Here is a 288,358-nt window from a genome sequence, read left to right as displayed (position 1 = left end):
CGGACGAGCTGCACAGCGGGTTTATCAACAACAATATCCTAATCGCCGTATCCCGCATCATGCGACCTTAGCTGCTGTGTACCAACGTCTGCGTAAGACCGGGTCATTTAGCAGATTACCTGGACAGGGACGCCGTCGCACGGTAAGAACGCTGCAATTTGAGGAAGCTGTCTTGCGGCATGTGGAGCGGGATCCTTCAATCAGCACTCGTGCAACTGCACGTAACATGAGGACGAATCAGACGAATGTAAGAACAGTCCTTCGAGAGCAATTGTTACGTCCATTTCACTTACAGCGTGTCCACAACCTGGAACCAGTTAATTATCCACCCAGAGAACAGTTTTTGCAGTGGTTCCTCGAACAGTGTGAAATGCATCCTACATTTGCATCCTTTGTGTTGTTTAAGAGTTTGCATGTTTGGAGTGAGGATAACCCACATGCCACAGTTACTAGCGCTCATCAAGTGCGGTTCTTCGTTAATGTGTGGGTCGGTGTTGTTGGGAACCGTTTAATTGGCCGTATCTGCTACCTAAGCCATTAAATGACAGGCACTATTACAATTTTCTCGCCAGAGCATTGCCAGAATTGCTGGAAGACGTCCCGCTCCCTACAAGACAACGCATGTGGTTCCAACATGACGAGGCGCCAGCACATTTCAGTCGTCGTGTGTGTCGATTCATGATGTCCCGGAAACGTGGATTGTCAGAGGTGGTCCTGTACCATGGCCTGCTCGATCCCCAGATACGTCCCCTCTGGACTTTTTTGTGTGGGGAGAGATGCGCAACCTTGTTTACGCAACTCCTGTTGCATCAGAAGAGGATCTGGTTGCCCAGACAGTAGCAGCAGCAGGAACAATTCAGGATACTCCTGGGGTTCTTTCCCGTGTCAGACAGAACATGATCCGACAGTATAACCGTTGCTTACGTGTCAATGGAGGCATTTTTGAAAATCTACTGTAATTGAAATTGGGTTGTGTTAATATGTTGTCTCTTGGTCATAAAAAAATGGAGAAGTGTTTGTTGGCTTAATTAGTTTGCCGGCAGAGAAATCTTTCTCTTCCGGTTTAAATACTCCTCATAGGGAAAAATGACATTAGAGAAAAATATTTGTTTTTATGTCCCCTACAACTTCCCATAGTTTGTCGGTTTAAATACTTTTCACCCTGTATGTCACATTCAGGGCCGACTATGTGGAGACGAACCAACACCATCACAAAGTTTCATGGTGGCAGCTGGGTTTTTCGACGTTATAATACAACAACTAGTTATGTCGTAGGCAATCTTGTCACTTAAAACTAAGGGATAAGGGATATTCCCGTAGGACATTACATTACGTGGTGTCCTCAGTTCGCGACAGACAACTGATCGTCGCCCTCCCAGCACTTCTCTTCAGGTCTGTTGAATACTAAAATACAAACAACTGAAAACACAATTCTGGAATACTTGGAAGATAAAAGTGCGCAAGTAAAGAAGAGAAAGAGTAGGGAAGAATGGTTTAAATTAAGTGTGTTGGGTAATATACACTCCTGGAAATTGAAATAAGAACACCGTGAATTCATTGTCCCAGGAAGGGGAAACTTTATTGACACATTCCTGGGGTCAGATACATCACATGATCACACTGACAGAACCACAGGCACATAGACACAGGCAACAGAGCATGCACAATGTCGGCACTAGTACAGTGTATATCCACCTTTCGCAACAATGCAGGCTGCTATTCTCCCATGGAGACGATCGTAGAGATGCTGGATGTAGTCCTGTGGAACGGCTTGCCATGCCATTTCCACCTGGCGCCTCAGTTGGACCAGCGTTCGTGCTGGACGTGCAGACCGCGTGAGACGACGCTTCATCCAGTCCCAAACATGCTCAATGGGGGACAGATCCGGAGATCTTGCTGGCCAGGGTAGTTGACTTACACCTTCTAGAGCACGTTGGGTGGCACGGGATACATGCGGACGTGCATTGTCCTGCTGGAAGAGCAAGTTCCCTTGCCGGTCTAGGAATGGTAGAACGATGGGTTCGATGACGGTTTGGATGTACCGTGCACTATTCAGTGTCCCCTCGACGATCACCAGTGGTGTACGGCCAGTGTAGGAGATCGCTCCCCACACCATGATGCCGGGTGTTGGCCCTGTGTGCCTCGGTCGTATGCAGTCCTGATTGTGGCGCTCACCTGCACGGCGCCAAACGCGCATACGACCATCATTGGCACCAAGGCAGAAGCGACTCTCATCGTTGAAGACGACACGTCTCCATTCGTCCCTCCATTCACGCCTGTCGCGACACCACTGGAGGCGGGCTGCACGATGTTGGGGCGTGAGCGGAAGACGGCCTAACGGTGTGCGGGACCGTAGCCCAGCTTCATGGAGACGGTTGCGAATGGTCCTCGCCGATACCCCAGGAGCAACAGTGTCCCTAATTTGCTGGGAAATGGCGGTGCGGTCCCCTACGGCACTGCGTAGGATCCTACGGTCTTGGCGTGCATCCGTGCGTCGCTGCGGTCCGGTCCCAGGTCGACGGGCACGTGCACCTTCCGCCGACCACTGGCGACAACATCGATGTACTGTGGAGACCTCACGCCCCACGTGTTGAGCAATTCGGCGGTACGTCCACCCGGCCTCCCGCATGCCCACTATACGCCCTCGCTCAAAGTCCGTCAACTGCACATACGGTTCACGTCCACGCTGTCGCGGCATGCTACCAGTGTTAAAGAGTGCGATGGAGCTCCGTATGCCACGGCTAACTGGCTGACACTGACGGCGGCGGTGCACAAATGCTGCGCAGCTAGCGCCATTCGACGGCCAACACCTCGGTTCCTGGTGTGTCCGCTGTGCCGTGCGTGTGATCATTGCTTGTACAGCCCTCTCGCAGTGTCCGGAGCAAGTATGGTGGGTCTGACACACCGGTGTCAATGTGTTCTTTTTTCCATTTCCAGGAGTGTAGTTCAAGTGCAAGAATTATCATTCTATCGAAGGTAAAAAACAATAGGCAATATGGTAAGATCAGTAGTGAACTAATTAACTAATCAGGCCAGAGAGCTATGGATGAAAAGTCACTCTCCAGAGACTGAAGAACTGGAAAAACAAAGTAGATTAGTAGAAATGTACAGAATAGTTAAGAATCTGATGACCAACGATTCAAGAAAATTTTGCAAACAGCGTGTACTGAATGAAAATGGAAATATGGCAGGAAGCGTAGAAGAAAAACATAAAGGTATGGAAGCAGTACGTCGATTAATTGTTACACTCCCACTATAAAAAAGGACACGCAAATGTCGACAGGCACACGTTTATAGAAACTCGTGCGTATGTAAAAAAATCAATGCGCGAAGCATACGACTTCCACCGTCTTACCGTAGCAAAAGATTTTGCCGAGAACCCGAGAAAATTCTGATCCTAAGTAAAATTGCTTAAGCTTCTATCCAGTCACTCGTTGACCAGTTTGGTGTGGCAATAGAAGACAGCAAATGGAAAGCTGAGGTTTTAAATTTCGCCTTGAAGAAATCATTCATGAAGGAGGATCGAATCGTACAAATATACTGTCTTGTGACCGTTGCGCTGACTCCCATATGGAGGATATAGTAAGAAATGGTTCAAATGGCTCTGAGCACTATGGGACTTAACTTCTGAGGTCATCAGTCCCCTAGAACTTAGAACTACTTAAACCTAACTAACCTAAGGACATCACACACATCCATGCCCGACGCAAGATTCGAACCTGCGACCGTAGCGGTCGCGCGTTTCCAGACTGAAGCGCCTGGAACCACTCGGAACATAGTAAGAGGCATTCCTGAAGTAGAGAAGCAGCTGAAAGAGTTGAAAACAAATAAGACCTCAGGAATCTCAGTTCGGTTTTACTAAGAGTACTCTAAGGCATTGATCCTTTACATTATCTGGATTTATCGCGAATCTCTCGAACAGTGCCAAATCCCAAGCGACTGCAAGAGAGCGCATTTGCTCCTGTTTATAAGAAAGGCAAAAGAATGGACCAGGAAAATTACAGACTAATATCCTGCAGTTTGCTGCAGAATTCTTGGACAAATTTTCAGTTGGAAGTCAATAAATATTGTTCTTACAGAAATGCTTCTGTACACAAATCAGCACGGTTTTACAAAGCATGAACGCGAAGAGCAGTAAACGGATTCCATATTTTCAGATTTGCGGAAAGCGTTTGACACAGTGCCCCGCGGCACAGTTTTAACGAAGATACTAACATAAGGAGTAGATTATTAAGTAAGTAAGACTTCTTAAGTAATATAACCCAGTACGTTGTCATCCACGGCCAGTGTTCATCAGAGACAAGAGTACCATCAGTAGTGCTCTAAGGGAGTACAATGGTCCTTGCTTCCATAGCATTTTTTGAATTTTTTTAGCAAATAACGATGGGTCTTTTCCGTCCTTAATCCACTTACTCTGCATTGACTCTTCCATTTACAATTCTTTTAAACTTAGTCCGTAAATCCTCTACGTGCATGGTGCAGCAGCAGCACTCCGTCTTCAGACCACAAGTGGCCCATAGGGACCATCCGACCGCCGTATCATCCTCACGGAGGATGCGGATAGGAGGGGCGTGTGGTCAGCACACCTCTCTCCCGGTCGTTATGATGGTTTTCTGTGACCAGAGCCGCTACTATTCGGTACATGCATCGTACTGGAACTAAACGATGTCTATTTGTTGTGTTCTTCTGCATCTATATGATTATTCTGCAATTTATAGTTAAGTGCCTGTCAGAGCGGTCATCGAACCACCTGCAAGCTATTTCTCTATCGTTCCACTCTCGAACAGCGCGCGGGAAAAGCGAACACACAAATCTTTCTATGAGAGCTCTGGTTTCCCTTATTTTATTATGATGATCATTCCTCCCTGTGTAAGTGGGCGCCAATAAAATATTTTCACACTCCAAGGAGAAAGTTGGTGATTGAAATTTCATGAGAAGCTCCTGCCAGAACGAAGATCGCCTCTGTTTTAATGACTGGCACCCCAAATCGCGTTTCATATCCGTGGTGCTCTCTCCTCTATTTCGCAAAAGTACAAAACTAGCGGCAGTCCTCTGAACTTTTTTCGATGTCCTCTGCTGATCCTAACTGGTGAGGATCGAACACTGCACAGCATTATTCCAAAAGAGGACGTACAAGGTTAGTGTAGGCAGTCTCTTTAATAGACCTGTTGCATTTTCTCAGTGTTCTTTGCCCACAACATTAGATTACTTAGTACTTAGCTGAATTTACAACCTTTAGACTTTTCTGATTTATCGTGTAACCTAAATTTATCGGCCTCCTTTTGGTACTCATGTGGATGACTTCACAATTTTCATTTTTTTAGAGTCAACTGTCACTTTTCGCAGCATACAGATATCTTTTCTAAATCGTTTTTCAGTTTTTTTATCATCTGATGACTTCATAAAAAGATTAATGACAGTATCAGCTGCAATCAATATAAGAGCGCCACTCAGATTGCCTCCTAAATCGGTTACGTAGATAACACTTCCTTGGAGGACGCCAGATATTACTTCTGTTTTACTCGATGAATTCCCTACAGTTAGTACGAACTGTGATCCTTCGGACAGGAAGTGACGAATCTAGTCACACATCTGAGACAACAGTCCATAGGCATACAATTTGATTAGAAGTCGCTTGTGAGGTACGATGTCAAAAGCTTTCTTAAAATCTAAAAATATGTAGTCAAACTGACAACCCGTGAGAATAAAGAGCTACTTGTGTTTCCGTGTTGGCTGTTTGTCAATAAATCGTTTTCTTTTAGATAACACAGTATTTGTTCCAAAATTCTGCCACAGGTCGACGTTAGCGGTATGAGTCTGTAATTCAACACATACTCCCATTTCGTTTCATCGGTATTGGTATGACCTGTGCAACTTTCCAGTCTTTAGGTATAGATCGGTTGTATAAGATTGCTAAATATGGAGCATTTGTATCAGCATACTCTGGCAGGAAGCTGACTGGTATACCACCAGAACCGAAGGTCTTGCCTTTATTAACTGGTTTAAGCCGCTTTGCTACACCAAGGGTATCTACATGTAAGTTACTCATGTTGGCAGTTGTGCTTGGTTCGAATTCTGGAATATTTACTTCGCCTCGTTTTGTGAAGGAATTTGGTAAAACCGAGTCTAGTAACACTACTTTAGTGGCACTGTCAAAAGTAACATTACCATTGTTATCGTGCAATGAAGATACTGACTGTGTCTTTCCGCTGGTGTACTTTACATACAACCACAATGTATTTGCATTTCCTGCAGATTTCGAAACAGAGTTTCGTTGTGAAAGGTGTTAAAAGCATCTCGCATTGAAGTTTGCTCTACATTCCGAGCTTCTGTAAAATTTCGCCAGTCTTGAAGGTTTTGCATTCTTTTAAATTTGGCGTGGTTTTGTCGTTGCTTCTGCAACAGTGTTCTGTTAAGTGTACCATGGGGGACCAGCACCATTTCTTATTAATTTGTCTGGTATATGTCTCTCAACAGCCGACGATATTCTTTCTTGAATTTAAACCACTCATGTTCTACGCTTACGTATGCAGATTGGAAGGAATGGAGACTTTCTCTTAGGAAAGTTTCAAGTGAATTTTTATCTGTTTATATATATATATATATATATATATATATATATATATATATATATATATATTATTCACGTTTGGGCCCTATTGGACCACGCGAAGTACAATCACGGGGCATTCAGTTATTTTCTTTTAGACTTTCTCTCTGCCCAAATTGTTTTCATTCTCTCGGAATGAGCTCTTTTCCTTTCATCAGACCATGTGGTTCCAGTTTTCTTTGGTTTTTCAGCTTGACCAACTACCCAGTCATGAATTTTTTGCCTAAATAATTTTCTGTCTTGAATTTCATCTTGTTTTATATCTGCCTCTTTCATGTCCTCTTTTATAGCAGCAATCCATTTTATTGTCTCAAATTTAGCTTTACTTCGATTTTCGTAGAATTCCACTACTTGTTTAGTTAGTCTGGTAGCATCCATTCTTTTAATATGCCCATAAAATTTTAATCTGCGTTTTTTCATATCCGAATATATGCTGGTGTATTGTTGAATTTCACTATTTGCTCTTAGCCTGTATGTTCCTTCTTCAGTATATTTTGGACCTAGAATTTTTCTGATTACTTTTCTTTCTCTTTTTTGGGTTTCTTGAATGTCCTTTTTTCTGTTTAAAATTAGTGTTTCAGCCCCATAAAGGCACTCTGGTTTTATGACCGTGTTGTAATGTCTCAATTTAGAGTACCTCGAGAGACATTTTTTGTTGTAGATGTCTTTTGTAAGTCTAAAAGCTGTCTCCATCTTTTGACAACGAATTTCATTTCCAATTTTTTCTAGACCAGTCTCTGAGATTGTTTCACCTAAATATTTGAATTGCGAAACTCTTTTGATTTTTCCATACTTAGTTTCCAAAAGTTTGGGTGCCAGTTTGTTGCTAGTCATATACTGTGTTTTTTCAAATGAGATTTGGAGACCTACTCTTTCTGCTGTTTCTTTAAGAATTTCTATTTCTTTCGGAGCAATTTGGATGTCCTGGGTTAGAATAACCAAGTCGTCTGCAAAGGTCAAACAGTCTATTCGAATATTTGTTCGTCCTAATTTCACTGGTTGGTCAATTTTGAACTCCAATTTTCGTTCGCGCCACTCTTGTATTACTTTTTCTAGAACGCAGTTAAATAGCAACGGAGAGAGTCCATCACCTTGCCTCACGCCTGTTTTTATTTCAAAGGATTCTGAAATTACTCCTCTGAACTTTACTTTTGATTTTGTACCAGTTAGCGTGTCTCTGATAATTGCCGTGGTTTTAGGATCCAGGCCTTGTTCTTTCACAATTTGGAAAAGAGATTCACGATCCACTGAGTCATAAGCCTTTCTAAAATCTACAAAGGTACAAACTAGTTTTTTATTGTAAATTTTTTGATGTCTGAGAATTAGTTTGAGGACTAAAATCTGTTCTGGGCAAGATCTATTTGGCCTGAAACCTGCATGATACTCGCCAATTTTCCATTCAAGTTGTTGTTGTGCTCGGTTCAGAAGACATTGAGAGAGGATTTTGTATGTGACTGGAAGAAGAGAAATTCCTCTGTAATTATTAACATCAGTTTTGTCTCCCTTCTTATGAAGTGGGTGAATCAAGGCGGTTTTCCATTCATCAGGAATTTTTTCAGTTTGCCAAATGTTTTGGATGATTGAAGTAATTTCTTTAACGGTTTTTGGACCAGCTGCCTTTAAAAGTTCTGCAACAATTCCATCTTCACCAGATGCTTTGTTGTTTTTCAACCTATGAATTTCTTTAATGATTTCCTCTTCATTTGGTGCAAGTGAAACTGGATTGCATTGTTGGGGAATTTTTGGTGGAAATCTTTCTGTGGGCTCGGGGCAATTTAGAAGATTCTTAAAATATTTAGAAAGTTATTTGCAATTTTCTTGGTTGTTAAGAGCCAACTGTCCATTTTCCTTCTTGAAGCAAAGATTCTGGGGTTGGTACCCCTTTATTTTGGTTTTAAAAGTTTTATAAAAATTTCTGGTATTGTATTTCTGAAAATCTTCTTCTATTTCTAAGAGTTGACTATTCTCATATTGTCTTTTTGTTTGTCTAATTAGTTTTGAAGTGTCTTTTCTAGTTGTCAGGAATGTATCATATGTGTCTTCTGTCTTGTTGCTATTCCATGCTTTAAATGTCTCTTGTCTGGCTTTGATTGCATGATCACAGTTTTCATTCCACCAAGCATGTTTCTTGTGTTTTCGTAAAGGAATTTGATGTTGAGCTGTTTTGATAATCTTGTGTTTGAGTTGTCCCCCAATTTTGTGCACTTGTTTTGTCAAATTCGTCTGCTAATAATGATGGTTGGATTTTACTGGTGTCAAATTTGGGGATTAATGGTGTCCTTTTGTTGAAATTTTGGGGTTTTAGCTTTAGTTTCACACGGGTTAAGTAATGGTCTGAGTCAATATTGGCGCCTTTACGAACTTGAACATTTAAAATTTCTTTGTGACATGGATACGAGATTGCAATATGGTCAATTTGGAATTCACCTATGTCCTTGTTAGGTGATCGCCATGTCTTTTGTTTTGAAGGTTTTTTCTTAAAATGACTTGACATAATTTTGAGATTGAAATGTCTGCAAAATTCTACCAGCCTCTTTCCATTTTGATTGGTCCATTTATGTGCAGGGAATTCACCGACCGTTTTTCTAAATTTTCTCTCTTTCCCTAACTGTGCATTAAAATCACCCATTAAAATCTTTACATAATTTTGAGGAATTTTGGAGACTGTATTCTCTAACACTTCCCATGACTTATTTACTTTTTCTGGATTTGTTTTATTCTCCTGGTTGATAGGCATGTGTGCGTTAATTAAACAGTACATTTTATTTGCACATTTCATGGAAATTGTCATTAGTCTGTTGTTTACTGGATTTACTTCGATTACGGAGCCAAGAATGTCTTGCGAAATTGCGAATGCAACACCCAGATGCGGAGTGTTTTTAAGAATTCTTTTGTCTGTTTTACTTTTAAACAATCGGTAGTTTCCAAAATCCATGGTATTCTCATCAGGCAACCTTGTTTCTTGCAGGGCTAAAATTTTGATATTTTGTTCTTTTAGTGTGTCTCCTAATTTATAGAGTTTTCCTGGTGTCAAGAGAGAGTTAATATTGATAGTTCCAAAAAATGTTTCGACCTTGGGCATGATATATAGTGCGTTTACTGTGGTGGGCTGTTCGGTCTCGCTACAACAACTTGTGATCGCTAATCCCTGTGTTCGTCACGATGCTCCCTGCTTGCTCAGGATTATTTCTTGCTAAGAGATCAAGTATGTTTTCGCAATCATTTACGTTTCGAGTGGATTCCTGAACTAAGTGTTCAAAATAATTCTCTGAGAACGCATTCAGAGCGATTTCAGACGTTTTACGCCTACCTCCGACTTCATACACGTGTTGTCGTCAACATCTAGATGGTACATTGAAATCATCACCAATTATAACTGTGTAAGTGTAGTACCTATTTGAAATGAAACTCGAACTGTTCAGCAACGGTATCATCAGAGTCGGAGTGGGAGGGGGGGGGGTCAAGTATAATCTCGACTCATACTAGCTCGCAGGAACTCTCCGATTTCACTACAAGGTAAGCGGAACGCAAACAAATGTTTATCCGGTCTTTCTAGCAAAAGCGCTCTCCTAGCCTTCTGGATTCATTTATTAACTTCAGCAACCATCGTCGCTACGAAAGCATCACAATCAGTATTCCCTGTATCTATATTGACACTGTAGGCTTGATTGTAGCTACTATGTCTAAAATATGGCCGTATCCGCTCCAATGAATGCACAGACGTCCCACGTTCAAACTTCTGACAGTCCACGCTCCGACTCGTAGAATGTTACCTTTTCGTTGATTATTCAGTCTTTTATCTCATGCTTACCTCCTACTTGGCAGTTCCCTCGCAAAGATCCGAATGGGGGAATAATCTGAAACACTTTGCCAATAGAGAGAAGAAAAAAATACATAAATTATCGTGTATGTAAAGTTGTAGTAAATTGCTTGTTTTCAATCTGAAACTCCAGCCACAAGATACTATTCTCTCTCTCTCTCTTTCTTATCGGTTATTGTTAGTAGTGTTATACTGAGTGCGGCCCAGAAATACTCGTCATCTTCCAATGAGAAGCGGGTAAGCTAAAAGGTTTGGCGCATCTATCGGTCCAAACTGAGTCCAATTTATTACAATATTCTTTGTGTGGACAAAGGAGATAGGTCAAATTTTAGTGTCCAGCATCTCACAAGTAATTCGCGAAAAAAAAAATTAGCACAAGAAACACTCAGTGATTGCACCAGTGTTTCCAGAAGGGCATATGAGAACCGCTTGTAAATATCATAAGTAAACTGATGAGCCCTCTACCATTGTAACTACACGTAGAAATCACAGAACTTAACCTTGCCCTCACAACACGCCTATCGACCGCTAACAGCTCTCGTTCCCCGTTTGCCAGTGCTGCGAGTTCTCGCCATAATTTACTGGTATGTGCTGCAGAGTAGGGTGCGTGAGTGGCGTGGTCGGTTCCCCACTGCTGCACGTCAGCCGCTCGATGTTTCAGGCGCTGAAGCCCAAGTGCTCTGTTGCCAGCAGCCGAAACCTAAGCGTCCTCTCACGAAGCCGGAAGCTACGTGTTTTTCAGACGAGACTGTTCTCTCCCATGTCAGAAGCCTAAGTGCCTTCCATACCAAACTGTTCTCTCTCGATTCTCCTGAAGTCCGTGAAAAGTCAACTCCGCTAATCAGACTCCTCTCCTAGCAGAAGTTTTACATGGTAGCCAATCGTCTCTTTTCCTGCATAAACAATTTCTTAAGAGATTAAGTGTCAAATCTGCAGTCATGGAGATTGTCGCTCCTTCGGCCAGTCTGTTGTAACATATGCCTCAAATTGTCCGAAGCTCACAGTGACAGAATCTGCTAGCAGTCTCAGAGGCGGAAGTCATCTTGGCGGATGGTAGCAACACATCACAGGCACAGTCTCGTAGCTTGTGTACTGTAACGTAAAGATCTTTGTAGGGAAGCAGCCTACTCACGCTGTAGTAAATGCACATCAGTCTTTCCATCGTGTGCCAGCCAGTCCGCTGTAACTAGCTCTGACGTCATAAATGTTGTGCAATACTTTAAAAATCAAGCAAATAACCTAAAACATTTCTAGCATGTCAGGAGTAATACTAAAACAACATGTGTTGAATATCAGTTCGATAACTTTAGCCATTTTCGAAATTTGGACGTTTTTCTGTAAAAATCATTGGCGCAACAGAAAAGAGCTAGAAAATTAAAAATTTATAATTAGATTCATCTTTCATAATAATTTAATAAAAACAGTACTTTAGGTTTCACAAATTAAAATTTTAGTGGAAATTCATGATTTTCTGGTTTTTGGAAGCAAGATAGATTAAGTAGGCTAATAAATAAGGCTAGGATGTTTATATTTAAGTAGGTTGGAGATCCGCTATAGCTATGAAGATGTGAAAAGTTTCATTTGAATACCTATAAAACTATAGCGATAGCGTATCTCCAAAGGGCCAGTTCAGAGCTCGTCTACTGCGTGCAGTGTAATAAAATTAATTCTCTCGCTCAAAATATTTAACTTAGCCACATAAAAATTTTATTATGATTACTTACCTGTGTGCTGAATGCACATTTAAATTAAGAGCTTCATCGGCCATCAGCAAAAGAAGCTATGATTTATTCGGTAACTTTATGTGGTGCATTACTAGCCCAGCGGCTAGTCGGGAGAGCCGATTTGATCAGGCGTTCCCTTAGCCGTCCGCACCGCGACTTTATATATAAGAACGCTGCGTGAGGAAGAAAAGGCCCCAGTTCTCTCCAGACGCTGAATAGCAAGCCATCTGTGTCGGGAGTCGCGTCGCGTCGCGTTGGTATCATTGCTACAAACAGCCTCGGATGCCGTATTAAGTTACTAGAGATACGCGTAACCATGAAATCATTTGCAAGTGAAGTGTTAATTCTGGGTTGACTTTAATTATCGATCTTCAGTTTGCGTATTGTCGTATTTTCACGTGCCGTCGCGGGACAAACATTCTACTTTTATTTAGCGTGGCGTTTGATGAAACTAATCATCAAATTATGGCGAGCATTCATTTAAATATTCAATTTGGACAATTATAGTTGCATCAGCGCATTAGACTCTGAACTGCTCTGTTAGTTAGGTTGTGTGGATTCTTTTGTTTTTCATCTGTGACTTTCAGAATATACTCAACTATTTTAGAAAATCGTTTTTGATTATAAATCCCGGACAATCTCCTAATTCCTCAGAGCTATAAGTTGTAACTATAAGTGTAATCTCAGATGAAGTGGGCACTAGAAATTCTAATTACAGGCTTCACGTTTTACTAATCACTTTCTGGTTGCCAATATTGTAGTTAGAGAGCCAGTGTTGAGAACGGCGAAGACAGCATAAATAACATTCTAAATAATAGGAACATTTAACAACAATAATTCCACCCACCGCCGCACATATGGTTAATCGGCCGGGAAATGCAGTGTTTCTACATACAAATATATTTATATAACCAACAATAATTCCACCCGCCGCCCCACATCCTCTCTATAATAAACCACTAAAAAAGAAATATACATAACGAAAGAAACAAGATATTAAATCCAGAAGTAAGTTTTCACAACCATAGAACCATTTAAATTGAAAAGTTCGTACAAAGGATTCGAAGCCTGATTATCTATTGCTGCGGTTTCAGTCAGTGGTGTTATTTGGGCTAGTGATGAGGGAATGTGGTCTACTTCTCCAGGTCCATCAGCAGTCTTCCTCACTCTCTGTTTCGCCAGAAGATCTTTCAGGGCTACAGCTTGTTGTTTTTCCACCATATCAGCAGGCTGATAAGTGTTCATCTGAAACTTTTACTCTCTCTTACGAAATTAAGCTCTACCGCTACAATGACGTGACGACTTCCACTCGCTGAGGTCATGTTGCTGAGTTTACAAATCAAGCTTCCCGCTCGTGCGAGGCGAGGCAGTCTCTTGGGGGTATTTCCATTTTCAGTAAAGTCAGCTTTGTGCTTGTTTGGCAATTTGTTTGCGACATGAGGCATTGGCCTGGCTTGGTGCTGGCTGGAGAAGACTTTGAGAAAATGTTACATTTGTCTCTAATACATTTCTGCTGTGTAACAACACTCTAAACTTAGACAAAACAAATCCAATATGAAAGTATATTCAGAGGTAACCAATCCATGCATTGCTGATCGTCACACAAGCCATTTTATTTCCAGAAAGAAAATGACGAACACAAAACACAAAATTATTATTTTTAATAGTCCACCACTGGACTAAGAGGACTACCCAAGGCGATGCCTTCCAGCTGTTCGTAGAAACGCATTCCTGGTGAAATAGCTCGTGGTGTGACATGCATGAAAGAGCTTTGTGATATCTTGCGGGAGAGTGGAACCGATGTTCTCCAGAGAGTCATTAAGTGGCACTTTCGTAAACAAAGAAATAGTATCAAAGCTGCCCTGGATGTCGTTTGGTGCAAGTTTTCGTTTTTTCAGCTTCTCAGTGATATGTCCTGAGTTTTTTATGTATGTGTCAGTCTTGCCCTAGTGGGGCTCGAGCAAAGAGGCCAAGTGTTTTGCCAGTTTGTACGTCGGTGAGCCAGGGGCGCTAACAATCGGTCTTAGTAGAACGTTGTTCTTCTGGAGTTTAGGTAATCCATAAAGCCGAGGTAGTATGTCCACCGGACATTTTTGGATATTCTAAAACTTGTGACACAGATTTTTGTACACAAACTATTCCTTCTACCATTAAATCTGGTCCCAATGGTAGAAATTATTCCATATTCAAAGCGCACCTTCTTACAGATCATGTCTCATTTTCCCTCGCGTCTCCCTTTGTATCACTGAATCACAGCGTCAACCTACAACATATTTTTAAGGAGTTTGCTAACTATAAGACCTGCAAAACGATTATTTATTAAAAATATCAGTTTTAATTCAATTCAACAAATACACAAAGGACTACAGAAAATATCAAAAATATCGAGATTTCTTGCTTGATAGTTCATTTGTACATCTGCGTCAGATTATTTCCTGGTTCCTTCTTTTGATCACGTCCCCTTTTGTATGCCTCTTACCTTATCATTTTCTCCTCAGTGCGTCATTTTGCCTTCGTAATTTGTTCTTTGGTGGCCTCATTGTCATCGGCAAAGTGGTTTCTCTTACAAAGCTACGTAACAAAAAATATAAACAGGAAATTTCACGTTTAATTCAGTTCGGATCACCGCCTCATCTGCTCTAAGGTATCTCCATAGGACAATAGTCAAATTATTCCTAGGTCCAGTTCAACATCCCTCGCTTCTGATCGCCCCTTCTAATCCTTGTAAGACAATAAAACTTGTATTACTACTGATGATAATTTCCATCGACCTGAGTTCTTAACAAAAACACGAGCAAAAATTGCCAGCTATCCTCAATAGGGCCCACGCATACTACCGAGATATGACAATACACCAATAACTTGCTCCACTTCCTTCGATGACATGGACCAGATGCTCATCTGGTGTGGACATTAATGCTACAACTTCACTTCTTCCCATATAACTGAAGTCTTTCTGCCATCTAAGGACGCCACAAACTGAAAAATCAAGTATCAGTACTCTATTGCGAAAAACAGGAGAAAGCTCTTCTCATCCACATGACTTGACTGACCTAACCCTCTGTCTCTATTGTACCCTGCACTCGAGTCAACAAACTTGTTTCAGAGCTTCACCTCTCTTTCGAAGTTCATGAAGAAATACATTCACATTTGGCTCCAAGACTGTCAAAATAAACATCAATGCCATGTGACTCTTCCGGTCCTACTCGATCTGTATTTCACCTACCACTAATGAAGAAATTAAAAGGAGAATGTACTTCTTCCTCAGGCATTACAGGCTTCCAAGTTATTGGATACAGGATGCACAAAAATTATCTAGAGAAACACTACACAATATAATAGGACACGAATATGGCAAAACAAAATCTAACTCATATCAGATTGCACACATTTATTTTCTTAACTGGGGACTAGAAGTTCAAAGCACTAAAGTTTGGGCCCTACTTATGCTACAAATTTTGTTCTTGTTATCCTCTGCTCTCAGGGCCCGCTCCGTTATAAAAAGTTTAATGTTACTTATGCGGTGTACAGAGTTGTACAGAGTGAAGTGATTTCGCCTAGTCTTTCGTTTCTGCCTCCAATGCGTTCACATGTATAATCCTTTGAATCCACAGTGGTCCATTGCATAAAGAGAAGTACTTATGGTGCAACGTCTTTTGTTTGTTTGAAAGTTCGTGTGACTTCACCAACACTTTTTGTCCCACTCTGTATTCTTACACAGTAGCCTTCCAAACGGTGCATTCCTTCCGATCTCTTGCAGCTCGCTTAATCTGATGGGGTGCCATAGCTATAATATCCTTATGTCTTAGTGGGAGAAAGTCTATGAGCTCCCTGACTCTGTCACTGGATGCCTGGTTCTTCAAAACTATGATCAGTAGAAAAGACAGAACCAGTATGGGGAAATGCATTCAGAACATCTTGAAAATTAGCCAAAAATACATTCCATTATGCATGCTAATTGCCACAGTACAACCTGCACAGGCTACCGTTCTTGCGTAATCCTCTCCGCAGGGTTTAGCGATGGGCTCCAGGTTGACATGAATATGGGCTATATTCCGTGCTACTTCGCCTTACATTGTCGCCTGTGAAAGTGTGGGTCATTGTTTGAGATTACCTTCTAGGCATGTCTGAATTTTTTCACGAATTCCTTCTGAAATGTGTTCGACACAGTTTTAGCGGTAGCCTGCCACAGTGCATTCAAAGTTCCACTGCAACCAAAACGCAGCAAAACTCACGTCTTGTCCTTGGAAAAGCCCTCAGAAGAACGTTGCTTCCAAATTTTGCAGTTTCTCCGGTATAATGAGAAATAGGGGAGCTGAGTGTCAAATTGTAGAAGGCTTCACCATTTCCCAACCTTTGTAATTGGACAACGCCTTGCAAATCCCCCATTCCATATTGTTAAGGTAGCAGGTTGTTAGTAAGTTCAGGTAACCCAAAGTGAACATCACTCAGGTGTGTGTATCATATGACTTTATTCACCAATTCGTCTAGCATACACAACAAATAGATGAATTAATCACATTCCAGCAATGAATCAGAACTCCTTTTTTCAGTAAATAATGCAGTCTAACCACAGTCCACCCCTTGCCACTACACTAGCTTTTCAAATCTAGAAGAGTCCTTGCTCTGTTCCTTTGTAATGTCAGTCAAGAAGGTGGCTACATAATTTTCATATGCTATACCTCGAGGTTGCACAGAGTGAAGTGATTTTCTTCCAAGTCTCCTTCTGTTCTTTCAACTAATCCAGTCGGTGAGTGTGACAGTGCATCAGCTGTTATTAGTATTCATGATTGAAAAATCATATTCTCTAAGCCATAATATCCACTGAGGAAGCAGTCCATGCGTTAGGTTTGCTGCTAGAAAAAATTGAAACACCTTATGACTGATTTAGACTCTACTTTTGCGCATGAATAAGAAGTATTGGAACATCTGGACGCCCGTACAATCGCTAGGGCTTCTCATTCTGTGATGGAGTAATTCTTTTCGTGTTTATATAATACCCTGCTACCTAAAGCAATTGCCTTTCTCGACATGTTTACCCCTTCTTCAGATTCTTGTATAAAGACCGATTCTGGTCTGATCTTGTTGCTGTCCATGATCATATAGAAATCATGCGATAAACACAGGTGTGCTAGTACTGGTGCAGTCGCAAGTGCATATTTAGCAGCTGAAGTTCACGTTCTACTTCAGTACACTATGTCTAAGGTATCTTCTTCCCTGTCAGTTCATCCAAATGGACTGTTGAACAGTTCTCATCTTAATAAAACGTTTATATAAGCTAACTATCCTCAACTATCCCTGAAAACTGGATACCGTTCAGCGCTTTCAGTTTTGGGTGGCCAGGCGAAATTCCTACTGTTATGATTGTACAACCAAGAATTAGGTTTGGGTGGATCCTAAACGGTGTTTATCAATAGTTCCTGTAACACCATGTATTTTGCAGAGCAATGTACTTAATATATGGCTATGCTCTTCCCAGGAATTCTCTGCCACCAGTATGTTATCACTTGCTGCTATAATAAACACCAAGAACACTATCTAAAGTGCAAATGAACGGCATGGAAGAAATTCTGAGCTAATAGGGGATGTGCTTGAACTGATAGTTCCAGCCAAAAGCAAGTAGAGCAGCATACCCACTGCACATAGGGTCCACGTCGATCTGACAGTAACTCTAGAGTAGATCAACTGGTAAAAAGTCTTGTACTCGTTGAAATTTTTGTAATATCTCTTCCAAGTGTTCATACGTATTGGTTTCTGCCTCAGTGATGGTGTTGACTTAGCATGAATCAAGCACTAAAAAAAACATATCATCCCTTTTGCCCACTATCAGTAATGGACTGTTGTAGTATGAGAGTGCATGTTCAATCACTCCTTGGTAGAGCATTGCCCAGATTTTCTCAAATACTTTACAATTATATGCCAGAGAAATCACATAACGGTGCACAAAAAACATCAAATGTTCCTTCACCTTATATTTGTACTTTAAAGTTCTTTATCGCGTCAAGTTTTGGTGTACTGTACTCCAGAATTTTAGGAAAGTTCTTTTGCAGTGAGCAAGTGTTTTAGATGCCCCCACCTTTCCCCCCCTTATAAAGCTGATTTTGTGTTCCACGCATGAGTAGTCACATGCGAGATGTGCCTGATGACTCACTTCAGATCTCCCTGGTCTTTCATTATTGTCTTCACAACTTTAGACAGTTTTCCAGTGTCTATTTCTGGTCAGCTTGCTCCTGAAACCGGCTGCACACAAGCCTGGCCTTCTGAAAAACTATTTAACCACGTGCGAGGTCCAATATTGCCTCATTTTCTCTCAGAAAGTCAATCCCAATAATTAGATTTATTGACAGATTCTGCATTACAAAGGACTTCCAGTCGAAGTTGTGTTGTTGATATATGAACCCCAGCCACATTTGCTCGCTTACCTCAGTATTCTTGGCTGCTATGGCTCCTTTAATTTTGGTTTTCTGTAGACCTAGGAGTTGGTCAATTATTATTTTAGGCATATCTCTGAAATGCTACATCTGAAATGACATAAATTCGGCTTCCTCTGTCCAGAACGGCCACTAGTCTAATCCCTACTATTAAAACAGTGGTTACTGGGTGGAGGTTGTGTATACTTGTACTCTCTTTTTCTTCTAACAACAGCTCCCTCACATCATCATATTCCAGCATGACTACTATATTTGTTCTGAGGTCTGTCATGAGTTAACCAATGGCCTTTTTACAGTGGTAACACCAGTTTCCCTCAGATCACTAAAGTGCTATTGGGCTTGATGAGTGACTATCCAGGTCTTCTGATAGCTGTTGGCAAGTGAAAAGCACTAAGCCCTTGTGAGTCCAGTTGAGGAACTACTGACTGAGAAGTAGGAACTCCAGTCTTTTTTTTTTTTGGTCATCAGTCTACTGACTGGTTTGATGCGGCCCGCCACGAATTCCTTTCCTGCGCTAACCTCTTCATCTCAGAGTAGCACTTCCAACCTACGTCCTCAATTATTTGCTTCACGTATTCCAATCTCTGTCTTCCTCTACAATTTTTTCCCTCTACAGCTCCCTCTAGTAGCATGGAAGTCATTCCCTCATGTCGTAGCAGATGTCCTGTCATCCTGTCCCTTCTCCTTATCAGTGTTTTCCACATATTCCTTTCCTCTCTGATTCTGCGTAGAACCTCCTCATTCCTTAACTTATCAGTCCACCTAATTTTCAACATTCGTCTATAGCACCACATCTCAACTGCTTCGATTCTCTTCTGTTCCGGTTTTCCCACATTCCATGTTTCACTACCATACAATGCTGTACTCCAGACGTACATTCTCAGATATTTCTTTCTCAAATTAAGGCCTATGTTTGATATTAGTAGACTTCTCTTGGCCAGAAATGCCTTTTTTGCCATAGCGAGTCTGCTTTTGATGTCCTCCTTGCTCCGTCCGTCATTGGTTATTTTACTGCCTGTTGTTGTTGTGGTCTTCAGTCCTGAGACTGGTTTGATGCAGCTCTCCATGCTACTCTATCCTGTGCAAGCTTCTTCATCTCCCAGTACTTACTGCAACCTACATCCTTCTGAATCTGCTTAGTTTATTCATCTCTTGGTCTCCCTCTACGATTTTTACCCTTCACGCTGCCCTCCAATGCTAAATTTGTGATCCCTTGATGCCTCAAAACATGTCCTACCAACCGATCCCTTCTTCTAGTCAAGTTGTGCCACAAACTTCTCTTCTCCCCAATCCTAATCAATACCTCCTCATTAGTTACGTGATCTACCCACCTTATCTTCAGCATTCTTCTGCACCACCACATTTCGAAAGCTTCTATTCTCTTCTTGTCCAAACTAGTTATCGTCCATGTTTCACTTCCATACATGGCTACACTCCATACAAATACTTTCAGAAACGACTTCCTGACACTTAAATCTTTACTCTATGTTAACAAATTTCTCTTCTTCAGAAACGATTTCCTTGCCATTACCAGTCTACATTTTATATCCTCTCTACTTCGACCATCATCAGTTATTTTACTCCCTAAATAGCAAAACTCCTTTACTACTTTAAGTGTCTCATTTCCTAATCTAATTCCCTCAGGATCACCCGACTTAATTTGACTACATTCCATTATCCTCGTTTTGCTTTTGTTGATGTTCATCTTATATCCTCCTTTCAAGACACTGTCCATTCCGTTCAACTACTCATCCAAGTCCTTTGCTGTCTCTGACAGAATTACAATGTCATCGGCGAACTTCAAAGTTTTTATTTCTTCTCCATGGATTTTAATACCTACTCCGAATTTTTCTTTTGTTTCCTTTACTGCTTGCTCAATATACAGATTGAATAACATCGGGGAGAGGCTACAATCCTGTCTCACTCCTTTCCCAACCACTGCCTCCCTTTCATGCCCCTCGACTCTTATAACTGCCATCTGGTTTCTGTACAAATTGTAAATAGCCTTTCGCTCCCTGTATTTTACCCCTGCCACCTTTAGAATTTGAAAGAGAGTATTCCAGTTAACATTGTCAAAAGCTTTCTCTAAGTCTACAAATGCTAGAAACGTAGGTTTGGCTTTTCTTAATCTTTCTTCTAAGATAAGTCGTAAGGTTAGTATTGCCTCACGTGTTCCAACATTTCTACGGAATCCAAACTGATCTTCCCCGAGGTCCGCTTCTACCAGTTTTTCCATTCGTCTGTAAAGAATTCGCGTTAGTATTTTGCAGCTGTGACTTATTAAACTGATAGTTCGGTAATTTTCACATCTGTCAACACCTGCTTTCTTTGGGATTGGAATTATTATATTCTTCTTGAAGTCTGAGGGTATTTCGCTGTCTCATACATCGTGCTCACCAGATGGTAGAGTTTTGTCATGACTGGCTCTCCCACTGCCTAGGTAGCAGAATTCCTTAACTTCATTGACTTCGTGACCATCAATCCTGATGTTAAGTTTCTCGCTGTTCTCATTTCTACTACTTCTCATTACCTTCGTCTTTCTCCGGTTTACTCTCAAACCATACTGTGTACTCATTAGACTGTTCATTCCGTTCAGCAGATCATTTAATTCTTCTTCACTTTCACTCAGGATAGCAATGTCATCAGCGAATCGTATCATTGATATCCTTTCACCTTGTATTTTAATTCCACTCCTGAACCTTTCTTTTATTTCCATCATTGCTTCCTCGATGTACAGATTGAAGAGTAGGGGCGAAAGGCTGCAGCTTTGTCTTCACCCTTCTTAATACGAGCACTTCGTTCTTGATCGTCCACCCTTATTGTTGTTGTACATATTGTATATGACCCGTCTCTCCCTATAGCTTACCCCTACTTTTTTCAGAATCTCGAACAGCTTGCACCATTTTATATTGTCGAACGCTTTTTCCAGGTCGACAAATCCTATGAAAGTGTCTTGATTTTTCTTTAGCCTTCCTTCCATTACTAGCCGTAACGTCAGAATTGCCTCTCTCGTCCCTTTACTTTTCCTAAAGCCAAACTGATCGTCACCTAGCGCATTCTCAATTTTCCATTCTTCTGTATATTATTCTTCTAAGCAGCTTCGATGCATGAGCTGTTAAGCTGATTGTGCGATAATTCTCGTACTTGTCAGCTCTTGCCGTCTTCCGAATTGTGTGGATGATGCTTTTCCGAAAGTCAGATGGTATGTCGCCAGACTCATATATTCTACACACCAACGTGAATAGTCGTTTTGTTGCCACTTCCCCCAATGATTTTAGAAATTCTGATGGAATGTTATCTATCCCTTCTGCCTTATTTGACCGTAAGTCCTCCAAAGCTCTTTTAAATTCCGATTCTAATACTGGATCCCCTATCTCTTCTAAATCGACTCCTGTTTCTTCTTCTATCACATCAGACAAATCTTCGCCCTCATAGAGGCTTTCAATGTATTCTTTCCACCTATCTGCTCTCTTCTCTGCATTTAACAGTGGAATTCCCGTTGCACTCTTAATGTTACCACCGTTGCTGAGTCTGTCCTTCCGACAATCATATCTTTCTCGATATGAAAACACAATACACACAATAAATGGGAGAGTGGTGTATCGACCACACACCCCTCAATATCCACAAGCACTGATGCCTGTTGGCTGGGTATGACATAGTGACTGGTCGGTTCAATTGGGCCTGAGGTCCTCTCAGATGGAGTTTAGCTTTACAGTTCCATCGTGAGTACTTGCATTTCTTTTTTCATGTCAGCCTATTCTCACTGTACTGACAAACTTCCTGCATTATTGTTTCCCCTCGGGAGAACAAATTTCAATAACCTCACGCTGACCCTTTGCTGCGCCTCACTCATGCTTTTCTCGCCTAAATCTGTGGCCGTTTTTACTCTGCAATTATTCCAGCTATCTCTGTAGTGGGTGCTGTTGAAAATGTCCCCTTCCTTGCAGTTGGAAACGATTGTTCTGGAGCTCAATGCGACTGCAGTGTGGCCCAGTGAAGTTGTGCTCTGCTTCACGTTGCCTTTCTCAAACGTTGTCGGGCAAATTTAACTCTTGAAGTAAAATTGTAAAGGCTTCAACGCCCTCTTCGCAGTAACTGGCCAGAATCTAACACAAAGTTATTTTTAGATAAAAGATCTCTAATGAGTTGAATGGAGCATCAGGCAATTGGTTCTTCTTAAGCACGCCCTCGAAAAAATTTTCTGGGCTATAGGAGCCAGACCCTTCCACATTGTGACTCATTATTACATCCTGTCTGATTGTTTCCTGGGCTGCCCTGGGCCAACAGTTCGTCAGGAATGCAGCCTTGAATTCTTTGTATGAAGTGCACTGTAGTGGTATCGGTCACATTCTCATCGCTTTTTTATCTTCATAAATCCGAAGATAAATTCTAAGTGATTCTAAGTGGCCAAGAGGGTGACAAAGAGACTTCAAATTGCTCATTCAAAGCTCTCAGGTGAATGCACCGGCACTGTTCCTTGAGACCTGTACCATATGTATGGAACAGGATTGCTTATAGTGAAAATGTTCTTCTTCCCGTGACCTAACCCAACTTCTACATGGCAAATGGAGAGCATTTCCGTTCACTGCTTAATTTCAAAACAGTCTGTCCTATCTCACTTACATAATTTTGCACCAGAGGTGTGCAGTTATGTGCAGTGTCATCTTCATTTTGCCAGCCAAATACTTCCGCGGTCTTGAAGCGTCCATAATCACGTTCATTCTTCAGCCTCAGCAGGGGACTCTTCAATCTTGTGGAGGCTCTGTAATGGTGTGGGGCGTGTGCAGTTGGATTGATATGCGACCCCTCATACTCCAGATACGACTCTGACAAGCACGTACGTAAGCATCCTGTCTGGTCACCTGCAGCCATTTATGTCCATTGTACATTCCGACGGCCTTGGGCAATTCCAGCAGCGCAATGCGACACCCCACACTTGGCGAATTCCTAGAAAGTGGCTAGAGGAACACTCTTCTGAGTTTAAACATTCCTATGGCCACCAAACTCCTCAGACATGAAGATTATTGAGCATATCTGTAATGCCTTGCAACGTGCTGTTTAGAAGACATCTCCAGCCCCTTGTACTCTTACGGATTCATGGACAGTCCTACAGGATTCTTGGTGTCAGTTCCTTCCAGCACTACCTCAGACATTATTCGAGTCCATTCCACGTCGTGTTGCAGCACTTTTGCGTGCTCGAGGGGGGCGTACACAATATTAGGCAGGTGTACCAATTTCTTTCGCTTTTCAGTGTATCTTACATGTTTAACAACTTATTACTGATCGCTATACTTAGGATGCAAGTACTTAGAATTTTGCATTTATTTTAATAACTGTTTGTATTAGGCGTTCAATAAGAAAGATTATAAAATATTAATGAAGGTAAATAAAGTATATATTACCACCACAGGGCGCATACTGTGGCACAATTTTGGTCTCACCATCTTTGAATTTTAACCTCACCACTACCGTCCCAGTTGGAATTTTTTATTGCTTTTTCTATTTTTCATTCTCTGCTCGAAATCGTAGAGCGAGACCATTGTACAGCATCAGTCTTTTCAGCCAAAAAATAAGTTAGCTGGCAGTGGAGCAGAAAAGGATCATAACTGAAATTTTTTTGTAAACATTTCATTCCCTACCTCTAGAGGTAGAGCAGGCTCTTCGAGTAATGGCCCAGTGGGGAGACAGAAACTCAGGACAGAATTGGATAACAACGCTTGATTATCTAGTGGGTGGCAAAGCGTACATTGTTCCCAGTGTGCCTCTCTGTTAGACTAAAATTTTGCAGCTGATTTTAGCTAACCATCCTATGACTATAGATATGAAACTTTCGACATAGTTCAGAAATAGATGGCAATGCAATATTAACCAGCCTTCTTATCTACTGTTTCGCGGAGAGTGCTTAGTAAAACACTATTATTCCGTCTTTTCCCTGTTCCTGTCGCGAATGTTTGGCAGGAAGTGTCGTTGCTCTTAAGCCTCTATTCGTGCTAGAATCTTTCTAATTTTTACTATCACAGTCTTTTCGCTAGATATACGTAGGAAGAAGCAACAAAAAATGGTTCAAATGGCTCTGAGCACTATAGGACTTAACATCTGCGGTCATCAGTCCCCTAGAACTTAGAACTACTTAAACCTAACTAACCTAAGGACATCACACACATCCATGCCCGAGGCAGAATTCGAACCTGCGACCGTAGCAGTCGCGCTGTTCCGGACTGAGCGCCTAGAACCGCTAGACTACCGCGGCCGGCGAAGAAGCAACATATTGTTCAAATAACTTACGGGTTTGCTGCCGGGTGACGCCGTTGAACACCGCCGATATTTCGACAGGAGCACACCCTGCCATTCTCAAGGCACAAATGCAAGGAAGAAAAAATGTGCAAGCAAATTTAATACCTCGGTGCACAGAGGAGAAACAAGGAAGATACCACGCACAGAACATGTGTCAACCCAAGCAAAGATAACCAACGTAAGAAATATCGACAGTTACTATTTATTAATCAATAGGTGAGGTAGCACAAATTCTGTCCCTCTGTTTTTTGATGAGAGACAGAGCCGGATTCCAAGCAGCATTTAAACAAAATCCACCATCTCTGTTAATAAGGTTGTTTGATAGTCTGATTTCAACAGCTTCCTTAATAACACTATCCCAATAGCTGGACGTGCAAGCCAGAATCTCTGTGTTGTTGTATTCCATAGGATGACCGGTGTCAAGGCAATGTTCTGCAATAGTGGATTTGCTCGGCTGTTGTAAGCGTGTGTGACGCTTATGTTCAATACACCGGTCTTCCAAAGTCCTGATTGTCTGACCAATATATGACATGCCACAACTGCAAGAATTACGATAGACAACAGCCTTACGCAAACCAAGATCATCTTTTACGGACGCCAACAGGGCCTTAATCTTAGAAGGTGGTCGAAAAACACATTTCACATCACATTTCCGCAAAATACGGCCAATCCTGTTGGAAACGCTTCCTGCGTAAGGCAAAAAGGCCGTAGACTTAGGTGCCACTTCGTTGCTGTCGTCACTCACCCGTTGCACAGAAGGCTGATGGCGCAACGCACGTTTGACCTGCCTCTCACTATAACCATTCTGAGGAAAGGTGACTTCGAGATGTGCTAGCTCAGCTGCCAAACTTTCAGGGTCTTAGATAACGTGGGCCCTGTGAACCAAGGTGCGAAGTACTCCTTCACGCAGAGCTGAATGGTGACAACTACCAGCTCGCAGATGCAAGTCAGTGTGCGTGGGCTTCCTACAAACAGAATGTCCCAACGTACCATCACTCTTCCTTTTGACCAACACATCAAGGAAGGGAAGGCATCCATTCTTTTCCACCTCCATAGTGAACTGAATATTCGGGTGGATTGAATTCATATGTTCCAAAAACTGTTTTAAATTCTCACTACCATGAGGCCACACAACAAAAGTATCGTCTACATATCTGAAAAAACACGCAGGTTTCAAGGTCATTGACGCCAATGCACGTTTCTCAAAGTCCTCCACAAACAAATTGGCCACAATAGGTGACAACGGGCTTCCCGTTGCAACTCCATCAGTCTGTTCGTAGTACTGACCATTGAATAAAAAGTAAGTGGAAGTCAGCACATGTCGAAACAAATTTGTTAACTCGACACCAAACGTAACCTCAATTAGTTGCAACGAATCAGAGAGACAGGAACGCGAGTGAAAAGAGAAACCACATCAAAACTGAATAAAATATCAGAGTCATTCAAACGCAATCCCTGTAATCGACGTAAGAAATCTGCAGAGTTCTTAATGAGGTGTCAACACCTACCTACTAGTGGGCTCAACAAACTAGCAAGATGTTTAGCTACACGATATGTCGGAGCACCAATATTAGAAACAATAGGCCTCAACGGGACAGACTCTTTATGGACCTTAGGGAGGCCATATAATCTAGGTGGTACAGCACAGTAAGAATTAAGACTCTTGATAGTCTCCTGTGACAAAGAACTTTTCTTCAGGAAGTTATTTGTCTTTCTCTCAACACTCTTAGTAGGGTCAGCACCGACTTTGCGATACGCCGAATCAGAAAGTAGACACTGCTTCTTTTGAATGTAATCGTGCTTGTTCAACAAAACGGTGGCGTTACCCTTGTCCGCAGGTAAAATAACAATATCAGGATCCATTCTAAGTGAACGTAAAGCAGCCGCCTCAGCTGCTGTAATGTTACACTTGGCTGGACGGGCTCCAGTCAACACACGACAAACTTCCCTCCTAACCTCTTCCGCAGCCTTGGAAGGCAGTTTATAAACAGCCTGTTCGATAGAACTAATAAAATCAACGACTGGCAAACTCTTAGGCGTCGGTGCGAAGTTCAAACCTTTCCCGAGCACAGACAAAGCTGCGTCGTCAAACGTTTTCTCCGTGAGATTGATCACAGAACGTCGAGAATTAGAATTAGTCGCTGAGCCAAGGAAACGTTCAAACTTCGCCGAATGACGAGCAGTTACAGATTGAAATTCTCAGTCAGACTGCGACCAAGAGGCACCGTCCACCCAATCCCAAGAAAATTCAGAAACATTAGACGCCATCATTAAATAAAGCTGAAATAATTCCTTAGAAACAAAATCTAATTGACGGCGAGTATAGTGGATCCTTTCACGAACAAGAGCTAAACCAGCACGTTGCTTGATGTTATTGGCGGCAGGAGAATTAATACACTCCTGGAAATTGAAATAAGAACACCGTGAATTCATTGTCCCAGGAAGGGGAAACTTTATTGACACATTCCTGGGGTCAGATACATCACATGATCACACTGACAGAACCACAGGCACATAGACACAGGCAACAGAGCATGCACAATGTCGGCACTAGTACAGTGAATATCCACCTTTCGCAGCAATGCAGGCTGCTATTCTCCCATGGAGACGATCGTAGAGATGCTGGATGTAGTCCTATGGAACGGCTTGCCATGCCATTTCCACCTGGCGCCTCAGTTGGACCAGCGTTCGTGCTGGACGTGCAGACCGCGTGAGACGACGCTTCATCCAGTCCCAAACATGCTCAATGGGGGACAGATCCGGAGATCTTGATGGCCAGGGTAGTTGACTTACACCTTCTAGAGCACGTTCGGTAGCACGGGATACATGCGGACGTGCATTGTCCTGCTGGAACAGCAAGTTCCCTTGCCGGTCTAGGAATGGTAGAACGATGGGTTCGATGACGGTTTGGATGTACCGTGCACTATTCAGTGTCCCCTCGACGATCACCAGTGGTGTACGGCCAGTGTAGGAGATCGCTCCCCACACCATGATGCCGGGTGTTGGCCCTGTGTGCCTCGGTCGTATGCAGTCCTGATTGTGGCGCTCACCTGCACGGCGCCAAACACGCATACGACCATCATTGGCACCAAGGCAGAAGCGAGTCTCATCGCTGAAGACGACACGTCTCCATTCGTCCCTCCATTCACGCCTGTCGCGACACCACTGGAGGCGGGCTGCACGATGTTGGGGCGTGAGCGGAAGACGGCCTAACGGTGTGCGGGACCGTAGCCCAGCTTCATGGAGACGGTTGCGAATGGTCCTCGCCGATACCCCAGGAGCAACAGTGTCCCTAATTTGCTGGGAAGTGGCGGTGCGGTCCCCTACGGCACTGCGTAGGATCCTACGGTCTTGGCGTGCATCCGTGCGTCGCTGCAGTCCGGTCCCAGGTCGACGGGCACGTGCACCTTCCGCCGACCACTGGCGACAACATCGATGTACTGTGGAGACCTCTCGCCCCATGTGTTGAGCAATTCGGCGGTACGTCCACCCGGCCTCCCGCATGCCCACTATACGCCCTCGCTCAAAGTCCGTCAACTGCACATACAGTTCACGTCCACGCTGTCGCGGCATGCTACCAGTGTTAAAGACTGCGATGGAGCTCCGTATGCCACGGCAAACTGGCTGACACTGACGGCGGCGGTGCACAAATGCTGCGCAGCTAGCGCCATTCGACGGCCAACACCGCGGTTCCTGGTGTGTCCGCTGTGCCGTGCGTGTGATCATTGCTTGTACAGCCCTCTCGCAGTGTCCGGAGCAAGTATGGTGGGTCTGACACACCGGTGTCAATGTGTTCTTTTTTCCATTTCCAGGAGTGTATGATGCACAACCTTAGCAGACGTTGGAATCACACTATGATTTCGACACTTCAATAAAAACGATAATGCACATTCCAACCTTACTCTACTGCTGCGAAGTTTGTCCAACCTCCGCAGACAGAGATGGTGGATTTTGTTTAAATGCTGCTTGGAATCCGGTTCCGTCTCTCAGCAAAAAAACAGAGGGACAGAATTAGTGCTACCTCACTTATTGATTAATAGTAACTATCGATATTTCTGATGTTGGTTATCTGTGGTTGGGTTGACACCTGTTCTGTGTGTTGTGTCTTCCTTGTTTCTCCTCTGTGAACCGAGGTATTAAATTTGCTTGCACATTTTTTCTTCCTTGCATTTGTGCCTTGAGAATGGCAGGGTGTGCTAAGCAACATATTGCTTGATTCAGGTGGAGAGAAATACAATAAACCTGAAACTTATCACATGTCTCTGTTGTAATCTCATCAAAATGTTTGAAATCGACTGAAAATTTTGACCTGCACAAGGCTATAAAGCAAAAAGTAATTGTTAAACGAATTTTTTTAAATAAAGCACGTTTTTACAACGGGATAAAAGTAATAAAATTAATTTCTTCTAGCCCTACACTGATTCCTAACCCCATACCGATAGTCCAGAAAATTTTTGCTTATGATTTTTAATAACATGGCAATATTTATAAAATTTAAAACGAAAGCCGTGGGCCGGATGCATTAGATGATAGTAAGTCGCGTAGCGAAATGCTATCATTGAGAAAAGTCAAACAGTTCATGTCACTGTTGTGCAGCACAGTGACTTAGGCCAGGCATTCACGAATGCATTATCTGCTATGCAAGTATTGTCATACTTGTATAAAATTCACAAAGCACGAATGTTCAGGACTATTGGAATGGGCGGGCTTAGGAATCTGTATCGTGCTGGAATACAGTAACATTTTCTAGTTCGCTTTAAAAACGTGTTATATTACGAGGTTTTTTATTTAAATAACTACTTTATTTTACTCTGGGACAGTATGCCCTAGATTTGTACAGTTGTATTTGTCTGCGTATAATCAATAATTGCGCAAAATGTGCCGCATATTTTAGAATTCAAGTACGCATTTTAAAACTTGAAGTACGTCCTTTCAACTGTAAGAAATGTTTTAACTGTACTAAAAGCAATACAGAATTGTAAAACAAATAATAGTTACAATAAAAGCTTTCAAAATCTTCAAAACACTGAAACCAGTCTCCTCGGATGAAATATACGTATCCCAGTCTGTAGACTTACTACCAAAGCTTGGCCAGACAGCGCCAGGTCAGTTTTTAAAAAAGCTACAGGGCGCAGCGCTAATGCAGGGCGTACAACATGGAATACCATTTTAGTACCGTCATGCCCAGTTTGTGTTACTTCCTGCGTAACTTAACATTGAAGTCACTGATCCAGACCGGAGAAATAACAGAAGAGAAAACGACCTGGCGTGAAACTGAAACTTATATCCTTTCTTCCAATAGTGCTAGTCCTGCAAGTTCCGCAGGAGAACTTCTGTGAAGTTTGGAAGGTAGGAGACGAGGCACTGGCAGAAGTACAATTGTGACGACGGGTCGTGAGTCGTGCTTGGGTAGCTCAGTTGGTAGAGCCCCTGCCCGCAAAAGGCGAAGATAACGAGTTCGAATCTCGGTCTGGCACACAGTTTTAATCTCCAGGAAGTTTCAAATCAACGCACACTCCGCTGCAGAGTGAAAATTTCATTCTGGACCGGGCGTCCTTTTGGTACACAGAACAGATTTTACAAACTAACGTTCTTATATGCCTGACGAGGAAGGTTGGTCAACAAATAGCTGTCGAAGGCATCTTAGTAATCACCAGTAGAGGGAGGAAAGAGAACAAATAGATCATGGAGCAGAATATGACGGAAGACATAGTTATGACTATAATTAAAATGAAGAGGACTTAGGGTGGAGATGTATTGAAGCGATTCTGGGCGCTACAGTCTGAAGCCGAGCGACCGCTACGGTCGCAGGTTCGTATCCTGCCTCGGGCATGGATGTGTGTGATGTCCTTAGGTTAGGTTTAATTAGTTTTAAGTTCTAGGCGACTGATGACCTCAGAAGTTAAGTCGCATAGTGCTCAGAGACATTTGAACCATTTTTTGTATTGAAGCGAAAGGGTGATGGCTGTTTCCAGAGTTTCGAGAGACTCGCGACGTTATGTATAAATCCAGTAAATCTCCACCAGCCAACGGCCTTGCCGCAGAGGTAACACAGGTTCCTGTCAGATCAACGAAGTTAAGCGCGGTTGGGCTGGGCTAGCACTTGGATGGGTGACCATCCGGTCTGCCGAGCGCTGTTGGCAAGCGGGATGCACTCAGCACTTGTGAGGCAAACTGAGGACCTACTTGATTGAGAAGTAGCGGCTCCGGTCTCGTAAACTGACATACGGCCGGGAGAGCGATGTGCTGACCATATGCCCCTCCATATACGCATCCAATGATGCCTGGGGGCTAAGGATGACACGGCGGCCGGTCGGTACTGCTGGACCTTCCAAGGCCTGTTCGGATGGAGAAATCCTACCACTGATTTTTTAAAGAATCGAACTCCCATGTCTAAATCGTCATATAACCCGAACTTCATGTCCCATAATGGTACAATTTCGGAAGTGCTCTCAATGGTATACGTGAATACTGTCTGTAAAATATGTTGTGATTACAGTAAATAGTAAAGTAATAACAGGCAAAAACGTCATGGCCGATGCTGCAGTTTTGCAGCATGAAAAGCGGAAACGTAGTAAGCGATACACATTTTTACATTCATCATTTTCCGGGAGTTGTCAACAAGAAAACTTTTCGTAAACATTTGGAATTATGCTTAAAGTTTATTGAAAGTTGCTGAGTTCTCTCATTGTCAAATACTTGATAAATATAGTCTGGGTAATGTGAGCACTGTAAGTTACACTACCTCCAGACATATACAAACTTCCTAGCTGTAATACTTCAGCTTTAGCTTTTAATGAGCAAATTACGACAGCATTTTTAATTTTTAAATTCGATCGCCGGCTGTATGAAATATTGAGAATCCAATTATTGTTGCCCCGCCTGATGATATAATCGTTTCTAATGAAGGTCACTGTCTCAAAGTAAAGTGCTGGATGCAGAGTGCTGCACGTCATCCGTTCCGCTGTAGAGGAGCCGGAATCCAAGTGTGGGCCTGGGGTGGACTGGTGTCGTGAGGCTATCTGTACGCCGCGTAAGCAGGGAGACGCAACTCCCAGCCGTTTTCCACAAAATTGAGTTTCCAAAAATTTTGACCAACTTACATACTTTGCATGGCCACTTGAATTCAAGGAGTCCGCAACCAAGCCAGTAAGAACTTTGTTTCATAAGCGTGAGGTCTATAGATCGAATTTCGCTGCTGGTATATCTTTCTTCATATCCAAGTAATCTTAACAACGGATTGACTGTGCAAAACATCAGTATTTAATTATTTATTCATTATTTTAATAATCTTTATCCCTAAATAAGGAGAAATGTGTTTGTTGTTCTTTTTCCTTAAGGGGAGTAGGACGTCAAACGGGCCGTCTTGGAGCAGGAGAGACACCACAGGGCATTTTAATTTCCTCTGTCTATAGTTCGACGAATAAATTCATAAAGCTTTGTCAGCATGACCCGGAAGGATTCAGGATTGACAATGAGCAGTGAAAGTTCAAAAAAATAACAAAATATTTTTTTTACATGTGAAAATTCATCATTTTTTCACTTCTATTGGCTGCGTTTGTTGCTATAGGTACACGTTTCTTCATAAGTAAGAGTGATTCTTCGATGAATTTTGCACAGCATACAAACCATACTTACAGGTGTCTGAAACTCTAGAAATTATTTAATTTATGAAAAAATGAATGTGCTGTTACATTTTAAACTTCATGTTTAGAAAAAAACTCAAATTTTATAGTTAATTATCTCAGTTTTTATCACAGTTTTTATCACAGTTTTTATTAGATTTGCAAAATTCTAGAGTTTCATACACCTGTAAGTACGGTTTGTATGCTGTGCAAAATTCATCGAAAAATCTCCCTTACTTATGAAGAAAAGTGTACCTATAGCAACAAATGCAGCCAATGGTAAGTGAACAAAAGGTGAAATACAAAAGTAAAAAAATTAATTATTTTCTTATATTTTTGAACTTCCACTACTATAAGTGTAAATCGTGAATCCTTTCTGGTCATTCTGACAAAGTTTTATGAATTTATTTTTATAAGTATAGACAGTGCAAATTAAAAATTCCTGTGGTGTCTCTCCTGCTCCAAGTCGTCCCGTTTGACGTCCTACCCCCCTTAAGGAGAGTGGAAAAAACCTTCATAAGAACTTAAAAAAAATGGTTTAAAAGGCTCTGAGCACTATGGGACTTAACGTCTGAGGTCATCAGTTCCCTAGAGCTTAGAACTACTTAAACCTAACTAACCTAAGGACATCACACACATCCATGCCCGAGGCAGGATTCGAACCTGCGACCGTAGCAGTCTCGCGGTTCCGGACTACAGCGCCTAGAACCCCTTGGCTACCACGGCCGGCAAGAACTTTCAATCAGATCAGTAGAGTCATTTTATTTATATTATTCTATTTACCGTAGTCACGAGTATGGAGGACTGCACGAAACAGGACGCTTTTGATCGTAGAAACATGGAAAATATTAATTATTATTACGATATACAGCGCATATAATGAAAGTCGAAGTTTTACAATTTGAGTGGTTTTCTCAATGTGTCTATTGCGAAACAAACTTGGTTTGTTATAAACGGTTGTCAGTCACCTTACGGTTTCGTGGCTTACTATGCATATTTGTCGTTAGAACTATGTGGAAATGAAGAAAAGTACCGCAAGCGAGAATCGATCCAGAGAACTCGCGCTTATCAAACTAAACTACTTAATCGCTGGGAGGACTCCTTGAAGCCTAGCGACCATACTAAGTACATAGGCACGCCTGAAGTTTTCAAGCTCGATTTTCTCGAAAACGTTTAAGAGTTGCATCCTCCTGTTTATAATTGTTGAATTCCTGCTCGTGTCATACACATCCCGGCAATAAGAATGAAATCGGTGAGAAGTAGTTCTCACGGTCCCTTTGTCAGCTCCAGACGTAGCGTTATGGAGCCGAGTCGCTGTTACCGCGACATCCCCCCGTGGTCACGCCCCACTAGTGGCAGGCCATTGAAATTGAGGCCATCCTCCCCTCCTCGGGTCCATCGCAGCTGCAGCCGCGCTATCTCCGTAGCATGGTTATCAATAACAGTCAGGGTGCTGCCTAACCAAATATGTTCGCCTTTAAAGAGAAATAAGAGAAAAATTTAAAACTTTGTACAACGGTGCTGGAAAAGCTCCTTGGTAAAGTACGTTTGTGATCTAAATGTGAGGACAAATAAGATTGTTTACGTCGCAGACTTCTTCCATTAACGTCTGTGGACCATTGTTTATCGAATGTTTGTAATCTAAATTATTTCGTCCCTTATCAGCGCCGCTCTTATATTACTGCAATTAGTTAACAAAGGCGAATGCTATCAATGACATAAAATAATGTATGGTAGCAACGTACTTTCACATAGCACTATAACTATATTTGCTATTAACCATTAATTACGCTTATACCTATATTTACTTAATTTCAATTTCTTTGACAATTTGTGGCCTCCATAGCCATTAAACTTTTTTCATTACATCGTAAACAGTGCAGACTCTATTAATGCTGCTGGTCATTATATTGTTCTAAACGCTTGTTCCAGTTTTTGTAATCTGAATACTTCTAATTATTTAGAATCTGACACTATTACTTTGCCCGCCGGAGTGGCCGAGCGGTTCTAGGCGCTACAGTCTGGAACTACGCGACCGCTACGGTCGCAGGTTCGAATCCTGCCTCGGGCATGGATGTGTGTGAAGTCCTTAGGTTAGTTAGGTTTAAGTAGTTCTAACTTCTAGGGGACTGATGACCTCAGATGTTAAGTCCCATAGTGCTCAGAGCCATTTGAACCATTTTGAAATTTATTACTTTGAAATTATCATTTCAGTAGCAGTAACACATCCAATAAACCTAGCAGAAGTTGTACTTTAAGCAATGCGCCAAGTATACAACGGTGTACTTTTATGGAAGGTAGGATCACGCTCAAGCTTTTATCAATGCTATTTGATTAAGGATGTCTATCGTAAAAGAGCTCCTAGTGAAACGTTTTACAAAGAGGTTTTTCTAAAAGATTTTTGTGGAAAACTGCTCGATATCCACTATCTCCTGTATTAATGCAATCTGTAAGGATTCCAGATTGATGAGCAGTACTCAAGAGTCGGTCCTATGACTATTTTCTAAGCTATAGCTTTAATAGATTAGATATGTTTCCTGAAGACACTACGAATGATTCTCAGCCTGGCATCTAATTTTCATACAGCTGCTTTATGGTTGTCAGTGATTTATAAGTGATTTATTGCCAATAGCGTAATCGAGCAGCTAGTACTAAATGTCTACAATATTCCTACAGTGTACACATTTACCGCCGGCGTTTACCTCAGTTAAAACTTGCCAGCTGAGTTGCCTTGTACGATATTTAAAACGATTCATTGACGTTTCGTTCTGAGAAAGAAATCTCTATAGATCAGCCGCCAACTGCATCGAAAGGAGCTCTGAATATACAGCACTGTGTAGAGGGCACCACCGTTTGCCACATAATGCGGAATGTATGATTATCTTTGGCAGATTATTTCATTCTCAATTAAAAGTAATCTGTGGTTGCTCTCTTGGCGCAAGGTTAGCATCTATATTTTATTTTACTCAACGCCCTGCTATGGTGTTTATAAACGTCTGTTAATACAGCTTAACATGATAACGCGCCGTCTTGGCTAAAACACTACTCTCACTAAATTTTGTTTCATGCTCTCTATTTTGAACAGCATGTTTCGCTACAATAACCTGTTGGCTCATCACGTAGAATACACTCTTACGGACCCCACACACGAGCAAAGAATCGCTTTCAATACCGGCTGCTACCGGTTGCTCGCTTCAAACCCTCCACACACGAGCAACGTACCAAGCAGCTTCAATCAGTATTTCAAAAGCCACTTCCGTGAAGTTCTACTGGGGAAAATTAACTGCTATTTTTTGCAGCAGAGGTGCTTGATCTCCGTTTTTCCGCTAATAAGTGAAAAATAATAAATGTAAAAATTGTAATTTATTAACCTGTCTGGCCATGCTCTTTTCTTGCGAACTGTAGGCTGTGTTACATAATGTGGTATATATTTCATTTACACCAAGTGTACGGTGTGCATCTTTCCTATCTGTATTTTGTAAATATTTCTTTTGATTGCCAATCGTTTTTTATTAGTCTTGCAGCTTAAGTGCAAGTATTTGCACGGTGGTTTTCAAATCTCGATGTATCTAGAGAAATGTTAATAAATACGGCAGTACTGGTTTCCGTAACTCTTGTTGAAAATTGTCTGAGGAAAGTTAGATTATATGAAATAAAAAGGGACTTCAGTTCATTTTTAGAATAGGTATGCCATAGAAACTGGAATTAAAATCTCCTTATTTTGCACAGAGCTTAAAAACTTTTATAATGCATCTAATTGTTTCATAAATAATTAAAAATTGTGAAATGGAGTCCTGTGTGTTGTGACTGTTATTATGATCTTTCCACGAGGTTTACATCTACAACACGAGCTTCAAAATGCTTATTTCTGCAAATTCTGAGGGTGTCTTACACTTGTATTCTTTCTTAACGTAAGTGGCAACTACGGCTTCGAATTCACTTTCCATTGCTATTCGAGCTCCCTGAATACCTATAAATTTTAATATGAAGCTCTTACTCTTGATTAAAAACTGGATTTCAGGTCAACCTGTTGTGCAAACGATTCTTTTTCATATATAATCTCAAACATAAAATGTTTCAGTATGTTTTTTGCCATTATCAGTGGGTACTCTTTATTCAGTTGTGTAAAATGTCAACATGTCTTAAATAATAACTATTCTAACGAAATTGGGCTTAGAAACAATTTTTGTCTGTTGCTGTCATCACCTTATTTTTTTCTGCGTTGCTGGTTAATTAGGATCCTCTGCACATTACTGTGTATTCTTATATTGTCAACTGCAATTGAATGATGTTACCGTGAGTTCGGTTGGCGAGTTCACAAATAACTTCATCTATAAACGTAATTTTGTTCTGCTAAAATATTTCGCAACTACACTCCTGGAAATGGAAAAAAGAACACATTGACACCGGTGTGTCAGACCCACCATACTTGCTCCGGACACTGCGAGAGGGCTGTACAGGCAATGATCACACGCACGGCACAGCGGACACACCAGGAACCGCGGTGTTGGCCGTCGAATGGCGCTAGCTGCGCAGCATTTGTGCACCGCCGCCGTCAGTGTCAGCCAGTTTGTCGTGGCATACGGAGCCCCATCGCAGTCTTTAACACTGGTAGCATGCCGCGACAGCGTGGACGTGAACTGTATGTGCAGTTGACGGACTTTGAGCGAGGGCGTATAGTGGGCATGCGGGAGGCCGGGTGGACGTACCGCCGAATTGCTCAACACGTGCGGCGTGAGATCTCCACAGTACATCGATGTTGTCGCCAGTGGTCGGCGGAAGGTGCACGTGCCCGTCGACCTGGGACCGGACCACAGCGACGCACGGATGCACGCCAAGACCGTAGGATCCTACGCAGTGCCGTAGGGGACCGCACCGCCGCTTCCCAGCAAATTAGGGACACTGTTGCTCCTGGGGTATCGGCGAGGACCATTCGCAACCGTCTCCATGAAGCTGGGCTACGGTCCCGCACACCGTTAGGCCGTCTTCCGCTCACGCCCCAACATCGTGCAGCCCGCCTCCAGTGGTGTCGCGACAGGCGTGAATGGAGGGACGAATGGAGACGTGTCGTCTTCAGCGATGAGAGTCGCTTCTGCCTTGGTGCCAATGATGGTCGTATGCGTGTTTGGCGCCGTGCAGGTGAGCGCCACAATCAGGACTGCATACGACCGAGACACACAGGGCCAACACCCGGCATCATGGTGTGGGGAGCGATCTCCTACACTGGCCGTACACCACTGGTGATCGTCGAGGGGACACTGAATAGTGCACGGTACATCCAAACCGTCATCGAACCCATCGTTCTACCATTCCTAGACCGGCAAGGGAACTTGCTGTTCCAACAGGACAATGCACGTCCGCATGTATCCCGTGCCACCCAACGTGCTCTAGAAGGTGTAAGTCAACTACCCTGGCCAGCAAGATCTCCGGATCTGTCCCCCATTGAGCATGTTTGGGACTGGATGAAGCGTCGTCTCACGCGGTCTGCACGTCCAGCACGAACGCTGGTCCAACTGAGGCGCCAGGTGGAAATGGCATGGCAAGCCGTTCCACAGGACTACATCCAGCATCTCTACGATCGTCTCCATGGGAGAATAGCAGCCTGCATTGCTGCGAAAGGTGGATATACACTGTACTAGTGCCGACATTGAGCATGCTCTGTTGCCTGTGTCTATGTGCCTGTGGTTCTGTTAGTGTGATCATGTGATGTATCTCACCCCAGGAATGTGTCAACAAAGTTTCCCCTTCCTGGGACAATGAATTCACGGTGTTCTTATTTCAATTTCCAGGAGTGTATATACGAGATTAATCACTTTTAGGCCTACTTTAGAGATATCGGTTCTCATCTGCCGTCCCTTATGTTGTGAAGCACACATAAACGCATTTTTTTGCGGAACTTCACTCGCAAGTAATATTTTTTCACTGACGATGGTAAAATGATGCTGAAACATGGCCGAGTTTACACTGAGGTGACAAAAGTCATGGGATATCTATTAATATCGTGGCGAACCTCATTTTTCCCGGCATAGTGCAGCAGCTCGACGTAGCAAGGATTCAAAAAACCGTTGGATATCCCTTGCAGAAATATAGAGCCATGCAGCCTCTATCGGTGTCCATAATTCCGAAAGTGTTGCCGCTACAGCCGGCCGAAGTGGCCGTGCGGTTAAAGGCGCTGCAGTTTGGAACCGCAAGATCGCTACGGTCGCAGGTTCGAATCCTGCCTCGGGCATGGATGTTTGTGATGTCCTTAGGTTAGTTAGGTTTAACTAGTTCTAAGTTCTAAGGGACTAATGACCTCAGCAGTTGAGTCCCATAGTGGTCAGAGCCATTTGAGCCATTTGTTGCCGCTACAGGATGTTGTGCAAGGACTGTCCCCTCGATTATGTCCCAAAAATGTTCGACGGCTTCCATATCGGGTGATCTGGGTCGGCATATCACTCTCCCGAACTGACCAGAGTGATCTTCAAAGCAATTGCGAACAGTTGTGGCCGCGTGACTTTACATCATTGTTTGGGATCAAGAAGTTCAAGAATGGCTGCAATTAGTCTCCGAGCAGCCAAAAACAATCAGTTCCAGTCACTGATCGGTTCAGTAGGACCAGAGGACCCAGTCCATTCCATATAAACACAGCCCACACCATTAAGGAGCCACGACCAGCCTGTTGACAAATTGGGTCCATGGCTTCGTTGAGTCGGAGCCGCAGTCAAACCCTACCACATCTCTTACCAACTGAAATTAGGACTCATCTGACCAAAGCACAGTTTTAAAGTCGTCTAAAGTTCAACCGATACCGTCACGAGTCGAGGAGAGGCTCTGTAGGCGATGTAGTGCTGATAGCAAAGGCACTCGCGTCGGTTATCCGCTGCCGTAGCCCATTAAAGGCAAATTTCACCGGACTGTCCTAACGTCTACGTCCGTCGTAAGTCTGTTGCTTGTCTGTTAGCACTGACAACCCCCCCCCCTCCCCCTGCTCTCACTCGTTGAGTGAAGGCCGTCGGCCACTTGTTGTCCGTGGTGAAAGGTAACGCCTGAATATTGGTATTCTCAACACACTTTTAACACTGTCGATCTCGGAATATTGACTTCCCAAACGATTTCCGAAATGGAATGTACCATACGTCTATCTCCAAACAGCATTCCGCTTTCAGAGGCTGGTAATTTTCGTCGTGTTTATAATCATTTCGTAACCGTTATCACACGAATCGGCTGAGTATTAATGAGAGCTCCTCCAATGCACTGCTCCTGTTATATCTTGTGTAGTCAACGCTACGGCCATCTGCATATGTGGATATCGCTGTCCCATGACTTTTGTATATCAAAAACTATTGTTTACGTGACAGGTAATTCCAAATGTATATATGTACTAAGATGGTATCTGTTCTTTCGGACATGTCCGAAAGAACAGATAGCACCTTAGTAAATATATATATATATATATATATATATATATATATATATATATATATATATATAATTAAGGCTCACCGGCCACTTGACCATCTTCTTCTTCTGTGCGAATGCACAAACAGTGCCCGAACTCTTACGGGAATCGGCAACGCGCCGCGAGTAATGAGTGTAATGGGCGGGGGCACTACGAATGTAGTGCGGGACAATACGTTGAGAATGTGGGTTTCGCGGGAGGTGTGCCAGAGATAAATCCCTGCAGTCGCGCTATCCTCTGTCTCCTCGGTGGCTCAGATGGATAGAGCATCGGCCATGCAAGCAGGAGGTCCCGGGTTCGAGTCCCGGTCGGGGCACACATTTTCATCTGTCCCCGTTGACGTATGTCAACGCCTGTAAGCAGCTAAGGGTGTTCATTTCATTGTAATTTAATTCTACATGTCACTCATAATATCTAGGCAAACGGGCTGCAGCCAGGTAGCCAAAATGTCACATATCGCATACGACTGATCAGATTGCATGGGAATTCCAAGTGATCACAGACCGGTCGCTGCAGTCTGCGGACAGATTGCGTGACCTGGGGACGTGTTGTTGCTATCCGCAGCTCGTGTGTGGGAGTCGTTACAACTTGTCTTGCGATTTCTGCCCAGATATCTGCCTGCGCAGGCGGTCCGCGTGTGTCGGTCTCCGCCAGACGTTCGCGAAGCGTAACACGTGGCAAGGGTCTGGTCCTTAGGTGATGATTTATGCCGCCCAGGGAGGATCAGACACATCTCGGGGAGCGTGTGTGCGTGTGTGTGTCTGGACGCGAAACGCCGGGCGGCCGGGCAGGCCCCACGCTCGCCCATTAGGGCGGCCGGCTGCCTGGCGACCCTCCACGGCTAAGTGGGTTGATGTCGCCGCCCCAGCAGCGCCAACCGCCTGGGCCGATGTCGCCGCCCCCGCAGAGCCCACCGCCCCCGCGACGCTCCGTTAGCTGCCCCGCGCGGCGATAATTTGTTACGGCTCTAATGAGGCCGGTTCCCAGCACACGTCTTCAGCCGGCTGGCAGTTCACGGCCGCGTTCCAGAGCCACTCGAACGAGACGAGTTATTAGTCAACGACTTTGCGTCGTACGCTGTTCCACGGAGACGACTTAACTTCCCTCTCGGATCCGTAGGTAGCTTTCGTTAACTGTGTTGGTTTCTCTATTTCAATATTGTGATTCATATAATACAAAGTGCCGCGTAATTTTTTCGCCAATTTTATGGACTGTGTAATCTATATTATGGCCGCAGCTCGTGGTCTCGCGGTAGCGTTCTCGCATCTAGAGCACGGGGTCCCCGCTTCGATTCCCGACGTGTTCACGGATTTTCACCTGCCCCGAGATAACTGGGTGTTGTTGTGTCGTCTTCACCATCATCATTCATCCCCATTACAGTCGGAGGAAGGCAACGGCAAATCACCTCCATTAGGACCTTGCCTAGTACGGCGGTGCGGGTCTCCCGCATCGTCCCCTACCCTCTGTCAAGCAGCATGGGACTTGGTTTCCATTCCAGTCGATATTATGTGAAACTGCAACAGTTTTCGCTTTATCTGCATTGTAAGAATGTCTATTGTAAAATTATTGATATCAAACACTGTAATGATACTGGGTAGTCGCCAATGATTAAAGAAGTGAGTGGGACGTGACGTCAGAGAGCGAGCGAGGAGAGAATGTTCATTCGGAGCGGAGTGATGGAAGTGGTTGGAAGCGCAAGTAGCGTGCTCTGTGTGGCTGCGCTTATGAGAAGCCACTCAATATATCCGGGGAGGCACCGTTCCATGGCATCTGTGAGCAGATAAAGGAAACACGTATTACATTAAGGGGGGCTAGGATGTCAAACGGGACGACTTGGAGCAGGAGAGGCACCACAGGACATTTCAATTTCCAGTGTGTATACTTTTACAAATAAATTCATAAAACTTTGTCAGCATGATCAGGAAGGATTCAGAATTCACACTCATAGCAGTAGAAGTTCTAAAACATAACAAAATAATTTTTTTCTACGTGTGAAATTTCATCATCTTTTTCACTTACTAATGGCAGCATTTGTTGCTATAGGTACACTTTTCTTCAAAAGCAAGAGAGATTCTTCGATGAATTTTGCACGGCATACAAACCATACTTAAAGGTGTATGAAACTCTAGAATTTTCCAAATCTATTAAAAACTGCGGTAAAAATTGAGGTAATTAACTATAAAATTTGTGTTTTTTTCTAAACGTGAAGTTTAAAATATAACAGTTCATTCATTTTCTCATAAATTAAATAAATTCTGGAGTTTCATACACCTGTGAGTATGGTATGTATGCTGTGCAAAATTCATCGAAAAATCTCTCTAACTTATGAAGAAAAGTGTACCTATAGCAACAAATGCAGCCATTAGTAAGTGAAAAAATGATGAAATTTCACACGTAAAAAGAATTATTTTGTTATGTTTTCGAACTTCCACTGCAGTGAGTGTGAATCCCGAATCCTTCCTGGGGGGGCTGACAAAGTTTTATGAATTTATTTGTAGAAGTATAGACACTGGAAATTAAAATGTCCTGTGATGACTCTCCTGCTCCAAGTCGGCCCGTTTGACGTCCTACCCCCCTCAAGATCCTTCCCTTAATTTTCTGCTGTGGTTAACGCTAGCGTGCTCGCCACAGTCGAAGTTGTTAGAATATTGTCGCCTAGGCCGACTCAGCATCTCGACGACTACAAAAAAATTGTAAGTTCGTATAAAATCATTCACGTTGGGTAAAAGCTGTCAGGCAATACCCAGTGAACTGATTCCGATCCTTTTTCAAATAATAAGCGACACAATACCACTTAAGTTAAAATCTACTGGGTTACTAGGCCGCGTCATGTTTCTTCTAAAATGATCGACGTTTCGGCCCCTCTTCTGGGATCTTCCTCAGGATCTTCTGGTGGTGTCCACTACTACACATTAGCCTATGGCTATGGTCCACCAATGGTAGCCATATAAATTTTAACCAATACTATCACTTCTCCAGCACGAACGCGTGAAATACTCCCCCTTTATAAGAGGACGCAACACTCGTCTCCGACAGTGTTCTAGCGGTATTGGACACCAGAAGATCCTGAGGAAGATCCCAGCAGAGGGCTCGAAACGTCGATCATTTCAGAAGAAACATGACGCGGCCTAATAACCCAGAAGATTTTAACTTCAGTGACAACGGCCACGAAAGCCTGCAGAGTTACACAATAACACTTTCCTATCACCTTCTTTATCGTAAATCATTCTAACCTAGACAGGGTCCAAACCTTTTGGGTGTGCTAATCCGACTGTGAAACGTCCCCTTTGAACAATTATACATGACTGTGCTTAAACTGACACACAGTATTTTTAGCGCAACGCAATCTGACTTTCAAAAATCCCTACAAAAGAATGGCCCTGACTAACATTAACCTATACCTTTCACAAATCACTTACCTCACAAAAATCTTCGTTACTCGAACTACTGCAATACAGCGAGCGCAACTACTGCCAGCTAAATAAAAGATTCAAACTACGGAAGGCGCTAACTACTGATAGGCATAGTTAGCAAATGAAAGATTTTAATAGAGAACAAACAATGTATTTACCTTAATAGTCATAATATATATAGCAGTTCATGACATCCAATCTTACAAATTTCAAAACTCCGTCATATCTCTCCCCACATCCACCACTGCTGGCGGCTCACCTCCAACTGCGCAACGCTACGCGCTGTTCACATCCAGCTGCCCAACACTACAATGGCAGACAACAATGCAAACTAGCCACAGACTGCACACAGCACAGCCAGTGATTTTCATACAGAGCGCTACGTAACGTTGCCAATAAGAAAACATAAACAGCCTACTTACAACTGTTGTGTGTGAATGAAAAAACTGAATAAGTAAATTAAAAGGCTTCCAGCTCGTTCTGCTATTTAAAAATTAATTGACTATAACTGCTAGAAACGCCTCATGTAGTTCACTGTTTGTCTTGCGTAACATTCAGAAGCACTGTTCACTTTGAGTTTGAGAATGCAAGTAAATTTAAATTATTGGCAAATTTAAATAGCGATTATACATAAAATTTTTGAACATCTTTATCTTTAAGTGTATTGGATTGGTTCAAAGTTCATTATCAGTAATGTGTTACAATTTTCATAATCAAGCGCATGACTAGGCTCCAATCAAATTAACTATCAAAACTGATAAAGAAAAACTATTTCATTAAACCCCAATAAACTTATATTATCTCAAAAACTGCTAGTCTCGAGCAGTCAGTAGCGTGAGGTTAAGTGATTTTTCTCGTAACAGTAGTGAACTTGAGTTCCACTAAATTCAGCCTCGTGGATTTCAAAGCATTTCCAAATTATTTCACTTACCCGCACTATATTATAAAAATTTCTGTATTACAGTATTCACTTATTCTAATTTTTTGCTTGTAGTTACAAATACATGTGTACGCCTTCTACTGCCACGCGAGTATTTCAATATTATTTCCAACAACTACTGTTTAGATCATTACTAATTCAGCTAGCAGTGATTGCCCTTCTGGTTCAAAGTGGTTCAAATGGCTCTGAGCACTATGGGACTCAACTGCTGAGGTCATTAGTCCCCTAGAACTTAGAACTAGTTAAACCTAACTAACCTAAGGACATCACAAACATCCATGCCCAAGGCAGGATTCGAACCTGCGACCGTAGCGGTCTTGCGGCTCCAGACTGCAGCGCCTTTAACCGCACGGCCACTTCGGGGATGACGACCGTAATTATTAGTGGTCTTAAATCATTTCACCTGAGTTGTTGTAGCCTAGTCGAGTCTTGTGGTGCCCCTTTTCTTTCAGTAATTTACGTAAGCGGTTGCACTAATTATAGGCTAAGACAACATAAAGTGTAATAGCAGTAGAGTAGTAGGAGAGGGGTAAGTTATTTTTGGGAGTAGACTGTTGTAGACACCTTCGCTCTAATCGGTGTCACATTTCTTCGGAAACGGTAGCCTTATTCAAAATTTTTACGCTTCTGTTGGGCACACGCGGAACACCGTCGAATTTCCACAACGACCGATTAGTGAAGGGGGAACGTTACGATCTGTTCCTCGACAACGTGCAGTAACGTCAATCTCATACGACGTAGAAATAGTCCAGCGTTTAAATCTCAAGTCCTTTTCATTGATTTAATAAATTTATGCGACTTTGCAAGAATGTATGTTCTACATGAATAAAGATAGAAACTGGGGGTGTATTTCACCTTACGAACAAGACTACAAAGTAGTTTGAAAGGGTACAGTACCGCCCGACATTGAAAATAGGTACAACATACTTCATTATTTTTGTCAGAACAACACATTTTTTTTTTTTTTTTTTGTAAAATTACTCAATTTCAATTAATACAGCGAAGCCGGATACCAGTGTGGGAAAGAATGACAATTTATTTATTTAATTGATCCCATGTGCACTCCCACAAAATACACTCCTGGAAATGGAAAAAAGAACACATTGACACCGGTGTGTCAGACCCACCATACTTGCTCCCGACACTGCGAGAGGGCTGTACAAGCAATGATCACACGCACGGCACAGCGGACACACCAGGAACCGCAGTGTTGGCCGTCGAATGGCGCTAGCTGCGCAGCATTTGTGCACCGCCGCCGTCAGTGTCACCCAGTTTGCCGTGGCATACGGAGCTCCATCGCAGTCTTTAACACTGGTAGCATGCCGCGACAGCGTGGACGTGAACCGTATGTGCAGTTGACGGACCTTGAGCGAGGGCGTATAGTGGGCATGCGGGAGGCCGGGTGGACGTACCGCCGAATTGCTCAACACGTGGGGCGTGAGGTCTCCACAGTACATCGGTGTTGTCGCCAGTGGTCGGCGGAAGGTGCACGTGCCCGTCGACCTGGGACCGGACCGCAGCGACGCACGGATGCACGTCAAGACCGTAGGATCCTACGCAGTGCCGTAGGGGACCGCACCGCCACTTCCCAGCAAATTAGGGACACTGTTGCTCCTGGGGTATCGGCGAGGACCATTCGCAACCGTCTCCATGAAGCTGGGCTACGGTCCCGCACACCGTTAGGCCGTCTTCCGCTCACGCCCCAACATCGTGCAGCCCGCCTCCAGTGGTGTCGCGACAGGCGTGAATGGAGGGACGAATGGAGACGTGTCGTCTTCAGCGATGAGAGTCGCTTCTGCCTTGGTGCCAATGATGGTCGTATGCGTGTTTGGCGCCGTGCAGGTGAGCGCCACAATCAGGACTGCATACGACCGAGGCACACAGGGCCAACACCCGGCATCATGGTGTGGGGAGCGATCTCCTACACTGGCCGTACACCACAGGTGATCGTCGAGGGGACACTGAATAGTGCACGGTACATCCAAACCGTCATCGAACCCATCGTTCTACCATTCCTCTAGAAGGTGTAAGTCAACTACCCTGGCCAGCAAGATCTCCGGATCTGTCCCCCATTGAGCATGTTTGGGACTGGATGAAGCGTCGTCTCACGCGGTCTGCACGTCCAGCACGAACGCTGGTCCAACTGAGGCGCCAGGTGGAAATGGCATGGCAAGCCGTTCCACAGGACTACATCCAGCATCTCTACGATCGTCTCCATGGGAGAATAGCAGCCTGCATTGCTGCGAAAGGTGGATATACACTGTACTAGTGCCGATATTGTGCATGCCCTGTTGCCTGTGTCTATGTGCCTGTGGTTCTGTCAGTGTGATCATGTGATGTATCTGACCCCAGGAATGTGTCAATAAAGTTTCCCCTTCCTGGGACAATGAATTCACGGTGTTCTTATTTCAATTTCCAGGAGTGTAAATCCCTACATCCAGTTTGGTGAGATCTGTGAAATGAATGAATGTATGGTCGTCTGCTAACCGCAGATAGTGAATGTGAATATATGATCATCTTTGAGACGATCCATTGGCCACCTTTGATTGGACCAAAGAGATGAAATTTACCTGAGCTTTGAGCGCCTGAAATGTGGCTGACCAATACGGTAGCAAGGTGCTACCCCACTTCAGCAGAGGTGCGAGAGGACCTGAAGAATGGCCATGTTTCGGCACTCTGCCGCTGGATCTTGTGCTGTTATGACCTGTCTTAGTTGTGCTCCGTAAAGACAAAAGAGTGGAGACATGGTATGCATGTGGAATATTTAAGAGTAGTTTGAAATAATAATTTCCCTATTTCAGGAACTTTTGTGGGGAGAATTAAATGTCAGGCAGGTAATATTAATGGGATCGTAGTAATCTTCAGAAGTGACCAACGGTCACAATGAAACCATGTGTAGCAATAAGTTGAAGTATTTAAGAAATAGCGTGTGTACCATAAGTTGAAATATTTAAGAAATGGCGTGTGCAGGACTTGAAATTAGAGACAAGTACTTCCACATGGTGAGTACTGTGTGAGTCTCAATCTGTATATGAGACAAACGATAAGAGAAGTACTCGTCCATGGTATCAGTTGAGGACTCGCGTGTGTGATGAATATGTTCTTAATATTACTTTGCGTGATATGATTCCGTGTGACGCTAGATTCAAACTCTGAGAGAGAAGCAAGGTGAGTCAGCCGTCTATCCAGCAACGCCACTTGGCTTGCATTGCACAGGAAGACGTGCATATATCTCCAGAGTTCATAGTAGGAAAGTAGAATTACAAAGTGGGGCAGTGTCGTGTGAAACTGGGATAAATACTAATTGAAGTGGGAAAGCTGAAAGTGATAGTGTTGTGACTATTTATTGTATTGTATTCCATGTTGTAGTGTGGTGTATGTCATGTAATTTTGGTATGTGTGGTTTGCATGGGAGAGTAGCAAGGTAGTTTCAAAAGATTAGTGGCTTATGCTTGTTCCTTCTGTACCGCTCGATCTGGAGGAAAGTTGCGTGATGATGATTGTGAGAGTCTAAGTGTGAGATATAATAAAAGATCCACCATCCTATCCAGAAAGTGCACTCTAGCGTTAAATAATTACGAGACCATAAGATAATCACCAATGTAAAGCCATGCCCACTGGGCTGAATTTCTCATGTGTTATTGTTGTAGGTTATAGAATTTGTGTGTTTAGGTTATGGAATTTATCGGAATAAATAAGATAGTGAAAAGAAAAATATTGGTGGCCTTTTCCTTCGAACTGTATGTTGTCATGATGTCCCGAATTTATAATGTGTGCGCCATTCATATTCAGTGCGGTGGCCGCGTGTTGATAAAAGCCGTTAAATAAAAGACAAAAAGAAAATGTGGTATTGCCAGTGCGTAGTGAACAGTCAGAGTTCTGCAAATTACTGATAGACAGATGTGCGTTTCCGTTGCGTATTATTCATACAGGAGGATAATTTGTAACTTAATTGAGAGTACGAGAGCTCATATTACTCGATAAATAAGAATGAATCCACTCGCTTGGCAGACCACTCATCTTGCAGGTCTGACTGCTTGATGCCACAGTATGAGCAAGGCATGTGGGTGCTTCTCAAGTTATTCTAAAAATCCCGACCTGGTTTTACAGATTATACCTTTTAAATGCATGAATTTCGGGCAGCGATCTAAGGCGGCGGAGGAGGGGGTTGGGTCATGGTCTACGATATCAGTCCCAGGATACGCCTGTCGGCTAGAAGAGGTCACTATTGTGAGCACCATTGCCGGTTTCCAGGGACAAGACTACCCCTCCAGCCTACAGATGGATCGGCGTCCCTTAATTCAGTTACATGGTGGTGGTCTGGGCCGACACTGCTGTTTTCAAAAAGAGTGATTTCCACAGTATAGGTGTTGTTTCCTAATACCCTCTAGAAATGAAATTTACAATAGTCGTGCCAGGAAGCAACACCATAGATAGACGCTTTATGTGGGGGCGGGAAATGGCTAATGAAAATATCTACACACTTTTTTTGATCCCGACAGGCTCGAAAACCTGTTTCCCTGTCATTACAGCCAGACTATCAAGACGTTGGTTCCTGTCACTTTCTTATCTTCCCTATATTTCAAAAGTGTGACACGAAACTTTTGTTATACTCGTGACATAGGGTGAAAGACAACCTTTGGTAGTTAACGCTTTGTTGTGTGCCACAAGATGAAATTATATTACTCCGAAACGGATCGTATACAATAAAATATTTCTTGTTCAACAAGTGCTACGGTTCCTTTATTTTGTAAAAATGGAAAGGACCTAAATGTTAAATACGTTCGTGGAGCGATTCGTATACTCCTGAAATCGGAGTGAGCCGGCAGCCCTCGCGAGGATACGACGGGACTTGCGGGTCCCATGTGAGGGCAGTAATGAGTGAGTATTTGCTTGGTGGACATCGGTCTCATATTAGAACTCGCGGACACCGCTAGCTGAAGGAAGTGTTTGATAACGAGACGCTCTTGGAGAGGTCTTACAGGAGACAATGAATTCCATTTGATCTAGAGGAAACATGTGGTTTATTTGTGTGTATACTTGCCCCTTTCAACTTTTGACTGTTATCCAAGTTTGTAGGTGGAGGAGGTGCTCCGAACGGATTGTAATGCTGTGGTGACAGTTCCCAGTCTTCGATTTCAAATCCAGTAGTCGAAGAGTTTCTTTGAAAGTAGTTGACTGCTACAGGGCATCGATTAGTGGTATATAAGAAGTGTCCATTTTAACCCTATCTCATAGGTCGAAGCGAGAGTGAAGACCCGTATTCAGCACGCTAGTATATGTGTAGTTGTGCGTGTAAATACTCCGTATTTGCCAACAAACGTTTCGCAGGATGCCTACATCTACATATACGTGATTACTCTGCTGTTCACAATAAACTGTCTGGCAGAGGGTTCCATGAACCACCTTCAAGCTGTCCCACTACCGTTCTACTCTCGAACGGCACGCGGGAAAAAACAAACACTTAAATTTATCTGTGCGAGGCCTGATTTCTCTTATTTTATCGCAATGATCATTTCTCACTATGTAGGTGGCTGCCAACAGAATGTTTTCGCAATGGAGGAGAAAATTGAAATTTTATCAGAATATCCCATCTCAACGAAAAACGCCTTGCCACTCAAATACACTTATCATGTCTGTGGCTCTATCTCTCCTATTTCGCGATAATACAAAACGAGCTGCCCTTCTTTAAACTTTTTCGATGTCATCCGTCAGTCCTACCTGATGCGGATCCCACACCGCACAGCAATACTCCAGAATAGGTCGGACAAGCGTGGTGTAAGCAGTCTCGTTAGTAGACCTGTTGCAACTTATAAGTGTTATGCCAATGAATAGCAGTCTTTGGTTTGCTCTACCCACAACACTACCTATGTGATCGTTCCAATTTATGTTATTTGTAATAGTAATCCCTAAGTATTTAGTTTACAGCCTTCAGGTTTGTGTGACTTACCGTGTAATCGAAATTTAGCGGATTTCTTTTAGTACTCATGTGAATAACTTCACACTTTTCTTTATTCGAAGTCAATTGCCACTTTTCGCGCCATACAGATACCTTATCTAAATCATTTTGCAATTTGTTTAGGTTATCTGATGACTTTAGAAGACGATAAATGACAGCATCATCTGCGAACAACCTAAGGGGGCTACTCAGATTGTCTCCTATGTCGTTAATATAGATCAGGAACAATAGAGGGCCTATAACACTTCCTTGGGGAACACCGGATATTACTTCCGTTTTATTCGATGACTTTCCGTCTGTTACTACGGACTGTGAGCTTTCCGACAGGAAATCACGAATCCAGTCGCACAACTGTGGTGATATTCCATACGCACGCAGTTTGGTTAGAAGACACTTGCGAGGAACGGTGTCGAAAGCCTTCTGGAAATCTAAAAATATGGAATCAATATGACATCCCCTGTCAGCAATAAATACTCCTCCACCAACTGTATTTAATCTATCCTTTCTGAACACTGTTAGGTCGTTTGAAAAAATTTCGGCTGAACTTTTTTCTGGCTTTAATTAGCTTTCCGTACTTATAACTATTTGAGCTTTGAAACTTCCTGGCAGATTAAAACTGTATGCCCGAGCGAGACTCGAACTCGGGACCTTTGCCTTTCGCGGGCAAGTGCTCTACCATCTGAGCTACCGAAGCACGACTCACGGCCGGTCCTCACAGCTTTACTTCTGCCAGTATCTCGTCTCCTACCTTCCAAACTTTACAGAAGCTCTCCTGCGAACCTTGCAGAACTATCACTCCTGAAAGAAAGGATATTGCGGAGACATGGCTTAGCCACAGCCTGGGGGATGTTTCCAGAATAAGATTTTCACTCTGCAGCGGAGTGAGCGCTGATATGAAACTTCCTGGCAGATTAAAACTGTGTGCCCGACCGAGACTCGAACTCGGGACCTTTGCCTTTCTTTCAGGAGTGCAAAGGTCCCGAGTTTCAAGCGACAGCTGTAAAATGCCGTTATTTATACTGAGAAAAAAGAATGGAATATTTTACTAAAATAAGAATATAACAAATGTCCACACATAATCATACCAATTTTTATTTCTGTCACATTTCTAAAAAGCTATTGCAAAGTAAAAATGTAGTTACTAAATATACAAATATATTTTAAAGATATTGTGGCGTGCCGTTTATTGCGTGTGTTGAACAAGTTCAGCAAGGCTACAACAAAACCAGTTACTTATTATTAATGTAACTTAAGATTTTATTTAATCACTGCTTTTTCCGGCTAATGATCGTTATTTTATTAAAGAAATCTCCACCTTGGAACGTGTCGCAATGTTGTCTGTCAAGCAGTGTAAATGGCACTAGGTTCATTCACATGAGAAATCGTATATAACCAGCAAACGAACTGAATGTATGATAAGTAATCTGAACAAAACAAGAGTAACGATTTTTAGTAATTTTCAATGCTGTTGCATAATAATCTCTTTACTAGTTGCAGATCCTCTATTGAATTTAACGCTACTGTTATTCGAGTAGGAAACACCTTTCTTTAAGCAAAATGAACTGTTTTGTCACACAATACCACACGCACACAACACTAATGTATTGTTTTCTGTCAAAATATTTCATAAATATTGTTACGAAATAACCAGACTTCATACATCAACAAATAATTTATTTCAGTAAGATGCTGTCTGCATTCTTAGAAGTTCACTACATTTAAAGATTATTCACAGTCTAACTGGAATTTATTACCTCTGAGTGGGTTCTGGGCCACCAATACACAATTATTATCGCAATTATGACCAACAACATTTATGTCTGTATTAAATTCAATTTAAAACTGCCGCTGTAATATTTCACTAAGATGGTGGCTAACATAAGACAATCACTAAACGAGTCTCCTTCAGGCACTGTTTAACTACTAACAAATGATATATATTAAATCTTTTATGAACCTTTACTATATGCATTAACATTTAAAAATATTTCTCAATGTTAATCGCTTATTATACAACATTTACCAATAAGACGTGATTTAGATCAATAGCGCTAATGGTTGCGCTCCATTTTAGTTGATCAGAAAATTTAACATTTATATAGGACGACAATCATACTGAAATAAAACTCCAAACAAATAAGATTCATTTCGATGACACACAAACTCTATTTTTCAAGTATTAATTAACAACTTAATACAGTGTTTTACAGGCCTCTGTGTTACGAGACGTCAATCACATCCGAACATTACAACATTTCGAACAAGAATAAGGATTATTCTACAACAATCATAGGTAAGAAAAGATGGAGATTTTCATTATCTTTTCCATGCGTATTGTCTGAGATGTAATTTCTTACAGAATAATGAATTATGTCATTGACAATCATTATTTATTATTGTATTGACGATGAAGTCGTTTTTTTATTAATATCACGAGAATGTTCATTCATATTCACACACAACGCTGTCACGAATATTATTCTGAATAAAATATAGGCGTGGATATTAAAATATTAAAAATGTAAAAAGTATTATTTACAAATTAATTATATTATTTCACATCCATAAGCCTTTCCTTCACAAATTTAATTTTATTAAATTATATTTTACTCTAAGGTATTTTGTCTTTGCGGTATATGGTTAAGCGTCGGAAGCTGTTGCCCTCTCGGTACTTTCTACAGAGGATTACGAGGAATCTGATGCTGAGGATGATGAAGAGAATACAAATGACGCTGAGAATGGAGATGAAGAAATAAATTAAGAAAAACAAGAGTCACAAGAGGAAAATAGTTAAAAGACTTATAAAAATTCCAATTCTTATTACAAATATATAGTTACTGTAATCAAGACAGTAATAGAGTCTGTTTTTTAATAAAGTTTACCTTTAACATTATAAATATTCAACGAAAACATTTTTGTCCACTTCATTAATGTTTTCCTGCTTCTTTTCGCCACCTTGAATGTTTCAATTTTGATATAAAAATCTTTATCAGAAGGTTGAGAAACCCTTTGATATATACTTGTGGCCGTATTGGAACAGATTTTGCCGTTTCGGCGAGGATTCCAGCCAGGGAAGACTGACCATAATCCACTGCAGACATCGAATCCGACATGCGCTGTTGCTGCCAATATGCACTTCACTTCGAAAGGTAAATTATCACAGCTCAATTGGTGACAGTCTCATCGCGATGGTAAAAGCCTTGTCAGGAAAACACTACTGGCTATGTCACTTTGCGTAGGAGTTTTCTTGGAAGATTCTCCGACACGCCCATTGTCCTTCCAGAGTTTCACACTCGATGACCCCCATCTCCTTTTTCTCTTTCCAACAAAATTCAAGAACATTACGTTTACTAACAACATTTTCTTGAAATTTACACTACCGCTTTTTTTTTAAATCTCCGATCTAGCTAATGACATGAGACGAAATAATTAGAAAAAAAGCAGAAAGAATGTTTATGTTGGCAGTTATTGTCAATCAGACGTGACATGTTCAGTGTTCGTTTGTACCTGCCTGTATCTAAGATGTAACGTGGAAAAGATTCGATTTCTTCTGCCTTCTGGTCCTTAAGAGTATCTACGTAAAAATCAGTCCACTGTTTTAGGAAGGGTCTAGCTCCTTTTTCATCTGTCTTAAATTCACTTCTCAGAGGGTAAGGGAATGAAAGCGTAAATGGGTTCTGCCTATACAAAGTTGAACAAGCCGAAGCAAGTGGTAAGAGCCAAGACGACAAGTAGTGCTATGCAGTGTTGATGGAAATCATCGCTGACAAGCTTTTAAGCGCTCCGTTCTTGTTTATAAAGGAAGGGAAGTAGAACTCTGTTGCCCGATCATAGAGACATCTGCAGCTAACGTGTTTACACTTCGCCGGCAAGCACGGATACCAGTTTTTTTATTGTTTTTCTCACATGCTGCCGGCTCGTACCTTTTCATAGTCTGTCACCACGTAATGAAAAATCTGTTAGGCGAGCTACTGACAGCAGGCATTAAGAGCCGAGCGGGATGGGAACCCTATGTTAAACAGATGGCGCTGGCTGTTTCCGTCAACGTGCAGCTGCGGACTGAACCAGAGGCCTCCTAACATCTCTGAGAAGGGACAAATACTGGCCGAATAATATTGTCACAAAAGAATACGAGAATCGCTGTCAGAGCTGAGTTCTACTATCCAAACCATATCATAATACAGTACACAAACAAACACCGTCTGAACAGTCTCTGAAGGCCCAACGGTACCGACCGTCCGCCGTGTCATCCTCAGACCTTAGGCGTCACCGGATGCGGATACAGACGGGCTAGTGGTCAACAAATCGCTCTCCTTGCCAGTGTTAGTTTTCGTGACCGATGCCGCTTCTTCTCAATCAGATAGTTCCTTAATTGGCCTCACAAGGGCTGAGTGCTCTCCTCTTGCCAATAGCAATCGCCAGACTCGGATGGTGACCCACACATGTGCAAACCAAGCCCGACATAACTTGGGTGATCTGACGGGAACCGGTGTTACCACTGCAGCAAGGCCTTTGGCATAAGATAGTATAGATGTAATAAAAAAATAATAATATATCTAGTGACTTATTGACTGTTGCTTTCGATCATTAAGCGTCCACGCAACAAGTCAATTCTTTTACAAATTGAGTCCGCCTTGATGCAAAACACCATGTTATTCGTTTATTTCTTTATTATCCAAAACTAGTTTCGGCGACAAATATCACCATCATCAGTGCGGTTTTTTTTTTTAATCTAAAACATGAAGAAAATGGTATGGTTGTACAAGCACAGTAAAACATTATTATATTTTTACAAATCTTTTTTTGAAATATAGTTTTATATTTCTACTTTCATACTACCTTATCTATTTTATTGTATGCTACAGCATGTTTTAAGTAATTATTGGCGCTGTTTGTGACAACTTTTCTGTGCTCTTTTTTTCTGTTGCCGTCTTTTTACTTAGCGAACATCATGTCATCTGCAACCATGTGAGCGGCTGTTAGTAAACAAATACTCAAAGGTGATCTTCATATGTCAGCAGTATATACTTGGGGCTGTAGTAGTGTTGTGGAAACCAGTTATTTTGGTGTGTATTTAGCTGTTGCTTAGCTATTCGTGTACTCACGGTCGTTGGATGGTGTGTGGCTGCTTTTTACACAGAAAAACAAAACTTTTGCACTTTGTTTCTGTTCCAGAATATTACGCCATCTTGCTGTTCGCGTGTGTCGCGAGAGGCGTATCGCAAGTGGCGGGAAAGGCTATGAAAAACTGTAGCGCGAATTACGACGACTTCTGTTCATTATTTATGTCTCTGTGTGTGATGGGGAAGTGGTCCTTTTGCGTGTGTGTGCTTTCTGTTCTGTGGCCTTGGTCAGTTCTCTCAGAGCGGTAAAGAGCGTGTTGTTGCAGAGTGTCGTGTTTCCTCAATTTGTGATATTACAGTTTTTCTATGCAAACACGGACCAAATGGAAGAGTTCCAAGATAATATAATTAAGTCAATTCTTTATTTAGTTCAACAGTTCCAGGGGCTCGATCAGAGATACGTCTTGTCATTTTGTTTCACAGCCTGTCCCTCTCAACTAGTAAAACTGATTACAAAATGGATGAGGACCGGGACAATTCCTCCAAACTGGATAGATGCTGTAGTCGTTCTATTTAAGAAAAAAGAAGGCAGAGAACACTTCAAAAAATATGCAGACTTATGAGCTGCCTCTATGGCACGAACAAAGAATTTATTAAAATTACGAGCAACGATATAAAAGAAAAATCAGAAAATAATACGGAGGCGAAAGAAGCTGGCTCTTTTCGAAAAAAAAAACCATTGCACGTCAGACGTTTCCAGTTTGCAAATTAATGCCACTTTCTCAACTGTATGCACTATTCTCTAGAATCCTAGCGATTCATCTATCGCCATCTCAGCCCCCTATAATAAAGAGAGATAAGGCGAAAAGTATAGAAAAAACTGTTCCTTACCTTCCGGAATCATGACTTCTATTTCTCCATTTGCATCCGCCTTATGCACATTAAAGTGCCTCGTATTAACCCTCGAGTGCAAACTAAAACGGAAACCTCACTTAAAGATGCAATATACAGTTCACAATAGAGTAAAATTGCTAATCGACTAAGCATCTCCATCGGAACCCTCATCAACAATCACACCTGCAAAGCCTTGCTCCTATTCCTTATGCCAGTGACGGCTAGATTCCTGAATCGCCAAAATTCTATCACTTCCTCGGAATACTAACATCATGCATTCTGCCTCACTTTCATCAGTCTTTCATCACCTACGTGACTTCTACAACAGATCGCCAGATTCATTTCCCACTTCTTTCTGAACACACGCTTATATCCGCACAGCCCCAAAAATTAGACATCAACGACAATATAGCTTCCACCTTAATTACAGTTATTACTCTTGCGCGTCTATCAACCTCTATTCAAATATTAGACCTACACGTTCTTTACATTCTCTCTTATAGACTTACAAACGCAGAACATTAAATCTGGATGGACTTCTAACTCTCTTAACATCTACATCTACATCTTTCTGTACATGGATAGTCTGCGGATCACATCTAAGTGCTTGGCAGAGGGTTCATCGAACCACCTTCACAGTTCTCTATTATTCCAATCTCGTATAGCGCGCGGAAAGAATGAATACCTATATCTTTCCGTACAAGCTCTGATTTCCCTTATTTTATCTTGGTGATCGTTCCTCCCTTTGTAAGTCGGTTTCAACAAAATATTTTCGCGTTCGGAGGAGAAAGCTGGTGATTGGAATTTCGTGAGAAGATTCCGTCGCAACGAAAAACGCCTTTCTTTTAATGATGTCCATCCCAAACCCTGTATCATTTCTGTAACACTCTCTCCCATATTTCGCGATAATACAAAACGTGCTGCCTTTCTTTCAACTTTTACGGCGTACTCCGTCAGTCCTATCTGGTAAGGATCCCACACCGCACAACAGTATTCTAAAAGAGGACAGACAAGCGTAGTGTAGGCAGTCTCCTTAGTAGGTATGTTACACTTTGTAAGTGTCCTGCCAATAAAACGCAGTCTTTAGTTAGCCTTCTCCACAACATTTTCTATGTGTTCCTTCCAATTTAAGTTTTTCGTAATTGTAATACCTAGGTCTTTAGTTGAATTTATGGCTTTTAGATTGGACTGATTTATCATGTAACCGAAGTTTAACGAGTTCCTTTTAGCACTCATGTGGATGACCTCACACTTTTCGTTATTTAAGGTCAACTGCCACTTTTCGCACCATACTAATATTTCTTCTAAATCGTTTTGCAGTTTGTTTTGATCTTCTTGATCGACTTTATTAGTCGATAAACGACAGCGTCATCAGCAAACAACCGAAGATGGCTGCTCAGATTGTCTCTCAAATCGTTTATACAGATAAGGAACAGTAAAGGGCCTATAACAGTACCTTGGGGAACACCAGAAATCACTTTTGTTTTACTCGATGACTTTCCGTCAATTACTACGAACTGTGACCTCTCTGACAGGAAATCACAGATCTAGTCACATAACTGAGACGATATCCCATAAGCACGCAATTTCACTACGAGCCGCTTGTGTGGTACAGTGTAAAGCAACCCTCCCCGTCCTTACTCATATCAGCACTCCATTCATTCACTCCTTAAATGTCCATAATCATATTTTCCGTCTTATACATACCACAACTCCTATGTCACATTACAAACGTTTGCATATTACACCCATCGCACATCGAAAGCCACCTGGAGCACTGGTAGCCCACACTCTGACAACCAACCAATTGCCTCTCACCCAGTTAATCATTTCCCACTGCACTTTGTGAAGTGCTGTGTCTCTTTCGCACAGTCTCCTCTAGAAAATGACAAAATCGATTCTGTGCAGTTATCGTTTCAAAGAATTAAAAGATGTTTTTTTATGATCAGAAAACGGTTCTGAAAATTTCATCGTTGTTATATTTTTCAGTTTTCATATTTTAAAAATAGTATTGACGAATTATATACAGTCCAATAGTCACTCTTCCATACTCATCCTGTAGGAGCCAAGAAATGAAATAACAATAAATAAAACAAGAATCTCAACATCCTGCTGAGATGAGAACTTGCAATTACCTTTTTTCTGTGTTTGCGAATTAAATTTGGTTCTTAGAACACTAAGTTTTGCAATGCATTATATTATCTTTTCTTATTATTTATACAAACAAGTGTCGATACCTATGTATTATCTTCTGTGGCTCTCGCTTCGTAAGTAAATTATTACAGAAATAAAACGAGACGTACTTGACGAAACATGACTGGATACAAATAAAAAATGCAAATAACATTGAGTATCGCGAAAGGAAGAGTTTTAGAAACGAAATTTAGATACTCAGGATATAGATATCTTCCACTTGCATCAGGTTGCAAAGAACACTTAACAAGAAAAAAATAAAATAAAATAAAAAGAAATGTTGAGTAACAAGAAAACATATTATTGTAAAGATTTATGTATCATAAGTGCAAAAAAGGGCAGCTCGTTTCGTGTTATCGCGCAATAGGGGTGAGAGTGTCACTGATATGATACGCGAGTTGGGGTACCAGTCACTGAAACAAAGGTGGTTTTCCCTGAGGCGAGATCTATTTATGTAATTTCAATCACAAACTTTCCCTTCCGAATACGAAAATAATTTGTTGACACCCACCTATGTAGGGAGAAATGATCATCATAATAAAATAAGAGAAATCAGAGCTTGAACGGAAAGACTTATATGTTCCTTTTTTCCACGCGCCATTCGAGAGTAGAACGGTAGAGAAGTAGTATGAAAATAGTTCGATAAACCCTCTGCCAGGCACTTAAATGTGAACAGCAGAGTAACCATGCAGATGTAGATGTAGATGTATTGGAAGATAGTAAATCAGACAAACGTGAACACAAGTAATTTTCGCTTCTATATTTTGTCAGCTGGTTGACTTGCATCCGAAGGTTGAGGGTAAGTGGGGTGAAGAAGAGCTAAAAACAGAAAAGGTGAGCAATTTCTCTTACAGGCAGATAGGAGTTTGCTACAAACCAAAATTTTGCTGCCTCTATGGGTACGGGATGAGTCATGCTTGTGACAGGTATATGATTCAAAGAAAGCAAAACTGGTGTTTCAGACCCCCAATTTCTCAGCGTTCGTTACTCTTCCATTGTGAGCAGAGCGCAGCGAAAAAGTGCAGTTCACGCCGTAATGCCAAGGAAACTCAGTCAGGATCGGATCATGATTTTCAGGGTAAAATGATTGGAAGCCTCGACGCAGGTGAGACAGTTTTACTTCCAGCTGTGTTGCAGGTACCAAAAAATTGCGTTTCAAGGCTTCGGCAAAGAAGGCACAAGAAATGTTTTTCAAGCGTCAGTTCTAGGGCTGAGAGACTAAACCTGCAGGGATCTCCGTTCCGCCTTCAGAATGAAGTCCAAAACATCTGCTACACAGTCGTCTGCAGAATTTCAAACTGCTCCAGCAACAATTTCGCGAAAAACTTTATGTTCGAGCATCAGGGACCTGTTGCAGCATGTAACGAACTGGCCCGTTTACTGTAGTCTGAGTGTCGACTCTCATCCACAAATCAATTCCGGATCCAAGGGTCAATTATGAGGGAGGGGGGAGGAGGTCATAGCTTTTTTTTCTGTCTCTTTCTCCTTCCTCCTTCCATCCAAGAAATATAACTTGACGTCACCCCCAGTTTCAGCTTGCTACAATAGTGTACAATATTTACAATAGTAAAAATTATGCATATAGAATGTTTAAATATAATTATAATTAAATACAGCAAATATTTCTATCTAATAATAATTTGATTACATCAGTAAATTGTGCAATGTGGCAGCATAAGACCCAAGAGATTACAAATCAGAAAAATACATACTTTGAAAAGCATTACATACAAGAACAAAAGTACATACGTCTATACGAACGCGCAAGTGAGGGTAATGCCGGTTCTTTCAGTCTGTTCCAGTTAATTTCGGGCAGCACCTTTTTTTTTTACCTGTGGATTCATGAAGCACGTCCAGTTTGTTACTGGCAGCAGATACTGTAGGACTGTGACTCTGCGCATCCAGTGGCAATGACACTGTTACGCCGTTAGCCCAGTCAAGTGAACGAGGCCTCACAAAGGCAACTGAAAAGTAGCCGTCATTAAATGTAGCCTGCAACTTTCAGACTTCTCTACTGTTATTGAGACCCTTAGTTTTCTTGCTACTTTATTCTCTGAAAGCTAGTTGTGAAATCTGGAAACAGATACATGTAAAAAGTTAAACACTTCTACTAAAATATTTTGACGGGTTCACGACTCCCATGACTCCCTCCTCATCCTCCCCCCCCCCTCCCCCCGCTCCCACCTCGCGTACTTACGTCAATCACAATGAGTGAAGGGATTTACTTTTCACACAAGAGTATCGCTCCAGTTCGCAGAATGACTCCTGTCGCACAATCGTCTGGAACAAAAGTGGTAGTTTTACAGTCCAGGAAGGTTGTGGAAAAAAAGACTGGATTGATGGTGGTGAGATACTGGTATGGGAAGGCGTCGTGTTGCATGTACTAACAGGTGTGGTACAGGAGATGTTAGAGTCCCAACTAAAAGACATGACATACTGTTACTCATGAGAACTCCATATCGTTCAGGCTTCCTACTCATGGATGTTAATACTCGTCCGTATGGATTTGTTCTGATGGATGTATCTGTACTGCTTCAAGATATGCACTGCATGAATCGGCACTGTGGTCCCCAGTCATGAAACGAATAGTTTCATTTAGACACCCTTCCACACACGTAAATAGCTGGTGTCACACTCCTATTCGTGCCTCAACCCACGTGGGATTCCCCCTACACTCGAACAGCATTGGAGTGTCTCTCCAACTTACTATATGTTTTTGACTAGGAGAGTGGTGTCGGGAAACTAGTGTAGCTTCAACTCCCAGACTTTTAGTCAGTTTTCTGATGGATTCATATATATTGTTGTCACTGTCATGTATTTATAACTATGTTGCATATGTGTATGCTTTGTATGATGTAAATTCTATTTCACCTGAATAGCCAACTTACTTTGATACATTTCTTATTACTAGGGTTTAAAGCTAGTTATGGACTATTATATGTTCTTTACACGTAAATATATTGAAACTATGTTCCCATTTGTATCATAATTATACAAAGTGGCAATAGCCTAAGTTATTAGTCTGTTTTTGATGGATTTATATAGCATGTTTTATGTTTGGAGCCTTTCACCTGAAGATTACCACTAATTAAATTCATTCATTCATTCATTCATATCATTTTTGCCCTTATGGACAGTACTTGAAATCAAATATCTCATGATGACACAATTTTCACTTCTTTTCCTGAAGATTACCACTAAATTACTTTACTTTATGTTTACAGTTATTTCATTGATGGACTGTACATCAAGTGCCTAGTCCTAAGATTTTTGACTGTTATTAGCCAAAGTACAGGTATAAAAGTTGTGCTTTACAGCATGGAATAACAAGGGTGACACGAACCTGTGACCAGGATATTTGGTATACATAATATAAGAACAGATCTCCTTGCTGTTTTTTTAATAGAGGTTTGACAGTAAATATCTATGCTTATTTAAGTTACTGTATCCCATATTGTGTCGTTAGTGTTCTGCTGCCCAAAGGCTGGGTTCAGTATGCCGATGCAGTGTGTTAGATTTTGATTATTAAAGCTCACCTCCAGATATAATGAACCAGTTTGGCTCTTCTGTTTACTGCTGTGTATTATTGTCATTGTACCCCATTTCACATTACACTATGTTGGCCCTGCCTATATGTTTAAATATTCTTTTTACTATTACTGTTTGTAGTAAAACTTAAATTGTACATATTGCACTGTATCTTTTAATGAGCATTATCAGGGTGACATTATCATGAGGCATTATAACCGCTTACTGGTGAAGAGGCTGGTTTAATTTTACGTACTGTTCCTCTTTCCACACTCTTAATGACATTTACAACTGAGTGATGTAATTAATTGTGGTCTGCTATATACCTGTTTCGATACAGAGGCTCTCATAGAGCTATAATTATTTCTATTTTTCAAATGTATGCCTCTATTGGATGTAAAGTTATGTACAATGGTAATCTCTTTCCCTACATGGTTTTAATTTTATTTACAGACAGTGTTAGCTAACATTGTATTTATGATTACGATGTTCTTGCAATGGAATATGTGGTAACAGGTATTGCATCTCATCTTTAGTGAGTTGCTGCCCAAGGTCTGGGTTATCATGTTTAATCTTTGGTACATTATGTTGGGGCCTTATGTTTAATGAATAACTTCTATTTCATTACTTAAGTATATTTCGTGTGTGTTTTATACATTAACGCCTCTACCTGAAGGACAGGGAGTTTGGTACCTTCTGTACAAGTATTATTCTTAGACTTTTTAAGAATAAACCATGTTGACATCGTTTTATATGCTCGTTATAGGCTTTCCATGTAACTTGAATGTATAGCACTACTGTTTTTTGCTATTCTGCTGTCTAATTATCTGCTTTCACTGTATTTCTGCTATAGACGTAAACTGATGCTGGTTTACTTAGGTGCCTCCAATCTAGGTTTTGTGTGTCCCTGGAATCTGGTTGAGTTAGTTAACTGATGTGCAGATATACTGAACTTAATTGACTCATGACCCTGTACTACTTTTATCTTTTATTCGTTTTTATCCCAATTCTATACTGTGGTTATATCGACAGAGGCTAATGTTTATGTAACATTTTTGACGTTGACATGTAGTGACTTTGTCCCTATGACTAAATGATATGAGATTGTCTTCATATTTTGGTAATGTATTAATGCTAAGTTTCTAATTGATACTAAGATGTCTGTTGGTATGGATTATTTGCTTTGTACACTACTATTTAACAAATGTAGTTATGCGTTTTCTGCCAAGTGTCAGCTCTATAGATTAATACTTGCTCCATAGACATTATTCACATAATACAGTAATCTTGTTTTCGTGCAATATTTATGTTTAGATGTAATATCATTATTGGCTTCCAAAAATACTTCGATGTTTTGGGAGTCATTTGTATTGATAAAGATATTGATGTCTGCCAGCCTTGACTACAACATATTACATATATTCTCTGAACTGAAGTTTATTGTTGTTTTCTGTAATCTTTGACAATACCATCTCTGACATTCAGCTTGTAATATATACTTCTTTCAGCTTGAAATAATCGATTGTAAGAGCTAAGGACTACATTTTATACAGTACTGTGTTTGCATCAGACAGAATTATTTTAGCTCATCTGAGTTTATGAAGCAATTGTATGAACATATAACTGGAAGTTAATTTGAAGATAATGTATTCTGTATGCGAAATTAAACTGTTTCAGTGAATCTCGATCATCAAAAGAGTCAAGGCGTCATTCTTTGGCAAAGTTTCAACAACTTTCCTATCAAACACTGGGAAATCTTGTTATAAGATAGTTAAAATAAATTCTTACAATGGAAAGACAATACAACCTCTACACAACGTGCCACAGATGAATGTAACATTACGGTCTGAACTATGACAAATACCAAATACTCACAGTAAGACAGATGTGGCTCACTCAGATAAGACACACAGACTGACCGTTCAGATTACATGTAAAAACAAAACAAACGTATCGTACCAAACCAACGGTTGTAATGTCAGAGACATACAAAGTTAGAATCAAACATTCTAAATACATTGAAGGGCCACAGAAACTGGTGTAGGCATGCGTATTTAATACAGAGAAGTGTATAGAAGCAGAATACGCCGCTGCGGTCGGCAAAGCCTATCTAAGACAATACGTGTCAGGCGCAGTTGTTATATCGGTTACTGCTGCTACAGTGGCAGGTTATCAAGATTTAAGTGAGTTTGAACGTGGTGTTATAGTCGGCGCAAGAGCGATGGGACACAGCATTTCCGAGGTAGCGAAGAAGTGGGGATTTTCCCGTAGGACCATTTCACGAGTGTACTGTGAATATCGGGAATCTGGTAAAACATCAAATGTCCAACATCGCTGTGGCCAGAAACGGGACCAACAACGACTGCAAAGAATCGTTCAACGCGACAGAAATGTCACCCTTCCGCAGATTGCTGCAAATTTCAGTGCCGGGCCATCAACAATTGTCAATGTGCGAACCATTCAACGAAACATCATGTATATGGGCTTTCGGAGCCGAAGGTGCACTCGTGTACCCTTGATGACTGCATCATGACACAGAGCTTTAAGCTTCGCCTGGGCCTGTCAACACATACATTGGACTCTTGATGACTGTAAACATGTTGCCTGGTCGACGAGCCTCGCTTCAAATTGTATCTCGCATCTGCATGGTTTGTCGGGTTTTCGAAGAATGCTGTGGTGAGTATCTTCAAAAAAGTTCGAAACCAAAGTGACACTACGTTCAGAAGTCGTGTGGTTGAGGAGCACGACCCATTACATATGCTGGGCATTGTACTCTGGGCTAACGGCTTAAACACGATAGGCGGCGAATTGTGGCAGAACTAACGTCAAACTTCAATGCTGAGCACAGCACAAGTGTGTCTGAACACACAGGACACCGAATACTCCTACAGGTGGGCCTCCGCAGCCGATGAGTCATGCGTATGCCAACGTTAACACCACGACATTGGCAACTGTGACTGAAATGGGCACGTGACCACAGGCACTGGACGTCGGTGCAGTGGCAAAGCGTTGCATGGTCTGATGAATTCCGATACCTTCATCGTGCCGATGAGGGTGGCGCAATTCGTCGTCTTCCAGGGAAACAGCTCCTTCACACCTGTACTACGGGAAGGAGATAAGCTTGCGGCGGCTCCATTATGCTCTGGGGAACATTCAAGTGGGCATCCATGGGTCCAATGGAGCTCGTGCAAGGCACCACGCCGGCCAAGAGTATCGTACACTGGTTGCAGACCACTTACACCCCTTCATGACGACGTTTCCCGACGGGAATGGCATTTTTTGAAGGACATCATCTTTACGCCAGTGACTGTTATAAGTTTTTATTACACTATTGCAATATCGGGCTCAGACCATTATCAAGTGCTGATATTATGGCTTTCAGCCGTGTCACGTAATGTAAGCTGACACATTTGTGACGTTGGCATGGCTTAAATCCATAACATGAGCACTTGATAATGGCCTAAGGCCGAAACTGCAGTAGTGTAATAAAAACTTATAACAGTCACTGGCGTAAAGATGATGCCCTTGAAAAGAAGTTTTGTGACTGTGAATCCCAGCTACAACAAGTTTATTGGGAATTGCATTTTTCATCAAGGTAATGTCCCATCTCACAACGCCAGGAGTGTGATGGTGTGGTTCAAGGAACACAGTGGCGATTTTCAGTTGTTGTGCCGACCCTCCATCTCACCAGATATGAACCCGGTCGAACACATCCGGGTTATGACTGAACAAAAAAAAGCACGCGTTAGCACACTGGACTCGCATTCGGAAGGACGACGGTTCAATCCCGTCTCCAGCCATCCTGATTTAGGTTTTCCGTGATATCCCTAAATCGTTTCAGGCAAATGCCGGGATGGTTCCTTTGAAAGGGCACGGTCGATTTCCTTCCCCATCCTTCCCTAAACCGAGCTTGCGCTCCGTCTCTAATGACCTCGTTGTCGACGGGACGTTAAACACCAACCTAACCTAACCTATAAAAAAAGCGCGCCAAATTTAAACAAACGCAAAATCTCCAAGATTGGCGATCTTTTATGGAAGATCGAAACTTAGCGCGGACTTCAATGAGAGATGCTTATAACAGTTTCCCCACAAAACTTGTCACGAAACCTGGCAGAAAACCCAAAGAGATTCTGGTCGTCTGTAAGGTATGCTTGCGGCAAGACGCAATCATTTCCTTCTCTGCACGATGATGATGATGATATGGTCCCATACTCAGAGGAGCGTAGGGGACGAAGCTGGAGACCCGCACCGCCTTACTAGGCAAGGTCCTAGTGGAGGTGGTTTGCCATTGCCTACCTCCGATCGCAATGGGGATGAATTATAATGATGATGAAAACGACACGACAACACCCAGTCATCTCGAGGCAGGAAAAAATCCCTCATCCGCCGGGAATCGAACCCGGGACCCCGCGCGCGGGAGGCAAGAACGTTACCGCAAGACCACGAGCTACAAGATATCAGTGGAAATGCTATCGACGACAGCACTGTCAAAGCAGAGTTGCTAAACAGTCTTCCGAAATTCCTTCACCAAAGAAGATGAAGTAAATATTACAGAATTCGAATGAAGAACAGCTGCCAACATAAGTAACTTAGATGTAGATATCCTGGGAGTAGTCAAGCAATTTAATCACTTACTGAAAAAGGAAGTCTTCCGCTCCAGACTGTATACCAATTACGTACCTTTCAGTGTATGCTGATTCAGTAGCTCCACACTTAACAATGATATACAAACGCTCGTTCGAAGGAAGATCCGTATCCGAAGATTGGAAAGCTACACAGGTCCCACCAATATTCAAGGAAGGTAGTAGGAGTTACCCACTAAATTACAGGCCCATGTCGTTAACATCAGTTTGCAGCAGGATTTTGGAACATATATTGTGTTCGAACATTGTGAATTACCTCTAGGAGAACAGTCTATTGGCACACAGTCAACATGGATGTAAAAAACATGGCTCATGTGCAATACAACTAGCTTTTTACTCACACGAAATGTTCAGTGCTATTTATAAATTATTTCAAATAGACTCCGTATTTCGAGATTTTCAGAAGCTCATTGACACTGTGCCACACAAGTGGTTTGTAGCGAAACTGCATGCTTACGGAATATCGCCTCAATTATGTGACTGGATTCGTGAGTTCCTGTCAGAGAGGTCACAGTTCATAGTAACTGAAGTCAACGACTAAAACAGAAGTGAATTCTGGCGTTCCCCAAGGTAGTGTTATAGGCCCTGTGCTGTTCCGTATATAAACGATTTAAGAGACAATCTGAACAGCAGTCTTAGGTTGTTTTCAAATTGCAAAACAATGTAGAAAACACATCTGAATGGTGGGATAGTTGGCAATTGACACTAAATAATGAAAAGTTTGAGGTCATCCCCATTAGTGTTAAAAAGAATCCGTTAAACTTTGGTTACACGATAAATACGTCAAATGTAAAGGCCGTAAATTCAACTAAATACCTATGAACTACAATCACGAACAACTTAAATTGGAATGAACACATAGAAAATGTTGTGGGGAAGGATAACCAAAGACTGCGTTTATTTGCAGAACACAGAATGTGACTGCCTACACTATGCTTGTCTGTTCTCTTTTGGTGTACTGCTGCGAGGTCTGGGATTCTTACCAGATAGAATTAACGGAGTACATCGAGACAGTTAAAACAAGAGCATCAGGAAATAGGGGAGAGAGTGTAACTGACATGATAAAGGATTTGGGGTGGACATAATTAAAACAAGGGCGTTTTTAGTTGCGGTGGAATCTTCTCACGAAATTTCGGTCACCAACTTTCCCTCCGAATGTGAAAATATTTTGTTGACGCTGACCTACATAGGGAGAAACGGTCATCATAATCAAATTAGGGAAATCAGAACTCTCACGGAAAGATTTAGGCGTTCGTTTTTTCGCGCGCTGTTCGAGATTGGAATAACAGAGAACTATGGTGAAGGTGGTTCGACTACCAGGCACTTAAGTGTGATTTGCAAGATAGCCATGTAGATGTAGATGAAGAACGTGGCGTCAGAGCTGACCACTCCTCTCCCCGAAATTTACGGGATTAGGTGACTTGTGTGTGCAGATGTCGTGCCAACTCACTCCAGCGAAGTACCAAGGTCTCATTGCTTTCATGCGTGTCGTGGCCTTTATCTGTGCCAAAGGTGGACATACCGGCTATTAGGTAGGTGGTCCTAATGTTCTGGTTGATCGGTGTATAAGACATCAGAATTAGTTAACCTTCCTAAATCACAGAGGAACCAGTTCTTATACATATGGAATATCCAAACCAGTTACGTACAAAAATGGAGTGAATGACTGACGACAAAGTAATGCACGCCCAATATACTGTTAAACCATGTCAATACAGCAAAGCTGTCATCAGTTTCTTGAAATATATACAGTCTGTTGAGTGTTGCCTACAAATAATGGTAGCTTAAAACTGCTGAAGAATGAAGATTCTAGGTTAAATGATTCTGTAAAGTTTGGAAGGTAAGAGACGAGGTACTGGCGGAAGTAAAGCTGTGAGGATTGGGCAAGAGTCCTGCCTGGGTAGCTCAGATGGTACCGACGACGCGAGATGTATACCAACTCTTACTGCGCCGGTGCCCCAGGAATACCCTGGAAAAGAAGTACCCAGACAAGAACTGGCGACAGATATGGCGCGTTATACAGAACGTTTACCTCCCAACGTCGGTACGCTCAACAAGGTATGTGGTGGTAAATAGGAAGTTCGCAACGAATCAACGGCGGCACGCGATTCATTTGGCAGACACTCCACTATGTTTAGGCTGCGCAACAGTGGACACTGATGAACATCGTTTAGCTTGTAGTGGGACGGCTCCAGTGTGGCACTTGGCACAACAGATATTGGCGTTCCTGTTACGTTCCGCCCCTCACACAATTTCATCAGACACACTTTTTTTCCCCCAAGAGTCTTATTTTCCGGTCCAAAAAACCAACGCAGTGACATGGGTACGGGGAATGGTAGTGGGCTACGTCTATAACGAATCGGAAAAGGACAAAATGGATTTTTGGCATTTTCTCCTGGATGGGCACACGAAGCTGCAACAGCATAAGAAATATGGGCAAGACTTCGCTAATTACTTGCGACTTACATTTACCGACCCGCCGGCCAGATGGGGTGTGACGGGTGAGAGATGAAATAGACGAAGAAGCCGAGATAGACATCGATCACACTTACGGACCCTTAGTTAATTTCGAGAAGACGACCCAGTCTTACACCAACGTCTGGAGAACGAGTCGATAGATGGCTCTCTTCCTCTATCGAACGTCGGGTCGTGAGCAGGTGTCGCTCGCGACACGAATTTCATTTCATTGCTACAGGAGCATGTTTCTTTTGTATTTGTACTATCCGCAATGGGTTCATGTCTTTCATTTGGACATTTTCAGTTTTATTCATTTCCTTAATTAGTTAATTTTCTAATTAGACACTATTTGTCAACATTTGGACATTGTAGGCACTATTTATGCGGTAGGACAACAAAATGTAAGATGGTAGAGCAATTGCCCGCGAAAGGCAAAGGTCCCCAGTTCGATTCTCGGTCTGGCACATAGTTTTAATCTGCCACGAAGTTTCATGTCAGCGCACACTCCGCTGCACAGTGAAAATCTCATTCTGGAAAAGACAGTTTGTTTAAGTGCATAAATCTTTAGTTTCATAATATATTTGGTAGTTTCGCTTCTTTTTTTCTTTTTTTTTTTCAAAGTTCAAATTTTTAAGCGCACAGCCCCTTAAACTTGCAAATAAATGAAGTGAGTTTACTATATTTTCCAAGGTCATGCAGGGATTTTTCCAAAGCTAACATATCCTTAGATTTGCCATTAAAAACCATGATTCTGCTTTCTCATACATAATGCATAAAATCAATATTCAAATTCTGTTGAGATTAACTTTTTCAATACAAAGCTTGTACATCGTTTCAACATAAAATAACCATCAGGTGGATGGTTTAACGGTAAGAAATGTTTTCTGTCTTAGTCTGTATGTATTGTGACTGCCACAAACTATGCAGATGGTGGAGAAGAGTAATAAGGTAGGGGGAGCTGTTGTTTCATAATGGCCACAGTTCAGTGTGTCATTATGTCTTTGGATATTGATTGTCTTTTATGTTAACTTAGGTCATAGTTGAGTCACATTGGAACTGTTGTGGTTACTGTGTTAAAATTTAATTAGAAGACCAGTGTTTTCTTTCTTAAAAATAAAATGGTTCAGATGGCTCTGAGCACTATGGGACGTAACATCTTAGGTCATCAGTCCCCTAGAACTTAGAACTACTTAAACCTAACTAACCTAATGGCATCACACACATCCATGCCCGAGGCAGGATTCGAACCTGCGACCGTAGCAGTCCCGCGCTTCCGGACTGCAGCGCCTAGAACCTCAAGGCCACCGCGGCCGGCTTTCTTTCTTAATTAAAAGTATTCATTATAGCGAATTCTTTAGGTGCCCCTGTGTATTCGTTAAATGAAAGTAATTATTTGCATTAGCTTCCCAGTACTAACTGGATAAGCAGTCTTTAGTAGCTTTTTTCATCAAAAAGTGCAGTTAGTTGAAGAAAAGTTAGAGATATGACAGTCAGATTTGAGGTTATTGTGATAGTATGAGATATCATTGCACTAGGCTCTCAGTGACATTATTAGGTCATACACTGCTGAATGTCTTAAATATACGTTAAGGAGAGAGAAAGGAGGTCGTTAGAAGCTGACGAACTGTGACGCTTCACCAGGAATCAATCACGAGATGCCTGCCTCGGTTGATCCAGACTCCACAGAGATGTGTAAAATAGAGTTATTTTACTAGGGGTAGGAGCAGAAGGGTGCTCACAAGGCCTTATTGCACTGCACCCCATTTCCAGAAGGAACGTCCACACTGGGCATATTCCGTGTGCCACGCAGTCATGGTTATCGCACTTCTGCCTCTAAGCTGGTCGTAGGTTGTTTTCCAAAAATGAACAGCATAGAGACAAAAGTGATGACACTTCCTGCAGGACCTGACCATCATTTTGCACGACAATGCTCAAGTACGTACAGTGCAAGCTGTTACTGATTTGTTTGACTGATGGGGCTGCCAAGTGCTATACCACCTACTGCACTCCACTGACTTAAGCCCTCGTGAGTTCAATTCGATTTCTAAACTGAACACTTCACGGCATTCGCTTCAGAACTGCTACAAATTCGTCGGGCAATAGACCGCGCCGGTCGGACTGTCAACACAACTGGTACTGCTAAGGGTATCCTACGCTTCCACATCCCTGGCAACGGGTTATACACAATGTTGGTGACTGCTTTGAAGGTCAGTAAAAGTTTGAAAGACGTATCTATTCTGTACGAGCTGTGAATAAATAGTTGCCACTATTAAAGTTCCAACCCTCGTATCTATAGGCACCTATCATAGTACTGTTATGCATAGTGTCGAAAAATGCCAGTTTGAGGGTTTTGGGATGACATGAGTGGGCGCTGATAATACGGTCCATTGTCGTCGGTTTTCTGTAAATTTCGAAATAAGGTTTGTTGTTGATGTTTTTAATAGTTAAGTCGAGCAATTCTTGTTAGCTTCTTGTTGCATAGTAAATTTCATTTTTGGGTATAATTGATTCATTGGTTTACATATTTCACCTGTGTCACTGAGGTTACCTTCTCACCCGCCAGGATAGCCGAGCGCGCTAATGCGCTGCTTCCTGGACTCGTATAGGTGCGCCGGCCCCGGATCGAATCCGCCCAGCGGAATTACGACCGACGGCCGGTGTGCCGGCCAGCCTGGATGTGGTTTTCAGGTGGTTTTCCACGTCCTCCTAGGTGAATATCGGGCTGGTCCCCACGTCCCGCCTCAGTTACACGACTCTCAGACGTTTGAAACACATTCACACTATTTCACGATTTACACTAGACGCCGACAGCTGGCTTACACTCCTTCGGTCCCAGAAGGTATGGGGTGGCGGCAGGAAGGGCATCCGGCCACCCCTTACAATTAACCATGCCAGATCCGTACTTAATCCTGCCGACCCTGCACACAATGCGGGATAAAGGCTGTAGGAAAAGAAAGAAAAGAAAAAACTGAGCTTACCTTCTATTATGGATATGTAGGTGACAGTTTAATAAATGAAAAGCACCAGTTTGCTTTTGTTCTACAGTATTAATTTTATTGTTAACCCATTTCCGGCTTGCAAGGCCATCTTCAGACATTTACTGAGTATTATCACCAAAGAAGTTAAATGTTAGCAGACAACATTGGAATAGAAGTAACACATCTAGACTGAAGTAGAAACATACAGTAAGTAACATCTTTGCAATGAAAAAGTAAAAACTGAACAGTACATAAATAACAATGGAGTAGACAAGAAAACCTTTAGCACATAGTAGGAATATCATGCCTACATAACAGTTTCTATTAATAAACAAAACTAATAAAATAAAATAATATTAGCACCAGACAAGGCTACATCAAGAGGTATGAAACATGGAGAGTGATACACAAACCAATTAAAAGAAGAGACAGTTATCAATGTAACTACAGAACACATAAGGAACTTAAGCAATATCAATAAGATAAACGGAAATTAATAAATGCAGGAAAATGGAAGTGTTTGAGGGAACCTCCAGTTTGAGAGTGTGGTGGTATTGCATTTTAACATTAACATTATAATCAAAGCAGTGGCTGTGTACCAGTTTATCTTATTGATATTGCTTAAGTTTCTTATGTATTCTGTATTTTCATTGGTAACTGTCTCTTCTTTTAATTGGTTGTGTATCACTCTCCATGTTTCATATGTCCTGATGCAGCCTTGTGTAGTACCAATTTTATTTTATTTTATTAGTTTTGTTTATTAGTAGAAACTGTTATGTAGGCATGCTATTCCTACTTTGTGCTAAAGGTTTCCCTGTCTACTCCATTGTTATTTATGTACTGTTCCGTTTTTACTTTTTCATCGCAAAGATGTTACTTACTGTATGTTTCTACTTCAGTCTAGATGTGTTACTTCTCTTCCAATGTTGTCTCCTAACATTTAACTTCTTTGGTGATAATACTCAGTAAATGTCTGAAGATGGCCTTGTAAGCCGAAAACCGGTTAACAATAAAAGTAATATTGTAGAACAAAAGCAAACTGGTGTTTTTCATTTATTATAATGTTGTTCTACCAAGAACCGACGGAAGATTCTGTTAATACGACACTTTAATGCTTGTGGTAGGCAACCTCACTGTTGATAAGATAGTGTAGCTTTTCGTATTTCGCTTACTAGACGAAAGGTTGAAAATGAATGGAAGACGACCTGTGTGTAGAGAAACACACTGTCGACCTGAGTTCCGCCGCATCAGATACGGTGAGTAGAATTTTCTACGCCAGTGTAAGAAGCTGGTTACTTGGGTGGTGTTGCGTGGAAGCAGAAAAAAGCCGTCATCAGTAAGTGGCCGTGTGCCTGCGGGGCATTAGCATGGACTCGAGTGTTCTGGGAACGACGTGTGCAGCGGCAGAAGCCGGCATGCCCGTCACGGCCCCGTCATTACCGGCGCGCGGCGCTGCTGCATGGCTGTCCGCGTCCGGCGCCGGCCACACACGACACGGGAGGCGGCGGCGGCGGGGGCGGCGTCTGGAGGTGACGTCTGGGCGCGTCGAGACGAAGCGCGGCGTGTCGCGGCCATCCGTCACGGCCAGAGCGCCTCCGTGTGTGAAACGGGCCTGCCTGCCCACGACCCGCCACTGGCTGCATCACAACTATCTGATTTACGACCGTCTGCCCGCCTCCTCTGGTTGATTCCAAGCAACAAACTGGTGTCACTGTGACATCTATCAACTCGTCGACTTCTCATGTTTCCCTGTACTACACTACTGGCCATTAAAATTGCTACACCACGAAGATGACGTGCTACAGACGCGAAATGTAACCGACAGGAAGAAGATGCCGGCATATGTAAGTGATTAGCTTTTCAGAGCATTCACACAAGGTTGGTGCCGGTGGCGACATCTATAACGTGCTGACGTGAGGAAAGTTTCCAACCGGTTACTCATACAAAAATGGTTCAAATGGCTCTGAGCACTATGGGACTTAACTTCTGTGGTCATCAGTCCCCTAGAACTTAGAACTACTTAAACCTAACTAACCTAAGGACATCACACACAGCCATACCCGAGGCAGGATTCGAACCTGCGACCGTAGCAGTCACGCTTTCTCATACACAAACAGCAGTTGACCGGCGTTCCCTGGTGAAACGTTGTTGGGATTCCTCGTGTAACTGCGTACCATCACGTTTCCGGCTTTGATAAAGGTCGGATTGTAGCCTATCTCGATTGCAGTTTATCGTATCGCGACATTGCTGCTAGCGTTGGTCGATATCCAATGACTGTTAGCAGAATGTGAAATCGATGGGTTCAGGAAGGTAGTACGGAACGCCGTGCTGGATCCCAACGCCTCGTATCACTAGCAGTCGAGATGACAGACATCTTATCCGCATGGCTGTAACGGATCGTGCAGCCACGTCTCGATCACTTCGTCAACAGAGGGGCACGTTTACAAGACAACAACCATCTGCACGAACAGTTCGACGACGTTTGCAGCAGCATGGGCTATCAGCTCGGAGATCATGGCTGAGGTTACCCTTGACGCTGCATCAGAGACAGGAGCGCCTGCGATGGTGTACTCAACGGCGAACCTGGCTGCACGAATGGCAAAACGACATTTTTTCGGATGAATCCAGGTTCTGTTTACAGCATCGTGATGGTCGCATCCGTGTTTGGCGACATCGCGGTGAACCAACTGAAAACGTCTGGTCAATGGTGGCCGAGCAACTGGCTCATCACAATACGCCAGTCACTACTCTTGATGAAGTGTGGTATCGTGTTGAAGCTGCATGGGCAACTGTACCTGTACACGCCATCCAAGCTCTGTTTGATTCAATGCCCAGGCGTATCAAGGCCGTTATTACCGCCAGAGGTGGTTGTTCTGGGTACTGATTTCTCAGGATCTATGCACACAAATTGCGTGAAAATGTAATCACATGTCAGTTCTAGTATAACGTATTTGCCCAATGAATTCCCGTTTATCATCTGCGTTTCTTCTTGGTGTAGCAATTTTAATGGCCAGTAGTGTCTCAACTCTTCGACTTCTCATGTTCCCCCGTACTATAGGGGAATGTAGGCGTTCTCGTCGAATTTCAATGATGAAGTCCCATCGGGGTATCAGCCGAGACAAGGCCTCTTTCTGCGGCAACGTACCCACAAATTTCCTCTTTGCCATCTGCAGGCGAAGTGTCGGCTTCCTGTGCGGTTTGTACCCGGCCGGAGTGGCCGAGCTGTTCTAGGCGCTTCATTCAGTCTGGAACCGCGCGACCGGTACGGTCGCAGGTTCGAATCCTGCCTCCGGCATGGATGTGTGTGATGTCCTTAGGTTAGTTAGGTTTACGTAGCTGTAAGTTCTAGGGGACTGATGACCTCAGACGTAAAGTCCCATAGTGCTCAGAGCCATTTGAACCATTTGTCCGTTTGGCCGAGGCGAATACTTCACACACGTTCTGAGCAGAATTGGGACGTACGCCTCTGTGCCTGGCCGATATACTGCTTGCCACATTCCCAATTGATGCTGTAGATTCCTCATATCCATGGTTCTACTTTGTCTTTTACTGAGTCAAGCATATTTTTGAATTTTGCCGATGAGAGGAAAATGGTTTTAACGCTCTTCTTCTGCACTGTCCTGGAAATCTTGGCCGTGGGCGTCCCAGCAAACGAAAGGAACGCCAGACATTGGAGCGTGCGCTTTATTTGGATACATTAAAACTACACCCAGTGAACTTTGCACCCAATCAGAGATTTGTGAAATTAGCACCCAGCTTACCTGGAAACTACCTGTTCACTACGTGACAGCCCAGCTGCTTCCGGAATCCTCTCATGCCCTTCCCTACGCCTGCAGTGAGGAGTTGCGTGGCCCTGTCCGAGCAGTGTCGCCGCCGCCTTGCAAATGACAAACGTGAACAAAATATCTTCCTGCCGGAAGAAGATCAAGACCGCCACCAGTTGTCTGCCAAACGTTCTACGATATTATCTCTTACATTCGTATATAGCACTGGTTCTGCTTTTTTTGACGTTTATGTCCCGCATTTCCTTCTTTTATGAAGCATTATCTATATCTACATGAATACTCTCAGTTGACACTTGAGTGTCTGCAGAGGGTTCATCAAACCACCATCATACTATTTCTCTACCGCTCCAGTCTTGAAAAGTGCGCGTGAACAATGAACCCTAAACCTTTCCTTGCGAACTCTCATTTCTCTTATTTTATCACAATGATCATTTCTCCCTAAGCATTTGGGTGTCAATGAAATATTTTGGCATTCGAAGGAGAAAGTAGGAGATGCGTATTTTATGGAAAGATCTCACCGCAACGAAGAACGTCTTTGTTTTAATGACTGCTGCCCCAACTCGTGTATCATATCCGCGACACTCTCTTCTCCGTTTCGCTGTAGTACAAAAAGAGCCAACTTTCTTTTAACTTTTTCGTTATCGTCCGCCAATCCTAACTGTGCCCAGTGGTTGGAAGGCAGCACTCAACAACAAGAAGCGCATCAGAAGTGAATCACAAATCCGTGAGTCTCATTTGTAGAATCTTAGAACACATTCTGAACTCAAAAGTAATGAGGTGTCTCCTCCGTGCCAGAGAGCACAGATTCAGAATACATCGATCACATTGAACCAAACGCACTTTTCTCACGTGACACACTGAAAAGCAGGGACCAAGGCAGTCAGGTAGACGTCCTATTTCTCGACTTCCGAAAAGCATTAAACTCAGCACCTAATCTACTCTTGCCATAAAGAGTACAATCGTATAGGGTATCAGGCGAAGTTTGTGACTGGGGATCTTTTGGTACCGGAGACGCAGCAAGTTATCGAAAGTCATCAGCAGAAGTACAAGTGACTTCAAGTGTGCCCCAGGTTATAGTAATTACTTTGTAGACAATATTTCAGAAACCTCAGAGTTTTCGCAGATGATGTAGTTATCTATAACGAGGTTCAACAAGAAGAAAAGCTTCACAAATATTCAGTGAGATCTTGATAAAATTTGGAAGTGTGCGAAGATGGGAAACTTGCTTTAAATGTCCAGAAAAGCAAAACTGTGCACTTCACAAAACGAAAAGAACATCGTGTACTACGACTGCAAAATCAATGAGTCACAATTGGTATCGGTCAGGCGTAACAGTTTGTAGAGGTCTGATACACAGCGGTTTTATAGGCTCAGGCGTAGCTAAGGCAAGTGGCAGATTTCGGTTTGTTGGTAGAATGCCAGGGAAATGCAGCCAGTCTGCGAAGCAGATTAAATACAAAAGACTCCAGCGAATCATGCTAGAATATTGCCCAAGTATGTTGGATCCGTGCCAAATAAGACTAACAGGGGATAGCTAACGAAAAAGCAGCATAATAGTCACAGGTTTGTTCGATCGGTGAGAGAGAGTCACGAGGGTGCTGATGAAACTGAACTGCTAACGCTTGAAGGTGGACGCAAAATGTTTCGAGGAAGCCGAGTTAGTACCTTTCAAAAACCAGCTTTAAATGATGAATCAAGCAATATAGCACAACCCCGACGTAACGGTCCCGTAGGAAACGTGAAGACAAGTTCAGACTAATTAGAGCACGTCCAAGCAATCATTCTTGTCGCGCTCCGAACATAACTACATTGGTTCAAATGGCTCTGAGCACTATGGGACTTAACATCTATGGTCATCAGTCCCCTAGAACTTAGAACTACTTAAACCTAACTAACCTAAGGACAGCACACAACACCCAGTCATCACGAGGTAGAGAAAAACATAACTAGAACGTTAGGATACCTTAATAACTGGTGCAACGTGGGAGCCATGTCCTTTACAGCGGTTTGCACAATATGGATGTACATGTGAAATTATTGTTATAAATAAAATTGTTTTTGTATTTTCAGATCACATACAGAGGACGCGCACGGGTTGTGTTAGGAATGGGAGAAGCTACATACAAATCATATCACATATACAGGCCGAAACAGAACATCGCTGACCAAATTTCGGAGGTTTCTGATTAATATCTTCTGAGTATTTTGGTATAACGGACCAGTCGTCTCCCACGCCTCGTTACAAAGTAATAATGAAGTGTATTCAGCTTTGTTTCTGTGAAAATACTTTCACAGCAGTGAAAAATACTGTAACACCGAATCACCAAAACGTAATAACACGAAAGGATTCGATTATTTGTGGGCGCCTAAGTTCAGACGCAAAATTGCTGTTACGGCGTTGCCGTTCAGGAGGAAGAAAGAATGAGGTTTGACCATGCCATTATAATTCCTTCAGAGAAATGTAATGTATAGTGCCTTGGAAACAAGTTCTAAGAGTAACATGCAGAAAAGACAGAACACCTTGGACGACTAGAAGTAGGACATTCATATTCACAGGACGTGTACATTAGTATACTCTGCAGAAATGATTAGCGTTTGAACTAAGTCGGCCAGCGGGTTCTAGGTCAAAATCGATATCGCGGAGTAACACCAGCTACAGGTAAAATGTGCCTCCAGCTCTCGTTGTCGCTACAAACCGAAGGTAACGGATCAGTGTGGCCTGAGCAGGCGTGTATGATGCCTCGCAGACGTATGCGCGAACCGTACCGTCAAATCACTGAGTTCGAAAGAGGGCGCATTATTGTCATGAGAGAAATTGCTGTTCGTGTGGGACGAAGTGTTTCGGTAATGCAACGGGTGTGTGCAGAATGGTTCACGGAAGGCCATAGAACACGACGAGATGAGTCATGTGGCACCACTCATTCTACCCCCCCGAGAAGGTCGACACCACATCCGAATGGCATTGCAGGACAGATCTGCGTCCTCCTCGGCTCTGGGGCAATAGTGGAACAGTGTAATGTACGGTACTTTATCAGGGGTGACAGCCCATCGCCGTTTAGTGCTGTATGGGTTACGAGCGCGTCGCCCACTTCTCCGCCTACCTTTGACCAATGCTCTGTAACATGCTAGACGGCAATGGCGTCTGGAACAACTTCACTGGGGACAGGAGTGGCATCAGATAGTGTTTTCGGACGAATCCAAGTTCTGTTTGTTTGAAAAGTAGGACCACATTTTGGTTCGCCACAGATGAGGGGTGCGGCATCACAGTGACTGCATTCGCACAAGACATACAGCGCCAGCTCAAGGCCTTATGGTGTGGTAAGCTATTGGGTACAACCAGAGATCACAGTCGGTGCGTGTACAGTGTAACGCCGGAAATGCAAATCCTCCTATTTCCATCTGCTACACTATAAATTTTTTTTCCTTATTTTGTTACCTGAAGATATGACATTTCTGTGTCTTTATATATTGTAATTGTTTTACTGTTTGTATATATATATATATATATATATATATATATATATATATATATATATATATATATATATATATGCATTTATGTTGGTTTGTTTTGTGAATATTATTTGTATTTATACGCTGGGTCTGGCCTAGGGAAAACTATGCTATCGTACAAATACATCGATAGGTCGCGTGGAGAACAAAAGTGTTTAGGATCTTTGGTAGTGTTAACTCTGCCGCGTGGAGCGCGGGCAGAGCAGAGAGCAGAGGGGGTCTGCCTGGAGTAGCGAGTGGAGCAGGTGTGTTGTGTGACGCTCCCGCGAGTTGCCGCGCTTTCGGGGTTTGGCAGCATGTAATTGCTATGATAGTTTCTGACACGGTGTCGCGGACGGGAAGCATTAGCTGGCGCACATCAAGAGCCCGTTTCGCCTGGTGACCGTGTCGAGAAGGAGGCGCGCCAACATCCAGCTTCTGCAACAGCGACGGCCGACAATGAGTGACTGTCGCCACCTCCTCGGTCGACGGCTTCAAACCTTCAATCAACCAACAAGGAAGACTGGAAGCACGTAAAGTTTTAGAACTATATGGCAGACCTCAGCTTTTAAAACTGTTCAAATCACAAAATTACAGCAACGTAGCATGAACCTTTGTTGCTCATTGTCCCAGTGGCATTACCAAGCAGGGTCCCTTCCTTTTCCGGAATGAACCTGAGTGTCGTTGAAATTCAAACGCCAGCATTAAAGCAATATTATTCTATTTCACTGCTTTAATTTCAAAGTTCAGTTAAAGTATTCATAGCTGGCTACAATATTTAGATTACAAAAGCACAAATTATGAGTGCGAGTTTTGTTACCATATTTTAGCTTACCTGTGACTACAGCTCAGCTTGGTACGTACTAAATTTTACTATTGTTAATTGTTCAGAATCATTTAATTCAAGTTCAAAGTTAAATCTCTTATTTCTAAATTGCGTAGATTCAAGTAGCTTTTGAAATGATTGTTGAGGTAGTCCAAGACTAACCGTATTTTACTGAATTTCGATGTGCTTCAGAAAGAAAGGTCACTATTAACTTCAGTCACTAAATTAACTTTCGATTTTCTGGTTTTATTAATTCTTTTGCTAAATTAAGTCAGAGTGTAGCGAAATTTATTACTTCTGACAAACTTTCAGTTTTCACACTACACGTGTCAACCTTCAGTTGCCACGATTCTAGTGCTAATTATATGTGTAATAACCTTTCTTTTTCAGTTACTATAGTAATTGTCCTTAGGACTGGCGACCGTAATTTCCCCCAAATCTCAAATATCTAATTACTGCTAGTTAATTGTTAACGTAACGGCCGCACATTTACTTTCTTTATTAACTTTACCCCTTTTCAAAATTAATTTCCACCAGTTTCATTTGCATTTTTCCTTTCATTTAGATGTAACACTTTCCTCCCTCTTTACCGACAAATTAACTTCGGTGACGATTGCTTTTTCCCAAATTTCCATTAGGTACACGCGGTTTAATTTTTCACTGTCATTAAGGTCGATAAGTGAGGGGGAGGTTAGAACAGAGTACTGTGAGCAGTGTGACCCACATTATTGACGTCCTGCGACCAGTAGCCAAATCCTTTTTGCACATACCCCAGGCGCTATTTTTCAGCAAGACAATGCAGCATCACATGTTGCTCCACAAACACTTGCTTTCTTGGTCTCACAGAATGTCAGCATTTCGCTCCAGCCCGCCAAATCACCAGACAAGTCACCAATCGAAAATGTTTGGGACACAGTGAAACGACGAGTGTGGCGCTGTGTCCCAATGCCAAGCACCACAGATGAACTTTGGAAACAGGTGAATGCAGTATGGATGACTCTACCACAGGACGCTATTCGCGCCTTATACGCGTCGATGCCATCGCCCATGGCGAACCCCGTGCCTACTAGGCAACAGGATGAAGGCTGAACCAAGCTGACTGAAATGCTAATCATTTCTGCAGAACATACTAATGTGCATGTCCTGCTGCAGTCATGGACTGTGCGGCTGATCCCGGCGGAGGTTCGAGTCCTCCCTCGGGCATGGGTGTATGTGTTTGTCCTTAGGATAATTTAGGTTAAGTAGTGTGTAAGCTTAGGGACTGACGACCTTAGCAGTTAAGTCCCATAAGATTTCACACACATTTGAACATTTTTTTGTGCATGTCCTATGAATGGGAACGTCCTGTATCTAGTCATTCAAAATGTTCTGTCTTTTTCTGAACATGAGTGTAAAACAAGGACAATAGAACGTAATACAATTAAATTAGGCGATGGTGAGATAATTAGATCAGGAATTGAGACATTGAAAGTAATAGATGAATTTTGATATTCTGGCACCAAAATAAGTGATGATGGACATAGTAAAGAGGATGTAAAATACAGAGTGGTTATACAAGGAAAAATGTTCCGACAAAGAGCAATTTGGTAACATCTAATATAATTTCGAGTGCTAGTAAGTCTTTTCTGAAGCTATTTGTGTGGAGTGTTGTTTTGACCAGAAGTGAAGTGAAAGTTTAGACAATAAGAGAATAAAAGCTTTTGGAATATGATGCTACAGAACAATGCTAAAGATTATATTAATAGATCGAGTAACTAATGAGGACGTGCTGAATCGAATTGGGGAAAAAAGAATTTCTGTGGCACAACTTGACTGAAAGAGGGATCAATTGATGGGATTTCACGGATGAATTACATTTCGGTAAGAATCTTCCAACGAATGTCTCCTTTTCATACATCTTTCCTATAAATAGCTTTATGTGGTCACCCCACTTAAGATCGTTCCAGACGGTTATTTCATGCTTTCTTAGGGTTGCTAATGTTTCCAGTGGTTATCGCCAGTACCGTACTAGGACATCGAATGATATTTTTGTCAGTTTACGTGCAACACATCATGGTTGGTTATTCGAAGATGGAGAGGCTTACACAAGATAGAGTGGCATCGATGCCTGCATCGAACCTCTCACCATTCCCTTGCTTAAACCCATACTCAGTTCAACTAGTTGACTGCATGAATTAATTCAGAAAAGCAAGTGTCTACCTCGAAAAAAATGACTTCAGGCTCCCCTTTCCACGTTGTACGCATAAGCGGCTCATGCTTACTATCATTCTGAAACTCATGTGCAGATGATGGCTTCAGTGATAGCTAAGATATCGTAAGTTCAGCCCAGGCACATGTGATCAGCTCTAACAGAAGTCCTCCTTCTCTACAGTTCTGTGGCGAATACATCTTGTAACACCAATAATCGATAGATATATTCCGTATAAGTCCTCTGCTGACATTGTACACCAGTGTATCTGAATACAGGAGGTCTTTGGTTGTATAAATATGTAATAATTATGTTAATTAATTTGGCATTTTAAGAAATTATACTGTAACTGTACCTTGGCTTTATATCTAAACTCTTTCAGTGTAACAATTTGCAAAAAAATCTGTATATTTTCTGGTCCGAAAGGGAAGCTAAATGTAAAACCTGTAGTAAATGCCCGCTGCTACGGAAGTAGTTGATGGAACTGGAAAATGTGGACCTGGCGCGCAATGCACTTGATTCCTTTGTGGTGAGTGGCAGATTCGAGTTCTGACTGTGATACTGAGTGGCCAGCGGCAACCTTGGTCAGCTATTATGGTTAATTTGGATGCATAAATTGGGGCAAGAAGAGGTTGCAAGCATGTAAATCAGCCTCAGATGGAATGTGAAGTGGCCTAATGACCAAGGTATCATTATTGGCCCTGTTTGGTTAAATATACGACGCCAAGAAGAATTATATCAAGGCGCTGCGTGCTCCTTCTGCACCAAAACTTTTCTTATAAATAATAACTGTACTGGCCATTTAAATAGAGTAATTTCATGGGCAAATTTCTGAAGCCCATTGTAATCAGTACTGTTTCAAAATAGGAATCATTTTGTGATAGTTAATAGTAGTTTATGCTATGGCCAGACAGACTTTGTTAGTAGGTTCATATGTTCTTCTGTATTTGTTCATTATACTGCATAGGAGTTTTTGCCAACAGAAAGGGTTATTGTGAGAGACTATGTACTGCTCCCTTTATTGGTCATTCCATGTCCTGCATAAGGGTTAGCTGTTGTGCTGGTTGCTTGGGCAAGTTACTGTCTAATACTGCGAGTAACTGTTTTAAGAGATTAGTTAGGGTATGAAATGAGGTTAATTTTCTTAGGTGAAGTTTATTTCCGATTTGCCATAAAACCTGATACCACATTGCCTAGTTAGGATAGTGACCATATGTATACATAATTAAATTTACTTTTGTATTAGTAGAACTTTAATTACTTTCGTGTCAGTAGAACCCACCCCATGATCCACGGACCTTGTCGTTGGTGGGGAGGTTTGTGTGCCTCAGCGATACAGATAGCCATACCGTAGGTGCAACCACAACAGAGGGGTATCTGTTGAGAGGCCAGACAAACGCGTGGTTCCTGAAGAGGGGCAGCAGCCTTTTCAGTAGTTGCAGGGGCAACAGTCTGGATGATTGACTGATCTGGCCCTGTACTAACCAAAACGGCCTTGCTGTTCTGGTACTGCGAACGGCTGAAAGCAAGGGGAAAATACAGCCGTAATTTTTCCCGAGGGCATGCAGCTTTACTGTATAATTAAATGATGATGGCGCCCTCTTGGGTAAAATATTCCGGAGGTAAAATAGTTCCCCATTCGGATCTCCGGCCGGGGACTACTCAGGAGGACGTCGTTATCAGGAGAAAGAAAACTGGCGTTCTACGGATCGGAGCGTGGAATGTCAGATCGCTTAATCGGGCAGGAAGGTTAGAAAATTTATAAAGGGAACTGGATAGGTTAAAGTTAAATATAGTGGGAAAAAGTGAAGTTCGGTGGCAGGAGGAACAAGACTTTTGGTCACGTGAATACAGGGTGATAATAAAAAAATGGAATAGGGGTAATGCAGGAGTAGGTTTAATAATGAATAAAAAAAATAGGAATGCGGGTTAGCTACTACAAACAGCATAGTGAACGCATTATTGTGGCCAAGATAGACACGAAGCCGACGCCTACTACAGTAGTACAAGTTTATATGCCAACTAGCTCTGCAGATGATGAAGAAATTGATGAAATGTATGATGAGATAAAAGAAATTATTCAGGTAGTGAAGGGAGACGAAAAATTAATAGTCATTGGTGCCTGGAATTCGACAGTAGGAAAAGGAAGAGAAGGAAACGTAGTAGGTGAATATGGATTGGGACTAAGAAATGAATGAGGAAGCCGCCTGGTAGAATTTTGCATAGAGCATAACTTAATCATAGCTAACACTTGGTTCAAGAATCATGAAAGAACGTTGTATACATGGAAGAACCCTGGAGATACTAGTAGGTATCAGATAGATTATATAATGGTAAGACAGAGATTTAGGAACCAGGTTTTAAATTGTAAGACATTTCCTGGGGCAGATGTGGACTCTGACCATAATCTATTGGTTATGAACTGTAGATTAAAAATGAAGAAACTGGAAAAATGTGGGAATTTAAGGAGATGGGAGCTGGATAAACTCAAAGATCAGAGGCTGTACAGAGTTTCAGGGAGAGCATCAGGGAAAAATTGACAGGAATGGGGGAAATAAATACAGTAGAAGAAGAATGGGTAGCTCTGAGGGATGAAGTAGTGAAGGCAGCAGAGGACCATGTAAGTAAAAAGACGAGGGCTAGTAGAAATCCTTGAGTAACAGTAGAGATACTGAATTTAATTGATGAAAGGAGAAAATACAAAACTGCAGTAAGTGAAGCAGGCAAAAAGGAATACAAACGTCTCAAAAATGAGATCGATAGGAAGTACAAAATGACTAAGCAGGGATGGCTAGAGGACAAATGTAAGGATGCAGAGGCTTATTTCACGAAGGGTAAGATCGATACTGCCTACAGGAAAATTAAAGAGACCTTTGGAGAAATGAGAACCACTTGCATGATTATCAAGAGCTCAGATGGAAACCAGGTTCTAAGCAGAGAAGGGAAAGCAGAAAGGTTGAAGGAGTATATAGAGTGTCTATACAGGGGCGAAGTTCTTGAGGACAATATTATGGAAATGGAAGAGGATGTAGATGAAGATGAAATGGGAGATATGATATTGGGTGAAGAGTTTGACAAAGCACTGAAAGACCCAAGTCGAAACAAGGCCCCGGGAGTAGACAACATTCCATTAGAACTACTGACAGCCCTGGGAGAGCCAGTCCTGACAAAACTCTATCATCTGGTGAGCAAAATGTATGAGACAGGTGAAATACCCTCAGACTTCAAGAAGAATATAATAATTCCAATCCCAAAGAAAGCAGGCGTTGACAGATGTGAAAATTACCGAACTAACAGTTTAATAAGTCACAGCTGCAAAATACTAATGCGAATTCTTTACAGACGAATGGAAAAACTGGTAGAAGCCGACCTCGGGGAAGATCAGTTTGTATTCCGTAGAAATGTTGGAACACATGAGGCAATACTGACCCTACGACTTATCTTAGAAGGAAGATTAAGGAAAGGAAAACCTACGTTTGTAGCATTTGTAGACTTAAAGAAAGCATTTGACAATGTTGACTGGAATACTCTCTTTCAAAGTCTGAAGGTGGCAGGGGTAAAATACAGGGAGCGAAAAGCTATTTTCAATTTGTACAAAAAGCAGATGGCAGTTATAAGAGTCGAGGGACATGAAAGGGAAGCAGTGGTTGGGAAGGGAGTGAGACAGGGTTGTAGCCTATCCCCGATGCTATTCAATCTGTATATTGAGCAAGCAGTAAAGGAAACAAAAGAAAAGTTTGGAGTAGGTATTAAATTCCATGGAGAAGAAATAAAAACTTCGAGGTTCGACGATGACATTGTAATTCTGTCAGAGACAGCAAAGGACTTGGAAGAGCAGTTGAACGGAATGGACAGTGTCTTGAAAGGAGTGTATAAGATGAACACCAACAAAAGCAAAACGACGATAATGGAATGTAGTGGAATTAAGTCGGGTGATGCTGAGGGAATTAGATTAGGAAATGAGACACTAAAAGTAGTAAATGAGTTTAGCTATTTGGGGAGCAAAATAACTGATGACGGTCGAAGTACAGAGGATATCAAAGGTAGACTGGCAATGGCAACAAAAGCGTTTCTGAAGAAGAAAAATTTGTTCACATCGAGTATTGATTTAAGCGTCAGGAAGTCGTTTCTGAAAGTATTTGTATGGAGTGTAGCCATGTATGGATGTGAAACATGGACGATAAATAGTTTAGACAAGAAGAGAATAGAAGCTTTCGAAATGTGCTACAGAAGAATGCTGAAGATTATATGGGTAGATAACATAACTAATGAGGAGGTATTGAATAGAATTGGGGAGAAGAGGAGTTTATGGCACAACTTGGCTAGAAGAAGGGATCGGTTGGTAGGACATGTTCTGAGGCATCAAGGGATCACCAATTTAGTATTGGAGGGCAGCGTGGAGGACAAAAATCGTAGAAGGAGACCAAGAGATGAATACACTAAGCAGATTCAGAAGGATGTAGGCTGCAATAGGTACTGGGAGATGAAGAAGCTTGCACGGGATAGAGTAGTATGGAGAGCTGCATCAAACCAGTCTCAGGACTGAAGACCACAACAACAACAACATTAGTAGAACGTATGTTCAAAACCTGTCTACTTTGCTGTTGTTACTGTTTCACTAAATTTGCGATTACTGAATTATAATCAAATTCGTTGTCATTAGGTACTATCATGGTCAGGCGAAACCCTTCACAGGAAGTTAACATTATCGGCCATTGCCGATTTGATAAGGGCCAGTCGTGTTATAACCTCTGCCTCTGACGATCCAAACTGAAGTATCTTATCTGTTCTGCTACTCAAAATCTTGCTGGTTCTGCCAGTACCGGATTGTCATTAGCCAGTCATTGTAGCCCTTCTGAGTTCAAACCAATGAAGAATTTATTATCATAGCAACACTCTCCCTTCTCCTACAGAGTCTGTTGTGATTAACGAGCAATACACATTTCTCTCTTAGAGTGGGGCAGATAGCAGACATCCTTTCCCCCTATGAGGATAGTTTTACATTTTGGCCCATGATAGCAGCTGGATAGTGCGTTCTTGAGTCCCCATCTCCACAACAAAATTAATTTTTGTTCGCTGCCTTTAGGTCCAACAGATTCTTCTCACTCTGAGCGCCTCATGTTTTCCTATCCCCTTGCAGATCTCTATTTTTTTTTAAGCGTTCTTAATGCTTCTTCTTACAATGAAAGTTTACAGCCTGCTGAATGCCGCCTACTGCTTTCTGGGAAGCTCTTATCACAACACAGGAGACCGTCTCTGACAGCACCCACCCTTTCAGTGTGTCCCTGGCTTTGACTCTCGCTTTCAGTGAAGAACAGTTTTACGACCCACTCGCCCCTCCGGTCCCCACTCTCATACAGCTTGCCATTGGACTCAGTTAACAGAAAAACATTACACATCTCCTTCACCAAATAGAAATGGAATTAAGTACTTATTAAATTCGCCTGATTCGTGTCTCTTTCAGTTACCCTCTTACTTCCATGCATTTTAAGTAATTTGAATAGTCTAATTTGAACTGTGTGTTATTAATTGAGTTGCAGAGCAGTTTTGGGAAAAACTGTTCTGTAGACTGTCGTTTCCCAAACACAGTATTCATTTAATATTTCTCTCCGCTGTGTAACACCATAGCTCTAATGCTCTACTGATTTATTTTGCCTTTTGTTTTATTTAATGTTACATCGTTGAGCTTCTGTAAATGTGTTTGATTGAATCGATAACACAAAATTGTATACTCCTTTCTTTGTAAAAACTTTGACGTCATGATTTGATTCTATGCAGTGTAGTATATCTGTCATTTAAATTCTTTGTCTCAATTGGAGGCAGACAAAACTTACTGTATACATTTGGAATTTTGGGTGAACAATTTTTTGTAGAAACACTAATATGTGCAAATGTTCTGTTTTATTTAAAATGATTATTTGCTGTTATGTAAACTGCTGACCTTCACTCAGGATTCTTAGTTATGTGGCATGTAAAAGGTGTAGTGGTTCCCCTCGGGAACGGAACTGTGTAGCGCCCGCAAATTGTGGCTGGCCTAGGTAGAAAAGGTGGAACCAAGAGTCACTCGGGGCGAGCTACCCAACTGTGCACTGCCATGTAAAAGTTGTATATTGTGCTGGTTCCGAGAGAGGCTTTTTCTGCCGCTTTGCAATGCCTCGGATGGATGGATAAATAGCTGGAACGATTCTGGAATTGGTATCCATCATCGCCACCAAGAAGGGACAGAGTCCAGCAATTCTGCCTGCCAATCCACCTACCAATATGCACTTGCCATCACATCATGCAATCACTGTAACGGAATACTATAATAATGTACAGTGAAGGATCAGCTTAGTGGATGTTTTAGTGTGCACAAATATAAGGTAACTACCTTGAATTTTTCCTTGTCACAACACCTCTCAGGTTCCTCTCCGTTTGAACTATGGTTACCGAGTGTCCTAGTTTGTGGAAAAAATGAAAGCCTCAAAGCCAAATGGTTAATTAAACAATGTTGTTTGATCTTTGGTAAGAAGGGAGTATTCAGATTTACTGTGAATTTAGTGAAATTGTGGGAGGTAGTAAATGTAGTTTTGTGAAGTTTCAGGGACACCTATTTAATCATTTACTTGAAGGCAGAAGACTGTGGTAAAAAGACAATTTGCTGTTTCTTTTAAAAATTAAACTTCTTAAAATTGAGGCTTATAAAGTTTTGCTTAGTTAATGATCATAGTGCTGCCTGCAGTAAATTTTAAAAGGTGAGTCAGTTTCTTGCAAATTTTTCAGCATTGTGTTTCACTGTAGTAAAAGTGGAAAACTGCAATAGTAGAAAGTTATATGTTCATGATTGCTAAGTGTTTGTCTCTCTTGTGTATTGGAAGTGCATATTAATAGTATAACAGGATCCACAGTTTGTCTATTGTGCTAATGCTAGGTAACAAGTAACGGGAAGACCACTATTTATGAAAACCATAATTTCTTTATTCAAAAGACAGTGAGAAGTAGCCAGTTCATGAATTCCATTTAACCTCCATTCTTAATAGAAAAGTATTTAACTGGGAGAGACTTAACCTGTTACCAGCTCATAATTTTTCAATGAACTACATTTACAATTTTATGTCAGCAATGAAAAAGTTTGAAAAGTAGTACTGAGCCTATGTCCAATTTGTGATTCTACAGTGTGTGTTAACAATAATGTTATAAAGACCATGCAGTTTGAATAAGCTCTGAAAATAATAGTGTGCATTGTTATCTGTTATATTTTTGCAAATAGTTTGTACTGCTCTAGCTGTTACTTCCAACCCTAACGGTAACACATACAAGTGTCAGAGCTCAATGCACTCGTGTGTGGTAAAGTATAGGTTGCATTTGTCCGTTAAAGTTACTAATAACTATTTTCTTGAACAAGAATGTTAATCATTCTCTTGCCTAATTAGGCTGGCGACCGTTTTCTTTATCCTTTGAACAGTGTGGATAGGTTAAATATTATTTATTACTGTTTAAATATTTACGTATTTCTGACTTTCACTTCCAATAAGCCACCCCCATTAGGTAGAACACGGTCAACACAACAAAATTCCTCTCAGATGGTAACACTGCTCTGTTGCTTTATACCGTAATTGCTTTAACAACATAGTTTTATTTCACGACCTGCCTCCAACTTTAAGGTTATGGTATAGCAGTAGCAGACGGTAGTGTTATAGCTGGAGCAACTACCTGAGATTTATTTAACCTGATCTGATTAGGGCCATGAGGCCCTCTCTTAATTGGATCAGAGTTTCACATGTACAGTACTTTTTTCCTTAGATTATAGTTTCCCAAGAAATAACAATTTTAATATGACAAATAGCGTTAAAATGAACTGAATCTATAGTGACAATGCGAGTAAGTAATACTAAGAACTTGACGGAATAAATGCGCCTGAAGCTCCCATACTAGAAATAACGTTCATTTACGTATGCTGAAAATACACTAGATGCAACTTTAGTGTAACGTCGATCAACTGGAGAGCTAGACAGGTTTCTGTAAGAATGACTCCAAAACCTTGGCCTGATTCACTTCACAACTTCGCAGACATTGTGCCCCTCCACTGCACAGCACTGCTGGATGATGCGAACAATGTTTATGCGAGCGACTACGACAGTCGACCCCTGTAGCAGTCGTCTCATCAGACCCCTTGCTGAAAGCGGAGCGTCCATCTCTGGAGCGGGCTGGAAAGTGCACTTGTCGTCCGGAGTGTATCATGTGCGCTGGTGGTTCTACATTGAACAGTTGTGACTTGCTTGACATTGGGCTATTGGTGGCAACATGCTAAGTGATGCCACCTGCAATGCTTAAGTAGGTTTCACAACGTATGGAAATACGGTTGTTGGTTTCCAGTTCAATACTATGTCCAGAGTCTGCATGCTTCTGCCTAGAATGCGATATGGAGTATATGGACTTCAGAGTGGCAGCTTGATGCAGTCTCTCTGTGACATTACATGTGAACAGTTTCCGAGATCGCCATTCACAAATGTTAATGGTGGATGGTTAAACTGGTACAAAATAAATCACTTCTATATTTATTCAAAAAGTTTGGATCAGCCAAAATACTTGGAATTTATAAAAATAGGTGAAAAAATTGAAGAGGAGAGCGCCACATTTATTGAAAATAGTGAAGAAACATTCCATTAGGTCAATGTCAAGATGATTCAGCTGTTATTTTCAATAACTTGATTCTAGAAAATCAAGACATACTTAGAGAATATTTCACTAGAGGAAGACATAAATGAATAGATTGCTTTTATTTGGCTCAAACGTATTCAAAAATACCTAAGCAGTTCGTAAGAGATAACCTGATTTTTTAAAATATTTTTCCTCTCTTCTGGCCAGAAGATGATGGGTACGAAAAGAGAGCATTACAGAGTCTGCATAAAAAAATTGGCGCACCTATGGATCTGTGCAAAATGTAACACTACAAAGAATTCCTTCAGGTGTCACACCAGGTGTTATTGCAGACATTCATCGAAGAATTATTCAAACCACATAGAAGTCTACACGCAAACTACTATTCCAACAGGGGCATGTACCAGGACGAGTTGCCAGAGAATTTTAAAAAGTCTTATTTTGAAGCCAAATTGTGTGCTGTCTGTACAGAAATGACGGGAGGATGATAGAAATGTGTCGATTACTGCATGTGTTTTTTGAATAATATCAGTGATGGTTTGTTAGACCCTTCCCATAACATCATGAGTGAAGAAGCATGGTTTCATCTTTCAGTCATGTGAATTCACAGAGTGCAAGATACTGGGCAACGGAGAACTCTAACATCGTGTGTGAGCAACCACACCATGATGAAAAAATAGGCGTTTGGTGCGATGTAACAATGATAGTTTTTGAAATTAACTTCAACACGGTTTCATACATGGAGATTTTTGATACTTTTGCACTTAACTCGCTGAAGATGAAAGATAATATTCCTTCTTTCAGTAAGATGGGGCAACATGCCACACGCCTAAGGTATCCCTGGAATGAGTCCATGATGTGTTCAATGATGAGCGAACTGTCAGCAAACGTTTATGGCCACCACGTTTGCCAAATCTAACAACATGTGACTTTTTGCTGTGGGGGCACTTGAAGAGCAACATCTATAAAAGAGATCCGCACCAGTAGAGGAACTGAAAAACAATATCGGCCGTACAGTTGCCCCCATCGAAATCTGATGTATGTTCTTTTTAGTTAAAAGATTCATTAAACCATCGGTTCCTTCATATGTCTTTTCACCAACTGTTAATTTATCTCCTTCAAATGTTACTGGTAATCTTCCTATATATTTAAAGGCACCAAGAGGACTTAATTCAAAAGTAGTATCTTCACTATGGTTTACATATTCTAGCATTCTTTCACTTATATTTATATTCTTAACATAACTATCCTTTTTTTTTTTTTTGACAGCACCTTGAGATTCAGCTATCTTTTTCCTCTCTTCAGCATATTTTTTCAATGCAGCATGAATTTCTGATTCACTTAATGAATAGTCATATTTACCACGAATATCACCAAATAAATCGTGTAATTGTAGAATTGGTGATAAATCTTCAAAATCTTCATGATGACGATATGGAATCATTTGTTTTTCAACTCCTGTATTTTCTTCAATAGCTTTCAAAACATTATCACCTGTTGTTGTTGTTGTGGTCTTCAGTCCTGAGACTGGTTTGATGCAGCTCTCCATGCTACTCTATCCTGTGCAAGCTTCTTCATCTCCCAGTACTTACTGCAACCTACATCCTTCTGAATCTGCTTAGTGTATTCATCTCTTGGTCTCCCTCTACGATTTTTACCCTCCACGCTGCCCTCCAATGCCATTATCACCTAATCCTTCGATACCTTGTTAACTTGTTCAACGGCATCTATAACTGGTTGATCTTATTTTTTATATTTTTCGTACTCTGTTCTTAGTTTTTTTTCATTTTTTAAACTCTTCTTTTAATTGTTCCTTTACTCTTCTATTTCGTCTGGTTTTTTAAAAAATCTCTCGGTCATGTTTTCCAAACATGAATTTAATAAAGAAGAAGAAACATTATGTTTATAAAAATTAGTAAGATAATGCATTTTCATTTTACACTTTTCGAAATAGTAGGAACCCCTTGTATCCGGACCATCTGTAGTTTCTTCATCAGACCAAGGACAAGTAGTGTAATGTTCATTAATCTTTTCTAAATTTTCATATTCTCTCTTATAAGATAGAGCTTTTTAAAATTCGTTTATATGTTCTGGTAAAATACCATCAACGTGATCTAATAGATACGCAATATCGTTTTTTAAGCTGTCCATTTATATAGAATAAAAATTTAATAATTGCTGTATTTTATTTATGAACTTCCCATCATTCAGTTTTCTTTTCATTTCTGTTGTTATGGGAAGGTTCTAATAAACCATCACTGATATTATTCGAAAAACACATGCAGTAATCGACACGTTTCTATCATCCTCCTGTCATTTCTGCACAGACAGCACACAATTTGGCTTCAAAATAAGACTTTTTTAAAATCCGCTGGCAACTCCTCCTGGTACATGCCCCTGTTGGAATAGTTTGCGTGTAGACTTCTATGGGGTCTGAATAATTCTTCGTCGAATGTCTGCAATAACTCCTGGTGTGAGACCTGAAGGAATTCTTTGTAGTGTTACATTTTGCACAGATCCATAGGTGCGCCAATTTTTTATGGATACTCTGTAATGCTCTCTTTGCTGGTAGTCCTCTATCCGGATTCCTGATCCCGAAAACTTCGCAAGTTTTCTTAATCGAACTTGTTTACACACGTGCTTCCACAATTTTAATGCCTTCTTCTACCAACAAAATCATTTTTCAGCCTGCATAGGTTAACCTCAAACTTCACTGATGAAATAAACTGAAATGCTGACAGAAGAATGCTAACAATTGATTATTGCATAAAACTATTCCATTGTTATAGCTGTTTACTCTTTTTCAGAAGTCGAAATATTTCACTCATGTTCAAAGAGGAGGTGGGTTACTTTTAACAGCATCACCCTGTACTTCCTGATCCATTGTGACTTTATGGTGCAGGATTTGACGTATTGCTGGCGAGACGTTAGGTCGTGGGGAGAAATTTAGGCTGCTAAGTTTGGCAAGTAAAATGTCGAAGTCGACAATTTCAAAGGCTTTGATGAAATCTAAGAAACACATGACAGTCACCTTTTGTGCATCCATGGCAAGCTTCATGTCATCTGTTACTTTTATTAAGGCAGAAGTTGTGCTGCGATGTTTACAGAAACCATATTGGTATTTGTCTAGTAGGTTGATAGCAGTTAGGTAGTTTGTAAGTCGGTTTTGGACTATATATCTTACGGCGTTTACAGTACAGGAAGAAGGTAAACAGATCGGTAATGAAAAGAATCTGTGGCAACTTTTTTTTTAGGTAGTAGCTTAACAAGTCCTTCTTTCCAGGTTTCAGGGAAGACTCTTGAGGTTAAGGGGGGAGGGGGGTTCAAGATACTTGTTAGAGTGGGCAGTAGTGGATCAGTAATGAGCTTCATCATTTGCGCTGTGATGCCATCTACACGTAAAGTCTTTGCAAGAATATTATTTATTCTGGTATTGTTACACCAGACCAACAGTTACATTATTACAACTATTTTCAGCCAGAACTGACAAAAACAACTGAACATCAACAAGATCATTTACTTGACGTACATGTCCAAACATTTACAGCTGTATTTCTTTCATTTAACAATAAATAAATAAATGGATCACTGTTGTTATTGTTCCCAAGTAATTAAATAAATTCATCATCTCTAACCCAGCCTTGATTAACACTATTTAATTTAAGGTAAATATTTTCTCATTTACACTGCTAGTAATTCTGTATGCTCGTACAGTGCCGAGTACGTTACACACCACTAAAATACCCTCCAGCACTTATAATATTTATTATCTAGTCCCAATAAATTGCATATGAGATTTGATATGGAGTAATGCCTCAACACCTGTGAGAAATTTGTTTACATTAAGCTTACGCTCTGTTGCATAACAAGCACTTTTGTGTAAAGTTTGTATAACTCTACACTTCCTGCTGCAGCACACAACTGAACACATAATAACATTCCTTATTGTTACTTAACTACTTAAACTTCTTTTAACTGCACTCTTTCCATTTAACAATAACCAAATAATAAAATAAGGCCAACTTTGCTTCAGGTAATTAATGAAATTAACTATAATAATACATATTTTATCAAATAACCTTAGAAGTCAGTGGGAGTCCTTCTAGATCAGTCACTGGGTAATGTGATGCATATTGCATTTGAAACGTTTCTAGGTACCCTCAGCATTAAATAATATAAGCACCACCTGGGTATGGGCAATAAATGCAATAAATACATCTTAAGCCTTTATGTTCCATTATGTGTTAAACAAAACACTTTGTAGCAGCAAATAAATTGCATCCACATAGCACAGAGTCTGTGATAATATACAGTCCACTATTCAACAACTTTCCTCTTACCACCGACACTATGCTACATAATAAATTACACAAAACTTACTCATAGCATAATTTGCCTTTCAAATATTCATTCATCTTCAAATACTTATTACAGTGAAACTTATGTATGTCAGTGTATCTACTCATAATTAGTCTTTCTTGATGCAACATGTGTTCAGTCCTTAAATTCTCACCTGAATGTTCATTATATCTTCTTCATTGTTAGATTTACAGTGGTCTCTGCTTTGGTCCACTCACTAGGAGACATAAAAACCTTCTTGAAACGTACTTTGAATTTATCGAATGTCTGAAAGTTATTTTGTTGTTTAATACCGTACTTAGCAACTTCTCTTCTTAAATGTCAAAAAATAATCCTAATTCTAGTATATTTATCCACCATCAGCAGCTGTATTTATATTTGTTGAAATAATGAGCAGGCAACTGCCCAAAAGAAATTTTATTTATTGTATCAGTTTCAGGCACCTATTGCCCTTCTTGAGAGGGTTATAATTACTACATTACTTAAGAGTCTCAAAAATAAGATCTATGCAGCATATTGCTATGGAACACAGCAAAGGAAATAAAACTTGTTCTGTACAGCTGGTTGCTGACTGTTTCAACGAATCCTAATTCCCTTTACATCTTTCCAAGATTTGGGGAATATTCCCTAGAATGATTTTAAAAATGCAGCAGGGTGTATATTACCAACAGGGTCATAAGTAACCAACTGAGATAATACTAATTCATCGTGCTGCACTGACTTTTGTTAACCACTGTCTGTATAAACTCCGCTTGTTTTATATTATATTAAGTTACCTGTATGCTTCCAGTCACGAAAACTGACAACGGCCAGGTGAGTGGTGTGCTAACCACATGCCCCTCCACATGCACATCCAGTGGTGCCTGTTGACTTAGTGGCCTATTCTCACAGTGGCTGGTTGGTACTGCTGTGCCCTCCGAGGCCTGTTTGGATGGAGTTTAGAGTTTTACCCTTATGCTTGGGTACTACTGTTCACTGTATATATAGTCTTGCTGTACAGTTAGCCTGAAAGTTCTCTAATATTTTTGTGTAGCCTCTTGAATATTCTATATCAAAAGACTACTTTTTGCCATTACAAACTATCTCAGAGACTACTCTCAGACTTAAAAGTTTCTTTACATTTACCAATTTCATTCCTTATACCAGCTGTTAATATTTTGTGTATCTATCAAGAATTAGCTTTCAGTTCACTATGTACTGAGTCTACTTTTTCACCTTTTGTGTGTTTTGCATGTGAACTTGTAAATATGATGGGACTAGGGTTTTGCTTAGTGTACAGATTGTGCTGTGTGGTTTCAAAACGTGTAAGTGTGGCTCTGTGCCAGCACTGCTTTTCCAACTGACCTCATTGTGCTTAAGTTACACACAATGGCCCCCACAGATGTGACAAATATTAATTTTGCAGTATATTAAAATTTCATGATGATGCACCAAAAGGACAAAACACATTAATGGAAGTATTGTTTCCCCTGCAACCAAGATAGCTTTTTTTTTTCGAAATACTAGCCACAGTTGCTGTACCAGATCGCCTTGGAGTGAGAAGGACTGTACTACAAGTATATGTAATGTTTTGGATACATGCCTCTGAACATGGTGCAAAAAATTCAGATCGCTTGCCTACTATTGAGCATAGCCAAGTGGCTGCTCTGCTGGCTATTTCATTTTAATGCTCACTGTGACTGACTGTTCCGTTTTAACATTACACTGTTATTGATTAAAGAAGTTAGGGAGCAGTCGTTACTCAAATGATGACAGTGATGTCACTGAGAAGGGGTAGGGCTTTTGTCATCTTAGCGGAGCTGTGGGGTTTCTAGTCTAAATGGTCAACCTGCACTGAATGTAGGCAACACATATCTTTAGAGACATTTTTTCAAGGTTGGCAAAATATGCTCTATGGTCCCAAGTTCCTATATCGAGCCTACTTACATAGTACTTGGAGTGGTTGCATGCCAGTTAATAAATGCCTAGCTTGTTAAGTTTTTAAGATGGTTATGACATGTCATACATCAGTTTCTTCCCTAAGTTGTTGGTAGTGGCCAAAGTGACTGATGTATGTCTTTTAAAGAACTTAGCCAGTTTGTATGAGATCACACCTAAACATGGTATTGTTATGCATTTAGATTTATGTATGGTATTGAGGACTGAATGTGGTGCCCTTGTCAGTTTGCTATCTATTTTTTCTTGTTATGTCTCGTGAAAGTGCTTCTATTTCATGGAAATGGAAATGAGTGACAGCATTGTGGGCCAGGAGTCCTCCATTAGGGGAAGTTCAGCCTCCGAGGGCAAGTAATTATTGAATTCGACACCACATTGGGTGACTTGCGCGTCGGAGATGGGGATGAAATCATTATAAGGACAACACAATACCCAGTCCGTGAGGAGAGAAAATCTTCAGCCTCAGCCGGGGATCGAAACCGGGCATTCCGCTGCGCTGACCACTCAGCTAGCTGGGGCGGACATCTATTTCATGATTATGATAACGCACTGCTATGTTCAATGGATCTCATGGCGTTCATTTCTGTATTATTATCGTTATAATGAGTAGCAGTCAGCGGGAATTACTGTGTTCTGTAGAAGAAAGCTTTGAATACAGCTTGTTTTCTTGAGCTAGGTTCTGTGGAAGACAGCAATGTTTGTTGATTCCTGTAAAAGATTACCATCGGGTCTGTTTTGCATTTGTTGTAGCCATGTCAAAAAAGTTTTGTGCTTCTGATGTTATATGAGGGACTTATTTCAATAGTGGTACAAGTCCAATTTTGTTCATTCTGAGATACCGAGTCCTAAAGTTAAATGAGCGCTGAAAAATCTGCAGTTGAGATACTAGAAATATTCCAGTATATATACTTGACTATTTCTGGTATCTCTGAAAGGGTACAGTACCGCCCGACATTGACAATAGGTACAACATACTTCATTATTCTTGTCTGAACAACACATTTTTTCTAATAATAACTCAATTTCAATTAATACAGCGAAGCCGGATACCTGTGTGGGAAAGAATAACAATTTATTTACTTAATTGATCACATGTGCACTCCCATAAAATAAATCCCTACATCCAGTTTGGTGAGATCTGTGAAATGAATGAATGTATGGTCGTCTGCTAACCGCAGATAGTGAATGTGAATATATTATCATCTTTGAGACGATCCTTTGGCCACCTTTGGTGGAACCAAAGAGATGAAATTTACCGGAGCTTTGAGCGCCTGAAATGTGGCTGACCAATACGGTAGCATGGCCTTCCCCCACCTCGACCGAGGTGCGAGAGGACCTGAAGAATGGCCATGTTTCAGCACTCTGCCGCTGGATCTTGTGCTGTTAAGACCTGTCTTGGGTGTGCTCCGTAAAGACAAAAGAGTGGAGACATGGTATGCATGTGGAATATTTAAGAGTAGTTTGAAATAATAATTTCTCTATTTCAGGAACTTTTGTGGGGAGGATTAAATGTCAGGCAGGTAATATTAATGGGATCATAGTAATCTTTGGAAGTGACCAACGGTCACAATGAAACTACGTGTAGCAATCAGTTGAAATAGTTCCGTGTGCTTAAGTTAAGCTGAATTACTAGCGTGTGTACTATAAGTTGAAATATTTAAGAAATAGTGTGTGCAGGACTTGAAATTAGAGGCGAGTACTGTGTGAGTCTCAATCTGTGTATGTGACAAAGGATAAAGAGAAGTACTCGTCCATGGTATCAGTTGAGGACTCGTGTGTGTGATAAATATGTTCCTAATATAACTTTGCGTGATATGTTTCCGTGTGACGCTTGATTCAAACTACAATACTCTGAGAGAGAAGCAAGGTGAGTCAGCCGTCTATCCAGCAACGCCACTTGGCTTGCATTGCACAGGAAGACGTGCATATATCTCCAGAGTTCATAGTAGGAAAGTAGAATTACGAAGTGGGGCAGTGTCGTGTGAAACTGGGATAAATATTAATTGAAGTGGGAAAGCTGAAAGTGATAATGTTGTGACTATTCCCTGTGTTGTATTTCATGTTGTAGTGTGGTGTATGTCATGTAATTTAAGTATGTGTGGTTTGCATGGGAGAGTAGCAAGGTAGTTTCAGAGGTAGTGGGTTATGCGTGTTCCTTTTGTACCGCTCGGTCTGGAGGAAAGTTTCGAGATGATGATTGTGAGAGTCGAAGTGTGAGATATAATAAAAGATCCACCATCCTATCCAGAAAGTGCACTGTAGCGTTAAATAATTACGAGACCATAAGATAGAGAATCACCAATGTAAAGCCATGCCCACTGGGCGGAATTTCTCATGTGTTATTGTTGTAGGTTATAGAATTTGTGTGTTTAGGTTATAGAATTTCTCGGAATAAATAAGATAGTGAAAAGAAAAAGATTGGTGGCCTTTTCCTTCGAATTGTATGTTGCCATGATATCCAGAGTTTATAATGTGTGCGCCACTCACATTCAGTGCGATGGCCACGTGTTGATAAAAGCCGTTAAATAAAAAAAAAAAAAAGAAAATGTGGCATTGCCAGTGCGTAGTGAACAGTCAGAGTTCTGTAAATTACTGATAGGTATGCGTTTCCGCTGCGTATTATTCATATAGGAGGATAATTGGTAACTTAATTGTGAGTACGAGAGTTCATGATACTCGATAAATAAGAATGAATCCACTCGCTTGGCAGACCACTCATCTTGCAGGCCTGACTGCTTGATGCCACAGTATGGGCAAGGCATGTGGGTGCCTCTCATCTCAACTGCAGATTTTTCAGCGCTCATTTAACTTTCGGACTCTGTATCTCAGGATGAACAAAAATGGACTTGTACCACTATTGAAATAAGCCCTTCATATAATGATATGAATATTTTTGTGTTAAATTGATGATCCTATTTAATAATTTTTCTGTCTCTTCTTCAGTCTCCTTATAAATCATGAATGTGCCAATAAATGTCTACAGTAGTGTAAAACTTTTGCATGATGTTATCTTTACTGTTCAAAAGTTTATTTTGTGATGATTGGTGAAAACTGCAGCAAGTATACCACTGAAGGGACACTCACGACTGGGCCTTCAGCCTGTTGATAAGTTTTGCCTTGTACTTTTAGATACTTGTGGTAGAGAAAAAGTTCGAGTAATTCAATCAATTTGATCATTTCAGGTGTGGACAATTTTCGGTGCTTTAATAAATTATTTAATTGTGTCTACACATTTTTTGATGGGTATGCTGCTGTTTAAGTTCATTGTATCAAGGGAAGTAATGTTCAGATTTAGAGGTATCTGAAGTTATTTTATGCTGTGAATTTTTAGGTATTTATTTTTAATGATAAGAAGATTCGAATCTACATTTATTTTGTAAAACTGAATGTATCTTTTTCGTAACTTCATATACCATGTGGTTCTTGCCGTTTACCATGGGTCTCATAGGGATATTAGTTTTATGGATTTTTCGATGGGCTCTTAACGCTATGTTGTGTTTATTTTAATATCTGAGATTTTTTCCTTTGTAAATAAGATCCATATTTTATTCTAAATCTTATTTGTTTTATTTTTGTACTTCAGTGTAGGGTTGTGTGTGCGATCGCCTCTATCTGATTACTACGAAAGAATTCAAGTGTCTTGTTCCTGAGTTCATGTTTATGTGTACACTGAGGTGACGGAAGTCATGGGACAACGTTATACGCATATACAGATGACGATAATACCACGGACGCAGGGTATATAAAAATACAGTGAATTGGTGGAGCTGTCAGGTGATTCAAGTGAAAAGGTTCCTATGTGATGATGGCTGCTCAACGGGAATTAACAGACACTGAATGTCGATTGGAAGTTGAGGCTAAACACATGGGACATTCCATTTCGTAAATCGTTAGGTGATGCAATATTCCGATATCCAAAGCGTCAAGAGTGTGCGGAGAATACCAGATCTTAGGCATTAACTCTCACACAGACAATGCAGTAGCCGACAACCTGCACTTGACGCCCGAGAGCACCAGCGTTTGTGTAGAGTTGTCAGTGCTAACAGACCGGCAGTACTGCGCAAAATAACCGCAGGAATCAATGTGGGACCTATGACGAACGAATCCATTAGAACAGTGCGGCAAAATTTGACGTTAATGGGCTATGGCAGCAGACGACCGATGCGAGTGCCTTTGCTAACAACACAACATCGCCAGCTGTGACATAATCATCTGCAGGAATGCATGTTTGCCCGGAAATCCCACTGACCAAACTGACACACGCCCATGCATCATCCGGAGCTGCTTGAGTAGCGACTAATCAAATACTTCCGCATTACAGGATGGAACAGTTGCAGCATTGCACTTGTTCAGACAATGTTTACAGATACACACGTTACTACATGTGTAAGAAATTCTGCATACCAAATTCACAGACTGCCACTCCAATCATTTAACAGTATTATCCAGTGGAAAATTCGTTCATTAAAGTTAGGGAAAGATGATCTACTTAAAATTGTTCAAACACTAAATACACTCTTATGCGCCGTTTGAAGAATAAGTATACAACCAGGGAAATGTATCATACTTCAAGGATCTAGTACCATACAAAAAATTACAGGGCTAGCACAGTCCTTATAAGTATGGTACAGAATGTTCTCCTACGCAGCTAAATCTTCAAAACATTGTGGTAGAGGCTTGTGGCTTCCCTTTGCGTATAAGGGATGAACATGCGATTCCCTTATTGATTTACAGAGCTCCTAACAAGTATGTAACTAATGAAAAAAGAAGAGAAATAATTGACACTGTCAACCATCCAAAGAAAATAGTCGGGGGCATGAATGACCATCAACAAATCAGGGATTTAAATGATGGAAACAGGTTTCGAAGCTATACCTCAAATGAAATACAGGCAGACAAACTGGTAGTACTAAATGACGGAACGCCAGTCGGAATTAACAGACGCGGCCAACGAAACAGTATTGCCGGCAGGAGCTCCACATTAGCTGATTTTGCACTAAAAGTCTGCTGGGAAGCATTACAAGAGCCACTTTGGTCTGGCCTCTTACAATTAGTGTGAGTGATAAAAGGTCACAATGCTGTCAAACATGAATGAAAAATGGTTCAAATGGCTCTGAGCACTATGGGACTTAACATCTGAGGTCATCAGTCCCCTAGAACTTAGAACTACTTACACCTAACTAAGCTAAGGACATCACACACATCCATGCCCGAGGCAGGATTCGAACCTACGACCGTAGCTATCGAGCGGTTCCGGACTCAAGCGCCTAGAACAATTCGGCCACTGCGGCCGGCCATGAATGAAGATCTCTCTACAGTATAACTTGAATATAATACGAGGAGGTGCTGGCGGATAAGTTGAATGCATCTAAATAAAGTGTGAATGTAAGAACTGACTATGCCATCATAATTCGTAATGTTGAAAGGAGAGCCAAAACCTCAGACCACAAAATCCACCCCTCTACCCATTAAATTTTCGATGTGCACCTACATAAATTCTGCTTCTTCTTGTTATATTGTAATACTGCTCAACCATCTTCCGAATGACTCGAAAGACACATACATCAGCATTCGCTCCGTTCTTTTAAACTAACGGATCACGCAATCGCACTTACAGCCAAAGACACACAAGCGTCAGAGTCGTTGATCGGTGTCAAAGAAGCATAAAATGCATGAATTAGATCTGTGTTAATGCGGCCGATCCACACTGGGATCTTGATATATCACTGTGAGCTGCGCTGGCGACGTCTTTATCAGTTTATTACAAAAAGCGCCGTATTAACTTATCCAATTAAATTCGCCGTCAAACGAATTTCAGTTGTGACTTTCACCACAGAGTCCAAAAAAAATGAAGTAGACGCCAAAAATTCGACGTTTTCATGCAACATAGATTGACTAGTATCAGTACAGTGCCCTACCGCAGCCGATTTTTTAGGCTCTAAGGGTCAGGTGTACCTGCGGTGTTTCGCACATCTTCCATGGACTGTACGAGTCGTCTGTCTCATGTAAGTTCCAGCCTTCCGAAACATCGAAGCAACTTTAACGGAATCCCACAGGACTGCTGTTTTTGGTGGAGGATTATTAACATAAACATCAGTTAGATTAATATCACCTATAAATACACTTATATCCTGTTTTTGTTTTAAACTTTAATGGAATATTAACTTTTTACGTAAGTAACATAGTCGACTGCTAACGCCGTCCAGCGATCAGCGCCTCAAGCAGCTCATGGAACTTAGTGAGTCTCCTCTTCACCGCAATGCTGGTCACATGTTTAAACGATGTATATTTCAAATGTTTTTTTTTTCGCTTTCGTTGTAATAGTCATCAACTGCAATACCATTCCGATATATGACTTGTAATAAAGTACTCTTGGTGATCTCTGCTATGAGATAATACTAGTACTGATTCAACTGTGTCAGTTACGAAGTTGTAACGGTGTAACTCCTCACGGAAGACGATTCCTTTTAATGTATATTCATCCTAGCGGATAGTTTTGACTTCGGTAAATATGTTCTCTCAGTTTCGCTGCCTCTTCTTTGTACAGTTTTCGGGTTTATGGCCGTCGTTCTATGTGACCTGATATGAACGATGTACAGTCATTTTACCTGTACTTTGTACATGAATGTTGTCATTTTGAAAAACTGCACTAACAAAGAATATTTTTATGGTATTTATTCTGTAATTGCTTTTACTTGTACATATTTCTGAACTTTGCTATAATTTTAGGTGCAGTTTGTATTTTTGATTCGCAATTTTTCCCCATGGGCTAAGCTGTTGTACGTTGCTGCATTTTCATGTACAATTTTATGTTTTAGACGTGAAGACGGCTCTTGTTTAGCTGAAGCAAGTAATCAAAATAATCATTTCTTTGCGATCTTATCTTCGATCATTTTCAATCCTTCATTTAAAAATTACGGCAGATCGCTTGTCTACAATGTTGACAATGTCAATAAACATGAAAAAAAGTTCAGAGGCATTAATTTTCAGCACGCCTTCGTTTAAATAAAAATTACATGAGGCAATTTGTTAACAAAATACATTAGTCTGATAGCACCATTACAATAAAAGTCACAAATTTTTAATTTAAAATCCAATTGTGTATTTAAAAGATATTATCTCAGCCTCTTTGATGTAACTCTTATCTGGAGTATTTAATTTACATTTCATTAGTCAATAAGTTACTCTTCTGCCGTTTGCTTTGTATAAATCATAGCTGGCAGACATTTTGTATCGGGAGCCATCCTTTATTGATTTTATTTTCTGTAGTTGACTTCAGCAACATCTGCTATACTTTCTTCATAATCCACACTATGGATAAGTTCCACAATGTGTGTATGAGAGATTAACTGGGTGTGCTTCTACCTTGAGAGTCAGGGTAGTTTCATCCTATTCTTCCCTTGCAGAAATTGCATAATTTTTTGTTGAATTTTATTTTCAAACCTGACTTGTGGCCTGTGGTAGCCAAGGATAACGAGCATTCCAATCTTATTAACAGTACGTCTTGCAGCTGGTTAAGTCAGAACTCATGCGGAAATCTGTGGAAATTTCTGTTGCTTTCCCTGCTATAACTTCGTCCGGTAAACATCAGTGGAAACAAGACAATGACCTTGCTGGCGGTCTGCCAGCTCCCACACGAGAGGGTAAGCAGTTGGCGCCTCCTGAGAGTATTGCCGATTGTCCGCTCCCACTTTGTCAACATGCGCTTGCCACACGGCGGCCGGCGGTTAATGTAGGTTTACAAAAAGCTGGAAGACAGTACACTGCCTGTGTCTGCATTGTGAACAAGACGTATTCCTATGAGGTCGCCTAGTATAAGTTCTTTTTCGTTTAGGGTCCGTTAATTAATTCGTTGTTCAGTGTGGGTGGTAATTGGAGTATTTAAATTCAACCATCAGGAGAATAAACGCTCTTTGGTGACATGTGAAGCCATTATGATCAGTTGATTTTTCATTTGAATTGTACGAGTGTCATCTCAGAGATGAAATCCTCATCCTGACATTTAATAAGTGCGTTTTTAGCTGAGTAGAACGAATACCTGGTTCGATATCCAAATTTGCGTTTGCCGATCTATACCAATTTTTCTATGTTTTTGGTGGGTCTAACTTAACGTGATAGACCAGTGACGACAGTATCATACCTTTGTCTTCCCTATGCATTCTTGATCATTATGAATATTTGCAAGCCTGAGAAGATGTTACTAGTTTGGAATTTGTCACAATTATCAGAAATTTCTCCAGCATAGTGAATTTGGTTTCTGGCATACTTTTGATCACCTTGATTCACCTATAATGATGTTGCTTATTTGTGTACAAATCATTTGTACCCCCCCTCCTGTAGCTTTTTGTTAGCAGGTATAAATAGTTGAATTTTCCGAACTGTAGAGCTTATTATGTACCAAAGTGCGACAAAGAACAACCTGCTCTTAGTAAAGATCCCTTGCTGATGAGGTTATTTATCTTAAGAAAACCACCACTCTTTAAGGAACCATATCTGTGAATTAGTTCTATTTTTTGTATCTAATGAGAAAGTTACAAAAGAAGAGCTTACAGCACCTGGCATGTTATTCTACCTCTACCTGACGCCTGAAGGTTAGCTGCACAACTCATAGAAAGGTAAGGTTTTACTGATTATAATTTTCTTAGGTACTTTAAGTGTGTTCTCGTGGTTTTTAGTTTACTGTAAGAGTAGCGTTGTGTGTGACAAATGTGTATGTTGTCGTAGGTTAATTGGTATGAGAGAAACATGTTAGGGCTGTAGGCCACTGTTTCACTGGGAAGAATGCAATAGAGAAACCGAAAAAGAGTCAGATGAAGCTCTTCCGTGGAGTTGTAGAGTTGTAGATTATGTAATCGAGACAAGAAAATCGTGGAAGAGGGAAGAAAGAATTGTGCCCCTCAGCCAGAAATAGAAATGGTGTATTTTGAATTGGGCTGACTGGGAAAAGCGACGGTAGGAGCTAGGAGAAAGTGACAAGTAATAGGCAAAAACAGAAGACCTCAGAAATTACATTTCAATTTCCTGTTAGTAATCACTTTGACATGTTACCTTAAACAGGAGAAGAGTCTCAGCCAGTTTGAGCTTAGTAGGGTGGGGACAGCTTTACTGCTAGGTCGGTGGTAGGAGGAGCAGGATACAGCCTTGCAAGCAACTTGGAATATTGCATTAAAGGTGACCTGTAGGAAACAGGTGCAGCAACAGCACACACTCGTGTGGTGTTTGTGGAAGTTTTGCAGCTACATGACTACTCCTGGGTTAACAAAGAGCTGAGCGAATTTCTTTTGGCTGAAAGAAAGTCTCATGCATGTGCAGTGCCTGTTGCTGCGATTGGGAGACGGGGATAAACTACTGCATATGAACAACAGAAAGAATGAAAGATTAGCTGAGCACCTTGCAGAGAGCGTAAGGGCGCCACAAGCACAGAAGGCAAAATCCTTGTGATTACTAGAATCAAAGAGGCATATTTTATAGATGAGATTCTGCTAACAGACAGACAGTGGTGAAAGAAATTAGACAGAACAAGATCATAATACATTTCAGGGTTTCCAGAAAAATAAAATTAATTTGTTCCATCAGAACATTGGTGGAATGAGAAACAGGGTAGATTAGCTTGCTGTATACCTAGAAGATCCGGAAAATTCTGGTGTGATAAATGTTCTCTGACTCTCTAAACACCACATAACCAAAGGCATCACATACATTTTTATAGATTGGGCTCAGGCTGAAATAATTAATTTGTACCAACTTGTTGATGGACTGTCTGTTCATGATGCACAGTTAATGGAATATACAAAATGGCGCTTTACAACCCAGGAAGCAGGTTCATAAACAACAGTAAGGCTAATTAATGAGAACAAGCTACCATGTTTTAAGAGTATGCTAAAAGTTATGCTATGGGATGAAGTAGGCCTACATGTGGAAAGCAATGCTAATGTCAAATTCAGTTTATTCCATAGTAAATTTGTGTCAATATTTGAAAGTTGCTTTCCTAAATAATTATTCAGAAGATCCATTAAAAATGAGGAAGACATGGATAACTAAGGGAATTAAGAGGAAGAGGAGAATTTATGCAAAGGTCAGATTAAGTAAAGATCCAACATTACTCATATACTACAAAAAATACTTTAGTATCTTCAGGAAAGTCATTAAAATTACGTGAAATATACATAGCCTTACAGAAACACTTAATGCAAATAATAAAATTAAAAATATATCGGATATTGTTAAATTTGAGATAGGGCAGCCAGTCACTGTGCAAGATATTGTAAAAAACTAAATGTCAATGTTGTAACTGTTAATTCATGAGTTGTAAGTTCTTTTAACAATCACTTTCTAAATGTAGCATAAAAATAGAATTAAATGATTCAGTTGAAGAATCAAGAGAATATATTATAAACAGCATTCCCAAAAACTTTAAGTAACTAGAAGTAGCACCAATGTCATTCACTGAAATTATTAGAATTATAAAAATACTAAAGAAAAAACGAAAGATCATGTGGAGTAGTTGGGATTTCAAACAGAATTCTGAAAAGTGCTTCTAACTTAATAAATTATGTTCTTAGTGACATATGTAATATATCACTGGCACAGTGAATTTTTTGAGACACATTAAAATATGCAATTTTTAAACGTCATCATAAGAAAGGTGGCAACACAAACTTAAGCATTTATAGTCCACTTTCTAATTTGTGACATTTTTTCCAAAATATGCCAAAAATTAATGTACTCAAAAGTAGTTTCACACTTTAATAGAAACAATTTACTTAACATGTAATTGTATGGATTCCAGGAGGGTTCCTCAACTGAGAATGTTATTTGTACAGATTAGATTAAATTAGATTTACTTTCATTCCAATTGATCTGTAGTGAGGAGGTCCTCTAGGATGTAGAACATGTCAGAAAAACAATAATACATGACAAATATTTACAACTGAAACAAATTAGCTAATGTACCTTCCACGAGCCCCAAGTGGAATGATGGCCATTTTTTTAATGAATACTATATGAAAGAATCATTTACAAATACTTATTTACAAAGATCGCATTAAGGCACTAACTTTGAAATTTGATTTTTTATTTATAAAGTAATAAACATATACTAGAACTACTACAGTACTTATTTAAGTGAACACATTACTGCACTGAAATGGTGCAAAAGTTAAATTGTACTTATACACACACCCACAAACACACACACACACACACACACACACACAAATCACTTGGTTCTACTGAGAAATTCATCCATGGCGTAGAAGGAGTTGGCCACCAATAAATTCTTTAGGCTTTTCTTAAACTGAATTTCGTTGGTTGTTAAGTTTTTTTATGGCTGCTGGCAATTTATTGAAAATTGTGTGTTCCTGAATAATGCACATCGTTTTTGCACAAGATTAAGTGACCTTAAATCCTTCTTATTTATAGTACTGATTCCATGAATTGAGCTGCTGGTTTGAAAAAGTGATATATTTGTAATGGCAAATTTCGTGAAGGAATAAATATATTGGGAAGCAGTAGTTAGTATCCCTAGTTCCCTAAACAGGCTTCTGCAGGGTGCTCTTGAGTTCGCACAACATATAACTTTTATGCACGCTTTTGTGCCTGGAAAACTTTAGCTTGCTTTGATGAATTACTCCATAAAATAATGCCATATGGCATTATGGAATGAAAGTAAGCATAGTATGCCAGCTTTTTAATTTTTATGTCTCCTATGTCTGACACAATTCGCATTGCAAATAGAGATTTGTTAAGACACTTCAGCAGTTCTGTGGTGTGCTCCTCCTAGTTGAATTTATTATCAAGCTGTAATCCCAAGAATTTAACACTGTCCACTTCTTCTATCTGTTTGTCATCGTATGTTAGGCATACACTCTTGGGGCGACCACTATAAGTTCTGAACTGCACGCAGTGTGTTTCTTCAAAGTTTAGTGACAAAGGATTGGCTAGGAACCAGTGATTAATGTCCAAATATTTTATTAGCCAAGCTTTCTAAGACTACACTTGATTTGCTATTTATTGCAATGTTTGTATCATTGGCAAACAAAACGAACTTGGCATCTGGTAATGTTACTGATGAAAGGTCATTGATGTACACAAGAAAAAGTAAGTGCCCTAATATGGAACATTGTGGGACCCCACATATTCAGGAAATATTCCCCTGATAGACGACTGGTTACACAGATAACTTAGTATGTCACTTAACTTAGAATCACATTCTTTAATTATTTTTGTTGATATTTCATCATACCCACTAGGTGTTTTTGATTTTAAAGATTTTGTGACAGATATTACTTCTGCTGGGGTAGTAATACTGAAATTCATATAATGGAAGTTACTTGAAATGTCTGGTCTGAGGTGTTCCATAGCAGCATCTACAGAACCTGACAACCTCATCTTTTCAGTAACAGTTATAAAATGTTTGTTAAAAAGTTCTGCAACGCTATACACATCTGTCACCAATGTATCATTTACTCTTAATGCTTTTTGTCCCTCTTCATGTCTGGTTCTACCAGTCTCCTCCTTCACTATATCCCGTATTGTCTTTATTTTTTTTATCTGATATCACTATCTTTTCTTGTAATATATTTGCTTTGATGTCCATATTACAGTCTTTAAAATTTTGCGGTATTTCTTGTAATGTGCTATAGCATCAACATCAGAACTGTTTCGGATTGACGGATACAGTTTTCCTTTTGCTTTACATGACACCTCTATTCCTCGAGTTATCCATGGCTGCTTTGTAGACTTTGCTTTGGGGGAAAACAGTGTTCAAATAAGGTAAGCACTTTATTAGCAAAAGTGTTATATTTTTGCCATGAGCACTGTAAACATCACTCCAGTGAATGTCTCTGAGGATTGTCCAAAAATAATCAATTTTTCGCTTATTGATTACCCTCTTGACCTCAGATTTAACAGATTTTATATCCTGCTCAGTAGTCACGTTTAACAGAAGGAATTGCATGTCATGGTATGAGAGGCCATTAACTGCTGGTTTTGTAATATAATTTTGTTCATTGGACTCTTCTATAAAGATATTATCAGTGGCTGTTTGTGAGCAATTCGCTACCCTAGTGGGGAACTTTACAGTGGAAGTTAAGTTGAATGATAGTGTTACGGAAATAAGTTCTTATTGGGAGAGTATTAAAGGAAATCTACATTGAAATCATCAGTAACCACTATTTCACTCATCAGATACTACAAGTCTTTCGAAGGCCTTGTGACCTTGTGTAGATCATGCTACTCTCTGGAAAAAACTCAAGTTTTAAGGAACTGATGGCTTTATGCACAGCTGGTTTAAATCATTCTTTAAAAACAGAATGCAAAACGTTGTGCTGAGTAATGTTGAAAGGGCAGAAAATTTTTGTGTCTGGAGTTGAATCACAAAGGGAGAACCGAAGGTTTCAGTTTTAGATCCACTCATATTTCTTATGTACAAGAATGATCTTCCACTTAACATTCAACAAGCAGAAGTGGTACTTTTTGCTTATGATAGTAGTGCTGCAATAAATCTCATTAGAGAGAAAGTGGTTCTCAGAAAATAGACCTTCCTAAATTTTGAATATACACATTATATTCAGTTCTGTACAACAAATAGAGTCAGACCAACTATTGATGTAGCACATGAGCAGGGGTCAGTGGGTTTGATAGAATGCTCCAAATTTTTTGGGGTGTACAGACTGATGTAAACTTGAACTGGAAGGTGAATGCTACTGAGAATCTCAAACAATTAAGTTCAGCTTGCTTTTACTCTTCGCATAATTGTTAATATTGGAAACAAACTCCTGATATATTTTGTGTATTTGCACACTGTAATGTCCTGTGGAATAATTTTATGGGGTATCTCATCGCTTAGAAGGAAAATATTTAATGCACAAAGTAGAGCAATAAGATTAACACGTGGTGTTCACTCACATACGTCGTGTAGATAGTTCTTCAAGGAAGTAGACATTTAAACTGCACCGCCACAATACACATATATTCGCCAGCGAAATTCGTCATAAGTAATCCATCAAGGCTTGAGAGGAACTGTGATATCCATACCTCCGACACTAGAGGGAAAACTGACCTTTGTTAGCAGGCAGTGACTACTCAGGAGGATGTCGTTATCAGGAGAAACAAAACTGTTGTTCTGTCCTCTAATCGGGCAGGTAGGTTAGAAAACTTAAAGAGGAATATTAATAGGTTAAATTTAGATATAATGGGACTTAGTGAAGTTCGGTGGCAGGACAACATCTGGTCCTGTGAATTCAGGGTTACAAATACAAAATCAAATAGGCGTATTGCAGGAGCAGATTTAATAATGAATTAAAAAATAGGAAAGCTGATAAGCTACTACGAACAGAATAGTGAAAGCCAAGATAGACACGAAGCCCATGCCTACCAAAGTAGTACAAGTTTATAAAAAATGGTTCAAATGGCTCTGAGGACTATGGGACTTAACATCTATGGTCATCAGTCCCCTAGAACTTAGAACTACTTAAACCTAACTAACCTAAGGACATCACACAACACCCAGTCATCACGAGGCAGAGAAAATCCCTGACCCCGCCGGGAATCGAACCCGGGAACACGGGCGCGGGAAGCGAGAACGCTACCGCACGACCACGAGCTGCGAACTACAAGTTTATATGCCAACTACCTTTGCAGATGATTAAGAGATTATAGAAATGTATGATAAGACAAAATAAATTATTCAGATAGTTAAGGGAGACGAAAGTTTAATAGTCATGGGTGACTGGAATTCGATAGTAGGAAAAGGAAGAGAAGGAAAATTAGTATGTGAATGTGGACTGGGGTTAAGGAATGAAAGAGGAAGCCGCCTGCTAGAATTTTGCACACACCATAAATTAAATACAGGTGACACTTGGTTTAAGAATCATGAAAGAAGGTTGTAAAAGTGGAAGGACCTGGAGACACTGGAAGGTTACAGATAGATTACATAATGGTAAGACAGAGATTTAGGAATCATGCTTTAAGTTGTAAGACATTTCCAGGGGAATATGGGGACTCTGACCACAATTTGTTGGTCACGAACTGTAGATTAAAACTGAAGAGCTGCAAAAACGTAGGAATTTACAGTTTGAGTCGTAACACGATGTACTGTGGCTGCACGAAAAGCAGTATTCAACACAATGGCATTGCTGTCAGAGTTCCTCCGAGCCGTAATCCGCAGGTAGCGGTCATCCACTGCACTAGTAGGCATTGGGCGGTCTGAGCCAGGCATGTCATCGACAGTTCCTGTCTCCCTTTATCTCCTCCATGTCCGAACAACATCGCTTTGGCTCACTCCGAGACGCCTGGACACTTCCGTTGTTGAGAGCCCTTCCCTTCTCAATCATTCCCTTATCCTTTCCTGTAGATATGCACTTTGTTGGAGATATAGGTCATTTAATAGATAGTTTTTAAGAAACCCGGAGCATGCTATACAACCTATAACTATTGTGTCTTTACTCTATGATTCTATTTGTCTAATATGTACTCGTACAGGCCATACAGAACCATATTTTTATATAATCCTGCTATTTATGTATTTCGTTCTCGTAAAGCCACGCCGAGCTATTCATTCTCCTTCTGAATCATGCATAGGCCCCTGAGTGCCATATAAAATTATAGGTAAATGATATTTTATAATACTTTCTCAGCTTTGATGTTTATGCTATGTAAAACTAGGCCACCTTGAGCCACAAAGATGTGTTTTGTAACGTTGGCAATTAAGATCAGCATTTATTTCATGTAAAACCAGGCTACTGTGGATCTCAAAAAACATTTATGTCATTTGTTAGTTATTAAAGTCAGCAGTTACTTCTTGTAAAACTTGGCCACTTTGAACCACAAATATAATGTCTGTAATATTTTATAGTTTTTAAGATCAGTATTTATGTAAGTGGGATAACAACTTGGCGCTTCTGGGTGACATTTCCTATTCAACTATTTTAGATATTAAGATTTGCATTTATTTCATGTACTAGACCACTTAAGCCACAATCATTGTATAGGTTTTAATAACAGCATTTACGTGTGTGAAAAGACTACTTGGAGCCTCTGATTTATATTTTCTCTATAGTTGTTTTAGTTATTAAGATGTGCATGTATTCCAAGTAGGAGGCCATCTGGAGCAGTTATATTCTCGTTTTTACTGTTAGGTTTTCTTAAGTAATTATGTCACAATATTGCATAAATAAGACCACTAATTTTCATCACAATTTATAAGGAGTTTGTGTAACCATGTAATTCAAATGGCCATTGGGAGCCAGGAAGTTTAAACTTACACTACAATTTTAGGTAGCTATGTACTCATGCATACGCTATAATGGTTACTTGGAGCCAACCTATGATATTCCATTAATATGTGTACTTTACATAATGGCCACATGCAGCCATAATGGCCACATGCAGCCATACCATGAGTATTTATTAATACCTTCTTAAATATTTTGCCAGGATGCTTACTATGTGAAATGAGCTTGTAGCCATTTTGCTACTTTTCTAATATGTCTAATCACTGATATATGCATTATGATAGGAATATTTGCCACGGTAGGTTATGAAGGATTATCCATTACCAATAATATTGTCTTGTCTTGTTTGCTTAAATCTTTATGTCTTGTTTATTTAGCATGTATGTTACAATTGATATACTCATTACAATTGATATACTCAGAGGCAGACTGATGCCACATTTCTTGAAACTGTTACCACACTTCTGATTATACTGTATAGAATTGACATGCCATAATATACAGCACTATGTCTTAGGCCGGTTCATGGTTTTATTAGGATATTGCATCTTTACTGATCATTGTCCCCACATTGATTGGAAGTTGTCATGTTACAACACTCAGTATAGGCTGATTTAGAACTTACATAGACATTTTGCTACATTTATTAGGATATGTTCCACTACCTAACCTGTCTTACTGCTTACAATGCTAAAGCGATCGTACCGCGGTATTGACCGTCTAGGCATGGTTGAACTTCAGACAGCACGAGGCGTGTACCTCCTTCCTCGCGGAATGACTGGAAGTGATCAGCTGTCGGACCCCCTCCGTCCAATAGGCGCTGTTCATACATCTTTGGACGGGTTTAGTAACATCTCTGAACAGTCAAAGGGACTGTGTCTGTGATACAATATCCACAATCAACGTCTATTTTCAGGAGTTCTGGGAACGGGGGTTATGCAGAACTTTTTTTGATGTGTCTAGTTTAGAGCTACGCCGATCTAGTCATACCAAAATCAAAACACTTCTTATTTCCACGGAAACAACTACAATTCCATCAGTTTAAATGTACCTCGTCCAGTCCGTTCTTTGATCAACACCAGCTCTAGCTAGTAAATAATACACAACCAAGTTTAAGCCCTCCACTGATTAATCGTGTGCACACGCATTAAGCTGCAACACTCAACCTATAGAAATCAAAAGTGAATAATCAGAGTTCCACGCCATCAGTAACGTACTCGGCCACGGTGGTACCTACTGTACATCACCTTCACTCCAAATGGCACGCGACACACCTCCCAAGATTTCATGACCTCCAAGCAGTTTTCGAACTTGTTTGATCATTGAGGCCTTCCACTACTATATTAGGAGGTGCAGAATGTATGGTATTTACCATAAACACGGGCAGTCTTATTTGGTAATCACTTTCCTCCAGTTAGCAGCACTTCTCTGGAAAGCGTAGCCTCCTCGAAAGACTTGTCGTAGTTTTGTTTGCCACTTAATGTTACTGGTATTTGAAGTCACTGGAACGTTTCTCGCATTCTAAGCCACTATTCGACAAAGTTGGCAGGAATGGGTGAATCAAGGCCGAACGCAGCGTCAAGAAGGAAGCGGTTGACCTAGAAAGACGGAAGAATGTGGAGACTGAATAATAGTCACGTAAGCGCTCAGGGCCCACGATTCATCATCATCGATTCGACGTGCAGCTGGTGCTTCAGTGAGCATGAGGACTATTCATAGGCGGGTCACAGAAGGGGGCCTGAGCTCAAGGTGACCCTTGCGCCGACTACCATTGACCTCTGTACACCAACAAGCCCATTAGTAGAGGTGCCGGGCACATTCGGCTTGGAATCTTGTTGATTGGAGTAGAATTGTCTTCAGTGATGAGATCCGCTTCGAACTGAGCCCCACTGACCAGCGAGGACGTGTCTTGGGACACCCTGGGCAGTGGTGAGACACGAGCCTGAATGTCGCCCAATACACTGCCCGACGTCCAGCAGTGATGGTCTGGAGTGCCATTTCGTTTCATAGCAGGAACGCTCCGGTTGTCAAACCGCGTCACCCTTACAGCACAGCGGTACTTGGAAGATATTGTACATACAGTTTCGTTGCCCTACACGGAAAGCCATCCTGGGCTCACATTTAAGCAAGATAATGCCCGCCAGCATACAACAAGAGTTTCTACTAAGCGTTTTCGTGCTTGCCGAATCCTACCCCTGCTAGCAATGTTCGTCAGATCTCTCCCCAACTGATAACGTTTGAAGTTTTACAGGCAGAGCCCTCTGACTAACTCGACATTTTGACGATCTAATTCGCGAATTGGACAGAATTTGGTACCATATCGCTAAGGAGGACATCCAACAACTATATCAGTCAATGCGAAGCCAAATAACTGCTTTTTTTTTTTTTTTTGGCTGAGAGTGTATTACTTCCCTTCCTCATACATCTCACCAAAATATCACGATGACCGAATTAGAGAAATTAGAGTCCTACGAAGCTTTACTGACAGTTTTTTTTCTCACGTGCCAGTCGCGAATGCGACATAAAAAAAGCGGTTAATGATGATGATGTTTGGTTAGTGGGGCGCTCAACTGCGCGGTTATCAGCGCCTGTGCAAACTCCGTACCTTTGCTCAGTTCAATCTCGCCACTTTGTAAGAATGATGATGAAATGATGAGGACAATACAAAAACCCAGTCATCTCGAGGCAGGTGAGAAACCCCCGACCCCACCGGGAATCGAACACGGGAACCCGTGCTCATGAACGCAACAGCGAGACCACGAGCTGCGCACAGAAGTGGTTAAAGGGGTCCAAGAAGTACCACTCGCGCGACAAAGGAAGATGGCTTGCGGAGTGTAAGTATAAACATACATGCAGACATTAAACACCTGGCAGCGGCCCAGTTGTCAGTGTACCCGGCTGTACACACTTCCTCTATCCGTAGTTAAACGTGACGGAGTTGTCACTTTATCCGGGACTTCCGTTCGCCTGCAGTGTAATAGCGCTGTACGACTAGCCGTGCCCAGGCGAGCGCGGCGTGGACCGCCGGGGTGGAGCCGCCTCCGTCGACAATCACGCACGCACGCGCTCACGCGTCGTGGGCGGACGCACGCTCGCTCACGCACACGCACGCACGCGCGACGAGCGCCGCATCGCGGATGAGCATCGCGCCCCTCGCATCCGCCAGCCTCCTCATCGGCATTCACGGGCTGCGCGGCAATTTGTAAAAACTGTCTAAAATGCAGATTAAACGCACGTCAGGGCCCGCTTGTTTAACGGCGTTATCTCTGAAGGAGACGTCGCCCTGGCGTGGCCGCAGGGCCGGGTTGTTTATGTCGTCCGTGCTGCTGGCGGGTGCTCACCTCGCCTGCACGGCGCGGCTGAGGGACGTACGCGAGCGCAGACAAATGCATCCGGTCCAGAAAACAGCGTCAGATTCGTTGCTGCGTTTCCGGCTACGAAGAAGGCGAACCTGCAGTTCCACTGAAAGTAGTAGAGGATCCGTCAGCGTCACGGGTTTCTAAACAAAAAGTTCACAAATCGGAAATGTGCACTGTAAAGGTACAGATTTCGATAACGCTGCAGTTCGTCCGTAAACTGAAGACTAGACACGCCACGTCACAAGGAGCACCTACAAGGTCCGCACTGCTCTGACACGATTGGAGTGATTGTTTTTGGCTTGTCCGCAGCTCCTGGTCGTGCGGTAGCGTTCTCGCTTCCCGCACCCGGGTTCGATTCCCGGCGGGGTCAGGGATTTTCTCTTCCTCGTGATGACTGGGTGTTGTGTGATGTCCTTAGGTTAGTTAGGTTTAAGTAGCTCTAATTTCTAGGGGACAATTGATCATAGATGTTAAGTCCCATAGTGCTCAGAGCCTTTGAACCTTTGTTTTTCGCTGATCAGATTCATCCCATGCTGCAATGTTTGTCCCCCAGTGGTGATGCAGTATTTCCATTCGACAGAGCCCCTGTTACAAGCAGCTCACATCCTCCAAGACTGGGTTTGTGAACAACACGATGAATTGCCACACCTTCCCTGGTCATTACATTCACCATCCCTCAGTGTTATTGAGCATTTGTGGTCTACTCGGGAGAGAAGGGTCGTGATCGCTATCCACCTCCATCACCATTACTTGAAGCTGTAAAATTCCGTTGAAAACCCTACAGAACGTGTATATTTATCCATTTAGAGACGACTGGAAGCTGTTTTGAGTGCCACCGGTTTTCCTACATCATATTATATGAAAAGTGGAAAATGGTTCAAACGGCTCTGAGCACTATGGGACTCAACTGCTGAGGTCATTAGTCCCCTAGAACTTAGAACTACTTAAACCTAACCAACCTAAGGACATCACACACATCCATGCCCGAGGCAGGATTCGAACCTGCGACCGTAGCGGTCGCGCGGTTCCAGACTGTAGCGTCTAGAATCGCTCGGCCACTTCTGCCGGCTGAAAAGTGGACCTTGCTGTTGCTGGAGAGGTTTACCTCAGCGACGCAGATAGCCGTACCGTAGAGGCAACCACAACGGAGGGGATCTGTTGAGAGGCCAGACAAACGTGTGGTTCCTGAAGAGGGGCAGCAGCCTTTTCAGTAGTTGCAGCGGCAACAGTTCGGATGATTCACCGAACTGGCCCTGTAACATCAACCAAAACGACTGTGCTATACTGGTACTGCGAATGGCTGAGAGCAAGGGGAAACTACAGTCTTAATTCTTCCCGAGGGCATGCAGTCCTAAAGCATGGTTAAATGATGATGACATTCTCTTGGGTAAAATATTCCGGAAGTAAAATAGTCCCCCATTCGGATCTTTGGGCGGGGACTACTCAGGAGGACGTCGTTATCAGGAGAAACAAAACTGGTGTTCTACGAATCGGAGAGTGAAATGTCAGGTCCTCTAACTAGGCAGGTAAGTTAGAAAATTTAAAAAGGGAAATGGATACGTTAAAGTTAGATATAACGGGAATTAGGAAATTCGGTGGCCGGAGGAACAGGACTTCTAGTCAGGTGAATATAGGGTTATAAATACAAAATCAAATAGATGTAATGCACAAGTAGGTTTAATAATGAGTAAATAGGGGTCGAGGGGCATGAAAGGGAAGCAGTAGTTGAATAGGGAGTAACAAATGGTTGTAGCCTGTCCCAGATGTTATTCAGTCTGTGCATTGAACAAGCAGTAAAGGAAACCAAAGAAAAACTTGGAGTAGGAATTAAATAAAGTCGAGGAAGAAGAAATTGAAAGATTGAGGTTTGCCGTTGACAATGTAATACTGTTAGAAGCAGCAAACGACTTGGAGGAGCAGCTGAACGGAATGGATAGTTACTTGAAAGGAGGATATAGGATGAACACCAACAAAAGCTGAACGACGATAATGGAAAGTAGTCGAATTAAATCAGATGATGCTGATGGAATTAGATTAGGAAATGAGACATTTAAAGTTTTAGATGAGTTCTGCTATTTGGGCAGCAAAATAACTGATGATGGGCGAAGTATAAGTACAAAATGTAGACTGCCAATGGCAAGATAAGCGTCTCTCGAGAAGAGAAACAAGTTAATATCGAATATAGACTTAAGTGTTAGGAAGAATTTTCTGGAAGCATTTGTCTGGAGGTTAGGCACATATGTAAGTGAAGCATGGACGATAAACAGTTTAGAAAAGATGAGAATAGAAATGCTGCTACAGAGAAATGCTGAAGATAGTATGGGTAGATCATGTAGCTAATAACGAGCATCCAAAAGGATACAGGGAATAGTGAACACAGGTGTGTCGTAGCAGGATTGAATTTTGTAACCAAAAATCCTCCAAAAATAAACGAAAAATATACCTGTTCAAAAAAGCACACAAAAATTCGCTTGACGGCTTCGTGAGAGACAATCTCTACTCCTTCCAAATTAACAGCGCAAGTGTAGGCCAGATGCGACTTTAATTCAAAGAAATATTATAGACAGCAATTAAGAAATTTATACCAAATAAATTAACAAAAGACGGAGCTGATCCCCCTTGGCATAGAAAACGGCTCAGAACACTGTTGCAGAAACAACGAAAAGAGCATACTACATTAAAACGAGAGCAAAATCTCCAAGATCGGCAATCGTTTACAGAAGCTCGAAATTTAGCGCGGACTTCAGTGCAATATGTTTATAACAGTATCCGCAACGAAACTTTGTCTCGAAACCTGGCAGATTCTGGTCGTATGTAAAGTATGCTAGCGGAAAAACATAATCGATGCCTTCTCTGCGCGATAGCAATGTAGTTACTATCGATGACAGTTCTGCCAAAGCAGAGTACAGCCTTCAGAAATTCCTTCACCAAAGAAGACGAAGCAAATATTCCAGAGTTGGAATCGAGAACAGCTGCCAACATCAGTAACTCAGAAGTAGGTATCCTCGGAGTAGTGAAGCAACTTAAATAACTTAATAAAAGCAAGTTTTTCGGTCCAGACTGTATACCAATTAGGTTCTTTTCAGAGTATGCTGATGAAATAATCCATACTTAACAATCATATAAAACCACTCGCTCGACGAAAGATCCGTACCCAAAGACTGGAAAGCTGCACAGTGACCATCAATATCCAAGGAAGGTAGTAGGAGTAATACATTAAATTCAGGTTCATATCATTAACGTCGATATGCAGCAGGCTTTTGAAACATATATTGTGTTCGAACATAATGAATTACCGCGAAGGGAACGGTCTATTTATATACAATCAACATGGATTTAGAAAACATCGTTATTGTAAAACACAACTAGCTATTTACTCACAGTAGTGTTCAGTGCTACTGACAAGGGATTTTAAATTGATTCCGTATTTCTAAATTTCCAGAAGGCTTTTGACAATGTACCACACAAGCGGCTTGTAGTGAACTTGCGTGTTTATGGAATATTGTCTCAGTTACATGACTGTATTCGTGATCTCCTGTCACTGTGATCGCAGTTCGTATTCCGTATTTCCGAATTTCCAGAAGGCAATGTACCACACAAGCGGCTTATAGTGAACTTAAGTGTTTATGGAATATTGTCTCAGTTATATGACTGGATTCGTGATATCCTGTCACAGTGATCACAGTTCGTAGCAACTGGCGAAAAATTGTTGAGTAAAGTAGAAGTGATTTCTGGCGTCCCTCAAGCTAGTTCTATAGGCCCTCCGCTGTTCCTTATGTATCCAACGATTTAAGAGCCAATATGAGCAACCGTCTTAGATTGTTTACAGATGACGCTGTCGTCTAACGGTTAGTAAAGTCATCACAAGATGAAAACAAATTGCAAAACGATTTAGAAAAGATATCCGTAGGGCGTCAAAATTGGCATTTGACCCTAAACAATGAAAAGTGTGAGATCATCCATGTGAGTGTTAAAAGGAATCCGTTAAACTTCGGTTACACGATAAATTAGTCAAATCTAAAGGCCGTAAATCCAACTAAATACCTATGAATTAAAATTACGAACAACTTAAATGGGAAATAATTCATAGAAAACGTTATGGGGAAGGCAAACCAAAGACAGCGTTTTATTGACAGAACACTTAGAAAGCGCAACAGATCTACTAAAGAGACTCCCCACACTTTGCTTGTCCGTCCTCTTTTGGAGTACTGCTGCGCGGTGTGGGATCCTTACCGAATAGGACTGACGGAGCACATCGAGATAGCTCATAGAAGAGCAGAACGTTTTGTGTCATGGTGAAATAGGGGGGAGAGTTCCACTTACATGACACAGGGTTTGGGGTGGGCATTAGAGATGAGTCGTTCGCGTACTAACGGGTCCAAAGGAACGGTTCACCAAGATGAACCGAAGAAGCGAGGAACGAATTCTAAGGAACGGTTTTCCGTAGTTCATTTTGGTCGCGGCTTTTCACTTATACACTCCTGGAAATGGAAAAAAGAACACATTGACACCGGTGTGTCAGACCCACCATACTTGCTCCGGACACTGCGAGAGGGCTGTACAAGCAATGATCACACGCACGGCACAGCGGACACACCAGGAACCGCGGTGTTGGCCGTCGAATGGCGCTAGCTGCGCAGCATTTGTGCACCGCCGCCGTCAGTGTCAGCCAGTTTGCCGTGGCATACGGAGCTCCATCGCAGTCTTTAACACTGGTAGCATGCCGCGACAGCGTGGACGTGAACCGTATGTGCAGTTGACGGACTTTGAGCGAGGGCGTATAGTGGGCATGCGGGAGGCCGGGTGGACGTACCGCCGAATTACTCAACACGTGGGGCGTGAGGTCTCCACAGTACATCGATGTTGTCGCCAGTGGTCGGCGGAAGGTGCACGTGCCCGTCGACCTGGGACCGGACCGCAGCGACGCACGGATGCACGCCAAGACCGTAGGATCCTACGCAGTGCCGTAGGGGACCGCACCGCCACTTCCCAGCAAATTAGGGACACTGTTGCTCCTGGGGTATCGGCGAGGACCATTCGCAACCGTCTCCATGAAGCTGGGCTACGGTCCCGCACACCATTAGGCCGTCTTCCGCTCACGCCCCAACATCGTGCAGCCCGCCTCCAGTGGTGCCGCGACAGGCGTGAATGGGGGGATGAATGGAGACGTGTCGTCTTCAGCGATGAGAGTCGCTTCTGCCTTGGTGCCAATGATGGTCGTATGCGTGTTTGGCGCCGTGCAGGTGAGCGCCACAATCAGGACTGCATACGACCGAGGCACACAGGGCCAACACCCGGCATCATGATGTGGGGAGCGATCTCCTACACTGGCCGTACACCACTGGTGATCGTCGAGGGGACACTGAATAGTACACGGTACATCCAAACCGTCATCGAACCCATCGTTCTACCATTCCTAGACCGGCAAGGGAACTTGCTGTTCCAACAGGACAATGCACGTCCGCCTGTATCCCGTGCCACCCAACGTGCTCTAGAAGGTGTAAGTCAACTACCCTGGCCAGCAAGATCTCCGGATCTGTCCCCCATTGAGCATGTTTGGGACTGGATGAAGCGTCGTCTAACGCGGTCTGCACGTCCAGCACGAACGCTGGTCCAACTGAGGCGCCAGGTGGAAATGGCATGGCAAGCCGTTCCACAGGACTACATCCAGCATCTCTACGATCGTCTCCATGGGAGAATAGCAGCCTGCATTGCTGCGAAAGGTGGATATACACTGTACTAGTGCCGACATTGTGCATGCTCTGTTGCCTGTGTCTATGTGCCTGTGGTTCTGTCAGTGTGATCATGTGATGTATCTGACCCCAGGAATGTGTCAATAAAGTTTCCCCTTCCTGGGACAATGAATTCACGGTGTTCTTATTTCAATTTCCAGGAGTGTAGTTCGCGGGAACGGGAAACGGTCGGTCTCGTTCCCACGACGGCGCGTCGGCCGGTCTCATTCCAGGCTCGGTCTTGGTCTCTGTCTCCCTCGGCCAGACTAGTCCCTCTTCGCGTGGCCACTCGTCGCAGTTCCACCGCCGACTGCTCAGTTAGTTCAGTACCGAGTTGTTGTTCTTATAGTTCGCTGCTCACGCCCATTCCAGATCTGTTTCAAACCTTTCTTGAACTCTGGACTTCCGATTCTTTTCGTATTCTATTCAGTGTCCACGACCGGTTATTAAAATGTATTTTATAATTACGTAAATTACATAAAAATTACATTGTATTTAATACATACACTTTTCCACGTAACAAAAGGGCATATCAGCTTACTTCATTATTTCGATAAACAGCAAAAGATATGGTAGAGCACTTGCCCGCGAAAGGCAAAGGTCCCGAGTTCGAGTCTCGGTCCGGCACACAGTTTTAATCTGCGCCAGGAAGTTTCAGCAGAAGATATAAAGAGGCAAGTCTTTTGTTATGACACATGCATGGCACACACACGTGGACATTTTATGTCTTTCTTTTTGTCTTTTTTTTTTATCCAAGGTAAAACGGCATGTCCATTGTAATGGAAGGCAGATCAACTTACAACCAAATGAAGCCCGCGCTCCATTATCGAGTGTCTGCTCTGATATTTTGTAAAGAGAATGTGAAAACTCCTACAATATTATTTCAGTGGTACAGGGTGGCGCACCAAAGATCGGCCCCGAGTGCTAGACTGCTCACTGTCGCCCACCAATGTCATCTATTCTTTCGAAGTTGTTGTTTGCATTAGCTTATTTGTTACTTCTTTACTGCCTAATTATTACATATTTATCTGTTCTGCTCGTAGCGGTCAGCAAATCGTGCGTAATTGGCGAGCAATCTATACTCGAGGCCGGTTTTTCGTGCGCCAACTTATATCGTTTCACTGCGATCAGCCACATAACATTACAGTTGACTTAACGATAGGTTTTGGAGAATCACGGAACTTACTTCTACAAGTGTGAGAATTCCGTAATGAATAAAGACCCTGTGCTCCAGGGGGCAGGCCTTTCATCCTTCACTCACCCCTGCTACTTCTTTTAAATTTTTCACAAGAACCATATACCATCCACAAATGAACGGTGAAGGAGTAAATATAAGCTGTTCCCAAAAAAGAGCGATCACCAGTGAACTAGTTCCCAAGGATGAAAGAGTTTGCCCATCTCTAGTGGGCATCATTAAAACAAAGGAGTTTTTCGTTGCAGTGGAATCTTCTCACGAAATTTCGATCACCAAATTTCTCCTCCGAATGCACAAATATTTTGTTGACGCCGACTTACATAGGGAGAAACGATCATCATAATAACATAAGGGAGAAAAGAAATTTGTGGCAGAATATGACTAGAAGAAGGAATCGGTTGGTAGGACGCATTCTGAAAAATCGAAAATCAAGGGCTCAACAATTTAGATGGAAATTGGAAATTTGTAATAAGTTCCTATGGGACCAAACTGCTGAGGTCATCGGTCCCTAGACTTACACACTACGTAATCTAACTTAAACTAACTTACGCTAAGGGCAACACACACACCCATGTCTGACGGAGGATTCGAACCTCCGACGGAGGGAGCCGGCCGAACCGTAGCAAGGTGCCTTAGAGCGCGCGGCTACCCAACGCGGCAACAATTTAGAAATGGAGGGAAACGAGGGGAATAAAAATCATAGGAGACCAAGGGATGAATACAGTAAGCAGATTCAGATGGGTGTTGTTTGCAGTAGGTACTCGGGGATGAAGAGGCTTGCACAGGATGGAGTACCATGGAGAGCTTCAACAAACAGTCTTTGGTCTGATGACCACAACAACAACAACATCCTTATATATGGTGATGTGTTCGTGACGTTTCCATACTTTTGTACACCTCCTATTCAGGTTTTCTTTCGGGACATACCACATCCCCCACCACAAGCGCTGCTCGCTCCTCAGCTGACAGACAATTGAAAACATTTTGGAGGGACTGCGTCCAGTTGATCGCTCTAGGGAGTGGTTTGGCTACCGGCTGACTATGCGATGTATCTTATCCTTACCCATCTGCACTGCACACAAGACCACAGGTGATATGGGGATTCCCAGTTAGCTTAGGGAGCCGGGAGGGGGGCGGGGGTGAGCTTTTGGCGCTCGCAAAAGAGGCGCATAGTCAATGTTGCAAGAGCAGTCCATGGAGTGAACGAGTATGAGTCAGGGCTCAGGAGCCATCGGATCGAGTAGGGGCACGAAGTTTTTATGCAGTCATAGATGTGGTGCCATATGGAACAGCACACTTTTCTTTACGGCGGTTGAGCGGAATCTTAAAGGCCAATGGCTAATTCGAGTGAAAATATGGGTAGTGTGAGTGTTCACGGAAACTGAGCTGATTTTTGATCGACGTAAGGCTTTTTTCATGTCCTGGAGATGTAATAAACCCTGTATTATTCATATAGTATTTAATTTCAGGATCTCGTTTCATCACAATAATATGTTCACTGAGTCAGTTATAGTGAAGATTGTCAGACACACGGGCGCACGTCCATGGAAGTTATTATCGTGATACTTGTATCTCAGGATCAATTTGACCAATAATGATCATAGTCCATTTCTGAATTAATGCGACAGCAAACAACGGGTCAATCAAATGGCATAACATAAATTCACCAAATGACCGGGCACATTACAACAGAGAGAGATAGCTCTTTTGTTTTAAATTAAACTTTATACACAAGAAAATCAGGATATCAAATACATTGTAATGTTGATGCATTAATTTGTTCTGAAAGCGGTGCTGATATTCAAGACAATAAAAGCGGGTTAAAACCTGTGAGCTATCTGGGGAAGTTAACCTTGCATTACTGAGTAACTGTTTTTTACCAGGTATCCAGTCTAGCTTACCAAATTCCCAACCAGACTAACATTAATTATAATCTTTTAGTACTCATCTTACGATAAGCGGTGATATATATATATATATATATATATATATATATATATATATATAAAGACAATTTAAATAAATCATTTTATATTTGGACATTTATTTTAACATTGATCATTGTTGCGTTAAAATTTCAGCATATTAAACTTGACTCTTAACTAGACTGGTGCCTTATTTAGGATTGTGAAAATGTCTTACGGAACACATCAAATATGGAGCCGAGATTGGGAGACTGCATACAACACTGCATTCATAAAATAACACACGAAGAACGTCGCAAGAGGAAATTAATCACAACCAACCGATTCAATTTTCACCCAAAGAAGTTACGTTCGTAGTGCAATCCTGTCCTGCATGAAATTACCACACACTGGTATACTAAATTCATACTAACTCTCTGTGAAATCTTAGCGAAAAGAATAGCTGAGGGCTACTTTGATGATTACACTACATGCTTCACGTGGTCAACTTGGTTTACACAAAGAGTGTAACTCCATAATAATTTTCATAATTAAAATAAATTACATCGAAACACAAATTACAAAAGAAAAACCTCGAACTGGTTACTATCGTCTTACTATTAACCTGATGGGTCAAACAATTATATAAGCACGTAGTATTGGTCTCACAAAGTACATCCCACGTGGATTGAACATAAAGAAAAGTTGCTATATTGAAAAATATTGTCAAGAAGAAACATTATAATCTCGCGCACATTCGCATTTAAGATTGATGAACTTAGTTAGAGTTACGGATCATCCACATGTGGTTCCACTTTACTCACAAAGTATTGACAAAGCAACTACTGGAAGATATTCTAAACTACACTCGAATTACACTGCATTGCAATTTAAGATAACGTTAGATATTTTAGATCTAAACCTGAAATAAAGGTGATTAAATTTTAAGTTAGGCTGAACTTAAGAATTCCATTGTCCTACGGGCTTAGCTGGAGATCTTACCACTTCAGACACTCGCCGCGGACAGCCTGGCCTGGGCCCCTACCGAGGGCACTTAACAGATACAAACGGAAGTGACCAGAGAGGCAGCTTGCTATACCAACATGACAAGGGATGGACAGGACCATACTAAGAATAGAAACCTCTCTGCTATTAGAAAGTGTAGCTACCTGTTCCGACTTTGGTCCTACTGTTCTCTAGCAGACAGGCTTGTCTGCTACCATCAAGCATGCAACTAGAAATACATTTGCTCATTCATCCTTTCACACAGAAGGGAAGGGGGATGACTGTATCTTATCATACACACTATATAAAAGAAAGCGCGTGTAGGTTCCATATGAGACTGTGTTACATGAATTACATATAAACTGTGTTTTAAAGTGTAGTAGTGTGATAGATCGTTCTAGTTTTTGTGTAAAAGTAACACGTTCCACTACTGAGTCTCCTCCCAGATAGAGTCAGAAACACCAAGTAAATTTAGAAGTGGAATTTATGTCATAAATGACAACAGATTTAAGAAATTAACATGAAAGGAATCCAACAGAGACCTTTCAACATCACACATCATTTTCATAGCGTTCACATTAAAAAATTGTTTTTCATTTCAGTTACTTGTGTTTTGCTAGTAATATACTTTATAACAAAGTCGTACCGTGACAGAGTTATAGCATATGGGATTGAAAGAAATTAAGGTCAAATATGGAGTCGATACACAAAAAGAGCGATTGTAGAGACGACATGAAATGTAAGAAACTGTTTATAAGTAGTACTGTTTGTGATACATCTACATCTACATCTACATGGTTACTCTGTAATTCATGCTCAAGTGCCTGGCAGAGGGTTCATCGAACCATTTTCATACTACTTCTCTACCATTCCACTTTCGAATGGCGCTTGGGGAAAAACGAACACCTAAATCTTTCCGTTCGAGCTCTGATTTCTCTTATTTTATTATGATGATCGTCTCTCCCTATGTAGGTGGGTGTCAAAAAATATTTTCGCATTCGGAAGAGAAAGTTGCTGATTGAAATTTCGTAAATAGATCTCGCGGCAAAGAAAACCACCTTTGTTTCAATGACCGCCACCCCAACTCGCGTATCATATCAGTGACACTCTCACATCTATTGCGCGATAACACGAAACAAGCTGCCCTTCTTTGCACTTTTTCGATGTTCTCCGTCTATCCTACCTGGTAAGGATCCCACACCGCGTAGCAATATTCCAGCAGAGGACGGACAAGTGTAATGTAGGCTGTCTCTTCAGTGGGTTTCAAATGGTTCAAATGGCTCTGAGCACTATGGGACTTAACATCTGAAGTCATCAGTCCCCTAGAACTTAGAACTAATTAAACCTAACTAACCTAAGGACATCACACACATCCATGTCCGAGACAGGATTCGAACCGGCGACCGTAGCGGTCACGCGGTTCCAGACTGTAGCGCCTAGAACCGTTCGGCCACTCCGGCCGGCTTAGTGGGTTTGTCGCATCTTCTAAGTGTTCTGCCAACAAAGCGCAGCCTTTGTTTCGCCTTCCCCACAATATTATCTATGTGGTCTTTCCAATTTAAGTTGCTCTTAATTGTAATTCCTAGGTATTTAGTCGAATTTACAGCCCTTAGATTTGTGCGATTTATCGTATACCCAAAATTTATCGGATTTCTTTTAGTATCCATGTGGATGACTTCGGACTTTTCTTCGTTTAATGCCAATTGCCACTTTTCGCACCATACAGAAATTCTCTCTAGATCATTTTGTAACTGGAATTGATCGTCTGATGATTTTACTAGACGGTAAATTACAGCGTCATCGGCAAACAATCTAAGAGGGCTGCTCAGATTATCACCTAGATCATTTATGTGAATCAGGAACAGCAGACGGCCTATGACACTACCTGGCGGAATGCCAGATATCACTTCTGTTCTACTCGATGATTTACCGTCTATCACTACGAACTGTGATCTCTCTGAGAGGAAATCACGAATCCAGTCACATAACTGAGACGATACTCCATGTGCACGCAATTTGATTAATAGTAGCTTGTGAGGAACGGTATCAAAAGCCTTCTGGAAATCTAGGAATATGGAATCGATCTGAGATCCCTTGTCGATAGCACTCGTTACTTGATGGGAATAAAGAAGAACGATATATTCTGAATCCGCGTTGCTTATGTATCAATAAGTCATTTTCTTCGAAGTGATTCATAATGTTCGAGTTCAGTATATGCTCCAAAATCCTACACCAAATTGCGGTCAGTGCTGTGGGTCTGTAATTCAATGGATTACTCCTATTTCCTGCATATACATAATGCGCAGTAGCAAAGACTGCCGTAAGATGGCATGTGGGACCACTTGGCCAGTGCGGTTTGAATTAGTACTTCCCTAGACGCCAGAGCAGAAGTAGCGAAGAGAGCACCTCTCTTCCTGGCGTAATAATTAAACAGCTGACGTGCACATGTGGGAGCTCTTGAGGCCCGACTGCACAGCGCTCTCCAGAAATGATGCATCGTGCGTGATATGAGACCAGACGAGCTGAATGCGGCAGCGTGTGTGTAGTCGCTAGCGAAAGGCTGCTGCATTCGCTTCCGGCGTCGATGGTGCTTGAAAGAACGCTTTTCATGTACTTCGAGTCATAATAGCAGTTATTTAATAGAGAATGGCGAAAGAAATGGCCCGGGTGCAGGAAGGAGGGGGGTGGACAATTCGTCATCGTCACTTCCAGTTGCACGTGGCTTTCTGGTAAGTCAGTGGCGAAAGTTGAAAATTTGTGCCGGACCAGGACTCGAACCGCTCTCTCTCTCTCTCTCTTTCTCTCTCTCTCTCTCTCTCTCTCTCTCTCTTCTTTACGCTGACCACTTGTTCCCCCTCACTTTCCTGATTTTAAAGACCATAGAGAAGGTGGTCCACATACCACCGCCTATTTAACCCTAAAAAAAAAACGAAAATATGTGCACCACTTCAGACGTTGGCCCCTAACTACGCCTATCTCAACAGCTCTGCCTAAACAAGGAAAGAAGGAAAGGATAGGAAGGAGAGGGAAAGAAATGTACGTAGCAGCAATTTTTTTTTTCCTCTGACCTGCGGAGTGAAGCCCATGAAGGCTGCCCGTGACTGTGTAGAAATTCAAGCACGTCTTTCCGAAATAATGGAAAATGCCGTTGGGGATCAAATTAACTGCTCATTGCAGGGACGTACCATGGCGGGTCGCAGAAAGCATTCCAAAGGAAGTTGGAAAAGTATTGCCTGTATTCCGGATTACGGACAATGGCGCAATGTCGTCCGTTCACATAAGTCCAAAAATCGAGATTACTCTTCGCGCGAGTGGCAAAAAAGTATCGAAGTAAGTAGGTGGTCGCGGAGCCAATTCACGGAATGAGTCTTCGTCTACGGTTAGTACACTTCATCTGGGAACAATATAATTTGCGTTGTCATTCGGTCAGGAGCAGCGGGTTAGGAGCAGCATGTGTGAGGAATTCTAGAATTCGCTGGTCTATGAGCCAGACTTCTATTGCGTCACAAACAAAGTGATGATCGCCATGTTCGGCGCCCCGAATGTGACGCTAAGCGGGGTGTCGGCGAGGTGAACTTGGTGAAGATTTCAGTTCAATTCAGTTCAGTTTATGGCTACGAATTTTAGACTTGTCATATGGAAAGTCTAAACAGGTCTCACATTTTCGTTATATATGTATTGTTTAGCACAAGTTCCAAGTGAATAACTTTCATCTTACGTTACGAGATGTGTTACTGACAGGCTCGGAAGAACTCGAGGTTTGGCGACTATCTACAACTATACCTAATCCAGAGAAGGCCGACTAACTACAACTATACCTACTTCTAAAACTATTGTTCAAAAAATGGCTTTGAGCACTATGCGACTTAACTTCTGAGGTCATCAGTCCCTTAGAACTTAAAATTACTTGAACCTAACTAACCTAAGGACGTCACACACATCCATGCCCGAGGCAGGATTCGAACCTGCGACCGTAGCAGTCACGCGGTTCCGGACTGAAGTGCCTAGAAGCGCTCGGCCACCACGGCCGACAAAACTATTGTTGCCGCGCTATTCGACATCACCGATAATGGTAGTTGCATGCCTCAGCAATCCTCGAGTCTACGCATACCCGTATGGGTGGACTCGGCATTTTTTCTTCTCTTTTTATTTTCTTTACTTTTTTTCTTGTATATTTACCTTACTTAAATTTATTTGTGCCTATCATCATCTGTAACTGAAGAAACGCTTCTTGTGACCTCATTATTTTGAAATTCAGAGCTTCCACTAGATCCTATAGACTGAAAATTAGGTAGTTGCCTTCTAGACAGCCGATGTGCTATCATATTGACTTTAGACAACAAGTTTTGGTCACTTACAGTCGTTTACAGAACACAGTCTAATTATCTGCAGTCTCTCTCTCTACCTGAAAATGGGGGCGTCTGAGAACGACATGATCGGTGGAACCTTCCCCTCCACATTAACAAATTGGTGTGTTACTACATCCCACTGGATGAAGATGCCTGAAATACGGAGCATGACCTGTTAATAGATGCACCATACCTCGAGCAGGGTCAATGCCGCGCAGATTCAGTCTGTTCCTGATACTTGGGAGTGTGCTGTAAACACGCCTTGCAGTGCTCCTAGTAACCCAGTCAGACCGACATTCATCTAAGTCCCGTGCTCGTAAATGTCTTTTATCAGTAATGTGCGTTCCTGCGATAAAGCACACACGATCACATTGCTCACGCACCAATCTATATAGCGCTACGCTGTAACGTGCCACGATATTCATCGGACAGATCCCGAGAACCAGCAGTAAACCCCCTACAAGTATAGTGCGAAAGGCACTGTTTTGAGCCTCAGAAGTACGTGCCGTTGAATTCGTCCCTTTATTGTTTTGTAGCTGCCTAACCTAAGGCGATGCGGCCAGACCCTAGCAGAGTAGCCCAAAATGTCGTTGATGATAGCTTCTGTGATGTGACCGCACGGCATGCAACGGTAATTTCCAGTCAGCAGTGCCAGCATGGGCAGTCTCATGCCTTATTTTGGCCGCTTTCTGAGTAACAGATTTTACTTTTTCAAGAAAGTTTCTTTACTCATCTAGAATACTACCTAAATATTTATAAACAGTGCTGTGTTCTACAGGTATTCGGCCAAGCCTCAGGAAAGAATTTCCGGCGAGAGGAAGCCTTCCCTACAGAAGTATGTATGCGGCTTTCCGAACAATTATAGACAGACAGTTTGTTGCTCTTGCACCAGTGCTGCATCTGAGCAAGCACATCATTCACCTTTTACTCAAGCCTCGCCTTGGAGTCAGCGGGCACAAGTATTAGGATACCATCCGCGTGTGCAACAACACCTTGAGTAGAATCTGCCTCGTCTAACAGATATAATAGGGGTTCAATACTAATATGCCAGAACTGTGGACCACTTACCGTGCCTTGACCACAGCCCTTGGTAACCTTTTTGATTTCCTTGCTCTGCCCCGCAAGCCACTGAATGCTAGGTCCACTACAATAATCTACAAAGCTCATATAGAGAAATTTGGAGGCTCTGAGACCTCGAAGGCGTGCAAACATCGCAGGCCACCGAAGATCGTAGAATGCGTCAGCGATGTCAATCATGAGTGCGCCTGCGTATTTCATTGTCGAATTTTTACAATCTGAAGAGCTCTATTAACCCCGTCATCTATAGACATCCCCTTTCTGCATCCATATTGATACTGGTTTAGACCCAAGAGCTCCCAGTGCACCTGCAACTGTTCATAGAGCAGACGTTCCTGAATTTTGCCCAAGTCGTTTAATAAGCAAATATGTCTACAGCTTTCCGATGGTGGCGGGCCTTTATCCTTTCCCTTTTTAATCACTACTGCACTAGTGTTTTTCCATATCGCCGGGATCCTACCTATTCGCAACGTCTCGTTTAGAAATGCCGTCAAATATGGCGCAGTCAGTGGAACTGCCATCCTCACGACTTCATGGTAGACACCATCCGGACCAGGTGTCTTTCCAGTTTTGAGCTTGGAAATTGGGACAGCAGCTTCTACTTGAGCGAACGGTGTCACCAACGTCTGATTGTCGTATTCTTTATCTAGTTAACCTCTAAGTTTTGCCTGTATTTCAGTATCCGTGTCTGTGTTATCACCAGAAAGTAGGGCGGTTATCATCTATTCTGCTGACTTTCTCCATCCAGTCGTCATTGAGCCATCCTCTTTACGAATTGTGGACATGATAGCAGGTCCCTTAACATTTTCAGTCAGTAATTTATACGGACTTACCCATATGTCAAATCGCAGTTGCCTTCGCAGAAATTTATCCCAGTGTATCTTTTTAATTTCCTGAAGCAATTTTTTGTAGTTCAACTTAATTGCCCTGCATTCATGGAGCCTAGCAGTGCGCTCTGATTACCCTGGAGCATATTGATAAGCTTCTCTTCTTGGTCTTACCCTTCGTCTCAGCGTGGAAAGTTCTGGGCTCCAAGGGATTGTAGCCTGACTATTTACCGTTTTCTTAGGAATGTTCTGCGCTCATTGTAAGAATTCAGTTAGGAGCTGCGCACCCAAGTCTACAAGTACCGGAAGCGACTCCACTGGAAACGCTGCGAGGCAGGCAACTAAACCATCCCATCCGTTTTCCTGATGTCTAAACCAATCCTGCTTTCCTCTTTTGGCCTGTCTGTGTTATTGTCATTGCCGTGCGATTTGCAAAAGTGACACCTATGTTAGTGGCTGCACCTGCTCGTCGCATGCTCGCGCTGCATTCATCTGTAGTATCTCTATATTCTTTTATGTGTTTCGAGTGTGAACAAAGCACTTCGGAGAAGGGAGGGCTGGGTCAAATTATACGCGTCCATACGCTTTTACAAAATCCATATTCAAATGCTCGGTGTTGAATGTTTCATTTCTTTTCGTGAACAAATGTCGAAGAAGGTCACATAATGGTTTAATCTCTGCTGGTAAATTATTTACTATCAAAAGAATCCTGTCTAATGCCCCAGGTGTAGGATACGCAACAGATTCGCCTTTAGAATGCCGATCTCTGATAATATGTCCAAGAGCAACCTGCAGTACACTGGGATCCTCAAAACGACTTACTAGATTTCTAACTTCTGAAGTATTGTAAATTTTGTCTGCGTGCAATTTTTCTTTTCTTTTTCCCGCACGGGGTAGCCTTGTTACGGTCCGCTCGGCTCCCCCCGTCGGAGGTTCGAGTCCTCCCTTGGGCGTGGGTGTGTGTGTTGTCCATAGGATAAGTTAGTTTAAGTTAGATTAGGCTTAGAGACCGATGACCTCAACAGTTTGCTCCCATAAGATTTTACCACAAATTTCCAACTTCCAAAATAATTTTTAGTAGGGCTCTAAATGCTAGAAATTTCTTTTGCTTGATTGGAGGTCCTGATTTTCACTGCGCTTCACTGTTTTGCGATTCTTGTACTCGTCAGTATTATCACGGCCACCACACTCCACGCGGAAATATTGGACACTCCGCAGATGATGTCGAAGCTGCGTTGGTGTCCACCGCTACTGCAGATGCAGTGTTGATGTTATCATGATCGTCATCATCTTTATCATACCATTTGGCAGGAGTTCGATGTAGATGCGGCGTCGGGTTGGACAGATGACAAGGCGGGAAGCCTCCCGTTGCAGGCGTTGCTGCTCCAGGAACATCTCTTCTGTCAGCAGCCCCAGCAGCTTCGGTTGATGTAGGTGATCCCCACATGGTCTCTCCTTGAACGAAGCTCACGAACTTCATCTGGTTTCATTTCGCTGGCGATGAGAAAGTGCCTTCTTGTCTTGAGGACAGGTCATTACGAATTACACTGTCTATGTTAAAGCATCTTGAATGTTAGGCTTCAGCTGACAAGTTTGCTTTAGCTCAAGTTCATTTCTCATGTAGCACTTCTTTGTTTGGGGTATTACCCATTTAAGAGACCGTCTTCTAAGTTCCACCGCAACTGCTGTCTCTAATCTCTTCTGTAGTATCATGTCGTCTGTGAAATTCTTGAAGTCAACATGCTGCTTCTCTATAAACTCTGTAGTAGCTGGTGCTTGAATGTCGTCAAAATGTGACGCTCCTCTCGCTGGCAGTATAGTCCCAAGTTGCCGAAGCACCTCGCCAATTCCTGGCTACTGTCGACGGGGACTTGTGCTTCCGTTTCCTGTGTAACGTATCTTCGGTTTCTTAAGTTCAGTAGATTCGATATAGAGTTGACCACTCTACATTTGCTTGTATTGTAGATGTATCCACAGCTTTTTCAAGCTATTTCACGTTCTAAAAGAATTGCCTAAGGAGCGCAACCTTTCCCTGGTGAGTCACATTTTCTCTTCCTGTCGCTACAACGGATGCAGACTGGTTTCTCATTGATGTTTGTGCTTGCACTTTTCTGGTGGCCCTCTGTTCCACAGTGGGAGAACACTCGCCCTTTACACTTACAGATCTTTTTGATGTGACCTAAATCACAGCATTTTAGACATTTTGGTACGACCACAGATTTATTTACCCCCAAAGCACAGAAACCGAAATACACCTTTTCTTTCTTGCAGCAGAAGCTTACGAACACGAGAAGTGACTTCCATTATGTGACTGACATACGTTTTCTCTCGAAACCCGGTTCGGAATCTCAGTCGTACGTCTTCTTCAAACTCCTTCTTTAGCATATGCTCAGGTAAGTTAAGCTCGTAAATATCTTCGACAAATACATTGTCGTCCACTTCCTTAGGCACATAGTACACAGTTAGCAGAGGCCTCTTCTTTTTCGGTGGTCCACATTTAATGAAATGTACCAAAAATTTCCCATTTCCACTATCACTACGCTGTTGTACTGCCCCGACCTGTCCTTCAAAGAAATCACATGTACATCTTTCGATTAAATGCTTGTTATTCCTGCCTCATCCGTTTCGAACAGTGTGGTTGGATGTACTTCACTTCTAATTCAGTTTTTAGAACTTAAAAAAAAAGATCTTATTTCTTTGTCCATTGACCCCTAAAAACCTAGTTCCTGAACGGCTCTGGGGAATTTTGATTGACATTCGAATCTTCTTGAGGAACAAGGTCTAGTACTGTCAAAATTCAGATGTAAATGTCTATTCCTTATAGTTAGTTAGAAAGACATCTGCTTAAAGTCATTCCAAGTAATGTTGGAAAAGTTCTTTTCCAGTTCAGTGAAAATATTTATCAGACCTCACTTACAAATCCACTATCAGCACAGTTTTTCTCCTAAGAGTCATAGTTTTTACCGCAGTTACTTCAATTTCTAATTCTATCCGCTTTCTTCTATAGTCTGACACAGTTAACGTTGGTCCCCATTCATTTTCTCAACATTCAGGACTCCCATTTCTTTATACTGAAAAGAATCACATGCTACATGAAGATTTTATGTTATTCTTTTATAAGCTTTACATGTTGGAAAACCTGTTGGACATATATTAAATTTAGCCAAACCGGGGAAAAGCTAAATGGTAAGAATGCACATTATTTAGCCTATGTACTTCCCTGATATCACCTTTGGGCGCTGGTCGGCACAAGTAACTGGCCGATAGTATGCAAAAAGCTCACACAAAAATCGTGAACGCAGTAAAATTTATTTTGTGCAACATTATATTGTTGGATTCTCCTTATGACACCCTTCCAAATGGTACCAACAGAAAAAGAATGGACTGCACCGAGCTGGTCATTACCCAGACAGAACTCAGGTAAACCAAGTAATGATAAGGTCAGAAAATATTTCACACCGTCTTTGTCTCTATATCAGTGATAAGGTGGTCTTTTTTAGCTATTTTTGCGGTGAAATTCCAAAACTTGAAGTTGACACCATGAAGTCAAGCCTTTACACCTTCCGAACACTTGTTGGCACTACCACAGACAGAGGCGATATTCGTGATGTTGTTTCAAGGAATCCTTTCTACTCGGTTCGGTATACAAACAATCAAACAACTCGTATTAATGAGTTTTATTACAATAAAAAATTACAAGTACTTTCATAAATGTGTCGCAAGCAAAGGGCGACATACAAAACAATCAGTCTTCTCCAGAATAGACAAACAAAAGTCTGTGCTTCGTAGAGTACTAATGAAATGGCTAACATTGAAGCTGCTGTCAAATTGAGTTCCACCAGTGGGGCATGACACTTATGTCATCTTCACGTAGAGGCCGGTGTTGTTGTGTTGTCGTCCTGGAAGAGACTGGTAATGGCACGGAAAGCATTTCTGAAGAACAGAAATTTGTTAATATCGAGTATACATTTAAGTGTAAGGAAGTCGCTTCTGAAAGTATTTGTATGGAGTGTAGCCATGTATGGAAGTGAAACATGGACGATAAATAGTTTGGACAAGAAGACAATAGAAGCTTTCGAAATGTGGTGCTACAGAAGAATGCTGAAGACTAGGTGGCTAAATCACATAACTAATGAGGAGATATTGAATAGATTCAAATGGTTCAAATGGCTCTGAGCACTATAGGACTTAACATCTGAGGTCATCAGTCCCCTAGAACTTAGAACTACTTAAACCTAACTAACCTAAGGACATCACACACGTCCATGCCCGAGGCAGGATTCGAACCTGCGACCGTAGCGGTCGCGCGGTTCCACACTGAAGCGCCTAGAACCGCTCGGCCACACCGTCCGGCTATATTGAATAGAATTGGGGAGAAGAGGAGTTTGTGGCACAACTTGAGTAGAAGAAGGGATAGGCTGGTAGGACATGTGCTGAGGCATCAAGGAATCACGAATTTAGCATTGGAGTGCAGCGTGGAGGGTAAAAATCGTAGAGGGAGACCAAGAGATGAATACACTAAGTAGATTCAGGAGGATGTAAGTTGCAGTAGGTGCTGGGAGATGAATAAGCTTGCACAGGATAGAGTAGCATGGGGAGCTGCATCAAACCAGTCTCAGGACTGACGACCACAACAATTACAATAACGTTAACAGTAAGCAGTCGTGCTATCTTCTGTTTCCTCTCGCCACTTTTATACAACGTTTCTGCCACAGTATATCAGCGCGCTCATTTTCCAGGTACTATTCTCGCTCAAACGTGTAGCATCTTCCACCAGTCAAGCACCCCCTCCCCCCTCCCCCCTCCTACCCACCCCCCTCCCCCCTCCCGCCCCTCCCCTTCCGCATGGTTATTGAAATTCCTAACGTGCCACAGACGCAAAATTTGACCGGCAGCAAGAAGATGCTGTGATATGCAAATGATTTGCTTTTCAGAGCAATCTCACAAGGTTGGCGCCGGTAGCGACACCTACAACGTCGTGACATGAGGAAAGTTTCCAACCGATTTCTCATACGCAAACAGCAGTTGACCGGCGTTGCCTGGTGAAACGTTGTTGTGATGCCTGGTGTAAGAAGGAGAAATGCGTACCATCACGTTTCCGACTTTGATAAAGGTCGGATTGTAGCCTACGGCGATTACGGTCTATCGTATCGCGACATTGCTGCTCGCGTTGGTCGAGATCGAATGACTTAGCAGAATATGGAATCGGTGGGTTCAGGAGGGTAATACGGAACGCCGTGCTGGATCCCAACGGCTTCGCATCACTAGCAGTAGAGATGACAGGCATCTTATCCGCATGGCTGTAAGGGATCGTGCAGCCACGTCTCGATTCCTGAGTCAACAGATGGGGACGTTTGCAAGACAACAACCATCTGCACGAACAGTTCGACGGCGTTTGCAGCAGCATGGACTATCAGCTCGGAGACCATAGCTGCGATTACCCTTGACGCTGCATCACAGAGCGCCTGCGATGGTGTACTCAACGACGAACCTGGGTGCACGAATGGAAAAACGTCATTTTTTCGGATGAATCCCGGTTCTGTTTACAGCATCAAGATGGTCGCACATTGGAAGCGTGTATTCGTTATCGCCATACTGGCGTATCACCCGGCGTGATGGTATGGGGTGCCATTGGTTACACGTCTCGGTTACATCTTGTTCGCACTGACGGCGCTTTGAACAGTGGACGTTACATTTCACATGTGTCACTACCCATGGCTCTACCCTTCATTCGATCCCTGCGAAACCCTACCTTGCAGCAGGATAATGCACGACCGCTTGTTGGAGGTCCTGTACGGGCCTTTCTGGATACTGAAAATGTTCGGCTGCTGCCCTGGCCAGCACATTCTCCAGATCTCACACCAATTGAAAACTTATGGTCAATGGTGGCCGAGCAACTGGCTCGTCACAATACGCCATTCACTACTCTTGATGAACTGTGATATCGTGTTGAAGCTGCATGGACAGCTGTACCTGTACACGCCAACTCAATGCCCATTACAAATGCGTGGGCTGTAATAATGACATTATAAATCTGATCATCTCCAATTAGAGACGCTGGTTGACCAAGTTCAGCACGAATAAGTATTCTTATTGATGTTCCTACTATTCCTGCTCATGCTCCAAATAGGAAGTATAAAGTACCAATGTCCTTATGGTTTGTTGAGAATAATCATTGTTGCGGTAAGATGGCTGAATTTTAGGTGTTAGACTGTAAATCTACTTATGAGATACTTTCTCTCTTATCATATTTTGGTCTTATATTCAATTATGATTCTAGACTGCAGTTCTAGAGGTGTAAAATTTTACTAAGGCGTATCAAGGCCGTTATTACGGCCAGATGTGGTTGTTCTGGGTACTGATTTCTCAGGGTCTATGCAACCAAATTGCGTGAAATTGTAATGACGTGTCAGTTCTAGTATAATATATTTGTCCAAATAATACCCGTTTATCATCTGCATTTCTTCTTGGTGTAGCAATTTTAATGGCCAGTAGTGTAAATCGTACTCCACTATCGCTCCTTTTTCTAATTCAGCATTACTTGAATCATCAGTGTGTATTAACAAGGACACACGGTAGCAGTGCAAGGATGAGGAAGAGGAGGGAACAAATGAGGAGCAGCACATCAAGTAGTAGGACAGGCCTGACAGGGCGACAGCTGCGGGGTCTCGCGCTCAGCAGAGCTCGCCCGTCCCCCCCCCCCCCCCCTCCTCACGCAAACCTGCCCCCCTCCATGCCTCTTGACAGTGGCCGTGGGTCACTGTGTGACACGGAGGGCCCGGTTGTAATTGGAGAAGGAAGGTAGGCGACGGCAGAACACGAACAGCGTCTGTGGCTGTGGCGATACGCGTCAGAACCGCTATTCTACAGCCGACACAACACTGGCAAGCCAAAGACCCCTGCGTCGCTGCTGTCTCTTTATTCCTTCTGACCACAGGCCAACCAAGCCTTAGTGTCGGCATCTTTAAATTCAAGAATGGGCGTCGCTGGCGCGAAGCTATATTTGACCCCGTCTCTTTGAAACTTCCCCTTTGAAAATTAACAATGACAGTGCTGGAAAAACTCTTACGTTATTTGATTTTCAAACTGCTGAGCAAAACTGAACGTACTCAGACAGCTCTCTCTTTACTTATTCTGATCATCACTAAACTGACACAATATTTTTAGCGCAACGCAGTCTGACTTTCAATAATCCCTACAAAAGAATGGCTCTGACCAACAGTAACGTATACCTTTCATGAATCACTTACCTCACAAAAATCTTCGTTACTCGAACTACTGCAATACAGCGAGCGCCAATACTGCCAGCTAAATAAAAGATCCTAACTACTGAAGGCATTAACTACTGATAGGCATAGTTAGCAAATGAAAGCTTTTGACAGAGAACACACTCTGTACTTACCTTAATAATGTTCAAAAGTCATCAATATATCTATCAATTCATGACAGCCATCTTTACAAATTTCCTTTTTCTAACGGACACACGTCCAGATTGTCCGCTCATAGTAACCTCTCAAAACTCTGGCATCTCTCTCCCCACATCCACCACTGCTGACGGCTCACCTCCAACTTCGCAACGCTATGCGCTGTTCACATCCAACTGCACAGCACTACACAAGCGAATATTCCAATAATGAGTCCAACAAGCCACAGACTGCACGCAGCGCAGTCAGCGATTTTCATACAGAGCGCTACGTGGCGTTACGAACATAAAAACCTAAACAGCCTACTTACGAGGTGCGGCTAGAAAAAAACCGGACTGATGCTGGAAAAAACAGTTATTTACAATTATTTACAATTTCATGTTATCTCCTTCAATGTACTATCCTCCTAGGTCTCTACACCGCTCCATACGAATTTTCCACTGTTCATAGCAATGCTGCAGATCATTTTCGGTAAGTCCATACATTACTTCCGTCGCTTTTTCTTTTACTGCTTCAACAGTCTCAAATCTAGTTCCTTTCAAAGCTGACTTGACTTCAGGGAAAAGAAAAAAGTCACAGGGGGCCAAATCAGGTGAGTAGGGTGGATGATCTAAGATGGGAATGTTGTGTTTTGCCAAAAACGTCTTCACTGACAACGCACTGTGAGCTGGGGCATTGTCTTGGTGAAGGATCCATGACTTTTTTCTCCACAAATCGTTCGGTTTTCTCCGTACTCGCTCACGTAGGGTAGCCAGGACGCTAATGTAGTAATGCTGATTCACTGTTTGTCCCTCTGGTACCCAATCAATGTGCACAATCCCTTTGATGCCAAAAAAAAAAAATCATCATTGCCTTGAATTTCGATTTTGACATTCGTGCTTTTTTTTGTCGTGGAGAACCAGGAGTTTTCCAATGCATCGATTGGCGTTTAGTTTCGGGATTGTAAGTAAAAAACCACGATTCATCGCAAGTAATAACATTTTGTAAGAAGGTGGGATCACTTTCAATGTTTTCCAGGATGTCAGAACAAATCATTCTTCGGCGTTCCTTCTGTTCAATTGTGAGACACTTTGGAACCATTTTTGAACACACTTTGTTCATGTTGAAACTTTCATGAAGAATCTGCCTAACACTTTCCTTGTCAACTCCTGTTAACTCAGACACTGCTCTGATTGTTAAACGGCGATCTTATCGAACAAGTTTACCGATTTTTTCAATGTTTGCATCAGTTTTTGCTGACAATGGTCTGCCAGTGCGAGTGTCATCACTGGTGTCTTCGCGGCCATCTTTAAATCGTTTAAACCACTCAAACACTTGTGTTCGCGATAAACAATCATCGCCGTACACTTGTTGTAACATTACAAACGTTTCACTTGCAGATTTTCCTAGTTTGAAACAAAATTTGATGTTAACACGCTGTTCTTTCTGTACACTCAACATTTTCCGGCGCACAGACAAAACGTCAACTACTTAAAACAGACGCCACGGGCAGACTGAGTGCAGGAGGCAGATGAAACTCGAGCAGTAGGCGGAGCGAGAGTCACGTGACAGGCCACGCGACTTTCAGCCTTATTGTATTCGTTTTATTGTTTCACCAGTACTAGTCCGGTTTTTTTCTAGCCACACCTCGTACATCCTTACAGACTATTTTCTATACTGTATTACTGCAACTAAAATATATAAACGTCGCAAGAAATGCGTGCTTGAACATAAATGCAGATATAATTCTGTAGGCTTCCGCAGCCAGAGTCAGTCGACATAAAGGGTTTCTGGGTATGGTACCGCGTCATGATGTATGAAACCACTGCTGCTGGAGCAAAACCGACGTCTCGGCCTCGATTGCAGCGGCCTTCTTCTCGGTCTACTGATGCTAGCCGGATCAGCAGGTTGCGCTGTTGTGTCTGACCACGAATGGCATCAATGCTATGTCCTCAATACGTTGCAAGCGTCAGTCAAGGTCAAGACAGCGTTCTGTGTAGTTGTGAGTGCATTATGTCTCACTACGTGGTATGATTGTGCTTCCGTAACCAAGTGGCCCGAAGTGCTTGGTGTTTCAGAGGTACCGCGACTAAACTTTATAGCGCATAGAGAAAAAGCGGAAAAACATCATCCGCTACATCGCAACGCTGACGAAAGTGTGTGTGAGTCATGGTGACACACGGCCATCGAAAAGGATTGTGACAAAAAATAAAGGGAAAACAGGCGCAAAAGTGACTGCAGAACTGAGCATCGCACTAGCGAAAATTGTCAGCAACAAAACGACACGAAAAGAGTTCCATAAGCAGAGAATTCCAAAACTACTCATCAGCGATGCATACGGCCGCTTACAGGTAAAGGTGGTGCCAAAGCCATAAAACATGTACTGTTCAGCAACGGAAGAATGTCATTTGGTCGGATTAATCTTGGTTCCCTCTGTTACCAACTTCTGGCCGACTTTACGTCCGAAGAGTGAAGCATGGAGTGGGTTTGGCGGTGATTTGGGCAGCCATATCGTGGCACTCCATGGGCTTCATGGTTATTCTACAAAGCCGTATCACTGCAAAGAGTTATGTGACCGTTTTGGGCCAATCAGGCCCATTCCATCGTATAAGGTTTGTTCCTCAATGCTGATGAGGTGTCCCAGGGCGACAGAGGCCCTGCTCACGAAGCTCGCTTTGTCCAGGACTGCTTTTGTGGTGACGAATTGTCGCATCTCCCCTCGTCGCCATAGGCATCAGATGTCAGTATTCTGAGATGGAACCTTGCTGCTTCATTTCTCTCGTCATTCCTTCCAGCTTGTATAGCTATTGTTTTATTCACAGTAAAATATATATGTTAAAATGAATAAAACTGACGAACATATGACTGAATGAAAGCTCGTTAATTTTCAATCGCTATAGTGCATTAACGAGCTTACCTTTAGCCATATGTCCGTCAGTTTTATTCATATTAAAATCCATGTCTTACTGCTTGAAATTTCTGTGAACTATGTGTAACTGTTTTATCTATGATTGCCCTTGTTTTATTGCGAAGCTAAAATTAACATCCATGGGTGGTAATTTTAGCTTTTGGCGTGTTCTGTTAGATATTACGTTAATGCGTATGTGTGGAGTGAGTGTTGCTCACGTTCCTTATGTTTTACTATTTATTCATCCACTCTGATTTATTAAATTCGCCTACACAACCCACAGCTACTTTCTACCTCCACCGTTTCCTGCGGCACCTAACAGTAACTAGGGACACGTCAAACGCAGATGCTCTAAGCAGCTTCCTTCACGAATGAACTACGTTTCCTTAGGGTTCTTGTGGTAAACCTCAGTCTAGAACATATCTTCCCTATGGCTACATCTGCTGGCCCTTCTATCATAAATCGTTTCAAACATACCCTTCTAAATGCTTATACTGACATAATTGCAGTGGCCGATCGACAATCGTTTAGTCAAAACCTTTTTCATTTATTTTACGCTCACTATGAAATGAAATGATGGTACGGCATTTATTGGCCGGGACATCCCCTTCGGGGCTCGGCCACTGTATTGCAAGTCTTTTTAGTTGACGCCACTTCGGCGACTTGCGTGTCGATGATGATTAAAATAATGATGAAGCACACACAAAACCCAGTCCCCTGCCGGGAACCGAACCCGGACCCCCTTGAGTGGCAGGCGGTAACGCTAACGCTGCAGTACGGAGGCGAACTATATCAAACTTGTGTAAGTTTAGAGCCTGCTGCTTGTATTTGTACTTTTAAAAGACTTTTACTAAAGAGTACTGACACACCCTTTGATTCAGAAAACAGTGTTCCGTTCTCTATGTTACAGTCTAAGAGCACCAGTCCAGGACCATTTACTCGTATTAAATTCCAATAAGATTAGTGCAGAAACCTCCGAAATTTTCGATCAATATTTCTGTAGCGCAGTGAAGTCTGACCTGTCACTTTCTTTGATGTAATCTATGATGCAAAGTGTTTGGATTGTACTTTCCTGTATATGCTTCCTCCTTCCTTATATTTTCACTTTTTTTCTTTTTTTTTGAGCAAGATTACTTCATAAATGTATATATGCCGGAACGAGTTATTAGTGATGATGGGAGCAAGTTAGCGCGTAAGAAATGGGCGGAGACTTTAAGAAGACATGATACGGCCCCAGTGATTATTTCATCCCAGAGTAGCACTTGAACCCTACATTATCAATTATTTCTTCGACGTATTCCAAATTCTGTTTTCGCCAAAAGGTTTTAGCTTCTGGAGCTCCCACTTACACCATGGGGGTACTCCCTGATGTCTTAACACATGTCCTATTCCCTATTTCTCTTGTTCTTGTTGAAACGTCCCCTTAGAACAATTATACATGACTGTGCTTAAACTGACACACAATATTTTTAGCGCAACGCAATCTGACTTTCAATAATCCCTACAAAAGAATGGCCCTGACTGACATTAACCTATACCTTTCACAAATCACTTACCTAACAAAAATCTTCGTTACTCGAACTACTGCAATACAGCGAGCGCCACTACTGCCAGTTAAATAAAAGATTCAAACTACGGAAGGCACTAACTACTGATAGAAATAGTTAGCAAATGAAAGATTTTAGTAGAGAACAAACAATGTATTTACCTTAATAGTGTTGAAAAATCATAATATACGTAGCAGTTCATGACGTCCAGTCTTACAAATTTCAAAACTCCGCCATTTCTCTCCCCACATCCACCACTCCTGGCGGCTCACTTCCAACTGCGCAACGCTACGCGCTGTTCACATCCAGCTGCCGCTGCCCAACACTACAATGGCAGACAACAATGCAAACTAGCCACAGACTGCACACAGCACAGCCAGTGATTTTTATACAGAGCGCTACGTAACGTTGCCAATAAGAAAACATAAACAGCCTACTTACATAGCCCCCATGCTCCCCACAAAAAAATTTAGAAATTGTTTTGGGCACTGGCCAATACAGACATGAAAAAATTTTTCATAATCACGGTAAGAAAGATATCAAATGCACACACCTATTAATACAACGTTGGCCAAAAGCTAAAATTTTCTCGCAGTCCATAAAGACAGTCCTGATCATTCATCACAGTAAAACTGCCGTTTCTTTTCTCAAAGTCTGAGCAGTAGTGGATTTCCATGCAGTCTTGAAGAAGTAGTGTTGTCCTTCCAACTGAAAGACAATGCTGACTCTTGACATGCAGACAGGTAATGGGCCACAACAGAGCAAACCCACAGCAGAGTCAGTCGAAGTTTTGAAGAATATTGGTAGGTAGGTCATCACAGCGTAGACCCACTGTAGTCCTGGTAGAGATTACGGTATTGGTGGGCCACCAGAGGTGCAGACCCACTGTAGTCCTGGTAGAGATTGTGGTATTGGTGGGCCACCAGAGGTGCAGACCCACTGCAGTCCTTATAGAAATAATGGTACTGGTGAGTCAGCAAAGGTGTAGAACCACTGTAGTCCTTGTAGAAATAATGGTATTGGTAGGTCATCAAAGACGCAGACCCACTGTAGTCCTTGTAGAGATGACCAGCAGCCATCTGTTGTGACTGTGCAGGTGCACAATCACCATTGATGAGTCTTGCGGATAATATAGGAAGTCCATAACCACCACTTGTGCACTCACAAAGTTTTTGGAATTGTCCTTAGAACCAGCAATGCTGTTATCCAGTCCATTGCTGAATTATCAACACACGTGCAAACACTAACAGTCCCTACTTCTCACATATTGTCCATATACTATGACCAACAGAAACGTGTGCAGTGAAATGGAACTTACAAGTTAATAATACGATGAACTGGTGTCAATTACAATTTTATAACATAAGAATACAATTACAAAGGTACAAAATACATCATTATAGAGCATAACAATACAGATAACATTTGTAGTACAGGCTTTACAAAAGAATCGAAATAACATATACATCAGTGTTACAGGAATTATGACATGAGTACATACATAAAAGATCAGAATAACTTTCGAAACATCAACTTGACACATGAACATTAAAACAAAACAGAATAAATAATGCCTAAACATCTTTACAAAGAAAATAACATATTATCAGAAAAATTCTACAACATAACTCTTATTAGCTAAACGCATTAAGACAGGAAAAACACAAATTCACATAGTGTAATAACACAAAAATACAGGACAGGGTTTGTTTTCAGTGTGACATTTGGTACTGCAGTCCACCCCAAAACTTCATTCCATATATCTTTCCTCTTATTTCAACATTTGTTTCCACCAAAAAAATTCTATCCAAGCATGCTTTCTGGATTTATATGTTCACACATTTCTTACCTCATTATTTATTTACCATTATCTTACCTCATCATTTATTTCCAAGAAAATCCTACCTTAACCTGTTGTTCCTAAACCCTACTTTTTTATTCATATCCTCTTTCAAAGTACTTTTTTGGCCAAACGATTTTCTTATAGCTTCTCAATGCATTTCTTCCAATTCATCACAACTCGTTCTCTTATATAGCCTACCCCCTCTTAAGCTAACTTAAATCTACTGAGCTCAGATGCTAAACTAAGGCACGAGGCAATGCAGCAACACAAAACAATTAACACAAACAGCAATGACAAAAAAATTCAAATTGGCAAAGCAAGCAGCAATATTACAACTAATATAAGGCAATGAGCAGCAAACAAGAAAAATAAATCAGTAGTAAAACTGGCTTAACAGAGTAATGTAAAGTGAAATTTAGTAGCACTATGCCTAGCAAACAGCAGCAGCAAATGCAATAACTTATATCTAAACATGACATAGCTCAAGCAGAAAAAATATTACAGTAAAAATGGCCATGTTTGATACCTATATCACATCTTAACACTAGAGTGTTGCATCACAAAAACTTACTCTGCAAGAAAGTTACCAAGTCATTAAAAAAATATTTATGCAATTCCTGTGAAGGGAAATGTCTATTTGTGCTCTCTTTTCTACGAAAGTACATCATAAAATTTCTTTACTGGGTCTGTAGACAGAAAATAGTGATATTAGTACATCTATTAAATTTTATAATAACCAATGCTGCAGTGCAGCTAGAAACTAGATATTAAAGAAAATGAGCAAATATGTACAAAGGAAGGCATGAAACATCATTCATTAGCCATATGGCATTTCATAAGGTAGTAAAAAATCTCTCAGCTAGAAACACAGTAGTCATAATCAGGTGTATAGACATAAAAATATTTCTCGTCATTTCATTAGACATTTCAGTAAATATCATAAATTAAGAGCTCCACAGTGTTATCATATGTTTTCAAGTTTGAGCGCATCATATTTGCGATGCTTTCCACAAAGGAATGTCAATAGCGAGGATAATGGCCCGTTTTTTTTCCACCTGTGCCTCTGAAAGGCACACACTAATGGCTTTTTTCCAGGCGACTGTCGCACAGCTGGGTGCCCATGACTCATTACGTGAAGGTGGTCACTTAACTTTCTTACTGAAATATTTACGACACCAGTTTGCATTACAGTGACAGTCTCATATAAAAAATTTCACAGGTCAATAATTTGCATTGCAAATGTGTAGAAACAAAATCCTATGAATATAACAGTGTTCAAAAAGTTTTCGTCGGCACTGTGATACATTCGCGAATTTACACACATTTCATAACTCTTAAAGTACGATTCTTGGTTTCCAACAACCGTTTCCACAAATCAGAGTCCCTAACCACTACTCATTATTCCTTACCTTATTATACATATACATATCGTCGACACTTCTTCAATATTTCATGATAATAAATATGTAGCATAATCAAATTCCTCATATATGGTAGCATCATCTTATTAATCATAAACATACCTCAACAGCATAATGCACACCGTCGTCATAAAAATAACATCATAACAACTCATTCAAATCTCATAAACGTCGTAGCTTTCTGCAATAATATCAAAACCTAAAAAAAATCTCTGCTCATTTCAATAGTGTCATCTACCTCAAACGTACTTTAAAATCATGCTCCCTTACCAAATATATCATTCAAAGCTCTCATAGTATCACAATGGTTCCGAAAAAATATGAACAGTTCACAAAGTACAGACAAAATACAATTTCATAAGTGTGAAGTTAGCCAATGGTGTAATTGCGTAAACATCTGTCACTGATGTAGTAAAAAAACTGTTTGTCTCTCTCAGTTAAATGATCAGATAGCTGTGTAATTTATGTGTTAGAGGAATATGGTACCGATGTGTAAAGTTGTATAAGCAAATACCATATTAGCTAGGGCTCCTTGTGCTTGCCAAACACATGGTACACAAAGTAGGCATGTACCCCCTGAGGATTAATGTAATTATACCCTCAGGTGTTACAGATTACAGCAATGGAATTAAATGTATCGTGGAAAACTTTCTTTGTAATTCAAAAATCTTGAAAAATAAATGGCTTAAGTACAAAATTAATCTCTCAAATGCGTGTCCTGTAGCGCTAAATGTGCGTCTTGCTGTAAGATAATTCTGTGGAAGTGTCATAGTTATCGTCCTCTGTAAGCAAAGTTCTGCTGAAGTCAATGTACTTACGTCATCATAAACGAAAGTGAAATGCTTTGCATATAGATATCGTAGTTATTACGTACCTTACTGTGATCAAGAAAGTACTATAACATAAAGTATTGTTGTGCTATGGAAAAGGCTATCTCATTGTAGCTATACCACAAAAGTTACTACTAAAACATGTTTTACTTTACAGAAGAATTCAGAAAAACTGTGCAGATATAAAACAGATACATCGCAAAAGCAACATTGTAAATTGTCACTCATTAGTAGCGTCATGATAAAATCGTGTAGCTGTCACATAAACTAACCACGGTGTCATCTGGTATCTCACTGAAAGTACTTTAAATCCAGAATTTATTTTCAAGTAAACCAAAATGTTGCATTAAAATCTCATTAGCAGTACCAGTATATGTTCTAAGTATGTAAGCCTTATAGTCGTTACGTAATCGTGTAACTAACAAGCAAGAATGTACACACACAATAACACTTTGTCGTCTGTCTACCATAACAATGCATTCGTAATTTCTGTTTAAATAAGTTCTCTTGGTTCTTGATTGGATATTTAACTTCAAACATCGTTGCATGGTAACAGTTTCTAAGTCTGACAATGCATACTAGAAATGTGAAGTGAAAAGTTTTATGGGAAAGACAAAGTTAAAAAGGAGATTATCTTTCAATTGTAAATTGACATGTTTTACATGTGAAATGTGGTGTAAACCTTTACTCTTCCTAGTACGCAGAGTTTCAACCTGAACGCAATTATCATGCGGTATACGTCGATAAAGAATACTGGAATTTTTCTCAAGGTTAGGGTCTATGTTATTTTTCTCTGAGCCAGCCGGCGCACGCGGCTGCCTGCGGTGCGAGTCATTGTCTGTCTCTTTGTTGGCGCACGTCGTTATTGGGATTAGGAGACCTAACTTCTACAAATTCACCTTGCCGAGAGGGCATAGCCCAGTTTGAACCCCGCCAGTTCTGATAAAATTCAGGTCTGTCGTTATGATTATATCGTCTGTCGTGATGTCGGTAATTTCTGTAGATCCTTCTTGTCGGTTAAGTGGTGGAGAATTTCTCCCTGAATTATCACTGCATGGTGGACCGTTGCATCTGAAGTTATTCTGTCTCCCGTGATAATAATAGTTCTGGTTGCTATATTGTCTGTTTCTATGATTGTCTCTGTCATATTCATTACTACGGAAATGTGATCTTTCTCTGTAATTATTACTACTCTGCCAACGGTTGTCATACAGGTGGTGTCTGTTTTGGTCACGATTTGTGTTGTGACAATAGCCTTTTCGTGTCCAGTTATTATTTCTTTCATCGTGGAATTACGACGGATGTGATCTGTAATTGTTGTGTTCCTGTTTTCGCGTTCCGCGATTGTCAGTGTCAATTTCCAGTTCTTGTAACAGTCCCTGAAAAGCTTCAATGTCATCTTTGCAACGTCCTGCCAAAATAATATGTCGTAAATGTTCAGGTAGTTTGATTAAGCAAATGCGGATAAGTTCTGAGGGGCTGTATGGGTTTGACAGGTACTGATTCTTGTGCAACATGTCTTCAAAATATTTCATAAGACTGGAAAATTCAGATTGTTCAAAGCGTTTCATCATCATGATGCTATGTTTTACTCGGTCTTGTGTAGCTTGAGACCAATATGCTGAAAGGAAGGCATGATAAAATTCTCCTTCACTGCAACAATCATGAATGACTGATCGCATTCTTTCAGCTGGTTCATTCTCTAAGTAGCCACACATAAATTCTAATCTGTGCTCTAATGACCAGTTGGGAGGAAAACAATGAGAGAATTGATGAAGCCACGCTTGTGGATGAATGTCGTTGCCAGAATTCTTAAATGTTTCAAATTTACGTGTAGTAATGAACAGCTTATAGTCAAAATCATCATGTCGGCGAGTCGTATATCGGTCATTGTTACGTCGTTTCGGCGGTTCCATTTCAAAATTCGGTGCACCTTGCCAATTTCTTTCATAATTTCCGAAATGCGCTGTGTTATTATTTTGTGGCTGTTCCGTATTTCTAAGTTCCGCTTCCCGTGTTGGAGTGCGAGTGTCCTCTGAAATATGTAATTCTTGTATTACTTGTGCCAACTGATCTCGTACTTCCCGGATTTCTCTTTTGTACTGTGTACTGATTTGATTTTGATTTTGTTTGAATTTTCTAATTTGTTCATACTCTTCAGTGTCAGTGAAGGCTACAGGTCTTGTGTCATTCAGCTCATCATCTACCTTTGTAGATAAATTATTTAGCTGATCCGAAAGTTCAACTACTTTCTCTGATAATGAACTAATTTCCTCCATGTGTCTTTCTGAACCAATTTTCAGAGTATCTACTGTGTCCTTTAAGTTTTCCTGAGTTTTTGCAAGTGTTCTGTCATTTTCGATTCCTGAGGCGAGCTGTTGCCGACCGATCGATCGATAATGCTTGCCTGTTCACTACCTGTTTCACTGTCTACACCATTATTTGCAGCCCGCTCCATTTCCCTATGCACAATTACCAAATTACTACTTTGAACATTAGTTAATTCATTACACGGTGGCGCTAACACACTGCTTTCGTCTTCACTGTCATTTCTCAGTTTACTTTGGAGCCTAGTATTACGTTTTTCGCACGCCATTATTGTCACAATATGTCATACGACAACACAGAAAAGCACAATTTGAAGAGCAAAATAAGAAAACACATTAACATAGCACTGAAAATAATATCTAGTTAATTGCAAGCGCAGCTGCGAAATACTTGGTGCAAATCTACATGCATGCCACAACAACAGTGAAAGACTGCAACTACAAAGGAGATTCTCTCTACAATTACGCGCTAGCAATAAACAATAGCTACACTAATTACACAAACTACAAGAAAAAATCAGAAGATTCCAGTGAGGTATCCTCGGCTAAGGGTCGACATATGAAGCGTCCCCTTAGAACAATTATACATGACTGTGCTTAAACTGCCACACAATATTTTTAGCGCAACGCAATCTGGCTTTCAAAAATCCATACAAAAGAATGGCCCTGACTAACATTAACCTATACCTTTCACAAATCACTTACCTAACAAAAATCTTCGTTACTCGAACTACTGCAATACAGCGAGCGCCACTACTGCCAGCTAAATAAAAGATTCAAACTACGGAAGGCACTAACTACTGATAGGCATAGTTAGCAAATGGAAGCATTTAATAGAGAACAAACAATGTATTTACCTTAATAGTGTTGAAAAACATAATATACATAGCAATTCATGACATCCAGTCTTACAAATTTCAAAACTCCGCCATTTCTCTCCCCACATCCACCACTCCTGGGGGCTCACCTCCAACTGCGCAACGCTACGCGCTGTTAACATCCAGCTGCCCAACACTACAATGGCAGACAACAATGCAAACTAGCCACAGACTGCACATAGCACAGCCAGTGATTTTTATACAGAGCGCTATGTAACGTTGCCAATAAGAAAACATAAACAGCCTACTTACATTGTCAGTGTTTTCCAATATGCTATTCTTCGCCGATTCTTGGCAGAACCTTTTCAACATCCTTCTATAGCACTACATTTCAAAAGCTCCGATTTTCTTCTTTTCCAGTTTTCCCACAGTCTACGATTCAGTACCATACAATACTGCGCTCCACATACACATTCTCAAAATTTATGGTCTATGTTTGTAAGAAGCAGATTTCTTTTGGCCAGGAATGTCCTCTTTATCTGTACTGATCTGCTTTGTATGTGCTCCTTCATTCATCGATCATGTGTTATTTTACTTCCAAAGTAGTAGATTTCCCTCACTTCGTCCATTTGGTGGGTCTCACTTTTGAAGCGCTAATCTCGTTTCTGCTAGTCCTACTTGTTTTAGTCTTTTTTCGGTCTACTCTTATACTGCGTACTCGCTAGACTGTTTATTCCATTTAACTGGACCTGTAATTGTTCCTTTTACTGACGATAGTAATGTTATCAACGAATGTCATCATTAATATCCTTTCACCCTGAATCTTAATTCCACTCTTCAACCTATCTTTCATTTTCATCATTGCTTCTTCGATGTGTAGATTGAACGGTAGGGGTGAAAGACTCCATCTCTCTCTTGCATCTATGTCATCCGAGCACGTCGTTCTGAGTCTTCAATTCTTGTCAGTCCCTATTGGTTCTTGCACATACTGTATATTAGCTTTACTTCCCTATAGTTTATACCTATTTCCCGAGAACAGCAATACTGGTATTAATAGATATTTGCTACAGTGATCACTTAGACCACCTCCATCGGCAGGTGATGGTTGAAGTGATCACTGTAGCAAATATCTACTAATACCAGTGTTGCTGGCCCCTGTTTTAATCACAAGCGAGGCAGAGCCTTCTTCCAAGTCAGTCAGGGACCTGAAGGTGGCGTAGTAAAACGCTGAAACTGGTTGCCAAATAAAATAAGACTGAAAATTGACGGCTGAAAGGTGTTTAATTTGACATTTTCTATCGAACAGCCGAGTCTCGCAGCCATCTCTAAAAAGATGGACGTACAGACACTTAAGTGGTTTGGCTGCCATTTCCCCCAAAAGACTTTAGGAATTTTGAAGAATTGTTATTCATGTCTTCTGCTTTGTCTGATCGCAAGTCTTCCACAGCTCTGGGAAACTCTGTAATACTGGATCTCCTAAACTTCCATTTCTTCTGTGACTTCAGCAGACAGCTCCTCACCCTGATAGAGACGTTCTTTGCATTCTTTTCACCTACCTGCTGTTTCCTCTACGTTTCACAGCGTAATTTCTCCTGAACTCTTAATATAGATACCTTTTCTTTGAATTTCGCCATAGGTTGTTTTGGCTTTTCTAATTCTAAAGAAACTGCAAAAAGGTGGGAATTTAAGGAGATGGGACCTGGATAAACTGAAAGAACCAGAGGTTGTACAGAGATTCAGGGAGAGCATAAGGGAGCAACTGACAGGAATGAGGGAAATAAATACAGTAGAAGAAGAATGGGTAGCTTTGAGGGATGAAGTAGTGAAGGCAGCAGAGGATCAAGTAGGTAAAAAGACGAGGGCTAGTAGAAATCCTTGGGTAACAGAAGAAATATTGAATTTAATTGATGAAAGGAGAAAATATAAAAATGCAGTAAGTGAAACAGGCAAAATGGAATACAAACGTCTCAAAAATGAGATCGACAGGAAGTGCAAAATGGCTAAGCAGGGATGGCTAGAGGACAAATGTAAGGATGTAGAGGCCTATCTCACTAGGGGTAAGACAGATACTGCCTACAGGAAAATTAAAGAGACCTTTGGAGATAAGAGAACGACTGGTATGAATATCAAGAGCTCAGATGGAAACCCAGTTCTAAGCAAAGAAGGGAAAGCAGCAAGGTGGAAGGAGTATATAGAGGGTCTATACAAGGGCGATGTACTTGAAGACAATAATATGGAAATGGAAGAGGATGTAGATGAAGATGAAATGGGAGATACGATACTGCGTGAAGAGTTTGACAGAGCACTGAAAGACCTGAGTCGAAACAAGGCCCACGGAGTAGACAATATTCCATTGGAACTACTGACGGCCGTGGGAGAGCCAGTCCTGACAAAACTCTACCATCTGGTGAGCAAGATGTATGAAACAGGCGAAATACCCTCAGACTTCAAGAAGAATATAATAATTCCAATCCCAAAGAAAGCAGGTGTTGACAGATGTGAAAATTACCGAACTATCAGCTTAATAATTCACAGCTGCAAAATACTAACACGAATTCTTTACAGACGAATGGAAAAACTAGTAGAAGCCAACCTCGGGGAAGATCAGTTTGGATTCCGTAGAAACACTGGAACACGTGAGGCAATACTGACCTTACGACTTATCTTAGAAGAAAGATTAAGGAAAGGCAAACCTACGTTTCTAGCATTTGTAGACTTAGAGAAAGCTTTTGACAATGTTGACTGGAATACTCTCTTTCAAATTCTAAAGGTGGCAAGGGTAAAATACAGGGAGCGAAAGGCTATTTACAATTTGTACAGAAACCAGATGGCAGTTATAAGAGTCGAGGGACATGAAAGGGAAGCAGTGGTTGGTAAGGGAGTAAGACAGGGTTGTCGCCTCTCCCCGATGTTGTTCAATCTGTATATTGAGCAAGCAGTAAAGGAAACAAAAGAAAAATTCGGGGTAGGTATTAAAATTCATGGAGAAGAAATAAAAACTTTGAGGTTCGCCGATGACATTGTAATTCTGTCAGAGACAGCAAAGGACTTGGAAGAGCAGTTGAATGGAATGGACAGTGTCTTGAAAGCAGGATACAAGATGAACATCAACAAAAGCAAAACAAGGATAATGGAATGTAGTCTAATTAAGTCGGGTGATGCTGAGGGAATTAGATTAGGAAATGAGGCACTTAAAGTAGTAAAAGAGTTTTGCTATTTGGGGAGCAAAATAACTGATGATGGTCGAAGTAGAGAGGATATAAAATGTAGGCTGGCAATGGCAAGGAAAGCGTTTATGAAGAAGAGAAATTTGTTAACATCCAGTATTGATTTAAGTGTCAGGAAGTCATTTCTGAAAGTATTCGTATGGAGTGTAGCCATGTATGGAAGTGAAACATGGACGATAAATAGTTTGGACAAGAAGAGAATAGAAGCTTTCGAAATGTGGTGCTACAGAAGAATGCTGAAGATTAGATGGGTAGATCACATAACTAATGAGGAAGTATTGAATAGGATTGGGGAGAAGAGAAGTTTGTGGCACAACTTGACCAGAAGAAGGGATCGGTTGGTAGGACATGTTCTGAGGCATCAAGGGATCACCAATTTAGTATTGGAGGGCAGCGTGGAGGGTAAAAATCGTAGAGGGAGACCAAGAGATGAATACACTAAGCAGATTCAGAAGGATGTAGGTTGCAGTAGGTACTGGGAGATGAAAAAGCTTGCACAGGATAGAGTGGCATGGAGAGCTGCATCAAACCAGTCTCAGGACTGAAGACCACAACAACAACAACAATTCTTTTTCGACTTCTTCAAATTTTTCCTGCAGCTATATTGACGTAACTTGTCTGTACTTCGAATTTATTTCGTTCCTAAATGACTTACATTTTCTTCTAAACATTTTTGTACTTCATTATTGTACTTTCATCGATCAACTGAAATATTTCTTCCGTTCCCAATATTTCTTCACAGTTACCTTTTTTGTAACTAAGTTTTTTTTGTCCAACATCTGTGATCGCCCTTTTTAGAAATGTCCACTCCTCTTCAACAGAATTCTGGTATTCCTTATCGTTATATGTACAGCCTTGCAGAACTTCAAATCATTCATCAGTACTTCAGTATCGCATTTCTGGGCGATTCTCTTAAACTTCATATTATTCTTCATCATTATTAAACTGTGATTCGAATCTAAATCTGCTCTGCGCTTGGAATCCAACATCTTATTTGAGTATCTCTATCTGACCATTATGTAATCCAGCAGTAATCACCCAGACAATGAATATCGATTGCGCTAAACCCACCAATCCTGGGTCATGGATTCTTTTCTGCATTGTTATATATACTAATCCAGAAGTACATCATGATCGCTTACCTATTAGCCGGTATGTCCTCCTTTGCCACGGATAACAGTGGCGATGCATCGTGGTACGGAAGCAGCGAGCCCTTGCTAGGTCGCTGGAGGGAAATGGCACCACACCTGCATATAGAAGTGACCTAATTCCCGTAAATTCCGGGAAGTGCATGGTGAGCTCTGACGGTACGTTCGATCACATCTCGGATGTGTTCGATCGGACTCAGATATGGCAAGTTGTCCGCAGCTCGTGGTCTCGCGTTCGTGTTCTCGCTTTTCGAGCATGGTGTCCCGCGTTCGATTCCTGGAAGGGTCAGAGATTTTCACCTGCCTCTGTTGTCCTCATCATTTCATCATCATTCATGAAAGTTGCGAAACTGGACTGAGCAAAGGTTAGGAATTTGTACGGGTGCTGATAACGGCGCAGTTGAGCGCCTCACAAACCAATCACCGTCATCATCATCATCTGGCAAGTTGGGGGGCCTGAACATCAATTGGAACTCGCTACTGGGTTTATCTCCATCACACCGTTGGCCTTGTGACACGGCGCAGTATCTTCCTGAAAAATGTCACTGCCGTCGCGAAACATGATCGACGTGAAGGGGTGTAAGTGGTCTGCAACCAGTTTACGATACAAACTGGCCGCCATGGTGTCTAGCACGAGCCGCACTGAACTCGTGAATGTTCCCCAGAGCATAATGGAGCCGCCGCCGGGTTATTTCTGACCCTTCCATCAGCGTGATGAAGAAGATGTCGGGATTCATCAGACTACGCAACGCTCTGCCACTGCGCCAACGTTCAGTGCCGATGGTCACGTGTCTAATTCAGTCGTAGTTGCCGATGTGGTGTTACCACTGGCACATGCATGGGTCGTCGGCTGCGGAGGCCTATCGTTTGGACTACTCGGTGTACTTTGCGTTCAGACACACTTGTACTCTGCCCAGCACTAAAGTCTGATGTTAGTTACGCCACAGTTCGCCGTCTGTCCTATTTTACAAGTCTGCCCAGCCTACGACGTCCGATATGTGTAATAATGGGTGGCTGCCAAACCCCACGGCGTCTGGACGTGGTTTGACCTTCGTTTCTCCATTTGTTGAAGACACTCACCACAGCACACCTCGAACACCTAACAAGTCGTGCAGTTTCCGAAATGCTCATACTGAGCTTCCGGACCATCACAATCTGCCCTCGGTCAAACTCAGGTAAGTAGCGTGCCTTCCTCTTTCCTAGACATGGATAGCACGCTGACTGGTACTATATCCACCGTATGTGTGTCTGACTAGCAGACATTCCTCGCCAGGTGCCGCTGCTATCACCTGGACGGATATGTCTTGATAACAGGTCGGTGGTCATAATGTTCTGGCTGATCACTATTTTCACGCGTATTTCACTTCGTATAATAGTTTTCCAAATCTTCCACTTTTCTGTAGGCAAGATTTCAGAGGTATTCTTATGAACTGATGTTACCAAAAGGTCAGTAATTATCTTCAGTGGAAGGAAGGTGAGAGAAAACTGATGTTCCAGCGCAGCTATTGTTATTAATTTTAAATCGTTTTAGTTCTGTTGCCAGCTAAGTAAGTATGCAAAGTAAAAGAGGAAAGGACGTATTAAATTAGAGACCTCGCTTAGTTTCTGATCCGGACATGGAATACACAGGGTGTCCTATTTATCTTGACCACGCCAAATAACGTTTTGTCCTGAAGCAAAAAACAAAAAAAAAAAAAAAAAAGTGTTCATGTTCGCTACCAGTGGAACATCAAGTAGCATGATGATTTTCTTGTAACTTCGTTCCTTACGAAAATATGAACAGCTGTACGTCTTTTTTAAATACTGTGGTGTCACCGCCAGACACCACACTTGCTAGGTGGTAGCCTTTAAATCGGCCGCGGTCCGGTAGTATACGTCGGATCCGCGTGTCGCCACTATTAGTGATTGCAGACCGAGCGCCACCACACGGCAGGTCTAGAGAGACTTCCTAGCACTCGCCCCAGTTCTACAACCGACTTTGCTAGCGATGGTTCACTGACAAAATACACTCTCATTTGCCGAGACGATAGTTTAGCATAGCCTTCAGCTACGTCATTTGCTACGACCTAGCAAGGCGCCATATTCAGTTACCATTAATATTGTGAAACATGTACCGTCAAGAGCGACGTTCATCATTAATGGATTAAAGTTAAGTATTCCACCAGCTACGTCCGTTTTTCTAAATTCTAATTTCCTTGTCCTGTTCCAGACCTCACGCCAGCCTGCGTGAACTAAAACGCGTGCATTTCGGCCTCCTCTAGTAAAACGGTGTTGGCTCTCCTGCCAACCACAACAAATACAATCCCATATTTTTTATTCGTTAATCCATTTTCTCTTAAGTCCTGCCGAAAAACCTATCACAGTATGCGAATCACGTAAAAATGACGTTATTAAAAAGTAACACAAGGTTTATTTTCACTTTCCTGTACTAGCTCACAGTGTGGGTATCTGGGTGATGTAACTCACTGATAAACAGATGGAAACGCGTGGAATAAGCGCGCTCAACACTGAACTTGAACGGGTGTCATGGGTCATCCGCACTGAACAAATGCAAAGAAAACCGAACAAAATGAGAAAAATAATTTTAAAAAAATTTTCTCATTTTGTTACGTTTTGCTCGTTGCATTTGTTCGGTGCGGATGACCCATGACACCTATTCAAGTTCAGTGTTGAGCCGTTGACTCAGTTTTTTATTCAGGAGGCAGCTAACCCTCTGACCGAACACGATTTAAAACATCTTGACAAATGGTTCCAATGGCTCTAAGCACTGAGACTTAACATCGGAGGTCATCGGTCCCCTAAACGTAGAACCACTTAAACCTAACTAACCTAAGGACATCACACACATCCATGCCCGAGGCTGGATTCGAACTTGCGACCGCAGCAGCGTGGTTCCGGACTGAAGCGCCTAGAACCGCTTGGTAACAGCGGCCGACGTGTACATTCTACGCAAACATAAGTGGAAGCGTATTTTGAACATTTCATGTAATACTGGTACGACCACTCGGTTACTGGGGGCGGACACAGTTATAGATCAAAAGTAAACATTGTGCTACATTTTTAACAATGTCATCCTCACATGAATGATAGGCTGTGACACGTTTTTCAAAATGTCTTGAGCACAGCAAATGCATTATCGAGTAAAAACTATAGGATAGTATTTAAAAAAGATGTGCGGCTCTTCATATCTTCGGGACCAAGAAAATTACAAAGACGGCAGTCGTGCTGGTTAATCTCACGCCGGTAGCAAACAACATTTGCTTGACACATTTTTTATTTTGCTTTTGAACGAAAGGTTATTTGGGATGGTGGAGGCAAATGGGAAACGTTGTATAACGTATATTGGTGAGAAATGATTATGGTGTAATATAAGTAGACTTTAAAAACCAACTTCTTGACTAATAACGAAAGTAATGCTTTACATTTTGCTTTGACAAAGCAGAGGACAATCTTTTGGATGTTGCCAGCGATCCTGAAACAAAGACAGTCGAAGACAAGAAAAGTGTTCAATACAAAAAGATGTGCGGAGCGCTAGCTAATGTTTGTGGTTGCGTGGTCGCAAGTCTGTGGGGGCTGATGTTTCCTGCCGCAGCGTTGCGCAGACAAGCGAGACTTTTGAAACCCCTGGACTAAACTGCGTTGTTTATGTCGTTCCGGTCATTTCCCCAAGGGGACGTAAAGAGAACAAGAAGCCAGACGCGAGGGCGAGCTGGAAGCAATCGTGCGGAACACATATCTCGCTCGAGTTATGGTGCAAGGATAAAGTTACCCTATAAATGAGGTATTTCCATCAGCTTTCGGACCACACATACTTCCTAGTAACTCCAACGAATAACGTAAGCCATAACTGCTCTTTGACTTTTTAAGTTCAAATCAATTAAAATTTTTATTGTTATTTACGACATACTGGCGACTGTTAAATAAGAACCCAACAGTGAACGCGTCAGAATTCTGAAGTCATTATGTGAAATATGTCTCAGTCCTTTTTTAACTCCAAAAAGGCTAATATAATAGAATGTTTAGCAGTACGTTTGACTGATTACTTTAAATTAGTGCAGAAATCCTAAAAAGTTTGATGCATTTAATTTACATTACTCATGTAGGTTACAAGTATAAATTATGCAAAATATATCTGATCATTTCTAAGCAAAAGTTTATTCTCGCTGTTTCAAGTTCTATACGGTTTTCTTTTTGGCGGCTGCAAGCGTCGCTAATGTCGTGTGTAATGAAAGTACGAGGCATGCTGGTGGTGTCTTAATGATTTAAATGTACGAGGGAAAGTCAATTACTATCCGCAGAGTAGTTATAAAATTTTATTGTAATCAAGTAGGAAACTTACGAGAACATCATTTTTCGACATATTCTCCTTGCGTTTCAACGCCTTTGGTCCATCGTTGTACAAGCTTCCTGATGCCCTCATAAAAGAAGGTTCTCGGTTGAGCTGCGAGCCAGAAATGCACTGCTTGTTTCACTGCTTCGTCCGAGACAAATCGACGGCCCCTTAATGCCTGTTTGAGTGGACCAGACAAGTGATAGTCAGAAGGGGCAAGATCGGAACTACATGGAAGATGATCCAGTACTTCAAATGTGAGTTTCTGGAGCGTTTCAGCAGTGTGGACAGCAGTATGCGGATGGGTATTGTGCAACAACACAACACCTTTTGACAGCAATCCTCGGCGTTTGCTTCGAATTGCAGGATTTAGCCTGGCAGTAAGCATCTCACTGTAACGTACACCGTTTATTGTTGTGCCGCTTTCCCCATAATGTTCCAGTGCTGGACCCTGAACGTCCCAAAAAACCCTAAGCATCAGTTTTCCTGCGTTCGGTTGTGTCTTGAACTTTTTCTTGCGCAGCTAATTTGGATGTTTCCATTCCATACTCTGCCGTTTACTCTCCGGCTCGTAAAGATGGATCCATGTTTCATAACTAGTAATGATCCTGTCTAAGACGTTGCCCCCTGCGTTACCGTAGCGATCCAAATATTTTTGCAGATGTCCAAGCGCGTTTGTTTATGCAACTGTGTGAGTTGTTTTGGGACCCATCTTGGACAAAATTTATGAAACCCAAGTCTGTTGCGGATCATTTCGCAGGCAGAACCGTGATTAATTTGCAGACAATGTGTCACTTCGTCAATAGTTATCCGTCTGTCTAAGAAAATCACATCACGTGAACGCTCAATGGTTTCTTCATTTGTGGCGGTAAACGGTCGTCCGGCTCCTTCACCATGCGTAACACTTGTGCGACCATTTCGGAATTTTTCAATACATTCGTAGACACACCGTTGTGGCAAAACACTGTTCCCGTACTGTACCGAAAGTCTTCGAAGAATTTCGGCCCCTGATACGCCTTCCAACCACAAAAAGCGGTTCACTGAACGTTGCTCTTCTTTGGTGCAAATAGACAGCGGAGCAGCCATGATTAACAGCACGGCACCGATAACGAAACTAACCTAGCAGCTTGAAAATTGCAAAGATATAACAACAAGTAAACAAAGCATGCGTCGTCAGTGTAGAACGACAGTACTACCAAAATAAACAAAATTATAACTAAATTGCAGATAATAATTGACTTACCCTCGTAATTCTTATTACCCGAAAAGAACATAGTTGTTCTGATCTTATTTTATTTCTTCTTTCTATAAAACTATTAATTCCATTTCGATATTAGCTTACAATTGGTAATCTTCTTTGGTGTAATGTGAAATACAAATTACTTTTAACAAAACTCTGTGTCAAACTAGAGACGAATTATTAATCAATTGCACAGCAATTAAAATAATGCACTTCCGTCAATGCAAATAACATTTAGCGCACAGTTTTTCTGGCATTGTTAAGAGTTTCAACGGACAGGTTAGTTGTGTGGAGTATACGTTTTATCGTCTTTTTTACGGAGTGGTAGAGTTTCTTTGCTGTAGACGTAAAGGGACTATTCTAATTACTTGCACTTGCGCTTATCAGAACAACGAAAACACTTGAACAAATGTGCGCAACTTGTGAACTGCGGACAGCCCTTTCTTGATGATCTGAACTGTGGACAGGGTTAAACTGGAAATGTGAACTGCGGACAGGGGACTAGTCAGAAAGTTAGCGTTATCAAGGAGGTTGGCCACCGAAATTTCAGCTAAAAAATCAGTCAACAAACAGATCGTTCTCAAATATCTACAGCTCTTTTTATGTCGTCTGGAACTGTTCACACTCCTGATTTTCGTGCATATGTCTGGTTGCACCTCAAGTAGAATCTCCGCAAGACGATAAACCGAAGGACAGGCAGAATGAAACGAACCATGCAGTATAGAATGAAGAACTTCACAACCGTTGGTGGTACGATTGCAGGTGGGAGAGTATTCGACGCAGACAACTGGCGGAAACAAAGCTTCGTTGAATACATGCGTGCCGGCCGAAGTGGCCGAGCGGTTCTGGGCGCTGAAGTCTGGAACCGTGCGACCGTTACGGTCGCAGGTTCGAATCCTGCCCCGGGCATGGATGTGTGTGATGTCCTTTGGTTAGTTAGGTTTAAGTAGTTCTAAGTTCTAGGGGACTGATGACCTCAGATGTTAAGTCCCATAGTGCTCAGAGCCATTTGAACCATTTTGAGCAGATCGAGCATGATGTATGTTGCTCCGAATGCGGCTTTCGTCTTCCTGTGTGATAGTTTCGACATCACCATTCTTCATCAGCTCCTGGCGTATCAACTTACTCGGCCTGCACGAAATGTCTTCGAGTGTTTTTCTTTCAGGTGAGTTGCTCAACTTTCGTTGGTTCGACTCTTGGCTTACTGGGTTTTCATGGATATAATTGACAATGCTGGCTATAAATTTATAGGCACTATAGAACTTCAAGTAGGTACGAGGCGTGTTTTTTAAGTAAGGTCCGTTTTGTTGTGGACACTAGTAGTTCGCTCGCATACCGCAACGAGCGCGTGCGTCGTGTACCGGCATGCCTCGGGAACAATTGTGTTCACTTTCAGCTCTGTAGCTAAACCGTACGGTTCTGTTCTGTGCTTTCAAAATGTTTAAGACTATCAACTCGCCGGCCTTGTGTGAAGTCCACATAGTGATAGGGTTTTTGTCAGCGAGGAACCTGTCTGCTACAGAAATTCATCGACAAATTTGCGAAGTGTACAGTGATACTGTTGTGCGTGAAGGCAAAGTGGGTAAGTGGGTACGAGAATTCAAAGATGGCCGTGACATCGTCCATGTTGAGGACTGCTCCGGTCGCCCTTCTTTGATTACAGACGGTTCGGTGGCTTCAGTTGAAGGGAGGATTCGTGAGAACAGGCGCTTCACAATAACAGGTCTCTCAAACGAATTTTGTGACGTGTCGAGATCAGTGCTTTACAACATTGTTTCTGAAAACCTGAAGTTTAGGAAACTGTACTGCCGTTGGGTCCCGTAACTCGTAACAGAGGACCACAAAAACCAAAGATTTGAGTTTGCGATGAAGTTTTTGACTCGTTATCACGAAGAAGGTGACTGCTTCTTGAGTCAGATCGTAACTGGAGACGAAACATGGCTTTCGCATATCACGCCTGAATCGAAGCAATAGAGCATGGAATGGAGACACACACACTCGCCTGTAAAGGTGAAGGCCAAAAAGACTCCGTCCCAGCGCAAAATCATAGCGTCGGTGTTTTGGGATAGGCATGGGGTTTTGTTGGTCGACTTCATGCAACGATGAACCACTGTCAATGCAAAAGCATACTGCCAAACCCTGAGAAAGCTACGCAGAGCGATTCAAAACGAAAGACGCAGCATGCTCACAAAGGGAATTGTCCTTCTCCATGAAAATGCAAGACCTCACACTGCAGGTCATGTCCGCGATTTATTGGACAGTTTTGGCTGGGAAGTTTTAGACCACACACACTACACTCCTGATCTTGCGCCGAGCCATTACCATCTGTTCCTCCACTTCAAACAACACCTCATTGGCATCCGTTACAATAATGACGACGACGTGAAAACGGCAGTGAAGTCTTGGTTATCGGGGCAGGCTGCAAGTTTTTATGAAGAGAGGGTATTTTAAAATTGGTTGAGAGGTATGATACGTGTTTCAACAAACTCGGCAACTATGTCAAAAACAGAGTGAAGTATGTACTTTCTGAAAATAAATTTACTTTTTTGAAATAACCGTTTGTTTTGTACTTCTGTTCAAACGGACCTTACTTAGAAAACACGGCTCGTATTACAAGTTTTCTTAGTGACAAGCACGTCTCAGAGTGCCATCCTTCAACACGCTGTGAAGCCTAAACTTAAATCCATCCACTGCAAACAGGCGACGCGATCTTTCACTGTCCATGAAATCTACGGTTTCTTCCATCACTCTTTGAATAGAATAAATGTGAAACACCTACACGAGTATTTTAATTATAAGTTATTATTTGTTACTTTCATAACATAAATTATTATAAGTTATTTAGATATTGTTAGTTAGATGTAGGTATCAATGTTAATGTCAGCATTTGTACACTACTGGCCTTTAAAATTGCTACACCACGAAGATGACGTGCTACAGACGCGAAATTTAACCGACAGGAAGAAGATGCTGTGATATGCAAATGATTAGCATTTCAGAGCATTCTCACAAGGTTGGCACGGGTGGCGACACCTACAACGTACTGGCATGAGGAAAGTTTCCAACCGATTTCTCATACACAAACAGCAGTTGACCAGCGTTGCCTGGTGAAACGTTGTTGTGATGCCTCGTGTAAGGAGGAGAAATGCGTACCATCACGTTCCCGACTTTGATAAAGGTCGGATTGTAGTCTATCGCGATTGCGATGTATCGTATCGCGACATTGCCGCTCGCGTTGGTCGAGATCCAATAAGTATTAGCAGAATACGGAATAGGTGGGTTCAGGAGGGTAATACGGAACGCCGTGCTGGATCCCAACGGCCTCGTATCACTAGCAGTCGAGATGACAGGCATCTTACTCGCATGGCTGTAACGGATCGTGCAGCCACGTCTCGATCCCTGAGTCAACAGATGGGGACGTTTGCAAGACAACAACCATCTGCACGAACAGTTCGACGGCGTTTGCAGCAGCATGGACTATCAGCTCGGAGACCGTGGCTGCGGTTAACTTTGACGCTGGATCAAAGACAGGAGCGCGTGCGATCGTGTACTCAACGACGAACCTGAGTTCACGAATGGCAAAACGTCATTTTTTGGGATGAATCCAGGTTCTGTTTACAGCATCATGATGATCGCATCCGTGTTTGGCGACATCGCGGTGAACGCACATTGGAAGCATGTTTTCGACATCGCCATACTGGAGTATCACTCGTCGTGATGGTATGGGGTGCCAGTGGTTACACGTTTCGGTCACCTCTTGTTCGCATTGACGGCACTTTGAACAGTTGACGTTACATTTCAGATGTGTTATGACCCGTGGCTCTACCCTTGATTCGACCCCTGCGAAACCCTACATTTCAGCAGGATAGTGCACGACCACATGTTGCAGGTCCTGCACGGGGCTTTCTGGATACATAAAATGTTCGACTGCTGCTCTGGCCAGCACATTCTCCAGATATCTCACCAATTGAGAACGTCTGGTCAATGGTGGCCGAGCAACTGGCTTGTAACAATATGCCAGTCACTACTCTTGATGAACTGTGGTATCGTGTTGAAGCTGCGTGGGCAGCTGTACCTGTACACGCCATCCAAGCTCTGTTTGACTCAATGCCCAGGCGTATCAAGGCCGTTATTACGGCCAGATGTGGCTGTTCTGGGTACTGATTTCTCAGGATCTATGCACCCAAACTGCTTGTAAATGTAATCACATGTCAGTTCTAGAATAATATATTTGTCCAATGAATACCCGTTTACCATCTGCATTTCTTCTTGGGGCAGCAATTTTAATGGCCAGTAGTGTATTTTAACTTAGCTGCTGTCCACACGAAAACGGTGCTCCCAATAAACTGTCTCTTGGAGCTTGATCGGAGGCCTCTTACACACTTGGTTTGTGGCGAGGCCCACTAGAAAAACAGGCCCTGGCGCGTACGTCACAGCACGTTACGCTACAGATTTTAAAACTGCAAGCAGCCGTCCTCGGCGTGGAACGAGTAATATTTCAGACGAAATAATTCTTGACCGTGTTTAAATGCATGTAAGTTTTCGACAAAATTAATAAGACCGTTAGTGGGTACCTCTTCAATTACGTACTGATTTATCGTAGGCCCTGCACTGAGCCAAAGTGTGGCGTACAAGCCGACTAGCGTGACGTCACAAGTTCGTTGCAGGGCCTGTACATCTCACTGGCCCCGGTTTGTGGTTCTGTGGCGGGGCTTCCCGCAGAGCAGCGTGGTACTTCCGCGTCCAGCGATCGGGCTGAGCTAGCTGCTGCGTTCTCCTCTGGCGGTCGCCACTGAACTCTTCATTGCCGACTTCTCTGGCTGAGTCGGTTGCTTCCTGTGTGGTGGTGTCAGTGGGTGACGATACCACATGATGAAGTGGGAATGAAACACCTACATGAGTAGTGAGTAAATAAAAGAGAATAAAACTGAGTCCATGAGCAGAACGATGTGTTTCTCGAATGTGAATAAATAACTGTCCGCAGTTCACAAGTTTCGACAGGGAGAGTCGAGGGGCCAGTATCAGATTAGTAGATAATAAACCGACTCGATGCGCACCCCCCAATCCAGTACACCTCTTACAGTATGCCGATGACACCGCCTTCCTTGCCCTCGCTCCTGCCCTTCAACGGTCCCAACGCCTTCTCCAGAATCAACTTTACCTTTTTTGCTGCATTGTGTAACCAGTGGTTCCTGAAAATCAATCCTTCCGAAACCGAGGCAATCATCGTAGGTCGTACCACTCGCTCCTTCGAACTCCTTGATTTCTCCCTTACCATCTGCACCCGTCCTGTCCGCCTCATCCCCACCCTCACCTACCTTGGCCTCACCATTGAGCGTCACCTCACCCGGATCCCTCATCCCCGCTCTATCCAATCCAAAGCCCACAACCGCCTCCAATTCCTCAAACTCCATTCTGGCCAGACATGGGGGTTGAACCCCTTTACCATCCTCCACACCTAGAAATCCTTAATCCCTCCCATCCTCTGTTATGCTAGTCCTGCCTGAATATCCGCCCCCCCCTCCCAAATTCTATACGTCCCTCCAGATCCTCGAGCACCAAGCACTCCGCCTCGCCTTCCATATATGCCTCCCGTCCACCACGTGGATCCTCTACAACCTGATTCCTTTCACCCATAAGCTCCAATTCCTTGAACAAAGCTGCATACTATACGCCTCCGGCTGCCTTGATCCCCCTTAACACCGGGTTCCTCCTCTCCAACCCCCACCCTCTGCTGCGCCTTCACCGTTGTGTTCTCCCTACCCTCCTTCTTCTCACCCTTCATCTCCTTTCCCAAGGTGGCTTCCATCGACTCCCCCTCCCGGATGATGCTCTCCCTCCATTTATCCCTCCTATCAACTCTGATCCTCACCTCCCTCCCTTCCTCTGTTCTTTTCCGTGGCTCCCTCTCCCCCCTTCCACCCTGTTTTTCCCCCACCTACCCTCTCTCTGCCTCCCTTCTCTCCCCCGAGTACTTCTGCATTCCCCTCCTCTGCCTTTCACCATTCCCTCTCGCGTCTGCCCTGCCCCCCTTGTGAGTCCTTTCCCTCCATCGGTTCCCCCTCTCATCCCCTCATCTGTCCAGTTCCCCCCTATCTGCCCTTGGCTGTGGTGTGTCATCTTCGTGCCGACTTTTTAGTGCAGTGTTTCCAGTGAGTGTTAAGTGTTGTGTGTCTCTTCTGAAGTGTTGCGAACTGAAATCATACTGTCACTGGATGTAATTTTTATATCTCTTGCGAACAGAAACCAGACTGTTGCCGTGTTCTTCTAATTGTCTGTCTACTATTTTACCTGTCTGCTTCCTGTGTATTTTGTTAACATTGCCAGCCCAGTTGTTTTATGTTTTAACTTTCCGGCGTTTTACGATTTAAATCATTTTATTGCCTGCTTTTATTGTTTATTACCTTCTTTTTATGTTTTAAAAATTCTGTAGACTCAAGAACGGCGAACTAAGCTGCTGCCAGCCCGCCTCCTTGGAGGGGGGTGGGGGGGGGGGGGGAGGGGAGAATCGAAAATAAATAAAGGAAAAAAAAGGTCGATGCGCTGTTCAAAGTTAATCTGGAAATGCAACTATCATTCATGAGTAAATGTTTGCATTCGAAGTATGACTTACCTCTAAAACCCAGAACTTCAGATGTCACTCAGATCGGCACCAAACGGTTTTTGTCGATAGAATATCAACCAAAACTACGATTTAGTGCGTACTATGTGCTGTCGTCCAGTAGAACATATTTTAACTGTACGTGAAGGTAACACCAGAATTACGGAGCACAGGAAAGGTGTGCCTGTGAATGACAGTTTTGCAGATTTTCAAACAACTTACGGGAATTGAACCAGGTAATATTCACAGCGACCACCACAATCACACTATGTTCTGTGACAGTAATGTAATGAGCGTATGGCATTGGTGGCCGGGAGACCCCTCGCGGGGAGGTTCGGCCGCCGCTCCACAAGTTCTTTAACGCCACTACGGCGACTTGCGAGTGAATAAGGATGAAATTATGACGAAAGACATGCAACACCCAGACATCTCGAGGTAGAGAAAATACCTGACCCCGTCGAGAATCGAACCCGGGACCCCGTGCGCGGGAAGCGAGAACGCTACCGCAAGACCACGAGCCGCGGATTTCTGGTGTAGTGAAAAGCGTTTTACTACGTTATTTGTGGAAAATATTTCTTCTAGCTACGTATGCATCACAACATCTCAGCATGATGCGGAGAATGGAAGTGCTTGCCACACGAAAACATGATAAGCTACCTGTAATAATTAACACAAAAATGGTCCAGAAAATTCATGCTCAATAAATGTAAAGAATAAAAAAAACGAAAACCCACTGATGATGGCACAGTGGTGCCGAAACATGTTTGGGTACTGAGAAAAACGGTGTTTTGCGTAACTGGCGGACCTCAAATCCCAAAAATTTTAACTGCAAACACGGCCAATGCAAGGAGCTGCAAATCAAAAGATGCATATTAGTTACTCTCAGTTACGGTTTTCATGTACTCCGTAATTCTGGCGTTACTTTTAACTAATGTTTACACCAGTTCTCCTGGACGGTAGCACACAGAACGAACTAAGTCGGAGTTTTGGTTGATACTCTGTCGACATACAACGTTTGGTACCGATCTGATTGTCTGACATCTGCAGGTTTGGGTGTCAGCCAAAGTTGATTATAATAGGTCACTTGATTCTGTTACAAGTGACACGAGAGAAAATCTGGTGTATCGTCACTACATAACCCAATATGTGAGATTACATCATTTTAGTAAATATGTAGAGGTTGTTAAATGTTTCACACACCTGTGGATAACGATGTGGTAAGAAATGGAATGTATAAATGAAATTAGTAGATGAGAAGATGAATAGAAAACTCACATTTACATTCAGGAAAAGCACGATGTAGTACACAACTCCGTACCAGTATTGAGATTTCTTGCGAAAGTGGACTGACGGGAAACATGGAAGGAAATTAGAAATGCGCTGATACGGCCGTGAGGACGGTGTAATACAGATGAAACTGTAAAAGAAAAGCTGGGGAATGTTGAATGGAAATCGCTGGAAAAAGACCAACTTCTTCTCGCATCGAATATTTCGTGTAGCAGTCGAGAGAACAACATAATAAGGGGCAGGGCACGTACCCGAGTATCCCGACAGAACTGCCTTGCTCTGTATAGGGAGAGGCTAATTTCGGTGCAAAGTACCTGACTCCGTGCACTGAAGACTACCTTGCAGAGTACAGGTGAAGATGTAAATGTAGGCGCTTTGACAGTCCAAGCGACTAGAAAGTAACAGCTCAACGCGTGACACTTGCCCACAACGCTACTTTCCTGCGATCTTTGTGATTTTTATGCTGCCACTCGCACTGTGTTATACGTTTTAGTTAATGTTAAAATCTTTAGTTGTCGTCGTTGGTCACGGGTTTTCGGTTCTTGTGACATATTATATTGTGATCACGGAAGTAGTTTAATTAGTTCTGACGTTTTTACCACTTTATTTCAGATCTTTTGGCTCCTACGGCTCCCATTACCAAGGCATCAGTTTTATTCCGATCCCTTGACACGCATCCTACTATCCCGTGCCTTCCTTTTCTCGCCAAGTCTGTGGAAAACCTTAACTTTCAGCACGGTTTTGTAACATCACATCTCAAACACTTCGATTTCTCCACAGTTGACGATTCACTGATAGACTCCTTTTGAGCGAGGAATACCCTCTTTGCCTGAGCTAGTCTTATTCTCGTATCATTGTTTCGTCTGTCAAGCATTATTTTGCTTGCAAGCTATCAAAATTACTCAAATTAAAGTTAACATTTGACACTAACAGGCTCCTTTTGAAGGTGGAATGCCCTCTTTGTCTGAGCTAGTTTGCTTTTTCTATCCTCATTGCTTCATCTGTCTAGCATTGTTTTACTTCCAAGCTGTCAAAATTCCTTCGCTTCATCTAACAGGCGGCCGCTTTTTTTCGATGCTACATTTATCGCCAGTCTCATTTTTCCAATCGCTCATTACTCTCGTCTTTTGCTGACTTACTCTCAGTCTATATCCTGTACTTATTAGACTTACACAACCTCTAATTGTTCCTTTTATTGAGGACAGAAACGTCATGAACAAATCTTATCACTGATAACCTTTCACTCTGAATTTTAATTCCACTTTTGAACCTCTATTTCCGTCATTGCTTCTTCGATATATGGATGTAACAGTAGGAAAAAAGTCTCCATAGTTGTCTTACACCCTTTTTAATCCTAGCCCTTCTCTGCACAGGCGTCTGCATTGGCGGGCGGCAAGATGTGCACCTGCCTACCCCTTCCCCCCTTGAATTTGGGGTACAGAATTCTCAAAAAAATGGTTCAAATGGCTCTGAGCACTATGGGACTTAACTTCTGAGGTCATCAGTCCCCTAGACTTAGAACTACTTAAACCTCACTAATCTAAGGAGATCACACACATCCATGCCCGAGGCAGGATTCGAACCTGCGACCCGGCTGAGACAGGGAGAAGGATATGGCTTTCTGATAGGAACCATCCCGGAATTCTCCTGAAGGAATTCAGAAAAACCGCGGAAAATCCAAATCAGGATGATCAGATTTTCACGGGACCCTCCGTCCTTCGAAATGCAACACATGTCTGTATACAATAGCGCTACCTCATTCGGTTTATCCCTAGTGTAAAATATTCTTTTGCAGAGAAGTTATTTAACAATGTAAAATACTAGTGTTACGCTGTACATTCACATCACAGTGCCAGAGACTTCATACAGTGAAACTACCGGGTAGATTAAAACTGTGTACCGGACCGAGACTCGAACTCAGGACCTTTGCCTTTCGCGGGCAAGTGCTCTACCATCTGAGCTACCCCAGCACGACTCACGCACTACATACGCTATAAACACACTATTTCATACTATACTGTCCAGTCATATTAATATGACCACCTGTCAAGAACTTGAATAATCTTCTTTTGCAACGCGTACGTTTCCCAGGAAGAGAGTCAGCAGGTTCTGGAAGGTACCGACAGGAATCTGAAATTATACCGACTCCAGAGAGTATAGAAATTTTCACAGCAGATAAAATTTCTTTTAATTTAACATGTACTGTATGGCACAGAAAACGGAAATAAAGATAGTAATGAATACTCGATCGACTGTCATGAATGTGCTGAATCACGGCCAATGACAGGAATCGTGCTCAGATACAGAGCACTCATATGCATAATGGTTACCAACAGGCACCGTTTAGTGCATCTTATACGTATCCAGTATGCGAATGTTTGTACACAGAATAATCAAATACCAGAGAGTGCGCTGCCTACGATGCGCTATGCCGGTGACGTCAGGAGTACAACAATCATCTCCTATATTGGGCATAGTCAATAATACCATGTTATCGTACATTACAGGTGTATGGAATAACTTTCCACTCTTCCTTTTTCATCTCATAAAAGTGACTTACATAGGTATCTGTCTTCTTGCTTCCATAATGCTGGAAATTATTGATGATGATGATGATGATGTTTGGTTTGCGGGGCGCTCAACTACGCGGTTATCAGCGCCCGTACAAATTCCACTACTTTGGCTCTGAGCACTATGGGACTTAACATCTATGGTCATCAGTCCCCTAGAACTTAGAACTACTTAAACCTAACTAACCTAAGGACATCACACAACACCCAGTCATCACGAGGCAGAGAAAATCCCTGACCCCGCCGGGAATCGAACCCCGGCGGGGTCAGGGATTTTCTCTGCCTCTTAATGACTGGGTGTTGTGTGATGTCCTTAGGTTAGTTCGGTTTAAGTAGTTCTAAGTTCTAGGGGACTGATGACCATAGATGTTAAGTCGGATAGTGCTCAGAGCCATTTTTTGATCTCCAGAAAGGAACCGTTTCAACATGCTGGGGTGCGGATTCCGGCACGCATTCCTAGCAGAAATTTACATGGCTACAGTATACTTGCTCAGCATTCGTCCCCAAATTCCACAAGGAGATAAATCGCCGTAGTCTCTGTACTACAGTCTTGCTGTACCGTACGTATGTTCATCTGTACTTCATCTATGGGCCCATGTGCACCAGTCGAAAAGAAAAAATACAATTTTCTGCACCAGAACATACGGAAAAGAGTGCTAAAAATAAAGGTGGAAGAGATTTCCGTTTCAGGAAGTGGGAATCATCTCAAACTCCATAGGGTGCAACACAGCACAACTTGCTCTGATATAATTAAGAGTTCAGCAGTCCAGTTGACATGACTACACAATAATGTGTCAACTTCAGAATAGGTTGTGACCCTTCTGTGAAGTTTCTCACATTCATCTCATCAAATGTTGATCTGGATTGCATAACAACACAAAATGTTACCTTTCAAAACGGATTTTATTAAACTTTGATCATGCTAGTCAACTTGAAAAAATAGTAAGCATGAAAATAATTCAATAATCCACTAATATGATCAGATGTGAAGTTATTTGGGTAAACAGTGTTGTAGGTAGTGTAAGCTGAAGATGCGTTTTTACAGTTAATTTGCCATTTCATCTCTTTGAGTATTAATCAGTGTATTTTTGCTGGTTGTTTTTGATAATAATCAACAAAGATTTCTCAGATTTTTTTGGTATAAAATGGTATTAAAATCTTGCCCCTTCTTGCATCAGTTTCTGCGGACGTCCATGCGTCTGTGTTAAGTCCTTCTGATTGTTTCCTCTGGGTTCATTTCATATTGTATATTAGTCGTCTAACCCTATAGCTCAAGGTTGAACTTATTCATCCTGAGTCAGTAATCTGACGTTTGATAATTCCAGCATCACCATCACGTGTGTGTGTGTGTGTGTGCGTGTGTGTGTGTGTGTCTGTGTGTATGTGTGTGTGTGTGCGTGTGTGTGTGTGTGTGTGTGTGTGTGTGTGTGTGTGTGTGAATTCCTAAGGTACCAAACTGCTGAGGTCATCGGTCCCTACGCTTACACATTACTCAAACTAACTTATACTAAGAACAACACACACACCCATGCCCAATGGAAGACTCGAGCCTCCGGCGGGCGGGGCCGCGCAGTCCGTGACATGGCGCCTCAAACCGCGTGGCCACTTTGCGCGGCACCACCATCATGATTGTGAGTCAAATTCTTTTGACCAGACCAGCGAACGGGTGCTGGGATTTCAGGGCTCTGATAGAGAAGTTTCCCATGTTCTGATAATCAGAACGCCAGTACACCTAGTTTGCAAATTTTTGTGGACGCATTAGAATATTACACGTGCTACTGCGCGCCACTCCTCGCTCACAGTTCCCTATCTTATGGTGGTATACCTGATGGTTTATAGCTTCCACCCCAATGAGTGCTCCACCATTCAAGCACATTCCCTTTCTGATCTGTATTTGTCATTTCTTTGGAGTAAGGTTTATCAGCTTGTTGTAGCTACAAAGGCAATAATAAAAGTTGTCATTCTCTTTATAAACTTAAATACGCCGCTGCCCTCATCCTTACTCTCTCAGCTATTCAGTATTTTATTGTGGTGGTAGATGGGTGCACAAGCAGTTCAAGGCTCAATCTTACTAAATTAATTAATTTGATTGTTAATTTGAGTTCTGAAAGTGACTGCATGCATAGACAAAAAACTACTACGAGTAAATTCACTAATTTAATGTATAAAAGTTCAAAAAATGGTTCAAATGGCTCTGAGCACTATGTGACTTAACATCTTAGGTCATCAGTCCTCTAGAACTTTTTTTTTTTTTTTTGTCGTCAGTCTACCGACTGGTTTGATGCGGCCCGCCACGAATTCCTTTCCTTTGCTAACCTCTTCATCTCAGAGTAACACTTGCAACCTACGTCCTCAATTATTTGCTTGACGTATTCCAATCTCTGTCTTCCTCTACAGGTTTTGCCCTCTACAGCTCTCCCTAGTACCATGGAAGTCATTCCCTCATGTCTTAGCAAATGTCCTACCATCCTGCCCCTTCTCCTTATCAGTGTTTTCCACATATTCCTTTCCTAGAACTTAGAACTACTTAAACCTAACTAACCTAAGGACATCACACACATCCATGCCCGAGGCAGGATTCGAACCTGCGATCGTAGCGGTCTCGCGGTTCCAGACTGTAGCGCCTAGAACCGCACGGCCACTCCGGCCATCCGCACTGTATGGAGCAGAGGCATGGACCATGAGAAAGAAGGAGAAAAAATACGTAGAGAGCTTTGAAATGTGGTGCTGGAGGAGAATGGAAAAGATCAAGTGGACAGATCGCATAAAACATGACGATGTACTCCGAAGAGTAGGAGAGAAGAGAAGTATTCTGCGTACAATTCTTCAGAGAAAGGCCAACTGGATTGGACATGTACTTAGATGGCCGGCCGGCGTGGCCATGCGGTTCTAAGCGCTTCAGTCAGGAACCGCGCGACCGCTACGGTCGCAGGTTCGAGTCCTGCCTCGGGCATGGATGTGTGTGATGTTAGTTAGGTTTAACTAGTTCCAAGTTCTAGGGGACTCATGACGACAGATGTTAAGTCCCATACTGCTCAGAGCCATTTGAACCATTTTTTGTACTTAGACACGATGGACTCATACATGATGTCATCGAAGGGAAACTCAGAGGAAACACAGGACGGGGAAGAAGAAGAATTCAACATCTGGACGACATGAAAGATGGAAGGAGATACAACACACTGAAGGAAGAAGCTGAAGACAGGGAACAGTGGAATCAGAAATATTCCGTACGAAGACATGTACCTGCCACTAGGCAGAATACTACATAATAATAATAATAATAATAATAATAATAGAGAGTACCTTGCTTTATCCTTATTCGTAATGTCTTTATCGTTGCATTATTGGAGTTAAGAATTTAAAAAAAAGTATTATTGTGTACAAAATGTCCAATATTGTGTTTGCGTTGTTCGACTTGCTTTGCACACACATAAACAATAAATACTACGCCGCGTACAACTGGAGGTTAAAAGCTGCAGTTCAGCACTGGAGCGTCGCGCTCGCGTCCCCTTCTCGCTGTCGCCTGTTTCCCTCACTCCAGCCCTCGTTACGCAAGCGTGGGCCGGCGGGCGGCGCGGCTGTCAGCGGAGCAGGAGTGCCGCCCCGTAGCTCGGCACCCAGGCCCTAATGGCGGGCGCTGACGGCGGCAATACGCCGCCCCGACGCTCTCCTTCCCGTCGTCGCCGCTATTTAGATCGTCACCGGAGCGGCGCATCTGCTCGGCGCGCCCGTCACCGCGGCGGACACCTATAAAAACACTCTCGTGCTAAGAGCCCCACCGGGCGGAGTGCTGAAAGGGCTGACGCCCAGACAAACTGCGTTTGGTCCAGATCCCTCTCTCCCTGTGAGCTAACGTCACTGTAAGGTTGGTACCATACCTTCTAGCTGAAGCTGATAGCTAAATCTAGGTAAAGGGATGGTAGTCGATCAGGGGAAACTCAGTTCGAATGCTAGGCATCTACATCTACATCTACTTCCATACTCCGCAAGCCACCTGACGGTGAGTAGCGGAGGGTACTTTGAGTAACTCTATCGGTTCTCTCTTCTATTCCAGTCTCGTATTGTTCGTGGAAAGAAAGATTGTCAATATGCCTCTGTGTGGGCTCTAATCTCTCTGATTTTATCCTCATGGTCTCTTCGCGAGATATACGTAGGAGGGAGCAATATACTGTTTGACTCCTCGGTTAGGTATGTTCTCGAAACTTCAAAAAAAGCCCGTACCGAGCTATTGAGCGTCTCTCCCGCAGAGTCTTCCACTGAAGTTTATCTATCAGCTCAGTAACGCTCTAGCTATTACTAAATGATCCTGTAACGAAGCGCGCTGCTCTCCGCTGGATCTTCTCTATCTCTTCCATCAAACCTATCTGGTACGGATCCCACACCGGTGAGCAATATTCAAGCAGTGGGCGAACAAATGTACTGTAACCTACTTCCTTTGTTTTCGGATTGCATTTCCTTAGGATGCTTCCAATGAATCTCAGTCTGGCATCTGCTTTACCGACGATCAACTTTATATGATCATTCCATTTTAAATCACTCCTAATGCCTACTCCCAGATAATTTGTGGAATTAACTGCTTCCAGTTGCTGACTTCCTATATTGTAGCTAAATAATAAAGGATCTTTCTTTCTATGTATTCGCAGAACATTACACCTCTCTACATCGAGATTCAATTGCCATTCCCTGCACCATGCGTCAATTCGTTGCAGGTCCTCCTGCATTTCAGTACAAGTTTCCACTGTTACAACCTCTCGATATACCACAGCATCATCCGCAAAAAGCCTCAGTGTGTAAGTAGGATGTTTAGGTTTTCTTATTGGTAACGCCACGTAGCGCTCTGTGTGAGAATCACTGGCTGCGCTGTGTGCGGTCTGTGGCTAGTTTGCATTGTTGTCTGCCATTGTAGTGTTGGGCAGCGGCGGCTGGATGTCAACAGCGCGTAGCGTTGCGCAGTTGGAGGTGAGCCGCCAGCAGTGGTGGATGCGGGGAGAGAGATGGCGGAGTTTTGTAATTTGTCATGAACTGCTATATATATTATGACTATTAAGGTAAATACATTGTTTGTTTCTATTAAAATCTTTCATTTGCTAACTATCCCTATCAGTAGTTAGTGCCTTCCGTAGTTTGAATCTTTTATTTAGCTGGCAGTAGTGGTGCTCGCTGTATTGCAGTAGTTCGAGTAACCAAGATTTTTGTGAGGTAAGTGATTTGTGAAACGTATAGGTTAATGTTAGTCAGGGCCATTCTTTTGTAGGGATTTTTGAAAGTCAGATTGCGTTGCGCTAAAAATATTGTGTGTCAGTTTAAGCACAGTCCTGTACAATTGTTCAAAGGGGACGTTTCAAGTGACCTTCCAATGTTATCCACAAGGTCATTTATGTATATTGTGAATAGCAACGGTCCTATGACACTCCCCTGCGGCACACGTGAAATCACTCTTACTTCGGAAGACCTCTCCATTCAGAATGACATGCTCCGTTCTGTTATCTAGAAACTATTCAATCCAATAACACAATTGGTCTGATAGTCCACATGCTCTTACTTTATTCATTAAACGACTGTGGGGAACTGTATCTAACGCCTTGCGGAAGTCAAAAAACTCCGGAGTATGCCACGTAAAAACAAACATACACAGATATCTACGAAGTCAAGTTAGAATGTAGTTTTTCACTCTATATTCGTGGAGATAAGCATCACGGATTTCTTGTTGCATGAGATTTGTATACAGGGTGGTCCATTGATAGTGCCCGGGCCAAATATCTCGCGAAGTAAGTGTCAAACTAAAAAACTACAAAGAACGAAACACGTCTAGCTTGAAGGGGGAAACCAGATGGCGCTATGGTTGGCCCGCTAGATGGCGCTGCTCCCATAGGTCAAAAGGATATCAACTGCGTTTCTTAAAATAGGAACCCCCATTTATTATTACATATTCGTGTAATACGTAAAGAAACGTGAATGCTTTAGTTGGACCACTTTTTTCGCTTTGTGATAGATGGCGCTGTAATAGTCACAAACGTATAAGTACTTGGTATCACGTAACATTCCGCCAGTGCGGACGGTATTTGCTTCGTGATACACTACCCGTGTTAAAATGGACCGTTTACCAATTGCGGAAAAGTTCGATATCGTGTTGATGTATGGCTATTGTGATCAAAATGCCCAACGGGCGTGTGCTATGTATGCTGCTCGGTATCCTGGACGACACCATCCAAGTGTCCGGACCGTTCGCTGGATAGTTACGTTATTTAAGGAAACAGGAAGTGTTCAGCCACATGTGAAACGCCAACCACGACCTGCAACAAATGATGATGCCCAAGTAGGTGTTTTAGCCGCTGTCGCGGCTAATGCGCACATCAGTAGCAGACAAATTGCGAGAGAATCTGGAATCTCAAAAACGTAGGTGTTGACACTGCTACATTAACATCAATTGCACCCGTAACATATTTCTATGCACCAGGAATTGCATGGCGACTACTTTGAACGTCGTGTACAGTTCTGCCAATGGGCACAAGAGAAATTACGACACGCGTTGTATTTAGCGACGAAGCGTCATTCACCAGCAGCGGTAAAGTAAACCGGCATAATATGCACTATCGGGCAACGGCAAATCCACGATGGCTGCGACAAGCGGAACATCAGCGATCTTGGTGGGTTAATGTATGGTGCGGCATTATGGCAGGAAGGATAATTGGCCCCCATTTTATCGATGGCAATCTAAATGGTGCAATGTATGCTGATTTCCTATCTAATGTTCTACTGATGTTACTATAAGATGTTTAAGATGTTTCACTGCATGACGGAATGGCGATGTACTTCCAACATGATGGATGTCCGGCACATAGCTCGCGTGCGGTTGAAGCGTTATTGAACAGCATATTTCATGACAGGTGGATTTGTCGTCCAAGCGTCTTACCATGGCCCGCACGTTCACCGGATCTGACGTTCCCGGATTTCTTTCTGTGGGGAAAGTTGAAGGAATTTGCTATCGTGATCCACCGACAACGCCTGACAACATGCGTCAGCGCATTATCAATGCACGTGCGAACATTGCGGAAGGCGAACTGCTCGCTGTTGAGAGGAATGTCGTTACATGTATTGCCAAATGCATTGAGGTTGACGGACATCATTTTGAGCATTTATTGCATTAATGTGGTATTTACAGGTAATCACGCTGTAACAGCATGCGTTCTCACAAATTATATGTTCACAAAGGTACATGTATCACACTGGAACAACCGCAATAAAATGTTCAAACGTACCTGCGTTCTGTATTTTAATTTAAAAAACCTACCTGTTACCAACTGTTCGTCAAAAATTGCGAGCCATATATTTGTGACTATTACAGCGCCATCTATCACAAAGCGAAAAAAGTGGTCCAACTAAAACATTCATATTTCTTTACGTACTACATTAATATGTAATAAAAATGGGAGTTCCTATTTTAAAAAGACGCAGTTGATATCCGTTTGACCTATGGCAGCGCCATCTAGCGGGCCAACCATAGCGCCATCTGATTTCCCCCTTCAAGCTAGACAAGTTTCGTTCTTTGTAGTTTTTTCGTTTGATGCTTATTTCGTGAGATATTTGGCCCGGTCACGATCAATGGACCACCCTGTATAGTCTCAAGCTTTCCAAATTCTCCATCGTCTGTGTTAGCTGCACTTGTCCGAATTACCTCACGAGAACGGCACAAAGTCACGGAACTTCCATAGCCTACAACACGTTTCATCGACGTCAGTGACCGAAGAACACTGGTCGTGATATCGGTTTCGTTAGATGGTAGGCGGCTCTAAATCGCGATATTTAATGTGGCCAACTAAATAAAGCACAACACGGTCTACTTATAGATCCAGACAATAGTGACATAGGAAGTCGTCGAAAGTTTGAGACTGATACAAATTCAGCGTGGCAAAGAATCCGTGAAGCGTATCATATATTTATCAGCTTTTCTTTCAGTCAATCGTGTCTGTTGCTTTTTATATATATGCAATTTCACTTCTATGCAACTATAGTTTCATCTTTGGCACTGTGGGCGCTGTGCAGATATTTACGGCGAATGAACTTCAGCGTCTTCTAGTGTGGTAACTTTAAGCCTGGCAAGTGAATCTCTTCTCAAGGGAATATATGATCATATCGATAACAGTGCTTTAAGTGCCTGAAGATGAAGCTGTGGCTGTTCAACAGGAAATGAATAAAAACAAAAAAAGCAGTAAAAATAATAATATATTGTCCACAACATAATATTTATCAGCTGGTGTCAGTAATTTCCGTCCGCAGCTCGTGGTCTTGAGGTCGCGTTCTCGCTTCCATAGCGCGGGGTCCCGGGTTCGATTCCCGGCGGGGTGTGGGATTTTCACCTGTTTGTGTTGTCCTCATCATTTCATCATCCTTCATGGAAGTGGCGAGTTTGGACTCAGCAAAGGTTGGGAATTTGTACGGGCGCTGATAACCGCGCAGTTGAGCGCCCCACAGACCAAACATCATCATCACCATCATCAATAATTTCCAGCATTATGGAAGCAAGAAGACAGATACCTACCTCAGGCACTTTTATGAGATGAAAAAGGAAGAGCGGAAAGTTATTCCATACATCTGTAATGTACGATAATATGGGCTTACTGACCATGCCCAACAAAGGAGGGGATTGCTGTACTTCTGACGTCACCGGCGTGGCGCATCGTAGGCAGCGCACTCTCTGGTATTTTATTGTACTGTGTACAAACATTCGCAAACTGGATACGTTTAAGATGCACTAAACGCTGCCTGTTGGTATCCATTATGCACATCAGTGGTCTGTAGCACAACACGATTCCTATCAACACATTCATGGCAGTAGACTAAGTATTTATTACTATATTTATTTCCGTTTTCTGCGCCATACAGTAACTAAAAGAAATTTTCTCTGCTATGAAAATTTCTATACTCCCTGGCAAGAAATTTATAACCTGCAGGTCTTTTTCAGCACGCAGTTCGTCCTCATGAGCGTTCGTTCGCTAGTTTACGTATTTCAAATATTCAAATCTTTGAATCGGGCGCATTTCTCTGGTGGCCATTGTTTTCCAGACGTAACCCAATTAATCCTTTTTCCTTTTATTTTTTTTTTTGGGGGGGGGGGGGGATGCGTTTTGTATAGCATTGCACGCATGTGACTAAACCGGTCAGTATTGCTACAGTGTGAGCGCGATGGTAGTAATATATATCTTTAGATTGACGTAGTAGTAAATTAGCGGTAACTTTGTGTTGTCCGTGCGGCAAATACACTGAGCCGATAAGTAACGGGATACCTTGTAATACCGTGTCGAGCCTCCTATTGCCCGGCCTAGTTCACCAGCTCCACGTGGCATGGACTAGACAAGTCGGTAGAAGTCTCGTGCAGAAATACTGACCCGTGCTGGCTGTATAGCCGTCCATAACTGCCAAACCGTTACCGGTCCAAGACTTTGTGCACGAGCTGACCTCCCGATTGTGCCCCATTAATGTTCCATGGGATTCACGCCGGGCGATCTGGGTGGCCAAATCATTTGCTCGAACTATGCAGAACGTTTTTTTAACCAACCGCGAAAAATTGTGGCCCGATGACATGGCACATTGTCATCCATAAATATTCCATCGTTGTTCGACGACAGGAAGTCTATGAATGGCTGCAAATGATCTCCGAGTAGCTGAAAACAACCATTTCGAATCAATAATCGGTTCAGTTGTACCAGACGACGAAGTCCATTCCATGTAAACACAGCCAACACCATTGCGGAGCCACTGCCAGTTTGCACAGTGCCTTGTTAACTACAGGGTTATTACAAATGATTGAAGCTATTTCACACCTCTACAATAACTTAATTATTTGAGATATTTTCACAATGCTTTGCACGCACATACAAAAACTCAAAAAGTTTTTTTAGGCATTCACAAATGTTCGATATGTGCCCCTTTAGTGATTCGGCAGACATCAAGCCGATAATCAAGTTCCTCCCACACTCGGCGCAGCATGTCCCCATCAATGAGTTCGAAATCATCGTTGATGCGAGCTCGCAGTTCTGGCACGTTTCTTGGTAGAGGAGGTTTAAACACTGAATCTTTCACATAACCCCACAGAAAGAAATCGCATGGGGTTAAGTCGGGAGAGCGTGGAGGCCATGACATGAATTGCTGATCATGATCTCCACCACGACCGATTCATCGGTTTTCCAATCTCCTGTTTAAGAAATGCCGAACATCACGATGGAAGTGCGGTGGAGCACCATCCTGCTGAAAGATGAAGTCGGCGCTGTCGGTTTCCAGTTGTGCCATGAGCCAATTTTCCAGCATGTCCAGATACACGTGTCCTGTAACGTTTTTTTCGCACAAGAAAAAGGGGCCGTCAACTTTAAACCGTGAGATTGCAAAAAACACGTTGACTTTTGGTGAATTGCGAATTTTCTGTACGAATGCGTGAGGATTCTCTACCGCCCAGATTCGCACATTGTGTCTGTTCGCTTCACCATTAAGAAAAAATGTTGCTTCATCACTGAAAACAAGTTTCGTACTGAACGCATCCTCTTCCATGAGCTGTTGCAACCGCGCCGAAAATTCAAAGCGTTTGACTTTGTCATCGGATGTCAGGGCTTGTAGCAATTGTAAACGGTAAGGCTTCTGCTTTAGCCTTTTCCGTAAGATTTTCCAAACCGTCGGCTGTGGAACGTTTAGCTCCCTGCTTGCTTTATTCGTCGACTTCCGCGGGCTACGCGTGAAACTTGCCCGCACGCGTTCAACCGTTTCTTCGCTCACTGCAGGCCGACCCGTTGATTTCCCCTTACAGAGGCATCCAGAAGCTTTAAACTGCGCATACCGTCGCCGAATGGAGTTAGCAGTTGGTGGATCTTTGTTGAACTTCGTCCTGAAGTGTCGTTGCACTGTTATGACTGACTGATGTGAGTGGATTTCAAGCACGACATACGCTTTCTCGGCTCCTGTCGCCATTTTGTCTCACTGCGCTCTCGAGCGCTCTGGTGGCACAAACCTGAAGTGCGGCTTCAGCCGAACAAAACTTGATGAGTTTTTCTACGTATCTGTAGTGTGTCGTGACCATATGTCAATGAATGGAGCTACAGTCAATTTATGAAATCGCTTCAATCATTTGTAATAGCCCTGTACGTGACTCCACGGCTTCGTAACGTCTCCACCACATTCGAACAGTACCATCTGCTCTTATAAACTGAAATAGCGACTCACCTGTCCGGGCCACGGTTTTCCAGTTGTTTACGATCCAACCGATATGATCACAAGCCCAGGAGAGGCGCTGCAGGCGATGTCGTGCTGATAGCAAAGGCACTCGCGTCGGTCATCTGCTGCCACAGCCCAAAACGCCAAATTTTCTTGCGCTGTCCTGACTGATACTATCGTCGTACGTCCCACATTTGCTTCTGCAGGTATTTCAGGCAGTCTTGTTTGTCTGTTAGCATTGACAACTCTACGCAAACGCCGCTGCTCTCGTTAATTAAGCGAAGGCCTCCGGCCACCCCTTTCCCGTGGTGAGGGGTAATGCCTAAAATTTTAGTATTCTCGGCACACTCTTGACACTGTGGATCTCGGAATATTGAATTCCTTAAAGATTTCCGAATTTGAATGTCCCATGCTTTTAGCTCCAACTGCCATTCCGCATTCAAAGTCTATTAATTTCCGTCGTGCGTGCATAATCAGGCGGGAACCTTTTCACATGAACCACCTCATTAGAAGTGATAGCTCTGCCGACGCACTACCCTTTTGTACCTTTTGTGCATATCACTATCCCACGACTTTTGCCACCTCAGTGTATTTCATATCTGGATGTATAACTATGTAAGTAGGCTGTTCATGTTTTCTTATTGGCAACGTTACGTAGCGCTCTGTAGGAAAATCACTGGCTGTGCTGTGTGCAGTCTGTGGCTAGTTTGCATTGTTGTCTGCCATTGTAGTGTTCGGCAGCTGGATGTGAACAGAGCGTAGCGTTGTGCAGTTGGAGGTGAGCCGCCAGCAGTGGTGGATGTGGGGTGAGAAATGGCGGAGTTTTCAAATTTGTAAGACTGGATGGCATGAACTGCTATATATATTATGACTATTAAGGTAAATACATTGTTTGTTCTCTATTAAAATCTTTCACTTGCTAACTATGCCTATCAGTAGTTAGTGCCTTCTGTAGTTTGAATCTTTTATTTAGCTGGCAGTAGTGGCACTCGCTGTATTGCAGTAGTTGGAGTAACGAAGATTTTTGTGAGGTAAGTGGTTTGTGAAACGTATACGTTTATGTTAGTCAGGGCCATTCTTTTGTAGGGATTTTTGAAAGTCAGATTGCGTTGCGCTAAAAATATTGTGTGTCAGTTTAAACACAGTCATGTATAATTTTTCTAAGGGGACGTTGCAACTAACTGAGCAAACTGCATTGTTAGGGCCGTTCTTGCATTTTGTGTTATTTCGTTCTCTTGACTTTCCCATTTACTATGGGAAATATGAAAAATATAAGAACTGCAGCACACTTAATCTCAGCTGTTTATTCCCTGCACTTGAATAATATGATGTACTCTGAAAGTTGAATCGAGCTTACCATATATTAACCAAGTAGCAAAACAGGGTGTCTAATAAAACCCACACATTTTAATGTTTGTACTTACAAAAGCGCACAAAATTGGCTTAAAACACCAAACCATACTTTCGGCATTGTTACAACTTTGCTGGTTGGTGAAGATCACGAGTTAGTGGCAATGCTGAGAACAACATACGGTCAGCAGTAAATAACTTGAGCCATTACTGCTACATATCCTGAGGTGACGAAGGTCATGGGAAAGCAATACGTAGCTATACAGATGGCAGCAGCATCGCGCACATCAGGTATAAAAGAGCAGCGCATTGTTGGAGCTGTCATTTCTATTCAAGCGATGCATGTGGAGAGATGATCGACGTCAATATGGTCGCACCACGGGAACTAACAGACATCGAACGCGGAATAGTACTTGGAGCTAGAGGCATGGGGAATTCCATTTCGGAAATCGTTAGGGAAGTCATTATTCCGAGATCCACAGTGTCAAGTGTGTGCCAGAATACCATATTTTAGCCATTACCTCTCACCACGGACAATGCAGTGGCTGGACGTTCACTTAACAGGCGAGAGCAGTGGCGTTAGCGTAGTTTTCAGTGCTAAAAGGCAAGCAACACTGCGTGAAATACCGCAGGAATCAATGTGGAACGTACGACGAACGTATCCGTTAGGTCAGTGCGGCGAATTGTTGCGTTAATGGGCTTTGGCAGCAGATGACCTACGCGAATGCCTTTGCTAAAGCAAGGAATCGCCTACAGCGCCTCTACTGCGGTCGTCACCACATTGGTTGGACCGTAGACGACTCTAAAACAGTGGCCTGATCAGATGAGACCCTATTTCAGTTGGTAAGAACTGGTGGTAGGTTTCGAGTGTGGCGCAGACCTCACGAAGTCGTGTGCAAGCTGGTGGAGGCTGCGTTTACAAGAAATGGACTGAGTCGTCTGGCACAACTAAACCCAGAATTCACTGGGAATGGCTATATTAGGCTATTTGGGAAAAAAGTAAGGAAGATTGGGCTTAACGTCCCGTCGACATCGAGGTAATTAGAGACGGAGCACACCCTCGGACTGTGTAAAGGACGGGGAAAGAAATCGGCCGTGCCCTTTGAAAGGAACCATCCCGGCATTTCCTAGGAGCGATTTAGGGAAATCACGGAAAACCTAAATCTGGATGACCCAAAGAGGGTTTGAAAAGTCGTCCTCCTGAATGCGAGTCCATTGTGCTACCACTGTGCAGACCATTTGCAGCCATTCACGGACTTCATATTCCCAATCAAAGGTCCAATATTTGTGAATGACAATGCTCCATTCATCAGCCCACAATTGCCCGTGATTGGTTTGAAGGACGTTGTGGACAGTTCGAGCAAATGGTTTGGCCACGCTGATCGCCCAACATGAATCCCATCAAACTTTATTGAGACATAATCGACAAGTCAATTAGTGCACAACATTATGCACCGGCAACACTTCCGCAGTTACGGACGGCTGTAGAGTCAGTATGGCTCACTATTTCTGCAGGAGACTTCCAACAATTTGTTGAGTCCACGCTATGTCGAGTTGCTGCATTATGTCGGGAAAAAGTAGGCCCGACACCATATTGGAAGCTATCTCACATGACTTGTGTTACCTCAATGCAAACTTGACCCCCTGGCCAGCCCACCCTGTGTCTGTGAGGGGAAAGGACTCTCAATCTTAAATGGGAACCCCCATTTTATTGCATATTCAGTCTACGCCAATAAACACGGTTGGTTTACTCAAACCATTGTTTTCCATTCTTGGCAAGTGGTGCTAATTCCAAATATAAAGTTTGCCTGTTTTTGCAACTGTGAACCGACACATTTGATTCTACATTTTGGTGGTTTGGGGACCTACTATAATCAACCCCGTAGAAAAAAGAGAACTACGTTATCACACAAGAAATACCAGAAATGTCCTAAAAGTTAATGTTTATTTTCGAAATTTGCTCTAATACTTCAAATCCGATTGTGCAGCGCATTTTGGTTACCCGTTTCAATGTCTGGTAGGCAACTATTGCAAATGTGATCCAGGGACAACGATGAGCATGTGAGACCGCTTATCTCTCACCATTGGATTGCCACTTACAGTTCATGGATAATTTAACTCATTACAGTGGTTGTGGTTTGTATTCCGCCGGTAGCCGCTTAGCGCCGGTTGGATGGAAAGGCACACCGAAATCAGTCACCCTGATGGCGGGGTTTGAGGCAGCCACCGAAATCAAGTATTTTGGTGGTTTGGGGACCTACTATAATCAACCCCGTAGGAAAAAGAGAACTACGTTATCACACAAGAAATACCAGAAATGTCCATGTCTAGCTGTATTAATCATACTACATGACCACGTTCGCAACACGGTAGTAACGTTTCAACATTGATATCAACCGTTAAAACACAAAGATTTACATTTACATCGTATATCAAATATTATTCAAATGGCTCTGAGCACTATGGGCCTTAACAGCTGAGGTCATCAGTCCCCTAGAACTTAGAACTACTTAAACCTAACTAACCTAAGGACATCAAACACATCCATGCCCGAGGCAGAATTCGAACCTGCGACCGTAGCGGTCGCGCGGTTCCAGACTGAAGCGCCTAGAACCGCTCGGCCACACCGGCCGTCTCGTAAATCAAATGTAGAATCAAATGCGTCGTTTGTTTCTTGCAAAAACAGGCACACTTCATATTTGTCAATTATAGCGCTATCTGCCACGAATGGGAAACAATGGGTTGCGTAAACCGTACGTATTTATTGGCGTAGAAACAGAATACACAATAGCAGTGTGAGGTTCCCATTTGAAAATATAAGTTGACCTCTCTCACGCGGAAGAGGTAGTTAGGAGGTAGCCAACTGCAGCAAAGACAGATGTCCCCTTCAGTAATTTAAACTTCCCACCTAGAACTTTTTCTTTTTTTTTTTTGGCAGATTGCGTCGTTTCTCCAGATATTTAGTTGTCGCGAGTTAAAACTAACGCTCTGTAGACAGGGGTGGTTAGAAACAGTCTGAAAAGGTTGTAAGAGTGTTGCACCGGATGTAGCGCTGAGAAAAAACTGTTGAAAAAAGTTCAGTACGTTGCGCCGTTTCCTAGTTATTAAGAATTGAAATTAGCCAGTCAGGATATCGCGCACGGAAATTCGAGCAATTGCTGGCACTAAAATGCGGTAACGCACAGATATCTGTGGATCCGAGAGTTGAAACTTGTTGAAATGCTCGTTACCATGAAAGGTCCCTGTTGCATTCATTTCATGTTAATTTTTTAAAACTGTTGTCATTTACGGCATACATTCCACTTCTAAATTTACTGTGGTGTTTCTGACTATCTGGGAGGAGACTGAGCAGTGGAACGTGTTACTTTTACACATAATCAAGAACGATCTGTCACACTACTACACTTTAAAACACAGTTTACATGCAATTCATGTCACACAGTCTCATATGGAACCTACACCCGCTTTCTTTTATATACTGTATATGATAAGATACTGTCATCCCCCTTCTCTTCTGTGTGAGAGGATGAATGAGCAAATGTATTTCTAGTTGCATGCTGGATGGTATCAGACAAGCCTGTCTGCTAGAGAACAGTAGGACCAACGTCGAAAGAGGTAGCTACGCTTTCTAAAAGCAGAGAGGTTTCTATTCTTAGTATGGTCCTGTCCGTCCCTTGTCAGGTTGGTATAGGAAGCTGCCTCTCTGGTCACTTCCGTTTTGTATCGGGAAGCACCCTCGGTAGGGGCCCACGGCAGTCTGTCCGCGGCAAGCGTCTGAAGTGGTAAGATCTATGGCTAAGCGCATCTCTGCTAAGTCCATAGGACAATGGATTTCTTAAGTTCAGCATAACTGAAAATTTAATCACCTTTATTTCAGGTTTAGATCTAAAATATCTAATGTTATCTTAAATTGCAACGCAGTGTAATTCGAGTGTGAAGTTCCGAATATCTTCCAGTAGTTGCTTTGTCACTACTTTGTGAGTAAAGTGGAACCACGTGTGGATGATCCGTAACTCTAACTAAGATCATCAATCTTAAATGCGAATGTACGTGAGATTATGATGTCTCGTCTTGACAATATTTTTCAATATAGCAACTTTCCTTTATGTTCAACCCACGTGGGGTGTACTTTGTGAGTCCAGTACCACGTGCTTATACAATTGTTTGACCCATCAGGTTAATAGTAAGACGATAGTAACCAGTTCGAGGTTTTTCTTCTGTAAGTTGCGTTTCGATGTAATTTATTTTAATTATCAAAATTATGGTTTATGGTGTGGGTTCCTGTAGTCATGTCCTAGTTCATGAACCTGCGGGCAACGTATGAGTGGCCAAGTGAGTGGTCCCGACAGTCGGGATACCAGTTACTTTGGAAGAAGGTTGGGCATCTCGGACATATTCTGAATCGTGGTCCCCTTTGTGCTCATGTGACAAAGACTACCAAATCCACCGGTTAGTCCCTCAAGCGTTAGGGGTAAAACCCAATGGGACTCGGGGCACGTAAGGCTAGCAACCTGCTTCCCTGGTACTTTAAATATGATGCTGGCAACAATCAGAGCAAAATGCCTCGAACCTTTGGAGGTGACGGAGTCCCACCTCTAACTGACAAACCAGGGACTCCTAAGATACGACTTGGCAAACAAATGGTAATGAGATGGGGAGTTATTAATATCAATGGGGGCTACTCTGGGAAGAAGGTAGAGCTGGCAGAGGCTGCAAGTAAGATGGGGCTGGACGTTTTAGCTGACATTCGGGTAAGGGGTGAGAAAGAAGAGGAAGTAAGAGAATACTAGGTCTACCTGTCAGGAGGCAAAGCAGGAATAGCACAATGGGGTGTAGGGCTTTACATCAGGAAAGAAATGGAACCCAGCGTAGTTTCAATAAGGTATGTAAACGAACGACTGCTGTGGATTGATTGGATAGTGTCTAGCAAGAAAATTAGGATTGTGTCAGTATATTCGCAATGTGAAGGGACAGATCAAGATAAGATGGATAGTTTTTATGGGGCCCAGTGATGTAGTTGTTAGAATAAAGGACAAGGACAGTGTTCTGCTCATTGGTGATTTTAACGCCAGGATTGGAAATCGAACAGAAGGGTATGAAAAGGTTATGGGAAAATTTGGCGAGGATATGGAGGCTAACAGGAACGGGAAACAACTCTTGGATTTCTGTGCCACTATGGGCTTAGTAATCACAAACTCCTTTTTTAAACATAATAACATTCACCGGTATACTTGGGAAGGCAGGGGAATCAGATCTGTCATTGACTATATAATAACAGATCAGGATTTCAGGAAGGCTGTGAGGGACACATGTGTATTCAGGGGATTCTTTGATGACGATGATCATTATTTAATCTGCAGTGAAATTGGGATTGTGAGGCCGAAAGTGCAGGAGGTCAGGTCCATATGTAGGAGGATAAGAGTGGAGAAACTTCAGGATAAGGAAATCAGGCACAAGTACATAACAGCGATCTCAGAAAGGTACCAGTTAATTGAATGTAGTCAATTACAGTCATTGGAAAAGGAATGGACAAGGTACAGGGACACAGTACTAGAAGTGGCTAAAGAATGTCTTGGAACAGTAGTGTGTAAAAGTAGGATGAAGCAAACAGCTTGGTGGAATGACACAGTCAAGGCTGCCTGTAAACGGAAAAAGAAGGCGTATCAAAAATGGCTACATACTAGAACTCAGGTAGACAGAGAAAGTTATGTTGAAGAAAGAAACAAAGCCAAACAGATAACTGCAGCATCCAAGAAGAAATCTTGGGAAGACTTTGGAAACAGGTTGGAGACTATGGGTCAAGCTGCTGGAAAACCATTCTGGAGTGTAATTAGCAGTCTTCGAAAGGGACGTAAGAAGGAAATGACAAGTATTTTGGACAGGTCAGGAAAACTGCTGGTGAAACCTGTGGATGCCTTGGGCAGATGGAGGGAATATTTTGAAGAGTTGCTCAATGTAGGTGAAAATACGATCAGTAATGTTTCATATTTCGTGGTAGAATGGGATAGGACTGATGATGGAAATAGGATCACATTTGAGGAAGTGGAGAAAATCGTCAATAGATTGCAGTGCAATAAAGCAGCTGGGGTGGATGAAATTAAGTCGGAACTCATCAAATACAGTGGAATGTCAGGTCTTAAATGGCTACACAGGATAATTGAAATGGCCTGGGAGTCGGTATAGGTTCCATCAGACTGGACAAAAGCAGTAATCACACCAATCTTTAAACATGGAAACAGAAAAGATTGTAACAACTGCAGAGGTATCTCTTTAATCAGCGTTGTGGGTAAAATCTTCTCAGGTATTGTTGAAAGGAAAGTGCGAGTATTAGCTGAGGAACAATTGGATGGAAATCAGTGTGGGTTTAGGCCTCTTAGAGGTTGTCAGGACCAGATCTTTAGCTTACGGCAAATAATGGAGAAGTGTTATGAGTGGAACAGGGAATTGTATCTATGCTTTATAGATCTAGAAAAGGCATATGACCGGGTTCCTAGGAGGAAGTTATTGTCTGTTCTACGAGATTATGGAATAGGAGGCAAACTTCTGCAAGCAATTAAAGGTCTTTACATGGATAGTCAGGCAGCAGTTATAGTTGACGGTAAATTGAGTTCATGGTTCAGAGTAGTTTCAGGGGCAAGACAAGGCTGCAACCTGTCTCCACTGTTGTTCATATTATTTATGGATCATATGTTGAAAACAATAGACTGGCTGGGTGAGATTAAGATATGTGAACACAAAATAAGCAGTCTTGCATATGCGGATGACTTAGTTGCTATGGCAGATTCTATTGAAAGTTTGCAAAGTAATATTTCAGAGCTAGATCAGAAATGTAAGGACTATGGTATGAAGATTAGCATCTCCAAAACGAAAGTGATGTCAGTGGGAAAGAAATATAAACGGATTGAGTGCCAAGTAGGAGGAACAAAGTTAGAACAGGTGGACGGTTTCAAGTACTTAGGATGCATATTCTTACAGGATGGCAACATAGTGAAAGAACTGGAAGCGAGGTGTAGCAAAGCTAATGCAGTGAGCGCTCAGCTACGATCTACTCTCTTCTGCAAGAAGGAAGTCAGTACCAAGACCAAGTTATCTGTACACCGTTCAATCTTTCGACCAACTTTGTTGTATGGGAGCGAAAGCTGGGTGGATTCAGGTTACCTTACCAACAAGGTTGAGGTTACGGATATGAAAGTGGCTAGGATGATTGCAGGTACTAGTAGATGGGAACAATGGCAGGAGGGTGTCCACAATGAGGAAATCAAAGAAAAACTGGGAATGAACTCTATAGATGTAGCAGTCAGGGCGAACAGGCTTAGATGGTGGGGTCATGTTACACGCATGGGAGAAGCAAGGTTACCCAAGAGACTCATGGGTTCAGCAGTAGAGGGTAGGAGGAGTCGGGGCAGACCAAGGAGAAGGTACCTGGATTCGGTTAAGAATGATTTTGAAGTAATAGGTTTAACATCAGAAGAGGCACCATTGTTAGCACTGAATAGAGGATCATGGAGGAATTTTGTAAGGGGGCTATGGTCCAGACTGAACGCTGAAAGGCATAATCAGTCTTAAATGATGATGATGATGATCAAAATTATTGTGGAGTTACACTCTTTGTGTAAACCAAGTTGACCACGTGAAGCATGTAGTGTAATCATCAAAGTAGCCCTCAGCTATTCTTTTCGGGAAGATTTCACAGAGAGTTAGTATGAATTTAGTATACCAGTGTGTGGTAATTACATGACGGACAGGATTGCGCTACGAACGTAACTTCTTTGGATGAAAACTGAATCGGGGTTGTGGTTAATTTCCTCCTGCGTATGTTTCAACGTTCTTCGTGTGTTATTTTATGAATGCAGTGTTGTATGCAATCTCCCAATCTTGGCTCCATATTTGATGTGTTCTGTAAGATTACAAACTCACATTTTCATTATCCTAAATAAAGCACCAGTTTAGTTATGAAGCAAGTTTAATATGCTGAAATTTTAACGGAACAATGATCAATGCTAAAATAAATGTTCAAATATAAACTGATTTATTTCTTTTTATTTAAATTGTGTTTATTATATATATATATCACCGGTTATCGTAAGATGACTACTAAAAGATTATAATTAATGTTAGTCTGGTTGGGATTTTGGTAAGCTAGAATGGATACCTGGTGAAACAGTTGCTTAGTAATGCAAGGTTAACTTCCCCAGATAGCTCACAGCTTTTAACCCGCTTTTATTGTCTTGAATATCAGCACCGCTTTCAGAACAAATTAATGCATCACCATTACAACCAGTTAAAATGAACCTTTTTCGGAAGTTGATTGATGAAAGGGGGAAGTACAAAAATGTCCCGGGAAACTCAGGAATACAGAAATACAAGTCGCTGAGGAATGAAATAAATAAGTAATGCTGGGAAGCTAAGACGAAATGGCTGCAGGAAAAGTGCGAAGACATCGAAAAAGAAATGATTGTCGGAAGGACAGACTCAGCACACAAGAAAGTCAAAACAACCTTCGGTGACATTAAAGACAAGGGTGGTAACATTAAGAGTGCAACGGGAGTTCAACTGTTAAGCGCAGAGGAGAGAGTGGAGAGGTGGAAAGAATTCACTGAAAGACTCTGTGAGGGGGATTATTTGTCTGATGTGATAGAAGAAGAAACAGGAGTATATTTAGAAGAGATAGGGAATATAGTATTAGAATCAGAATTTAAAAGATCTTTGGAAGACTTAAGGTCAAATAAGCCAGAAGGGATAGATAAAATACTATCAGAATTTATAAAATCATTGGGGGAAGTGGCAGCAAAATGACTATTCACGTTGGTGTGTAGAATGTATGAGTCTGGCGACATACCATCTGACTTTCGGAACAGCATCATCCTCAAAATATCATCTGACTTTCGGAAAAGCATCATCCACAAAATTCCGAAGACGGCAAGAGCTGACAAATGCGAGAATTATCGCACAATCAGCTTAACAGCTCATGCATCCAAGTTGCTTACAAGAAAATAATACAGAACAATGGAAAAGAAAATTGAGGATGCGCTAGATATCGATCAGTTTGGCTTTGTTGTTGTTGTGGTCTTCAGTCCTGAGACCGGTTTGGTGCAGCTCTCCATGCTACTCTCTCCTGTGCAAGCTTCTTCATCTCCCAGTACCTACTGCAACCTACATCCTTCTGAATCTGCTTAGTGTATTCGTCTCTTGGTCTCCCTCTACGATTTTTACCTTCCACGCTGCACTCCAATGCTAAATTTGTGATCCCTTGATGCCTCAGAACATGTCCTACCAATCGGTCCCTTCTTCTTGTCAAGTTGTGCCACAACATCCTCTTCTCCCCAATCCTATTCAATACCTCCTCATTAGTTATGTGGTCTACCCATCTAATCTTCAGTATTCTTCTGTAGCACCACATTTCGAAAGTTTCTATTCTCTTCGTGTCTAAACTATTTATCGTACATGTTTCACTTCCATACATGGCTACACTCCATACAAATCCTTTCAGAAACAACTTCCTGACACTTAAATCTATACTCGATGTTAACAAATTTCTCTTCTTCAGAAACGCTTTCCTTACCATTACCGGTCTACATTTTATATCTTCTCTGCTTCGACCATCATCAGTTAGTTTGCTCCCCAAATAGCAAAACTCCTTTACTACTTCAAGTGCCTCATTTCCTAATCTAATTCCCTCAGCGTCACCTAATTTAATTTGACTGCATTCCATTATCCTCGTTTTGCTTTTGTTGATGTTCATCCTCCCTCCAAGACACTGTCCTTTCTGTTCAACTGCTCTTCCAGGTCCTTTGCTGTCTCTGACTGAATTACAATATTATCGACGAACCCCAAAGTTTTTATTTCTTCTCTGTGGATTTTAATTCCTACTTAAAATTTTTCTTTTGTTTCCTTTACTGTTTGCTCAATATACAGATTGAATAACATTGGAAGAGGCTACAACCCTGTCTCACTCCCTTCCCAACCACTGCTTCCCTTTCATGCCCCTCGACTCTTATAACTGCCATCTGCTTTCTGTACAAATTGTAAATAGCCTTTAGAATATTCCAGTCAACTTTGTCAAAAGCTTTCTCTAAGTCTACAAATGCTAGAAACGTAGGTTTGCCTTTCCTTAATCTGTCTTCTAAGATAAGTCGTAGGGTCAGTATTGCCTCACGTGTTCCTACATTTCTATGGAATCCGAACCGATCTTCCCCGAGGTCGGCTTCTAAAAGTTTATCATTCGTCTGTAAATAATTTGCGTTAGTATTTTTCAGCTGTGACTCATTAAACTGATAGTTTGGTAATTTTCATATCTATCAACACCTGCTTTCTTTGGGATTGGAATTAGTATATTCTTCTTCAAGCCTGAGAGTATTTCAGCTGTCTCATACATCTTACTCACGCTATGGTAGAGATTTGTCAGGGTTGGCTGTCCCAAGGCTATCAGTAGTTCTAATGGAATGTTGTATACTCCCGGGGCCTTGTTTCGACTTAGATCTTTCAGTGCTCTGTCAAACTCTTCATGCAGTATCGTATCTCCGATTTCATCTTCATCTACGTCCTCTTCCATTTCCATAATATTGTCCTCAAGTACATCGCCCTTGTATTGACCCTCTATATACTCCTTCCACCTTTCTGTTTTGCCTTCTTTGCTTAGAACTGGGTTTCCATCTGAGCTCTTGATAGTCATGCAAGTGGTTCTCTTTTCTCCAAAGGTCTCTTTAATTTTCCTGTAGGCAGTATCTATCTTACCCCTCGTGAGATAAGCCTCTACATCCTTACATTTGTCCTCTAGCCATCCCTGCTAATCCATTTTGCACTTCCTATCGATCTCATTTTTGAAACCTTTGTGTTCCTTTTTGCCTACTTCATTACTCCAATTTTATATTTTCTCCTTTCATCAATTAAGTTCAATATCTCTTCTGTTATCCAAGGATTTCTACTAGCCCCCATCTTTTTACTTACTTGATCCTCTCCTGCCTTCGCTATTTCACCTCTCAAAGCTACCCATTCTTCTTCTACTGTATTTCTTTCCCCTGTTCTTGTCAATCATTCCCTAATGCTCTCTCTGAAACTCTCTACAACCTCTGGTTCTTTCAGTTTATCCAGATCCCATCACCTTAAATTCCTACCTTTTCACTGTTTCTTCAGTTTTAATCCACAGTTCATAACCAATAGATTGTGGACAGAGTCCACATCTGCTCCTGCAAATGTCTTACAATTTAAAATCTGGTTCCTAAATCTCTTTCTTACCATTATATTATCCAGTGTCTCCAGGCCTCTGCCACATATACAACCTTCTTCCATGATTGTTAAATCAAGTGTTAGCAATGATTAAGTTATGCTCTGTGCAAAATTCTGTCAGGCGGCTTCCTCTTTCTTCCCTTACCCCCCTTCCATATTCACCTACAACTTTTCCTCTCTTCTTTTTCCTACTGTCGAATTTCATTCCCCCATGACTATTAAAGTTTCGACTCCCTTCACTATCTGAATAATTTCTTTTATCTCATCATACATTTCTTCAATCTCTTTGTCATCTGTGGCGCTAGTCAGCATATAAACTTGTACTGTTGTGGTAGGTGTGGGCTTAGTGTCTATGTTGGCTACAATAATGCATTCATTATGCTGTTCATAGTAGCTTATCCACACTCCTATTTTTGTATTCATTACAAAACCTTCTCCAGCATTACCAATATTTGATTTTGTATTTGTTGTTGTTGTGGTCTTCAGTCCTGAGACTGGTTTGATGCAGCTCTCCATGCTACTCTATCCCGTGCAAGCTTTTTCATCTCCCAGTACCTACTGCAACCTACATCCTTCTGAATCTGCTTAGTGTATTCATCTCTTGGTCTCCCTCTACGATTTTTACCCTCCACGCTGCCCTCCAATACTAAATTGGTGATCCCTTGATGCCTCAGAACATGTCCTACCAACCGATCCCTTCTTCTGGTCAAGTTGTGCCGCAAACTTCTCTTCTCCACAATCCTATTCAATACTTCCTCATTAGTTATGTGATCTACCCATCTAATCTTCAGCATTCTTCTGTAGCACCACATTTCGAAAGCTTCTATTCTCTTCTTGTCCAAACTATTTATCGTCCATGTTTCACTTCCATACATGGCTACACTCCATACGAATACTTTCAGAAATGACTTCCTGACACTTAAATCAATACTGGATGTCAACAAATTTCTCTTCTTCATAAACGCTTTCCTTGCCATTGCCAGCCTACATTTTATATCCTCTCTACTTCGACCATCATCAGTTATTTTGCTCCCCAAATAGCAAAACTCCTTTACTACTTTAAGTGCCTCATTTCCTAATCTAATTCCCTCAGCATCACCCGACTTAATTAGACTACATTCCATTATCCTGGTTTTGCTTTTGTTGATGTTCATCTTATATCCTCCTTTCAAGACACTGTCCATTCCATTCAACTGCTCTTCCAAGCCCTTTGCTGTCTCTGACAGAATTACAATGTCATCGGCGAACCTCAAAGTTTTTATTTCTTTCCATGAATTTTAATACCTACTCCGAATTTTTCTTTTGTTTCCTTTACTGCTTGCTCTATATACAGATAGAACAACATCGGGGAGAGGCGACAACCCTGTCTTACTCCCTTCCCAACCACTGCTTCCCTTTCATGTCCCTCGACTCTTATAACTGCCATCTGGTTTCTGTACAAATTGTAAATAGCCTTTCGCTCCCTGTATTTTACCCCTGCCACCTTTAGAATTTGAAAGAGAGTATTCCAGTCAACATTTTCAAAAGCTTTCTCTAAGTCTACAAATGCTAGAAACGTAGGTTTGCCTTTCCTTAATCTTTCTTCTAAGATAAATCGTAAGGTCAGTATTGCCTCACGTGTTCCAGTGTTTCTACGGAATCCAAACTGATCTTCCCCGAGGTTGGCTTCTACTAGTTTTTCCATTCGTCTGTAAAGAATTCGTGTTAGTATTTTGCAGCTGTGACTTATTAAACTGATAGTTCGGTAATTTTCACATCTGTCAACACCTGCTTTCTTTGGGATTGGAATTATTATATTCTTCTTGAAGTCTGAGGGTATTTCACCTGTTTCATACATCTTGCTCAGTAGTTCCAATGGAATATTGTCTAATCCGGGGGCCTTGTTTCGACTCAGGTCTTTTAGTGCTCTGTCAAACTCTTCACGCAGTATCATATCTCCCATTTCATCTTCATCTACATCCTCTTCCATTTCCATAATATTGTCCTCAAGTACATCACCCTTGTATAGACCTTCTATATACTCCTTCCACCTTTCTGCTTTCCCTTCTTTGCTTAGAACTGAGCTCTTGATATTCATACAAGTCGTTCTCTTATCTCCAAAGGTCTCTTTAATTTTCCTGTAGGCAGTATATATCTTACCCCTAGTGAGATAGGCCTCTACATCCTTACATTTCTCCTCTAGCCATCCCTGCTTAGCCATTTTGCACTTCCTGTCGATCTCATTTTTGAGACGTTTGTATTCCTTTTTGCCTGCTTCATTTACTGCATTTTTATATTTTCTCCTTTCATCAATTAAATTCAGTATTTCTTCTGTTACCCAAGGATTTCTACTAGCCCTCGTCTTTTTACCTACTTGATTCTCTGCTGCCTTCACTACTTCATCCCTCAAAGCTACCCACTCCTCTTCTACTGTATTTATTTCTACATCTACATCTACATTGATACTCCGCAAGCCACCCAACGGTGTGTGGCGGAGGGCACTTTACGTGCCACTGTCATTACCTCCCTTTCCTGTTCCAGTCGCGTATGGTTCGCGGGAAGAACGACTGTCTGAAAGCCTCCGTGCGCGCTCTAATCTCTCTAATTTTACATTCGTGATCTCCTCGGGAAGTATAAGTAGGGGGAAGCAATATATTCGATACCTCATCCAGAAACGCACCCTCTCGAAACCTGGCGAGCAAGCTACACCGCGATGCAGAGCGCCTCTCTTGCAGAGTCTGCCACTTGAGTTTATTAAACATCTCCGTAACGCTATCACGGTTACCAAATAACCCAGTGACGAAACGCGCCGCTCTTCTTTGGATCTTCTCTATCTCCTCCGTCAACCCGACCTGGTACGGATCCCACACTGATGAGCAATACTCAAGTATAGGTCGAACGAGTGTTTTGTAAGCCACCTCCTTTGTTGATGGACTACATTTTCTAAGCACTCTCCCAATGAATCTCAACCTGGTACCCGCCTTACCAACAATTAGTTTTATATGATCATTCCACTTCAAATCGTTCCGTACGCATACTCCTAGATATTTTACAGAAGTAACTGCTACCAGTGTTTGTTCCGCTATCATATAATCATACAATATGTATTCGCAATACATTACATTTGTCTATGTTAAGGGTCAGTTGCCACTCCCTGCACCAAGTGCCTATCCGCTGCAGATCTTCCTGTATTTCGCTACAATTTTCTAATGCAGCAACTTCTCTGTATACTACAGCATCATCCGCGAAAAGCCGCATGGAACTTCCGACACTATCTACTAAGTCATTTATATATATTGTGAAAAGCAATGGTCCCATAACACTCCCCTGTGGCACGCCAGAGGTTACTTTAACGTCTGTAGACGTCTCTCCATTGGTAACAACATGCTGTGTTCTGTTTGCCAAAAACTCCTCAATCCAGCCACACAGCTGGTCTGATATTCCGTAGGCTCTTACTTTGCTTATCAGGCGACAGTGCGGAACTGTATCGAACGCCTTCCGGAAGTCAAGAAAAATAGCATCTACCTGGGAGCCTGTATCTAATATTTTCTGGGTCTCATGAACAAATAAGGCGAGTTGGGTCTCACACGATCGCTGTTTCCGGAATCCATGTTGATTCCTACATAGTAGATTCTGGGTTTCCAGAAATGACATGATACTTCCCCCATTCCTGTCAATTGCTCCCTTATGCTCTCTCTGAATCTCTGTACCACCTCTGGTTCTTTTAGTTTATCCAGGTCAGCAAAGTCACGAGACACGCAATTCTGACGTTTCGGTTAATAATGGAAACAAGACTAAAGAAAGATCAAGACATATTCATAGGATTTGTCGACCTGGAAAAAGCGTTCGACAATGTAAAATGGTGCAAGATGTTCGAAATTCTGAAGGAAGTAGGGGCAAGCTATAGGGAGAGACGGGTCATATGCAATATGTAGAACAGCCAAGAGAGAATAATAAGAGTGGACGACCAAGAACGAAGTGCTCGGATTAAAAAGAGTGTAGCCTTTCGCCCCTGATGTTCAATGTGCACATCGAGGAAATAAAATAAGAGTTCAGGAGTGGAATTAAAATTCAAGGTGAAAGGATATCAATGATACGATTCGCTGATGACATTGCTATCCTGAGTGAAAGTGTAGAGGAATTAAATGATCTGCTGAACGGAATGAACAGTCTAATGAGTACACAGTACTGGTTGAGAGTAAATCGAAGAAAGGCGAAGGTAATGAGAAGTAGTAGAACTGAGAACAGTGAGAAACTTAACATCAGGATTGATGGTCATGAAGTAGATGAAGTTAAGGATTTCTGCTACCAAGACAGTAAAATAACCAATGACGGAGGGAGCAAGGAGGAAATCAAAAGCAGACTAGCTATAGCAAAAAAGGCATTCCTGGCCCAGAGAAGTCTATCAATATCAAATATCGGCCTTAATTTGAGGAAGAAATTTGTGAGAATGCCTGGAGTACAGCATTGTATGGCAGTGAAACATAGTCTGTGGGAAAAATGGAACAGAAGAGAAGCGAAGAATTTGAGATGTGATGCTACAGACGAATTTTGAGAATTAGATGCACTAATAAGGTAAGGAATGAGGAAGTTTTACGCAGAACCGGAGAGGAAAGGAATATGTGGAAAACATTTATAAGGAGAAGGGACAGGATGATAGAACATCTGATAAGACATGAGGGAACGACTTCTATGGTACTAGAGGGAGCTGTAGATAGCAAAAACTGTAGAGGAACAAACAGAGTCGAATACATCCAGCAAATAATTGAGGACGTAGGTTGCAAGCGCTACTCTGAGTTGAAGAGGTTAGCGCAGAAGAAGACTTATGACAAAAAAAAGGTGAGCGAAAGCTACGTCTGTTCGGTCTAAGGAAACATAACGAACACGTTCGGCGACATCGCCTGCGGCAGGCTGAGTGAATTTGAGTGCGCGACGATCTGATTGCTTAACTTAACTCGGAAACGGCGGAACGTATCGAGTTTTTTTCTTAAGAACTATTTCCCAGCACTGCTTGCCATGGAATACCTTTACAAACTTTTCATACTGTTTCTGACGGTCCTAAACGGCTACACAATTGTTCATGCAATTTATCATTTCAGTGAATTCTTGATAAACAGTGTTCCGTTGCTCATCATATGCCAAGGCTAACTGTTTTCGCCACATTATGTAATTGATTAAATAGGCCTGCCTGGTGTGTGGCTTCAAGGAAACAACCGGCAACTTTCTTTGAAATTACAGGCAACAGATGTATTTTTTAAAAAAGGACATCACATTCGTCATTGTCTGTACAAGCTTCACAATTGGGTCGATCTCAAGTGGTACTACGAAAGATTTTGCTTCAGCACATGTCAGAATTTAAAATACTCCGACTATACTCGTAGGCAGGTTTTAATTTGTGACCTGTGCTGAAGCAAAATCATTTGCAGAACCACTTTTTTGGCCGACTATACATGTTGGAGGATTTAAAATTCCGACGTGTACTAAAGCAAAATACACTCCTGGAAATGGAAAAAAGAACACATTGACACCGGTGTGTCAGACCCACCATACTTGCTCCGGACACTGCGAGAGGGCTGTACAAGCAATGATCACACGCACGGCACAGCGGACACACCAGGAACCGCGGTGTTGGCCGTCGAATGGCGCTAGCTGCGCAGCATTTGTGCACCGCCGCCGTCAGTATCAGCCAGTTTGCCGTGGCATACGGAGCTCCATCGCAGTCTTTAACACTGGTAGCATGCCGCGAAAGCGTGGACGTGAACCTTATGTGCAGCTGACGGACTTTGAGCGAGGGCGTCAGTGGGCATGCGGGAGGCCGGGTGGACGTACCGCCGAATTGCTCAACACGTGGGGCGTGAGGTCTCCACAGTACATCGATGTTGTCGCCAGTGGTCGGCGGAAGGTGCACGTGCCCGTCGACCTGGGACCGGACCGCAGCGACGCACGGATCCACGCCAAGACCGTAGGATCCTACGCAGTGCCGTAGGGGACCGCACCGCCACTTCCCAGCAAATTAGGGACACTGTTGCTCCTGGGGTATCGGCGAGGACCATTCGCAACCGTCTCCATGAAGCTGGGCTACGGTCCCGCACACCGTTAGGCCGTCTTCCGCTCACGCCCCAACATCGTGCAGCCCGCCTCCAGTGGTATCGCGACAGGCGTGAATGGAGGGACGAATGGAGACGTGTCGTCTTCAGCGATGAGAGTCGCTTCTGCCTTGGTGCCAATGATGGTCGTATGCGTGTTTGGCGCCGTGCAGGTGGGCGCCACAATCAGGACTGCATACGACCGAGGCACACAGGGCCAACACCCGGCATCATGGTGTGGGGAGCGATCTCCTTCACTGGCCGTACACCACTGGTGATCGTCGAGGGGACACTGAATAGTGCACGGTACATCCAAACCGTCATCGAACCCATCGTTCTACCATTCCTAGACCGGCAAGGGAACTTGCTGTTCCAACAGGACAATGCACGTCCGCATGTATCCTGTGCCACCCAACGTGCTCTAGATGGTGTAAGTCAACTACCCTGGCCAGCAAGATCTCCGGATCTGTCCCCCATTGAGCATGTTTGGGACTGGATGAAGCGTCGTCTCAGGCGGTCTGCACGTCCAGCACGAACGCTGGTCCAACTGAGGCGCCAGGTGGAAATGGCATGACAAGCCGTTCCACAGGACTACATCCAGCATCTCTACGATCGTCTCCATGGGAGAATAGCAGCCTGCATTGCTGCGAAAGGTGGATATACACTGTACTAGTGCCGACATTGTGCATGCTCTGTTGCCTGTGTCTATGTGCCTGTGGTTCTGTCAGTGTGATCATGTGATGTATCTGACCCCAGGAATGTGTCAATAAAGTTTCCCCTTCCTGGGACAATGAATTCACGGTGTTCTTATTTCAATTTCCAGGAGTGTATTTTGTTGTAGCACTTGAAAATGTGTCAAAGCTGAAAACGCGGTAGTGAAATAAATGACTTTCAAAGTCATCGGCGAACATAATGTTCCTTAAAAAATTATACCTAACTTTGAATCCCGACCATGAGAAGCGAAGCTATATTTCAAGTGACAGCTCTTCCATTATTCTTGTACAGATGTAACAGCTGGACTCTTAACTTCTTACCAAGTGAAACAAACTGACCGTCAGAAATCAGGTTTCTCCATTATTTAGCAGGATTAACGCTCCTCATCACCATAGCAGGAATGTTGATATTAGACACGAATGAAGTATGGAGCCAGTTAGTCCCTTCTAAAGAAGTACAGAATAAAGTAAAGCGATCGTGTTCTTTGTAAGACAATAGAATCACAAAGGTTGCTTTGTGATCTAATCCAGCTAGAAAACGAAATACCGATTACGTTCTAAGAAGATGGCGTGAACAGCTGAAGCGGATCAGGCCAAAAGGTCTATGCCATAATGATGAACGTTCCCACTTTTGTTATTGTTTGAAATATGAAATTCTGCCGCATCTTGAGGTGATACATAGTACAGAAAAAGATTCGAAAGGGAGTGTATGTTTCTCGGGTCCTGTTTACCGAACAATTTTGGGAGTGGCGATGGCAAGATCAATCTACTGACATTTTCTGCGCTCCGCTTATAATCCCACTTCCTCTCCGAAGCGGTGGAATAATTCCGCCTAAAATTAAACTGAAATCTTCATAGCTCACACCCGTACCAGCCGTTAAAAACAAACACATTAACTTTATTATACACAGAGGGGCGGCTGCTGCTAACGCGAGCAGATAAATTACGTCTTCATAAACAGAGTAAATTTAGCGTATAAAGTGGCTCTAAGTGGGGCGGCCGCTATCGCTGTCAGCGGTCGTGGCCGCTCCTTACGCTGACCATTCGCTGCTATAGAGGCACTCAGAGCGACGTGCGACCTGCTGCACGCAAGACGGGCTCCACAACACCGGTCTGCCCTGGCAGCTGCAAAGTGTGCGCAGGCGCACGTTGCAGAGGCTGCTGCCACCCACACTACATACGGAGAAAATTTACTGCGTCTACTTCTACGAGAAGCGTTCAATAAGTAACGCAACACTGTAATTCTCAGCCGGTTTAGGGTGAAAAAAATGTGGAATTCGTCGTTGGACGTCGTGAAATATCCCGTTTCAACCCCAGTAGTTTCATGAAATTCCGGTAGGTGTCGGCGCTGTACGTAGCTTCCAAAATGGCGTCGGTAGCGAAGCATCGCAGATATTCATCGGACTTGCAGAATGTCTGCACAGACCTGGCAGTGAACGGCGTCTGTTAGCACCCTGCAATGTGGGAACGTGCGGACACTCTCATTCGAACGATCGATCGATCACAATCAGACACATCCCTTATCTGGATGTCTCTGTTGTGTTTGTCTCCTGAGTTCTTCACCGTCTAACAGAAGACCGTAACGAGCAACGAGGGATAATCTGTGCAGAATCGCTTGCACCTTACGAGGCTGATAGTGGCAGCTTTGCCAAAGGCGTTGAAACGCGCGTTCATCACTTCGAACCGGCAGCAAGACGGCGATCCACGCAGTGGCACCACACCGAAGAAAAAGACAAAAGCTGCACCCTCACCTGGTAAAGACATGGCAACGGTCTTCTGGGACTCTGGAGGGGCTATTCTGTTTAATGTCACCCCTGATGGTGCAACTATCGATCTGAAATGTATTGTGTTACCCTCATGAAATTGAAGAAACGGCTTCAGCTTGTTCGCCACCACAAAAATTCAAACGAACTTCTTCTTCTCCATGACAGTGCCAGCTAGAACTCACACAAGACTGCTCACAGAACTTCACTGGACTGTTCTTCCCCATCCACCCTACAGCCCGGATCTCACACCTTCCGACTTCCATCCGTTTGGACCAATGAAAGCAGTACGCGGAGGATGGGCATGTTATTGATGCAGCGAGACATTGGATCCGACTCCGACCAGTATAGTGGTACCATGCAGGCACACAAGGTCCTCCCAATAAGGTGGCGGAGCCTATGTTGAAAAATAGGTTTTTATAGCTAAAATATCGCGGAGTAACATACCGTATTGGATTCCTGAATAAAACCAAGCTGCTTTCAGAAGAAAGTGTATTGTAACACATATTGAACCCCCCACGTAATTTATTACTCTGCATTTCACTCTTAAGTGCGTGGCAGAGGGTTCACAGAACCACACTCTCGAATGTTCGATTCTCGAACAGCATGTGGGAAAAATGAACTTCTAAATCTGTTTGTTCGAGCTCTGATTCCTCTTACTTTATTGCGATGTTTATTCTCTCTCTGTGGGAAGGGGGTCAACAAAATATTTTCGCATTTGGAGGAAAAAGACGATGATTGAAATTTCATCACAGGATCTCGTCACGAAGGAAAACTCCTTTGCTTTTAATCATTGCCACTCCAACCGCGTGTCATATCCGTGACATTCTCTACCTTATTTCGCGATAATACCAAACGACTTGCCCATCTTCGAACTTTTTCGACGTCCACCGTCAATCTTATCTGGTAAAGATATTCCAGAAAAGGACAGGCACCCACAGTGTAGGCAGTAATTTTGCTAGAGTTGGGCATCGTCTAAGTGTTCTGCCGTCTTTGGTTCGCTTTTCCCACAACATTTTCTGTGTCATGTTTCCATTTTAAGTCGTTCCCGATGGTGATCCGTAGGTATTTAGATGAATCGACAAATTTTAAATCTCTATGATTTATAGTGTATCCGAAATTTATTCTATTTTTTTAGTACTCATGTGCGGGACTTCATGTTTCTATTATTTAGGAGCAACTGCCAAATTTTTCGCCACACAGATATCTTGTCTAAATCATTTTGCAATTTGTTTTGATCTTCTGATGACTTTAGTAGCTGGTAAGTGACATCATCTGTAAACAATCTAAGAGGTCGCTCAGATCGTATTCTATATCATTTATGTAGATTAAGAACGGCAGCGGGATTGTAACACTTCTTTTGGAAGGCCAGTGAGGTATTACTTGTGTTTCTGTGGTGTCACCGCCAGACACCACACTTGCTTGGTGGTAGCCTTTAAATCGGCCGCGGTCCGTCAGTATACGTCGGACCCGCGTGTCGCCACTATCAATGATTGCAGACCGAGCGCCGCCACACGGCAGGTCTAGTCTAGAGAGACTCCCCAGCACTCGCCCCAGTTGTACGCCGACTTTGTTAGCGATGGTTCACTGTCTACATACGCTCTCATTTGCAGAGACGACAGTTTAGTATAGCCTTCAGCTACGTCATTTGCTACGACCTAGCAAAGCGCCATATTCATCTTCAAGAATGTATTCTGAACAGATAATATTGTGAATCATGTACCGTCAAGAGCGACGTTCATCATTAATGGATTAAAGTTAAGTATCAAACCAATTATGTCCGCTTTCTGAATTCTCATTCCTTGTCATGTTCCAGACCTCACGTCAGTATAATTCTTCCCTCCTCACGCCAGCCTGCTTGAGCTAAAACGCGTGCATTTCGGCCTCCACTCGTAACACGGTGTTGGCTCTTCCGCTAACACAAAAGTTTCATTTGATTATATCCCAGAAATTACTACAACGTGTGCCCTTTATGACGAGAAATTACGAATCCAGTCGCACAGCTAAGACGGTAGTCCGTATGCATGCAGTTTTATTAGAAACCGCTTGTGGGGAATGGTAATAAAAATCTACATAGGAGTATATAAAATGAATGTGAGCTGTCTCGTCGGTACACTCAATACTTCGTGTGAGTTAAGAGTCAGTTGTGTTTCACAAGAAAGATATATTCCGAATCCATGCTGATTATGTGTCAATAGGTCATTTTCTTCGAGGTATTTCTCAATGTTCAAACTCAGTATATCTTTCAAAATCCTACACAAAATCTATGTCAGTAACATGAGTCTATAATTCAGTGCATTACTTCAGCAAACCAACGAAATTTCAACAACAAACTATACGCGATATGAAGATGAAATTGTCGTTTCCCTCGTCGCCGAGGGAAGTCATTAGAAGGGATATTATGATTTTAGGCGTCGTAGCAGACTGATGTAACTTTAGGAATGAACGGTAAAGATCTGGTCAAAGTACTTGAGATTTTAATAGCACGATGTGTGTATATTTAGCCATGATTTATGCACATCGAAAGTAATCTTGATCATTATTGCACGTGCAGTTCTGCCAATGTTCATGGCCTAAGATCTAGACCGAATTAACATTTACCAGGAAAGAATAAACATAAAACTGAAAACAACACTTTCTACCAGAGAATGAAAATGTGCAATATGCGAAAGGAGATTAAAGAGATTACTGAAACAAATTTATTTAAAAAGGTAGTAGAAAAGTACCTGTTAAGTAATACGTTCTATAACTGATTGATTACGTGGATAACAAAGAGTACAGATTTGGTAAAAAAAAAATTATTGTGGCCTTCTGCCCGAATATTGGTTTCACGCAGCCCTCCATGCCACTCTATCCTATACAAGCCTCTTCATCGCCGAATAAACACTGCAACCTACATCCTTCTGAATCTGCTTACTGTATTTATCTCTCGGGCTCCCTCTACGACTTTTACTCCCCCCACCCCCACCCCCCCCACCCCCCACCCTCGCTTCCCTCCAGTACTAAATTGGTTGATACCACCCCACACAAATACTTTCAGAAAAGACTTCCTGACACTGAAATCTACTTACGATGTTAACAAATTTCTCTTCTTCAGAAATTCTTTTCTTGCCATTGACAGTCTGCATTTTATATCCTCCCTGCTTCGACCATCATCAGTTATTTTCCTGCCAAAATTTCAAAAATCATGTACTTATTACCTTAAGTGACTCGTTTCCTAATCTAATTCCCGCAGTATTACTTGATTTAATTTGGCTACATTTCATTATCTTTATTCTGCTTTTGTCGATGTTCATCTTATATCCCTGCTTCAAGACACTGCCCATTCGGTTCAACTTCTCTTCCAAGTCGTTTGTTGTTTCTAACAAAATTACAGTGTCATCAAGAAACCTCAAAGCTTTTACTTCTTCTGCCTGGACTTTAATTCCTACTCTAAATTTTTCTTTGGTTTCTTTTACTGCTGGATCAGTGTACAGATTGAATAACATCGGGGACAGGCTACAACCCTGCTCTCTCGCTTCTCAACCTCTGCTCCCCTTTCACGCCCCTCAACCCTTACAACTGTCGTCTTGTTTCCGTACGTCTTCTAAGATAAGTCGTAGGTTCAGTACTGCCTCCTGTGTTCCTACATGTCTCCGAAATCCAAACTGATCTTCCCCGAAATGGGCTTCTGCCAGTTTTTACATTCTTTTGTGCAGAATTCGTATAGTATTTTGGGTATTTTGTAACCAAACATATTTAGGTAATTATCACACTTGTCAGCACCTACTTTCTTTGGAATTGGGATTATTAAACTCTTCTTGAATTCTGGGGTTATTTAGCCTGCCTCAACGATCTTGCACCAACACACGTAAAAACAATAACTAAAGACTGAAAAAAACGACATTGCGTTTAAAGTGATCGGAGACTGACTGATTATAAAGATCCATTTATTTTTGACACAGTCACGTTTCATGACATGATCATAACCGGTTTAGACCCACGATAGCCATCTTCAGATGCTATGAGCAGCATGTGGTGAACAAACGTTCAAGCGTTGTCAAACGAATACTTTTTTCTGTTCTGCAAAACCTCACAACAAAGCTGTGCACTGGATAATACTAACATCTTTTCTTCTTCCTGAGCTTCACATGTCACTCATTACGAAGGGCTGCCGATCCAATTTCTCAGGCAAGCAAATCGGTAGTTGTGGTACACAAAATGGAAAACAAATATCATCGTCATGCTCCTGATATCAAATGGCAGTGTATATACTGTTCCATTATGAGATACTGTGTGTACACATAGTGTGTTCAGTGACTGGAAGTGACATATGAATGAATAGTTTAACGCAATATTTTTGGATTATTCGCGTAAAGACTTTTCCATTATTAAAAAAGTCTTTACAGAAATGTACAAACAGTAATTCTCACTAGGGTAAACCGAATTAAGTTGCAGTGTTTTAAACAGCTGACTTTGTATTCTGGAGGAAGGAGGCTCCAATCTCCATTCGACCATCTTGACTTACTTTTTCTGCAGTTTCCCTACATAACTTGAAACAAATGCCTAGATGGTTCTATGAAACCACTGTCGAACACCTGTTTCATTTTTGTCAAAGTAGATCTGCAAGCATAAAAATTACCGTATTTAAGAGAAATCTGTATTATGTTCTTAATGTGTAATAGCATGATATGTTCGAGGTCCTTGTAAAATTGTCCGCACCTGAATGGATCTACTACTATTACTACGTGAGACCTGAGTTTCTCCTGCCGTATACAATTTTCAAGCAACTTACGGAAATTCAGTCAGGTAATATTTACGGCGACCGCCGATATTTCCTGTAAGTTATCTGAAAATACTATTACTACTTTTACTATTACGACGTGAATAAGCTACCAATATTTTTTTAAAACCTGGAAGCAATTCTTTCCTTGTTTTTGAACGTTCTCTCTCTCTCTCTCTCTCTCTCTCTCTCTCTTTCTCCTACACACACACACACACACACACACACACACACACACACAACACACATACATACACTTGTTTTTCTCTTCTAGTGGGAATCAATCCCGTTACTTGTATGGCTCCGCATTTTTCAAGATGTGTTATCAAACATCGCCTGCTCAAAAAAGATTAGTATGATGTAGAACGTAGTACGTACTAAGACAAAAGAAGTTACGCACCACGAAGGCATTGTCCGGGTGGGAAATCGGTAGATAAGAAATCGGTAGATAAGATGTACAGGTACAGACAAACAGATGATTGAAGTTTCAGAAAAAATTGGGTGATTGGTACAAGAGAAACAAGTCAATAACACGTTGGTCCACTTCTGACCCTTATACAAGCAGTTATTCGGCATGGCTATGATTGATTCAGTAAGTGGATGTCCTCCTGAGGGATATCATGCCAAATTCTGTTGAATTGGCTCATTAGATCGTCAAAATCCTGAGCTGGTTGGAGAGCTCTAACCATAATGCCCCAAACGTTCTCGACTGGGGAGAAATATACGATCTTCATGGCCAAGGTAGGGTCGGGCAAGCGTGAAGAAAAGCAGTGGAATCTCTCGCCGCGTACGGGCAGTCATTATCCGCCTAAAATGTAAGCCCAGCATGGCTTGCCATGAAGGGCAACAAAACAGGGATTAGAATATGGTCGGCGTACCGCTGTGCTGCAAGGAGGCCGTGGATGACAACCGAAGAAGTCCTGCTATGGAATGACATGTCGCTCCAGACCATCACTCCTGGTTGTCGGTCCCTATGACGGGCGATAGTCTGGGGCGTCTCCAAACACGTCTTCGGCCTCAAATCGCATTGACTGGGGTGGAATTGTCTTTAGTGATACACTATGTGATCAAAAGCGTCCGAACACCCCCCAAAAACATACGTTTCTTATATTAGGTGCATTGTGCTACCACCTACTGCCAGGTACTCTACAATAGCGATCTCAGCAGTCATTAGACGTCGTGAGAGAGCAGAATGGGGTGCTGTGCGAAACTCACGGACTTCGAACGTTGTCAGGTGATTGTCACCTGTCACATACGCCTGTACGCGAGATTTCCACACTCCTAAACATCCCTAGGTCCGCTGTTTCCGACGTGATAGTGAAGTGGAAACGTGAAGGCTCACATACAGCACAAAAGCGTACAGGCCAACCTCGTCTGTTGACATACAGAGACCGCCAGCAGTTGAAGAGGGCTGTAATGTGTAATAGGCAGACATCTATCCAGACGGTGACACAGGAATTCCAAACTGCATCAGGATCCGCTGCAAGCACTATGACAGTCAGGCGGGGGTTGAGAAAACTTGGATTTCATGGTCGAGCGGCTGCTTATAAGCCACACATCACGCCGGTAAATGCCAAACGACGCCTCACGCAATGTAAGGAGCGTAAACATTGGACAACTGAACAGTGCAAAAACGTTGTGTGGAGTGACGAATCACGGTACACAATGTGGCGATCCGATGGTAGGGTGTGCGTATGGCGAATGCCGAGTGAACGTCATCTGCCAGCGTGTGTAGTGGCAACAGTAAAATTCGGAGGCGGTGGTGTTATGGTGTGGTCGTATTTTTCATGGAGGGGGCTTCTATCCCTTGCTGTTTTGCGTGGTACTATCACAGCACAGGCCTACATTGATGTTTTAAGCACCTTCTTGTTTCCCACTGTTGAAGAGCAATTCGGGGATGGCGACTGCATCTTTCAACACGATCGAGCACCTGTTCATAACGCACGGCCTGTGGGGGAGTGGTTACACGACAATAACATCCCTGTAATGGACTGGCCTGCACAGAGTCCTGGCCTGAATCCTATAGAACACCTTTGGGATGTTTTGGAACGCCGACTTCGTGCCAGGCCTCACCGGCCGACATCGATACCTCTCCTCAGTTCAGCACTCCGTGAAGAACGAGCAGCTATTCCGCAAGAAGCCTTCCAGCACCTGTGAGGCGTGGCGGCTGGCGCTAGGGTGTTCTACTTCCGTTGCTGATATCGATATTCGGCTGTCTTGCTATCTCTGCTCCGGGTGAACGTGTGACGGGAGAGTCTCCGGTCGGCGTTCAACGAGGCAACTTTTGTTGGAAACAAGCCTGCGTCCCTAACCGTGGTGCATGGGTTTCGCTGTGCTCGCCGCCCTTATCTTTTGTGCGCCTTGACGTGCAAAACTGTGGTGGGTTCGTCGTCTCACGCTGAACAGCTTTCCAGCTCGTAATTTATTCTTTGTTTAACGAAGAAGATAGTTGAAACTTATTATGGCATGGGTAGCTGCCGGAGATGGTTCTGAACTTGCTTCCCACAGTGGCTATTTTAAGGAGGCTGATGTTCCTCATTTCGTTTCTCATCATCTGTGGAGTGTGTGGTGTAAGTGGTTTTCATGCAGATTTTCAACTTGTTTTAGGACATATTGACCGCTTGGGGATTGGTTGCCGTCGTGTACGCGCCCGGCAGCCATAGAGTAAGTGGTTTAATCATTTGTCACGGCAGGATTTGGTATGTTTATTTAATGTTGAAAGTGCCTTAAGGCAACTGGAAGTGATTTCTAAGTTTCCTGCTAATTTACTGGGATACGGGTAATGTTAGAGTATTGCTCCGTTAGAATCTGGGGTCATGCTTATTATATATTCTAGTGTGGTTGTGATTTGACCTTGCTTTCATTGCATTGTACTGCAACCCATTTGTTAAGTCTGCTCGTTTCCTGGCATTGGTGCGGTTATGGATTCTTGTCAGGACCGCTAATTGTGAGGCCGGTTGGACTATATATAAATATATACCGCCTGCTAGTGAGCGTGTGCACAAGCCGTGGGGAGCGAACGCACGTATTGCCTGCCGGCCGTAGCGTCATTGCTTCTAAATACTGCTCTGGGCCCTAACGCTGTTCTCTGAAGTTAAGTGAGGCTACTGTGTTAATATTAGCGATTCTGTAAGTTATTTTACTGGTTGAGTTAGTTCTAGCCATTCTTATTTAACACTTTTGTTAGTCATTTGTGTATCTTTAGTGAATGTGCAACTTGTTATTTTTCCTGTGAGCCGGATTTGCGAGCTTGGTTGGCCCACTTTACATTTTTAATATAAGCATGTTTCACTGTGGACCTTTATGTGGGCAGTTCAGTTTTATTAGGCTTCTTTGCTGTTTAATGAAGTTGTGGTATTATGTGGCTGTGTAGCTTGTAACACCTCCGATTTATGTATCCCGCTCGATCGGGATCTGATAGCAGCCCAAATAATAATTAATTAATGTGACCGTGTACCTAATGGGGCTGGCAATCGGATTTGACTGCTACGGAGTTGTTACATTCCATTTTGTCCTTCTCCAATGCTGTAATAGTGAAATTTCTGGTGACAAGAAGAACAACAACACAGCTTCACTAATCAAGACCTATATTCGTCTCAAAAACACAGGAAAAAGGAGACAGCCACTGCCTTCGTCATACATATTTAATTACGGCTAATCTCAGCACAGGCTTCTTCGTTATTTATAATCGTCACACGCTAAATACAATCACTGCAATCCAACACTGCAATCCAACACTGCAATCCAAATGATGCCGGCGCGGTAGACGCGAAACCACAAATATCGGCACAGAAATATCACTGATCACTCTCGTAATTATACTTCTTCACTTTCCCGTGTTATTCTAGCACAAAGGGGTTAAACCGCGGCGATGGCCACTCCCTTTGTCGGTAAAGCCTTGCATTACAGCAACAGGCTTCCACACGGCTCGGCCCGCAACCTGGGAACTGACTTCAACTCACACTCGCTCTCGCAACCCGACACACTATCGATTGTTTGCCCTATTGACCTGCGCCGAGTGCAAACTTACAGTAACGGCCTACGGACCCCTTACATCCCCGCCCTCAAAAACTTCTTTGGAGCCACTGGCGTAAAAGAATCGGCAAGGGCATTAGACATTGCTACATCTGAACATAACACATAGTGTAAATAATTAATGAAATTACAATTCACCAAATAATCCCTCAACTCCGGTAGTGGGCTGCCTCCACAATAATATTCTACAAAAGGTTATTACATCTCATAAACATGGCATTGTCCAAATTACAATTTTTTATATCAAACAGCAATAGTCCTCTATAGTCCAATATTGAATGAAATACACAACATACAATCAAAAATTATTACTTGAACACATGACATATGAATTGTTATACTAAAATTAGTTGTTCAGGTAATCGTCGATATGAAATATGCAATTCTAATTATAATACATCAGATAATACAATGTAAATAAACACTTTCCTTTTCCAAATGTCCGTTCAACAACTAAATGTCCTAAATATATCTTAGTAGGTTTATTCGGGTCCTTGTAGCTCTCACTCTTGACCGGACCTCACCTGGAGTGTCATTCAGTTTTCCGGTTCCTCCACCTCTTCCTCTATAATCAGACGAATGATTAAAATGATTCCTTGGGTCACTACTTCCCCCTCGGTTTTGACCATTAGCTTGATTGTGTCCCTGTGATCGAACAGATTCCAACTGCTCCAGTATCTCCATCAAGGCCTCCCTATCTTTAATTAGGCTCCCGGATACAGCTTCTTGCATTTTCCGGCTCATTCTTCTTTTTATCGCAGATATCATTACGTCATCACTCAGGGGTTGTTCCAAGGTCTCGTTCAATTCCCACAAATGTTCGGCAAACTCTTTCGACGTTCCTCTCCATGTATTAAGTGACTTGCGGTGTAGTAGGTCCTCAAATGCTGCACACTGATGACTTTTGGACCAGCATTTCTTCAAGAATTCTCCTTCAAACTGATCATAACTAGTGGTCCCTTCCTTCTTCTTGACTCCCCAAGTGAAGGCCTCACCTTCCGTTGCAACCCTCTGATTATCCTCTTCTCGTTGCATGGCTATAGCATTTCTCAGATTGACAGCCAATTGGTTTTGCCTATCTCCTATCCCCTTAACTGCATTGTTGCATTGTTTCTGCACCTGCGTCACCTCGGCGATTCCATGATCGCAATTGGTTTCTTCAACATCGTCTTCTATCTTTTTTGTCAACTTTTCTTCCATCTTTTCCACGTCTCCCTGGACTTGGTCTATATTCTTCTGTAGCTTACTCTCTCTCTCGTCGATGTTCATCTTCAGTCGTTCTGGTAACTCCTGCATCTCCTTCTTCAGATTACATTCCATCTTCATGTACGATGTTTTGATCTCTTGTACTATAGTTTTTTGTAAATCTTCCTTTAGTGATTTGTGGAATATTTCTCTCCTTTCTCTTGTTTCTTGAAAACTCTTCTCTAATGATTCTCTGAAACCTCATAAATTTTCCTGTATTGATTTGTGGAATATTTCTTCCTCTTCTCTAAATTTTTGTAAACCCTCCTGTATTGATTTGTTCCTCTTTAGCAACTCTGCTAACATCGACCATATATCTGCATCCTGGCTTATCTCCCGTCGTTTGTCCTGATGTCTCAGGATAATTAGATGAATGTGCCGATGGGCTTTCTAATGACAATCCATAACCACTGATTCCTAAATCATCTCTGTCTTCCTGTCCTATCCCTTTCCTTTCAACTACTGCCTCACAAACCTGCTTATCTTCAATAGACATGTTTGGTTTATTTTTAATGCACAGGCAAGTAATACAGAATAACCTCTAGTAACCCAAAACACTCCTAATTACCATGAAACTAACCAAACAGTAACTGCAGTAACTTCAGTTAATCCCAAATTGATACAATATGTATGAGTACTGAACATAACTACCCTCAAAACCTAATAATTTCAAATATCAATTTTCACATACACAGCTTATGTAAAATGTTCTAAATAAGATAAATCACATCATTCATTAAATCTATAAATGTAAAATCCCCAAAAACAATGACCATATCTGTATAATTACCATTTAGACAGCGCAGTATGCATAAATAAGTATGCTATATTTCAGAGTATGTTTCACAAACTTTTCGGAAATTACTGTAATTGGGCACTTTTCCTAATGTGAAATTCCGTTTACCATTGTTTATTTACTGCAAAGACTGCACACTACAATTTAATGTTATGCTAACCAGTCGTCTTCACTCACCAACTGACGTTACCACGAGTCACGATGTTTTGACGTTTGAAGTGGGCATGGCGCTGTACTGCTGCCGGAGCCGCGTGAAGTCGCGCTGAAGATCTGTGGCAAGTTGTCGTAGTTCTCCGTCGGCCGCTCCGTGGCGCTGCAGGCGGGCGTAGTTGTAGTTTGGCCGCTAGATGCCGGGTTGGCGCTCGGTGTCTCGAAGTCGCGCTGCTCGCTGTGGCGGGATGTCGTAGTTCTCAGCCGGCCGCTCCATGGCGCTGCAGGTGGGCGTAGTTTGTAGTTCGGCCGCTAGATGCAGGGTCGGCGCTCGGTGTCTGGAAGTCGTGCTGAAGACCGTCGGTGTAGTATGTCTGTGCTTGACCTACTCCTTGCACAGGTAATTGGGGATGACGTGTAAAATCACCTCGCAGATCGAAGCTCTTTGGCGCAGCTGCTACATGGGTCTGCGTGATGTCACTCAACAATTGCGTCGCCACATAAATTGTCGCCTGCATACCAGTTTATGGGTCCACACGAAGCTGCCCGATTTTCACTATTCAAAAGGCAATTTCAGTCAAAATATTACCACTAAACACTTCTTTAAAAGCTTCCGTGACAAATTCTTAGTTCGTTTTGCTATTTTAATGTTCACACGTGTCTTTCTTTAGTGTCCACTTTTCACAGTTTTTCGCGCGGATTTACGCATTTGCACATTATAACACAGTTTATTGACACTATTATTCTTATCTAATATGGCAAGGAAAAAGTTGAGTCACAATTGTAAGATGTTATTACTTCGTATTGTTCAAAATGCACTGTTTCTTGTCGCGATTTCAAAGTTTATGCTCTGTCTCGATCCAAAATTGGAAAAAATATTTTCTCGCTTTAAGCAAGATAAAATTACCTATTGTTCTTTACGATTCGTCCGAAAATTGCACATGTCCTTTCACGGTAAGCCAAGGGTGTAACACCACCAATATATGTATCCCGCTCGATCGGGATCTGAGTAGCAGCCCAAATAATAATTAATTAATGTGACCGTGTACCTCATGGGGCTGGCAATCGGATTTGACTGTTACGGAGTTGTTACATTCCATTTTGTCCTTCTCCAATGCTGTAATAATGAAATGTCTGGTGACAAGAAGAACAACAACACAGCTTCACTAATCAAGACCTATATTCGTCTCAAAAACACAAAAAGAAGGAGACAGCCACTGCCTTAGTCATACATATTTAATTACGGCTAATCTCAGCACAGGCTTCTTCGTTATTCATAATCGTCACACGCTAAATACAATCACTGCAATCCAACACTGCAATCCAAATGATGCCGGCGCGGTAGACGCGAAACCACAAATATCGGCACAGAAATATCACTGATCACTCTCGTAATTATACTTCTTCACTTTCCCGTGTTATTCTAGCACAAAGGGGTTAAACCGCGGCGATGGCCACTCCCTTTGTCGGTAAAGCCTTGCATTACAGCAACAGGCTTCCACACGGCTCGGCCCGCAACCTGGGAACTGACTTCAACTCACACTCGCTCTCGCAACCCGACACACTATCGATTGTTTGCCCTATCGACCTGTGCCGAGTGCAAACTTATAGTAACGGCCTACGGACCCCTTACAAGCTTCGGGTTGGAAGTGTATAGTGTTACTGGTTAAACAAGAACTATTGTTTATGATTGATTATTCACCGTGCCTACTATCCATGATGATTTTGGTTCGTGTTTATGTAATTCAGTTAAAGTGAAGTCTTGTATATTGCATCAGTAAGAGGGCCATTGTCTGACTTGAAGTTTATAATAAAGTCTGTTTTGAGTCAAATTAAAATTGTAGAACAATCACAAGCTTGTCCATCACCAGTGATCCCGGGCCTCCTATTTCCTCACTGTGGTGAGATTGTAATTTTTTATTTTCTAAAAAAAGAACTGAGTAGGACCACGGTTGAACGTATGACTGCGAGAGTGGAAGCTGTCATCAAGGCTAAGGGTGGGCCAACGCCATATTGAATTCCAGCATTACCGCTGGATGCCGCCACGAACTTGTAAGTCATTTTCAGTCAGATGTCCGGATACTTTTGATCACATAATGTAAGTCACGCTTAGAACTGAGCTCCGATGACCAGTGAAGACAGACCTGGATTTGTGAGCACGAGGAGAAATCGACGCTTCTCTCCTGACCACCACAGCCACCAGATCACAATGTTATTGAGCCTTTGTGGTCTACTTTAGAGGAAGATACGTGATCCCTATCTACCTCCATTATCGTTAATTGAAGTTGCCACTGTTTTACAGGACGAATGGTATAAGATTCTACTGTAAACGCCGGCCAGTGTGGCCGAGCGGTTCTAGGCGCTTCGGTCTGGAACCGCGCTGCTGCTACGGTTGAAGGTTAGAATGCTGCCTCGGGCATGAATGTGTGTGATGTACTTAGGTTAGTTAGGTTTAAGTAGTTCTAAGTCTAGGGGACTGATGACCTCAGATGTTGAGTCCAATAGTGCTTGTAGCCATTATAACCATCTATTGTAAACAATAACGACCTATATTTATCTATTCACAGACGACTGTAAGCCATTTTGGATGCTAAGAGTTTTCCTGTACCGTGTTAGGTATGTTAATGTGTTGTGTGTTTGGTATTTTCATATTTTGGTCCATACCTTGTATTTACAAGATATCCTTCAAGAAAACTTCTCACATTTTAAATAGAAGTAAAGCGACCTCGCTGACTGATTACACCATTCCAGTAACAACGTCACCTTCAAGCAAGTCGTCTACGAAGTAAGCTGAATATAACGAGTCAAATCCACTATAAACGGAAATGAACCGAAGCCGCGTCACAATTAAATAAAACAAAAGTTATAAATACGTCGTCTCTACACTTCAGAAGAGTCTAAGAACTTTATCGTATGCCTTGTAAGTGCTTACTGCCCCGATTACTAGTTACTGTTCCGCTAGTCAGTCTGCCAATTCGGTACTGGGACATTTCGTGTCCATGTGTAACCGCTCCAGGCTGATGTTAGGCAACGCTGTGACTCATTGCAGAACATACTGCAGCTCCATTTCATGTTCTCCTTGTAACCTACTGTTGTGTTGTCAGAAGAGCCAACACCGTGTTACGAGGGGACGCCGAAATGCACGCGTTTTAGCTCACGCAGGCTGGCGTGAAGAGGGAAGAACTATACTGACGTGAGGTCTGGAACATGACAAGGAATGAGAATTCAGAAAGCGGACGTAATTAGTTTGATACTTAACTTTAATCCATTAATGATGAACGTCGCCCTTGACGGTACATGGTTCACAATATTATCTGTTCACATAGTACTTATAATAACTGAATATGGCACCTTGCTAGGTCGTAGCAAATGACGTAGCTGAAGGCTATGCTAAACTGTCGTCTCTGCAAATGAGAGCGTATGTAGACAGTGAACCATCGCTAGCAAAGTAGGCTGTACAACTGGGGCGAGTGCTAGGGAGTCGCTCTAGACCTGCCGTGTGGCGGCGCTCGGTCTGCAATCACTGATAGTGGCGACACGCGGGTCCGACGTATACTAACGGACCGCGGACGATTTAAAGGCTACCACCTAGCAAGTGTGGTGTCTGGCGGTGATACCACACATACCGCATCCTAATCGGCCAACTGGATTGCGATATAGCTGACCGTGATCGCTTACGTCTAATGAAATTTTACAGTGAGTAAAGCTATCGTTATCGAAGAAAAATAACGTGAGTTAGTTGGAGGAAAGTGTACAACAGACTCTTCTGAAGGAAGAATCTATTCTTAACTTAAGCTAAATACTGATGATAATTTTTAAATGGGTGAGGTATAGTGCAATCGCTCACGAGCCGCACAGGGAGGAAAAAGGGGTACCACGTATTATTTACTACAAAAATCACTGATAACACAAACAAAATACTGATTAGCTCAAAAAGGTAAAATTAAACGGTTGCCAGCCGGTTAGGGCAATGAATCTCCAGAATCCTGAGAAATTTAAGCTAACAGTCAGTGGCGTGGCAACAGAAGGTTGTCAGGCTTTTCCACTGCAGAACAGTTCATGAGAAAATAAATTAAGCAGAAAGCACTGAGTTTGCAGTTACTTATTCTGAAAAGCTCAATTTTTAGAGTAACGTTAAGTGAAATTACTGGTTAAATAAAGGACAGGCTTAACTTGAATTTTGTTATGTAAAAAAAATTACCTTCAGAGTAACGTAATGCAAAATTTAGAAAAAGGTAAATAATTTACTTTTGATTATTGAAAGATTGAACTGAATTTACTTTAACCACATGAGCAACCGGTTTTACTTTTAAAATAACGACAGTAAAATACACGTCAAGCCAGCAGAAGTCTCTAGCTAAGCTAAACACAGAGTAAATGAAATTGCAAAAAAATGGTTCAAATGGCTCTAAGCACTATGGGACTTAACTCCTATGGTCATCAGTCACCTAGAACTTAGAACTACTTAAACCTAACTAACCTAAGGACATCACACAACACCCAGCCATCACGAGGCAGAGAAAATCCCTGACCCCGCCGAGAATCGAACCCGGGAACCCGGGCGTGGGAAGCGAGAACGCTACCGCACGACCACGAGATGCTGGCTGAAATTGCACACTCTTAATTTGTGCTGTATGTTTAGTGATTATTTTTGCCAGTGAAATCTTACTTTAAGTAGCCTCTGTCATACAAAACAAGAATGAACAGTTACTGAGGCAGAAAATTTAGATTGAAACTGGCAGTAAATAACAAGTTTGTTTGTATGGCCATCCTCCGCAGCAAGCATATAAATACTTGTCTTGTAAATAAAACTGCTTTCTCCTGCTGCTAGTTACTTTGTTTATCCCACACGCGTTTCGCCTTCTCCTGCTCTAAGGCATCATCAGTGGGATCGATAACGATGCAGTTTTGTTAGTTTTAGATTATTAAACAGTTCACTTAGCGATTTTGTTGTAAAAAAAGTAATTACTTACGATTTGCTGATCTGTGCTTCCTCACATCTGGTCTGGAGGTCGCACAACCAGTTTTATCAATAATGGTTCAAATGGCTCTGAGCACTATGGGACAACATCTAAGGTCATCAGTCCCCTAGACTTAGAACTACTTAAACCTAACTAACCTAAGGACATCACACACATCCATGCCCGAGGCAGGATTCGAACCTGCGCCTGTAGCAGCAGCGCGGTTCCGAACTGAAGCGCCTAGAACATCTCGGCCACAGCGGATGACCCACTTTTATCACTGCTATATAATCACACCTTTGGGTTCTCGCCTTCCAGAGACTGTTCACCATGTTACTCACTCTTTTTTGGGGTGGTCTATTTTTCTTTTGTCACTCGATACAACTATTTCGTCGTACACTGTTTTTCACAACGTAAATGTTGCGACTTCATTACGTTGTGAAAAACAGTGTACGACGAAATAGTTGTATTGAGTGACAAAAGAACATTAGTCCACCACAAAAAAGAGTGAGAAACATGGTGAACAGTGTGTGGAAGGCGAGAACACAAAGATGTGAATATATGGCAGTGATAAAAGTGGTAGTGCGACCCCCAGACCAGATGTGAGGAAACACAGATCAGGAAATCGTAAGTAATTAGTCTTTTTACAAAAAAATCGCTAAGTGAACTGTTTAATAATCTAAAACTAACAAAACTGTATCGTTATAGATCCCACTGATGATGCATTAGAACAGGAGAAGGCGAAACGTGTATGGGATAAACAAAGTAACTAGCAGCAGGAAAAGGCAGTTTTATTTACAAGACAAGTATTTATGGCAGTAAATAGTTTATCAATTTTAGTATTCTCACGACACTCGGCGATTGCATGGAAAGGGAAAGGGACACTGCTTCGTAATAATGTCTGAGCACAATGACAACACGGATGCCCTACAAGTTGCAACTATTGCAAGTTATTATACAAGTTATTCAAACTGTGTGAAATAAATCAACTGGGCAATGCCTCTACATTATTATACCTATCACTTGACAGTCTTAACGATGTTGTCTCTGTGCTGACGACGAATAATGTAGCCGACGACAATGCCGAGCTGCCGTTGTTGCTGCTGCTGCTGTTCGATGAGAAACCCGAGTCGTCTACAGAGCCACGGATAATTATGGGACAGGCAATATTCGGAATTGCAGATTCCTCCGCCTGTTCACTCCTACTGTTCTCTTAATACTCGTGGGTTAACAAATCAGGCACGTCTACATTGGCGCATTAATCTACGTGATTAATTTGCTATTCACAATTAAGTGCCTGGCAGAGGGTTCAATGAACCACCTTCAAGCTGTCTCTCTACCGTTCCACTCTCTAACGGATCGCGGGAAAAATGAGCACTTAAATTTTTCTGTGAGAGTCCTGATTTCTCTTATTTTATCGTGATGATCATTTCTCCCTATGTAGATAGGTGTCAGTATAATGTTTTCGCAATCGGAGGAGAAAACTGGTGATGCAAATTTCATAAGCAGATCCCGTCGCAACGAAAGACGCCTTTGTTTTAACGATTGCCACTCCAATTCAGGTATATGTGCGTGGCACTATCTCCCCTATTTCGTGACAGTACAAAACGAGCCACCCTACTTTGAACTTTTTCGATGTCATCCTTCAGCCTCACCTGATGCGGATCCCACACCGCACAGCAATACTCCAGAATAGGACGGACAAGCGTGGTGTAAACAGTCTCTTTAGTAGGCCTGTTGCACCTTCTAAATGTTCCGCCGATGAATCGCAGTCTTTGGTTTGCTCTAACAACAACATTATCTCTTCATCGCTCTAATTTAGATTATTTGTAATTGTAATCCTTAAGTATTTAGTTGAATTTACAACCTTAAGATTTGTGTGCATCATCGTGTAATCGAAATTTAGCGGATGTCTTTTCGTACTCCTGTGAATAACTTTACACTTTTCTTTATTCAGGGTCAATTGCCACTCTTCGCATCACATAGATATCTTATCTAAATCATTTTTCAATTCGTTTTGGTAACCTGATGACTTTACAGAACGGTAAATGACACCATCATCTGCAAACAATGTAATAGGGCTAGTCAGATTGTCTCCTATGTCGTTAATACAGATCAGGAACAATACAGGGCCCATAACACTTCCTTGGTGAACACCGGATATTATTTGTGTTTTACTCGATGACTTTCGGTCTATTACTTCTAACAGTGACCTTTCTGACAGGAAATCACGAATCCAGTCGCACAACTGAGGCATATTCCATAGGCACGCAGTTTTGTTAGAAGACGCTTGTGAGAAACGGCGTCGAAAACCTAGAAATCTTCAGACGGCGGTGGTGGGAGCGCCCAACAAACACTTTCGTCCTCTTTCATGACTCAAGCTGCTCTGACTCCTCACTGCTCACAACGCGACAGGCTCTCCATACGCAAAGATAAGCAACGGCACAGCTACGACCATTTCGTCGTTGCTATCGATACATTTCAGTAAAGTTCCCTTGGCTATTACCCAGCAATTTACAATATTTTCATTATGATTGCAGTCAATTATATACAGTCAAAATTAAATACACTAGTACATCGATTACGTATTAAATATTCAGTAGTTTCTGTACTACAGCGTACAGTTTCAGAATCAGAAGTACAGTGCAAGCTATCAACGAATATTAAACGGCGAAATTTTGGATGGTGCAGAAGGTATTTTATCTGCATTTTCGGTGTTACGTGCTAACAGACGTAATCCTGAGGTGGATAATGAGGGTGCGTAAATAGGAACGATTAACTATGGGTTATGCATTCATCTAAGATAACATTGTGCAACCACACACTATGGGTCAAATATATTACAAAGTCTTTCACAGTTTCACTTACCCGCCCTATTGCCGATCTCTGACAAGGCTGAGTATGTGTAGGTAGCCGGAAAGAACGCAGAGTTAACGCACTGGATTTAATGCAATGTATATCGACGCTCCTTTCAGTTCACTCTTTTGGGGCTGTCAGGCACCGGCGAAAGATCGTAGCGTCGATCGCTACTCCTAATATTTAAAACCAGTTGAAGAAGGTAATTTAAAGAGAGTAGAAGTACTAAGGCAGTTTATGTATTTGCTATAATAAAATATATCTTCCCTAAATATAAAATTATATTACCCTTTGGCCCTTTAAATTTTGTACACTATCGGAGACCATTACAGTGAGTTTTGGACCGTCAAGTAGTTGTACTGAGATTACAGAAATAGAACCTCACGTCATCGTGGTTGGAAAAAGAAAAATTTTATGGGTCTGTCGCAGAAATGTGGGGCATAAAATATAAACGGCAACTCGGCTGAAAACCCAGAAGAAAATGGTTCAAATGGCTCTGAGCACTATGGGACTTAACTTCTGTGGTCATCAGTCCCCTAGAACTTAGAGTTACTTAAACCTAACTAACCTAAGGACATCACACACATCCATGCCCGAAGCAGGATTCGAACCTGCGACCGTAGTGGTCACGCGGTTCCAGACTGAAGCGCCTTTAACCGCACGGCCACACCGGCCGGCAAAACCCAGAAGACCACCATTGATCTATCACGAGGAGAAATTCTGAGAGTTCACTCATAACTGCTTTCGTTGACTTTAAAGTTCTTTTTTCGCTGCGCATACTGTGCGTTGACGATCTACCGTGGAGGATCGTAATGCGTTAGTGTCTCCACAGCAGTGTTGCCACAATTTAAGTTCCAACCTACGTATTTACTGTTCGTTTTTGGAGCATCACCTGCAACCAGCCTTGCGAAAGATGCGGCGACACTTTCTGCGCAGCCCACCCATCATTTTGCACGGCAATGCGCGGGCGCATACAGCGCAATCTGTGGCTGTCGTGTTCGGTCGATGGGACTGGGAAGTACTGTGCCATCCACCATACTCCCCGTACTTAAGTCCTGGTGACATTGATTTGGTTCCGAAGATGAAGGAACCACTTCGTGGCATTCGCTTCAGAACTGTTCCAGAGATTCGACAAGCAGTAGACAGCTCCATTCGCACCATCAACAGAACAGGCTCTGATAACGGTATACTACGCCTTCCACATCGCTGGCAACGAGTTATACACAACGCTGGTGACTACTTTGAAGGACAGTAACAGGTGCAAACATGTAACTCCTTTGTATCGGTTGTGAATAAATAGTTGCCACTAATGATTTACTTAGAAACTGTAACAGTTTCTAGGTACCAATACAAGTATAACAAAATGAGGAAAAAGAAAATATTAAATATTCCTATTAGACATTTCAGAATATGAATTGCATTTACTTAAAATCTTCTAGATTTTATTCTTGCAGATTGTTCTGTTCCATAGTTAAAATTTATGTTTATTTTACTTTCAATAAAGCTGCAAGATTACTTAACCTTTCCTGGCCCATACTCGATCTGTTATAGTCTATGTTACATTCCATTTGGAAATATTTCTTTCACAAACAGCACTTAACAGAGTACTTGTTAAAAAGTTCTAAGCGCCACAAAAATGTTAATTAAACTATCTGGCATCTTCCCCTTAGTTTGTTTCGTGGCTTACTTTGTAACATGACACAAACGCTGCTTTGGGATTTATCTCCAAAATACGTCTATGAACGCCACTAACGTGTCCATCTATGTTCGCAGCATTATCATATCCTTGTCCCTAGCAGTACTCCAGTTTTAGGCCATCTCCTGCAACATGTCACAAAGTTGCTTTGTAATTTCATTAGCTAATTTCACATGTATTAGAATTAAGTCAGTAGGGGATTTCTCTACTGTGAGTTCTGAACCTTTAATATGTACATAACGAATTACTTGAAACACTTGCTAGGTATCCTCTATATTTGGTGGACTATTCAACATCATGGAGAATACTTAGCGTTACAAAATTTTCTTAAATATCTTTATTCTGACAAGTCGCCAAGTAGTTTGAAGAATTTATCTCGGCTTCGTGAAGAAAGACTGTTGTGGACTGACAAGACAGCCAGTCCACAGTGACGGGTAACCGAAAGGCACGCGCTTAACTCACGCAGGCTGGCGTGAGGTCTGGAACAGGATACGCAATGAATGCTATAAAGAAAAGTACGTAGCTGCTGGAATACTTAACTTTAATCCACAATTGGTGAACATTGGTCTAGTTACTGTACATGCTTCATTAGATACATACCAAAGGATAAATGGCGCCTTGCTAGGTCGTAGCAATTGACTAAACTGAAGGCTATGCTAACTATCGTCTCGGCTAATGAGAGCGTAATTCTCAGTGAACCTTTCATAGCAACGTCGGCTGTACAACTGGGGCGAGTGCCAGTACGTCTCTATAGACCTGCCGTGTGGCGGCGCTCGGTCTGCTATCACTGATAGTGGCGACATGCGGGTCTGTCGTATACTAGCGGACCGCGGCCGATTTAAAAGGCTACCACCTAGCAAGTGTGGTGTCTGGCGGTGACACCACAAAGATAACACAACATAGCCTTCTGTTTGCTGAACTCTGAGAAGATGATGATTCGTAACTAAATCGTATTTGGCAAATAGTTTCAAGGAAATTTTCAGAATTATCACTTCCATAAAGATCTAAGTCATCACACAAGGGTAAGAATTGTCTGGCTAAAACAATTCAAATCTAGAATTCTTGTTGGAACTCAGCTTTCCACTGTTCAAACGACTTACGTCGTTCCAACTGAACAGCAACATCGATTGTTTCACATTCCTGCAGTCGTATTTCAAGCTCTTTCCAGTTTTCGTATGCTTCAACATGGTGTCAACATTTTTCATGATCTAATGTTCTGGAGTCAAGCTTTTTCCGAGTTTTTAAATCACAAAAGAAGTTACCCCTTAATTTTTTTAAAAAAGCATGCAAGGAGAATAGTATATAGCATATTTCACAGGTAAATGCAACAAGCATATCCTTAAAACTCTGTCGCCGTTTTCTAACTATATATAAAATGTTAGAACACGATTTGCTGGTATTATTAGTTGAAAAAAATAAATCTGTATTCCTATCTTAACAAATTCATTTTTCAAAGTCTCGCTTACATTTCCTGGCCAAGAACTAGTATCTGTGGAAACTTTCAAATCAATGTGCTCCAAGCGAGTGATTTTCTGCGCATACGTTAAAGGATTTTCAGGCGAAGTTGTAACTGCTCCAACTATACAGAGTGATCAGCTTACGGACTCTGGCAAACTTACAAGGCTGGTAATGTCAGTACGTTAAATCTGTCAAGACTTTTGGCTAATTTAACAAGCTGTTCCTATTCTGTTTTGAGTCCTTTGCTGCACTGGCCACAAGATTCCTTCCTTAACGACATTTTGGATGAGTTAAATTCTGAAAAAAATTTGAATAAATGTAAAAAATTCATATTAACAACTGATAAATAATCACAACATATAGATAACTGGTACAGAAACATTTTATTCCGCATAGTGGCGCTGATAAAGGCAAGAAGGCACCCGAGGCTATAATAGGTCGTGATACACAGGCACAAGTCGATATAGGAATGGCAAACAGAACAGGACGTGCACAATAATTTCAGTAGGTAGCGAGAAATCAGTGTTATGAGGAACATGAGTGGGGTATTCACTCCACCACAGTTTTTTTCTTTAGATCATTTGTATTTCTGAGCTACATTAAATTACAAAAAAGTCTGATAAGAGGCATTCCAAAGGGTAAATATAAAAATGTACTCCGTCATTTTGCAAAAACTAATAAATTATGAACGAAAGACTTTCTTGTGGTAACTCAGATACACCATACAGGCAATGCAAGGATTAAGACAAACCTAATTTGCTACTATTTCTTGTGGGAAACTGTTTTGAGTCATGCAGTTCTTTTATTTCCAAACATTGGCATTTAAAAAGCTGGTCTTACTATAAATCAGAAACAAAATTATCAATAAATATATTTTCTTATGTACCATTCTATAAACAGAAATATTATTTACCTGTGTATTGTACCTAAAGGTTACTGTATTTGATATCCTTTCAGTCCTGATGCTCGCTGCTACGGTGAACCTTTATTTCCAAACGGAAACACAACAATGGAGTCTTGAAGTATGCGAGGGTACTTCTACTGCGCATGCGTCACAACTGTCTTTTACTTCTGTGTGATGTCAGTTGATGATATTCAGCTGAAATCTATAGAAATTTCAGAGGCTACTGGGTGTCTCAAACCTCTTCGGTCAAATTGAAAGAGATGATGATGCATCCATAAACAATCCTACTGAGGTAGGAAACCAATGATCGGAAATGCATATTTGTTGTGTTACGGACATACACAGCGCACACAGCGTAATAATAAATTTAGATCATAGTAACTGTTCAACGCGATGACCGCCCGTCTCAATGAATGTATTGGCAAGACTGGAGTGAGAACACTCCCCATACCACCCATTACGACGGCCTCCGACAACGATTCTCTGTCGGTGTATGGGTGGACATTCTCCGAGAACACCTAACAGACCCTTATTTGCTGCCTCCCCGCTTGACTGGTCCACGCTGCCTGGTGTTCCCTGCGAGATGTGCTGCCAAGCTCTTGGAGATCGTACTCCTTTTTGTCTGCGGTAGGATATGGTTTCAACATGACAGTCCACCAGCCTCGTTCAATCTGAATGTCAGTGAACACCTGAACAACACGTACCCTCATCGTTGGATTGGAAGGGAAGGTCCTGTCCCGTGGCCAGCGCGATCGCCGTTGGGGTTATGTCAGGATTTTGATGCATGAAACCCCCGTGGAAATGGATGAAGACCTGCTTGCTAAGATTCAAGCTGGGCGCCTGTCGCCTGGTACAACAGACACCAGCGATCTTTCCGCGAGTGTAGAGAACTTGAAGTGCCGCTGGCATGCACGCACTGACACTGGCGGTCATCACTTTGAACAGTTACTATGAGCTCCGTTGTCATACTCTGGGTATGCCTATAACACAACAAACATGCATTTCCAACCATTGGTTCAGTATAATCGGTTGTGAACCCACCATCACCTATTTCAATTTGATTCAAAAGGTTTGAGGTACCCTACATATGCCGCTTGGAATCAACTCATCGGCGACGCGATGTCTAAACCCTAATCTTCCTTCCTTCTTTTTTTTAAGTGTTTATACTGCATAATTAAAAAACATTTTAAAACCAGTACAAGAGATGCATTGCTTAAACTATATAAAGTAATGGCAGTAACAGCCCTATTGGTGGATGTTTGCTAAATGACTGTCAAAAGGATAGAAAGGGCAGAAATGAAATTTCTGAGAGTAGTAGCTGGCTGTACATACTTGACAAAAAGAGAAAGAAAGATGTCAGTAAATAAAATATTTAACCATTTAATCTGAATTAGAAATGGTGAAGTACAGGAACAAATGGAAAGAGCAGATGTCAAAGTGTGAAAACACAATAAAAAGTCACTTCTGAAGGTATAGGGCAAAATAAGAAAGAAGTAAGATCGGAAGACGGAACAAATATTATCGTCATGTAACAGCTTACAAGATTTCCTAGTTTTAACACATAATGGTTTATCAATAAAAAAAATTGTAGACGTTTCTCCAACACCACGAACTTGAGTCATAGTGATCATGAATGTCCGATAACCGAGAACATCACGAGGAGGTACTTGCTCCAAAGACGCAATCTTGATTTCTCTCAACGGTCGCCATAAGAAAGCACGCAATCTTGAATTCTCGCATCGCGGCTCGCGTCTAGTAAGCATAGAGACGCTAGCCAGACCCCGCACCTCCCCGCACCCACAGACTGAGAGAGTGTGCTGCCCAGAGAGCATCCCAGAGCGCCCCAGAGAGCTACAACACAAAGAAGAATCGCTCCTCGGCTTTTAGCAATCGTGATGTTTTAGAAATCGTGATGTTCTCGGTTATCGGACATTCATGATCACTATGTCTCAAGTTCGTGGTGTTGGAGAAACGTCTACAAATTTTTTTATTGATAAACCATTATGTGTTAAAACTAAAAAATCTTGTAAGCTGTTACATGACGATAATATTTGTATTTTTATACGTGGTAGAGGTGTAGATATGAAATGTCCCAGCGTGGGAAAAAATTGTGTAATTCTTGATGTTTCATAATAAGTATGATAATTAACGTACTGTCGTATGCGTTATAGTGCAGGGTGCATCAAAGTTAATGGGATAAGTCCATACAGATGGAACAACACTACAAAAGAAGCAAAGTAAACATGGGCTCTAAAATGCAGAGCAACGAGCACTTCTTCATCTTCGGTGCTATGAAACAAATCCCTTCGAATGCAAGCTCTTTGCTTTACATATTTTCACAGGACGTAGTATGAAGCAAAACAAGAAACCAATTCCAATAAACATGGACTCTAAAATGCACATCTTAAGAGATGCGAGTACTTGTTCAGTAGAAGAGCTGTGTTTCACAGGAGTGAAAATGAAAACTTCTCTTAGCTCTTTAGACTCGCCTTTTAGAGCCCATCTTTACAGTTTTGCTTCTAGTATTGTGTACTTTCAATAGTATACATTTATAAGCCATTAATTATGATACAGCCCGTATAACCAGCCAGCCACTTACCCCTTTCCAACAGGTACGGGGTGCTTCCTAGTGGTGATGACATCGTTTCCGAGCCACCACAGGATGCCTCGCCTGTTGGGCCAGTGGCCGATTCTCCGGCAAGGTCCCGACAGTCACAGAGGGCGGGCCTATTAGTTATAGGGAGCTCCAACGTTAGGCGGGTTATGGAGCCCCTCAGGAAAATAGCGGGTAGGTCGGGGAAGAATGCCAGTGTGCACTCGGTGTGCTTGCCGGGGGGTCTCGTCCGTAATGTGGAGGAGGCCCTTCCGGCAGCTATTGAACGCACTGGGTGTGACCGGCTGCAGATAGTAGCACATGTCGGAACGAATGACGCCTGCCGCTTGGGTTCTGAGGCCATCCTTGGTTCCTTCCGGCGGCTGGCTGATTTGGTGAAGACAACCAGCATCGCACGCGGATTGCAAGCTGAGCTTATCTGCAGCATAGTGCCCAGAGTCGATCGCGGTCCTCTGGTTTGGAGCCGTGTGGAGGGTCTAAACCAGAGGCTCAGACGACTCTGCGACTATAATGGTTGCAAATTCATCGACCTCCGTTATTGGGTGGAGAACTGTAGGGCCCCCCTAGACAGGTCAGGCGTGCACTACACACCGGAAGCAGCTACTAGGGTAGCAGAGTACGTGTGGCGTGCACACGGGGGTTTTTTAGGTTAGAGGGACCCCCCCTTGGGCGAAACGATAAAATACCTGACGGCTTACCAGAGAGGACATTATCATCGTTGATAAAGAACGTCCGTCCTCAGAGACCAAAAACAGGAAAAGTGAACGTAATATTGGTAAACTGCCGGAGTATCCAGGGCAAGGTTCCTGAATTAGTATCTCTTATTGAAGGAAATAGTGCGCATATAGTATTAGGAACGGAAAGTTGGTTAAAACCGGAAGTGAACAGTAACGAAATCCTAGACACAGAATGGAATATATACCGCAAGGATAGGATAAACGCCAATGGTGGAGGAGTATTTATAGCAGTAAAGAATTCAATAATATCCAGTGAAGTTATTAGCGAATGCGAATGTGAAATAATCTGGGTTAAGTTAAGTATCAAAGGTGGGTCAGATATGATAGTCGGATGCTTCTATAGACCACCTGCATCAGCAACCGTAGTAGTTGAGCGCCTCAGAGAGAACCTGCAGAACGTCGTGAAGAAGTTTCGTGATCATACTATTGTAATAGGGGGAGACTTCAATCTACCAGGTATAGAATGGGATAGTCACACAATCAGAACTGGAGCCAGGGACAGAGACTCTTGTGACATTATCCTGACTGCCTTGTCCGAGAATTACTTCGAGCAGATAGTTAGAGAACCAACTCGTGAAGCTAACGTTTTAGACCTCATAGCAACAAATAGACCGGAACTTTTCGACTCCGTGAATGTAGAAGAGGGTATCAGTGATCATAAGTCAGTGGTTGCATCAATGACTACAAGTGTAATAGGAAATGCCAAGAAAGGAAGGAAAATATATTTGCTTAACAAGAGTGATAGGGCACAAATCGCAGAATATCTGCGTGACCACCATCAAACGTTCATTTCTGAGGAAGAGGATGTGGAACAAAAATGGAAAAAATTCAGAAACATCGTCCAGTACGCCTTAGATAAGTTCGTACCGACTAAGGTCCAAAGCGAGGGGAAAGATCCACCGTGGTATAACAATCATGTACGAAAGGTACTACGGAAACAAAGAAAGCTTCATCATAGGTTTAAGAGTAGTCGAATCATAGCTGATAAGGAAAAGCTGAACGAAGCGAAAAAGAGCGTAAAGAGAGCAATGAGAGAAGCATTCAACGAATTCGAACATAAAACATTGGCAAACAATCTAAACAAGAACCCTAAAAAGTTTTGGTCATATGTAAAATCGGTAAGCGGATCTAAATCCCCTATTCAGTCACTCGTTGACCACGATGGCACCGAAACAGAGGACGACCGAAGAAAGGCAGAAATACTGAATTCAGTGTTCCGAAACTGTTTCACTGCGGAAAATCGTAACACGGTCCCTGACTTCAGCCGTCGCACGGACGCCAAAATGGAAAATATTGAAATAAACGATATCGGAATTGAAAAACAACTGCTATCACTTAGTAGCGGAAAAGCATCCGGACCAGACGAGATACCCTTAAGATTCTACAGTGATTATGCTAAAGAACTTGCCCCCTTTCTATCAGCAATTTATCGTAGATCGCTGGAAGAACGACTAGCGACTGGCGACTAGCGACTAGCGACTAGCGACTAGCGACTGGAAGAAAGCGCAGGTCGTTCCCATTTTCAAGAAGGGTCATAAATCAGATGCGAATAATTATAGGCCTATTTCGCTTACGTCAATCTGTTGTAGAATAATGGAACATGTTTTGTGTTCTCGTATTATGACGTTCTTAGATAATACAAATCTCCTTCATCATAACCAACATGGATTCCGCAAACAGAGATCATGTGAAACTCAGCTCGCCCTATTTGCCCAAGAAATTCACAGTGCCGTAGACACTGGCGAGCAAATTGATGCCGTATTCCTGGACTTCAGGAAGGCATTTGATACGGTTCCGCACTTACGTTTAGTGAAAAAAATACGAGCTTACGGAATATCGGACCAGGTTTGTGATTGGATTCAGGATTTCCTAGAAGAAAGAACACAACATGTCATTCTTAACGGTTCAAAATCTGCAGATGTAGAGGTAATTTCGGGAGTACCGCAGGGAAGCGTGATAGGACCTTTATTGTTTACAATATACATAAATGACTTAGTTGACAACATCGGTAGCTCCGTGAGGCTATTTGCAGATGACACGGTTGTCTACAAGAAAGTAGCAACATCAGAAGACTCGTACGTACTCCAGGAGGACCTGCAGAGGATTAATGCATGGTGCGACAGCTGGCAGCTTTCCCTAAACGTAGATAAATGTAATATAATGCGCATACATAGGGGCAGAAATCCATTCCAGTACGATTATGCCATAGGTGGTAAATCATTGGAAGCGGTAACGACCGTAAAATACTTAGGAGTTACTATCCGGAGCGATCTGAAGTGGAATGATCACATAAAACAAATAGTGGGAAAAGCAGGCGCCAGGTTGAGATTCATAGGAAGAATTCTAAGAAAATGTGACTCATCGACGAAAGAAGTAGCTTACAAAACGCTTGTTCGTCCGATTCTTGAGTATTGCTCATCAGTATGGGACCCTTACCAGGTTGGATTAATAGAAGAGATAGACATGATCCAGCGAAAAGCAGCGCGATTCGTCATGGGGACATTTAGTCAGCGCGAGAGCGTTACGGAGATGCTGAACAAGCTCCAGTGGCGGACACTTCAAGAAAGGCGTTACGCAATACGGAGAGGTTTATTATCGAAATTACGAGAGAGCACATTCCGGGAAGAGATGGGCAACATATTACTACCGCCCACATATATCTCGCGTAATGATCACAACGAAAAGATCCGAGAAATTAGAGCAAATACGGAGACTTACAAGCAGTCGTTCTTCCCACGCACAATTCGTGAATGGAACAGGGAAGGGGGGATCAGATAGTGGTACAATAAGTACCCTCCGCCACACACCGTAAGGTGGCTCGCGGAGTATAGATGTAGATGTAGATGTAAATTTATCTAGAAACACTACATGTGAGGATATAGCTTCCTCATAAGTTGTAATCTTCCTCTGTCCCAGAAAACACTAAGTTGTAACGCCTTTTCTTCCCTGACTTAGGTTGCCCGTTAAAGATACTTTGATGATATTTCTCGAATACCTCCTGATGTTTGAGACCACAGTCGTTAAGGCACCCCAAACTGAAAAAAAAAAAAAAAAAAAAAAAAAAAAGAGAGAAAAAAAAATGGTTCAAATGGCTCTGAGCACTATGGGATTTAACTTCTGAGGTCATCAGTCCCCTAGAACTTAGAACTACTTAAACCTAACTAACCTAAGGGCATCACACACATCCATGTCCGAGGCAGGATTCGAATCTGCTACCATTGTGGTCGCGCGGTTCCAGACTGTAGCGCCTAGAACCGATCGGCCACTTCGGCCGGCCATTTTCATGCAACTTGGGTGCATAGATCCTGAGAAATCAGTACCCAGAACAACCACCTCTGGCCGTAATAACGGCCTTGATACACCTGGGCATTGAGTCAAACAGAGCTGGGATGGCGTGTACAGGTACAGCTGCCCATGCCGCTTCAACACGATATCACAGTTCATCAACAGTAGTGACTGGCGTATTGTGACGAGCCAGTTGCTCGGCCACCACTGACAGGACGTTTTCAATTGGTGAGCGATCTGGAGAATGTGCCGGCCAGGGCAGCAGTCGAATATTTTCTGTATCCAGAAAGGCCCGTGCAGGACCTTCAACATCCTGCTGAAATGTAGGGTTTCGCAGGGATCGAATGAAGGGTAGAGCCACGGGTCGTAAGACACATCTGAAATGTAACGTCCACTGTTCCAAGTGCCGTCAATGCGGACAAGAGGTGACCGAGACATGTAACCAATGGCACCCCATGCCATCACGCCTGGTGATTTGCCAGTATGGCGATGACGAATACACGCTTCCAGTGTAGTTCACCGCGATGTCGCCAAACACGGATGCGGCCATCACGATCCTGTAAACATAACCGGGATTCATCCGAAAAAATGACGTTTTGCCATTCGTGCACCCAGGTTCGTCGTCGAGTAACCATCGCAAACGCTCCTGTCTGTGATGCAGCGTCAAGGGTAACCACAGCCATGGTCTCCAAGCTGATAGTCCATGCTGCTGCAAACATCGTCGAACTGTTCGTGCAGATGGTTGTCGTCTCGCAAACGTCCCCATCTGTTGAATCAGGGATCGAGACGTGGCTGCACGATCCGTTACAGCCATGCGGGTGAGATGCCTGTCATCTCGACTGCTAGTGACACGAGGCCGTTGGGGTCCAGCACGACGTTCCGTTTTACCCTCCTGAACCCACCGATTCCATATTCTGCTAACAGTCATTGGATCTCGATCAACGCGAGCAGCAATGTGGCGATACGATAAACCGCAATCGCGATAGGCTACAATCCGACATTTATCAAAGTCGGAAACGTGATGGTACACATTTCTCCTCCTTACACGAAGCATCACAACAACGTTTTACCAGGCAGCCACGGTCAAATGCTGTTTGTGTATGAGAAATCGGTTGGAAACTTTCCTCATGGCAGCACGCTGTAGGTGTGAATGCTCTGAAAAGCTAATGATTTGCGTATCACAGCATCTTCTTCCTGTCGGTTAAATTTCGCATCTGTAGCACGTCATCTTTGTGCTGTAGCAATTTTAATGCCCAGCAGTGTACACAATTAAACTCTCTCGTATTACCATCTTAGCATCGACGGTTACAGAGCGAACGGCAGCAGACACATTTTTCGCAAGAGGAATATCTTTAAAGATTGTCTACTTATTTTTTCGTTACGGATACGATATTTCCGTGAGACTGTATGATTTAAAGAAGATTTTGTACGAAGTCTGTCAGTTAAGCGCAGATCTCCAGTTCAAAATAATAGGACACAGATAATGTTAGATTATATTACGTCATGAACTTCAATATCATCCAATTCAATGACAATAAAAAATTTCCATACATAAATATCACGGTACTCTTGATACTGGCTTCGCACACACACACATACACACACACACACACACACACACACACACACACACACGCACACTGCCGGCCGTTGTGGCCGTGCGGTTCTAGGCGCTTCAGTCCGGAACCGCGGGACTGCTACGGTCGCAGGTTCGAATCCTGCCTCGGGCATAGATGTGTGTGATGTCCTTAGGTTAGTTAGGTTTAAGTAGTTCTAAGTTCTAGGGGACTGATGACCTAAGGTGTTAAGTCCCATAGTGCTCAGAGCCAACACACACACACTGTTCGGATCATTTTGAATGGGAGCAGCACCCCCGTTGACTGTTATTCCACCCAAATTTCTGTGGGAAGGGGAGACCTATATTCTGCAAACGTTTGTCCTGTCTCTTTTTCTCTCTTTCATTTTTCGTGCCCCCGAGAGAACGGCCTCCACGGCGCAGAGATGAAAACTCGAGTAATACTCGTGTAATGAATGAATAAACAAAAGCGGAGCGGCGCGCGCCATTACCCACGCTAATGGTTTTATCACCCGAACAAATGACTGCGGCACCGCAGTGCAGTAAAACCCTGCTATTTGAATAATTACAGCTCGCATTCAAAAACTAATGACTGTGTTATGCGCGCTCGTTAAAGCGATTACTCAATGGAGACTGCAGTCACTTTATTAGCCCCCGCGCGGAGGGGGTGAGATAAATGGCGGGTCACGGCTCGCAGGGGTGGTGGGTTTGAGGAAGGAGGAAGGGGGTTGAGGGAGGGACAGGCGACCGTGGGCCGCTAGCGCCTCTGGTGGCGTACCGCCTGTACTGCACTGGACTCTGGACTGCTGGCGCGTTCATCAGGCAGTAAAGTCACTCCGTGGGATACATCTAAGGCCAGCTTCAGTATATACTGAAACAATGTGTCAGTAAATATAACTGAACTTCGATTGTCGCTTATTTGTGTTTGTTGGTAAAGGTAAGTCACATTAAAAAAAATATAGAGAGCAGTGGACCACTGTTCAATTCTCAGTTGCACCTAGGGTTTTTTTCTCTGACATAGATCGCTTCCTTTTTACCCCTTGTCTTTGAAGGTACGCTAAAGAAAGGGGAATCCACGTTACTAAAACTACAAGATTTTGTAAAAGCTTCCGACGGTGTTAATCGGGGTGCACTCTTTGGGGTTCTGAAGTTCTCAGGGATACCGTACACAAAACGAAAGTTATCTATGACTTGTACAGAAATTGAATTGCAGTATATGAAACGGCAGCAGTTATTTGAAAGGGGAATGTGACAGGGTTGTAGAATTTCCACGGTATTACTCAATTAGCACACAGAGCAAACAGGAAAATAAACAGAGAAGAAAGTTGGTAAAGCAATTCAAGTGCAGAGAGAACAAGCAAAAATTTGGGTGTTTGCTGATAAAATTGTAATTCTTTTAAATATGTCAAAGAACTTGGAAGATAAACTGAACAAATCTGACGTCAGTAGTGTTTTAAAAATGGTCTGTAATAGGTTCATCATCAAAAGTGAAACAGGGGTAATCAAACACAGCCAAATTAACGTGAGTGATGCTGGGGAAATTAGATTAGGAAATGAAGTGCTAAAAGTGCTAGATGAGTTTTGATATTTCGGTAACAAGATAACTGACGATGGCATAAATAAAGAGGATATAAAATGTAGACTGGCAACAATAGTAAAAACCTTCTTGAAAGGAGACAGATGTTAACATCTATAGATATTATAAATTAAAGTCCCCCGCCACGTTTTTCTGTCTGTATATGAACGGAATCTTAATACTGTTTTTGGCAATAAATAGACTAATTCACGAGGAAGCGTTATGTGGTGATTTATAAATGTAGCGTGCAAGCCGCCTGAACTGTGATGGTGTTTGTCAAAAAGTCGAATCTGCTAAGAACATTCCTGGGGTCTGCTGTTTAAGTTGTTTAAGTTATGTAAAATGACATGGAGGAATTGTTCCTCCCAAATGTGTCTAAAGAAAAGTCCATGACACAGAAGTCTGCCTATTGAGACAGACCAGCAATAGCAAATTGGATAACTTGGCATATAAACGATATAAAACTTCAGTTTGAGTCATTTGGGTGAGAAAATACGAATCTTTATCAAAATGAACATGATCGTTGTGTTATTCATTTAATCTATGTTATAACGATTTCCATCCAAAACTTTTGCGACCAGTAATTTAGTTTTTGCTAGTGTTTTTCGTCTCGCCGGAGATATTTAACAATACCTGTCCGAAAGTTAGGCAGCTTTATTTGATAGTATTTCTTTGGAGTGTAGCCTCATGTGGAAGTGAAAACCGTACAGACCATCCGTACAGACAAAAACAGAGCCGGCCGGAGTGACCGAGCGGTTCTAGGCGCTACAGTCTGGCACCGCGCGACCGCTACGATCGCAGGTTCGAATCCTTCCTCGGCATGGATGTGTGTGATGTCCTTAGGTTAGTAAGGTTTAAGTAGTTCTACGTTCTAGAGGACTGATGACCTCAGAAGTTAAGTCCCATAGTGCTCAGAGCCATTTGAACCATTTTTGAACAAAAACAGAATAGACGCTTTTGAAATGTAATAGTAGTAGTAGTAGTAGTAGCAGGAGCTTTATTCAGCCTTTGATCGCTGTCACAAGACCAATGAACAATGAACGTGTCAAGGTACTACTATTTAAGAACAACAAAGTAAGATCATCCATATATACAGGCATTCACATAGTTACAGGTTTAGTTTGACAAGGATGAAACAGGTAGACGGATATGGATTTCTAATAGGAAACATCCCGGAATTCGCCTGAAGTAATTCAGAAAAACCACGGAAAACCCAAATCAGGGTGATCAGATTAGGGCTGGACGCTCCATCCTTCGAAATGCAACGCATATCTGTATACAACAGCGTTACCTCATTCGGTATATCCCTAGTGTAAAATATTTTTTTGCAAAGAACTTATTTTAGATGGTTCAAATGGCTCTAAGCTCTATGGGACTTAACATCTGAGGTCATCAGTCCCCTAGACTTCGAACTCCTTAAACCTAACTAACCTAAGGACATCACACACATCCATGTCCGAGGCAGGATTCGAACCTGCGACCGTAGCAGCAACAGCGCGGTTCTGGACTGAAGCCCCTAGACCCGCTACGCCACAGCGGCCGGCAAATAAGTTATTTAACAATGTAAAATACTAGTGTTACACTGTTCATTCACGTCACAGTGCCAGACACTCCACGTACTACATACGATATACACACGCTGTTTCATAATACACTGTCCAGTCCTATTAATATGACCACCTTTGCCAGACAAGCAGGAAGAGAGTCAGCAGATTCTGGAAGGTACCGACAGGAATCTGAAATTGTACCGACTCCAGTGTTGTGGCCAGCTATGCTGGCCTTCTCCGTTGACGGTCTATGGGGCGGACAGCCCGATAGAGGTGGCCCCACATATTCTCGAGTTGGTTAAGTTCGTGGAGTTTGATGAACAGGGTAGCAGGCTAAACTCATCCCGGTGCTCTCCAAACCGCACACGTAGAATGCGAGCCGCATGACGCGTTGCACTGTCTTGCAGGTAGATGACGAGGAAAACAATTGTGTGTAGATGTTTAGACTGGTTCTCAAGAATAGACGCACACTTGGTTGATCCATTGTGCCGTTCAGAATGCCCAGGTAAGAGCACGAAAACATTCCATAGACCATAACCATTCCGACGATTGTCGCATTGCATTTGCTTTCTGATGTTTCATACCTAGATGCCAACGGCCATCTGTCCGATGCAGAATAAAACGTGATTCATCTGAAAAGGCCATCTGTCGTCACTCAGAGTCGCCTATGAACAGCAGTCAGCATGGGTGCATGAACCAGGCCCCACCTGCCCAGGCCCAAACGCACCAACATTCGCTGAACGGCCGTTGAGGAGACACTGTTGGTAGCCCCTTGGTTTATCTGTCGATCAGTTGTTCAAATGTGTATGAAACTCTATGGGACTTAACTGCTAATGTTATCAGTCCCTAAGCTTACACACTACTTAACCTAAAGTATCCTAAGGACAAACACACACACCCATGCCCGAGGGAGGACTCGAACCTCCGCCGGGACCAGCCGCACAGTCCACGACTGCCACGCCTTAGACCGCTTGGCTGTCAATCAGTTGATCAATGGTGTATTCGCCAGTACACATCTCTGCAGCCGACCCCTGCCATCTACGGCCCGTGGGTGCACCACAGTTGCCTCGCGCCGGTTCTGAATGGCACCATTTTGCCGTGTACGGTTTACTGTAATTACTGCGGCACGGGAACAGTTTACAGACTTAGTCGTTTCGGAAATGCTTCCACGCTTTGTCCGAAAGCCAGTGATCCTGTCCTTTTGGACATCAGATAAATCAGTACGTTTCCGCATTATGGCAGCGACTGCACTGTTTTCCGTGTCTCCCATCTGATTTTATATACCCTCCATTGCTAGTGCTGCCACCTGTTATCTGCGAATGGTTATTTCACGATGATGTCGAACATAGGCAGTGGTCATTTTAATGTGAGTGAACCTTTGTGACGCTACCATCACGTACATCTCTTTGCGACGATGAGTAAAATTGGCTGCTTAGGATTCTTAGTTGTGCAAGAGGAAATACGTAGGTTGGAACTTAAATAGAGGCAACACTGCTGTGGAGACACTATGCAATGGAATGTACTATTGTCGCTGATAGCACACGTTGTTGACACACCTACCTTACCTCCTAGCAAATGGACTCGCCCATCCCACGTCACAAACGTGGGCACATTAGTGCGAAACACAGTCACTCGGGAGCGAGCGGTCTAACGTAACGGTGTCACTGTGTTTTCGAAGCAGGAAGAACGCAGTTGGATCAAGATTGAATGTGGCAGAGGTCATACATAACGGCAGTGTCATCAAGGTCTTCAAGAGGCGTGCGGGGAATCGACATTGCCGTACAGAACAGTGGCACGTTGGGCAAATGCCTTCAATGAAGGTCGCCAAACTGTGGTAGACATGCATCGTGCAGGTCGTCCTAGCGTCTGTGAAGAAGAAGTGCATACTGTTGGCGCGTTAGTGGACAGTGATCGACGCCATACGATTCCTGAGCTCGCCCACGAAACCAGATTAGGGCATACGACTGTGCTTCGCATCCTGAAGAAACGCCTTGGCATGCGAAAAATTTATCACGATTGGTTCCGCATGACTTGACGGAAAAGCAAAATTGGGTGCGTTATGACGCTGCTCAGACGCACTTGGAGCGCTATGAGCGCTTAGGAGAGGCTTTCTTACGCCTTATCGTAACACTGGATGAGACATGGGCCGCCTCGTATGAGCCAAAACTGAAACGCCAATCCACCGACTGGCGTCATTATGGGTCGCCGCGAAAGTCGAAAGTGCGTCAGAGCCCCAGTGTGGTGAAAGTTATGGTGATTCACGTGTATGGCTGTGATGGTGTGATCCCAACGCATTACGTTCCTCCGCGAGAGACGGTCAATGCACAGTATTACTGTTCGTTTATGGAGCATCACCTGCGACCAGGTTTGCTAAAGATGCGGCGACACATTCTGCGCCACCAACCCATCATTTTGCACGACAATGCGCGGGCGAATACTGCGCAAGCTGTGGCTGCTCTGTTCGGTCGATGGGTCTGGGAAGTACTGTACCATCCAACATACTCCCCGGACCTAAGTCCTGGTGAATTTGATTTGATTCCGAAGATGAAGGAACCACTCCGTGGCATTCGCTTCAGAACAGTCCAGAGATTCGACAGGCAGTAGACCTCTCCATTCGCACGATCAACAGAACAGGCTCTGCTAAAGGTATGCTACGCCTTCCAAATCGCTGGAAACGTGTTCTACACAACGTTGGTGACTACTTTAAAGGACAGTAAGAGGTGCAAACATGTAACTCTTTTGTATGGGTTGTGAATAAATACTTTCCACTATTTAAGTTCCAACCCTCAGAACTGTTCCAGAGATTCGACAGCCAGTAGACCTCTCCATTCGCACCATCAACCAGGCTCTGCTAACGGCGTACTACGCCTTCCACATCGCTGGAAACGGGTTCTACACATCGCTGGTGACTACTTTGAAGGACAGTAACAGGTGCCAACATGTAACTCTTTTGTATCGGCTGTGAATAAATAATTGCCCCCTTTTAAGTTCCAGCCCTCGTACAACGTTAGTGGCTTCTGTCGTATGTTTCGTGAATTTCCCTTTGCTGGGGCATGCCTGTGAGGGTACACTGATGGGCATAAGTGGTCGAAGCACTATGAATATAGGTCAGCTTAAGCTCTCTCGCGTTGGGTTGCTCGTTCACAGAAATTTTGTGGTAACACGCTGGCCGATTTCCACTATCCGCGAGATGACATAGTGTTGGAAGATAGCTGGGCGACCGCTCATCCCTTGGTGTGACGAATCTGCATTTCCTGTCGGCTGTTGCAAGTATGCGACACCGACACTGTACCGTGTTCAGTGTGGGAAAATTCTAGTACCTAACTGTTTGGATGATGTCAGCCAATCACAAGGGTCCGCATAGGCGGTGTAATGTGATTGTCTGAACCAATGAGTGGCGACACAGCATATACAGTGTACCAATCTCTGGGTAGACAACGGGCATGCTACAATCGATAGTGTTCAAAAATGGTTCAAATGGCTCTGAGCACTAAACGACTTAACTTCTGAGGTCATCAGTCGCCTAGAACTTAGAACTACTTAAACCTAACTAAACTAAGGACATCAAACACATCCATGCCCGAGGCAGGATTCAAACCTGCGACGTAGCTGTCGCGCGGTTCCAGACTGAAGCGCCTAGAACCCTCGGCCACCCTGGCCGGCAACCGATAGTGTGTTGAGAGGAATTCTTGGTCGTCAGTGTGATTCCTCCCCTCCAGGCAATAGTTTTCTTGGAGCACAGAGGAACGGTAGTCAGTTGTGGAGTCGCTGCGAGGAGGCGTGGCCGAAAGGTCACGGCGAAAGAGGGGGGGGGGGGGGCGGGGGGGGGGGGGACCTGGTCGCAGTTGGTAGTTTACGCTGAACTGATCGAGTAAATGTCGCCTTTTTACCGCTAGCGCGGGCTTTGCTCTGAGCAGTTCACAATTTACCAGGTAAATTGGGCGAATTGTGATGCTGTTTTATGGTCTTTACTTGTTTGGATCTTGGATCCGGACTGCAGTTGTGAGCTGCACATAGTTTGAAAAGCTAGTCACGGTTCCATAGCCATCTTCTTTTCAGTTAGAGGTATCTACTACTTGTTTTCAGACCAGTCTGTCCCAAGTCCACTTTCCTCAAACGATCATTTATTTTAATTTTGGCCACTTGAACGCACATTCCATAGTGGAAATTGATTTTGTCAGATTTTTGCAAAGACGATTTGTTTCTTATGCGAGCATTAAACAAGAAACTGTTCATAGACTAATTTTCGAGAAAACAGTCACTTTACTTCAGTACCAATTTAAGGATAATAAATCCCGTATTTGAAAAGAACTAATTTGTTTTCCTCTTTTTCTTTAACCCTACAACAAATTACTTTAGGCAGCCCACAACAAAGAAATATGACCGATTTATTCTGCATAGTTGAATTGTGCTCTCACCGTGCCGGTTTTCTGTTGTAAGGCAGGTGCCTCAATACGGAAGAATATATAAGTGGTAGTAAATTTGATTAATTTTCATGACAAACGGCTGATGAAAACTGCTCTCATTTATGTGTAACTGTTTTGGAACCACAGAGCGCTTTTAAATTCTGTGATTCACGATTTGTTGGATTAAGCCAATATAAGGATTACACCAGCTTCCATTTCGTTCTGCCGAGTCCCAGCACGTCATGCTCATACAGCAACGATGCTAAGAGTTGCAAATTTCACGACATACTCGTATAACATGTAGCAGTCTGACAGATGTCGTCGGTACCATACCGATTATGTTTGGTTTCCACTTTGTGTACTGCAACTTCTTATTTTCTAGCCTGAAAAACTGAGACGGCTTCGATCTGCACTGAATGAGAGGTTGAGCTCAAAAGGAAGGTGTTAGTATTAAGCAGTGCATAGCTTCGGTAGTGAGGTTTGCCAGAAAAAAAAGGAAAAAGAGAATACATGGAAGGCGCCAACCATACTGTTCCTGCCTTCTGGCAGTCACAATGATCTACATCTACTGGTTCTCCCGAGACGCAAATCAGTCAACGTGGATTCCGATGAGGCAATGAAAACTGTCGAGTAACGAACTGACGATATGAAAGGGAGTTCCTGACAAAATGAGTCCTGTCTGTTGGTTCTCTCATCAAGCATCAATAACTAAATAAAAGAGTATTCATCAATCTACGGAAACTGGCCACAGTTTATTATAAAAAGCTGTGTATCAAATAGATAACTCAAATTTTCAGGCAAAACGATTTTTTCAGACAAAAGTGATAGGAATAATTCATAAGCCAAGATCGCTTAAATACTGTTTACTGGATAACCGGTTTCAACACACTAAAGGTGCCATCATCGGATCTGAATGTAGATTAACATTTGTAAATAGTTTATAAACAAAATTCTATAGAGTCATACTCTGACTGAATTGCTTTCACTTTCAAAAATGGGCAGGATCCTGCACAGTGCCTAGTTTTCATCACGGGCCATTATCCCAGTTTTTTAAGGTTGAGTCGATGGGCACTCTTACTGTACTCTCAATTTTATTCAGAGAAAACGTTTGCGACCTCTGGTAGTTGGTCGAATAACCTAAACAAAACAGACCGAATTACCTGTCATGCAGTCTTGCATGCGCCCCACAGACCCTTTGCTCACTTTCCTCAGAAACGGAGACGACTAGCCCGGAATCACTGAAACTAGCCTGTCCCTTCCTTAGCTCATTACATGACGCAGACACGTAGCTACAGAAAAGTTCAACAAGCAATAGCTACCCTATCTGAAGAGGATTTTAAAACTGGAATTCCCGGCGTAATCGTTCCAATCATTGAGGCTGCACTAACACATTTAACCGGCACAGGAATGTCTCAGATGCGAAAAATGTTATTATTATTTACCTTTTATGGCCTTCATTGGATCACTCTAACCAACTTTATACAAACAATTTTCCAGTTTACTGTGAGCCCAGTACTTCTTCATTCTCTCACATCTTATCCTTATTTCTTCATCGGAAACCACCCTTCCTATTGTCTGTTTACTGATTCTCGTTTGCAGTCTGATTTGTTTGTCTGTGAGTTTCCTGGTTTGGTCAGTTTTGTTTCTTAGGTCTTCCAATGTAATCTGTAGCTCATCCATATCTTCCTTGATTTCTATAATCCACTTAATGTTTCACTTACTATTCCACAATTTTTCTATTATTCTCTTGATGATCCTGTTCTCTGGTGTTCTGATTAGATGTCCGAAAAATGGAGTGCGTTTCTTCAAGATTGTACTCATTACCGGTTCTACTTCCTTGTACACTGTTACATTTGTAGCTACTCTCCAGTGTCCACCTTTCTGGTACGATTTGTTGATGCACGTTCTGATGATTCTTCTCTCTATTTTGAGTATTTTGTCTGTTTGTGCAGTGTTAGTTGTTGTGAAGATGGTTTCACTTGCGTATGTTATTTCTGGTTGAGTGACTGTTTTGTAGTGTTTCAATGTTGTTGCTGTTGATAGGCTCTTTTTGTTGTAGGTATTCTTAGTGATACATTGCGCTCTATTCAATTTTTTTATTCTGTTACGCCATGTTGGCTTTTCATTGAAGTTATATGTTATGATTTCTCCCAGATATTTAAATTTACCTACAGTTTTGATGTCTTTGTTTCATATCGCTGTTTTGTTTATGAGAGGTGGGTCAGTTAAGATGACTGTTTTTTCAAAGGATATTGCAAGACCAGTTTCCTGTGTTATTTAATGCAGTGAGACAACTTGTTGTTTGGTTTCTTGAATACTGTTGGACAAGAGAGCAAGGTCATCAGCAAATCCTAGACAATTTAAACTTATGTTGTTGTTTCTTATGTTTCATGAGCAGCGCAGCAGCTAAGCGGCAGCGGAAGGAATCTTCCACCTGGGCCGGAATGTTAAGTCGCCTCACGCAGACGTCAAAGAGGCAGTGCGTAGGAGGAAGATAGCGGAAGCTTCCCTTAGATGGTGTGGCCTATGTTTTTAACAATGAAATTATGTTTCATAAAAGAAAATGTAACGTTGTAACTTCAGTTCGATGTGAGAGTACGATGTTCGCTGTTCTGAAAAATGATGACTGGGTGTTGTGTGATGTCCTTAGGTTACTTAGGTTTAAGTAGTTCTAAGTTCTAGGGGACTGATGAGCATAGATGTTAAGTCCCATAGTGCTCAGAGCCATTTTGATTTTTGTTCTGAAAAAAACCATGTTTGATGGCAGATGTACACTGAAATACTTACGTAGAAGTCATCTGTGTATGGTGCTACGAAATAAATCTTCTCTGTCATCTAAAAGGAAAAGTGTTAAAGAATTAATTATTAATTATTTTGGAAATTGATGACTCCTGTTTACTCATACTGATATGTGTGTGAAGGTCAGGAAGAGCGGTGATTTTTACTGAAAGAAAATGTATATAACTTATGAAGCTAAAATAAATCGAGAAGTGATATAATCTTTGAATCTAGCAATGATTTTCAAAGAATAGTGATCTGACTGGGCATGTCAATGAAACATTATCAGTTTTTTTTATTCAAGAGGCGTCTAAACTGAACACAAATTACATGATTAATAATTTCCTGATATTTGAGAATTTTAATGCGCTTTCCAGAAATAATTGTGTTTACGGATCTTGGTGTCAAGACTCATCCTTTTTTCGCATAGTAACGGATAAAAGAACAGAAGAAGATCTTTGGTTTCTGAAAGATTTATATTATTCAGTGACCACAATTCGACCGCTAACGCTGAGTGAACCTATCTAAATAATAATTTTACTAATCTTCGGATAATTAGAGTTGTGGTTAGGAGCGATCTCTGTGAAGAAGATAGTGCAACGTACTTTGCCTATGGGCTACGTACGATACGCTCAACCAGAAGAGTCTTTAACCTTCTGATCACTGATGTACCTATAGGGAGATTGAGGCGTGACCCACCCTGAGGTAGTAACATCTCCAATTGAATGACCTACCACTGACTTGTTTTGACCCTCCAAAGTACGCGGAATCCTGACTGCTTCGTGGACGGCACTCCGATATGGACACATAAAAACAGAGAAGTGAGGCGTACAGGAAAAACCTTTCAAAGCTTTTGACAGTTTCATAAACTGTAAGCTAAAACTTTTTACTTTTTGAAACAAATCGTAAAGCGAAAACTAATCTTTAACTTAATTAATAAAACATGTAATAAAAGATTGTTGGCGCACATGGGTGTTTCATTTTTTACCAGTACAAATATTGCATTCACACTTTTAAAACACTCATAAGAGCGTTAAAGTAACGTTTTAAGAAGTCTACATCTCAAAACCACCCACAGGATGACCACAATACCCGAACATGTCATGCCTAGACAGTCACGCAAAGGGAACACAAAGTTTTCTCACTGAGAAAAAATATGCTATAAAACTGACTGATGTGTCGATTGATTTGAACATTAGACCGAGTTCTCGCAGCAGTTTAACACGTACAGAATCACTGGGCCTTATCACCGAATAGTCAAAAACAATACACGTCACCAGCTTCATTGAGAACTGTACAGAGCTCAGACAATGTCAATTCTAAGCATATTTCATTCCAGGAGAACAAAGGTCATCAAACCGTAGCCATACGAGCTGTATTTTGTCAGGGACTGTTTGTAAAGGTTTAAAAATACGTTTTACAGTAACCACTACTGTACATAATTCGGCGATATCTACCTGAGGTTTTTATTATGCTGGGTATTTCCAGGTATGACCCTCGTCATCAGACAGTTATCGGAATACAGAAGCATATATCTCAAGTACACAAAGAGTTTCGCGTGTTGCCACTCTCTTGGCCAAATCGCTGTTGCCCTGTCGCATACTAACTTATCATCATACCATTCGCTTGACAGTGCACACCAAGATCCTAAGCATGTTGTTACAACCAACTACGATGCGTTACAAAATGATTATTCGCAAATTGTGACAGAAAGACAAAAGTAATGTCATTATTGAAGCAGAGGAATTAGGCAAATGCCAAAATTACAGGGGGTTTAGCCTGGTGGACATCTTAAAGAAATTTTATGCCAAGATTTTGAATAACATACCACAAACGATATCTAAATGTCTCCCAAGGCAAGAATAACTCTTCTTTAGAAAGAGAAGATCTTCAACAAACGTAATATTTGTGTTACAAAAAACAAAATACACTCCTGGAAATGGAAAAAAAGAACACATTGACACCGGTGTGTCAGACCCACCATACTTGCTCCGGACACTGCGAGAGGGCTGTACAAGCAATGATCACACGCACGGCACAGCGGACACACCAGGAACCGCGGTGTTGGCCGTCGAATGGCGCTAGCTGCGCAGCATTTGTGCACCGCCGCCGTCAGTGTCAGCCAGTTTGCCGTGGCATACGGAGCTCCATCGCACTCTTTAACACTGGTAGCATGCCGCGACAGCGTGGACGTGAACCGTATGTGCAGTTGACGGACTTTGAGCGAGGGCGTATAGTGGGCATGCGGGAGGCCGGGTGGACGTACCGCCGAATTGCTCAACACGTGGGACATGAGGTCTCCACAGTACATCGATGTTGTCGCCAGTGGTCGGCGGAAGGTGCACGTGCCCGTCGACCTGGGACCGGACCGCAGCGACGCACGGATGCACGACAAGACCGTAGGATCCTACACAGTGCCGTAGGGGGCCGCACCGCCACTTCCCAGCAAATTAGGGACACTGTTGCTCCTGGGATATCGGCGAGGACCATTCGCAACCGTCTCCATGAAGCTGGGCTACGGTCCCGCACACCGTTAGGCCGTCTTCCGCTCACGCCCCAACATCGTGCAGCCCGCCTCCAGTGGTGTCGCGACAGGCGTGAATGGAGGGACGAATGGAGACGTGTCGTCTTCAGCGATGAGAGTCGCTTCTGCCTTGGTGCCAATGATGGTCGTATGCGTGTTTGGCGCCGTGCAGGTGAGCGCCACAATCAGGACTGCATACGACCGAGGCACACAGGGCCAACACCCGGCATCATGGTGTGGGGAGCGATCTCCTACACTGGCCGTACACCACTGGTGATCGTCGAGGGGACACTGAATAGTGCACGGTACATCCAAACCGTCATCGAACCCATCGTTCTACCATTCCTAGACCGGCAAGGGAACTTGCTGTTCCAACAGGACAATGCACGTCCGCATGTATCCCGTGCCACCCAACGTGCTCTAGAAGGTGTAAGTCAACTACCCTGGCCAGCAAGATCTCCGGATCTGTCCCCCATTGAGCATGTTTGGGACTGGATGAAGCGTCGTCTCACGCGGTCTGCACGTCCAGCACGAACGCTGGTCCAACTGAGGCGCCAGGTGGAAATGGCATGGCAAGCCGTTCCACAGGACTACATCCAGCATCTCTACGATCGTCTCCATGGGAGAATAGCAGCCTGCATTGCTGCGAAAGGTGGATATACACTGTACTAGTGCCGACATTGTGCATGCTCTGTTGCCTGTGTCTATGTGCCTGTGGTTCTGTCAGTGTGATCATGTGATGTATCTGACCCCAGGAATGTGTCAATAAAGTTTCCCCTTCCTGGGACAATGAATTCACGGTGTTCTTATTTCAATTTCCAGGAGTGTAGCAAACCTAAACCGGTATGGCCTTTATAAGAGGTTAGATAATGTTGGTAGGGAAAGAGGGAATATTATGGAAAAACGGAGGTTCATTTCATTTCAAAGATTTCTGTCCCTGTGGTGCCTGGAAATCGAAAGGATCGCGCCATCGAGTTCAAGCCGTCCACGGAATTTTCAGTGTATCTTTAACATAGCCTTCATCTTTCAATTATGTGAATATTGACCAGGAACGACACGTGGTTCGGATTACACGTTAGACTGTAGATCCCGTTCCCCGGTAGTACTATTGGGGTGGGTTAGGTACTCGCAGCACATCGGAATGGCGTCCAGTTGGAATACAAGCACCAGGCAGTTGAGTCACACGGAATTATTATTATTGTTTCAAACATGCTTGTGAACATTCTGAAGTGGTACCACTATAATGCCAAATTCGTAAGGAAATTTTTCGGACATGGACGTGTCGTATCAGCTAGGAGTTTCATCACACATCTTGACAATGGAACCTCGGAGAGAGGAAAAAAAATTGATGCACTTATTCCGATACGTAGACATACTATTTTAATTAGTTCCTTATATACTACACTTCTGGCTGAAAAAGATATACTTTACGTATGGGAACGCGCTTGTTGGGCAAAATATGTAAAATTATGCCTTTTATGCGATAAGATACCCCCGCTCCCTCCCCCCCGCCCCCGCACACACACATACATAAGAAAATTAATGTTGTCAATAGTGAAATATTACAAAAAGCATATTAACGTATATTTTAGATCTACCCTTGTATGGAATAAGCACGCAGAGAAGAAACTAGCAAAATTTACAAAGATTTGTAAGAATATGACTAGAAATATGAAAAACAAAACGAAATAAAAGCTTGATTGAAACTGCGTGAACCCAGACTTGTTCTGGGGTATCGGAAAACTCATGTGTTGTAAGTGAAAGTAGGAGATTGGCGTGTAGGAACCAGAAATGAGAATTATCAGTGCTTTGAAATGATAAAGAGAGTTAAGAATGATGACATCAAGAACCAACTGAAAATCTCTAGCTAAGGAAATGAAATCCAGGAAATCAGAACAGAATTAAATTAACTCATTAACAATCTCTGCCTGTCAGAACCACAATACATGGACGCTGGGAGAAGATATGAAGGAATACCTAGGAATAGATTGGTATCCTAACAAATCAAGTGCCTAGTGCTTTGGAACAACGAAGACGACAACAAACAAGTAGTTTCCGTTGTGCTTAATCGCCATCTCCTTGGTTCATCATGTGCACGCCCAGAGTATGTGCTGCCTCTTAACAGCCCAGAAAAATAATAGAAGAAATGATCAAACATTTTTATATTATATAATATATAGCTTCTTTGTGAGTCACTGACAGCTTAAGTAATAAGTAAGAATAGTCATTTTTTTCTTCTAGTGTTGCAGGTATGAACATCACTACTCTTCTCAAACTGTAACACATTATTTGTGACGAATTTGACTAGACTAATTTCTTCAAGAGGTAGCCCTAGGAGTGACCTCGTGGAAACATTACATATTATTCTTATTGTTCACTTTTGTACAACAATGCTGTATTTGTAAACGAAAAGTTACCCAGTAAATTACTCCATAAGTGGAAATATGCAAACTATGTTATAACGTTGATTCGTTTGTTTCCAAGATTAGCAATGATACTAAGAGTAAAAGTAGTTGTACTTAACTGTTTGAAGATTTTCGACATAGTCGCAGCAAAAATTCGCACTGATCCAGGAAGATATTTAAGTATATTTACTCTAGTTACATATAGCAAAATTTTTATACCATGTTGTTAATTGGGTCAGTAATGAACATATTAAGACCTGAGTGCATACAATTTTCTATTCACACCGAGTCAGCATTTTTATATATGATGCTTGGTTGTGCTTAGAAAACTGTGTGTACCCAAGTCTCAAAATGGTCGTTACTGATCGAGATAAAAATTTTTTGATCCGCAACTGGAATAATTACACCGTGTGCTTCCGTGATGATGTTACAAACTTTCAAGGATGGCGGAGAACGATAGATATACCAACTTCAGGTGAGGGATCCTGACCCCTCGCCTGGAATTGAAACGTTTACCCTTCTCCGACATCCCTGGCAGTTTGTAATATCTTCACGATATTATCCTGTGTACAAGGTGGTTCTTGTTAACGTTAATAAACCCACAAAGCGACGTAGATGACACTGAGATAAGTAATTTAATGTAAGACACATAGGTCCCAAATGTCGGAAAATACCCGAAAAATGGATGAGAAATGTTGAGCTTGTGACGTGTCCATATGAAGTACTTCACCGCACGTGCAGCGGTTGGGCTTGAGCGTGAATAGATGATTGACTGAGCCATGCAATACTTGCGTCCGAGCAAATGGTGCAAACTTCGAACACCTTTCATAAATGTGATCTGTTGTAAGTGTAGAAGTTGCAAAATTATTGTCCTCGTTGTAATGTAAAAGCTATTCTTATTTATTTGTTTACTTCCTTTGGTTCCATCTTCTTTGTTTAGAACGTATGTCATCTACTGGCAACAACCCAGTTAGGAAGCTTATAGTCATTTATTTGTGATGCAATACGGTAGGTGTTTGTTGTACTGCACTCTGCAATAAACCAACAGAAAACGCGAGACCTCCGATAAAATAATAAACTCTACCTCAATTTAAACACATAATTGTCTAACACAGTGAAAAAAATACTGCCTGCCAGACGCAGTACGAGAATCCCGAGCCCGACTCAGTAAAGTCGCGCATGTGGACGAGAGCCACATTGACGTGAATATTTGACTTGGATGAGGAAGATCAGTTGCGACAGACAGACAGGATAAACCACTTCTCGTGTGGTGAGCTACATCTTCTGGTGAGGTCACATGTTCAGCATTTTTCATCAACTTTTGGAATACTTTCCGATATTTGCGACCCATGTGTCTCATATTAATTTACTTGTCTCAGGGTGAACTACATCGCTTCGTAGGTTCCTAAACGTTAATAAGAATGACCCTCTATATAAATTACTTGTCTAACCAGCTCAGTAATACACTCCTGGCCATTAAAATTGCTACACCACAAAGATGACGTGCTACAGATGCGAAATTTAACCGACAGGAAGACGATGCTGTGATATGCAAATGATTAGCTTTTCAGAGCATTCACACAAGGTTGGCGCCAGTGGCGGACACCTACAACGTGTTGACGAGAGGAAAGTTTCCAACCGATTTCTCATACACAAACAGCAGTTGACCCATCAGCTCGGAGACTATGGCTGCGGTTACCCTTGACGCTGCGTCACAGACAGGAGCGCCTGCGATGGTGTACCCAGCGACGAACCTGGGTGCACGAATGGCGAAACGTCATTTTTTCGGGTGAATACAGGTTTCCCCACAGCATCATGATGGTCGCATCCGTGTTTGGCGATATCGCGGTGAACGCACATTGGAAGCGTGTATTCGTCATCGCCATACTGGCGTATCACCCGGAGTGATGGTATGGGATGCCATTGGTTACACGTCTCGATCACCTCTTGTTCGCATTGACGGCACTTTGAACAGAGGATGTTACATTTCAGATGAGTTACGACCTGTGCCTCTACCCTTCATTCGATCCCAGCGAAACCCTACATTTCAGCAGGATAATGCACGACCGGATGTTACAGGTCCTGTACGGGCCTTTCTGGATACAGAAAATGTTCGACTGCTGCCCTGGCCACCACATTCTCCAGATCTCTCACCAACTGAAAACGTTTGGTCAATGGTGGCCGAACAACTGGCTCGCCACAATACGCCAGTCACTACTCTTGATGAATTGTGGTATCGTGTTGAAGCTGCATGGGCAGCTGTAACTGTACACGCCATCCAAGCTCTATTTGACTCAATGCCCAGGCGTATCAAGGCCGTTATTACGGCCAGAGATTGTTGTTCTGGGTACTGATTTCTCAGGATCTATGCACCCAATTTGCTTGAAAATGTAATCACGTCTCAGTTTAGTATAATATGTCCAATGAATACCAGTTTATCAGTTTATCATCTGCATTTCTTCCTGGTGTAGCAATTTTAATGGTCAGTAGTGTATGTTTATCGTAGTTCAGTTTTACATCAATATGTAGACCCAAAAATTTGGAACATACTACTCCATTTACCTGTTGTCATGATTGGTTCAAAATGCCTCTGAGCACTATGGGACTTAACATCTGAGGTCATCAGTCCACTAGACTTAGAACTACTTAAACCTAACTAACCTTAGGACATCACACACAACGATGCCCGAGGCAGGATTCAAACCTGCGACCGTAGCAGCCGCGCGGTCCAGGACTGAAGCGACTAGAACCGCTCGGCCACGCGACCAGCCTGGCATGATTGTATTTGTATTAGAAGTACTCTCCGACACATAGCATAATGCGGCTTGTCGAGTACAGATGCGTTTGTAGAAATCGGATGTGTGACGATAAAGGTGATCCGGATATTTCGGCCGTCAGGATGGTCCCTGCGAATACCACACGCCCTGTAACAGATTTCGAGCACTCGCGGAGGGCAGGGCTACGTCAGCAGCTCGGTCTCCCTTGTGACCCGGCGCCAATAAATCACAGTTTTTGCCCGCGAGAGGGCGAGGTCCGTCCCGCACAACTAAACACCTGCCAGGTAAGGAGCTGCTGTCGTAAATATCGGACGCGGTCTCCTTTTCTGTTAGCAAGACGTCGAGAGAGTTTCGCGGCAGTTAATAGCTGGTCCTGCGGGTGAATAGGCGAGTCCCAGGGACTGTCCCTGCCCTCTGCGGAACGTGCCGGGAGTGGAGCCGGCTGCAGACCCGGCCACTGCCCCAGGCAATAAACTCGGACACGCCGCGCACCACCCTTTTCGGACGCGCCAGCTCAGAAAGTGGCTCACACTGCGGGAAACGCGCGCTTAATAGACTCCGCGGCCGAGGCGCTTTGTGCGCCGCGATGAAGTCTGCAGGCGCGCGGCGACAATGGCGCGACGGCCGGGGCAGTCGGCTCGCTAACCGTCACTTTAGAAAATTAGCTCCGCCATTGACCGGCGCGGGGCGCGCCTTTGTCGGCGGCGGGGCAGCCCTGATTCCCGGAAAATGGCTCGATCGGCTGCTAGCAGGCGCCTGCCCCGGCCCGCAGCCACTGTGCAGCTGCGCAGCTCCCAGGTCCGCGGCCAACAAATCTGTGTCATCCGACCACCTTGTCTGAGGTGCGCACCGCTGGCTTCTTCGTGCTTACTGACTCAGAAATTAGCAAACGTTCCTACTACAGTGATGGAAATTAGTGTAAAGACATGTCGTTGTTTGTGGAAAAATGGCTATTTGATACGGTATTTCACGTATTTTTCCCGTGCAGTTTACCACAGAGGAAAAACAAAATACCTTGTCATTTTAACATTAGCGTTAATTCTTAAGAAAATCAACCTTATGGGTGGAAATTGATATAAAGCCATTTACGAATTTTCAGACCAATCTAGCACATATAGTAAATAGATCACAACTATGACCTAGTATTTAGTCGCACCTCCATTGTTCTTAATAACAGCGAAAACTCTCTTAGGCACTGGTTGTGTAAGAGCAGTAATCTCTTCTTCCGAGATGGAGGTTCATTCCATTCGAATTGCAGTTTTCAGCTCGGCAGCAGTTAAAACTGCCGTCCATTGCGATAAACACATCGTGCTAGGATCTTCCTTACAAGGGAACCTCCCCACGCACCCCCCTCAGATTTAGTTATAAGTTGGCACAGTGGATAGGCCTTGAAAAACTGAACACAGATCAATCGAGAAAACAGGAAGAAGTTGTGTGGAACTATGAAAAAATAAGCAAAATATACAAACTGAGTAGTTCATGGGCAACATAGGCCACATCAAGGATGTTGTGAGCTCTGTAGCGCCGTGGTCCCGTGGTTAGCGTGAGCAGCTACGGTTCGGGAGGTCCTTGGTTCAAGTCTTCCTTCGAGTGAAAAGTTTAAATTTTTATTTTCAGACAATTATCAGAGTTCAGGCACTCACACATAATCAACTTCGCTCTCCAAAATTCCAGGACATGTTCAGATTTGCTTGGACATATGCAGGATTTGACGGTCTACACACGGAAAAATTTGAAAACGTTAAAAACATATGTTTTGACAGAGCACAGAGAAAACTGTGCGACTGTGAAACTGTTGCATTCATTTGTTGCAGTTTATGTGACACACTCTTATGTTTTCATCACTTTTTTGGAAGTGATTATCACATCCACAAGAAAACCTAAATCGGGCACGGTAGAAGAATCTTTTTACCCATTCGCCAAGTGTGCAAGTTAGGTGGGTCGACAACATATTCCTGTCATGTGACGCACATGCCGTCACCAGTGTCGTATAGAATATATCAGACGGGTTTTCCTGTGGAAGAATCGGTTGACCTATGACCTTGCGATCAAATGTTTTAGGTTCCCATGGGAGAGGCACGTCCTTTCGTCTACTAATCACACGGTTTTGCGGTGCGGTCGCAACACACAGACACTAAACTTATTACAGTGAACAGAGACCAGAGACGTCAATGAACGAATGGACAGATCATAACTTTGCAAAAATAAAGTAAGTAAACTTTTCGCTCGAAGGAAGGCTTGAACCAAGGACCTTTAGCTCCACAGCTGCTCACGCTAACCACGAGACCACGGCCCGCTTATGCTCACTTTCTGCTTGATATTGCCTATGTTGGCCATGGACTACTCAGTTTGTATATTTTGCTTATTTTTTCATAGTTGCACACAACTTCTTCCTGTTTTCTCGATTGATCTGTGTTCAGTTTTTCAAGGCCTATCCACTGTGCCAAATTATAACTAAATCTGAGGGGGGTGCGATGGGGAGGATCCCTTGTTAGATTCTCAGTGGGATGTAAATCGGAATTTCTCGATGCTCAGCTCAGAAGTGGAAGTCCTTTATCTTAGACCTTTGTATCCCAGCGTCATCGTGTTAGAATAGTAAACTATGATCTTCAAATTCCTCATACATACGAACCAATTCAGTTTCCAACATTCCTGTATAACCATCGGACTTCATTCTGGGGAGCAGCCATGCTATGTCTGACATGCTTTTAGCATAAAATGCTGCCGATACCATAACGCTGCGCCGGCCAGTGTGGCCGAGCGGTTCTAGGCGCTTCAGTCTGGAACCGCGCGACCGCTACGGTCGCAGGTTCGAATCCTGCCTCAGGCATGGATGTGTGTGATGTCCTTAGGTTAGTTAGGTTTACGCAGTTCTATGTTCTAGGGGACTGATGACCTCAGATGTTAAGTACCATAGTGCTCAGAGCCATTTGAGCCATAACGCTGCCACTGCCAAAGATTCTACTCATCCAAACGTGTTCTTCTGTACAATCATGCCAGTAATACTGAAAACCATCTGGCCCCATTATATCGTCTCTCTTCTTTGTTTTTAAAGTATTTTAATTTTAATGTAAAATATGGTAGGGATTGCTTGGAAAAAGGTAAAGGATATTTAATACATTCACATGTTTTTTATTCCAGTCTTTGATCAGAATATCAATTCTTTAGACGATGTCCGGTTTCAGTCCGTAATGACCATCTTCAGATCTACAATATACAAATATATACACCTACTGAGCAGTGTGTCTTTCAACATAATACAGCAATACATATCACAATATACTATCATACAACCAGGGAAATGTACAGATAAAATACGGTAAAACGTATCTTTTTTACACCATGTCCTAAAGTGATAAGGCCATAATGGCATCGTCAAAACATGTAAATATAATCAGTACAGCATCGTCACATAGATCTAAAATAAGATGTAGAATAGGTCACATAGTCCACATTATTGCAACTGGCTATTGAAGTACAGTAGCTATCAGAAATCTGTTTGCCTACATCCTCCCTAGGTGTCGCTACTGTGGGCTTAGATGTAGTCATCATTTACGCAATAAACATAATCTGATAAAAACGTATTTAATACATTGTTGACGTCGCCTATTTCTGCACGCTCGTAACTGCAGCTAACCTATACGCCGACGATAATCAAAGCTGCTACGCAGGCAAAAAATTAGTAAAATGGGTACAGTTTTGCTTGCAGTAAATTAATTACGTGATCCAGACTCGCGGGTAGCTCGAAGATAATCAGAAGTAGCATGAAACTATTATTGTTCTTGGCTGACAAATTAATTGTTGCGAAGAGAGAGGCGATACATCCGCCTATTTAGCGTTAGGATTTGTACTCAGTTTGGTTAAGCATTTACTTGACAGAAATACATTTAAAGGCAAACTCAAAGATATTGTGAAGCAAATCTAAGCCTTGCTGCCTACAACAGTCAAATTTATCTACTAATTTATCTGCGCGATTCCGTAAAAATTCTGATAAAATGAATTTTGCAAATGTTGATGCTTGAAAATTGTTATATATTCAAATTATTTACTATGTTAACTCGAGGGTGAAGCCCAATAAGTAATAGTTTAATTAAATTCCTCGTAATAGCTACCTGTGCGCCGTTACGAAAAAAGAAAGCCAGATGAGCTGTCTTCTTCAGATCTCCCTTTAAATAATTGCTTCCAGTTAAATATTTCCACAGAGAGGAACAGGTGTTGAATAAGGACAAGAGAAATCAACTTTTTGCCAAATATTGTAACAGAAAATACCTACATCAAATACTTAGTGCGTCAGAACAGCTAAGCGACTTAATTCTTCAAGAGCAGAGACAAAAGTACGCTTAGATCTTTGAAGCAAGTATTTTTAACATCAATGAGATAGGATTTTCATGGTTATAAGGAATGTCTTTACACTGTGTAGTTATTCTTTGATACTAAAATACAAAAGTTATTAGCATTTTAAAAAAAGTCATATTAACGAGTTTTAGGTTTTATAATTATCTGTCGTAGTAGCTATAGCTTTATCGACGGAAGTACACTCAGTTTTGTACTTTCCTTACACTTCACATTTACACGTCTGGTATAGGTTTAGTTTAAATTTTGTAGGTCTTTCCAGGACACCTCACACCAACCAAATTAAACTTCTTGTCAGCATGGAAAATTCCTTTGTTCCATACTACGGTCCAAGACATATGTTCTTCCGCAGACTTCAGTCCAGCCTCCTTAATGCGCATTGTTCGAAGATGGCTTAACGAGCTGTTTCTTGAATTCCAGATTTGCGTCTTGAACCAAGGTTTGTCTAAAGCGTCTGAAAGTGACTGCTAACCACAAATCAGCCACGATTTCAGTGGAGTACAAGCTGTTGACTTTCGCTTTACGCAGAATCAGATCAGAATCTGTTGCTGACAATTTTCGTACCCGCCCATAATTGCCACTTTTCCAATACTGTGCACTCAATCTGACAAAATTAATAGTAACACAACTGGAACGCCCTAACTTCTCCGCAACCTGGCGATTAGACAGGCCCATTTTTTTTTTATGCGTCTAATTACTCGCTTGGTCGTCACCCTATAGAGACTTCCCACGCGGCTTTATCACAGTATCTGGCGTGCGATATTAGCAGGCACATCTCAAAATGGCAGGGATCTGTTGACATTCACCAATGTGGACGTCACATAGCGGACCTGCCTTTATGCCAATTCCGCCCCTTTCTACCCAAAAGACCATCCTTTTTCTCAGTTTTTTGGTACTCAGCCTAACTCTAATCGTGAAATGAGAATGTATTTTGTTTCGCTTTGTTGTAAGCTCTACGGGGAAAATGCGTTCAATACCAAATACATTAACACGTCAACATGTTTTTTCCACAAATAACCACGTACATTTATACTTTTCCGCCCTACACACAGCTCTGATGTGCCTCGTGTGCAGAACACACAAACATTTCGGTACTTCTTGCTTTCGAGTACTTTCTCCTCCATACCGATACTTCTCAATCAATACTTTTACTCATATCAGTACTTTACCACTAAATACTTGATTCTTTAAAGACTCGGACTCTCATGTACAACATGTCCTGGCCCACTCGTTTCTTAAAGGATGCCAAAAGGTTGCTGCTTTCTCGTATGGCTGTACAACAATTCAAGCAAATCACGTTAATGGTTTTTATTACAGTAAAGCAGACTGACAATACTTCGGTTTACATGTCGTCTCGCAAGCTATTGGCGACATGAAAATAATCACTGTCTTTCGCTATATACACACATCAAAAAAATTTTTGCATCACCCCGGTTCCCAGAACTCCTGAAAATAGACGTTTGTATCACAGACACGGTCTCTTTGACTGTTCAGAGATGTCATTAAACCCGCCCAAAGACGTAAACTACCATGCATGAGCAGCGCCTATTAGACGAAGGGGGTCCGGCAGCCGATCAGTTCCAGTCATTACACCAGGAAGGAGATACAAGGCTCGTGTTGTCTGTAGTTCAACAATGCCAGACGGTCAATACCGCAGTTCGATGGCGTCCGCATTGTTACTTTGTGCCAGGAAGCGCTGTCAACAAGGGAAGTGTCTCGGAGTGAACCAAAGCGATGTTGTTCGAACATGGAGAAGATACAGAGCGACAGGAACTGTCGATGACATGCCTCGCTCAGGCCGCCCAAAGGCTACTACTGCAGTGTGTGACCGCTACCTACGGATTATGGCTCGGAGGAATCCAGACAGCAACGCCACCATGTTGAATAATGTTTTTCGTGCAGCCAAAGGACTTCGTGTTACGACTCAAAGCGTGCACAATAGGCTGCAGGATGTACAACTTCACTTCCAACGTCGAGGGCGAGGTCCATCTTTGCAACCACGACACCATGCAGCGCGGTACAGATGGGGTCAACATGCCGAATGGACCGCTCAGGATTGGCATTAAGTTCTCTTCACCGATGAGTGTCGCATTTGCCTTCAACCAGACAATCGTCGGTCACGTGTTTGGAGGCAACCCGGTCAGGCTGAACGCCTTAGACACACTGTCCAGCAAGTGCAGCAATGTGGAGGTTATCTGATATTTTGGGGTGGCATTATGTGGGGCCGATATACGCCGCTGGTGGTCATGTAAGGGGTCGTAACGGCTGTACGATGCGTGAATACCATCCTCCAACCTATAGTGCGACCATATCGGAGAATATTGGCGAGGCATTCGTCTTCATGGACGACAATTCGCGCCCCATCGTGAACATCCTGTGAATGACTTCCTTCAGGATAACGACGTCGCATGTTCTCCGGACATGAAACCTATCGGACATGCCTGGGGTAGATTGAAAAGGGTAGTCTGTGTACGACGTGACGCATCAACCACTGTGAGGGATCTTCGCCAAATCGCCGATGAGGAGTGGGACAATCTGGACCAACAGTGCCTTGATGAACTTGGGAATAGTATGCCACGACGAATACAGGCATGCATCATTGCAAGAGGACGTGCTACTGGATATTAGACGTACTGGTAAGTACAGCAGTCTGTACCACCACCTCTGAAGGTCTCGCTGTATGGTGGTACAATATGCAGTTTGTGGTTTCCATGAATACAAAATTGTTAAGGCTTTCGTGGCCACTTGTTGACAAACTGCCTATTGGCTTCTGTCTCGGGTTCTTCGGCCGACGTTCATCTAATGATTTTTCTGACGTTTCGCCAGCACGAGTGGCTGGCATTGTCAAAGCTTCACCCTCCATTGCTGGTGGTGAACTGGAGCCGAGCTCGCGGGCGCAGACTACATGTACCTGGCGCGCCAACGTCCGAGGGTTTCTCCGCGGTCATTTCCGGTGCGGTTCTCCTCTTTTTATACCTGCGACGGTCGTTCGCTGCAATACGGGAAGCCAGGATCCGTTGACCTTAAGGCTTTCCTCTTTCTTGTTCAAACTGTTCGCGTGGTTTTGTATTTCTACAGCTTCTCTGAACAAGCGCGTGTGATAGTGCTTCTCTACAGCCAGCTGTAGAAATACAAAAACACGCGGAAATGACCGCGGAGAAGCCCTCGGACGTTGGCGCGCCAGGTACATATAGTCTGCGCCCGCGAGCTCGGCTCCAGTTCACCACCAGCAATGGAGGGTGAAGCTTTGACAATGCCAGCCACTCGTGCTGGCGAAACGTCAGAAAAATCATTAGATGAACGTCGGCCGAAGAACCCGAGACAGAAGCCAATAGGCAGTTTGTTTCCATGAATGTTCGTGCTGTCGTTTCTCGTTATGCCGGAACAGCTTCAAACGTATAATTACTTTAAAAATAAATTGATGTGTCACATATTTGCCTTTAAGCACGTAAGCCAAAAAATTAAGATTTTAAATTATGTTTTAAATTTGAAGAAAGTCGCTAAGTGCTCTCATTATGAAAGAGTGGATGAATCTAATCTGTGTAACTTGCGCTCCATTTTAAGCGAAGCTAGTTTTTCGAGCATTTAAATGTTTATGACGTTATATTTCCTGTAGTGTGTGTTGTCTAATGATACAATTTTGCAGGTATTTTTAGTAGTATATGTTGACATCGTCTGAAAAACGTGTTGCGAATAGAACTTGTATTATAGAAGTAATAAATAGGAAGTCATGCCTCAAACTGAAGTTTCATTGCATGAACAACGAAAGTGTAGTAGGCGACAAACATTTTTCCTTTCAACATTTTGTGGTGCGTTCAGCGAGAAAAAGTTTGTTAAGGGTTTGAAATTATGTTTAAACTTTGTTGGAAGTCGCTCAGTCTCTCATTCTTAAATACTGGATGAATTAAATCTGTGTATTTTGCGCAGTCAATTGCGCTGCCCCAACATACGCAGTCTCTAACTGTAATAATTATTGCGTTAAATTTTTAACGTAAATTTATTCCTCTTAATGAGTACATTATGACAGCGTTTTAAATGATACAGGCTTACAGCTTCCGGGATAGCCTTATAGGAATAAACAGGTCGATCAGAAACAGTCAGGAAATCTTGTAAGGGTAGGTTACGCTGGGAAATGATTGTTAAGAAAAAAAAAAAAAACATACATTGTGTGGTCTGTGCGGCTGGTCCCGGCAGAGGTTCGAGTCCTCCCTCGGGCATGGGTGTGTGTGTTTGTCCTTAGTATAATTTAGGTTAAGTGGTGTATAAGCTTAGGGACTGATGACCTTAGCAATAAAGTCCCATAAGATTTCACACACATTTGAGCATTTTTTTTTTTTAAGATTGTGTGGTTTCCGAAATACTTATCATTAGCCAATCAGGCCGTTGGGTGCGTAAATGCTAGCAGCCCGCCAGATACAATATTTCTTACAGTGTCAATTGTTCTCATAGCGTAGATGGCAGCACACGAGACTCCTCAGCCTTTAGCTCGGATTCGCTTCTCACTACCGTCCCATGTCCAACTTTTGTCTCGCTCTCTTGTTCGGTTTTAGGAAACCAAACGAACACGTTTCGCGACACTGACTCTGGCGGAACGCTTGATTATCGCATGCAACGGCCTGATTGACGAACTTCCAATGCTAATCCACTCAGTAATGGCGCAACGTATCGAAATTTTTCCTTCACAGTTACCGTATTTTGCGGAATATAGGACGCTACGGACTATAAGACATAGCACCTTAATTTTTAAGCAATCTTTCTAAATGTCATTTCTACCGTTTTTATTATTATATTGCAAAGCTAAATCAAAACAATTCCTATCCTATAAAAATGCACTGATCTTTGATATCCCTGAAAATCTTCATCTGAATTTTTTTCTTCTTCTTTTTTTACTACTTCTTCGTCGTCATCGTTGTCCTCTTCATATATAAGACGGTCTTCACTGCCATCAAGAACATAGCTTATGCCGCACTCCTTGAAATATTTAACAGTAATGTCTTGTCTCTCTGTTTTATTGACTGACACACTTGTTTGATTGTAGGTCGTTTTAAAGCTCCCTTCGGTGTGAATTCATGTTGGGTTTCATTCAACATCCGTTAGTTCCATTCAGTTGTCATACACACTTTCAATGGTTTCTGTTCATCGATACATCAAGAAGTTGCAGTTGTGAAGTAAGTCCTGCCGGAATAGCAGCAAGATCTGTATTTCCCTTTCTCAAATTCTCTTTCGCAGAATTTTTCAAATGACTTCTAAACTGACCTAACACAAGAAGAGAACTTTCCTTCAGTAAAGCACCATTCTTTCTCTCCCACATTCCATTAATCCATAATTTCATACGAGCCTCATCCATCCAACCCTTGTCATGCACGTGAACAACAACACCTGGCGATTTTCATAAGTTTTTGGCATTGTTTTGAGGTTGAAAATGATCACTGGATTAAGTTTAGTACCGTCAGCACAGCATGAAAGGACAAAAGTGTAGTGCATTTTTTCATGTCCCTTTGTTTAACAGATACAGTTTTAGCACCTTCCATGGCATGAGCTCTGTCACTCGGCACATCAAATGGCAGAGAAGTTTCGCCCATATTCGTTATTTGGGTTAGTTCCACACCGGTTTTATTTCGATGTTGAATAATAAAGCGATGGAAAAAGAATATTTTCTCAGCTATTTTGATTTGCGTTCGCATGCTAAGTCCGCGAGACGCTTCATAAACCTCTAGCACAGACCAATTTCACCCTTAAAGTCTCTTAAGGTCCACTGTAGCCCTAGCTTATGAGCGTGTATTTGAATCATTTTTGTATTAATACCAACACTGTTTTGACGGTGTCCTCGTATCCATTTCAGTACGTCGTCTTCTAGCTCTGGAATTTTTAATTCAGTCCTCCATTTGCACATTTAGTCTTCCCCATTTTTTTCAGTTCTGCTTTACTACGTTACCAATAGTGAATTGTTTTTTTTCTGTTGGTGGGGTATCGAAATGCCGCTCAGCTCCTCTGTTTCCATGTTCTTATGCATATGCTATTACTTTCAATTTATAGCCAGCATCAAAATGACTCTGAGCATTATGGGACGTAACTTCTAAGGTCATCAGTCCCTTAGCCAGCATCATCTGAATACCTTTATTTTTCCGTTATGAAAATTGCTACTAACAAAAATGTTGTACTGTTACCGATAATACAAATCACTTTCAGTTCAAATTTACTGGCACTGTAGAATGCAATGACGCATAACAGGCTCGACAGTGTTCTGAGTTTGCGATGGCGGGGAGGGAAAAAGACAGTGTTAGCAAGCTTGTGAATCCCCGAAACTCATGCTCTCGCATCGGTGTACCATTGTCGCCAGTTAAATTCAATGTTGGCAGATAGATATATGTTTCCCGCGGCATTGAATATATGACCATTTTTAGCATTGTCGAGAATTTTAAATCAAACACTGGACGTTTTTATATTTATTTCGAGTATAAGAGGGCCTTGTATTTTGGAGGCAATTTTTCTCAGAAAAAAGTGCATCTTATAAGCAGTAAAATACGGTACTTATTAGCGCAACGTACACTGTAATACTGTTCCAAGCTTTTGAGACTGTTTCTGACCAACCTGTGGATACCAGCTACCGTATCGAATAATGCTATGATAGTCCTGAGTCCAGACTCAGACGAGCCAATCGGAACCGACCGACTACCGTGTCATCCTCAAAAACGGGCGTGAGGTCAACACACCGCTCACCCGGCCGTTCTCGACTTTGCAGACCTGGAGACGTTACTTCTCTTTCAAGTACCTGGTCAACTGGCATCAAGAAACTGAGTGGACCCCGCTCCAGTCCCTCATCAAGGAAAAATCCCTGGCAGTATCGTGAATTGAATCCGGGTCCTCCGCATTACAGTCAGCTACTCTCACTATTCAGCTACAGAAGAAGGCATCAAACAATCTCAGTTATACGACCCCTATTTTTTCCAGTGTCCGATAAATCGCGAAATGGAAGCCACAGTGCCGGCCGAAGTGGCCGTGCGGTTAAAGGCGCTGCAGTCTGGAACCGCAAGACCACTACGGTCGCAGGTTCGAATCCTGCCTCGGGCATGGATGTTTGTGATGTCCTTAGGTTAGTTAGGTTTAACTAGTTCTAAGTTCTAGGGGACTAATGACCTCAGCAGTTGAGTCCCATAGTGCTCAGAGCCATTTTTTTGGAAGCCAGAGTGAAAATCAAAAATGTTTTATTTGCAACATGTAACAATACCTTTCAGCTACGTCTCTGCATAGTCGCCGCTCCGAATCACAATTATACATCTGCCGTAGAGTGATACCAACTTCCCAATACCCTCATCGAAGGTAGCCGCCTGTACTTTCAGCTAATTCTCTACGCTGGTATGCAGCTTGTTGTCTGTTCCAAAAAGTTGTCCTCCTGGCCAACGTTTCATGTGAGCAAACAGATAAAAACCAGACGGAGCCAAGTCCTGGCTGTACGGTGAGTGATCAAACACTTCCCAGCGAAAACGCTGCAGGAGCATCTATTACACGCCTCTTCACTTGTTCTGAATTCCTCTTTGACGTTGAAAAATCTGGCCGTATGAGACTTCCGTTATAGCCACGCCACGTGCCATCAATTCCAGCAACAAAACCCCTTTTCGGTCACAGAACTAATAGCCATAAGCTTTCTGATGGAGAAGGTTCGCTTGTTCTTCTTTGGTTCACTCGCGGAATGAGAATGCATCCACTATTGGGACTGCCCATTTGTTTTTCATTTTCGAAATGAGCCCAAGACTAGCTCATTATGACAAGTTTGTTCAAAAAATCTCCTTCGTCATGGTAGCGCTGGAGAAACATGAAGACAGCATCCATTAGCTCCGTTTTGTGGTGGTCGGATAGCATCTTTGGAATTCGTATCACACATAGTTTGCGATACTGAAATCTCTAATTCACGCTGGTATTGAGAGCTGACCTAGAAACTTCGAGATACAAAACACTAAACACAGAAATTGTGAACCAACAGTTTTCTCGAATCATCTTATCCACTCGCTGAACAAGATCAACGGTTGGTACTCGCTTCCTGGCCTTACCGCCTGAATCATGAACGACTGTAAGTCCTGCTTCAAGGTTCCCGCAGCATTGCCACGTTTTGCTGTCACTCAAGAACGTTTCACCGTACACGTTACTCATCTGCCGATGAATTTCGGGTGCATTGCATCCATCAGCATGCAGAAATCGAATGTCACCACGCACGTAACACTTGGAGGGAGACTTTATTGTCCTAGTCACTTTTACGTGCTCTTTTCGCTCTCAGAACTGAGACGAGCGACCTGACGTGTCTGACGCGAACGCTAGAGACACTGCGCAACTCATCTGCTCAAAGTTTCGTAGGGTTTTCGCTGAGGTTTTAGACCCTGACAAAAAAAATTGTCCTCGTAATACACTCCTGGAAAATTGAAATAAGAACACCGTGAATTCATTGTCCCAGGAAGGGGAAACTTTATTGACACATTCCTGGGGTCAGATACATCACATGATCACACTGACAGAACCACAGGCACATAGACACAGGCAACAGAGCATGCACAATGTCGGCACTAGTACAGTGTATATCCACCTTTCGCAGCAATGCAGGCTGCTATTCTCCCATGGAGACGATCGTAGAGATGCTGGATGTAGTCCTGTGGAACTGCTTGCCATGCCATTTCCACCTGGCGCCTCAGTTGGACCAGCGTTCGTGCTGGACGTGCAGACCGCGTGAGACGACGCTTCATCCAGTCCCAAACATGCTCAATGGGGGACAGATCCGGAGATCTTGCTGGCCAGGGTAGTTGACTTACACCTTCTAGAGCACGTTGGGTGGCACGGGATACATGCGGACGTGCATTGTCCTGTTGGAACAGCAAGTTCCCTTGCCGGTCTAGGAATGGTAGAACGATGGGTTCGATGACGGTTTGGATGTACCGTGCACTATTCAGTGTCCCCTCGACGATCACCAGTGGTGTACGGCCAGTGTAGGAGATCGCTCCCCACACCATGATGCCGGGTGTTGGCCCTGTGTGCCTCGGTCGTATGCAGTCCTGATTGTGGCGCTCACCTGCACGGCGCCAAACACGCATACGACCATCACTGGCACCAAGGCAGAAGCGACTCTCATCGCTAAAGACGGCACGTCTCCATTCGTCCCTCCATTCACGCCTGTCGCGACACCACTGGAGGCAGGCTGCACGATGTTGGGGCGTGAGCGGAAGACGGCCTAACGGTGTGCGGGACCGTAGCCCAGCTTCATGGAGACGGTTGCGAATGGTCCTCGCCGATACCCCAGGATCAACAGTGTCCCTAATTTGCTGGGAAGTGGCGGTGCGGTCCCCTACGGCACTGCGTAGGATCCTACGGTCTTGGCGTGCATCCGTGCGTCGCTGCGGTCCGGTCCCAGGTCGACGGGCACGTGCACCTTCCGCCGACCACTGGCGACAACATCGATGTACTGTGGAGACCTCACGCCCCACGTGTTGAGCAATTCGGCGGTACGTCCACCCGGCCTCCCGCATGCCCACTGTACGCCCTCGCTCAAAGTCCGTCAACTGTACATACGGTTCACGTCCACGCTGTCGCGGCATGCTACTAGTGTTAAAGACTGCGATGGAGCTCCGTATGCCACGGCAAACTGCCTGACACTGACGGCGGCAGTGCACAAATGCTGCGCAGCTAGCGCCATTCGACGGCCAACACCGCGGTTCCTGGTGTGTCCGCTGTGCCGTGCGTGTGATCATTGCTTGTACAGCCCTCTCGCAGTGTCCGGAGCAAGTATGGTGGGTCTGACACACCGGTGTCAATGTGTTCTTTTTTCCATTTCCAGGAGTGTATATTCGAAAATTATACCAATCGTCAAACGTTTAAAAGTAAATACGAATAGTTTAAACAAGCATAATGGGAGCAGAGTGGTAGAGGCAGTAAAAAAAATAAGTTGAACAAGAAAATAGAAAGCATATTTGGACAAACTGAAGATAATCATTTGGCTGTAATATTGCTGCAAGGCTCAGAGAGATACATTTTCAGGACCCTAGAACTTGTGATAGGCAGTATCTACAACAATGCGTTTATCAGCAACAAATCTTACTGAGGAGTTCCTAGATAACAGAACGCAGCATGTCATTCTCAATCTTCCGAAGTAAGAGTGACTTCAGGTGTGCCGCAGGGGAGTGTCATAGGACCGTTGCTGTTCACAATATACATAAATGACCTGGTGGATGACATCGGAAGTTCACTGAGGCTTTTTGCGGGTGATGCTGTGGTGTATCGAGAGGTTGTAACAATGGAAAATTGTACTGAAATGCAGGAGGATCTGCAGCGATTTGACGCATGGTGCAGGGAATGGCAATTGAATCTCAATGTAGACAAGTGTAATGTGCTGCGAATACATAGAAAGATAGATCCCTTATCATTTAGCTACAAAATAGCAGGTCAGCAAATGGAAGCAGTTAATTCCATAAATTATCTGGGAGTACGCATTAGGAGTGATTTAAAAGGGAATGATCATATAAAGTTGATCGTCGGTAAAGCATATGCCAGACTGAGATTCATTGGAAGAAGCCTAAGGAAATGCAATCCGAAAACAAAGGAAGTAGGTTACAGTACGCTTGTTCGCCCACTGCTTGAATACTGCTCAGCAGTGTGGGATCCGTACCAGATAGGGTTGATAGAAGAGATAGAGAAGATCCAACGGAGAGCAGCGCGCTTCGTTGCAGAATCATTTAGTAATCGCGAAAGCGTTACGGAGATGATAGATAAACTCCAGTGGAAGCCCAGATCACGTAAGAAACAGATTGCCCGATCGCTTGGTCTAGCAGGCAACCCTTGTCAGGGAACGGCCACCAGGCGGCAACAGCGTCACACCCTTACTTCTGGAATCAACCACTAGATGGCACTCCGTTCTGTGAAATATGTGGCAACATCGGCCAAATGTGTGCAGCTTTCCACTATTTGGCGTCTGTGAAGAACAGCTGTTTGTGACATACCAGTGGTAGTGGATCGAGTCGTCATACCGAGGACCTACGAGTATATCAACTGTGGAAGGAGTAGACGAACAAATCCTCAACTACAAATGTTCAGATTTCCCGTCAAAGATAAAGAAAGGTTATGCGAGAGGATTTTAAATTCAGGTAAATCAATAAATCAGTTACGAGTAAGAATTAATAAAGAGCCATAAGCATTCGATCGTATTTAAATTTTGTTGATGTTATATTCGATATAATGTGGCAGCCCTTCCTGTACAAGAATCATATCATATAATTTTTAAATGAAATCTTTGCAGCGATTTGGACTTTTTAAAACTGTTTATTCACTTCACTATCGTAATTTTGGGTGTAGAGGCATTTTTGTGTGCAATGTGAAAACTGAAACCAATATAACATATGGATAATAAAATGCAAAGCACAGTGTGGTAACATTTGGTAAACAATTTAAGAAGCATTACCTTACAAGACCTTTCCCTTGGTACTTGGAAATGGCTCTAGAGCTGAAATCGCAACAGTGAAATAAATGAATAATAGCCGTCATCTAAGTGCTAGATCATCGGTCCCTCTAAATCCTGGTATATACTAGAGCGAACGAGTGTAAAACATCGTTTACACTGCTGCAAACGAGTATTCATAGATAATTCGCCAATGTTCACTGCCATTCGTTTATACTTGTGAACAAGCGTTTATATTGGAATGAATGGAGGAGAATAGAAGAGAACGAGCATAACATGCAAACTATAGACGCTGCCTATTTTAATTTTTTTAAATCTCTGAGCTAATAATCCTCTCACAGCTTTCACTTGAAAACACTACTATTTATAGTAACAGGTCTGCGCGAGTGCGGATATCCCCAGTAATAACTGTGTCTGTTGCGAATATTTGCGGGTTATCTTTAAACTGCACGAAGTAAATTTTTAACATAATTATGGTTTGCCGTCTGTGGCTCTTCAAAGTTGACACCGCCAAAATATGCTCGAAAAACACGCTTTCACTTGTATATTACCGCGTTTGCAGCCCCCTTTCAACAACAATCCAAAATTCATCGTTTTGTGCCACTCTTATATCATTTACAATAATTTACATGCAAAGTAAAATAATTTAAATTTGAAATGACTGTCACTGCATATGTCCAGCCTTAATTCGCATCATAACCGAGTGCGGATTTTGAAAACTTTCTAGTGTTAACCTGCACGTGGAGATCTTTTTTACCACCATAATCCGTATCAGAAGAACTGTATAGCAAAGAGGAAATCGACGGCATGGAAGGCGAGTGTAAAACCCTTGCGACTGCAATACAGGCTGCATTTAAACAGTAACTCGCGAGAAATGTTTGTGTGTTACTTTACATTTATTTCATTTCGCATATGATTGTGAGAAATAAACTTGGTTTTTAGAATTACAGGAGCTAATCTACATTCTTAGACTGAAAACTCGGGAAAAACTACAGCCGATAATGAGCTACAGTCAGCAAGCAGTGTGACGAATGCATTTCGCGCGCAGCGCTCTAGCCGAACGCAAATGAGCGTCATTCACGTCACCGAAGATACAGCGTTGCCAATTCTCCGACATGGACAGGTCAGTTAGCATTGTAGCGTCGCCTGTGACATCTGTTGACCGACGGGAAAACTATTTTTACGGTTGCCTGTTCCGCCGTAAGGACGGTCAATCTGTTTCTTACGTGATCTGGGGTGGAAGACTGCAGGAGAGACGCTCAGTAGCTCGGTACGGGCTTTTGTTAAAGTTTCGAGAACATACCTTCTCCGAAGAGTCAAGCAGTATATTGCTCCCTCCTACGTATATCTCGCGAAGAGACCATGAGGATAAAATCAGAGAGATTAGAGCCCACACAGAAGCATACCGACAATCCTTCTTTCCGCGAACAATACGAGACTGGAATAGAAGGGAGAACCGATAACCGATAGAGGTACTCTGGGTACCCTCCGCCACACACCGTCAGGTGGCTTGCGGAGTATGGATGTAGATGTAGATGTAGATATCTCCTACACAAGTAGTAACGAATTAGACAGTTACTTTTGTCATGAAACCATGCACAATTTTCGGAGTCATCACAAAACATTAGCTCACAGTAAGCAAAAGAAAAAAAAATATGGAGCAGTCACCTCTTTCGAAATTGCTCCGGCTGGTTAAAAGGGTGGAATGAAAACACCTGTCTCACCCCTGTGGGCTAATCCTTTACAGTAATGGGAAGACGAGGAAGTTTTACACTCCAAGCTCTGTAAAAGCACCCAACGAGTACCCAACAGTTTCAGGGACATCAATGCCTTACGTGCCTTTATTTGCAAAGGGAGGCAGCTTAGTGTCTAAGTCTCATAACGGATCTTGAGATAAACGACTGGGTAAAATACTGTTTTTGAGTGACTGTACAGAGAAGAATGTGGAGTTAAGGTAAGATTTAATTTAGGTACTTTTAGGCAGCATCCAGATGTTCTCTGTCAATATGTCTTGTAATTTTACAATTCAAGTTCCAAATTTTTTTAAATTGTAATCGGTATGAAAATAGTAACACTGCTTGAATAAGCGTTTGTATTATTCTGTTTCAAAACTGTCAAAATCTAATATCTCTCTCTATAATAGATAGATTCTAAAAACAGAAATGGAGAAATTGGAGAAATGGAGAATAATCACTCTAATGCTTTTACCAAAGATAAGTAGCGATACCAGACAGTATCGATACTTCTCTTTCGTCGTCTTTATGAGTACGGAATTTTTCTTAGGGTGACATTTATGAGTAAACTATCGATACTTTTCGTTCGATACACAGGGGAGTGTGAGATGACCATTACCATTCACGTTATTTATTAATGACACAACATAGAGAGTTTTGTTCTGATTTTCTATACTTTTAAGAATGTGTGAAAAAAATTATATTACTTTTGCAGTGTGGTTTGATTTGATACTCTAATATGTCTAATAGAAGACTGTGACACAGGAATAACACGTCAAGACCAAGTGACCATTAAAAACTGAAGAGTCGAACACATTGTTGTCCGTCCTTTTGAATGTTTCGTGTAGAGAGGAATGGTGATTTTTTTTTTTTTTTCAACCGTAATACCAGCTGAATAATAATGTCGACCGCATATCAGATATCTATGTGGTATAGTATCGTCATTTGTCTGAAATATGTTCAGTTTTGATCAACACCTAGTAAAAAAGAATCACCGTTTTGCATTTTCTAATACTGTAGTTTTCAAGATCCATTGATTACTACGCTAGAACGCACAGAGAAGACACAGATATTCCAATACCCGTAGAAGAAAAGAAGAAGTACCCAAATTAGACAGTTTGTGGATAGTACGCAGCATCAACTCCTCTACTGCAAAAGCTCCATCCATAACACACGACGGTGCTACTCCATGATCTTTGATAGTGATCTGATTACGTCACATACGGCGGTTGCTCGTTTGCGTATAAAAAATTCGGCTTGCTGAGCTTCTTTAGCTTCTTAAATCAACTAACGAAGGGATGCCTCCACTATTAGGAGACAAAAAATTGGGCAGAAACATTCCTTCACCACAAACTAATACTAGGGTTGCTAGGCCTCCCGTATTTTACGGGGTCTGCCGTATTTTACCCACATTTTCTCCTGTCCCCCGTATTTTCGATAGGTTTCCCATATTTTACGGATTTTCCCGTATTTTACTCATCTTACGTACTTAACATACTTGATAACGTTTTCCATCGCGTTTCATAAAGTTTCGTTGATTTATTTATGCTAAGATTTCTGTATCAGTCAAAGAATATCGTTCACAAATCACCAATCGATATTTTCAGTTTATCGTCTTCGTATTTTCTCTGTTTCGTGTTTGGCAAATTGAAGCTTCCATCACGGAACTTCCGTCTTCTGGTACGATTGCGTGTAGACGTGCAGCTCGATCTCGGTTCAGTGTGCATTTTGTATTGTAATTAGTACACCCATTTTACTGTAGGTGGGGAAAATGACGGAGAGGATCATTCGATGCTACCACCAAAGAAGAGGGCTCACTATAAGTGCGTTTATCTGCCCCATTGGGAAAAACTTATTTTTGGGTAGGATCAGTAAAAAATAACAAAGTTTTTGGTTCTTTATGTAGAAGGGAATTCAGCACACGTAGGGGCAAGAGACTTTCTGCAGCATGCATCAACTCCAGGTAAGGTAATTATTTATTGTATTGGTAGATTTACAGACTGCAGCGGTTATATTGACTGCTTAGTTAAATCCTAGCCTACCCACAATTTTGCTTATCTAATTAAAAGTTATTTGAGGTGTTTCAAGATTGTCCTGAGATTCTACAGAAATATTTCAGTGACGATGAGCCTGAAAAAGACTTGAGGTTTATTTCAAATTTTCCACTTACAGTGGTAGTATTCTCCTCCAGACTTCTAAGGCAATAGAAAATTCTGATTTGAGTGTCATGGAAACTTTCAGTGCAATAAATGCTTTCCTTGATAAAATATGCCAAGGAATTTCACTCAATCCTACAAGTCTTGGTACTCTCACTTTAAGTACTTCGATATTGAACAAAATAGGCCAGTTAATAATTTTATTCTTCTTTGCCTTAACGAAGAAGTTAAGATCAGTGAATTACAGACTATTTTGGACATATTTGAATTCGAGTTGAATGAAGATGAAATGTATGATGAATCCCATAGTGTTAGAGAAATTTTGAGTTATAAAGTTAATTCTGCCAGAAGGAGATGGCTGTCTTTTGTGAATGTATTAACAAAGGAATTAATGTGCCTAATTTGGCAAAAGTGCTATGTTTTGTAATGAGCATTACAGGATCCAGATCCCACACTGAAAGGATGTTTTCATTCATGAGTGACAAATGGGCTGACGTAAGAAACAAAAGTTCTGTTGAACCTATTAAGGCTGAATAACAGATTGTTACAAATTTAAACTATTATTGTAGCGAGTTTTTCAAACATGTAAAAGATGTTGGCACATTTTTGAACGAGAGTAAAGTAAATAAAAAATATGAATAGAGTTATTATACTATGAATGTTGTTGCAATTACAGTCCGTGAAAGACTCCATTATACAAAATTCGGAGTAATTATATTCCAGCAGAGTTGCTTCTTTGTATATCTGTTAGTTTATTTATTGCTACCAGTTTAGAGCATGGTTCATTTTCAAGCGCTGCCTAAGTATAACCAAGCGGTTATCGGGAACTATATTCACGACGGTTGGAACTTAAATAGTGGCAACTATTTATTTACAATAGATACAAAAGATTTACATGTTTGCACCTGTTACTCTTCAAAATATGGTTCAAATGGCTCTGAGCACTATGGGACTTAACATCTATGGTCATCAGTCCCCTAGAACTTAGACCTACTTAAACCTAACTAACCTAAGGAGATCACACAACACCCAGTCATCGCGAGGCAGAGAAAATCCCTGACCCCGCCGGGAATCGAACCGTTACTGTCCAAATTAGTCACCAGCGTTGAGCAGAACCCGTCGCCAGCGATGTGGAAGGCGTAGTATACCGTTAGCACAGCCTGTTCTGTTAATGGCGCAAATGGGGCAGTCTACTTCCAGTCGAATGTCTCTGAGCACTATGGGACTCAACTTCTGAGGTCATTAGTCCCCTAGAACTTAGAACTAGTTAAACCTAACTAACCTAAGGACATCACACACATCCATGCTCGAGACAGGATTCGAACCTGCGACCGTAGCGGTCTCGCGGTTCCAGACTGCAGCGCCTAGAACCGCTCGGCCACATCGGCCGGCTACTTCCAGTCGAATCTCTGAACAGTTCTGAAGAGAACGCCTCGAAGTGGTGCCTTCATCTTCACAATCAAATTACAGTCACAAGGACTTAAGTCCGAGGAGTATGGTGGATGGTACAGTACTTCCCAGTCCCATCGACCAAATAGAGCAGCCACAGCTTGCGCTGTGTGCGCCAACGCATTATCGTGAAAAATGATGGGTGGGTTGCGCAGAAAGTGTCGCCATTTCTTTCGCAAAGCTGCTCGCCGTTGATGCTCCAAAAACGAACAGTAATACTGCGTGTTGACGGTCATGTTGACAGTCGTACACGAGAATGACCACAACTTTAGACGGCTCAATTCGCACTATCAACAGAACAGGCTCTGCTAACGGTATACTACGCCTTACACATCGCTGGCAACGGGTTTTACATAACGCTGGTGACTACTTTGAATGACAGTAGCATCTACGCACATCTTTTGTATCGGTCGTATATACAGGGTTGTCCCTTGATCGTGACTGGGCCAAATATCTCACGAAGTAAGCGTCAAACGAAAAAACTACAAAAAACGAAACTTGTCTAGCTTGAAGGGGGAAACCAGATGGCTCTATGGTTGGCCCGCTAGATAGCGCTGCCATAGGTCAAAAGGATATCAACTGCGTTTATTTAAATAGGACCCCCCATTTTTTATTAGATATTCGTGTAATACGTAAAGAAATATGAATGGTTTAGTTGGACAACCTTTTTCGCTTTGTGATAGACGGTGCTGTAATAGTCACAAACATATAGCTCACAATTTTAGACCAACAGATGGTAACAGGTAGGCTTTTTAAATTAAAATACAGAACGTAGGTACGTTTGAACATTTTATTTCGGTTGTTCCAATGTGGTATATGTACCTTTGTGAACTTATCATTTCTGAGAACGCATGCTTTTACAGTGTGATTACCTGTAAATACCACATTAATGCAATAAATGCTCAAAATGATGTCCGTCAACCTCAATGCATTTGGCAATACGTGTAACGACATTCCTCTCAACAGCGAGTAGTTCGCCTTCCGTAATGTTCGCACATGCATTGACAATGTGCTGACGCATGTTGTCAGGTATTGTCGGTGGATCACGATAGCAAATATACTTCAACTTTCCCCACAGAAAGAAATCCGGGGACGTCAGATCAGGTGAACGTGCGTGCCATGGTATGGTGCTTCGACGACCAATCCACCTGTCATGAAATATGCTATTCAATAACGCTTCAACCGCACGCGAGCTATGTGCCGGACATACATCATCATCGAAGTACATCGCCATTCTGTCATGCAGTGAAACATCTTGTTGTAACATCGGTAGAACATTAGGTAGGAAATCAGCATACACTGCATCATTTAGATTGCCATCGATACAATGGGGGCCAATTATCCTTCCTCCCATAATGTCGCACCATACATTAACCCGTCAAGGTCGCTGATGTTCCACTTGTCGCAGCCATCGTGGATTTTCCGTTGCTCAATAGTGCATATTATGCCGGTTTACGGGTGGAATCGATCTTGATGTAGCATTCTCAACACCGTCGTTTTTGAGATTCCTGATTCTCGCGCAATTTGTCTGCTACTGATGTGCGGATTAGGCGCGACAGCAGCTAAAACACCTACTTGGGCATCATCATTTGTTGCAGGTCGTGGTTGACGTTTCACATGCGGCTGAACACTTACTGCTTCCTTAAATAACGTAACTATCCGGCGAACGGTCCGGACACTTGGATGATGTCATCCAGGATACCGAGCTGCATACATAGCACACGCCCGTTGGGCATAGCACACGCCCATTGGGCATTTTGATCACAATAGTCATACATCAACACGATATCGACCTTTTCCGCAATTGGTAAAAGGTCCATTTTAACACAGGTAATGTATCACGAAGCGAATACCGTCCGCACTGGCGGAATGTTACTTGATACCACGTGTTTATACGTTTGTGACTATTACAGCGCCATCTGTCACAAAGCGAAAAAAGTGGTCCAACTAAAATATTCTTATTTCTTTACGTACTACACGAATATGTAATAAAAATAGGGGTTCCTATTAAAAAAACGCAGTTGATATTCGTTTGACCTATGGCAGCGCCATCTAGCGGGCCAACTATAGCGCCATCTGGTTTCCCCCTTCAAGCTAGATACGTTTTTTCGTTTGACGCTTGTTTCGTAAGATATTTGGCCCGGTCACTATCAAGGGACCACCTGTATATATGCGTAATCTGAAAACCAAATTTCAGTAAGGAGTGTTGTTAATAACATATGATGTTTAAAACTTGGTGGACGATTGATTCATTATCCACTGGTACGTCCGTTTTAAATATGTTGAAATTCTAGAATGTTTCTAAGCTTAGATCAAGGCCCTCTTGTGAGGAAGGCAAGATGTACTAACACAGAGTACTATTAGGTACTGTATCTTTCAGACAACGGTTGTATATTGTCTGTACCACGGTTATGTAACAAACTTAGAGTCCCGACACGGAACTGTGTCGTGGAAAAAGGAATATTTATGTCGAGAGCGACGGGTAGAAAAGCATATTTTATACCGAAATAACTAACTAGAAAAGATGAAGAATTCAGCGTGGAATAGGCGTTTATCTTCGTCTAACTGCAATATTTCAGACTCTCTGTCACAATAAGTCAGTTATAGTCTGTTTTACTGTCAGTTATCAGAAGAAATTGCGGTTTATATTCTGTTTTACTGTCAGTTATCAGAAGAAATTGCGGTACACGAAGGATAAGTTACACTTTTTAACATTTCAATGGTCAACCTGCTGAGGATTTGGGAAAATAAAATAACTAGAGAATTTTACTTCAGAGCATTATCACTATTAATCATTCTCTTATATGCTAACTAAAATGCAACGTAAAAAGCAACGACAATTTTCATATAATTTGAGATGGCTGCCAGTATCTAAATATAAGCGTTAATGTCTCCTTTGCTAAGGCCCTGAGCCTTTCAAAACCACATTAAATTAATGCACTAATGAAAGCGTTTCAGATTCCCAATATACAGGGTGAGTCACTAACTAATGCCACCTAGAATAACTCCGAAAGTATGATACTAGCTGAAAACTTTGTGGGACAAATGTTGCATGGGACAACGGGAGCCATAATATGACTTTGGTTTTTTTGTTGCTAGGTGGGGTTGCGTCAGAGATATGAAGGTCAACTTGGTTTTTTTAAATGGGATGCTATAGTTTGGTACTTATTTTCTGATAGCGGTTATAGAGACGAATCCAATGATGTGTAACAGTAAGGTCTTTGAAGGTCAACGAAGGTCAAAAAAGTGGCATGAACGTCCATTTACAGAATGTGTTCGAAGTGATGACCATTGGTATCAATGCAATGCTTCAAACTTCTTATCATGGATTGAGTGGTATTCCTTATCACATCTGCAGTTATCGAGGCACTTGCTCTGACAAATCTCTCTCGTATATCGTGCAAATAGTAAATATTCGCCGAATATGGCGTATCTATCTAACGTGCCATTGACGTGTAAACACCATTCGACGGTTTCGCAATACGGCACTAATATGAACGCTAAGACTAGTATTGTCGAATCAAGCGAATGTGAATGATGTATGCATTCGAAGAACATGTCGTTATGCTCTTCATTTACGGAGAATGCCAACGAAATTCAGTGAGAGTCAATGACTTATACACTGAAAGATATCCTCAACGTACGCACCCTACTTGTCGTACATTAATTATGTGTATAATAAATTGAGAACAACTGGATCGTTAACGCGTCGGAAACATACCCAACAAAGGAAATTTACTAACGAGGAAATGGATATTGGTACTCTTGTCACTGTGGTTCGTGATCCTTGTGTTAGTTCGCGTCAAATCGCAAGGGAATCTGGCAAGAGCCAGAGTAGTGTTGTTCGTGTTATGCATCGCCATAAATATCATCCTTACCATATCAGTCTCCACCAAGAATTATCTGGTACGCATTGTATGCGTCACACTGAATTCTGCCGATGGGCTCAACTTTAGATTCAGACGGTTGACACATTTATTACTTTGATTTTATTTACTGACGAGGCTACAGTCAAGAACCATGGAAATGTCAATTTGCATAACATGCAGTATTGGGCAACTGAAAATCCAAGTTGGCTGCGGCAAGTTGCACACCAAAACCCGTGTTCGGTGAATATATGGTGTGGGACTCTGGAGTACAGAATTATAGGCCCCTACTTCATCGAAATAAATCTTAATGGTAGTACACCACATTCCTGTAAGAAACATTAGCTCTGTTATTGGAAGAAATACGTTTAGGAACAAGGAACAGAATGTGGTATCAACAAGACGGGTGTCTGGCACAATTTTTGCTGATGGCTAGAGATGAGCTGCAGAGACAACTCCCAAATCGTTGGATTGGACGCGGATGAGATGTGTCGTGGCTGGCCTGTTCGCCCGACTTGACGCTCCTGGATTTTTTCTTGTGGGGATTCGTAAAAGACATTGTTTATAAAGACATTCCAACTACACCTGATATTGTGCGACAGAGGACAGAGAATTGTCAGAGCATGAGTTTCGATGACTGCCGAAGTGATATGGAATACCACTCAATCCATGATAAGAATATTGAAGCACTACATTTATGCCAATGGTCATCACTTCGAACACCTTCTGTAAATAGACGTTCATGCCACCTTTGTGACCTTCGTTGACCTTCAAAGACCTTACTATTACACATCATTGGATTCGTCTCGATAGCCGCTATCAAAAAATGGTACTAAACTATAGCACGCCATGTAAAAAATCAAAGTTGACCTTCATATCTCTGAAGCGACCCCACCTAGCAACAAAAACCAACGTCATCTTATGGGTCCCGTTGTTCCATGCAACTTTTGTCCCACAAACTTTTCAGTTCGTATCATGCTTTCGGAGTTATTCTAGGTGTAAATAATTAGTGACTCACCCTGTATAGTGTTTATCCGTAAAAATATATATCGATTCTAAAATCAATAAATTAATCACTACTTTTGGAAGACGAGTGGAACAAGAAATAAATTTCTGAAGAGTTGGACGAGAAGGGAAACACAGTTGGTGCCGGTCTTGTCATACGAAAGTGGGAAGACAACTGGGAATAAAAAGAACGAAGAGATAACTCCTACCAAAAGAATTAAAAATATACTTTATGATGTGATCATCGATCTGAGCACGATAGTCTATCCAGTGCAAGTATCTTCATCTCTGCATAACTACTGCAACTAACATTTAGATATTCATCCCCGCTCCCCAAACTTAGTTCCAGTGCCAAATAAGCTATTCCATTATGCTTCAGGGTGTCTCGTATCAACTTATCCACTCTTTTAGTCAGATTGTGGCTTATTTTTCTTTTTTCGCTGATCCAGTTCAGTACCTCTTCATGGATTATTTTCTTTTTCTTTTTTCGCTGATCCAATTCAGTACCTCTTCCCACCTAATCTTCAGAATTCGTCTGTAGTAACACATTTCAAAACCTTCTACCTACTTCCTACCTGTACTGTTTATGTCCACGATCCACTTGCGTACAAGGCTACACTCAAGACAAACACTGTCAGACAATCTCCCTAACACTTAAATTTGTGTTCGACGTTAACATACAGGTATTCCTATATATCGGAAATACTTTTCTTGCGATTGCAAGTGTAAATTTTATATCTGTGTGACTAAAAAGAAACAAACAGTATTTTGCATAGGGTGGATTAAAAATACTTAAATAGCAAACAGGATAAAACGTAAGAGGAGCTTTCAACATCAGGAAGATTTTATATACGAGGGTTGTAACTTTAATAGTGGCAACTGTTTATTGACATCTCATACAAAATAGATATACGTTTCAAAGTTTTATTTACCTTCGTATAACCAGCTGTCAGCGATGTGGATGTCGTAGGAACCTCTTAGCAGTGCCACTTACGTTGACAGTTCGAGTGGTGCGGTCTATTGCCCGGCGAATTTGTAGCAGTTATGAAGCGAGTACCGTGAAGTGTTTCCTTCAGTTTAGAAAACGAGTTGAACTCACGTGGGCTTAAGTCAGGGGAGTGCAATGGGTGGTAGAGCACTTAGCAGTCCCATCAGTCAAACAAATCAGTGACAGCTTGCACTGTACGTGCTTGAGCATTGTCCTGCAAAATGATGGTCAGTCCTGCAGAAAGTGTCATCACGTCTGTATGTTGTTCATTTTTGGAACACAACCTACGACCAGCTTTGTGACAGAAGTGATGACACTTTCTGCAGGACCTGACCATCATTTTGCAGGACAATGCTCAAGCACGTACAGTGCAAGCTGTGTCTATTTGCAATCGAGGCGGATTCTTTATAATCATTAAATTATTCACGATTGCTGACGCGCTGCTATGTTAAAAGTTCTCATGTCACTGATTTGTTTGACTGATGGGGCAGCTAAGGAAACACTTCACGGCATTCCCTTCAGAACTGCTACAAATTCGTCGTGTAGTAGACCGCGCCGCTCGAACTGTCAACACAACTGGCACTGCTAAGAGTATCCTACGACTTCCACATCGCTGGCAGCGGGTTATACACAATGCTGGTGACTACTGTGAAGGTCAGTAAAACTTTGAAACACGTATCTATTTTGTACGAGCGGTAAATAAATAGTTGCCACTATTAAAGTTCCAACCCTCGTATCTGGTTTACTTCTATGTTGTCATTTGTTTTACTGTCAGCCTAAATAGCAAAACTCGTCTGCTACTCTGAATGTCTCATTTCCTAATCTACTCAGCTTCACCGGATGTAATTCGACTACATGCCGTTGGCCTTTGATATTCATCTTATAGCTTCATTTAAAGACACAATCCATTCTGCTGAATTAATCTTTCAGGTCCTTTGCCAACTCTGTCATTACTACAATATCGCTGGCCAGTCTCCAACTTCTTTATTTTTTCTACCTGTAGTTAGATTACTTTTCCAAATTCATGCTTTCCTTTACTGCCTCACCCATGAACATATGGAATAACGTTGGACATGCTGCAATTCTGTCTAACTTCAAAATCAACTAATGCCTCTCCTCCGTCTCATTCACCTCTTAGTTTCTGCACAAATTGTAGATATCCTTTCACTGGCTGCTTTTTATCCCTGTTAACATCAAAATTGCAATGAGTGTATTTCAGTCAACAATGTCAAAAGCTTAAAAACTTTCAGATTTTTCTTTCTTTAATCTGAAATACATCGTAGAGTTCTTCTTCTTTTTCCTGATGATTATCCCGTATCTTCACTGGATGTGAAAGTTTATTATTGAATTTGGGAATGTTAGTGGTAAATTGTGACCAAAGTCAGTCCCTGTCTCCACCCCTTCCCTCCGGGACGAATTCTGTGTACCTCATCTATGTGCGTCTAGTATTATCCCATGCGACAGTGTGAGAACGTCATCTAAATGCTTGCGAGTCATGTAACTGAGGAGGCACACGGGTCCCAGCTCGATGTTTACCTAGTCGGATGTGGCTAAAAAACACATCCAGCCTGCCCAGCAATCTGATTCTAGTCATTAATCTGACGGGGCAGATTTTATTCGGGGCTGGCGCGTCATCCAGAATTCCGGAAGCAGCATGTAATGTGTGCGTCCGTCAGGGCGGGGCAAGTCATAGAGTTGTGACACTGAAAATAAAAGAATGTGATGAAACAGTCGACAAACAATTTTGGTAGCGATGCACCAGATATTTCCGTGATGTGTATACAAACGTTCAGGGTTGATTGAGAATGGTAAATGTATGATTTTAAGACCGATAGCGCTAGTCCGGAAACGAACAAAGCAAATGATAATGTTAACAATCGAAATCGAAACAATATTATAAGAATTATGCCCCACAGGTGGGGTGTACAAAAAAGGAGAAGGAGGAATTTGAAGATGACATGCAAAAGCAGCTAAATGGAGGTAATCAGATTATAATAGGGGACCTCAATGCACATGTTGGCACAGACAGGAAAGGATTCGAGGAGATAATGGGACCAGAGGGCTGGGGGAACCGAAATAGAGAAGGAAAATTGTTGCTGGAATTCTGCAAGAGGAATGGGCTGGCGATCGCAAATTCCTGGTACAAGAAGAGAAGTAGCCACAAAATAACTTGGTACAGTGGAGACTGGTCCCAAACTTCAGTAGTAGACTATGTACTAGTGGATAGACAGATGATGAGCAGCCTCACAGATGTTAAGGTCATTCCATCTGAGGCCTAGACAGTGACCATCTGCTGTTGGTAGCCACCCTGAGAGAGAAAAAAGATAGGAGGGCAACAGATATACAGGAGAAAAGGTTGAAGACATGGATGCTGAAAGAGGATGAACGGAGGACCCAGTACCAGACACTGATCAGGAAGAAGCTGCCAAAGGAAGATCAGAGAACAGTGGAAGAAGAATGGGGAGATTTTAAGAGGGCTCTAGTTGAGGCAGCTGAGACTGTGTGCGGAAGAACTAGCACAAAGAGGAGAAGTAAGGAAACTCCATGGTGGAACAACATATGTGAAGAGGCAGTACTTCGAAAGAACAAAGCCTTCAGAGAATGGTTCCAGACCCGAACAGAGGAAGCTAGGGTAAAATATAAGGAAAGCAAGAAAGCGGCACAGACCATAGTAAGGGCGGAGAATAAGAAGTGGATGGAAAAATCGACAAGAATGTTAGAAGAGGACAGTGAAGGGAACAAAAAAGAACTTTACACCATGGTAAGAAATAAGAGGAATGACAGAAGCGAGTGCCTGAGGATCATGGATAATAATGGAAGAGTTTTGGAGGAAATGCATGAGCTCAAAAAGATTTGGAAGGAGTACTTTGAAGATCTGTTGAATGCCGCCAAGCGGGTAACTAACAGCGATGGAGAGCCTAAGGCAGCAGACGATTATAATAGTGGGGAAACTGATGATCTAACTTGGAATGAAGTGGAAGAAGCCATAAAGAGGGTGAAAAGGGGCAAGGCACCAGGTTGGGACGAAGTAACAGTGGATATGATACGAGCAGCAGGAGAAGTAGAAACCCAGTGGCTATACAGAGTGCTGAGGGTGGTGTGGAAGGAGAACAGAATTCCTGAGGATTGGAAGAAAGGAATTATAGTCCCGATCTTCAAGAAAGGGGATAAAAGGAGATGTGAGAACTACAGAGGAATCACCCTGCTATGCCACTGTGGAAAAATCTATGAAAAGATCCTGGGGAAGAGAATAAGAAGCAGTATTGAAAGTAGACTGCAAGAGGAGCAGTATGGTTTCAGACCGGGAAGATCAACAACGGACCTCATATTTGCGGTAAGGCAACTGCAGGAAGGGCACTATGAGTACGGGAAGGACTTAATCATGGCCTTTTTAGATATTGAGAAGGCGTATGACAGTATCTATAGGGACAAGCTCTGGGATGTACTGAACGCAAAAGGGATAGATGAAGAGATAACACGAAAAGTCAGAAAAATGTATGAGGGAAGTGAGAGTTGTGTGAAAGTGGGGAGGGAACGTACTGCATGGTTCAAGCTGGAAAATGGGCTGAGACAGGGAAGTGCACTTTCGTCTTTATTGTTTATTATTGTTATGGATGAAATCCTACAGCAAGTATCAGATGCAATTGGAGATCATAAAATGAAAGCAGTGCTTTTTGCCGATGACCTGATGTTAGGGGGAAATTGCGAGAAGGAGGTGCAAGAGCAGTTAGATGTATGGGAGGCAACGGCAGCACAATATGGAATGCATTTCTCTGCAAAGAAAAGTGAAAGAATTGTCACAACAAGGATGAAGAATAGGCCAAATGTGTATATAACTTGTGGAGGGGAAAAACTACAAGTGGTAGAGAACTTCAAGTACCTGGGAAGCATGATTGAAAGTAAGGGGGGAAACGCGATGGAAATAAATGAAAGGTGCAGAAAAGCAGGGCAGTTCTACAAATGCATTAGGGGGCTTATTTGGAGCAAGGAGGTGCCACAGAAATCCAAGGGAATTATATACCGAACCTACTTTGTCCCAATATTGGCATACGGAAGTGAGACATGGGTAATGCACAAAAGCGACAAAAGTAGAATGCAGGCTAGTGAAATGAAGTTCCAGAGGAGCAGGTTGAGTGTAACAAGACGAGACAGATTGCGAAATGTGTATGTGAGGGAAAGACTAAAGGAGGAACCAGTACAGGACAGGATAGAAAAATCAAGACTGCAGTGGTATGGACACATGAAGAGAATGGATGAGGGAAGAATTCCAAAGAGGATGTTTGATCTGCAACTGGAGGGGAAGAGGCCCAGAGGAAGACCAAGAGATACACTCCTGGAAATGGAAAAAAGAACACATTGACACCGGTGTGTCAGACCCACCATACTTGCTCCGGACACTGCGAGAGGGCTGTACAAGCAATGATCACACGCACGGCACAACGGACACACCAGGAACCGCGGTGTTGGCCGTCGAATGGCGCTAGCTGCGCAGCATTTGTACACCGCCGCCGTCAGTGTCAGCCAGTTTGCCGTGGCATACGGAGCTCCATCGCAGTCTTTAACACTGGTAGCATGCCGCGACAGCGTGGACGTGAACCGTATGTGCAGTTGACGGACTTTGAGCGAGGGCGTATAGTGGGCATGCGGGAGGCCGGGTGGACGTACCGCCGAATTGCTCAACACGTGGGGCGTGAGGTCTCCACAGTACATCGATGTTGTCGCCAGTGGTCGGCGGAAGGTGCACGTGCCCGTCAACCTGGGACCGGACCGCAGCGACGCACGGATGCACGCCAAGACCGTAGGATCCTACGCAGTGCCGTAGGGGACCGCACCGCCACTTCCCAGCAAATTAGGGACACTGTTGATCCTGGGGTATCGGCGAGGACCATTCGCAACCGTCTCCATGAAGCTGGGCTACGGTCCCGCACTCCGTTAGGCCGTCTTCCGCTCACGACCCAACATCGTGCAGCCCGCCTCCAGTGGTGTCGCGACAGGCGTGAATGGAGGGACGAATGGAGACGTGTCGTCTTCAGCGATGAGAGTCGCTTCTGCCTTGGTGCCAATGATGGTCGTATGCGTGTTTGGCGCCGTGCAGGTGAGCGCCACAATCAGGACTGCACACGACCGAGGCACACAGGCCAACACCCGGCATCATGGTGTGGGGAGCGATCTCCTACACTGGCCGTACACCACTGGTGATCGTCGAGGGGACACTGAATAGTGCACGGTACATCCAAACCGTCATCGAACCCATCGTTCTACCATTCCTAGACCGGCAAGGGAACTTGCTGTTCCAACAGGACAATGCACGTCCGCATGTATCCCGTGCCACCCAACGTGCTCTAGAAGGTGTAAGTCAACTACCCTGGCCAGCAAGATCTCCGGATCTGTCCCCCATTGAGCACGTTTGGGACTGGATGAAGCGTCGTCTCACGCGGTCTGCAGGTCCAGCACGAACGCTGGTCCAGCTGAGGCGCCAGGTGGAAATGGCATGGCAAGCCGTTCCACAGGACTACATCCAGCATCTCTACGATCGTCTCCATGGGAGAATAGCAGCCTACATTGCTGCGAAAGGTGGATATACACTGTACTAGTGCCGACATTGTACATGCTCTCTTGCCTGTGTGTATGTGCCTGTGGTTCTGTCAGTGTGATCATGTGATGTATCTGACCCCAGGAATGTGTCAATAAAGTTTCCCCTTCCTGGGACAATGAATTCACGGTGTTCTTATTTCAATTTCCAGGAGTGTAGATGGGTGAAGGGAGTGAAGGAATGTGTGATGAGAAGAGGAGAGAACTGGACGAAGGTGGAAGAGGGGGAATGGTGGAAAGACAGAACACGATGGAGAGGCTTGTGTTCCCGACAGACCCAGCCAGTGGCTGGAAACTGTCCAAGATGATGATGATTATAAGAATTGTATTTATGTCCACGTGATATTTCGTTTACAATTCCAGTACCAATCTGCGCCCACCAGCTTTTATGAAGTCATGACACTGGTTCAAAAAATTCTGTCTTACACGTTGAAACGACCCCAGTGGTTTTAGAATAATGTGACAGGCAACAAAATTTCTTACCATGGGTCCCCTATGGCTCAACTGGTTGTCTTCATCAAGTACTGTACGCGGATGTACCCTAGTATAACTCACATACCAAGCAAACGTGGCATATTAAATGTTGGACAGACTACAAAAACTCTTGAATAGTGACGAAAATTTATTTATTTATCGTGTGGGATATACACATATACGGCCTTCCACTGCTTCATTGGTAAGCGATACTAAGACCCCATAGCCTCTTTCGGGATCAGAAAATGGTTCAAATGGCTCTGAGCACTATGCGACTTAACTTCTGAGGTCATCAGTCGCCTAGAACTTAGAACTAATTAAACCTAACTAACCTAAGGACACCACACACATCCATGCCCGAGGCAGGATTCGAACCTGCGACTGTAGCGGTCGCCCGGTTCCAGAATGTAGCGCCCAGAACCGCACGGCTACTCCGGCCGGCTCTTTCGGGATCCTCAGTTTCTATTATCGATTTCAGTTTTTCTTCCAGAAGTGCTTCGTATAATGCTAACGGCGTTGCCGCTGTGGTAACACCGGTTCCCGTCGGATCACCGAAGTTAAGCACTCTCGGGCTTGGCTAGCACTTGGATGGGTGACCAGACGGGTCAGTCGAGCGCAATTGCCCAGCGGGCTGCACTCAGCTCTTGTGAGGCCAATTGTGGAGCTTCGTGATTGAGAAGTAGTGGCTCTGGTCGCGGAAACTGACAACGGCCGGGAAAGTGGTGTGCTGACCACATGTCCCTCCATATCCGCATCCAGTCACGTCTATCGGCTGAGAGGGGTCACGGCGGTCGATCGGTACCTTTGGGCCTTCTGAGGCCTGTTCAGAAGAGGAGATTATTGTTTAACGTCCGGTCGACAACGAGGTTATTAGAGATGGAGCGCAAGCTCGGATTAGGGAAGGATGGGAAAGTAAATCGGCCGTACCCTTTCAAAGGATCCATTCAGGAATTTGCCTCAAGCGATTTAGGGAAATCACGGAAAACCTAAATCAGGATGGCCGGACGCAGGTTTGAGCCGCCATCTTCCCGAATGCGAGGCCAGCATGCTAACCATTGCACCACATCGCTCGGTCGCCTGTTCGCACGGAGTTGAGTTGCTACATATACATATAGGGCGAAATACTGTATATACAGAAACATTTCAATTTTAGAAGACAAGCAAATATATAGCCAAAAATAAAATAGAGGCGTAAACTACATATGAGTGTCTAATTGTTCAATTCACACTATCGCAGCTGGGAATAATCTGAGCAGATTCACCGTGTCACCTTGGTAGGCTCCTTTTTGGCACTCTTGACCAATATGGAAGATTGCCTGGCTGTTCGCTACACAGTCATATTTGGGTGCAAAGCCAATTCGCGTCCAGAGGAAAACACCGCACATACGCCTTGGGTAACCCTAAGGAACAAGCAATACATTGGCAGCCATACAATCTTCTCACACCCCAGCTATTATGTTCACATTGAAAATAGTGTAAC

At 42.4% G+C, this 288,358-nt stretch overlaps 1 non-coding gene across 1 annotated transcript; it reads left to right on the top strand.

Moving 5' to 3' along the window:
- The first annotated feature begins 40,190 nt into the window (after positions 1 to 40,190).
- Positions 40,191 to 40,264, top strand: Trnaa-ugc. Its single transcript has one exon. It is a non-coding gene; the product is annotated as a tRNA-Ala (tRNA).
- Positions 40,265 to 288,358: the final 248,094 nt, after the last annotated feature.

This window comes from Schistocerca piceifrons, chromosome 3 (genome assembly GCF_021461385.2).
Source record: "Schistocerca piceifrons isolate TAMUIC-IGC-003096 chromosome 3, iqSchPice1.1, whole genome shotgun sequence".
NCBI lineage: Eukaryota > Metazoa > Arthropoda > Insecta > Orthoptera > Acrididae > Schistocerca > Schistocerca piceifrons.
This window is presented reverse-complemented; position numbering and strand designations above follow the sequence as displayed.